General features: G+C 37.5%; 37 protein-coding genes, 2 long non-coding RNA genes, 2 other non-coding genes and 2 pseudogenes across 108 annotated transcripts; 17 read left to right on the forward strand and 26 right to left on the reverse strand.

The window, feature by feature from the left end:
- The first annotated feature begins 494 nt into the window (after positions 1–494).
- Positions 495–3,501, forward strand: LOC113735093 (blue-light photoreceptor PHR2-like). The gene is made up of 4 exons (XM_027262019.2): positions 495–1,797; positions 2,556–2,785; positions 2,881–2,982; positions 3,132–3,501. The coding sequence occupies exons 1-4, from the start codon at positions 814–816 to the stop codon at positions 3,208–3,210; spliced, it is 1,395 nt and encodes a 464-aa protein (XP_027117820.2). The 5' UTR covers positions 495–813; the 3' UTR covers positions 3,211–3,501.
- Positions 3,502–5,872: 2,371 nt separating this feature from the next.
- LOC113735084 (calreticulin-like) lies at positions 5,873–9,800 on the reverse strand (annotated as a pseudogene).
- Positions 9,801–9,901: 101 nt separating this feature from the next.
- LOC140004469 (uncharacterized) lies at positions 9,902–12,593 on the reverse strand. Of its 5 annotated transcripts, none has more exons than XR_011821834.1 (6): positions 12,154–12,592; positions 11,879–11,966; positions 11,756–11,781; positions 11,515–11,632; positions 10,273–10,341; positions 9,966–10,041 (listed from the first exon to the last, which is right to left on the reverse strand). XR_011821834.1 is itself a non-coding variant. In XM_072066994.1 (5 exons), the coding sequence occupies exons 1-5, from the start codon at positions 12,391–12,393 to the stop codon at positions 9,940–9,942; spliced, it is 627 nt and encodes a 208-aa protein (XP_071923095.1). In that variant the 5' UTR covers positions 12,394–12,593; the 3' UTR covers positions 9,902–9,939. The 5 variants fall into 5 exon arrangements, 2 of the variants coding, with proteins under 2 accessions (XP_071923095.1, XP_071923100.1); XR_011821833.1 differs by having other exon boundaries at positions 9,966–10,084; XM_072066994.1 differs by lacking the exons at positions 11,515–11,632; positions 11,756–11,781 and adding an exon at positions 11,020–11,063 and having other exon boundaries at positions 9,902–10,041; positions 10,189–10,341; positions 12,154–12,593.
- Positions 12,594–13,152: 559 nt separating this feature from the next.
- On the reverse strand, positions 13,153–17,596 carry LOC113735062 (magnesium/proton exchanger-like). 2 transcript variants are annotated; one of them, XM_027261989.2, is made up of 8 exons: positions 16,976–17,596; positions 16,510–16,685; positions 15,720–15,838; positions 15,427–15,584; positions 14,744–14,877; positions 14,014–14,230; positions 13,795–13,924; positions 13,153–13,680 (listed from the first exon to the last, which is right to left on the reverse strand). In XM_027261989.2, exons 1-8 carry the CDS (start codon positions 17,367–17,369, stop codon positions 13,383–13,385), a joined length of 1,626 nt encoding a protein of 541 aa, XP_027117790.2. In that variant the 5' UTR covers positions 17,370–17,596; the 3' UTR covers positions 13,153–13,382. The 2 variants fall into 2 exon arrangements, with proteins under 2 accessions (XP_027117790.2, XP_027117800.2); XM_027261999.2 differs by having other exon boundaries at positions 16,891–17,119.
- Positions 17,597–22,826: 5,230 nt separating this feature from the next.
- Positions 22,827–24,345, reverse strand: LOC113735043 (large ribosomal subunit protein eL22z). 3 transcript variants are annotated; one of them, XM_027261960.2, is made up of 3 exons: positions 24,188–24,345; positions 23,791–24,056; positions 22,827–23,216 (listed from the first exon to the last, which is right to left on the reverse strand). In XM_027261960.2, exons 2-3 carry the CDS (start codon positions 24,024–24,026, stop codon positions 23,072–23,074), a joined length of 381 nt encoding a protein of 126 aa, XP_027117761.1. In that variant the 5' UTR covers positions 24,027–24,056; positions 24,188–24,345; the 3' UTR covers positions 22,827–23,071. The 3 variants fall into 3 exon arrangements, with proteins under 3 accessions (XP_027117761.1, XP_027117769.1, XP_027117779.1); XM_027261968.2 differs by having other exon boundaries at positions 23,791–24,050; positions 24,188–24,341; XM_027261978.2 differs by having other exon boundaries at positions 23,791–24,050; positions 24,127–24,265.
- Positions 24,346–25,424: 1,079 nt separating this feature from the next.
- Positions 25,425–28,954, forward strand: LOC113734997 (outer envelope pore protein 16-4, chloroplastic). 8 transcript variants are annotated; one of them, XM_072067035.1, is made up of 6 exons: positions 25,425–25,598; positions 25,717–25,768; positions 25,865–25,893; positions 25,989–26,022; positions 26,830–26,882; positions 28,414–28,954. In XM_072067035.1, the coding sequence occupies exons 1-6, from the start codon at positions 25,527–25,529 to the stop codon at positions 28,540–28,542; spliced, it is 369 nt and encodes a 122-aa protein (XP_071923136.1). In that variant the 5' UTR covers positions 25,425–25,526; the 3' UTR covers positions 28,543–28,954. The 8 variants fall into 8 exon arrangements, with proteins under 8 accessions (XP_071923136.1, XP_071923134.1, XP_071923126.1 ...); XM_072067033.1 differs by having other exon boundaries at positions 25,430–25,598; positions 25,865–25,896; XM_072067025.1 differs by having other exon boundaries at positions 25,433–25,643.
- Positions 28,955–29,909: 955 nt separating this feature from the next.
- Positions 29,910–34,741, forward strand: LOC113743533 (caffeoylshikimate esterase-like). Of its 2 annotated transcripts, XM_072067012.1 has the most exons (9): positions 29,910–30,114; positions 30,262–30,352; positions 30,443–30,475; positions 31,973–32,205; positions 32,292–32,438; positions 32,690–32,820; positions 33,423–33,560; positions 33,841–33,939; positions 34,067–34,741. In XM_072067012.1, exons 4-9 carry the CDS (start codon positions 32,175–32,177, stop codon positions 34,508–34,510), a joined length of 990 nt encoding a protein of 329 aa, XP_071923113.1. In that variant the 5' UTR covers positions 29,910–30,114; positions 30,262–30,352; positions 30,443–30,475; positions 31,973–32,174; the 3' UTR covers positions 34,511–34,741. The 2 variants fall into 2 exon arrangements, with proteins under 2 accessions (XP_071923113.1, XP_027127386.2); XM_027271585.2 differs by lacking the exon at positions 31,973–32,205 and having other exon boundaries at positions 29,911–30,114.
- Positions 34,742–36,133: 1,392 nt separating this feature from the next.
- LOC140015152 (uncharacterized) lies at positions 36,134–39,748 on the forward strand. Of its 3 annotated transcripts, none has more exons than XM_072067053.1 (7): positions 36,134–36,251; positions 36,410–36,455; positions 36,839–36,863; positions 37,821–37,895; positions 38,134–38,238; positions 38,334–38,453; positions 39,410–39,748. In XM_072067053.1, the coding sequence occupies exons 2-6, from the start codon at positions 36,451–36,453 to the stop codon at positions 38,448–38,450; spliced, it is 327 nt and encodes a 108-aa protein (XP_071923154.1). In that variant the 5' UTR covers positions 36,134–36,251; positions 36,410–36,450; the 3' UTR covers positions 38,451–38,453; positions 39,410–39,748. The 3 variants fall into 3 exon arrangements, with proteins under 3 accessions (XP_071923154.1, XP_071923158.1, XP_071923160.1); XM_072067057.1 differs by lacking the exon at positions 36,134–36,251 and adding an exon at positions 37,472–37,653 and having other exon boundaries at positions 36,260–36,455; XM_072067059.1 differs by lacking the exon at positions 36,134–36,251 and adding an exon at positions 37,572–37,653 and having other exon boundaries at positions 36,260–36,455.
- A 90-nt stretch (positions 39,749–39,838) lies between these two features.
- On the reverse strand, positions 39,839–44,911 carry LOC113718072 (UDP-glucuronic acid decarboxylase 2). Its single transcript, XM_072067046.1, has 7 exons — positions 43,939–44,911; positions 43,609–43,755; positions 42,756–42,835; positions 42,309–42,392; positions 42,127–42,201; positions 41,054–41,146; positions 39,839–40,388 (listed from the first exon to the last, which is right to left on the reverse strand). Exons 1-7 carry the CDS (start codon positions 44,564–44,566, stop codon positions 40,173–40,175), a joined length of 1,323 nt encoding a protein of 440 aa, XP_071923147.1. The 5' UTR covers positions 44,567–44,911; the 3' UTR covers positions 39,839–40,172.
- An 11,242-nt stretch (positions 44,912–56,153) lies between these two features.
- On the reverse strand, positions 56,154–57,474 carry LOC113734983 (pectinesterase inhibitor 6-like). The gene has a single exon (XM_027261817.2). It carries the CDS (start codon positions 56,993–56,995, stop codon positions 56,360–56,362), a length of 636 nt encoding a protein of 211 aa, XP_027117618.1. The 5' UTR covers positions 56,996–57,474; the 3' UTR covers positions 56,154–56,359.
- Positions 57,475–58,943: 1,469 nt separating this feature from the next.
- On the reverse strand, positions 58,944–60,169 carry LOC113734981 (mitochondrial zinc maintenance protein 1, mitochondrial-like). Its single transcript, XM_027261802.2, has 2 exons — positions 59,829–60,169; positions 58,944–59,266 (listed from the first exon to the last, which is right to left on the reverse strand). The coding sequence occupies exons 1-2, from the start codon at positions 60,070–60,072 to the stop codon at positions 59,190–59,192; spliced, it is 321 nt and encodes a 106-aa protein (XP_027117603.1). The 5' UTR covers positions 60,073–60,169; the 3' UTR covers positions 58,944–59,189.
- Positions 60,170–60,644: 475 nt separating this feature from the next.
- On the reverse strand, positions 60,645–64,230 carry LOC113734972 (uncharacterized). Of its 3 annotated transcripts, none has more exons than XM_027261768.2 (2): positions 63,209–64,220; positions 60,645–61,081 (listed from the first exon to the last, which is right to left on the reverse strand). In XM_027261768.2, the coding sequence occupies exons 1-2, from the start codon at positions 63,924–63,926 to the stop codon at positions 60,975–60,977; spliced, it is 825 nt and encodes a 274-aa protein (XP_027117569.1). In that variant the 5' UTR covers positions 63,927–64,220; the 3' UTR covers positions 60,645–60,974. The 3 variants fall into 3 exon arrangements, with proteins under 3 accessions (XP_027117569.1, XP_027117589.1, XP_027117579.1); XM_027261788.2 differs by lacking the exon at positions 60,645–61,081 and adding an exon at positions 62,504–63,059 and having other exon boundaries at positions 63,209–64,230; XM_027261778.2 differs by lacking the exon at positions 60,645–61,081 and adding an exon at positions 62,504–63,100 and having other exon boundaries at positions 63,209–64,230.
- A 933-nt stretch (positions 64,231–65,163) lies between these two features.
- LOC140021677 (uncharacterized) lies at positions 65,164–66,804 on the reverse strand. The gene is made up of 3 exons (XR_011825576.1): positions 66,648–66,804; positions 66,185–66,254; positions 65,164–65,329 (listed from the first exon to the last, which is right to left on the reverse strand). It is a non-coding gene; the product is annotated as an uncharacterized lncRNA (long non-coding RNA).
- A 2,363-nt stretch (positions 66,805–69,167) lies between these two features.
- Positions 69,168–79,593, reverse strand: LOC113734962 (DExH-box ATP-dependent RNA helicase DExH8). The gene is made up of 14 exons (XM_027261755.2): positions 79,274–79,593; positions 77,883–78,060; positions 76,185–76,358; positions 75,857–76,004; positions 75,076–75,390; positions 74,681–74,827; positions 74,422–74,602; positions 73,473–73,753; positions 73,271–73,393; positions 72,994–73,138; positions 72,622–72,890; positions 72,352–72,546; positions 70,856–71,377; positions 69,168–69,565 (listed from the first exon to the last, which is right to left on the reverse strand). Exons 1-14 carry the CDS (start codon positions 79,443–79,445, stop codon positions 69,350–69,352), a joined length of 3,066 nt encoding a protein of 1,021 aa, XP_027117556.1. The 5' UTR covers positions 79,446–79,593; the 3' UTR covers positions 69,168–69,349.
- A 1,625-nt stretch (positions 79,594–81,218) lies between these two features.
- Positions 81,219–86,959, forward strand: LOC113734944 (serine/arginine-rich splicing factor SR30-like). 12 transcript variants are annotated; one of them, XR_011821842.1, is made up of 14 exons: positions 81,219–81,378; positions 82,078–82,166; positions 82,813–82,878; positions 82,955–83,029; positions 83,126–83,237; positions 83,324–83,370; positions 83,559–83,616; positions 83,840–83,889; positions 84,015–84,071; positions 84,155–84,258; positions 84,352–84,450; positions 84,708–85,773; positions 86,266–86,299; positions 86,456–86,546. XR_011821842.1 is itself a non-coding variant. In XM_027261736.2 (14 exons), the coding sequence occupies exons 2-14, from the start codon at positions 82,083–82,085 to the stop codon at positions 86,654–86,656; spliced, it is 891 nt and encodes a 296-aa protein (XP_027117537.1). In that variant the 5' UTR covers positions 81,219–81,378; position 82,082; the 3' UTR covers positions 86,657–86,959. The 12 variants fall into 12 exon arrangements, 4 of the variants coding, with proteins under 4 accessions (XP_027117537.1, XP_071923192.1, XP_027117530.1 ...); XR_011821838.1 differs by having other exon boundaries at positions 84,708–86,061; positions 86,197–86,299; positions 86,456–86,510; XR_011821839.1 differs by having other exon boundaries at positions 84,708–86,061; positions 86,456–86,510.
- Positions 86,960–88,070: 1,111 nt separating this feature from the next.
- LOC113734935 (phytochrome A-associated F-box protein-like) lies at positions 88,071–89,828 on the forward strand. Its single transcript, XM_027261718.2, has one exon. The coding sequence runs from the start codon at positions 88,622–88,624 to the stop codon at positions 89,597–89,599; it is 978 nt and encodes a 325-aa protein (XP_027117519.1). The 5' UTR covers positions 88,071–88,621; the 3' UTR covers positions 89,600–89,828.
- A 3,318-nt stretch (positions 89,829–93,146) lies between these two features.
- Positions 93,147–100,775, forward strand: LOC113734917 (beta-glucosidase 11-like). 3 transcript variants are annotated; one of them, XM_027261689.2, is made up of 13 exons: positions 93,147–94,702; positions 94,915–94,984; positions 95,325–95,380; positions 96,884–96,959; positions 97,039–97,110; positions 97,277–97,364; positions 97,490–97,745; positions 98,029–98,144; positions 98,265–98,485; positions 98,741–98,769; positions 98,845–98,932; positions 99,843–99,933; positions 100,163–100,775. In XM_027261689.2, the coding sequence occupies exons 1-13, from the start codon at positions 94,535–94,537 to the stop codon at positions 100,455–100,457; spliced, it is 1,626 nt and encodes a 541-aa protein (XP_027117490.1). In that variant the 5' UTR covers positions 93,147–94,534; the 3' UTR covers positions 100,458–100,775. The 3 variants fall into 3 exon arrangements, with proteins under 3 accessions (XP_027117490.1, XP_027117499.1, XP_027117507.1); XM_027261698.2 differs by having other exon boundaries at positions 93,150–94,702; positions 100,211–100,775; XM_027261706.2 differs by lacking the exon at positions 93,147–94,702 and having other exon boundaries at positions 94,909–94,984; positions 96,884–96,942.
- A 383-nt stretch (positions 100,776–101,158) lies between these two features.
- Positions 101,159–102,728, reverse strand: LOC113734910 (universal stress protein PHOS34-like). The gene is made up of 4 exons (XM_027261679.2): positions 102,378–102,728; positions 102,052–102,146; positions 101,553–101,674; positions 101,159–101,466 (listed from the first exon to the last, which is right to left on the reverse strand). The coding sequence occupies exons 1-4, from the start codon at positions 102,556–102,558 to the stop codon at positions 101,379–101,381; spliced, it is 486 nt and encodes a 161-aa protein (XP_027117480.1). The 5' UTR covers positions 102,559–102,728; the 3' UTR covers positions 101,159–101,378.
- Positions 102,729–108,187: 5,459 nt separating this feature from the next.
- Positions 108,188–112,066, forward strand: LOC113734893 (probable E3 ubiquitin-protein ligase BAH1-like 1). 2 transcript variants are annotated; one of them, XR_003459455.2, is made up of 7 exons: positions 108,188–108,866; positions 109,590–109,834; positions 109,921–110,175; positions 110,390–110,527; positions 110,653–110,849; positions 111,512–111,570; positions 111,664–111,839. XR_003459455.2 is itself a non-coding variant. In XM_027261656.2 (6 exons), the coding sequence occupies exons 1-6, from the start codon at positions 108,659–108,661 to the stop codon at positions 111,767–111,769; spliced, it is 1,011 nt and encodes a 336-aa protein (XP_027117457.1). In that variant the 5' UTR covers positions 108,201–108,658; the 3' UTR covers positions 111,770–112,066. The 2 variants fall into 2 exon arrangements, 1 of the variants encoding a protein (XP_027117457.1); XM_027261656.2 differs by lacking the exon at positions 110,653–110,849 and having other exon boundaries at positions 108,201–108,866; positions 111,664–112,066.
- Positions 112,067–112,384: 318 nt separating this feature from the next.
- Positions 112,385–114,642, reverse strand: LOC113734899 (uncharacterized). The gene is made up of 3 exons (XM_027261672.2): positions 114,176–114,642; positions 112,772–112,893; positions 112,385–112,692 (listed from the first exon to the last, which is right to left on the reverse strand). The coding sequence occupies exons 1-3, from the start codon at positions 114,498–114,500 to the stop codon at positions 112,579–112,581; spliced, it is 561 nt and encodes a 186-aa protein (XP_027117473.2). The 5' UTR covers positions 114,501–114,642; the 3' UTR covers positions 112,385–112,578.
- Positions 114,643–115,743: 1,101 nt separating this feature from the next.
- On the reverse strand, positions 115,744–125,145 carry LOC113734847 (ABC transporter C family member 4). 2 transcript variants are annotated; one of them, XM_027261597.2, is made up of 12 exons: positions 124,756–125,145; positions 121,748–123,933; positions 120,528–120,848; positions 119,956–120,042; positions 119,227–119,856; positions 118,865–119,029; positions 118,445–118,739; positions 117,752–117,966; positions 117,343–117,648; positions 117,025–117,088; positions 116,674–116,913; positions 115,744–116,351 (listed from the first exon to the last, which is right to left on the reverse strand). In XM_027261597.2, exons 2-12 carry the CDS (start codon positions 123,848–123,850, stop codon positions 116,251–116,253), a joined length of 4,527 nt encoding a protein of 1,508 aa, XP_027117398.2. In that variant the 5' UTR covers positions 123,851–123,933; positions 124,756–125,145; the 3' UTR covers positions 115,744–116,250. The 2 variants fall into 2 exon arrangements, 1 of the variants encoding a protein (XP_027117398.2); XR_011821845.1 differs by lacking the exon at positions 115,744–116,351 and having other exon boundaries at positions 116,772–116,913; positions 117,025–117,124; positions 124,756–124,895.
- An 8,703-nt stretch (positions 125,146–133,848) lies between these two features.
- Positions 133,849–134,721, forward strand: LOC113734885 (uncharacterized). The gene is made up of 3 exons (XR_011821847.1): positions 133,849–134,043; positions 134,261–134,398; positions 134,525–134,721. It is a non-coding gene; the product is annotated as an uncharacterized lncRNA (long non-coding RNA).
- Positions 134,722–135,002: 281 nt separating this feature from the next.
- Positions 135,003–144,256, reverse strand: LOC113734860 (ABC transporter C family member 4-like). 4 transcript variants are annotated; one of them, XM_027261622.2, is made up of 12 exons: positions 144,059–144,256; positions 140,705–142,890; positions 139,482–139,802; positions 138,909–138,995; positions 138,188–138,817; positions 137,825–137,989; positions 137,405–137,699; positions 136,698–136,912; positions 136,289–136,594; positions 135,971–136,034; positions 135,620–135,859; positions 135,003–135,282 (listed from the first exon to the last, which is right to left on the reverse strand). In XM_027261622.2, exons 2-12 carry the CDS (start codon positions 142,805–142,807, stop codon positions 135,182–135,184), a joined length of 4,527 nt encoding a protein of 1,508 aa, XP_027117423.1. In that variant the 5' UTR covers positions 142,808–142,890; positions 144,059–144,256; the 3' UTR covers positions 135,003–135,181. The 4 variants fall into 4 exon arrangements, 3 of the variants coding, with proteins under 3 accessions (XP_027117423.1, XP_027117413.1, XP_027117433.1); XM_027261612.2 differs by lacking the exon at positions 144,059–144,256 and adding an exon at positions 142,986–143,787; XM_027261632.2 differs by lacking the exon at positions 144,059–144,256 and adding an exon at positions 143,383–143,559.
- Positions 144,257–156,084: 11,828 nt separating this feature from the next.
- On the reverse strand, positions 156,085–157,332 carry LOC113743526 (polygalacturonase-like). The gene is made up of 3 exons (XM_027271572.1): positions 157,277–157,332; positions 156,250–156,631; positions 156,085–156,156 (listed from the first exon to the last, which is right to left on the reverse strand). Exons 1-3 carry the CDS (start codon positions 157,330–157,332, stop codon positions 156,085–156,087), a joined length of 510 nt encoding a protein of 169 aa, XP_027127373.1.
- A 1,591-nt stretch (positions 157,333–158,923) lies between these two features.
- On the forward strand, positions 158,924–162,699 carry LOC113734842 (uncharacterized protein OsI_027940-like). The gene is made up of 6 exons (XM_027261585.2): positions 158,924–159,121; positions 160,242–160,428; positions 160,762–160,915; positions 161,011–161,048; positions 161,139–161,274; positions 162,325–162,699. The coding sequence occupies exons 1-6, from the start codon at positions 159,117–159,119 to the stop codon at positions 162,417–162,419; spliced, it is 615 nt and encodes a 204-aa protein (XP_027117386.2). The 5' UTR covers positions 158,924–159,116; the 3' UTR covers positions 162,420–162,699.
- A 741-nt stretch (positions 162,700–163,440) lies between these two features.
- On the forward strand, positions 163,441–166,792 carry LOC113734827 (WD repeat-containing protein GTS1-like). 4 transcript variants are annotated; one of them, XM_072067167.1, is made up of 9 exons: positions 163,444–163,835; positions 164,001–164,208; positions 164,395–164,490; positions 164,825–164,899; positions 165,238–165,348; positions 165,669–165,760; positions 165,940–166,032; positions 166,137–166,227; positions 166,322–166,792. In XM_072067167.1, exons 1-9 carry the CDS (start codon positions 163,669–163,671, stop codon positions 166,697–166,699), a joined length of 1,311 nt encoding a protein of 436 aa, XP_071923268.1. In that variant the 5' UTR covers positions 163,444–163,668; the 3' UTR covers positions 166,700–166,792. The 4 variants fall into 4 exon arrangements, with proteins under 4 accessions (XP_071923270.1, XP_071923268.1, XP_027117369.1 ...); XM_072067176.1 differs by having other exon boundaries at positions 163,697–163,835; positions 163,946–164,208; XM_072067169.1 differs by lacking the exon at positions 164,395–164,490 and having other exon boundaries at positions 163,441–163,835.
- A 313-nt stretch (positions 166,793–167,105) lies between these two features.
- On the reverse strand, positions 167,106–173,634 carry LOC113734820 (DNA mismatch repair protein PMS1). Of its 4 annotated transcripts, XM_072067154.1 has the most exons (12): positions 172,863–173,628; positions 172,390–172,713; positions 170,665–171,876; positions 170,194–170,441; positions 169,985–170,111; positions 169,814–169,882; positions 169,617–169,690; positions 168,665–168,730; positions 168,050–168,153; positions 167,668–167,849; positions 167,381–167,531; positions 167,106–167,309 (listed from the first exon to the last, which is right to left on the reverse strand). In XM_072067154.1, exons 1-11 carry the CDS (start codon positions 173,112–173,114, stop codon positions 167,391–167,393), a joined length of 2,799 nt encoding a protein of 932 aa, XP_071923255.1. In that variant the 5' UTR covers positions 173,115–173,628; the 3' UTR covers positions 167,106–167,309; positions 167,381–167,390. The 4 variants fall into 4 exon arrangements, with proteins under 4 accessions (XP_071923255.1, XP_027117359.1, XP_071923258.1 ...); XM_027261558.2 differs by having other exon boundaries at positions 167,106–167,531; XM_072067157.1 differs by lacking the exons at positions 167,106–167,309; positions 167,381–167,531 and having other exon boundaries at positions 167,669–167,974; positions 172,863–173,631.
- On the forward strand, positions 173,385–173,458 carry TRNAV-AAC (transfer RNA valine (anticodon AAC)). The gene has a single exon. It is a non-coding gene; the product is annotated as a tRNA-Val (tRNA).
- Positions 173,635–174,278: 644 nt separating the features above from the next.
- Positions 174,279–175,090, reverse strand: LOC140021679 (thiamine pyrophosphokinase 2-like). Its single transcript, XM_072072971.1, has 2 exons — positions 174,818–175,090; positions 174,279–174,566 (listed from the first exon to the last, which is right to left on the reverse strand). Exons 1-2 carry the CDS (start codon positions 175,041–175,043, stop codon positions 174,448–174,450), a joined length of 345 nt encoding a protein of 114 aa, XP_071929072.1. The 5' UTR covers positions 175,044–175,090; the 3' UTR covers positions 174,279–174,447.
- Positions 175,091–176,154: 1,064 nt separating this feature from the next.
- On the reverse strand, positions 176,155–188,687 carry LOC113734804 (uncharacterized). Of its 6 annotated transcripts, none has more exons than XM_027261530.2 (27): positions 188,209–188,687; positions 187,849–188,059; positions 187,612–187,736; positions 185,237–185,359; positions 184,972–185,115; positions 183,822–184,498; positions 183,181–183,302; positions 182,999–183,090; positions 182,694–182,913; positions 182,484–182,547; positions 181,517–181,665; positions 181,329–181,396; positions 181,040–181,213; positions 180,890–180,961; positions 180,355–180,456; positions 180,178–180,267; positions 179,378–179,453; positions 179,187–179,283; positions 179,040–179,109; positions 178,771–178,950; positions 178,535–178,657; positions 178,367–178,450; positions 177,885–178,069; positions 177,661–177,799; positions 177,478–177,537; positions 177,086–177,190; positions 176,155–176,826 (listed from the first exon to the last, which is right to left on the reverse strand). In XM_027261530.2, the coding sequence occupies exons 1-27, from the start codon at positions 188,293–188,295 to the stop codon at positions 176,713–176,715; spliced, it is 3,753 nt and encodes a 1,250-aa protein (XP_027117331.1). In that variant the 5' UTR covers positions 188,296–188,687; the 3' UTR covers positions 176,155–176,712. The 6 variants fall into 6 exon arrangements, with proteins under 6 accessions (XP_027117331.1, XP_027117347.1, XP_027117321.1 ...); XM_027261546.2 differs by having other exon boundaries at positions 187,879–188,059; positions 188,209–188,517; XM_027261520.2 differs by having other exon boundaries at positions 176,448–176,826; positions 179,031–179,109.
- A 3,762-nt stretch (positions 188,688–192,449) lies between these two features.
- On the reverse strand, positions 192,450–193,476 carry LOC113730863 (stress-related protein-like; annotated as a pseudogene).
- A 1,928-nt stretch (positions 193,477–195,404) lies between these two features.
- On the forward strand, positions 195,405–197,592 carry LOC113734789 (uncharacterized protein P8A3.02c-like). 10 transcript variants are annotated; one of them, XM_072067233.1, is made up of 4 exons: positions 195,412–195,814; positions 196,104–196,135; positions 196,488–196,689; positions 197,167–197,318. In XM_072067233.1, exons 1-4 carry the CDS (start codon positions 195,589–195,591, stop codon positions 197,184–197,186), a joined length of 480 nt encoding a protein of 159 aa, XP_071923334.1. In that variant the 5' UTR covers positions 195,412–195,588; the 3' UTR covers positions 197,187–197,318. The 10 variants fall into 10 exon arrangements, 2 of the variants coding, with proteins under 2 accessions (XP_071923334.1, XP_027117274.2); XM_027261473.2 differs by having other exon boundaries at positions 195,413–195,814; positions 196,488–196,694; positions 197,167–197,592; XR_011821872.1 differs by having other exon boundaries at positions 195,672–195,916; positions 196,460–196,689.
- A 348-nt stretch (positions 197,593–197,940) lies between these two features.
- Positions 197,941–198,919, reverse strand: LOC113734801 (translocator protein homolog). Its single transcript, XM_027261507.2, has one exon. The coding sequence runs from the start codon at positions 198,761–198,763 to the stop codon at positions 198,176–198,178; it is 588 nt and encodes a 195-aa protein (XP_027117308.2). The 5' UTR covers positions 198,764–198,919; the 3' UTR covers positions 197,941–198,175.
- Positions 198,920–199,881: 962 nt separating this feature from the next.
- On the forward strand, positions 199,882–203,941 carry LOC113734771 (dol-P-Man:Man(5)GlcNAc(2)-PP-Dol alpha-1,3-mannosyltransferase). 9 transcript variants are annotated; one of them, XM_072067204.1, is made up of 13 exons: positions 199,882–200,168; positions 200,286–200,320; positions 200,448–200,585; positions 200,813–200,881; positions 201,206–201,363; positions 201,467–201,533; positions 201,632–201,685; positions 201,904–201,992; positions 202,315–202,431; positions 202,797–202,909; positions 203,044–203,122; positions 203,504–203,560; positions 203,660–203,941. In XM_072067204.1, exons 2-13 carry the CDS (start codon positions 200,312–200,314, stop codon positions 203,838–203,840), a joined length of 1,131 nt encoding a protein of 376 aa, XP_071923305.1. In that variant the 5' UTR covers positions 199,882–200,168; positions 200,286–200,311; the 3' UTR covers positions 203,841–203,941. The 9 variants fall into 9 exon arrangements, 6 of the variants coding, with proteins under 6 accessions (XP_071923305.1, XP_071923301.1, XP_027117244.2 ...); XM_027261443.2 differs by having other exon boundaries at positions 199,888–200,196; XR_011821848.1 differs by having other exon boundaries at positions 199,891–200,196; positions 203,446–203,560; positions 203,660–203,806.
- Positions 203,942–205,673: 1,732 nt separating this feature from the next.
- Positions 205,674–206,492, reverse strand: LOC113730787 (rapid alkalinization factor-like). Its single transcript, XM_027255744.2, has 2 exons — positions 206,447–206,492; positions 205,674–205,978 (listed from the first exon to the last, which is right to left on the reverse strand). The coding sequence occupies exons 1-2, from the start codon at positions 206,490–206,492 to the stop codon at positions 205,674–205,676; spliced, it is 351 nt and encodes a 116-aa protein (XP_027111545.2).
- A 1,920-nt stretch (positions 206,493–208,412) lies between these two features.
- LOC113734764 (protein LOW PSII ACCUMULATION 1, chloroplastic) lies at positions 208,413–212,941 on the reverse strand. Of its 2 annotated transcripts, XM_027261432.2 has the most exons (9): positions 212,417–212,941; positions 211,790–211,893; positions 211,284–211,419; positions 210,904–211,135; positions 210,631–210,788; positions 210,335–210,523; positions 209,793–209,893; positions 209,460–209,556; positions 208,413–208,788 (listed from the first exon to the last, which is right to left on the reverse strand). In XM_027261432.2, exons 1-9 carry the CDS (start codon positions 212,927–212,929, stop codon positions 208,714–208,716), a joined length of 1,605 nt encoding a protein of 534 aa, XP_027117233.2. In that variant the 5' UTR covers positions 212,930–212,941; the 3' UTR covers positions 208,413–208,713. The 2 variants fall into 2 exon arrangements, with proteins under 2 accessions (XP_027117233.2, XP_071923364.1); XM_072067263.1 differs by lacking the exon at positions 210,335–210,523.
- Positions 212,942–221,367: 8,426 nt separating this feature from the next.
- On the forward strand, positions 221,368–224,341 carry LOC113734715 (putative indole-3-acetic acid-amido synthetase GH3.9). Its single transcript, XM_027261373.2, has 4 exons — positions 221,368–221,807; positions 221,913–222,014; positions 222,401–223,242; positions 223,574–224,341. The coding sequence occupies exons 1-4, from the start codon at positions 221,503–221,505 to the stop codon at positions 224,146–224,148; spliced, it is 1,824 nt and encodes a 607-aa protein (XP_027117174.1). The 5' UTR covers positions 221,368–221,502; the 3' UTR covers positions 224,149–224,341.
- A 301-nt stretch (positions 224,342–224,642) lies between these two features.
- Positions 224,643–229,163, reverse strand: LOC113734738 (bifunctional protein FolD 2-like). The gene is made up of 6 exons (XM_027261397.2): positions 229,023–229,163; positions 226,780–228,010; positions 226,355–226,538; positions 225,921–226,078; positions 225,569–225,781; positions 224,643–225,099 (listed from the first exon to the last, which is right to left on the reverse strand). Exons 2-6 carry the CDS (start codon positions 226,891–226,893, stop codon positions 224,869–224,871), a joined length of 900 nt encoding a protein of 299 aa, XP_027117198.1. The 5' UTR covers positions 226,894–228,010; positions 229,023–229,163; the 3' UTR covers positions 224,643–224,868.
- LOC113734750 (dephospho-CoA kinase-like) lies at positions 228,720–231,004 on the reverse strand. The gene is made up of 3 exons (XM_027261407.2): positions 230,664–231,004; positions 230,188–230,333; positions 228,720–229,338 (listed from the first exon to the last, which is right to left on the reverse strand). The coding sequence occupies exons 1-3, from the start codon at positions 230,769–230,771 to the stop codon at positions 228,903–228,905; spliced, it is 690 nt and encodes a 229-aa protein (XP_027117208.2). The 5' UTR covers positions 230,772–231,004; the 3' UTR covers positions 228,720–228,902.
- A 57-nt stretch (positions 231,005–231,061) lies between these two features.
- On the forward strand, positions 231,062–231,132 carry TRNAG-CCC (transfer RNA glycine (anticodon CCC)). The gene has a single exon. It is a non-coding gene; the product is annotated as a tRNA-Gly (tRNA).
- LOC113734724 (pentatricopeptide repeat-containing protein At5g66520-like) lies at positions 231,103–234,590 on the forward strand. 2 transcript variants are annotated; one of them, XR_003459369.2, is made up of 2 exons: positions 231,103–233,040; positions 233,136–234,590. XR_003459369.2 is itself a non-coding variant. In XM_027261384.2 (2 exons), the coding sequence occupies exon 1, from the start codon at positions 231,298–231,300 to the stop codon at positions 232,711–232,713; it is 1,416 nt and encodes a 471-aa protein (XP_027117185.2). In that variant the 5' UTR covers positions 231,103–231,297; the 3' UTR covers positions 232,714–232,754; positions 232,894–234,590. The 2 variants fall into 2 exon arrangements, 1 of the variants encoding a protein (XP_027117185.2); XM_027261384.2 differs by having other exon boundaries at positions 231,103–232,754; positions 232,894–234,590.
- Positions 233,609–235,288, reverse strand: LOC113734759 (glutathione S-transferase). The gene is made up of 3 exons (XM_027261419.2): positions 234,859–235,288; positions 234,662–234,710; positions 233,609–234,524 (listed from the first exon to the last, which is right to left on the reverse strand). The coding sequence occupies exons 1-3, from the start codon at positions 235,003–235,005 to the stop codon at positions 234,064–234,066; spliced, it is 657 nt and encodes a 218-aa protein (XP_027117220.1). The 5' UTR covers positions 235,006–235,288; the 3' UTR covers positions 233,609–234,063.
- A 1,594-nt stretch (positions 235,289–236,882) lies between these two features.
- LOC113734707 (autophagy-related protein 18a) lies at positions 236,883–240,328 on the reverse strand. The gene is made up of 4 exons (XM_027261362.2): positions 239,305–240,328; positions 238,812–239,016; positions 237,450–237,576; positions 236,883–237,179 (listed from the first exon to the last, which is right to left on the reverse strand). Exons 1-4 carry the CDS (start codon positions 240,172–240,174, stop codon positions 237,098–237,100), a joined length of 1,284 nt encoding a protein of 427 aa, XP_027117163.2. The 5' UTR covers positions 240,175–240,328; the 3' UTR covers positions 236,883–237,097.
- Positions 240,329–240,643: the final 315 nt, after the last annotated feature.

A 240,643-nucleotide genomic window follows, 5' to 3' on the forward strand; every position in this document is an offset into this window, starting at 1 on the left:
AAATTTATTATGCTCAGCACGTCACGTATAAATTGACAAATATCCCATGTCAGATATATATTTGACGGATTGTTTGTTTTTTTTTTTTACATATAATCTAAAAAATTAGCCCAATAGTGGCGTGAATAGAATTCTTTAAACTTTTGGGGTGGCATCCCCTCCACCAATTAATGCAACCACCACCCCACATCTTTCGTGTGTTCCCCACTCCCCAGTAGGGTATTCTGGGAAAAAGACTGAATCGGCTGTGACTATTTGAGGTAGGTGGAGGAGTTTGGTGTGGAGGAGGTCGAAGCCTCGTGTCAATCAATATCAATTACTGTGGAGTATGGACTAATCTGTGAGAAATGCGGAGAATTAGTAGTGCAGCTGCTCCGACTTTGGACATTTTAACCAAAAGTTAGTATAGTGAGTAGTAAATAAATACTACAACGGTGCAACGGACAACAACTGGGGCTTGGATTTTAATTCACCGTCCCAAACCAAACCAAACCAGTTGCATCATCATCCATCCATTCCACACTCCACCAACCAACCTCCCTCCGTCGGCTGCAAAGACGTGGGAAATAGCTTATGCCAAACCCCCCTTCTCCCTGCCCCTAAATAAATAAATCCATTCTAGCTGCGAAATCCTTCTCCAGGGGACGGGAAGAAACCAGGAGGGTCTTGTCAGATTATCTTCCTCGTCTTCTGTCTTCACTCCACCTCCTTTAAGAGTTTATTAGACCTCAGACCCTCCTTTTTGTTTTTCCCCCCTTCCTGTGTTCTCACCCATAGATTATAGATTCTAGATAGAAGAAGAAATCCTAGAAAATGGATTACTCTAGCCAAAAGAACCAAATCCCAGAAAACCCCGGAGAAGACCAACCACACCTGGCCATTGCCCCGTCCTCAATCCCACCTCCTCATTTACCCATAGCCACCATCTCCCTCTCTCTCAACGCCGTCCTCCCCTCCCATTTCCTCAACCCACCTACCAAAATTTCTTCCCTTCTCACCCCTCATGCCGCCAAAGTTAAAATCCCCTCCCAAATCTCCTCACTCTCCCACCTCTCCCTCTCTTCCGCTCTCTCCCCTCCCACTAAAACCTTCCTCAAGTCCACTATCTCCGCCAACCCCCTCCAAAACCCACTCTCTCTCAACCCCCGCCGCCCTTCTGACCCCTCCGACGCCGCCGCCCTCCGCCGTGCTTCAATCGTTTGGTTCCGCAACGACCTTCGGGTACACGACAATGAGTGCCTCAACTCTGCCAACAACGAGTCCATGTCAGTCTTGCCCGTCTACTGTTTCGACCCGAGGGACTACGGGAAATCCTCTTCTGGGTTCGATAAGACTGGCCCGTTTAGGGCCACTTTCTTGCTTGAATCCGTCGCCGACTTGAGAAAAACTCTGCAGGCTAAGGGGTCTGATCTTGTGGTGAGAATTGGGAAGCCAGAGACTGTACTGGTGGAGCTGGCGCAGGCCGTTGGGGCGGAAGCTGTGTATGCCCACAGGGAGGTATCGCATGACGAGGTGAAGGCGGAGGATAATATCGAGGCGGTGTTGAAAGAGGAAGGAGTGGAGGTTAAGTACTTTTGGGGAAGCACATTGTATCATATTGACGATTTGCCCTTTAAATTGACGGAAATGCCGACTAACTACGGCGGGTTTAAGGAGAAAGTGCAGGGACTGGAGGTTAGGAAGACAATAGAGGCCCTGGATCAGGTGAAAGGATTGCCTGCTAAGGGAGACGTGGAGCCTGGGGAGATTCCGTCCTTGGTTGATTTGGGTCTCAACCCAAGTGCTACATTGGGCCAGGTAACGATTTTGTTAATGCTTGATTTCATATGGATGTAATTGTGCTATTAATGTTTGGGCAAAGTCTTGCAGTGGAAGTGTAACAAGTTTGTTATTATGCAATTGGTCCTAACAGTATCATGCGTTGGCTACTTTGTGTCTGTATGGCTAAGTTCTTAGTTAAGTACGTACCTATTTTCAACCTGATATCAAGAAGATCAAGAGTTTAGACAGTCTGTGCTTCTTTCTTATGGCTATTTGAATGGGGGGTTATTCTTGACTGTGCTTGGGTTTTGGGAATACAGTGGAGCTGCGGAGCAAACTTATTTACTTGGATTCGTGGTGTAAATTGAACCTTTGTGTCTACTAAGCGTCTGCAGAGCAAACTTATTTACGTTGGCTACCTTGTGTCTGTATGGCTTGGTTCTTAAGTAGTACCTACTTTCAACCTGATATAAGAAGATCAAGAGTTTAGACAGTCTATGCTTCTTTCTAATGGCTATTTGAACGGGGGCTTATTCTTGACTGTGCTTGGATTTTGGGAATAGAGGGGGGCTGCAGAGAAAATTTATTTACTTGGATCCATGGTGTAAATCAAACCTCAATAATGATGAACTCCGAACTTGTCTAAAACTGGCTATTGAGCATTTAGTAATACGGAACTGTTTCTGTATTAAAAAAAAAAAGAGAGAAAAATTTGTACGGGTTGGGGATACTGGGGGCAGATGGAGTGCATGTTGTTTTACTCATTTTTTTATTGCAAACTTACCTCCTGGCAGAATGGAAAGCCAGCAGCAAGTGCCTCTCTTGTCGGAGGGGAGACAGAAGCGTTGCAGAGGCTTGGAAGATTTGCAGCTGAATGCCAAGCGCAACCAAACAAGGGAAACAAGGATGGCACTAATGATAGCATATATGGTGCCAACTTTTCTTGTAAAATATCTCCTTGGCTTACCATGGGTTGCCTTTCTCCCCGTTCCATGTTTGATGAGCTGAAAAAATCTGTATCAAGGTGTGGGATTTATCCCTTCTTCATTTCCTGCTCGATTTAAAGCATTTTGATATTGTCTTAAAGTTTAACATTTTGAATGCAATTATTTTCTGCAGAACAATTTCTTCTGCATCTGCTCAGAAAAATGGTGGAAACAGCCCTTCTGACACTGGGATGAACTGGTTGATGTATGAGTTATTGTGGAGAGATTTCTTCAGGTAACTAAACCAATCTCCAAGCTTTGTATGCATTATTTGAAGTTCTCTGATGTGATATATTGGTAAACTTGTATGCTTGGTTGCTTCACTTTGATTGTGACTTCGATTGCGGATTTGTTGATTGTGCAATATTTATTGCCCTGCGCCAGATTTATCACCAAAAAATACAGTTCCGCAAGACAGCACAATGCTGCTCCAGTGACAGCTTGTACAGGTGCTGCTGTCTGAAGCTGAACCATATTGAAGATTCATTAGACATATACTACCATGGGAAGGTTATGTTTGTGGCTATATGATTTCTTCGGCTGATTCTATTTCTACAGAGCATTTGGCTTTGGTGCTGCACTTTGTCCTCCTGTTGTCATCTTCACAAAGTATAAAGGTTTTCATTTTGGAAATTCGTGAGTTCATTCTCCCGCTTGTGAAACAAGTACTTGCGGTCCAGTTCTTCCTGTGTAATCTTTTCATGTTTATTAGAAAATGGGGTGGACAGGAAATACACCTTTCATTTCTCCCTAACTACTTGCCTCACTTGGAGCTTTCTGGTTCTCAAGGCTTTCGTGCATACTAGGAGGCATGAACGCGCTTCGCGCGATAGAAATATAAAATGCCCTGCCCAGTTTTGAACTAATCAAAATAATAATTTATGTAGAAAAGTATATTTTTAAGTATAAGTATTCTACAAGTCCGAAGTTTTGTTGATATTTCTTGGATGTTTCTCACAAAGCCTTTGGTGAATGGCAATTGGCAATTTACATTTTTTAGAAAACCATTTCTGATGAAACAATGGAGCCAACGTAGTATATAATACAGAGTAAGGAAAGAAAGAGTACCGCACAAGTTCCTCTTGTTTATGATTATAATTAAGAGACCAACATTTAAATATTTGTAGTTTGTTTTCAAGGCATGACTCTTTAATAATTTTCCAAATTAAGAATTTTTATTTTTCTTTCAATTTTTTTTTCTACGTGTATTACATCTAAACTATTAATTTTGTTATCAATTATTCTTATTTAGTAGTGCGAGGTAAATAATAACTGACTTTAAAAAAATTATAAATTAATTTTAATATTGTCATTCCATCAAATATTTTCTTTTTTTATCATACATTTTTGGTAGCTTCCATTTTGATTTTGAGTGGCATGAATAGGTGGCATAGAATTGCAGTATTTCTTAAGTCCTAACATTTTTTTGTATTTTAGTTAGGCCTATTATTAAAAGTATTTGAATGTTTGTTATTGGCTTGTAAGTTTTAAGCTTAAATTTATATTTTTCAAATTATTGTATTTTTATGTATTTGATCATGACTGCGCCACTATCCTAGCGTACTCAATATCTTCTAATGTAACATAGTCACTGTATAAAAGGTTATGCCTGTGTTATTATGGTATCAATTTATGATACTTTTATTAATAAAAATATTTTGAGGACTAATATTAAGAAAAGAAATAATCAGAACGAGGGAAATAATTTATATTTTGTTCTTTTCGGAGAACTGAGGTATGATAAATGGAAGCTAAGGGAAATATTTTTGGTTCTTTTTCTTTTTTTGTTGTTTGAGGGAGGGGGGGTTCAGTTGGAGGCAAAAGCCTAGTTACATAGGAATATTACACCCATCAAAAAAGCCTGAAGAGCTAATTTTTCTGCTTTGATGGTTTATTGAAATGCTTAAGATTGTAACCATCACACTGGATAAAAAAAATGCAGCCACGTGTTTTTTTTGTAACGAAAGTTAGCATCAACTTTATTGCTAAACATCAAAGGCTAATAAGTACATTCCATTGAAACATCTACTATCAAAGCTTAACATCAAACTGAGGTCAATGTAATGAAAACATTATTACCAGACAAGAAACACAAAATTCCAATTCCATGTAAAAAAAAAACATTTTTTATTCTATACAAATAATAGGAAAAAAAATTGTAAATGACAAAGCTATTGTATTACAAACCAATTGTTTCTGTCTTAAGATTTACGAGCCTTTAATTCATAACTAAATGTTATAATTCAAATCCTTTACAAATGGTTGAAACAAAGGAACAATAACTATTTAATAGTTATAATCAGTAATATCTAAAACATATTAATATACAACAAAAAAAATATATACAATATTATAATTCATTAATACATACAAGATCAAATGTCATGCGGTATAAGTAAATACAATTACATACGATATAAATCTAAGTCTACCTAATCTAACCTTTTTTTTTTAAATTAAGAAACAAAATGTATCAATAAGAGACAAACAAATACAAAATATCATTTTTTTATTTTAATTAATATACGTAGACAGAGCAAAATTATAATGAAACAAACAAATTTATCTCTCATTTGTATATAATTATTTAGAACTTGGCATAAACAAGTGATTGCAACCCAATAATTTAGGAAAAAATAATTAATTTTGTTATCAAAGTGGATAGAGGGACCATTATTTTTTTTTTGAAAAAAGAAATTTGTTATATTAGAAATTCAGAACCAATGACTGTAAAAATGCCGTAGTACTTCATGGAATCTACAAAGACAGCATATGTCCTGGCGGCACTACTAAACAAGGCCAGAAGCGGCACTACTGAACAAAGGCAGAAGACAGATTCTAGGACCTCATGAATTGTCCTTTCTTCCTTGTAACGAAGTAATGGTAGTAAAAATAATCCTTTCATCATGGCTGTTGCTCTTATCTTCTCAGCGAATTTTCATCTTTGGAGGCCAGAGAAGCTTGAAATACACAAAGCGAAATTCATCAAGGCACTTCACACTAAAAATAACATTACTTGTTTTGTGTATAAAAATGACATTAATTGTTTTTGTATATAAGAAGGCCTTTTCTTTTAGACACGTTAACAATAAAAATATTTTGAGGACTAATGTTAAGAAAAGGGATAATCAGAACAAGGGAAATAATTTACACTTTCTCAAAGGGTCAAAGCTGCAACATAGCCAATGGTTGCCGAAGGGGTTTTAGTTTTACAGCTTAGTTAACAAATTTACGGAATGGGGCTCTAATTCCAAAACATGAAAGAGCATCCATGTCAGACTAATGCTGAAAGCTGCGAAATAAATCAATCTTAACACCGCTAATGTTCCAAGGCCAGACTGTTCATAAATCTAAAACTAAAACAGGCATGTTTCTCTTTTGGTTCTAATGGCAGCTCAATTGCCAACAAAGCTCTTCTTCGCAGCACCATGTTTGGCCAACCACAGCACTCACGTACTTTCCTACAGCTCGTCCTGCAAAAGGGTGGAAGTAAGAGAGTTAAAACAATTGGAATTTCTGACAACAAGTCATCATAGTTAACTCAACACTGAAAGATTAGACAAGCCCTTACTTTAAAATTTTCCTCAGCTGCGACAGTAACATCTTCCTTTGTTTCTAATTTGGTGTCTGCATCATCACTATCTGCTTCATCAGCAGCAGCATCATCATCGCCTTCATCAGCCTAATAAGAAAGTGCATGCAATAAAAACATATCACAAATAAAATCTGGAGCAAAAAGAGTCTCCTTTGAGAACAACATTTTAGTCAGGAACTTACATCAGAATCAACTGGGTCATCCTTTGCTTCCTGAAACAAAATCAGACAGGAGTTTGAGATATAAGTTGTCTCTTCATAATCAAATGATCACTATTCAAATAATGCAGTATAAAGGAAGTCCAAAGTCCAAACTATACAGAAATCGAATTCAAATGTACTCAAGACGTCATGCAACAGAGGAGAATTAATGAAAAGTACCTCCTTCCCTCTCTTCTTTTCTGCCTCATCAAAAGCAGCTTTTTCAGCCTACAACATGAACATTTCCATGTGTCAACAACAAGCAGATGACAATAATTTAAACCTTTTTATTTTTAATTTTTTTGTGCATAGCTTGGGAAAAAAAAATTCCACATACATCCTTATTCTTTCCACATGTCTCTTCGGCCAACTTCTTAGCATATTCAGGATCATCAAATACCAATACATTGTCAAATAGAGTTCCAGATTTCACTTGAAGGGGACATATATTTCCATCCATCAATCAGTTGAATCCAATGAGAAGAAACAATATCTCAAAACACTTGAGAAGTAATCTCACCTGCCACAGTTCAATGCCTACACACTTCAAGTTCAGGTAAACATATAGATCTGCATCATCCTTAAATTCTGCACGCATAAGCAACATTCAATCTGAGTCAACTTACACATCTATGGTTTAACAAAATACATGATCATTCCAAAAAGAGGGCAAACCTGGGTTATCAATCAAAGGTGCCTTCCATTTTCCCTTATAGTTAGGATTCTTGATTTTCTGATACAGAAACAATATACTGAGAAACACAGCTAGTCAATGAATAATTGCAATCAAACCCAAATTCAGATCCAACACACCTTGGCCTTCCACGGACCCTTGTATTCTGGATTGGGAATGGTTGGGGCCGTCCACTCACCGTCTTCTTCATCATCCCAGTTCTCAGGCTGCAATGTGTAAACCACGCATCAGCAACATCATCACTATTCCAAACAGAGTATAGGTGCATGTTGGCAATACAGGAAACAGGATTCTAATAAAAAATACCTTCTTGGCATCAGGATCGGGAATCTCCTTAGGGATGTCATCTTAACCCTGTATGAACAGAAAAAAGTGCTTCTTATCAACATTTTCTCGCTAGAATAACCCAAAAAAAATGGCAAACAGAAGAAAGAATTTGTTCACCTCTGGTTTCTTATCCTCAGGATCAGGAATGTATTCCTTGTCATCCCAATCTTCAGGCTGTCACAAAGGCCTAGTTAATACCATAACCACAGCAAAATATCAGTTGATGTTAATCAGAAAGGAAATGAAAATGCAATTACTTTCTTGGCCTCTGGATCCTTAATTTTCTTTGGTGGAAGAAGGTCCCAGTCAGAATACAAGCTACCAGTCTGCTTCTCAACATTGTCAATTAGGATGCTGTAAGTGGCATCTGGGTGTAGGATGAAGGAATAGACATGAGTAAGTTGGTCAGTTTCACATGGGACGTCCTTCTTGATTAAGTGGTTTGTTTCGTTGTAGTTGAGAATGGCATGAACTTTTTTGGTTGTGTAGCCACAGATATCTGGTCCAAACATGATACTGAAGACAAAAGTTCTATAGAATCAACCACTGTTGAAGGAATTAAAGAATATACAATGAAATAACAATGATTACTAAGGCATGACCTGTATGGGGTGTCACCACCAAATTTCTGTTAATCAACATCACCACTGAGTAGTTTCATGTAGCCACCACCACAGTCAAGCTTCTGTTCATGCTTCACGGAGAATTGGAACGCTAAGGTTTTATCCTTGTTGCTGAACTCAGGGAACTCAGCTGAAATGGCATAGAATCTGTAGTCTTCACTGGTCTGAATACCTGCATTGGGACATCAAAGCTAAGATCCAATGTACCCTTAACTTCCAAGTTCACATCCAATAGTGCACCAAGAATACAGGGCGAAAAAGGTTACCTTTATCATTGGCGTCTCCATGCCATTTACCAGCAGTATAATTCCACTCTCCAGCAGTATTATCTTCCTTTTTCCAGTCAGACTTTACCCACCGTTTCTCCCATCCATCTAAAAGTGTTTATCAGCACAAAGCATTTTAGTACGACAATCAAATAGAAATTGCTTTTACATTCATTTTAGTACAAAAATCAAACAGAAACTGCTTTTACATTTTAACAGACTTCCCTTTGGACAGAAAATGATATCTAAGAAAGCTATCTACCAACATTCCAACATTCCTCCCTTAGCCTAGCACAAGTGGGGTGTCCAAAACACAAAAACAAGCTGACATGATTGTACATTGTTCTACAGAAACATATTCGTTCAATTGAAACAATGTGCAGTTGATAACACTAACCATCAACAATACGAAAACATTGTTCAAAGCCACCTAGGAGGCTAGGACCGACACAATATTGTTAAACCGTTAACATATTCAATTCTTTCCAAACATCTCAACTGGAAAGCTAAATAAACAAATCATATAACATCACCATCATCCCCCTGGAATCGCACAAAATCACACCTCTAACTTATCTAGTAACCAAGCAACATCCGGGAAGCAAGTGTACTGCCCAGAAAACAGTCCTCACATACGAATAAAAAAAAGATCAATTACATCCGACAAACCATTACATCGAATCATCAAAAAGAAATCCAAGTCAGAGCGATTGCTGCGGTACCTACATGGAGACAGATAGAAGACAGTAATGATAAGCCAAGCCTGCCATGGGTAGGGAAAGAGGGAACAAATCTCCTTCAGAATTGCAGAAAGGAGGAGTGTACAACCATTGTTCAAGATGTGTGGCTTCGAGAACTCTCGGAGAAATCAAAACTACCGAAGTAGCCGTTGTACAGAGGGATAAATCTGAACGAGAAAAGAATGGAGCATATAATAAGAAGCAGGAAAAAAAAATGAACTGAGCAACTCCAGATGGCTATAAGGTATGGGACGAACAATCGCTGGTCTTAACCCTGACTCTAATAGCAATAATAACCGGTTTCGATTCAATGGAGGCAATCGCATCCGATATAGCATTTCCGATTTCAGACACAAGATCGCCAGTCAGCGTCAAAAGAATAGGCATATTTCTGGAGAAAACAAATAAAAAAAGCCAATCAATACAGAGAAAAAAGAAATGGTAAACAGGAAAAGTAGCAGCGAGAACAACCTCTGATCAACAACAACGTAGTCTCTCGTAACAACAGAGGGTAGATCAAAACGGGACTCCCTTACCGGCAAAGCATGCAAAACAACTCCCATCATGTCTGTTGGAAAGTAAGGCAATGACATCAAATGAGCAGAACTCAACAAGCAGAATGAAGTGAAGGGGGAGAGACGCGGCTGTCAGCCAAATGCTGGAACGAGGTGAAAGGCGTAAGATCAAAATAAGGCGGAAGGCTCGGTGTCCCTGTCTCAAAAATCTCCTTGATCAAAGTATCCCTGTTTATAATCCAAAAGAATCGATACAAATCTGGAGAAGCAGGTCTGGGAACTTCCTCAACAGAAGCGCCACCAATGTAGTACTTCTTGAAAGGAACAAGTAAACCTTCAATACGAGCAACATTATCATCAAAGGCAACAGCAGAAACCTTCACACCCTATCAGCAACAGTAGCAGAGAAACAATAAAAAATAACAGTAGAAAAATAAGAAACAAGCAGAAGAAGAATAGAAGGGAAAAAACAATGCGTTACGTGTGAATCAGAAAAGACGAAGCGGCGATAAATTTTTGATGCACGGCCTGAATGGGTAGTTTTAGTACGAGAAGCTTCTATGACCTGGATAACAGAGGTCCACTGGGACAGCGAACTATGAATCTCGGACACGCGCAGAGGCTCCATGGACAGCTTAAAAAAAAAAAAAGGAAGGCAGGTTAAGAACCTCGGCAAGAAGTTAATTCTACAAGCGTGTTTAAGAGCTCTAGTGGTCGAATACGCAAAACGACACAAGAAAAGGGAAATGCTTTCGAATGAGCAAAAGAGGAGCAACGAAAAAAAAAGGCATGCAAAACGTAATATCGAGAGTGAGGAAAAAAACAAATTAAATGCACGAGGCAAAATTCTCTAAAGAAGCACATCCCAAGGTGCAAGGATCGGAATTCACGGTATTTGAAGGGAAGAATAAACCTCAAAGGCAAGATACGGCAATCAATTTAAAGTGCGAAATACAGCTAATGAAACCAAATTCATATCAACATAGCCTAACGGAGAACAAAATAAATTAGCCTATTTACAACTCTAATCTGCCGTAAAACTCTAGCCAGGAAGCTGCACCCTTTTCCAAAAAAAATCACTATACATCCCTGTAAAAAAACCTAACCAGAAACAAAAGGAAACATGAAGAAATATTCAAATTAAAGGAAAAATTAAGAGAAGATTGTTCATGAATGGACACATTTATGCAGAAACATGTATAGAGTACACTTAAGAGCAATTTACAAGTTTTACAATCATCAATCTAACTAAAACGGAGCCGAACGAATTAAAAAGATAAGAATACATACATAAAAAGGGTAGCAAACTTACACAGTGAAGGAGAATGTAGCACAACAAAAGCACCAAAAAGTTCCCTAAAAAAAATATATACGCAAAAAAAAACAAGCAAATTCAACAATAAGCATAAAACCAATCTAAATGTTCCACCAGAAGAGAAAAAGCAAGCCATTCAAAAATTGCAAAAAATGCTCACTGTAAGGAATAACAACAATACGGAGAACAACATAGATAAAGGAGAAATACATGATTTTAGTTGTATCTGGTCTAATAAAAAAGAAAGGGAAAAGAAGCTGACAATAGACAAATATTAAAGGGCGGGAGACAAGAAGGGGGGAAAAAGCGCAACAGTCCAGAGACTAAAAAAACCACATCACAAAACACACAACTACACATGATCTACATAGCCTCGAATTTGCAAGGGAGAACCACAAAAAAGGGAAAAAAGGTACATGTATTTCGGCTAACAACAGACGGCAGCTTATCTGGAAGAAATAGGAAATGTACAATGTCGGAGGAGGAGCGTACCTCATCGGAAAGGAAGAGGCAGAAAAGGTACAATGGAGGAGAAGGAGGCGCCGTGAACAGACGGCAGCTTATGACTACTGCAACACAAAGAAAGCGAGAGACAGAGGATGCATGGCCGCTTCGCAGCTCGAAATGGGAATCAAAGAACAAAAAAAAAAAAATATCAGCCTTTTGGTGGGGGGGGGGGGGAACCGCGAAACTTGGACAAGGGGGAAAAAAACTAAGAAGGGCGAGATCGCACCTGACTCAAGAGAAAAAACAGAAGGCCTGCGTCCATAGTAGATGTAGAGGACATAAATGACCCAAAGGCTAACAAGAACCCAAAAAAAAAAAAAAACCTTAAAGGAAGAACAAGAAGACTTACAGCGGAGTAGGAGGAACGGACGGCAGCTGATCTGGACCAACGAAACCCAGAGAACGCGAGAGGCAGAGGCTCGATGGGGCTTGTGTGGCTGAAACGCAGAGAACGCGTGAGATAGAGGTTCGATGGGGCTTGTGCGGCTCGAGAAAGGAAAGAAACAAACAGCAAAGAGAAAGAAACAAACAGCAAAGAAAAAAACAGCAGTTTCAGGCTAAGGACCAAGCAGAAGGCTAATGAAAAAGTCTGGATCTCACCGGAAAGGAAAAAAAAAAACTCACACGGAGGAAGAGCGAACCCCAAAGCCACAGCTTAAGCTCAGTTAAGCTAACTAACGAGCGGCGACCATAACAGCGGTGGGTGCCGCACCTGGGAGGAGTGAAGACTAAACAACAACGAATGGAGAGAAGCCGATAGCGCAGCAGGCTGGTGAACCCGGGCTCAGAATAGGCGGATAAGAGCAAACAGAACAATATCGTCAAGAAGAAGGAGAGAGAGAATTTAGGCGAGAGCAGAGGCATTGGATTCTGCCAGATAGAGAAACAAGTCTATCAATGCAGCAGAAAACACAGCAGGAGACACATGGGTTACTGACAGAAAGAAAGAAGAGAAGAGGCCAACGGAGCTGAACCAGCCGCGCCATGCGCGAACAACACAATGCTGCTAACCCACATGCGCGGCACGTGAGAGGACGACGAAAAACCTCAAGGCCACCACAGCTCTTCGCACTTTATCTACTTATGTTGAAACAACACAATGCTGCTAACCCACATGCGCGACACGTGAGAGGACGACGAAAAACCTCCAGGTCACCACAGCTCTTCGCACTTTATCTACTTATGTTGAAAAGGTTTGGACTATTGCATTAGTCATTATAATCAAGTGACGTCTTATCCCTTTTATTTTTTTTGGGAATAAAATGTTATTCGGCTACTCTCCGAAGAGAACACAATTTCAAGAGCGGAGGTAAAGTTTCTCTCAAGGAGTCAAGATTACGACAAAAAGTTTATGATTAAATATAAGTTACATGTCTCTGTCGAAATTGCAGATTCAACTGGAATAGGCAGTTAACATGCAATTTTCGAGTCTCGTTTAGGTCAAAAGATCAATTACAGCATAAGAACGAAAGTCTTGGATTGAATGGCAAGTCCTGCATCTAAAATGGCACGGATGGTGCCTGGCGTTCTTATGCAAATCACAACAAATCCAAAAAAAAAAAAAGGTTAATGAAAGCTGCTATCATATAAAGCAACAGTTGCAGTAGCGAAACGATGCCCAGATTGAAAAGAAATGATTCTCTTGCATAAATAGCCAGCTGACAGCCTTTACACTTGTGGCGACGCACCACAAAAGATACGAGTTCGAGGAAATTAAGAATATGATAAGAACTCTCACTCGCTACCCTACATACCCTGTACTAGGAAATGGATATGGATAAACTACCTAGGGGAGACAAAAAAAAAAAAAAATAGAGTCGAGAGGAAAATGAAAAAGCGAACAAAAAGAAAACTTATATGATGCCAGAAACTCTGAGGGAGGATAAGACAACAAATATAAGCCATAGGAACATAAAATACACTGAAGTGATCCAGGCCCAAATTTTTGGTCCTCCAAGCTCGGCACCCAGTGTGCGACGCCTTAATACCAAAACTCCGATACAGCCTACGGAAGTGCAGAAGAACACAAGCAAAGAAAAGCTAAGTCCTTCGGCATTCTTTATGCGCAGCGGTTCATTGTATGCGATGAAGTTGTATATTGTATCAATGAGCCACGGAATACCAATTCCCACGTAGATGTTCACCGAATTGCTGCAAGAGCAACGAACATTGAGGATGCAAGTCTAAAACAAAATGGAAAAGGAGAGAAAAGGAATCTATCATCCAACAACTTGCTCAAAACAAAATGGAACAGGAGAGAGAGACCTGCAAGTAATGTTTGCAATAGCAGAATCAGCAGTAATCTGCCGCTCAGCTGCAATCTTGCTTGCGACTAAATCCGGCCATGAGGTCCCACCAGCCAATGCTGTGAAAGCTATGACATAAGCATTTATGCCTGCACCAGGCATACAGCACACAAGCATTATAGCTAAGAGGAAGAATCAATTAACACCAAGCACTAGATAGTCTTGTCAAGGTTATAACCTGTAACACAGCTTATTAAGTCCGTAAGTTGTGTCACAACATAAGCTATTCCACTTATGAAGGCTAAAGAACAAATGAAGGCAATCCACCCATGAGCAATTTGACACGGAGGCACAAAAGCAAACAGGAGCCTCCATGGAGCAAGAAGAAGCTGCCAGAAGATTCTAGCTAGCCGCAGGCACATATTGTTCAATTTTCTTGAGTCTCTTCTTTCCAACTGTTTAACAATAAAACCAACAAGAAGGATGGAGATGTGTGAAGATTTCTTCATATCTTAAGTATGTCAGGAATTTTTCATCAAGGTCAACAAAAGGAATTACGGATGAACATAAGAACCAGTGCATGACCAGCTAATGAATAGTATAAGCATCAAGGAAGATATAGAGAGCAAGAAGTTATAATAAGAAAGGATTATATCAGGTAATTGTGCGCGCATATTAATTTTTTAGTTCGAAAGTATCATCCCACAGCTTAGAAGTGCTCATTCAAATGCTGGTTGTCATGATTATTTAGAGACCAGAAATTATTGCAAGCTTTGAAATACGTCCGTGTTCTCATTTTTCCTGTTGGTTATTATATGGCGCTATAAAAAACTAAATCTATAACCTGTTTGACTCTAGTCATTGCTTGGAGAGAGAGAGAGTAGCTGCTTAATTCATACTAAGACACACACCCATGCCACAGAAAACAAAGAGACTTATATGAAATGGGAGAGGCATGAAAAGGCTACCATATATGCCTCCACAAACTGCAGCTTCCAAATTGCAAGCACAGAAGGTTCTTCAAGAATTATGCCACTTTTCAAATGGTGAGATGAGGATTCAGAAACACCACTAGCAGGCAAGTTATGATATATGAGAGGACCTGCAAGTTAAACTTTCACAAGAGATTAATCAGAATGTAAATTGACAAAACGAGGAGATTGGATAAGAAGATGTAAAATCCAGAGAACGAAAAACTTTAAAATTCCATTTAGCATTGATCTAAATTCATATTTCAAGATATATGCAGTAATAAGAAATCCCGCAATACTTCCTTGAAACTATCTCTTGAAATAATTCTCAAGTTATTATTATACCCAAACCATCACACAAGCACTTCTAGATAAAGTTAAATTCTCGAGATGTTCTGGGACTCCCATATTTGCAATTTTGTCCCTCTATTTGAGAATTCAGGACACTTCATTATCATGTGGAAAGGCACACTCTAGCTGCTTAATTTGACAGTCTGGGAAGCTGGATGTGTATTAAAATACAACTTTCCTAAGCAATCAGATTCAGTTACTTTTTGGTTTCAAAAGGTTTCATGATCTAAATTTCATGTGTGCTCAGAAAAAGCTTATGCAACTAATTGGCAGAAAAAGTCATCCAAATGAATGACGTAGTCTTATGGACAATTAAAGGTGAGAGTTACCTTCCATGCTCTCTGAATGCATTAAGATGTCAACAATCTGCTCGCTTCCCTCTTCTTCATCCTTAAGGACTTCAGAGTACTCTTGATGGAACTTGTTCACTCGTCTGTATGAAATATTCTCAGCAGGCACCCAGTCGACTGGCCTCTCACTTCTTTCCCTGATACACCAAAAAATTTGGAATTTTTTCTTTTTTATACCGTTGAACATCTTATATCTCTACAAGTATAGATATCATTCAATAGCATGAACAAAGTAAACTCAAAAGGCCAAAATGAGTATAATTGGAACATACAACGGAAGGGACAAATAGGGCCACTGCTTGTCTTGTGCATAGGCATGTGTAAGCAATAGCCCATATTGTAGCACTGTCAACAAAGACTCCCACAAAGTAACAACATTTGGAGTCCACACCTGCAAAGAACAACAAAGCTGAATCTTAGCACACAGGCAGTGTCTTTGGTGTACCGTCTTAAAATGAAATTGTGAAAGAAGACATCAAATGCAAGTGAAAACCACAATCGTTTTGAATATCAGTCACACGACATTCTTGCATAGAAAATAAAATATTCTCCTTCACAGAGATTCCTGTTAAAAAATTATATCTGTTTGCCCTGCTTCCAAATATGCCTGTGAAGTGCATAAGGTAAAATGATAAGCAAATGAACTTAAGAAAACTCAACTCACGCGCTAAATGCTCAACACGTGCATGAATTGAAGATAAACAGAAGGACCAGCACTGACACTAGCATTTCAACTTATTACAGAGAAAGAAATGGCACATACAAGGCTCATGCTTTGTTTAGAATGTCAAACTTTATTGGTAAAGTTAGCCTGTATAGTGACAGGAAAGGTGAAATCATTGATCTTCATCCCTATAACTGAAAACTATATTTAATACCTATCTTTCCATTCTCTAAAGAAGTAACTGGAATATGAATCTCTCAATTACAGCATCTTTCTTCTCTAGGTAAAATGGTGATTGCTGCATTAAACAGGTAACCTATTAAACAGTGTAGAAGGTCTGCTCTAAGATGTTCGCTTAAGCAAAATGATCAAAAGCTCAATACAGAAATGAAAATCACCTCCAGTATGATGTAGAGCCAGATGTAAGCCCAAAAGGACCAAAAGAGCTCTACCAGCCAGACACCAAGATCAGATATCTTTTTGAGTTCTCCAGCTTTAGGAACAACAACACAGACGGCATGTATTGGAAATAGATCAAAAGCAGCTGAACCAACAAGTGTCCCAGGACCCAAACCTGAAATTTAAGTACGTATCAAGACAGAACGTAACAACTTATCTAGACTTAAATACAGACGGATTCCAGAAAACCAAAAGAATGAAACAGAAAAAATGAACATAAAATTTTACCACGAAATTTATAAAGGATCAGCATGATAACCAAGAAAGCAATTTGCGGTAGAACAATAAAACTTTGAATCAGGTCACTCACGCCTTCTTACCTCTTAACACTTTCGAGTTGTAACTCCTAGTAAGAGAAGTAATCGTGACCAGAACGCATACGAATGGAAAAAAGGAAAGACCAACCTCCAGCATATAGGTTTCCAAGATTTCGGATAGCATCAATTGTGGCTAAAGAAATTTGAGGGAAGCTAGTCCCAAAGGCCAGCAAACTGATGTCGGCAATGGCATAATTCCACACCTTTTCATATTCAATGGTTTCAGCCCCTGTAAGGGGATCTACCTTGACCACCTGCCGACTATGCTTGACAACGTTTTCCATTGATCGGAAAAATCGAGCAGTAATAGCTGACAGGCCGATAAAACAGTAGGCGAGCAACGCAAAATACAAGAATGCTCTGGAGGTATTGCCCAGTACAGTTTCGTGATGGAAAAGCAGATAGGACTCGCATTTCTCATTCCCAGCAATCATACTGCCGCGAGAACCACTGTCGTGATAATAAACTGCTCCACCATGCATGCTACAGCTGTCACCCGTCTGATTTTGGGGAGCATCCAGCAATTTTAGGAATCCCTTGCGGCATTCACTGGATGGTATTTTGTAATTGGAGAGTTGAATTTAAATAGATTTGGCCTTTTAAAAGGTGAATCTTAAGGCCGCAATGGATGCTGGCCTGGCGTTGAATCGAAGGCAGAGAGGGAGAGAGAGTCTAACATACTGCCGCTGCTTCTACTCGTATTATTAGTAGTAATTTACTTCGGCAGTGGATTCAATTATTAGTGGCAATTTAATCAAAGGGAAAATGCACTCCCCATCTCTAATGTTTAAGGTGGTAACTAATTTATTCCTAAAATTTTATGCAAAACATATTTTATCCTTATAATTTTTAAATTTGACTAATTTCATACTTAAAAGTTTCACACAAACACATTTCATTCTCATAATTTCATAAATTTGACTAATTGAGGACAATTAATGGATTGCCAAGTAATTTACATGGAATATCGTCACCTTGACCACAATATACCCTTTAGTGAAAAAATATTAGATCAACAAAAAGTACAAAAATCTTTTCTTAAGTCACTTTTTCATTTTAGTACAAAAAAAAACATAAGAAATTTTTATTCACTATTACTCTCTTCTTAATCACAATTGAATAAGAAGATCCAAGGAAAATGAAGTAATGGAAAAGAAACAGTCCTACTATAGCCAATTGAAAAAAATATCAAATAACCCCACTATAATTAATTAGAGAAAAATATTAATGCGAAAGAATGAATGGTTTGGACTCTCATTTATTTCCAAAATTTTGTCTTGTTGCATCACATACATATGTTTCAATTATCTATTTATTTTTTAATTTATATATTTTATTTCAAATACATCATATCACAATTAAAAAAACAAAAGAAATAGTCTCGTATCAAAAAATACTTGTTATTATTTCTGTAATTTAATCAATAAGTGAATTAAGTATTAATGATACAATTACTGACAGGACATATGATGATATAATGTCTAAATTGATTAACAATCATTTAATTATCCTCAATTGGTAGAAATTATGAAACTATGATGATTAAATGTGTTCTACATAATCTTCAGAGACAAAATTGGTTAAAATTATAAAACTATGACATGAAATATGTTTTGTATAAAATTTTAGGGATGAAATTAATTAACATCTTAAAATATTGAGGATGAACATTTTTCCCTTTAATCAAACGAAAGTTGTTATCACCCACCACAACCACTTACTTTTTTTTTTAACAAAAAAAAAAAAAAAACATGATTGGTTGGTCGCTTACGTACAGCTGCGTATGCCTATATTGATTTGACGTTGCTGCAGCCTACATCTGAAAAACGCGAGGCACTTAATAAATTATGGGCGTTCGGTGATGGGGGACCATATTGGACTCAAGGAAGGGGCAGCGTGTAACTTGACCAGCCACAAAAGCCCGCATCAAATTTCACGACTTTAGAGATTGATGATGACGTCACTCGATCTTTATTCCTCTTCTTCTTCTTCTTTTTCGGTTATGCGGGGATTATCCTTCTCTTTTTTAGTAACCACATAAAAAAAAATCAACCAAAAGGAAAAATGTTGAGTGATTATTTTACTGGCTATTTATATTGCTATTTTCCTAAAATACTCTCACATTAAATAGAGTACAATTTTATGGAAACTTGAATTGATGGTAAAAGAATCAACTCTTATTAAATAGAATCGATTTATAATAACAATAACTTACATTAAATAAAATTATTTTAGAAAAATTAAAATACAGTTGCATTATTTCATTGAAAAAGTGTATTACAATTTGAAACAGACGAAAAAGGAAAATAGGACTATCAAAGTGGGACGGAGGAGTACATCATTCCAGACGATTATCAGTGACCCCACATACTTCCGATCCTTCCTTGGTCTTACTTGGTAGACGGATGTCAGCCATTGCATGTGTCACCTTCAAGAATTAATCTTAATAAATCTCACCTTGAAATGAAAGAGTTAATCACAAGACAACGAACATGTCACAATCGGATGCATAATAAATGTGTTAAGATTTAAATTTTAAATTCAAATTAGGAGTTGAAAATTTGTGCACCCGAGTGTTTTTAGAATCATTTGATCCAAGCAGTTTAATCGGCCGGCAAAAGCAAAGCACTCTCTTTCCGGCCTTCTACCGCGTTCTGTAACTCTCTCCAGTCGAGCGTATGAAGATTCAGTCCACTCTAAACCATGCATGAGATGTTTCGATCAAACTGGAAGACCAGAACAAAACCTACTTCCCAGCAACATTTAAGATGAAGCTGGGGGATTTTTTCTCAATATCTCGTATCAGATCTGGAAAACCTGATCCAAGCGGTTGCTCACCGTTGTTGGCCGGGGGGGGGGGGGGGTGTTAAGTTTAGTGTCCGACACAGAGATCATTCATGATGCTTGGAGAATCCGGAATGCTCCTCTCTTTTGGTCCAGTGCCCCTAGAGAGTGCAATCTCAAGGCATATCTATATCTATATGTATTTAGGAAGGGGTTTTTAGCAGAAACCTTCTCAATGGCTTCTAAACTTCTCATTCTTTTTTCTAGATTTTTGTATTTATTTTAATACATAAAATGTAGTGGATTATAACCCACCTTATCACCAATCAAATTTAAATTCAAAATATTCCCATTATCTCTTAACTCATCCTTCAACCACTCCTATATTTCCTCCCACGTTTCCCACTATCATCATACCACGTTTTAGTATATGTACATTTCTGCCATTAACTACCTAGGAGCAGCAATTGATGATCATGGGATTATATCGCTATCTCTAAGCAAGGTAATGATGTTATGCTAATCATTTCTTCCTTTATTTCGCATCTTATATACTCTCTCCTATTATTTTCCATCAATTGTGTGCATTTAGTATTACAAGGTAATCTACACCGATTAAAATATTATTACAAAATCCAGGCTACACCGATTAAAACGTCGTTCGCACCAAATTAAAAATTCTGGTACCATGTTTTCTTTAAATAGTGGCATTTCCATTATAATTTCAAATATTATTCCCAATACTGTAATATTTTTTTTTTATTTTTGATTATTTCCAATAATATAATGTCTATAATTTTTTCCCAACCCTTTTACTGATCGACTTAATTAACTTATTGAGTTAATTCCCTCATCCTCTCTCTCAATTTCTTATTTATTTTTTATTTTCTATTGATTTTGTTTCTTTTGAGAGCAGTAATGGAAGATATTATGGGCAGAGACTTCAGCAGAAATAAACCTTCTTGCGGAGAACTGGAAGTATATTCTTGCCGGCTTAATTTTTCAGGTCGGTCCCCTCTGCCTTTTAAGTATGTTTTGCTTTTGCTTTGCTTTTTGTCATGAATGATATTGTATTGATTTTCTGATCATCCATTATTTTTGAAAATTTTTTACAAAATTCTATGAACGGTTGTTTGCTTATTGTTACACCGTAAAGCAAAGATACTCAATAGTGGGATAAAGTATAAATACAAAATCACAAGCACATGCTCCAAAAGACCCATTAAAGGCATGATTTATGCATCGACCATGCTGTTGCTACTCAAACAGCAGCAATTCAGCGAAATGGAAAGTGGAAGCGATGTGTGTGAAGAACGAAATTGTAAAGTTTAGTTGTACTTATTGTTCATGATAAGACGCAAACTCGAACCATCAGAGTAAGGCCTGTTAAACCTCTAATAATTAACCAACGTGATCTTCTGGAATCTCATTTTAAGGCCTGCGATAGCCTCGCTCATTAAAGCTGCTTGGCAGTGTACTTGAAGGCCCTGTTTTTTCAATCATATTTAAACTTCACTTGGAAGTCAAATTACAACCTTCTTGATCTCATGTTTCTTTAACTCGAGACACAGCATCAGGAAACGTTGGAAATTCATCTTGCATAGCAATAACTCTTACGTGAAGAGGATCAAAAGAGACTAAAGAATTCAGATACCAGTGTAGCAGTTATTGCATTAAGATTGATACAAAATGAGTGATAACAATTATGAGCATACCTGATCTAGAAATGCACCCTTTTGGTTTGCTTGAATCCAGCTTGAAACTGTCGGCTGTTCTAATGCAGATGCTATTGACAAAATGACTAGCTATTTCTTCCAAGTTCTGAATTCTTCAATATCGGCAAGCATTAGAACAGTCTTAAAAGGCAGATGGTGTTTTTTTTTTTTTTTTGAAATGAAGTCCTCGATAGCACATAGATTTTGTTTCAAAGTAAAGTTGGACAAAAAAAAGTTAATCATTTAATTTAATTGAATAGACTTAATGTCCCATTAATTGCCATATATCCCATTAATTGTAATGTAATTAATGGGATAGACATTAATGGTATTTGACAATTAATGGGATAGACATTAAGCACATAGATTTGACTTCTTTAGTATATCAAGCAACATGCCAATTGTAACCTAATAATAAGAAAATAAAGAACAGATGCTGAAAATGAAGTTATGAAATTACTTTGGAATTTTCAGAACTTTTAACAAGGTCAAATATGTTAATTGTAACGTAATTAATGGGATAGACATTAATGGTATTTGACAATTAATGGGATAGACATTAAGCACATAGATTTGATTTCTTTAGTTTATCAGGCAGCATGCCAATTGTAACGTAATAATAAGAAAATAGTGAGCAGATGCTGAAACTGAAGTTATGAAATTACTTTGGAATTTTTCAGAACTTTTAACAAGGTCAAATATGTTAAAATTAAAACGCAAAGAGCGAAATGAGAATTAGTCCAAATCATATTACATTTAAATTTTGTTGGTTCAATTTTTTCACCTTTATTTATTCATCATTTTATTTTTTTCAATAATATCAGCACCGTGCGTAGCACGGATATTCACACTAGTATACTAGTAACGACAGAACTTTTGTATTATATCCATCACTTCAGCCATTGAAGCCTCAATTCTATCGCTTTCTAAACACAACCACCATAGGGAAACTTCATCATTGTTCAAGTGGACTTGAAACCAATCATGCCCTCACCCAACCGTATCCCTATTTTTCTTTTTTTCTTTTTTTTTTTTTTGGGTCTAACCACCCGGTATCCCTTTCGGACTAATCTGGATTCGGCCCGAAGAGCGCCCGCAGAGTTTGACTCTTACTCGAGGGTGAAGGCCTGGCCCTGAAGTTATCGCAGGAACGCAGCGAGGATCGAACCTTGGTCATCCTGCTCGCATTACCAGCCGCTTACCACTGGCCCCAACTCCTCGGGTTAACCGTATCCCCGTTTTTCTCTAACTCCGCATGTAGCTGTACTCAGATTGAGCCAGGACAGGTAAACATGTACATATTCAGCTAGACAACAGCATTCCGTATCACCCATAAAAAAATTCAACTGACAAATGTTAAATTCAGAGCTTATTCCAAGGAAAGTTGACAACAATCATCAATTACTACAAAATTGATTAACATGAGATGCAACCAACATATCCAAAATGCCAAGGATAAAGTGACAATAATACCATATAAAGACCCGAATAACCACAACTCTCAATTTTAATGCTTAGAGAAAAGCCAAGCCATAGATTACATGTCCCTTTTGCAAGTAAACAAAACTTTTAAGCTGACAATAACTCCAACAGGTAGCAAGGTTACAAGAGTAACTAAAAAGAGGGTTCCAAAATAGTTGAGCCAAAGGCCAGAAACAGACATGAAATCCCATCCAATTCTAACTTCAATCTTCTTCCTCGCCCTCACCCTCGGCAATGTTAAAGTATCGCAGCTCGTAAACATTTCGGTCTTTGTTAGAAGCAATCACCCGAAGCCAATCCCTCACATTGTGCTTCTTCAAGTATTTCTTCGTCAAGTACTTCAGATACCTGGAAAACAGAAGTAACAGAGCTAAAACTACAGCACAAGCGATTCGTTATCTATAACGTATATGCATAAGCGAACTCCATGCCGTCCTGTGCTAAAAAACTTCAACACCATGCAGAACAAGAGCCCACGAGAACCTTTATGTGTACAACGACATGTGGCTATTATCATAACCCTATGGTAAGCAAAACAAACAAATTACAGGAACATGAACCATAAAAATGACACAAAAAATCCTGAAATAAATCTCTCCAAAGAAACTTATTACTATAATACAACAGCGATCTGTTTCGCCATCATACTTATTCTATTTCCGACCATAAAGAGGCCTGGGTTCCGAGTATTCCAAAGACCCGCTAGTCACATATGCCAAGAACCAGAAATAAGGGGACATGTTGAATTTCAGCCAAGCAGTGTTAGTTAATAATAGCTTCCAAGGAAAAAAATTTCTAAAAACATATCTAAAATGGAATAAATTAGCGATGAAGCTTTTCGTTCCAAAGTATCAAAGAGCGGCGAAGGCAAAATTACCGTTTCAACAAGGGAAACGCTGTAGAAATGGGTAGTTAAGCATACCTCTTGGAGAAGGCGGAGTCAGAGGTGACGGTAATCTTGCTCTTGTCACGGCTGACGGTGACAGAGTCGCCAAGGGCTCCGGCTTTGCCGCCGACCTTAATTCTCTCCTGAAGGAATTTCTCCAGAGACGCAATTTCCATGATCTTGTCTTCGACTGGCTTTCCGCAATCGATAACGAAGGTGGCCCCCTTTTTCTTCCCGCCTTTGGCTCCAGCTGCTCCTGCAACTCTGCTCATTTTCACTTCTTCTCTTTCTCTTCTCTGCAACTTTTTTTTCCCAAATAAGTACTAATCAGTAACCATACATCGGATCTCAAAGACAACAAATCCTAATTACCTGATTTTTAAAAGCAATATTCGAAATAAGATGGAGAGATTGAGCGACGTCAGCAGCTTACCGAGCGTCAACTTGGGCGGACGACCGGCGGCGGTAGGCGCCTCTGTACGAGGAAAAGCGTGCTTCAAAGATTTCGGATGAAAATAACAAAACGGATAATAGGGTTTAGGGTTGTCAAATAGGAATGGTTCGGCCTAGACTTTGATACCTATTTTTGATACTGGGCCTAAGCCGTGGTTTTGTATAAGGTCAGTTGTCTGGGCCATTCATTTATGGATCGTGGACATCTGGGCTCCCCATCTACTTTTGTTACCAATTACTGGGAAAGACCAGGATGCCTAAATAAATGAAGAAAGCAAAGTCCAGTAATGGACCCAATTGCATTTCCTTTCAAGATGAGATAATTGTTAAATTTCAATAGCAGTTCAAACACGTGTGAGTGACAAGTAATGCTACTGGGAGATTTTACGGTCTTTTCTTGGATTTGTCCTTGACTCTGAAGCTGGAGACGCGTGCCTTTAACAAAGCAAAACTGGGACGTAGCTTTGCAGTTTGGGGCTGCCTCATCCACATGTTTGTTTCAATGGATGAGTATTCTGACCGAGTGATTATTTTTTTTTTCGGTCAATCCACACCATGTCTATATAATCATACTTTTGGTCAATCTACACTATAACTATATAATTCTACCCTATTCCAATACAATGGGAGGCCCAATTAAATTTGCATGGGATCGATGAAAACTGAATCATCATCGAATCAGACGAATGCACTACGTACTCGTTTGAATTTTTTAAAAAAATCATATATTGCGACAATTGATGGGAGATAAGGATTGACCTCTCTCTCCACCAAGACTTGAGGATTTGGTGGTGGCCACTAGCCTATAAGGCTGATGTTTATTCTGGCCGAGTGATGATTGAGGTGTAAATATTTGTGAAATAGTAATAGTGCTAACATGGTTGAAATGAGTACATTCTTTTGTAATACACTTTTCTTGCTGATCAATAAAGATTCAATGTTGCTCAAATAGGAAAAAAAAAATCCCAGCTGCAAAATCTTTATTCAAGCTCAACAGAAATAAAAATCCGTTCAAGTTCAACATGATATTGAATCTTACTTTTAATATTTTAGAGGGGGGAAGGAAAATATAACTGTAGTTTGGCGTTCTTAGGCTCCTTCGAAACTGTAAATCAGTTCTAACGTTTGCGTTTAAAAAAAAAAGAAAAGAAACTGTAAATCAGTTGTCACACTTGGGCCTTTCGAAAAAACAAAAAAGGTTTATGGTACTTGGGCCATTCGGTTGGGGCTGTTGATGTGGGGTCTCGTGGGATTAACGATACTGCTAAGTATTCTGCAAAATGCACCGCCAAAATTTGGAAGGCTGAGGTCGGAGTGAAATGGAGGGAGACATTGGCGGTGAGGTTCCCTGCTCTTCCTTCGCCGTCGACTCCGCCCTACGCGTAGGCACCGTAGGGAACATCCCTCTGCTTCTCCGTCCTCCTCTACTTGTGTGTGTATGTATATATATTCTTACTGCGATTATTTTTTTTTTTTATTGACAAAAGAGGTTAAATTGGGCTGGTGCAGGCTGGGTTAATCTGGGGTTCTTGTACAGGATCACTCGAAGCTACCAAATTAGGTGATTCTCAAATCCGTGCTGAATCTTCTTTACTTTACGGTTATGGAGTTCCAGTATTACTAGCTGAGCTTTTTTTTACATGTCTACTTGGTTTAGGTCTAACTGGCATTACTCGTGCATCTTTCGTGGTAATTCCAACCCACAACTGCTTTCTATCTTATGTTACAACCATAAAAGTTCTAATCTAACCAGTAATTCTTCTTGTGCAAAAATTGCGCAGGCTAAGTCAGCGGGTCGATATGGCATTCAATGGGGTAAATGTCTCTTTTTCTTTTATGTTTCACACAGTGAACTTTCTTCATTTTTTGTTTTTCACACCACGTAAATTTTTAATTTTGTGGAACTACAACTTCTACGAACCGCTCTATTAGTCGGATGGTAAACACCCTTTTTCTTCAACTAGAGAAACAGCTAAAAAATGGCACTTCTTCTTGGCCAATAACACATGGACTTGAACAGAACAAGTGTACATGTATTAAGAAGCTTGCAGCAGTAAACTGGGTAACCGAGGGACGGCTAGATGGAAATTGAAGCAAAAGTATAGGAAATAGACAAGGTTGGACAATCATGCTTTTCACCTTCTATGCGAACCATGAGCCGCACTGTAAACTTCTACCATCTTCTTCAAGGTAATATAGAGCTGCGATGGTGAAGAAGAATTACAGTTTCTTATGCTGTTTTAAATGAAGACAGGAATGCGTTATGTACCTACGCAAATTTTGCCATGACCTATGTACCCTGGACTGGTTTTGTTCGCGACAATATCTCAACTAAAATCGTCCATTTCCTCTCTAACCTTGGTGCTTTTGTAGACTACTTTTCCGTTGCATTCACTTCCATTAATTATCCCTGGTTGACATTGTTTTGTTGTCAATCTTGTTTACATTTACTTTCCCTGAATGCAGTCTCCTTCTGGATTATTGGCTTAGTCTTCTCGTCTTTCTTTTTACAACAAAATTTGTTATTCACCATGGTGGAATTTAGATATACAAAATGATACTCCTTAGACCTTGTTTGTGAACATGATTCACTGTTGTCTATTCTAGGACTCTTTGCTACAGTTTTATCATTTACTCGCTGTGGACTACAGAGATATCGCGGGCAACATGATTGGGTTAGTCTACTAGCTCAGTTCTTTATACTCTTTTACTTGTCTTCAAGTTAATGGATATTTTCCAGTTGATTAGTAGGTGTAGCTTCTCTGCTGTGATGCCTCATACCACATTTTGCAATTCTGTCCCACTCTAAAAGGAGCTTTTCATCTTGAAACATGAATCAGCTTTCCAGAGCTATTTGTGCAAGATTTGCGCAGTTGATCCTGAAAAGGTGGGAAAGCCTTTCTAGTGACTTAAGTTAGGTCCACAAGATATCCAACTTAAAGGGAAAAGTTTAGGAAACCTATCATTTCACTATCACTGTCTTTGGAACTTAAATTGTAGAAGATATTGGAATATTTAACCCACTAATGTTAGAGGGAAGCTTATTGTCAGTAGGATATCTGGTTCATGTCCTGTAATTTGTAAAAGGTGATGTCAGTAAAGAAAGTGTTATAGGCATGCATGAGACTTAAAAATAATAATAATGAGAATAATAATAATTTAGTTGTTTCCAAATCACTTCTACATGTTGGTTTATTCCAAAGCATATTGGGATCATGCTATAGGTAACTCCTTACTATCCATAATTACTAAGGTCATTTGTGTCCTGACACTACATTCAGGGCCATTACATGAACAAATTTTTTAATTGTTATCTACTAATTACCCATATAATGCAACCTGCTTACTGTAGAGCCAATAAAAGTCCACCTCTTAATGGGCTAGGATCCTGCTATTGTAGGTTTCAAAAACTTCTAGATTCAACTCTCTGATAATGAAACTGTGGGAGGATTATAAATTGCTAAATCTGGAAAGTTCATATACTTCCACAAAGCCAAATGTCTCTTAACAAAAATAGTAGAACATTGTTTCTTGTTAAGAATATATGCATGATTTTAGCACAGGATTAGCTATGTGCAGTGAAGGAAGTTAAAAAATATATATATATACAAACATACACGGGCACGTGTACATGCACAAAATAAGGGCCTACTAGTTATCTTTTTTTGGCGGGAGTCGAATTTATCATCACGAACTTATCTGTGCTACTGTTCACCCCTGCTAAGACTGCCATTGGAGGTATTGCAGCACAATCTTGTAACTCTTGTTCTCTTCTTCTCTTTTCACGAAGAGGAACAGAAAGATTTTGATTACTGTCCCAGATTCGAATTATGAGAAATGGAGTAACTTATAATGAGCTGGCTGGGGCTAACAAGAAACAGTTTTCTTTAAATATTTTCTGGCAATTGGTCACAGATTTTGAGGAGTAATGAAGTTTCCTTCTTTTAGTTACATCAAAAGATGTTTATCGGATTATTCTTATTCTTGTTTGCTATTTGTATGTCTGGAACAGATGACAAAAATCCTGGACGTAATTTATAATTATTCAACTTATGCTTGTAGGTGATACATTGAGATTGAAATTGGAATGTGATAGTCTAGATGGAGTGTATTTTGATCTTTGAGCATGTCCTCAAATGTGATATGATGCTATGGAACAGAAGAGTCTTGTAAGCATCTGAGATTTGTTACCTAATCTTTCTCTAGGTAAATCCTGTAGTTGCGGGTGCTGTAGCTGGGACAGTTATCGGTGCTAGTGCGCGTAATTGGAAGCAGGCTGCTGGAGTTTCTGGCCTTGTTTGTGCCTTGTATTACGCTGCTGAAGATGCCACATGATTTTAAGATGTCTGGTCTCAATAAAGCCCACAGTAACGAACAAGATGAGACCACATTGTTTGCAGAAAGATTGAGCGAGTGCATGATGTCATTAGATGAGCTTAGGCAAACTTAATTCTGTCAGGAGAACATTTCAAACCTGTGTTTGTTTGTTAGTATTTTCCAGGCTTCTTGAGGGAATTTGGGTGGAAGGGTGCTTCTTTATGTTATTTTGTTAGCATCTCTGGCCTTAGTTGATTCTGGTGAAACATGTATAGACAGACAATGAATTTGTTTCCAGTGTAGATTTGTTTTGATGGAAACCAGCCCCTGATTAGAAGGCTAGATTTTGAAAGACACGAGTTGTGTGGAGTAGTTTTGTAACCTGCTACTGAGTGATAAATCAAGGCGGATGCACTGTGGTTGGACTAAATTCATCCAATCCGTGTCACGGTTGGCGGTGACGACATGACATGGTTTTTACATTTGTGGATTTGTACTGGTGTGGAATTTGATTTGGGTCGGAATATAACATGGATTCATGGTGTCTGTATGAGGAGACAGTCTGAGGTTATGCAACAACAACCAGAAAATGCAGATGAATATGGAAAGCCTCCCTAGTCCCATCCCATATGGTGATGAATCATCGAACTATCCACGATGAGCGTCTTTCGACCCCTCCGGAATCCACAATCGGAAATGGGCTCCCATGGCCTGAAATGCTAACAGCGTCAACTCATGTGTTTGTTTGGGTAGCAGTTATCTAACTAAAAGTCATTTATTTGTTTCAGAAACATATTTTTCAATACATTTTATTTTGTTTAGTCATTTTTTTTTATCTCAAATATATCACGCTACAAAAAAAAAGTGATATAGTAATCATTTGAAATAATATTTCAAATAGTCTCCTGTCCAAAACATTTCTCTCCAAAATTTGCAAAACTGCAACCGCTTTGATTTTCAGTTATTTCGCATTTTAATTTGCTTAATTACGCAGCAATCATTCGTGTTCTTTCTTTTACTTGGTCCCATAAGTATCGTCACATGTGTAGTTGGCACAAAAATTTTTTTGTTCTTTCACCTGTCAAACTTGCCCTTAATATTAATATTAAGGAGGGTAAATTTTATATATACTGTCAGTGTATGCGTTATATGAATGATATGTGAGTAAATTTTACACGTGTATAATATATTTAATTGTGATAGTGTTTAGATTGAAAGTGTATTTTCACTGCCATTATTGCGCATCCATCTTCTTCTGTATCTAAAATGTTCTGGACATGGAATGGGCTTGTCTCAGCCCACAACGAGCACAGCAAAATTTGGAACCTTCCGAGTCTCTGACGGAAGCAACCAAGGCCATTAACTTAACCAGGCGCCTGTCACGTCTCCAAAGATCCTATACAAGTTAAAAGAAAGTCCCACGTCTCATCCAATCCTGGAGACCCGACCAATTTCCACCTTAAAATTCTGCCTAGACTTTCGACTCTCATAGATCTAGATCAAATGGTGGGCATATTGAGTTCCGTTTCTTAGTTTCGGCCTGCTTTGGTCCTTGCCATGTGTAACGAGATGGATTTTGAATATCATGAGGTGGGTCATTATTGTGTTTTAGTTTCTGTTAATTCCATGCACATCATTCTCTCTCTCTCTCTCTCTCTCTCTTTTTTTTAATGAATCATCTGCAAGCTATTATTGTTGTTTCCTCGGGTTTGAAGTAATTTTCTGGGATGACACTAGGAGCATACGAGGAACTCCAGAGGAGTGCAGCTCTTTACTTGCAGATGGCTGCCCTTTTCTTCTCCCAAGGCCCTTGTTTTCCTTTGCCATGGTCTCTCTCTCTCTCTCCAACCCCAACCCCAACCCCTTGGGATATAAATCTTAGTCCTCTTTTTTATTCGAGATCATTATTTGTTTGCAGGCTATGGCATGGAATGCAGCCAGTTCATGAAAGGTAAGAAATGTTGTTGTTCCAATGATCCGTTTCCCTTTTTTTCTTCTTCGGCCAGTATTGACTCCGCCAAGTCCTTTTTGATGTTCTTTAAATCCATGCGTGAAAATTGTGTTGCTTCTTTATTTTGGTCCTTTCCCTTTGCGCTTTCTGAAACACTACCTGGGACTCCCAACAAATTTGGCCATAGAGACTCCTTTAAGTTTAACCCCCACCCACCTCAACCAATAAATAAATATAAGAAGAAGAACAACAAATTTGGCCAAAGTGGTTTCCACTCTGCAGCAGTAAAGCATGTAATTAATAGTACTTGCCACAAATGGTTTAGAGCCAAGACCGGGAAACATATGAGCGATGAAGTAGTTGGCCAAGCAAAGATGTCAGTCAGTGGGTTCTTAACTTTGGGGAATTTATTATTGATTCTTGCTGAATTGCATTTTATTTTCCTTTCTTCTTCATGTTTCTTCTCGGTACATATTGCAGTCCGCGCAACAGTTCATGCTTAAAAAGGAACAAGGAAGTAGGACCAAAAGTAGTGTAGGAACAGAAGTAGCACAGCATGGATGCCCATCCCCCCCGGCGCTCCATTTATCCTCCTCTGCATGTGACATCACAGCCACATTACAACTCTCATTTTCTTTTGAGGTTTTTTTTTTTTGCATTTTCGCCATCACATATTACTGCTACATAGTTGGGGACGTGGCATGGGGTGTTGCTGCATCGTGTCATGTCATTGAGGGCTTTAACCTCTCTATTTCTTCTTCTTCTTTTTTTTGATAATTTTCTTGGGTGAATTGTTAAGATTTGTACTACTCCTAAGCTGGTAGTATATTATACTAAGGGAGGGTCAAATTAGACTAAAGTGAGTTAGAGGGAGGGAAGCTCTGAAGACTAAAGGGCTGCGCTACCACACACCTTTTGGATTTAATTTCAACAATTTGTCTGTTTCTCTCAACAAATAACGGAAAATAAAAAATAATTTAGATATGAATTGCTAGAAGCAGTCACATTGGCGGAGAAACATTTAGAAGAAATGAAAATTCACAAATTATGTGTACAGTGATTGAATAGCGCAGTTGGTTAAACAACTGAAGATCGGAAATGTTGAGAGTGCCTGCTGAAGAAATAGTTGACAACCATGGAACGTCATGACGTCGTATTCTACTGGGTCAATGGCATGCCTGAAGTAATAGATTGAACAGAAGATTTGAAGCTGAAAATGGCGCTGGTTAATTAGGTTAGCAAACACTAATGGGAAGCACATGCCTAACATAATATGGTATTCAGTCTTGACTTCACCCCCTGAGCCACATTGTCGTATTATTTACAATAACGATGACATTTCTATAATCTAATCTATCTTAATATAGAGAGCACGGGAGCCCCTATTCTAAAGGGGAGGGAAACTTAAAGAACCTATGTACAAGGAGATGATAAGTATCAGAAACTATTAAATCAAAGGGGTACTTTGGGATCTCTTTTGAATTTTTTTCATTGCAGGTAGGTTTCGAACGCCTAATCCACAGCCTAAAGAGTGATTTTAGTCCCTTTTTGGTGGCCACTGAGCGAAAACTCAGTGGGTACGAGGTTAAATTTGGCTAGAAGCGGAGAAAATAGGGGGAAAATCTTTTGTGGATGGAGAAATATGGCAACCTGAATCTTCAATTAATTATATCCAAGTTGGTAATTGAACCAGCCGTGGATGAGCCAGCAAAACTTGAGCAATCCCCATGGTTGTAATATATATTTTTTTTAATATATAGGGGCACTGATTTATGTGATCTTAATAATTTCATTGGTTGCTGATACATGTGGTTAGGTGTTGGGAGCAAGCTAGCAAGATACGGGTATGGCGTGTTTGGAATTGATTACGAAGGCCATGGAAAATCCGCGGGTGCCCGTTGTTACATTAAAAAGTTCGATGACATTGTCAACGACTGCTCTCATTTCTTCAAATCCGTTTGCTGTAAGTTACCTAATATTCCGACGGCCTGGAGAGCAAAATTTTTTAGGATACAATGCATTAAATTAATTGCACCCCACTTTCCCCTTCCGAGTTTTAGCATTGCGTCAGTTATCATACCTGACTGAATTTTTATGCAACCTTTTTCCGTGAAAACGGTGAGGAAAATGAATGCCCAGAAGAACAAAAGAGAAGAAAATGATAACCATGGCTTAAGTCCTTGATGGCTGCTGTTATTTATTTTGTGGGATCAGGTAGGGAAGAGTACTTGGGGAAGAAAAGGTTCTTGTACGGAGAGTCAATGGGAGGGGCGGTAGCTCTATTAGTGCACAAGAAGGACAGGGCTTTTTGGGACGGTGCTCTTCTGGTTGCGCCCATGTGCAAGGTAATAAGTAACGTTGCAGGAGGAATTTTTTCATGTTTCGCATGGTGAACTGTAGAAATTATGGGGTTTTAATAGTACTATCTCTTATTCATCCAGAGAGGTAATTTGATTCTGGGAAAAGATCTTCCAAGTTCAAAGGCTGAAATTAATTGTATAATGGACACTTGAACAGCTCAAACAGTCCAGAAAATTTGAGTACGTTGCAAGAATGGATGGTGGAAGTTTTCTTCTTTTTTTTTTTTTTTAAAAAAAAAACCCAAGAAAAGAGAATTGTGAAATGTGACTCGTTAAATCCAACTTCCTCTAGAGAAGTTAGTCACCACATGGAATTATAGGGTGGGAGGTCAAGAGTTATACGTGACTTCTTTTAAATCCATACAAGTGCGTGATGCACTCGTCTCATCTGACGGTGGTTCAGTTTCTGTCGATTTATGCATAAAAAAAAAAAAATTTTGAATCGTTAAGGGCATTAGGGACCTTATCAGAGATGAATCCAGATTAGCCCTGACTAACCTAATAAGTAGTTAGCGGTTAGTAGCTGATGCAGGCATTAATGCTTTTCTCATTAATATTATTATGTTATGCTTGGACGTTGTTGTTAGATTTCTGAGAAGGTAAAGCCACATCCGCTGGTCATAAGCGTGTTAACTAAAGTGGAAGACCTCATACCCAGGTGGAAGATAGTCCCCACCAAAGACGTCATTGATTCCGCTTTCAAGGACCCGCTTAAACGAGAACAGGTAAATGCAATCCTTACAACCAAACAGCAAACAGCTTGCTTGTTCTTTCATCAACCATCTGCACTGAATCAAATACCAGTAAAAGGAGGACATATATGGCTATTTCTTTCCAACATTGACGGAATGGGTGGGACAGATGATTGATACTGAAGGGAAAAATTAAAGAGAATGTCCATTCCACGCTAAGGCTACTAGTAATTACTACAACACATGATTTCTAGATAGAGTATCATGACAGATAGCAGGAGCAATGATGGTGTCTGCCTTTGATATCGTGCAGATTCGTGGCAACAGGCTGATATACCAAGAGAAGCCCAGGTTGAAAACAGCTCTGGAAATGCTCAGAACTAGCCTGGCCCTTGAGGGTACTTTGCATGAGGTGGTCAATTTCTTCGGCATTGTTTCTAGTACTAGCTAGTAATTTTTTGGCTTTGATTGCAGTAATTAAAATGTTGCTAATTATCGTGGGTGGATTTAATTCAGTGTGCGTGTGACATCATCAACAGGTGACTCTACCATTCTTTGTGTTGCATGGCGAAGCAGATACAGTGACGGACCCTGAAGTGAGCAAGGCATTATACGAGCAAGCCAGCAGCGAAGACAAGACCATAAAATTGTATCAAGGGATGTGGCATGGTTTGACATCGGGAGAGCCTGATTCTAATATTGAGATTGTGTTCTCGGACATCATAGCGTGGCTTGACAAGAGATCAGCAGCAGCAGCAGACAATTTTGATTCCAGCACGCAGAATATGACCTTCAAACCGGCGGCGCAGCAGCGGCAGCAGCATAGCCCAATCTTGGAGAAGTTGAACACAATCGCATTGCCAACCGTCGAAGTAGAAGAAAAGGTAGAGGTGCGAAGCCCAGACAGAGTAACAAGTACGCATGGGAAATACTTGTGTGGGTGGAAGGGACGTCGCATGCACCACCATCATTCGTCTATGTGATGTAGTTTGAGGGTGAACGTGTTCACTCTCTCTCCCTCTCTCGTCCCTAAAGATGATATGATGATACTTGAATTTCTCTGTATCAATTCTCAAACTTTATTTACAACATCTGAGCAGTAACTCTGTTCAAATTAGGTAAGGTCAGTGTTTCTGCAGTAAACTAAAATTGTATTCATGGGATTGGTCAGTTTTTATGGGCACTCGTATGAAAGGTACCAAGAATTGAAGAAATGGCTAGTGATATTTAGAGCTGGTAAGTCAATCGAGTAGTTCGAAAGTTCGTTAGAGCTCGGCTCGTTAATTTTGGTTAACGAGTCGAGTTCGAACTCGAAACATGCTCGTTTAGTAAACGAGCCGAGTTGATACTCGAGTAGCTCGTTAGACCTCGTTAATGAATGACATATTTGTCATTTTAGAAATCAAAATTATAAAAATTAAAAATTATAGGTTTTTATTAAGGTTAATTTGCACGAGCTCGACTCATTTGTGATAAACGAGTCGAGCTCGAGTCACATGTACATTTAACGAACCGAGTTCGAACATATTTTAAAGCTCGTTTTCCTAATGAGCTTGAGTCGAGCTCGGCTCGAATGAAACTCGAGTCGAGCTCGACAGCTAAATACTCGATTCGATTAACAGCTCTATAGTGATATTTGGATTTCAATAATAGTGTTTCTTGTACTCCATCCTAACATTTCATTGTAGTTTCGATCCCATGCTCATTTTATTCTTAAATATAATATATATATATATATAATTTCAAAAACCTTTCTTGAGGTTTCTAACACTTTTACTGATCTCATTTTGAGATTTTAAAAATTACTGTTAGCTCTATAGTTTTCAATCGGTAACTTGATAATCAATCCTTCAACCCACGATTAAAACTTACTCATTACTTTCATCAATAAAGATAATAAAAGACATTTAGAGGTTATGAGAAATATTTACTTATAACTTATCATACATTGTCCTAATAATGCATTATAGATGTAAATATTATTCGTTGTCCTAATAAAGTTGGAGAAAGAAATATCGGAAACTTAAAAATAATTAAAAAAAAAAAGAAAAAAGCAGGAAACTTACCATGCCATTAAATTAAACTCTTAAAAAACTAAATGCTAAATGATGTAATTAGAGAGTATTAGCACAGACATAAAATATGCCAGAATAAGGACCACCTTTGACATAAGGTAACTTTTGACAAACAAACAAACAAAAAAAAAAAAATCACATAAGGTGACCATTACATCCAATCATATTTGATTTTGCAAAGAGGTTATATAAGAAAGCATTTTTGTAGAGAATAATATTCTTATTAAAAATACTCTTTCCATCTCAATGAAATATTTTTTTATTGTATCTTTGTTGTGTTTTTTATTTTGAAATATTTGAACATGTGATAAATAATTTGGGACGAAAAAAGTAAGTGGAAGTGGGAGTGGCACTTTGAAGGTTTTAGTGTTGAAATTCAAATGTGTAAAAAGAATATTTAAACCCCAATGAGGATGTGTAAAAAAAATACCATTTTTTTTTTTTTGTGGAAATATTCCTACTTCGTGTTTATTTTTAATTATATATATATATATATACTTTTTTTAAAAAAAAAATTAACAAGGCGGCGGCATTAACCCTCCTAAAAAAATAATAATAAAAAGAGAGGGAAAGAAAGAAGGCAGTGGTATTAGTCGGTGGTGTTGGAGGCTGAGTTTCAATTTTATCCTTATACTTACTACTGCTACTGGTAAGCTCGCGAAGCCCTTAGAAAATCTTCTACGCCATTACCTCTCTGCTTCTATAACTCGCTCTTCGCCTAGGGAGCTTATCGATTTTTTTTTTTGAATTTTTGTTGCCGGTTAACCCTAGCTTTTTTTGCTAGTAATATAGTATTTGTTTTTGCAGAATTCCTATTAACCGAGTATCATCACTGCGATCTCAGAAAAATGAGGTTAGTCGAGACGCTCGTCAATTTACGCCTCTTGTTTTGTGGTTTTTTTTTTTTTTTTTTTTTTTTTTGTAGCTGTTGTATGTGTGTCTGCACAAGCTTTACTGTTGCTGGTATTAGTTATTAATCCACCAAGGGGATGGATGTAGTTGTGGAGGTTTTCTATGTATCTTTTGACAGGACAATTTGGCTCGAATACATTTATATTTTTTTTTGGTACTAAGGCATATGCGCGGTTTCATTCTGTGACAATGAACGATTATTTGAAATAATAGTAGTGTGGGTAGGTCTTTTATTTTCCGTTTATTCATTTTTGTATCACTTCTTTTCTGATGAGTTTACTGATAAATTTATTTATTTACTTACTTATATTTTAATTTTTGCAGTGGGCCAATGCAGGAGGACGTCCCTGTAAGTCTGCTTTACCTTTTTTTCTTATTGTCCTTGCATATTAGTCTTTCCATGTTTGCTGCAAGGTCATTATTAGTACTTTGATGGTCTGTTTGCTGTACGTTATAGCTTCTGCTTCTTTGTCTAGAATTACTGTTTGTTTGGTTCATCTAATACTGTCGTGGTCTAGAAGGATATGGTTTCAGTAGTTGCTTCTCTGGTTGCCGCCCTTTTGATAGTTTTGATGGCTGTGGTGTCTATGTTTTCATTTTTCATATTTCATATAGTGTGCTGCCTTCATAATTTAACAAACTGGAAAGCTGACGCCATTTAGAAGTTTTTCTTACATTCCCTTGTGGGCAATTGCCTTTGATGCTATTCAACTAGAAATATTGTTTGGATGACGATCTCAATTTGTCAGCTCCTTTGTGTTAAAGCCCCAATTAAAGGCGAGTAAGACCTTTAAGGTAATCAGAATTGAAGATTTTCTTTTTTGTTTCCTTGAGTATATGAGGCACGATTTGGTTCTTTCAATAATAGAATCTGAGTTAAATTGATAATAGTACCTTGGATTTCAACGCTTTAGTGTATTAAATTATCTTTTGAAAGCATGCTTTTGTTATGTTCAGGACAGTCCTGCCCCTTGTGCCTTGGGAGAAAAAGAAAATAAGCAAACTACAAGAAACAAATATGATAAAAGCCATTGTTCTGATTTTACTAATTCAACAGGCGACATTTGCCTGCATTAATGTCTTCCTCCATCCTGCCTCACTAAAGTACATCTTGGTTGCTGCAGATATTCTAGTCCATGGTATTAATAACTTAGAAATTTTGGCCTTTACATCTTGCACGTCTTTACATGATTTTTGCATCACACTCAAGTTTCCAGTGCTTTTTCTTCTAAAAATATTCTAGCTTATCTGATTGTTGCAAAATGCATGAAACGCTGTTAATGTTGCTGTCACATATGTATGACAGGGAAAGAATGAGGAAGAGGAGTTCAACACAGGACCTCTTTCTGTTTTAATGATGAGTGTCAAGAACAATACTCAGGTACATCGGGAGAAGTAGTGCAACCAATTGGAGTAACTGTTCTTACACTGATATAAGCATTTTGTTTAACTGTTTCTTAAAAGTAAAAGCACATTTTGTTTTATTATTCTTCATTTTTCATTTCAAAACCGTCATACCAAGAAACAGTTGATGAGCATTGAAGCTGATTTGAATCTTTGTACTTGTTTGCAATGTCTGGATTCCTCATGTTATGTTCTCAATTTTGTTTCATGACCAGGTACTTATCAACTGTAGGAACAATAGGAAACTCCTTGGGCGTGTGAGGGCTTTTGATCGTCACTGCAACATGGTCCTGGAAAATGTTAAGGAGATGTGGACTGAGGTCGGTTTGTTTCTCAAAGTACCACGCTATCTTGAACACTTGATTTCAATTTGGTTCATGCATTTATTCACTCCCATTACTATGTTTCTGCTCAGGTGCCCAAGACTGGGAAAGGAAAGAAAAAAGCTCTACCCGTCAACAAAGACAGGTTTATTAGCAAAATGTTCCTTCGCGGGGATTCTGTGATTATTGTTCTTAGGAACCCTAAGTGAGAGGTAATTCTTCTCTCTTGCATTTTATTGAGTGTTCTAATTTGGGTAGAATGTGCATCCTGACCATATGAAATAGATGTAAGTCTAGCTGATATATGTTAGATAAGTGCAGTTTTGCTGATAATGATGATTCATTGAGTGCGTTCATCTTTCATAGAGCGACTGCTCTTTGCTGTTCTTTTGTGGACCTGGTAACCAGAATTTGTCAGATTCTGATGTTATATGCTTGACATTATCAGTTAGATTCTGGAGTCTGTGCTGAGTAGGTTGCATGGGAGTGGAGTCAATGACCTGATATTGTTTTGATGCTAATTCTTTTTATCTCCATGTCATTTGATAGAAGTTAACGTATTATTTAATCTTCAGATACCTTTATAGCTTGTTGGCTCTTTTATGATGTTGTTTGATGATGTGTTTGCATCTAACTACATCTGCCTTTTCCGCTTCTTTCACTCTCTCCACTGCAATGTTATGAATATATTGGGTCACTACAGGGGAATTCATTCCCTAGTTAGAATTTGAGTGTTACCCAATCGCAAGAAAACTTGTCTCTTATGTGCACATAAATAATTGCAATGTGGAGTTGTTGAATTACCCAAACTCCTCTCTTTCCCTGCTGTCTGGGTAGTTCATATGGGTTGAATTGAACTATTTTTACGCACCTATGATAAGTCAACAGTGTGAATCAAGCTCTGGGGCTTTATTCATGAGATATGTTAGCTTTTACATCCGTATGCTAACTGTGGAAGTTTGGGGTATTGTTGTTAAGTTTAAAGTTTCGTGATGCAATGCTTCAACTCTATGCTGTGCTAAATTCAAATCTCAAGTATCAATATCCATATTGTGTTTTCACATTGCTGATTTATCATAAAAGAATCCTCTATTTGCTGTTTCCTAATCCTATTTTCTATTCTTTTTGCATTCTTGTCTTCACTTGGATCTTATAATTTGGCTTGCAGGGATGTAGTCAGGCTATATGGCATACAAGAAGGCTTTTGAGATGGGATCGAAACTCTCTGCATTTTGGATTGTAAAAAAAGGGGAACCCGCCGGAGTGTTTTTGATTAATTTAAGGTTAATGCAGCTAGATGTTTGAACGGACATCGTGTTTGGTACCATCTTCGACCTGAGTTGATTGTTAAACACCCGAGTCTTAATTGTCCCCTCTGTAGACACCCAGTTTTCGTTTTTGTATTTTTATGTCTTAAGATCTAGGTTGTTTTTTCTATATTTTAGAAATTACTTATAAAGTAACGCTTGCATTCTATCCACTAAAATACGAACAACTTGAAACAAAATGGCATGAGCTTGCAAATGGGAACGGCGGAAATTCAGGCATCAAGAAAATGCCAATCGCACCCACCGGAGGGATGCCAAAAGAAATAGTGTACAAGAAGCAAACTCGAATTTAGCTATTGCAATAGCATGAAAAAATAGGCTGCAATTGATGCAGATACTGTGCAGCGGTGGTCTACAAAAAGCATCAATAGTAGGGCACTTAAAATTACAAAAAATGCAGGAAAAGACATACATCACATCTAAGGTACCATACCGAAGCGACAAGAAGGGGATCGTACTTTTGCCACCATTACCCCGACTATAACTAGTTAGGCATGGATACACGAAGCAGCATACAGGCACTAAAATACAGAGTCTCGTCCAGCATATTTCCCTCTGTCAAGAGTCTCGTCCAGCACTAACACACAGGCGCTCTGCTGAAACTCACGACGTTGAGGTGCCATGTTCCTTGTGGTCACCAAAGATGCGTTGCCTAAAATCTGCAACCATCAAAGGAAGACCCTTCCTAAGCGGTATTTTGGGCTCCCAACCAAGAAACTCTTTCGCTTTTGAGATATCTGGTTTTCTTTTGTGCGGGTCATCCTCTGTGTTTGGCTTGAACTCAATCTTAGCATTTGGATCAATAGTTTCTTGTACCACCTGCACATGCCAGATTCACTCATGGAATTAACAGTGTAGACCAAGATGCACGTGTACTAACACCAACACTAGGTGCAAAGCATTACCATTTTAATGAAGATTTGACCTCCCAAAAAATGAATGAAAAAAAAAAAATTGGAAAGGTGAAGATATAAATTTCAAATCGTGTAAGAATCAGCTAAAACTGATCTCTAGTTGTCAAGAGATTCAACCAGCATATCCACAGGATAGTGCTCTCATGTCTAGAGGTAGAACTCAATGGGAGCATTCTTCATCTTCCTATAACATGCATATTTCTCCAAAGGTGCTTACACCTTACACTTCTACATATTTGTCAGTCAACTCATGCCAAAAGGTCCCACACAAACACAATCTCCTTAATACTCGAAACGTGGAAGCTTCTTGTAACAGAAAAGGCCTCTTTTGCCCTTTTAATCTCATCTATGTGAGACTTTGGACATTGTAAACACACTCTTGAAATTTGAGATCCAAGTTTCAACAATGTGTTCCCCTTGTACAATGAAAGGTCCTCCACCATGTGAATGTTCAAGAAGCCTAGAATTTTTCTGATAGCTATTAAAGGGTACTAAGAACATGTCAAAGAAGCGAGCTGATTAAGGTAGAGTTCAGTACTACAATCACCACATTTTGAGTAAGTAACATACCTGAGCGAGTTCGAGCATGGTGAATTCACCAGGGTTTCCAAGATTGAAAGGCCCTACATGTTCTCCTTCCATCAAGCGCATAAGACCCTCAACCTTTGAAATTCAAAGAAACAAAAGATTCACCAACAAATTTTTTCTAAATAATTTCAAGATGGTATTAGTGCAGAAAAAATTGGTAAAGTTAACATCATCAATCAAATGACAAGGTCATACCATAGAAGATAAGCCAAGAAATAATAAAGAAGGAAGCGAATTATCAACAGTATCACAATTAATTATCTGGGATCAGCCAGTAGTCCACATTCACACGTGACAATTAATTATCTGGGATCAGCCAGTAGTCCACATTCACACGTGACATCTACAATTTGGGGAAACCATCCACTTTACCAGATGTACATTGTCCAGAGTGCTTAGAAGAAAGATATTAAAGTTTACCCTGAATCAGTTACATAAATGCGTACATCTTATAAACCTGTTACCTGATTATCCTTGAAACATTGATATTTACACGCACGCGCGTCTGATTCACGTATGCTGATTATTAGTAAACACAATGTAGTTAAACTGCATTTCATCGAGGAGATTAAACACGATCTTTCATTCTGCATTTTGCAGACCCAGTGAAAACGTAAAAAGGCTAGAGCATTAAGGAAAATGAAGGCTTCTTAAGAGGAGTGATATGAGTGATGTTATGTTTGAGATGCAGAAGGCAACTGCAACAAAGACGCAATTTGTTGCACTCATAGATGGAGCTAGAGGGCAGGGAGGGGCCGCCGACCCCAAGTTTTAGAGAAACACATGTTCCTTCATTGTAGAAGTAAATATCTTAAACTTTCGCCATTTCAAAAACTTGAAAATACATATGTCATACACTTATGTTTAGAAAAGTTAAATTCACACCCCCTCAAGTTAAATTTTCTGGTTCCATCTTCGACTGGACATAAGGTCTAATGAATGAAAACAATAAGAAATTCTGAAACTAGTAAAAGAGGGAAACATTGCCATCCCACAAAAAGAAGAAGAAACAGACACAAATCCGCAAGTGTTAAAAACCTCATGAAACTCCTCACCAGATCTGAAACGTATTGGAAACTTCTGGTCTGTTTCCCATCACCATAAACTGTCAATGGTTCCTTCCTCAAGGCCTGCAACATGATCCGGATGATACCCAATGTATTACTTCATTTGAAAATAGAAGGCATTGAAAGAGCTAAAAACAATCATCTTTAAACAGAAGGAAAAAGAAAGGGACCTGAGCAACAAAATTGCTGACAACACGACCATCATCAAGAAACATTCTAGGTCCATAGGTATTAAAGATCCTAGCAATCCTCACCTGTCACATTTGCAATACATATATTCCAACATGTAAAATAGTACCAACTTAAATTAGTGAATTGCTACGGTACTAGTCCAAGTGCCATCCTAGTGTATTGCAAAATTAATAGTACCAAGCAAAGCATGGGAGCACAAGTCGAGGAGTACAACAAATAAATGGTACCAAAGTTGCGTAGCATACGAATACCATTTAATGCGAAATAAAATACTGTAGTTGGAGAAACCAAAAAAAAATTACTGTAGCTGGAGAAATTAAAAGGTTGGGAAAGTAAGAAACACATGGTGCCAGTGTCATGCTGTAGCATAGCAAGTAACTCAGACGGTAGTACTAGCAAGCAGTTGAATGGTAATGTGAACAAACCTCAACATCGGCACCCCTGTGGTAGTCCATTGTCAACGTTTCAGCAGTCCGCTTTCCCTCATCGTAACAACTTCGGACACCTGTGATCAGCTTAATAGTTCGTCAATGAACCTACCAAAAGCTCCAACTACATACAATTGAATTTTAGATGCATCTCTAGTCATGCGTTAGGTAGATCTCAGATTAGATCACCACAACCACCAACAATTTTTCGTATTTTAATTTGGTCCTTCATTTTTTTTCTTTTTTCGGTTTGGGTGTTGGGTTTGTGGTGGGGGGGGGGGGGGGCCGCAGCAGGGCGGCGTCGTAAGAAGGCTAGACGTCAGTTTCCGACTTGAGAGTTGTCATTTTGACATAAGGTGGGCCGGATTGTAAGAAAAGAAAGAAGACAGTAAGAAAAGAACAAAAGAAGTCGGATTGGTGGACCCGAAAATGACGAACGCTTAGCCACGCGACAAATCTTTTTCGACCACATCATCAAAGTATCAAACCGCCTAAACATCTCCTTCACAGCACCCGGCAAGACATTTCAAAAACTTCCAGCCCAAACGGAAGTAATAGGCTCACGTTAGTCATATCCCTACTAGCTAATGCTAACGTGAGCAGGAGCCGTCTGTTCTGCCCCGCCCCCTTCAGTACTCCCCAAAAGGGCAAAAAAAAAAGAGGGCTGGGGGTGGGTGGGGAATGACTAACAAAAAAATAAAAAATAAAAAAAGAGAGAGAAAAGAGACGAAGAAAAGTCATGCACATGCAAGGGAGGGGACCAAAAAAAACAAAATGAAAACAGCTAGTTGTAGAAGCTAAGTACAACCAACCAACCACATGCAAATGCAAAAGGGCGTCTTGTACATACCGATGGGGTTGACATTGCCCCAGTAGGTTTCGACTTGTGGATGTTGCAGAGGGTCGCCGTACACCTCGCTGGTGCTGGTTAGCAAAAACCGGGCTCCCACTCTCTTTGCCAGTCCCAGCATGTTCAGAGTCCCAACCACGTTCGTCTTGTGAAATCCCCCAACCAAAAAATTTAGATTAAGGAAAAAAAACGGAAGAACAAGTAACACCCATCAATCTAAGCGACCAATTCCAGAAAACGCATTATTCACGAGATATTTTGAATTGATAGAACAATTACTGTACTCTAGACGGAAATTTAAAAAAAAAAAAAAGTAGCAGAAGAAGGATATAATAGTCTTGACAGGATTGTGCTTGTAATGGACAGGAGAAGCAGGGCAAGCCAAGTGGTAGATCTGGTCCACCTCCAACAGAAGGGGCTCGACGACGTCGTGCCTGATGAGCTCGAATCTAGGGTTCCCCAAGTGATGCTGCACATTCTCCTTCCTTCCCGTGAAGAAATTATCTACCACGATCACGCTATCTCCCCTAGCCATCAGACGGTCCACCAGATGGCTCCCGACGAACCCGGCCCCACCCGTCACCACGATCCTCAGCCCCTTCCTCTTCAGCCCCAGAGGAATTTTCCCGCCCGAATTGAACCCTCCCAGCTGGTTCTGGTAGGCCATCCGATGGGGATTCCACGACCGGGATGTGATGGACTCCAGGCTGCTGCCACCGCCGTGATTGTAATTGTAACCGCCCCCGGTGTTGTAATAGGGGGAATTGGAGGAGGAAGGGAGGAGGGCGAAGACAAGAGTGGCTATGGCAATGCCGACGAATACGAAGATGAGTCGCTGCTCCCGGAGCATGTAACGAATCGGGCGGATCACGCTGAGCCAAGGCTTGGGGGGTTTGGGAAAGTACTCGTCGGTGGCCGGATGGGACTCGTGTCCCCTGTAGATCAACTCCGAACCCATGCTCTCACAAGTCTCCCTCTCTCTCACCTCTTCTCTTCTCTTCTCTCTCTGACAGGAACGATGAAAAAAAATTAAGAGGAGACAATGTTGGGGTGCGGACGATTTGGATGTATGTGGGAGAGCTGAGTATAAATATATTTCTGATGAACAGCTGAGAGAGAGATAGAGAGAGAGAGAAGGAGCGAGAGGAATTGTCGCCGGGAAAGGATGGAACTCCCACTTTCCGGCGCGTGACGTGGAGGGGCGTGGGTGGCTGATGGAACGTTGAGGACGACTTGAACTAGTAGTGCCTGCCAATTAACTACTGCTACTACTTGTAGAAGGTGGGGATTATATCGGTCAAAAATCCGATCGATTTAATAAAAGGTCGGTCACTTCGCCTTGGATGTTGTTATTACCAAATTAGCCTCGCTGCTTTCCTTTGAAATTTTCTTTTACTCTCCTCCGCTGTAGCGAGTCAGGCACGTGAGTCCTGGTTCTACAAGTAAAACTGGTTAAGTAAGTGCTTCAAAAGAGGGCAATTGGTGGGATGGCGGTAAATTGATCCTAATAATCTGCTTTTAAGGCCCATATTACTGTACTCGCTTCAAATTTAAATTTGACGGTTACATGTAAATTTTCATTTCCAATTTAACTGGTGGGTGTCCATCTATTCCCAAAAAAAAAACAAACAAACAAATGGCCGTCCAAGTAGTTGCTGTTTCTCCATAAACTTCTCATGTCTTAATTAGGAGTACATCAATTGAGTCAAACTTGAGTAGCATCATATTCGATCTTGAACTTAAACTCCATCAAGTGTATAATTTGAGCTCAAAACTCGACTTATTTAAGATCGAATGAATTGCAAGCCTTATTAAACTCGAGTTCGAGTTTTTCTTTTTTTTTGTTTTTTAATTTTTACATTTTAGATTTATCAGATTATCATTTTGCCATGAGCATTACTTAATGTAAATTTATTAAAATACGAACCCATAATAGTCATTTTATAATTAAAATATATAATATATAAATAATATAAATATTCGATTAAATTCGTCGAATACTCAAGTATTTACTTATGATGCTCAAACTCAGACTTGTTACACGTAACAAACAGCTCAAAGTCGAATTCGAACTCGATCAAAACTTTTAACCAAACTGCTCGCGGGCGGTTTGACTTGATAGCCCCCTAATCTTATTAATTCTGCCCTCATCCCCAAGTCAATAAAGGCAGATTAAAGGAATGTCTAGTAACGTGTATTTAATAGTGGATATTAATTCGTTTAGGATTTTTTCAATTCAATAAATTTGATAACAAAAATGGCTTAGCACTTAACATATCAAGCACTCCTTAATTGGTGTACAAAATTTTAAGTGAAATTTTTTATTGAATGTTCTAAATCAATCACATATACTACACTTGTCATATATATCACACACTTTCATACATATTGTGGCACAAAATATACATTTAGTCTCTTTCTGTTCTCGACACACGCACACATGTACACATACTCACACGCAAGTACACATACCTCTCAATTGTTTATTTTCTTTTTCACGCACCCATACACTTTTTCTTTCTGTCTAAATACGTAAACAAAGATAATTTTTTTAAGGACAAAAGTACAATATTTGTGTGAAATTTAAATTTGGTGTTAGTTGTCAAAGAGATATACCTTTATCAATTCAGTAATTTTTGAACTTGAAAATTCAAATTTTAGATTTCAATTTTATCAAACAAAACCTAAAATCCAATTTTAGTTGTTTAATCTTGGATATGAAATTGTTTTAGTCTATAAAGCAAGTAGTATGGCAATTTCAACTAGGTAAAATCTATATAGTATGATAAACTAAAACATTGGGTGTGTGTTTGAACAGGCATTTTCAGAAACCTCCCCTGAGGTTTCTGACAGTCTCGCTCACCTTCCTCGAATTTTGCAAAATATCATATACCTTCCCTGTCAGGTTATTGGGCCTTATTTGTGATTTCATTGATGATGAATTGACAGATGTACCCTCATAACTTATGATATATTTCGAAACTATTTTAACAGGATTAGTTAGATGAGTAATGCAAATGATTAACCAACTTAACTACAATTTGGATGCAAAACTAATAGATAATATCGGTTAGAGGACATGGCGCCAAAAAAGACGTTTTTTTTTGGTGATTGAAGTGATACCAGGAGGCACAATGACAAATTTTATTTGATGACAAATATAGCTTCTTCAGCCATATTGAGGAAAGCAGAGAATCTCTCACAATGTCTGCTGCAGCTTTAGTTTGAGGTTTTAAGTTGGTACAAATCTTTGTTATTTAAATGGTGCAAAAACAATTGTATCTGATTTTTTGGTATTTACTAACACCCTGAGTGGTGCCATTTGATTGAAAAGACACAAATTTGCTACCCACTCATATCTTTTGTATTGCTATAACTATAATTTTGACAAATGTTCTGGACAGCTTATAGGACGTATGTATCTGCTGATGCCTCGGGTATCGTTGTACTTTGGAAACCCAAAACTCTATATTTCTAGTATTACTTCTAAGTTGTGTTTTTGTGTAATCAATGCTTGTAGTATTCAATAACAACTGTGGTTGCTTATATGGACAACCTGGTTCTGCACGACTGTAAATTAGTTCTCATTGAACTTCTTTTACAATCAACATAAAAAGTTAAAAATACAAGGTTGATTATGAGCAACCATTTCATTATGGAATCTGACTAATCAACTCTGCCCATCCGCGCTAGTTCTTCTCTTTGCACGGTTGATTGTCTTTCTTCTCTTTGACTACTCACCTCACCCTCTTCAGGCCCTTCATACCACCGAAAGAATCTGCAATTTGAATAGCAGAAATAAAGCTTATTTGGATTCCTCGGACTCTCAGAAATTTTTATTATTACCTTTCGATGACAATGGCAACGTCTATAGTACTATAGTACGTTCAAGGCTTTCCCTTTTCTTATTCCCTCTCCATTTTGCACTCGCAAGTACTTGAATCAAATTACCAACCCATTTTGTCTTTTTTAGTTTGTTTTTTGCGCTGTAATGTTGATTTTACCTGAAATTAAATACTATGCACCTTTATCAACAAGAACAACATCACAAAACCCTCGTGCTCATCATACCACGCACGCAGAAAGGATAGCAAAATGAAACATAACAAAGCGGTTCTGTAAATGGCGCGTCATCATACATGATAGTAAACTATTTCTAGATTAGTGCGAATTTCTTTATTTCGTTTCCTACACTATCTATCTCAAATTATTATATAGTTTAGTGTGATTCTCTTTATTCCGTTTTTCTTTTTCTGCTCGTGCCTGGAAATGGGGTAACAGTTCATTTTAGCAACTTGAATTGGAAAGCAATATGCATTCCTCATGCACATTTTCCACACATATTATATTGTGCTAGAAAATTTAATGCTTTTGGTTTAAATTCCTTAGTGGTACGATCATAAAAGAAGACAATTAATACACACACTTTTATCATTCATTTTTGACACAAGTTCAAAATTGATGGGTCTTGTATTTGGTTAAATGGAATGATGGACACCCGTTAGAAAAGTTGTATTTGTAATTATGGTTACTAGAGCAGGCAGTTTAATTGACAAACTGATGATACCGTCCCAAGCATTAGCTGTGACAACCGACAACTGATTGCAGGTCCCGTCCAACTAAAATGGATTTAACTAAGCCATACTATACTCATGGCTTAAGTAAAGGCAATTGGGTGGCGGTGGAAGGAAGAGCTTTTTTGAGTGATCTGGAAGTTCCTTTGTCCTGAAAAAGTCAAAACAAGCTGGCAGTACTCTGTACCTAAAGACCACATCGTATTAATAAACTAAAGAAAACTCAACACTTAGTTGTAGTACATAATTAATTAGATAAACATTTGAAATCTGTAACCGCGTCTTTTCTTTTCTTTTTTTTTTTTTTCAAATTATTAATAACGTGACCACTTCTATTCTTTACATCCACGTCTGGTTAGGCATGAGCATCGAAATCCATGGCGAAATTTTTGGAGTTTGTCTAAAATTTTACTGTAACTTGATGTAGAGATTTTTTAAAAAATTTTTAAAATGTGTAGATTTTTAAATATTTTGAAGTGTATAGTTTAAAAATATTGAAAATTTTTTGAGATTACTGTAGATAAAATTTTTAAAAATCTTGTAGCAGACAAATTTAGCAAAAAATTTGGGTTCCAAACAAACAAACAAACGAGTGAGTTGAAGTAACCGTGAAGTAACAGCCATGAGGCCGAAGGAAATTAATTATGAGATGCTGTGGCCGGGGGCCTGGGCAATGAATGCATGCATCATTAGAGTTGCAAGTGAGCATGAGGAAATCCGATTTCTGCCTGAGCCGGTTCCATTAGCACTACATGATTTCCTGATTTGATTGATATAATACGAAAAGATTAACACATTACCACTTGAAAGTACCTGATCAGCATCGGCGGACATAAAGTCTGCTTTAATTAGGAAATACAAACGGACTACCAACGGTAGTGTTTTACCTAAATGCATACATTGACGTTTATTTTCTCATTATATTTATGCGTAATTTTATTTTAAAAAATTAAAAGTAATAGTTGATAGATCAGTGCGTCCATTCCACCCATTATCTAACTAATTGTTTGGATTACATTTTTTCTGAATTTTTTGTAGAGAAATTACTGTATCAATTTGATATGTGTGAAATAAAAATGATGGTTAAAAAACATGTTTAGGGTAAAAAAAATTACTGTCCAAACAAGGCCTAAAAAAACGAGTTAATACCGCAATGTTGTTGTCCACCTTGTGACAACCAAAAGAGACGCAGACAAAAAGGCGTGTGAATAATAAACTAGCTCTAGCATGCCATTTTATTTTCCACCCTTTTCAGTACGTCAAAGTCAAGCGTCCCAGGTACTGACTACCCTTTGGACACAAAGAAGATTTCGAAACGAAGCTTTTCTTCTTCTTTTTGGCTTTCAGTTCTTCATCATCTCCCCCCGGGGGAATAAATGGTGAGTTTGAAATAATGCCTGCGCTGTACATTCAACAAATTTCGCCATTGGACACGCATGATCGCTCAAAGTCGACGAGAGGGGCCCCACCCACCTCCGCCTCAGAGGAGAGAGCAGTGATAATTGATAACGGGGCGGAGTGCGAGTGGGGGAAAGTGAGATCTGTGGAGTGAAGGGCCCCACCCAACCTCAGAGGAGAGGGTACATACCTCGTCTTCAATACCAGTAGAAAGTAGTAGTATTATACTATTATATATACTAGTATGAATATCCGTACTACGCACGGTGCTTATATTATTAAAAAAAAATTACAATCTATGGAAGAATTTAAAAATAGTAAAATATTATTTTATTATAAAATAATATTATAAAATATTGTTTTTTAATTAATGAATGGTAATATGTGTATTTAATAGTGAGATTTGAGAAAATCTATCCTTAATTTGGTAATGTTTCTGATAGTAGTTGATAATATTTTATGTTTGAGACATTATTTAGTGGGTGAACTCGATGTGAAATGTGAAGCATGATTTCGACCATATGAGTTTTGAGTCACTATATTTTTTATGATATGTAATTAAACATTTAGAATAGTAAAATATATTTTTTATTATGTTAATTATTGCCTCAAACAAATTGTCAATTTTGGTAGTAAAAATGACAATATATTTATGTGAACCTTTGATATTAGATAAGATTGTAGTGATCCTATTCATTAGGATTGACCACTGCATATGCAATAATAGCTTTTAGTATTATTTGTTAACATGTAACATATTAACAAAGCCATTGGGGAGCTTTCGGTGGCATTTATTAAAGTGCTTATAAACAATTGGTACTATTTCCACATTCTTATAAACAATGAAAACAACAATAATATTATAATATTCGAAATGTTATTAATACTTAGAAGTACAATAATAATCCCAATAATATTCCCAAATTTTAAAGAATACATAAGACCTAAATTTCTAACTTGATTCTTATAAACAATGAAAACAACAATAATAATATAATATTGGGAATATTATTAATAATTGAAATAACAATGGAAACACCAATATTTAAAGAATAAGTACCGTAACTTCTAACTTGATTCTTATAAACAATGGAAACAGCAATAATATTATAATATTGGGAATATTATTAATAATTGCAATTATAATGAAAATGGCAATATATAAAGAATAGATAATACCGGCTTGATTCTTATAAACAATGAAAACAATAATAATATTATAATATTAGAAATATTATTAATAATTGTAAGTATAATGAAAATACCAATATTTAAAGAATAAATAGTGGCGAAACTTCTAACTTGATTCTTATAAACAATGGAAACCATCTAATTCTGGATTGTGCCCATGCATAGCACAATCAAGATGTGACATGAATTTTAATTTTTTTTAGAACCTCATTCCTAGGATCCATCGACTACAACACACACACAAGATGTTGAGACAATTTTGCGACTAAATATATAACTAATGTTCGAGTATGTTGGGGGATTCATTTTATTTGATGCTTAACAAATATAGGATTTTTTCCAGAGTTCGAAAATTTTTTTTTTAAAAATATATCTATATATATATATATGTAAGATTTTATCCGGAGAGAGTTTGGACACGGCATGAGTTGGTGCTTGCCACAGGCCACTTGACGAAAATGAAGGCAAGAAGACAGGAAATGGCATTAACCCAGCGTCGATCACAGCCACGGGCCAAATAGAGACATGCAATCATAATCATACGTAGCCCTGAACTGTACATTGTAGATTACTAATGAAACTTGGACATAGTTGCATGACTGTCAACCGAATTCCCAGCTTTTAAGTTTTCAAGTAATATTGACTCTTTATTACATGGTGAAGCGTCCTTTCTTGCTCCAGGCACAAACGGGGTACTGCCAATTGGTAGTTATCTTAATCTGCCAATTGGCTCAAGTATACTTTACTGGCTCAATCATACTCCAGTAATAATATTATAATATAGGAAATTTTATTAATAATCTAAATTGATTCTTATAAACAATGACAATAGTAAGAATATTATAATATGGGGAATATTGTTAGGAAATTTTATTAATAATTTTAATTAAAATGAAATTTCTAAATTGATTCTTATAAACAATGGAAACAGTAATAACATTATAATATGGGGAATATTGTTAATAATGGTAACTACAATGAAAATCATAAATGTTTAAAGAATAAATAGTACCAAAACTTATAAACAATGGGAACAACAATCATATTATAATATTGGAAATATTAGTAATAATTGAAATTATAATTGTATTAAAATACATATTAAATTAAGTTACAAATTTCTAGCTAATTATTCCTTCAGCCAATGTTGGTATATATTTCGAAGTTAACTATATAACCATATAACCCTGATAGGTAACAGAACAGAACATAACCAACAATTGATCATCCCTTCAGCCAAAGTTTATATATACGAAAAGAGTTTCCTGTCCACTGGACTCGCACAATCAGATCATCATTCACACCATAAGCTAAATAAGATAAACAAACTTTATATACACATCCATTGTGACCATATACTTCCAAATCAGCCATTGAACATTACCTCAAAAGCAAGGATCTTTAAAGTAATTTAAATTAAATTAACATCAGTAGTCAACACGATAATCGAATTATTTTAATTATTTAATTAAAATTATAATATTGGAATAATTGAAATCAGAAGCCAGAAATTGCATTCACAGACGATTATAATAGTGAATGAGCAAACCATACCACAAAAATTGATGTGATTCTGAGTTCATTTTTGGCACTAAAACAGAATCTTCGTGATTCCCACCACCTACTTTCTAGTCCCCTAAAAGTCTCACCCCCTGGTACACTGCACCAAGACGGAGGTCATCTATATTGCTAAAGCATCTATAGCCATCGATCTTAGGTGCCATTGTCCATAAGATTCTTAGGTGCCATTGTCCCATATGTTTTTGCAAGATTTATTTTTTGAATCTATTCCCCTTTTTTTTTTTTTTGCTATTTCTCTCAAGCGTCAACATTTTTGTCTTGCACGATTCCAACTTTTTCACCGCAAAATTACAGCATAATCCCGATTTGAACAGCCCAAGGACATGTAATGCAGTAAGACACAAAATCTGCCAAAAAAAAAAAACCCAAAACACAAAAAACAAACCTACCCGCTAGTAGTAATCTCTTAATGTCAACCTTCTGAACATCTTATTTCAAAGTAACAAAGAAACTCCACAGATCACAACTCATAATTAATAGTAGTATTATTTTTCGTGATCAAAATTGATGGTACTACAATATGTTACCATATTAAGAGTTTGGGGTAAAAACTACATAAGTCACATCATGAGCACAACTCATGATATGATTAGGTTTTCAATATTAAAAGAATATCAATATTAAAAGAATAAATAGTACCGAAACTTCTAATTTGATTGGCGCGGTGTTTGAGTCGATGTAGTCGAGATTTTATCCATCGTAGTTGATGTGAGATTTCTCTTTCATCGGCGCAAAGTTGTTAGAACTGTTCCAATTCTTGTGCGGGACCGTGGTGGCGTCCTTTTCGTTTCATTAGCAGATGTTTCCTCCATTGCAATCTTGGGAGTTTGAATTTCCTCATTAGCAGAGGTTCGAGAAGGAAGTTGATTGAAAGGGTTTTAATTGAAGTGGAAATGTGGGTGTGGAGTGAAATTGTAAGAGTAATTCCTAAAAGTAGTAATTCCCAAAAGTAGTACCAAGTATATTCCGTGGCAGTTGGGAAGAGATCAGGTGCAATCCTCAATTCCGTTGGATCAGGGGCCAAGTACCAACTATATTGTAAGTGGGAAGAGTTTTAATGTAAGTGGAAGTTATTTTTTTGTTTGAGGGAACGTGGGAGTGTTAGAGTTTTAATGTAAGTGGAAGTTACATTTTTGTTTGAGAGAATGTGAGAGTTTTAGTTGGAATTAACTTTTTATTTGAGGAAAACGTGGGGATGTAATGGACCCATGATATTTTTTACAAAATAAGATAAATGTAAAATGCTAAGAAAATAAAGTTGAGAGTGGGAAGGATTGTGGAGGCTTGTTCCTGAAAATCCCTTCTCAAATTTATATAGATATAGATATATATTTCTCGTCTCGCGTCCTCCTGTCCTGGGACCGAGAGTGAGAGAGTAGTCAGTGTAGTAGAATTAGCAGTATCTCCCTCTGCTGTCCGGCGTCCTGACCTGTATGTATATACATATAGAAGCGACCATATAATATATGTAGGTATGTATGTAGTGCTTGGGAAGTTGACATGACGCTGACAGGTCTTAGTTTGCGCGTCGCTATAGATTCAATTACAAGCAACGTTGGCGCCTCTGCCTTACACGTGGATGTTGACGAATTCCCACGTTTCTCCACTTTTCAGTTTTCCCAGCAGCCGGCCGTCCCGAGACCGGACCGGACCATTTCCCCTTGTACTGTTCCCGTGTTAACTTCTTCCACAATTACCAATTACTCGCTAATTTCACGCCGGCCGCCGGTATCTTGATCTCATTTATCATCATTACTGGCACAGTCACACGGACAGATGTAACGCAGAGAGTCGGCGAGAATTTCCAGTGCGTATGACCCACGACGACTCCGCTCTCCGGGGAAGGATTCCTTTTCCTTTCCATTTGACGTAGGAAAGGAAAATGACTGATCCTCCGATCGAGTTCCGTCTTTCAAAAATGGTTGCAGGACTACACGTTTTGTGGCTGCTTGGGTTTTCTTTCATCAGACTTTTGGGGCCAGTTGCACGTTTGGTCAACTTTTCACTCTCTTGAGTTTTCTAAACTTAATGAGTTTGTTTGGATAAGAATTTATTTGGATGATTTATTTGGTTTAGTTACTGTAGCACATTGTGTGATGTGATGTATGTGAGATAAAAAAGTGATTGGGAATTGTGTGTATGATGCAAGCAAAATAAAATCTGAAATTTTTACCTCAAATTCTTGTTGTCCAAATTCATTCTTCCATGATCCTACAGTTATGGTAAAGCATTCACCCTTCTAGATTTGTCTGAAAAAATTCTACTCTTTAATTAACAGACACAATAATATATTTTTGGTTTACTTATTTGTTTCAATTGGTCAGATTCATGTGTAGGTTTTTACTTTTTCAAGAATGATGCCAACCTAAAGGTTTGTGCGCATCAAGCATATTATTGTTAATGAGTACAACAACATTATTGAGGAGTTGGCAGGAGACGTACCTCCGAAGCGAGCCCAGAAAATCGCCTGTCATTATTGATATAGGCTATTCTTTTGTCTCAAAAGCTGAAAGAGTTTGGCGGAGAGGGAAAACGGGTGGGAACGGTTGCTGGCAGTTATATGTATTTTACACCTGTCATGATTTTATTTGTATATGATGTAATTTACTTTCAACAACATGTAATTTTGGAATAAAATTTTGTGAATTTCATATATATTATTAAAATCGAAATACAAGATAAAATTTGAACCGTATAATTTTTTTAGTCAAATTTTAGTCGTAAATTGTACAGAAACGGTCATTCTGATGATCGTCCCCGTCCTTTATCCGGCAGGGAGAGAGAGAGAGAGAGGTTGTCAAATCCCCACTTTGAGATGGCTATGGAGCTAATCCCGCCGTTCATTTGCCCCACGTTTCGACATAATTCCGCTACACCTCAGAGACCATAAACGACTCTGGAATTTGCGCAAAGCGACGTGATTCTCCATCAATCACTGGTATTGAGTAGTCAAATGCGTATGGACATGAATTGAAAAGCATCCATCACAATTGGCAAATTGAGTCCTAATCAAAGCATTTGAGTAGTTAAAAGTGACTGCTTGCTTTAATTCAGGGCCGCAAGTCCGTCTCAATTGCCCATTACAGAAAGGATTAGCGGTATCTGTTTTCAATTAAAAAATAAATAAAATTTTCAGATAAGTTCATGTACACATTCGTACGCTGTAAATTTGAAAACCAAGGCACATGCTACAAGGACCACTAGTTCTTGGCAACAACGTGCCGAGGCTTGTCATCCTTTGTTCACAATAAGTTCCAATCTTGCCGATTAAAATTTGTTTTTGCCCCACATTTTAATTTAATCGAACCATAAACGTGAAGGCCACCTTAAATGCTGTGTGATCTCTCTTATTTTGTGATAAGACAGCACTTTCAACCTTTTTTTCTTCTTCTTTTAGTATGAGTAAGAGATTTCAAACTCGAGTACCTTTCATTTACACACTCTCCTTCTCTACTGTTCAACCTATCTCTCCACCCAATCAGGCGCCTACATGTTATATTTGCTACTTGTACGAAATGTTTGAGACACAAATATAAACACAAATATATATATATATATATATATGTTGTGATTTTAAAAATTAGACACAACTGTCTCGGTGACTAATTTTATTTAAAATCTAGTCACTATCTCATGTCCTTAATTCTATATTTTAATATTTCCACGTATGATATTTAGACGCTTTCGTTAATCTTTAGAATTCCGAACTATGCAGAGTAACCTCTTGGAGAATGAATTCAACATGCAGCATACGCGACATATGTATGTGATATTACCATAACTGGAATCCATTCGAAAATATTACTACAACGATAAACATGTGATTTTTATAAAGAACCTCTGGTTTACAAATTTTTAGTTGGTCACCTTCGAGCCAAATAAGGTGAAGGCAAAAAGCGTTGTATGTATGAGTTGTATCAGAGTTTCCCCCGCACGGTTGCTTGTGGTTGTGACGTGCCGATCAATGCTTAAATGCTAGTAATCATGCTGAATGCTGGTCCTGTGTATTATGCTAATATTTCACCGGATCTTTCAGGGCCAGAAGTGGCGAGCCTGTTTACCAGAGCCAGTGCATTGCTGGTCATGTAAGTCGTGTTTAAGACTCTCTTTTGCAGTAATTGAATCTGTTTCATCTTGTCTTCACGATCCTGGCTGCTGAAGCCTTCCAAGCAAGTGTTTTGGTCCGTCAGAGCAGCACTCAGCCATGATATGGCATTCCTCATCTGCGAATCGAAGCCTTGGCCAGTAAAATTTCTGAGCGCACCAAGAGATCCATGAAGATTGTCGAGCGTGTCTTGAAATAACTCAATACAGTCGGAAAGAGCAGCACGGTCCCTTCCCCTCGTGGTGTTGCAGCTTTCCAGTCTGGCCAAGTACTGGGATGCACGCTCTGCTTCAGAAATCGTGACGGAGACCCCAGCTCGTGCCCATTTGCGGGGATCTCTCTTGGCGCTGCTTGAATAAGATGCCAGAGAGTGGATGCAGAGGTCGGGGTAGCGCGTCACGCTGCATGCATCTCCAACATAAGAGTCCATTTCTTCAGCCGAGGAGGAGGAAAAGGAGGAGATGGTGCTTAAAGACGTGAACCATGCTGCTGCTACGAGGATGCATGTGATGATGAGAATGTTGTCCGCAGATGTCATCTCAATTTCTTAATGTGTCGATACGAGGAAACTGACTCAAAAGAATCTAACGAGGCCGAGGCATTTCATCGAACCCTCTAAATCAAAAGTCGCATAAATTTGTAAACAGATAGAGAACTCACAAGGAAGGTATCTCATGGGTGTCCGAATAGCCTCCCCAGGGCCAGGGATGAGGCTGTGAGCTGTTCAGAGCTTCACAAAGAACCCGCTTCCTTTAAATAGAAGCCTGCATCTATTCAGGTTTTTTTGGGTGAGTTGCCTAGGTTCGAGTGCTTATTATTAGAGAAGTGCAGAGGCGGCAGTTGGATGAGAGCAAGAATACGGTGAGTGCAATAATAGTAAAGGGTGAGAGCCCATGATCATGATCCACTGTGACAGCAGTAACGCTAAGGTGATGTTTGGTTCTCATACCGTAAATCTCTTTTCAGTGTGGGTTTTTTTTTGTGATTTTCCCTTAGCAATTTGATTTTGAAGCTGGAATGAGTTTCATTCAACAAACGAGTTAATTAGTTGAAAACCCGCATCCTGAATGAGGAATAATAAAAATACTATATCTAACACTTGCATTCCTGTTAAATAATTCTGATAGCTGCGGTCTGTAAAATACCCATTTATACTAAACAATCCTCAAAGTCCCGGAGCATGCATCATAACACTTGGAAGAAAGGACAGACCGATATTATAAATGCTCCAAAGGCGTCATATGGTCTATTGTCATGGAAAAGTGCTTCCATATTTATGACTCCGCGAAATTTCAATTGCTTCACATGTTGCACTTCTCTTTTCTTGTGAAATCACGTTTACGCTTTTGGAAAAGGAAAACGGGACATATGCCGTCGTGTGCACTCTGTAACCATAATCCGTTGAACATTACATAAAAGCGTAATGGAGAAAAGGAACGGCAAATACACAGTTGGACCATACAAATTGCCATCAGCTGCCTTAACATTGGTTGTTTTGTAAGCGCCCTTTTACACCCTAAAAATTCTGATATTCTCAGCTCACTGTTGGTTGTGATTTCTGTTAAATTTATATTGGTATTCTTGGGGGGATGGAAGGCTGTAAATTAGACGAGAGCAGAGGGCTATTCTGGAAACTGTCTTTAGCTTCATGGGACTGGGGTTAGAATTAGATGCTATACTACCTTTTTGTCATTGTAGCTCAACTTTATATTATGAAACCTAAAATATCCGAAAGGCCGCTTTCTGTTTAAGTGAGTGCTAACTCGGATCATCTTTGTCTTCTTTAATAAGTTGATTAGGGTGGCTATGCATTGGAGCCTCTGATAACGATGCATCATGATTAGTTGGCATGATGGCATCACGTTTCCCTGAACTGTTTGATTTGCTGCTTGCCTGAGCTTTGCTGTTATCGGGCTAACTCTGTGTTCAACTAAAAGTTGAAGAGCATGCATTCATATATTAGTTTGCCTTTAGACTGAAAAGAGTTCGAAAATAGTACTAATAATCAAATAGGCTATCGCCAAACCACCGGCTAGCCTGTGCGTAAATGAATATACGCAAATTCTTCTTTTCCTCGTTACCTCCTCGTCGCTTGGCCACATTGAAAGTTCTACAAGCGGAATTTGTCGATTGCTGCATTCAGTTAAAAAGGGCTTTTGCTGTCTGCGGATTGTTGAGTTCAGAAGTCTTGCATCACACCGCAGATCAGTTTTTTCCTTGTATGGTCATCTTAATCATCTCATTTTGTGCTTTAAAGAATTGTGCAGTTGTGCAAAGGCACAAGTTTTGGTACTTATCTTCGCGGCATAATTCACTGTTATATTCAGGAAATAATGATGCAATGAAGGAGTATAATAAACAAGGAAAAGGAGGAGGAGATGATGCTGATGACGATTAAGGAGGAATGATAATATGATGATTAAGCCGCTGATGATAAAGAAGAAGAACAGGCGCTGGAAAATAAAGCAAATTAGTTGGAGATGGTCTTTAAATGGAAGGATGCAGCTGCAAACCCGAATTAATGTGTGATTCTCAGCTCTTTGGTGGGGCTTTGATATCCTCACGTTAGTACATCGATAACAACAGTTAGATGAAAATGAAACAGCACAGGCTTTCATAAAATGTGCGGCAAATGATGGGAGAGAACTCAAATAAATGTAGACCCTGATCCTCGAGTAATAGCGTGAAAAAAAATGCATCCATTCGGCAGACTACAATCTTCAGATTTAGGTTCAACGAGACTTCTTAAGAAGTTCTTCAGAAGGCAATTCAAGTGTTGCATCGGCATGCTGCTTATCCAGCTTCACTTCTGCAGCAAATTAGAAATGGCAATGCCAGGTGAGATTGGGCAGTGCTTTGCATCAAAAAGGCAAAATTCAGTTAAGCACATCATAATATGTATACAAAGACTAGGGAATTCAATCACACACAGTAAAAGGGGATGCAGTTCTGAGCAGTAGGTTATACAACTCATATGACGACCCAAGTCATAAGCAGTAGGTTATAAGTTCAGAGCAGTAAAAGGGGACCGCCCAACTCATATGACAAATGAACGTAGATATATCTTCGTATATATAGGATTCTCTGCTCTCACAACCAGACTCAACAAGCAAAGAGTAAGCTAATGGGATCCAGCTCCGACATGCTGAGCAAAGACCTAGCCATTTTCTACACAAGTTTGGCATAGATGATATCCTTCTTAAAATTCCTCATCGGAAATACAACAAACAGCTGGTCGGCAGACAGTGATTACATATGAACAACGCATCACGAGAAGGAATGTTAGTTCTGTAAGAATTTTGGAGGCTGCCAGCACTAGTCTAGCGTCTAGTGGACTGTACAGTAAAAGCACGAAAAGGGCAAAAACCAACCGTAACCGCCGCGTTCATTGAGCTTGGCCTGGACGATCATGGTGGAGATAAATTGTGAAGCCTCCCGCGCCTCCTCCAACAGCCTCTGGACCTCAGCCTCGGAGGTCACGTGACGGTTTTCCTCGAATTTCTTTCTTGCCTCCGCCGCCGATTCCCGCAGCATGAGAGTGTCCCCGGCGAATGATTTCCTAGTGGCCCTCAGAACCGATCTGTAAGCCCTCAGTGCTTCTGCTGCTCTCCCCATCCTCCCTCCCTCCCTATCTATCTTGAAACTGGAAAGGACTCCGTTAACATGCGCTTTTGCTACAAGCCTACAACTATATATTGCCCAGGCATTTGTCCTTATATGGCAAAATTTGTTCTCAACGCCGTCATTTGTTCTCGTATCGTGTTAGCAAAATTTGTATTTTAGTGTTCTAAATAGCTCTCTCTGTCATTTTTTTTTTTTGGGTTAAAAAAATTATGTTGGGAAACAGGTTTTTTTTTAACTGGGATTTTTTTGTACAAAAATTATTGTAACAATTTGCTATATGTAAAATAAAAAAAATTGACTGGAAAATGTATTTGAAAAACGTATATGCTTTCCAAACAAGAAAGGTTTCAGAAGAAGTTCGAAAAGTGACTTGTGCATGTCCCCCAGGCTCTGTTTATTGTAGGTATGAATATGCTCTATTTTTTTTTTCTCCTGTTAATAAGGAATTGATTTCGCGATTATTTGAGATAAAAAAAAAAAAGTTACTAACTTTTTATGCCTCGGTATGTGTTTCCATTCTTTCATGATTCTGGTTTCAATTGCAATTTTGAATCGCCGCGACGTAACAAGAAGAATACGCTACAATCTCTTATTCGTCCGATTCCAGATCCTTCCTAGCGATGACATAGCCATCATTGATTGATTGTAAAAGCACATCTTACACCAGGTTGATGCCGTACAGAAATCCAAATTTGGGTTATATATGAAAATGCCACTGCACCAATCAAATGGAGAAAACCGAATGCAAGCGTTGAGAGCTAAGCTCAGATATCACTTCGACATTAAACAAACCAGCCGCCCGACTGCAGGAAATTGCACACCAAAGCTCGTACTAGTATTCATCAACTGGCAAGCCACGTAAGACGTTGGAGATCATATCTTAAGAGCATCAGCTACCTTATAGCATCGATCATTCTAAAATCGTGTTTCTTGCGTCGGCATCTATGATGAGCTTTCTGCGGTGGATTCTCCCCAATTATTTCCAGGTTGGAAACGTTATCTGGTGCAAGCAAAACGAAAGAACATGTCAAAACAAAATAACCATCATATTCCTGGTCATAACTTGCGTAGACAACTCTGATCAAATTGAAACAAAAGTACCATAACTCGGTAACTGTTCATGATTTGCATAAACAACCCTGATCACAATATGAAAGTAAATTCAAGATGTCAAGATGATGAATCAGGCGCCACTATACTGCCTACAATAATCATCATGCAATAGCATTGAGCACCAGCAACACTGTTTTGCACAATTTACATCACAGCCAGATGCAAACTGATATAGTAAGCCACTAACGAGTTACAATGAAGTGCAACTATGAGAAGTGCACTGAGTAACTCTTCTTTACCATCACTTTCCAACGAGGGCATCCAGGTGTTATCGATGACAAGCAGTGGGTTGGGGGGAAAGAGAGCACCAAAACAGGGGTAAAAAAATTTTCTGTTTCTTTTATTTTTTTTCTTTGGGGGGAGGGGGAGGGGGGGAGGATTGTTTAAAGAACTCTGACATTAGTAAATTACAATGAATTTTAATATGTTCATACGCAATATTAGGGTGAGAATATTACTTCACGGAGGTAGGAAAATATCTTACAACTAATGATGATAGTTGAGCTTAGAATGCAGCTAATCCGTTGGCTCGGTTACTTGATTACCACCAGCATATGGAATTACACTGTTAGATACTATTGATATTGTAGGATAGATAGCCAGACTACTTTAACAAGTTATGTAGGACATTGGATTTGGCATGACACACTTGAACATAAACTCTGGAGATGGCTGTGCTAGGAATTACTAAGTGCAAAGATACTGTCTTCTCAATTGTCGAAGTAGACATATTGGCTACACGGATGGGCTAGGATAAAAACCAACCTCCTGTTGAAGACATGATCTTCAGACTGAAACCTGTAGGGAAATATGCTGTATATAGATGTTATATATCACATTAACAAGATGAAATACAAATTATTTGCAGACTCTGTATCTGTTTGAACAGGTCTGAAATTTGATCTTAGCTGATTTATAATGTCTATCCATTGTTGCATCATTGACAATTTGATTACTATCAAGTCACCAACAAACTCCCAACAATGATTCTGCCTCTTGCCCTCTTTACACCAGTGCTAAAACATTAACTAAATATGTCAATATGAGTTTCACAACCCTTTAATTTCCCAAATACATCTTCCAACTGCTTCAAAAAACAATTATGCATTCCATTAAAGCCTAAACAAAGACAGAGACACATTAGCATCCAATACAAAGTTTTCCGTGGTTGATGGTACCAGAAGCACAAATTTTTGCGTGTGAAATCTTAATTCACTGACACAGGCTAGGATTGGCTCTAAAAAAGTACAAGGACCTCAATCAAGCAGGTCAAACGAAGGCGATCAAAACAGGATAGGTCAGTCAACGATTCAGCACACAATCAAATTAACTTTGCTCTCATTCAGGAAGTGCAAATCATAGGTAATACATATTGGCAATCTGTATGAAGCCAGAATAGGAGTAAAAACAAACTATTACTTTCAGGTTAAGCTAGACAGATATAGGACTAAAAAAGATTGATGCGTTCATAAATTCAGATGCTTTGGAGGTGGCATGCTGCCTTATCTGGACACAGACATCAACATAATCCTCATCTTGACTATCCCAGCATCTTAGCTTCAAAGCCTCCCCGGGATTGTTTAATAGCTAACCAAGACTAAAGAACTGAAACCTTATGTCTAAGTATAATAATCCTTCCCAAAGGATAATATGGTAGTCAGTAATTAATACTGGCATAATAGCTAACAGTGACTCGAGCTTAAAATTTAATAGGTTCATCCGTATATAACAGGCCTGAACTGCTTTTCATAGGCAGCTTGCATATTTACGTGAAAACACCGAAATGCCAGTAAAAGAGAAACCAGATCAGATCATCTATGCCAAAATGCCACTGCCAAAATCTATCAATTCGCCAGCATAATGGGCTGCAGATAAGAATAATCATATGTAATCCAATCTATCAATCCTGAAACAAACAGTAAAATAGTAACTTAACAATCAATCCAGTGATTCAACCAGTATATCCATGTCCAGAAGAAACGACATTCTCACAAGCCAAAATTGTTCAAGGTACCTCCAAATTGCTGTCCCCAGAATGGGAGTCGGGGATCATCCTCTTCCTCATCAAACTCATCGCCGTACCCTATCTCCGCATCGCCACGGTAACCCGGTTCACTCCCATAGCCCGATTCGTTACCCTGGTTGTCAAAATTCCCGGCATGCCCAAACCCAGTAATCAAATGCTCTTTCTCACCATTCCCATTCTCCCTCTCCCTCCTCGTATTCCTCGCCGCCTCGCTCACATCCGACGACCAATTGGCATCCCCGTTCACAAACAGCTCCCCACTGGAATCAGTTCCTGCGGCCACCGGAAAATCGGAGCAAGTAGCGTAGGCGGCCGACGCCCCAACAGAGCAGCAACGGCGGCGATAAGTCCCGCTCCGACTTCGATCACTGCTTCTCCCGGACACGGACCTAGATCCACGGCGGCGGCGCTTCCGGGCGAACCACCTAACTCCGTCGCGCTTGTGGGCTGCGGACGATAAAGGGCGATCATCGTCGAACAAGCTTAGCCTGGATATGTCGAGGGCATCGATGGAGAAGGAGGTGCCTCTGTCGGCTCGGCAGGGGCGCTTGGTGTGGAGGACAGTGGTGGCGGGATAGGGTTTGGGAGAATCAGAGTCGAAGGTTTGATTAGGTATAATGGCCGAGAGTTGAAAGGGTCTCCAGCCGTGTAGCTGCAAAGTGCAGGATTCTATGGCGTGCCGGGAGTCTAGGGTTCTGTGGGACATTGCATTCTTCTTCTTCTTCTTCGTCTTCTAGTATCTTCTTCTTCTTTTAGTAGCAGTAGCAAAGAGTAGAATCTATCGTACGACTAGTGCAGCTGTGGTGGTATCTTTAACTCCTCCTCGCAGGAGGATTTCCAATTTTGCCAAAAAGTATGTGGAAATAGAATACAGTTCTAGGCTTCTAGTATTCACACACACACAAAGTCTACTACTGGGATAGTTAAAGTTCTCGTTCCACGTGGCCTTTACGGAACCAGAAACCCAAAAGCCAGACCGTAAAGCAGTAGATGCAAACCTACCTTGTCTTCAACTTCGAGAATTACTAAAAGGGCCGTCGAATCTCTGGAATGCTACCTCTGCTTGCAGCATTATTGTCTATGCGCGCGCATGGCTCTCTTTCTAGTTTTTTAACCTTTTAGGCCTACTTTTGTTTTGATTACATTATTATAATTAGATGTACTATACACGTGTAATATTTAGATTTAAATTTAAATTTAAATTATATATCATAATTTAATGATAAAAATATATACACTGTCAGTATAAAAAATATTAATCCTTTTATTTATGTATTTTATAGGGAAAGAGGTGGGAGCATAATAATGACAATACCAAAAAATCGACTTATGTAGAAGATTTAGTGGGTTCATTCATTCGTGGGTGGAAAATCAACTGATATATTAATCGCTTCTTCTAATTGCATCGTGTCATTTTGAAATTTCCTGCAGATCTACTAATATTCCTTACGTCAACAATATGAGTAAGTCTTATATACACTGATAGTGTATATACTATCATCATTGGATTCATGATATATGTCCAAAATTTAAATTTCAAATTCAAATTTTATATAATTGTCATTTATTCAATACTAACAATATATATACAATCAGTATATAAAAGATTAATCCTAACAATATACAAAAGAAATACTACTACTACTAGTGGGAATACCCGTGCTATGCACGGTGCTGACATTATTGAAAAAAATAAAATGATGAACAAATAAAAGTGAAAAATTTGAACCAACAAAATTTAAATATAATATCTGTTTAATAATAGTTTGAAATATAATAGAATGTATATATCATTCTAGAACTGTCCTTTTTCGGAAGATGGATCCTGAAAAAAAAATTAAAATTTATATTAAAAAAGGAAATGATATTTTTCTACAAATGAATGTAATTGAATGTTGTTAAAATGAAATACTTACAAATACTAAGCATTCGATTTGATAATCTTCCTTGAAGGTGCGAACATTCTTCACACCAATCCACTTTTAGCACGAAAGCCAAATTTGGTGATTTAATTAACTCTGTTGAATTTTGTGGAGTGCGTACTACAAATGAAAATGCACGATCTTTGTATGAATTAATTCGTTGGCCGAATAACCTATCATCATTTTCCTGATAATTAAGAACGTACGAAATTAGTGTATTTTTTTACATAATTTATAAATAGTACTATAAAAAGTAAACATATATTAAGAAATTCTACCTTCCTTTGTAATGTCCTGAGATAAGAAGCATCACAACCAAATACAAATCGTGCATGTCTGTCTTGTAGATTAAGATGCATATTACCAAAGTGGCAGTCAATGCAATCCACTTCGTAACCAACTCTATTTAATTTGAGAAGATTTTCATTTCTTTAACTCTAAGAAACACGGAGATGATACTATTATGATCATTTTGCCAAGTAGAACACGTATCCACCAGGAAAAAAAAATCCCATGAAATCTATTTAAAAAATGAACAATCTACAGTTGGAACACGGTTTGGTTTCCGATTGGCCCCCCACCATTTAGAGCCTAGGATAATATGCTTGGTTTTGATTTCTTTGGGGGGGGCACCGGTGCAAGATTTGTGATTATTATTCGGGTTTTTAGCCTCCACTTGACCGGAAAACAAAAATCTTGCTCAGTCAAGTTTTGAACTTTTTCCCTGCGTTTACAGAATTAACTAAATGCTGTTTCAATTTCATATTCCAGGATAAAAACTCCCCAAGGGATACACTATAGGTCACTCAAACACCAATGGTGAAGCAATTGGAGCTGAAGAAAAGATTAAAAGAAAAGAAAAGAAAATTACTATAAAGGCCAACAACAGTTATTCCTCAATTTTGAGAGATCCTCGGGCAACTTGAAAACAAAAAAAGTCATACTAAAACATTAAGCATCAGGCAACGCGCTTATACAGTTAATCTTAGTATTTTCCAATGGCTAAAAGATTGCAAAATTCTAACATACACCAGTATCTCACCTTTTGGTTCCCTTTCTTGCTTTGTCCCGTAAACTCATATAACATAGGAAAGCTGCCTAGAGGAAATAACCTGCGTTTTGGATAAGCAACTACCCAGGTAAGAGGAATCATCTTCGAAAATCTACGCACGGTGTAAAACAGAAACTTCTAATTACAATCGGCCCAAAAAAAGTCATACTAAAACATTAACAAATAAAACCCCCATTCGTATGCCGCTCATTTATTCTCACCGAATATTCGTCGATACATGTGCGACATGCAATTGCACTAAACCACTAAACCCCCTTCCAAGCACCCAAAGAAAGGGGAAAAAAATAAACTTTGATGTGGCAATGGTTTTGCATGAAGTGAAATCAACAGTACCAAACAATCGAAGAATATTAGAATAAAATTCAAGAACTCTCCAACCCAAAAATAAATAAATTAATAGACACAGAATTTATTGTTGAATATAGGCAGATACCTTTGGAGACGGCGCCAAGATAGACTCAAATATCCATGAAGAGGATGAAGCAGAGGACTCCTTGAACCCAAAAAGATCATAAGTGAATGAAGAAGAAGAACCAGATTGCTTTTATTTGTCAGAAGTGTATGATCACTCCTAGGTAGTTAATGGCCGAAATGTACATATACTAAAACGTGGTATGATGATAGTGGAAAACGTGGGAGGAAATATAGGAGTGGTTGTAGGGTGAGTTAAGAGATAGTGGCAATATTTTGAATTTAAATTTGTTTGGTGATAAGGTGGTTATTATCCACTACATTTTATGCATTAAAATAAATACAAAAATCTAGAAAAAAGAATGAGATATTTAGAAGACATTGAGAGAGTTTCTGCTAAAAATCCCTTCCTGAATACAAAAATACAAAAAATGAAGGTAATATTGTGATTCAAACTCTAAAAAGTATGATACCATCCTTCAAGAAGTTTCATGCCTTCTTTAACATCTCAAAAAGATGCAACACAGAACAGTTATTTGAATGCTAATAAACTCTCTTTCTACCAATTTTGAAAGCCCACCCATTAAAAGTGAAGTGAAAATTATTGCAGTCAATGCAGAGAGAAAATGATAAAAAAAAGAAAGGCTAGAATGCAATTTTGCCAAAAGGATTTCTGACAAGATTTTGTAAAAAATTTTCAGAAATAATGGATAATCAGAAAATCAATGCAATATCATTCATGACAAAAAGCAAAGCAAAAGCAAAACATACTTAAAAAGCAAAGGGGACCGACCTGAAAAATTAAGTTGGCAAGAATATACTTCCAATTATCCGCAAGAAGATTGAGTTTTGCTGAAGTTTCTGCACATAATATCTTCCACTACTGCTCATAAAAGAAACAAAATCAATACATTTACAAAATGAATAGAGAATAAAAAATAAATAAGAAACTGAGAGAGAATGGGAGTGAGATAGTGGGATAGTGGGAATAGAGAATTTGTAGGAGTGGTTGTAGGATGAGTTAAGATAGTGGGATAGTGGGGGTGAGATAGTGGGAATATTGATGGGTGATAAGGTGGGTTATAACCAACTACATTTTATGTATTAAAATAAATACAAAAATCTAGAAAAAAGAATGAGAAGTTTAGAAGTCATTGAGAGGGTTTCTGCTAAAAACCCCTTCCTGAATACATATAGATATAGATAGTTAGTTATATTACGTTAGAAATACTCTTTTTTTTTTTGTGTTATTTTCGAACTGCCACTTCCCATCCTTACTAGCAATAAACGTGCACTACAGGTTATGGCATAACCACTGATATTAAATAATAAAAAGAAAACAATTTGTTTCCTCCCTCGCATTTTGAGAAAAAAAACTCTTTTAGTCTCTCAGTTTTAAAATGAAACAAATTAGTTTTTCACATTTTAAAAATGAAGCAAGTTAGCACCACAATGAAAATCTGATATAGATTTTAGGGGCAATGGAACATCACTTTAGTTTCTTTCAAATTGAGCTACTACCGATATATACGCAGCATTGAATCAACATTAAAGGGTAAATTTAAAAAATTATAACATTTTTTTTATTTTATCTTTTTTATAGTGCAAGTGAAGGGTTTGAATCCCAAATTTCTCACTCACACTTATTCTCCCTAAACCATCTAACCTATCCATACCCTAAAATTTATAACATAAAAAAAAAAACCCTTCTCTCTAAAAAAATGAGTTTTAGTTAAAAAATTTTGTAATCTGGAGGTAAGATTGGAACATCACTTAATTCTTAATTTCTTATTTTGTAATTTAATTTTAACTTTTAAAACAATACCGATTTCTAATATAGTTTACTGATTCTTGTTCTTTCCTTCAACCCCAATCTTTCCCATTTTTTCTTCATCTTCACTCTTGAATTGAATTAATTCCCATCCTTTATCTTCGATTCTAAAACCCTTCTTTCTTTATGTGCCATTTACGTAATTTTTAATTCCTTATTTTGCAACTTAAATTTTTTAAATAGAAGAACTTGTTTCTAATGTTGTAACTTTTAAATTTTTTCCATTTTTTTTATCTTGTCTCAATGTCATGTGTACATCAAGTGTAGCTTATTTGGTAGAAACTAAAGTGATATTTTAGTGTTCTGGAATTAATTTGCTTTATTTTTAAAATGCGAGAGCTCAGTGCACTTCATTTTTCAAAGTGAGGGACAAGAAAAATAGTTTTTCAAAATGTAAAGGACAAAACAGGTCATTTTTCCAATAATAAATACCAAGGGCCTAAATGAAACCATTTGTCTTACATTTATTCGTAGAAATATTCCATGTTTGTCTAATAGTTTCGGACATATACAGGCTTTTTGCACCACGGAACACGTGGTGCCATCAAACTTAAACTAGCAGTCCAGTGGGTCCTCCGGGATTAGATCTTCTCTTAACCTCCAATTTTCAAAAAAGATTATTACTCTTCTTGTTCTTTTTTTTCGCTTCATGCATAGCACATACCACCGGCTGCACAACCATGCATTACATACAGGTAAGCCAAGGCTTGCTTTCCAGGAGAAAATTAACAGCCTCTATTGCTTCAACGACAACAATAAATACTTTTGCACAAAAAATATATACATACACATAAAGTCCTCCAGCTAACTAGAAATATAGCATTATGCATATCTATAATTGTATAGAACTTTCACTGCACATATTCCTCACTGAAGCTATACCTTAACCAGCCTTAATTGATGTCATTTAAACGTTGGTGAAGCACTTTTCGGTAATCACCAAATTGGATGTTCGCGGGCGGATGCACTCTGAAAACATATGAAATTGGCTTTGACACTGCCATCGCCTTCTTTGTAGATATTTCATCAAACAGTTCCCCAAAGCTTTGCTCATCATAAGGAAATGACTCCTCAAGAAAGAAGAAGGCATCCCTGGCCAACTTTTCAACCTGAAGTAAACATTCTTAAACAATCAACACTAGAACTCATACTTGGGATACAAACCAAACAGGAGAAACTGAAAATGAGCTGAATCATCAATTGAACAAAGAAGGCTGTGAAAATTCTCTACAGAACTAAAATCACAGCGACCATGGCAAAGGCTTCTTTACTATTTTTCTTCTTTCAAGTCCAAAGGAAAAAATGGGGAGAAACCAGGGAAAAGCCAGACTGATATGACATGAAACAAAAGTTTTGGTTCGCTCCATCTTGCCTGAATTTTACTGACATGTTTGTTTTTTGAAGGTAAGGACAAGAAATAGAGCAGTAAAGTGCGTGACTAAATTGATATGCCAACCTTTTTCACCTTTGTCTCCGGTCGTCGGCGAGAGCATGTGCAAAGTACTAGCATATTAGTGATTAAGCTTTCTTATTGAGACCCATCTATCTCCAGTAACAAATTTTCATTCTTCTCCATCCATTTCATAAGATCATCAATTCTTTCAACAGAACACTCTCGCATCTTAGTTTTGATAAGATAAATTATGCAGATGATAAATCTATTCATCAGCGTCTGAGCTTCTAAACATGTACACTGCAGCACTTGGCAAAGAGTTTCGTCCGATTTACTTTACTAGTATAGAGGAACAAACTTTAAAGATATAATGCTGTCCTCACAATATCATCACAAATGCAGCTGAACACCCCCCCCCCCAAAAAAAACCCTGCACCTTTTCCCTCCCAACCCTAAGCAATATAAAAGTAAATTTGCTTGTTTGAACTAGAACAATTGAACAAGAAAATAAAAGGAACATAATATAATATCCATCCCAGAATCAAGCATCATAGTCATACACCCCCATCACAGAACATTACCATTTCTTATCAACAAAATAAAATTATTTAGAATAAAAAGAAAATAAAATTTCATCCAATTTATATCATGGCATGAGAATCATTCGTAATTCAATCATGTACAATCAAATTCACTCCAACGTACTTCTAGGGGCATAACACCAAAACACCAAAACATAGTTTATGCTGATTGTCAGGATAGAAGAGATTCAGATTTCAAAGGGAGAGGCAACTAACATAACAAAGAGATCACTGACATTATCTAATTCACTAGTTGTCTTCTCAAGATTTTGACAATTAATGGAGTTCGAGGTTCGAGGTCATCCTAATCTATCCACTGAATAAAACAAGTCATGGTTTTGAAACACCATCATTCCCCGTGTCTCATTTCAAAGTAACTAAGCAGCAAGCTAAACAGATAAATCTGCAAATGCTTCTACCATTACCTGCAACTGAGAAAACCGAATGTTGTTCATTGTAATGATTACTCGCACTTCATATAGCGCATCTGCCAAGAACCGGATGGATAAATACTCAAAGAAAGTCTTTATTTGACCTTTCTGTACCTCCAAATATTCGCTATCAAACTGAGGAAACCACAGCATGCATTTAACTTTATTCCATGGGACCACATTCTCCCCTGCTTTGCAGATGATTGTCTCATAGGGGTGGGACAGACCCCACAGAATTTTGACACCCTTCAGCAATGGGTCAATTGTGGATTCATGCGGCGAAGGTGTTGTCAAAATTATAGAGGATGGGCAACAGTGATGCGCAAGATTAGAAGAAAAGCGAAAATCAGTATCATCCAACACCAGGACGCATTCTTGTGGAGATGCGGGCAATAATCGCAAAAGTGTACGTGCATCAGCATTTTCATCTTCTGGCAAGCAGGAGCTTACCCCATTGCCTGGTGATGAAGAAATTGAATCATGAGAAAAGAAGCAAAATTCTCCATTACGGCAACCCTGCATGTAGACAAAAGAACCACATTCATATTCCCAAGGAGCTAATAACTGATAGGATATCAACCATCTTTGCAGCTATAAAAATCTTCTTGGACATAAATTACACTTGATGAAAGTACAATGATACGGCAGGGATGAAAATACATTAGTCAGGAAAAAGAATTCTCCTATGACAGAGATGCTTACGAGCCAGCATATTTTAATGTACAATGGTAGAAGTACCAAAAAATTAAGATTTGAGAATATGACAATCCATATGTTGGGATTATCAGCATGTCAATACAAATTTTAGAAGACAATCTTAATGCTTCAAATTCATCTTACACTACTTGGACCAAAAAAAAAAAACCATTGCAATTGGTTTTAGATTGATAGTGCAGGTTTTTCTGAGACTAGGTAACCTAGTTTCAGCAAGTCATTTAACATTTTATTCAGCATGAGGGCTAGAAAATGGGCAGCAGTAAGTAAATGGCTTTCCTCCACAAATTTGCCAGCTTTGTTTCTAAATCACCATTTGGGTTTGCAGTTGCTGGTCAGTGAAATAATGATTAAATGCAAGGGAATTCAGAAACCAATTAACAACATAGATTTCCAAGAATCATGTACTATGCTATCCTTTTATGCCTGTAAATATGCACACTTGAGTGTAAAACTAACTAGTAACAGCAACTGATAAAATACTACAAACAGAAAACATCTCATGCTACCAGCATGAAAACCACCAATATAACCTTTCAGGGTGTGCCCATGGATTTTAGTGCTTCACACACAATAAAGAAGAGAATCATTCCACCCTCATCCACTAATTGCATGACACATAAGATCACTAATTTTGAGACCGGTACAATTACCCAAAGAGCATATTTTCACTTGGATAGAAATATGAAAAATACCAAGATATTCTGAACTACAGAAAAAGTATCAGCAAACACAAGTCCATGAACTGATGTTAAAGTTATTTCAACAGTGATTACCTGTAAAGAGAAGAAGAATTTACAAAGAGGTCTTTTTGCTTGCAGAGAATGAGAGTACAAACATTGACTGCCCTTGTTGCAGAGCCCATTAATGAAAAATTTACATACAGAAGCCTCCATAACGGTATGACAATCATGACTGTCAGCAGTTTCTTTATGATCACCAGATATATCCCCTCTGTGCTTAACTCTCATCTATTTCACATGGAAAGAAAAACAAAACATTTACTTGATGTTAAGTGATCCTTGAGATGACAAGCCAAAATTTACCTCTTTAACAACTGCTGCCAACTTTTCAGCAACTTCAGACATTCGAAAGTGACTGAATGAGACAAAGGGTACAGCAGCACATTTTTGGATTCCATTGTGAAGCTCCAACTCATCATCATCAACACCTAGTGCATCAGCACCCCTATTTTGCTCAGAGGGAAGATAACATGTGTGCCAATATTCGCGAGGTTCATAATATGATGGTACACCATTCGATGTTACCAAACATTTGGGTCGGAAGCGGTGCAACGAACTTATAATCTCATCATCTGCAAAAAGATTTCTCATTTTTCATTGGGTAAATAGTCTTCCATGAAGCACTGTCTTTTACATAACTGAAAGGAATTTTTTCTTGCAGAACAATGATCATACATGAGTCAGCAACTTGATTGATAGCTGATTGCACAAGATAGTGAGTTGAGCACCACTCTTCCTCAATCTTAGGCAACATGCCATGTTCATCTTCTGTTCCATCAAATTTAAGAAGCTGTTTCAACTTTTCAAGACGACAATTGTCCTGCACATGAAGACCACATGCAAAAGATGCAAAATTTATGAATCTTAAGTTATAAGGCCAGGCAGACAGCATTAAAAGTATTTAAAAAAAAAGAAGATAAAAATAGCACTTAGAATGAAAAGCAAACTATACCTTGAAAACAAGTTGCCAAAACTGAAATGCACCCAAATTTGCCATACAAAGGACCTCCTTTCTTCCAGTTAATCCAGTGCTCCTGCTGTCTTCTGAATAATAGTTACTAGAGTAATCCACATGCTGAGATATCATACATAATAGTCAGTGAAGTGATCTTACAGGAACAAGTAACCAAGAAGTTTCTGAACTCAAACAGTACCAAATTTTCTTGGCCAAAGGGTCGAAGAATAGGCAGAGGCTGCATATCCATCAGTATGCCTACCAGGATGCCTTCACGTAGCATACCTAGGTCTCCAAACTTAAGAATAAGGACAGAAGCATCAAATGACAGGTTGAAACTAGAGACCAGTCGTCCATAAAATGTAGGCTCAGGCCGGCCCCTAGACAGTGTTCTTCCTAATGCATGGATGCGTACAAGCAAATCCATAGCATCATCAACAACTTGAGGGTACGGAGGATCCAGAGCCTTTTGCAACAAGACTAAAATGAGAAAACACAGGATAAGTTCCTTCCCTTTGTACATCAAAGATATATGTCATGGCTTTCCTTGTAGTCAAAGAAAGTAGACTGGATACATACAGAAAGTTACCCTGTAACTTCAGCATGAATTAAGTTTGGGTTTTCATTCCAATTCAAACCATTTCTATATCCACAACCTTGAACTGACTCATTAGAGATAAAAGACTTCTGATGGATCATAAAATAGCAAAATAAGTTGTTGGCAGTAAGCAAGCTATAATACATTTTTTTTACAAGATAACAGGAGACACATTCTCAAAGGTAGACCCACCAACTGTCATAATACATACTCTCCTCAAAATTAAATAAGAGTGATCTAAGTCAGGCTCGGATGAGAAAAATTATCAGAGGTAGACTCGCAATCAACTCTAACATTATTTCAACACTGGTTCCTACGGCCATGCGAGGTCAGATATTTATTTAGTTAAGGCCAAGCTTGGCCATCAGTTACCCCATGAAGCTAAAGCTAATTTTTGCATTATATTGAGTCAGATGAATCACATTTTAACTTTTAAAGCGAAATTATTAGAGAATAATAATTGAATTTCCTTTTCAAGTTGAAGCATCTAAAATCCAGCCAGAATCACAGTTACCCAAATAAGAAATAAGAGTGAGAATTAGGAGACTACCTCTGGGATCATTTATAGCTTTAGATTCAGCACAGCAGAGTTGAAGTACTTGCTGCCTTAACGACAACCTCAGTATTGCTGGAGCCTCATATTCTTCCAGTTGATTGAAGAAGGATCCTGTAACTAAGCGATAGACATGTCCGTCACAAGTCCGACCTGTTCTTCCCTTGCGCTGGTTGGCCTGTGGAATAAGATTTTAGAAGCTATACAATGAAACCAAAAGATAATTAAAACAAAGTTGAAGCGGTCCACATAATACCTGAGACTGGGAAACCCACACAAGTTCTGCAGAATCTATTTTACGATTGTTGTCCCAGAAAACTTGTAAAGAACGGCATGAATCAATTACATAGCCCACATGGGGAATTGTGACTGATGATTCAGCAATATTCGTGGCCAATATTACCTGCAAAATATGTAATAAGGAGATTATCGAAAGCAAAATGTAGGCCATACATTGCCACAATCATTTATGGTTGCAGCTATCGAAGCTTCACCAGACTGTATTATGAAAGCAAAATTCCATAGATGGGAAAGAATTATGTCGGCAGTATTACCATCAGTTTTTCTCATGTATGGCGGTTAAAATGAACATTTCCAATCTAATAGTCCCTGTACGAGACAAGTTGCAAAACCAAGAATAAGATAAGTTACCTTCCTGTGGGACTTCCATATCTTCATGGCCTTCAGAGCTTGTTCAGTATCAACACTGCGATGCAGAATGTGAACCTTGAATGTTTTACTAAAAGGCTTCAGAAAAAACCATTGTTGCTCGAGTGAATAGTATGTAGGGAGGAAGATCAAAATGCTCTTTTCAATATCAGGTTCATTTTTATGAATGTGCAACACCAAATCATGTATAAGCTTGTGCACTTCAGCTTTAATACCAGCATCAGCCATCAATGGGCTTGGTCCAGAACAATATTTCAAAGGCAAGTTCTCTGATCTTATTCCAAGGAATTCAGTCACCTGTTGAGCTGGAAGTTAAGATGACAGCTATCGAATTTTCTAAATCAAGAAAGAACAATAACATCAAACTCAAGCAGAAAGCAAACATACACTAGATGAAAAACCTAAAGAAAGGTCCCACTTAATACTTTCCATGCAAGTTGACTGGAAACAATGAAAACTGAGTTCACAGTTGACAAGAAAAGGAAAAAAAGTTCTAAAGATTAGCGCCTGGTGTTTTCTGCTAGGATATTGAATTCGGAAAACTTTACAGGTGAATCTTTAAATCTATCATCAATGTTTATTTGCCATACAGGTCATGTCCATTAAAATCAACATATCTAGTGGTCAAGAATATTCAAATATTACTTGCTTTTGAAGCAATAAGAACACAAACAATAAGTGTTCCAAAACAACCAGACTGCATAGAAGTTTTAGCAGAACCCAAATCATGGCACATTAAAAAAGTCAAAACAATATATGGCACCTGTTCAAGATACAGAACTTTCCGCTGGAATATGGTGTCTTTGCTGGTAGTAGGAATTGCCAACACTTCTACCCTTTCACCCCTGCCAAGATCCCTGAAGTACTCCCGATATTTAGCAATATCAGCAGTCGCAGACATCAACACAAGCCTGCAAAAGCAAAGCATCAATTACACCATCAAGCATATCAGCACTAATATCAATCATACCAAGCTTGCAAAAACAAAGCATCAATTACACCATCAAGTAATGGCTCATCAACACGAGTTTTTCATGTATTCAACACATCTTTAACTCGATAGGTTTTCCAATTTTAACTCAGGTATCTACCTCAGGCCAGTATTTTTAAGCAAAAACTGCTTCACACAAACAAGAACAAGATCCGACTCGACTGATCTTTCATGCACTTCATCAAGAATTATAACTTTGTACTTCAATGCATGCGATCCCTTCTCTCGCATTTCATCCAACAAAACTCCAGCAGTTTTGAAGATAATTTTTGACCTGTGACAGAATTTAGACATGATAACTCAGCACTGAGCATTAAGAAATAATGCAGGTAATGAAGTATACCAAAAAAGGAAGAAAAACCAAGAAGTAACCGCAAATATAAGATGATCATAGTTTCTTTATATGGTGAACCATTCAAGGTCCATGTCCCCAGCTGAAATCAAGTCAAACTGAACAGGGACTGAAATTCGACTAACATCATTAATCACAACTTTTGCTGCCATACTTTCACTTATGGTCTGTTTGGCTAGATGTAAAATATTTTCTTTAGGATGGAGTGTTCTTCTGCCAACAAATGACAGGAGTTTCGACTTCGTCAATGGATGTGTTCTTTTTGAAAACAACTACAGTTCCTCATTTAAGGAAGTTTCCTACATTGAAATGGGGAAAATTATTTCTTGCATAAAATATTTTCACCAGTTCTAAGGCAACCAAACACCACAAATTGTGGAAAACATTTTCTGGAAAATTTTTCAGTCTAAACAAACGCACCCTAAATGTTATAACACCACAATTGGATTCCTGCAAAACATACTTAAGTTGAAAGAAAGTCCCACACGTTTAAACAGATAACTATTAACACCATATACTACTTGAAAGCCATAAACACTAGCTCGAAAGCATTTACAGAAGAATTAGATCTCTCTGGAAGAGCTAATTTTTTTGCTAGGCATATGGATTATAAACCTGTTTCGATCAAACTCAAGCAATTAAAACAGCCATTGACACAATCAAACTTATTTTTAAGTAGCTTATGTGATCTTGCTAGCAACCACCCAAGTTGTCCAACATACTATATAATGACTTCAGTTGACTTCCACTATCCTGCACGTAGGCTCTCTATTTCATCATGCCGCTACACTAACAGTACATGAAACAACTATGAAGGATCGAGGATTTTTTGCACTCAGGTGCATGAATGCTAAAACAAAGTTGTACCCCCATAACAGGAACAAATGGCAAGTTACTTTACCAACTCTTTTCTGTGTCATGCATGCATATTTGTTTCTGACTTTGCATCCTGAATAAAGCAAGGGCCTGATATCAATAATTTTCCACTGAAAAGAACATGCAGGCTCAGTAGTTGTTTTCATCGTACGCATGCCATGGCCATTTCTTCTACTCAATGTTATTAAGGAGGTTTTTTTCTTTTTCTTTTTTCTATAAAGTAACGCTTCATTGTGAGACTTTCCAGTAAAGTAGGATAGCAAAGCATTTGTTGTCTTATCATATAGTTTTTTTTTCCCACTTTAAGTTTGTTCTCTTTCTTCTAGAAATTCAGTTAAAAGGGATGTTAATTGGCTCGAAGGACTTCTAGCAGCGAACTTGTAAAGGAGAATCCTGTATAAAGCAGGAGGTACCAGCCAAGGGTAGGCTTAAGAAAAAGATTATCAGCAAAGGACAGGCAATATACAGCCTGAACAACAGCATATTAAGATCTACGGATATATTTACTACAAACTATTTAGAAGGCTTAAGCAACTACAAAAAAAAAACCGGTGAGGTTAAATGCCGTACCTTGCTGAGAAAACCTTTGAATGACCTATATGATATCCAATCTCTCCACCAACTTCGCATTTCCGAGCCTTTGCAACCATGCTGGCAACTGCAACAACGGCAAATCTTCTTGGTTGTGTACAGAGAATGGGCTCAATGTTTTCTTCCAGTAAGAACTGGGGAACTTGTGAACTCTTCCCTTTTTACCAAAAGCAATGTATAAAACAAATATCAGATACATTTATGAGAGGTGAAAAACCACATGCATTGACATAAACATCAGCATTATGCTCTTTGATTTTCCTACATTACTATTTGTAGGCTCAAAATATATCAAAGACAAAGCCAAAAAAAATGAAATAAATGTAGACAATTTTTTAATCCACGTAGGAGATGATCATAACAGTAATATGATGATGCATCAAAAAGCAACTTGCAGAACTTACGTAAAAAATGTCATGGGATCACTCGTGCGAAAACATAAGCAACATGTTTTCAGAACCTTTAAATGAACTATAGACCAACATCATAAAATAGGAGATAAATAAGATATTAATAATCGAGTGTACTTCTAAATAAGTGCCAGAATTATTCCATAAAAGCTGTTCTTCTGACCTATATTCACTTAAATCAGAACTTTGAAGCAAGATTTTCTTCTGATTTAATATATACCACAATTTGGTTACCAAAGCAAAATGAAGTATCTGAAGTAGATGTAAATCATGGTTTCTTAAACAATTTTCTTCATCCTGCATAAAATGCGAAGTCATAGAATTGGAAAACATTACAACCTGCATCTTTGAGATTGAGCACCAACATGGAAAAATATAGCTGCCTGCCACCAGAGGACTGTTGGAACAAGTCAACACTACCACGCATTGTATGTCTTTGAGGTAAATATATCATGTTACGTTGTGTTTTTCTACCACAGATTCCTTGATTTTTAATTTTTAATTTTTTTGCCACCGATGATCGTGCGCTCTTCTGTACCCATTCCACCTACTTAGGCTTATGTTGGAAAAAAGCTAACAACGCATTAACCTTCTTTAATGTTGACCGAATTCATGAATCCAGCAGAAACTCAGCACTGTGCTGCGACAGTAGAGGTATATTAAGTTTAAATTTCTTCTTTAATGCCAAGACTAACACGCGCAGGCCCGCATGCAAGCAGTTTGAAAAAAATAAAACATGAAGATTATGTACAAAATATGAATGTAACTCAATTGCTTCTTTAGTGTGCCTCCCGTTCAGTTTCCGGAAGCTTCAAATATATGAAATTTAACGACTCGAACATCCCGAAACGGTAAAGCCAGCCAACGGAAGAACGAGAACAAAAATAAAAACCGAACAAAGGAGAGGGAAGAATTAGAAAACAAAAGAGAGAGAGAGAGAGGCGTCGATAAAATCTCTACCGCAACCAGGTTCGCCGACGATCAGAGTGACGCGGTTTTCCTGAATTTTCTCGATAATTTTGTCCCTCATTGCCGATATCGGAAGAGAAGCAAAATTCGACGGAGATGACGACGACGATGCAAATGACGACGAGTATGAAGAGCAAGATGATGAAGTGGGGGAGGATGCCATGCCTTCGCACTCGCACGCAATGACCAAACCCTCCGTCGCGCTGGGCCTTTTCTTAGCTATGAAGTAGTATAGGACTACTTTCTACGACTGACAGCATACCAAGTGACCAGGCAGAGATCCCAGTCTTGAGAGAGAACACCGGCTGACGTGTAAAAGGCCGGCCCGCCCCCCCCCCCGGCATAGGGGCCCGCTCTACTGCACCAGTCCTCAAGACTCAAGAGTCAAAAAGAAAAAAGAAGGTGACTCGAAACTTCACGCGCTAAGGTCCATTGCCAGTTCGAAAACTCGCGTAGATAGCCCTCCGATTCGAGCGATTCGAGCGATTTGTACTTGACTATTTGCGACTTGCCTTATCCAACGGTGCTATATTATACACAGGGAACGCGCGGACTCTTGACACAGTTTCTTGGTTTGCAGTGATCCCCAGGAGGACGTGGGCCCGGTTATGTACTCCTCTCTTTTCTCTGCTTGTGTGGGCTACTGGGCTGTTGGGCTGCTGGAAGTGTGGGTAGCTTGCCACTAGATTTTTTTCCCATCAAGACCATTCTTACCGTATTACAGACCTGTAATCCAACTTAGCTCACAAGCCCAATGAGTTGAATACTTTTTTTTTTATATATATAACCTAATCTATTCTATTAGCATTTCTATAACCTAATTTATTCTAATTTACAAGGAGTCAAAAAAGGCTTGTGTATAAGAAACTAATATGTATAAGAATCTGAATAAATCAAAGAGGTGTTCTGGTATCTCTTTTAAATTTTTTTACTACGGGTGGGTTCAAACTCCCAACCTGATTTAATTCCCTTTTAATGGCCACTAAACCAAACCTCAGTAATTAAATAGAGTCAAATACTTGCTATTGAGCCTTTTTTGTATATTATACAAATAGTTTGAGTTCGATCTAGCATTAAAATGTAGCTGAAATTTGGTTTGTTAACTTGTATAGATATTTGAGTTCATACTTAATTTTGACTTGTTAAACTAAACAAGTAGAATTCAAACTTCAACTTGAACTTTTAATTTTAAAATAATCTAATTATATTTAAAAAAAACTTGGCTTGTAATAAAATTAATTATGCTATTTTATTTTAGAAAAATAAATAATACCAATTCTCTATAATTACATATGTGTTCACGAACCTTTTTGTGTTCATCAATATTCTTACAAACATATTAAAATTAGTTGTTAGAGATTTTTATGATATTAAAGTTCACTCTTTGGAGTATTTTGCTTATAGATTTTTTATAATTATTTGTTGTTGATCTTGTTTGATAATGGATTTATAATTGGAAACAACAATTTGGATCTTATGTTAGGTAAAATATATACAATGATATATTTTTTTTATGCTATATATGATTTAATCCCTAATAATAAATAGCGATTTTAGTGTTTTTCTTTAACATGTAGCTTGATATTAAATTAATTAAATAATGTAGTAGAAGAGGGATAATGATGGAATCATAATTATTTTTCTTTCCTAATATCACTTTTTAATTATTGATTGGATTTAAATATTACAAGATAATTAATTTTAAGAGAGATTAATGTAATTTTTAAAATTTGAAAGGAGGCTGGTGATATACTAGCCTGAAACCTTAGGGAGGTTTCTGAAATTATCTCATATATATTTATATTGGTGTAAGGTCAATGGGCTGGCTGCGTAGCATAATGAGTTTTTTAAATTTTTTTTTATAGATAAAATGCTTGTGCAAAATGGAGGTATAGATGAAGAACCTGTTTGCAGTATTTAAAATAAAATGTTTTTTTTTTTTGCCACGTGCAACGAAACTACACCGTACGTCTCCTTATTGTACCGGGCTTCCTTTTGACTATTGCCTCTCTCGCTGAACCCCCAAACCCTAATCCCTAGTTTTCTCATCAGTCGCGAATCTCGTTGTCCTCTGCGCCACCTTCCATCCTCTCCAAGTAATGTTGCTCTGATCTAAGAATTGGTGTTACGAGCTTTTTAGCTTCTTCAATAGTATTAGTTATTCCGGTTTATTGGGTTCTTATAACCAAAAGATCTTTTTCCCTTTTTTTTTTTTTGGCGCTATCGCACTTTCTTTTGTCTCTGGTTGTCCTGTTGTTTGTACCTGTGCCTTGCTATCTTGTACGAATACCTAGTATTGCTTTAACTTCCGTAATGCCTGAGATCACTTAATTCGCTTTGGTATGGTCAAACACCTCAGATATTTATAATTTCATTCATAAATTGACTAGAGAAATTTATAATTTTCTTTTTACGTTTTTAATTTGTTATATGCATGTGACCGAGGGCTTTAACTGATTGTTTGATCTGGTTAATTGCTGTAATTTGCCTCTGCGTTTTTTGGCCTTTTTTCTTTTGGACCACCAGTTAATTTCATTAATCACCATTGCCCGATAAAAAGCAAGACCTGCTTCAGGTTTACAAATGTTTTTTTTGCTTCTTAGCATTTGTTTGGTTCTCTATTGGGATTGAAATGAAATTCCATGCTGTTGACATTAAGTAGCATTTCTATGGCATATAATTTCATTTATAATTCAGTTTCAATGCTGATAGTCAACCAAACATATACTTGATGTAGTTGATTTCAAAGTTGGTTGCTTTTTTTTTTTTGAGTTTTTAAGTTTTGGATGTGTTAGGAAGAATGAGTCGCTCAAGTAGAACTCTTTACGTTGGTAACCTTCCTGGTGACATTCGCGAGCGTGAAGTGGAAGATTTGTTTTACAAGGTATTTTATTTGTTCTTGCGCTGCTTCTTAAAGTTCTTATACTCTCATTTATTAGAGTTAAAGCTGGTTGCCGTGTCTAAGGAGGTACTAGTGAAGAGAATGTTACTATGAGGTGAACTTCACCATTGCTTTATCATATATGCCTCATTGGGGGAAAAAAAACTGGGTGCAGGTGTCCAGCCTTCATTTGTAAGAGAGTAACATAAAGCCTTTTTTTTGTGGAAAGAAGTCACTTTTCCTTCGCTAGGCCAGTGTTGTTGAATTGTCTTATCCTGTTAAATGGAGCTTTTAAATGCGGTTGCAAGTGGACATTCATGAAACTTAAGGTTACAATGATGTTAAGCAAGATCATAATGGTTCGTGGCAAATCAATAAGAGTAGAAGTTGAGAACTAAAGAGATAAGAGGTGAACCTAGATTTCTAAGCATCAGAATCTGACTTGGAGAATTCTTATTAAGGAGCTGATTTATTATTATGGAAGCCAAAATGAGCATATATGTCTTAAAATACATGCCATATAGTTGAAGAGATTTTAGTCCCGTCCCATAGAGGAAAAGACCTCTTTTTGTTTTTTTTTTTTAATTTTAGTTAATCTTAATTGAGTTACCTGTCATGATTGGTCTCATTTGTTTGGTTTCAACTGCAGTATGGACGAATAGCGCATATTGATTTGAAAGTTCCGCCTAGGCCTCCAGGTTATGCTTTTGTGGAGGTGAGTTTATAGCTGCTTGGCATGCACTGTATTCAATACTCTGCAAGTTTTTGTTAATAATCATCTTTTACTACAGTTTGAGGAGGCCCGTGATGCAGAGGATGCTATCCGTGGTCGTGATGGTTATGATTTTGATGGACATCGTTTGCGGGTTTGTTTTGCATTGTGCATCTGCAATTTGTATTATGCAAAATATGTTCCTATACCAGATGTGATGCTTAAAATACACTTATTCTGATTAATACAGGTGGAACTGGCGCATGGGGGGCGTGGTCATTCATCATCAACTGATCGTTATAGTAACCACAGCAGTGGCCGAGGGCCCCGTGGTGGAGTTTCCAGGCGATCTGACTACAGAGGCATGTATTTGATGGATAATTCTCTATATAACATCTATATATTTTGGTGTTATTGCTAATTGCCTTACACTTCTTTTTCACATCAGTGCTAGTCACTGGATTGCCGCCTTCTGCTTCCTGGCAGGATCTTAAGGTGAGCAGTGGAATCCTTTAGTTTTATCCTTTTGGATACCTAGAATATTCATAGTATTGCAAACAAGTCTTTGTCCTAAGTCTCTTTGTAGACATTTAAGTTTCTTACAGACTAGAATCATCAAATGTAGTATTTAGAATCCACCATGTTTCTCATTTCGAAATTTTTGCTCATGCTTCTATTTCTAGGATCACATGCGTCGAGCTGGGGATGTCTGTTTCTCCCAAGTTTTCCGGGAAGGGAGTGGTAAGCATACAAGGGACTAATCCTCATAGTTTTCTTTTTCTGGTGATATGGGCATAAGTTTTCCACTTTTACCCAAGCTTTTGGGCTGTAACATCATTTCATGTTCATATAATTGAAGAGGCCCTCGAAAGGGTGTGAAGGGGATTATCTGGTTGAGTAGTTTTGGCAGTTATTATGGTGGATATATATGTGGTCTTTCGTTTTAACTGTATGAAACTTGCAGGCACTACAGGAATTGTGGATTATACAAATTATGATGATATGAAATATTCTGTGAGTTATTTTTACATAAAATGCTTAAAGCTGTAGATTGCCTTTGTTTGTTGCCTTCCATTCTATGTGAAGCTACTGGAGAATGCCTGATCTCTGTGTAATGCACACGTTTCTAATATATGCAGATCAGGAAGCTTGATGAGTCTGAATTCCGGAATTCCTTTTCTCGTGCAACAATACGTGTAGGATGCAAAGATTGTTTTAACCTTTCATACTATTGTCACGTAGCTGTATATACATCCTTGGCTATTTCATCCTCCTGCAGGTGAAGGAATATGATTCTAGCCGCTCTAGGAGCCGCAGCCGTTCTTACTCGAGAGGAAAGAGTGGTAGCCGCAGCCCGAGTAACAGTCGGAGTAGGAGCATGAGGTTGGATACTTGCTGTTTTTTGGTCAGCATGTAGTTTTTGTAGCATCATGTAGTTTCCTTATATGTGTGTGAACTTGTTCAATCCCCATGCAGCAAGTCTCCTAAAGCTAAATCTTCTGGCCGTTCAAGATCCCGCTCGAGGTCTGCATCTTCACGGTCTCCCTCTAAGTCTAGAGCAAAATCTCTTTCAAGGTAAGGATCATTTGGTGGTTTTTCATACTTTGAATGTATGCTCAAGGTTATAGTGTATTGTGAATAAGGACTACTTCTTTCATCTCATATTAACTGATATTAGTTTTCCTTGTGATTCAATATTATGATAAAATGCTAGCAAAGAAAGAACCAAAAGAGTGCTGTGGACATCATCTAGTTTTGGTGAATTTGTTGCATGAAAGATGAATTTTAATCAGCCTTTCAGAAATATATCTTCTGTTCTGCCTTTATAACAGGCTATATATTCATGCACATGCATGGTATTATCATGGAGAAATGTCTGGCTTGGACCGACTACAACCTTATTAAAAAAGCGTTGGTTCTGGTATTTGTGCAATTGACAATTTTTCTGACTTGCTGAATTATACTTCTGGTGTTCTTATTTTGTTGATGCTTGATACCTATTATCTTCTTGTTCTTTTTGGTTTCCATAATTTAATTGCTTGGGTGTTGCCTTGTTAATGGTTGGCATTCTTCAAGAGGCTCCCTTGAATATATGGGTTGGGTTCTCTCCTTTAGCATTCGTCTGTTTGTGATTTGACAGTTGTGCTGGATTTTGCCTTTATGCATTTCATTGGCATGATTTATCACAACAAATGATTCTTCAAGGCCGACATTCTTTTTCATTATGTAACCTGGTTCTGGACATCAAATGGTGAGCCACTTTGAGTTGGAGAATTAAAGTCTTCTACCGAGCTATTTATTCCTCATAAACAGTTGGGTATGTTATACTGGTATCTTACACTGGCATAATATACTCGTAGAAGGTGGTATAGTCGTTGGGGTGTTTTCTTTTACAGGCTGGTTTCTTTATTTTGTGGAATTTCTCAACTTAATTGCTATGGACATGACTCAGTAGTCCATTAATTTTAAATTGCCTAGTCAAGACTGATATATCTGTGTCAATCTGCAACTTCTGATTATTGATTTGAGGAATATCTTCTTTGCTACCCCGCCATTTTTTATGTAAGAGTTGAGGCACCCGCCCTTTGGGTTCTTTCATTCCGGCAAGCCTGCTTTTCCTTGGTGATCATTCAACAGTTTACTGCCATGATGCTCGTCCCTTTCTTCACCCTCTTTTTCTGTTTCTGTCACCTACACTTATGTTTTCATAGGAGTTTAGTCTTTTTTTTTTTTAAAGGACGCCTTGTAGGAGTGTCTTCAATTGTTTACTTTATTTTTCAGACATGGAATCACCTTCTCTGTTTTTCTAGATATGGATATATGCAGCGATCTGGGGATTGCATAATATGATCTTGATGGGATATGGTTCAGTTGCCTACAACTCTTTTGGTTGTGGAGGTATGATGTCTTTTAGATGGCAGCTTTGGAATCCTTCATGGTGACTGTTCTAATAAGCATCGTAAATGTCCATCGGTGCTAGATATGGGAACAAGAAGATCATGGATTTTGATGGTGAAGCGGGACTATGAACTAATTGGCATATGAATTTTGGGACCGCCATCTATGTGTGGTAGAAACGTTTTAACTGTCTCCAAAGCTTCCGTGCTAATTAAAGCATACTCTCTGACTTCCATAGTATGATTCTGGTTATTCGTGTTTTTAAGGAGCTTTGTTGGCTTTTTGAAGGTTCTTATCCTAACTTAATTGGGCCATTTATTTAGGCTGAATATGATGCTTTTCCCTTGTGTACTGCTAAATGTTTGTGAATATCCTCTTTTCTATTTTGATTGTGGTAAACTCTGACGTGGAATGGCATACAAGGCTCTTGGATCAGAGTTGTTAAGAGGAACATGTGGATATTAAATTGGGTTGTTTCTGGAACTTTTGCAGATCTCCATCAAGATCCAGATCCCCCTCACCATCTGTGAGTAGATCTTCTGTGCAAATAACTTTTGAAACTTGGATTCATGTTTTCGTTGTTGAGCTTTTTATTTACCTTTATGGTCCTGTAGAATGTGGATTTCCTTGTAATTTGAATATTTGTGTTGTGTTGCTGTTTCATTTTGTTGGATGACTTTAGCGCCAGAAACGTGCTAACAAAAGCCCAAAAAGGCGCAGCCCGAGTAAGAGTGAAAGCAGGAGTAGGAGCCGTACTCGTAGTAGGAGCAAAACTCCATCAAGGTAGTTCTTGTTTGGAACCACACTGTTTAAAGAATTGATAATCTGTGGCCTTTTTCTTTCTTCTTGATGTATCTGACTGTTTGAAGCGTTCAACAGGTGAGCTATGGTATTCGCTGGTTTTTGCTGCGCCCTAGATCTGCAGATAAGGTGCTCTCTGCTGGATTAGATGCGTATTAGGATCTGCAGTTGGTTGTCAGTCGTGGTTAACAGAGTTATTGATGTATGAGGAACCATTTTATTTTGTGTTTTCTTGTATGGGCATGTTGCGGGACATTTGATCGCGAGAATGGTGGAATGTTGAATTTGGCATTTTGTCCAGATGTAATCATGAATTAATATTTCGTGGAGGGCCTGCTGATGGCTTGGTCCTCGATTAACTATAACATTTCCTTGTGGCGCTACAGATCCTCCGAGTGGTTCCTTTAATTGCTGTCTATATTGGGCCAGATAAATCTGATTACACGAGATTATTATTCTTTAGCAGTAGCACCAACCTAGAATAACCAATCTTCTAGTTTGGTCAGTCAATTTGACTCCCTCCATAGCCTATGCACGCAGCCAGCACTGTTACTGGTACTCCTCGTACGTGCAGTTCATTTGTTGATTTGCAGCAAAGCAACGCGTCGTTCCTTTCAATATGCTGGATGTAGGATGTCGAGATATGTCAGTGCTGGTATAGTTTTTTTTTTTTTTTTTTTAAATTTATTTACTGGGTGCCTGCTGGGAAGTGTCCCAAGGTAATCAGTAGTCGCATTGATTTGCCTATAGGATGGGCAAATTTTGTTTGAACTTTTTATTTGATCTGCACAGTGAAAGGTCTTCTTGTCAACAGCGCAGAATGTGCATGTGCCACAGCGACAAGGAATGCCCAAAGCAACCTAGGAATTGGCGTCCTCAAAATGTGTGGCGTATGTTAGTTTGAGCATCGACAATTCCGTTCTTCAATGGAGAGGAAACGTCCTGCGTTAACGCAGATTGGGCCGCACCATCCAGATAAGGAAAGCCGGCCGCTTCAGGCAGGGTTGCCTTTCTGCAAGTTGCATGAAATGATTCGTTATCTTCTCGAGCTACCAGATGTGCAGTCTACACACTGTTTCATTAATTAATCAAAAGAAAAGGATGAGTTATAGAATTGTTATTTACTGCATTACCTTTTTTTATGTTGTAACATATGCAAAGGTAATTAAAGGACGTGTTCAGATATACTTTAATTATATTAGCAAGTTTTTCTGTTAGAGATACAGAGGAAGAATGTTGACGCATTCTCCAGGAGTTGAACTAACCAAATTTGTCGGCATTACCGGCTAGAACGGCCGTTATTTGGCAGTAAATATTTTTAAACGTGGTTATCATTCAAAGGAAAAAAAAAAAAAAAAGAAGCAATTTGGACAGCAACTGCTTCAATTTGCCACTTGCTAAAATAGTGTAGTTATAATAAAAAGCCCAGCCCATTGTTTATGGCCACTATGGCCATATACGTATGTATGTGTACGTATGTGGCGAAGGAAAGATACAGCAGAGTTCGCACTTGACAGTTGAGATCGCAATTAGAAGTATTTATTAGGATAGGATACGAGGTAATGTATGCTGGGGACTCAGCACAATTTGTGCACCGCCCGGCGCCTGCTTCCTTCTTGGCTTTATCCGCTGAAGTCAGTGAAGGGTCTTTGAATCCCGAGACTGCCTCCCGTCTCCTTTCACGTTTCAACCACTCAGTCATTAAATTCGCCCACCACCACCACCACCACCACCACCTCTCTTTCCCTCGGCTTCTGCCCATCTCTCTCCGCCACCCCCATCCGATATAAAGATAAAAGAGGGTAAAAAGACCAACAATCCGTCCTATCTCTCTCTCTCTTCTGGTGTCCCACACATGGGATACGTAATCTCGTCTGTTGGCTCAGCAGTCCATCGCATTGGAACCTCTTCATAAACACTAGAAGACACCCTCTCGCCTCTTCCCAATTCCATATCCAACTCCTGCCTGATTTTCTTTTCTCCCAGAATCGGAATCGGAGAACCCCGGCTGAGCTACTGTTATCCATTTGTTGGTGAACCGTACACCATGTCTGAAAGCGGCTTCTCGAGGCTCTCAGATGACGTTGTTCTCAACATATTCTTCAAACTTGAAGACGATCCTCGGAACTGGGCCCGCCTCGCCTGCGTCTCCACTAAATTCTCGTCTCTGATCCGAAACGTGTGCTGTAAATCTAAGTGCTCTCAGACCATCCCCTCCGTTGTCAACGATCTTCTGTCCACCTCTGCTTCCCCCTCCGCCGTCCCTCCTGGCGGCTGGGCCTCCCTTTACAAGCTAGCAGTCTGCTGCCCGGGTCTCCTCCAAGCTGGCGTCCTCTTGGAAAATTCTGATTTCGGGCTCGAACGTGAGCTCGGGCCAGACGAGAATTACCAGGTCTCTGCGATCTTCCGATCAGCTGCTCCCTGCTCGAGCAACAGGGATGTTAATTCCGATGTAACTGCTTCTGGGCCGGATTGTTCTTGGTCTTTGTTTGATGATCTTCTGTTTGATACTGTTTATGATGCTTCTGAATCCTCCGAAGAACGGCCCGAACTGCCTGTGGAGCCCGAGAGAGGGGTGGTGAAACCTTCGTGTAACTTTCGTGGTCGTAAGAGGAGGAAAATCTGTAGATCTCTTATGTCTCATTTGGCTCAGGGGGTCTGGAACTTGAGCCGCGAGCAGGGGAATAAATTGCTTGCAAGTAGATTCAAAGGGGATTGCTTGTATATTTGTGATTGGCCCGGTTGCGTCCACATCGAAGAGAAGCGTAACTATATGCTTTTTCGAGGGATTTTCAAGAACTTCAAGCAGTCGAGGGTTTGGAGGACGATAAATGATGGCCACAGGAGCAAGATTGAGCTGCATTGCGCTTTCTGCTCTTGTAAACAGACGTGGGATCTGCATTCTGCGTTTTGTTTGCGGAGGTATTTTGGCTATCACGACGACGGCGAGCCAGTTGTTCGAGCTTATGTGTGTGAGAATGGTCATGTTTCTGGGGCGTGGACTGATTGGCCACTTTATACTTGAAATTTAGTACCCCTTGATTGGTAATGGAATTATTCTCTTGGGAAGGCTTGAATTTATTGCTTTGATTACTTTTTTTTTTTTTACTCAAGTAGGGAAAGGATTAGATTCAAGAAGCTGTCAGGACCTCTAGTTTCTGAGTCTTCAGCCTTTGACACTAGAAGTTGCGTTCTAGTGTTTGTTGTATTATAAGAATAGTTTGATTCCAAAGCATGGTGTCATCTTGCTACTACATCTTCTATTTTCTATTTTGTTGTTGATGTTACTTTATATGATCTTTTATTTCCTTGTTGGCTGAAATCTGTCTAAACGATCTATAGATTTTCCTTCTACTCAAGCTTAAGAGGTGAGATGTTACTAGGAGAATTTTCTCTCTCCTTACCACGTTGTTGGTAACTCTTGAGCTGTGGTGATGTTAGGAAAAACGATTCATCACCTAGTTCCTTTGTTTCTCCTTTGATGTACAAATTTCTACTCCTTTCTTGACCTGATAGTCCCCTCGATAGTGCTGAGAGTATTGATTGGATTGCATATTGGAACCTTCATGTGGTCACTCCTGAGGGGTTAGCTATGCTTTTGAATATAAGAGGAGAATCACCTGGTAATACAGGTAAACTTGATGGTATTATGATAGGAGAAATCACATGGTAATGTAGGTGCAAATTTTGGTATTTGAGATTCTTTGCATGCTTCATTAGGAGCAACGGGTTCAGTTTCGTGTTTGCTTACCCTGCTGATTTTTGTTATTATTTTTTGGATGGAGTGAATTACATTTGCTTTTTTTTTTTTTTGTTGCAATAATAATATTTGTATAACCTATTTTAGCCTAATCTAAGATGAGGGGAAGCTGATGAGAAAATCTTGTGAGAGGAAGTCACAATTAAATGGCAAGGTGGGAAGCAAGGATTGAACCCTTGATCTTCCACCCTACCGGGATTTAAATTTCTTGGTGGTAGAGGCTGTTGCTTGGAGTGAATTACATTGTGCTCGACCTACTTTAGAATCAGCCACTTTGCAAATTACAAGTGAACCCCCTTGAAAATGTGTTTTGGTAAGAGATGTTTTAGGTGTTAATTTGCAGCAAAAGTGAAATTAATTTAAGAAAACGTCTAAATATAGGAGTGCATTAAACGTGAGTGTGCGCGCACTGATAAGGGTCATCCCATCCTTTGGGAAAAAAAAAAGGGCACATCATCAAGTTAGACAATCAAGCATACTTGCTTGTATGTGTCATTATTATTTCTTCTAAATTTATACGGCTGAGTAGTATACGTGGTTTCTTAGGCCTTGTTTGGATCGTGATTTTCCGTCGAAAATTTATATCATTTTTCGTGATCATATTTTCCTATTACTTTTTTTCTTTACATACATCAAATCGTTATATTTTTTCAGGAAAAATCATGAAAAATACAATCCAAACATAACCTTATAAATTCATATGGGTGCATAATGCACTCATCGATGTTAATTCAATTTTCATCGATTTTTTTAAGTTCCATTGAGCGCCTTGCAGTGTAGGCAAGAATAGGAATAGAGTAGATTAACTGTGGCTGTCTGATAAAAGAATAATAAAAAAAAAGTATACCTGCCCTGTCCATTCAAGGGGACTTTTCTATTTTAACTAATTTTATGTTAGACATGAGTCAAACAGTAGTAGTGATGGACAATTATTTTGGGATACGTGCGTTCGTTGAGTTAGTCCCGGTCCTGATTTGTAGAAGAAATCTATTTGATGTTTCTGCCTGTATTTATTTAGTATCCATAAAATCCCCAAATGCACGAACACCAGTTTTAGTTTCATTTTGTTGTTGCTGGATAGAATGGCGCAAATTCAACTATTCATCTCCCTCCAAAAAACCAATTCCATGTCAAGTGTGTTTGTTTTACCTAAGTGTTACTGGAGGCTATGAAGAGATGGACCTAAAAGTTTTTGTCCTTGTCGCCCCGAGTAACTGTTCTGGGCGCTTTGTGTTATGGCTGATAGGCCTAAGAATGATGAGAATTTTTTGTTCGTGTTCTTACTTTAGACAAGACGGCAAGAGAATATAGGAAGCCTCTCTTAGTGAACGGGCTTCATCAGCAATTTAGTCATCAAACTTTTTATTTGGAAAAAAAGTTTTGGCTGGGATAGTTTTTTCTTTTTAACAAAAAAAAATCTTTAGTTACATCATAAACATGCTTTTCATTAATTTTTTTTTTCAATTAAGTTTTTTATCTCACATGTGTCATATGACAAAATTTTTGGATCTAATTCTTATCTAAAAAATTATAAAATTAGTACTTCACATATTGGTTTTATACCTTTTACATCTATCACATATGAAAGGACGATTTTTCATCATCGCATAGTGGTTTTATATATTTTATTTATTATCTTTTACATGTGAAATGATGATTAATCGTTCCTCACACATTGATTTTATACATTTTATGTCTTTCACACTCGCATATTAATGTGATTTTTTGTTACTCGCAAATGAAAAACTCTTTAACATTTTGTATAACCGATGGTGTGGTTTTGGTGGTGGACAAAGAAGGGATTAAATCAATTTGTTTGGTGAATGTTATGTAATTATCCACACTATGATGTTCATATCCATTTTTGCTCTTTATTGATCGGTCAAATGTGAGGGACTAAATTATTGCAACGTAAAAATTTGAAACTTATAACGGCACAAAATAAACTTCTAAGAACCAAATCTGTCAAGGAAGAATTGGATTGAATGGTAAAGAAGAGGAATTGCAAGTAGAAGATTCGAATTGAATACCTATCACTTATAAATAAATAAATAGTAAGAACCAAAGTTGAGAACTCTTTTAGTCATTTGCCCTTGTCACCAATGATCACCATATTCAACTTGACCTTTTGACCGCGTTTGCTTGCTGCTAACAAAAAGTGTCGTTCAAAACATTTTACATCGTGCCAAATAGACCCTGAATACCCAACTTAATTTCCCACTGGCCCCATGGCTTAGTGGCCATCAAGGAAGGGCTTAAGTTCCTCCTTGGGCTGTACCTCACCAGCAGTGAAAAAAATTTAAGAGTTGTGTTATAACACTTTCTTTATTTAGTTGAGTCTGTATATCCACTAACCCCTATCACAGCCTCCATTGGCTCTCCTCCTCCTAGATTAGGATAGAGTAGACTATACAAATATATCGTTGCTGACCAAAAAAAAAAAAAATACCCAACTTAATTTGTGCTACATTCTTATCGTAAAATAAAGGGTTAATTACATTTACTTCCCTTGAGGTTTAGCCAAACTACCTAATAGTCCTTGTAGTTTGGATAAATAACATTTACCTCCCTTGGCAATAACTCTGTTAGCATCCTACTGTTAGCGATGGTCAAATGGCTAAATTATCCTCCATACAAATGTTTTAATAAAAAAATTTAAAAAAAGAAAAATGCAAAACAAAAAAACAAAACATAAATAAAATACAATCCTTGTGCAGCGGAGAAATTCAATAAAAATAAGAAATCAGAAAAATCATTAGATAAAGATAAATGAAGAAAGAAACAGTTGGACCTCATCCATAATCTCTATCCTCTCCGTTCTCAATTGCTATCTCTTTCTCTACTGCCGTTAATCTTCTTCCCCCCCCCCCCCAAAAAAACTACCATCTCCTTCCTTTCCTATCTCTTTCATGTACCACTGATTTGGATTTTTAAAACTTTCCTACTTCCACCTTCATCTGTATGCATCTTCTCCGTTTGAAAGCTCATTAGAAAAAATTATCTATTGGATTTGCGGCAAATTTGAGATCTGATGGCTAAAAAACTTATTCATGCTCATACTCCAGGTTGTATTGTCTATGATATTTGTGGTTGACTTCCTCTATTTATTTTAATAGTTGGGTAGATCTAAAATTGGAGTATGTTCTTGAGTGTATTTATCGGATTGATGACCTTTAGACGGAAAGTTCATAGGACTGTGGTAGCCTTTGTTTTACCATTCTTTAGTTTATCTTGTGGTTTGAAAAGCTTTCTTTTGTCTTAGAAAACAAAAGGATGAATAATATAGAAACAAATTAGAAAGAAAGAAAGGAAACCGAGTTACATGCTAGAAGACTAGTTCTTGGGTGTCATTTCATCGGTTTTGGTAGTGATTGGCGGTGTTTCCGATGGCGCCGTCCCATTGCCGCAGGTTATTTCTATGGCATTAAAGTTTTGGTTTTTTTTTTTTTTTTGACAAATAAAATGAAGATGAGGAAGACAAAATTAAAAAGAAAGACAAGAAAGAGGGATTTGTAACTTTAAAGGATGGGTAATTTGGGACATTCACTTAATATGTTTTGCTGGGATAATCTAAATAAGCAGTCAAACGTCTGTTAACTAACGGGAGGGGGGTGTTTGTTATAGAATTTTGAGTTTAAAGGCTCATTTTGTTATTTGTTCAAATCATGAGGAGTAATTTGTAGTTTGGCCAAACCTCAAGGGAGGTAGATGTAATTAACCCTAAATAAAATGACTAAAATTCAAATTAGGCACGACACACATTTACAACGAAAAAAAAGTCTACGGTATGTCTCTTTCGGTTTTGACTTTTGAGATCCTGTCAGTGTGATGTGTGATTGGTTCAACCATTTGTTCTGTCTATCGGCTATTTAATTGGAGTATCTGAAGTTAACTGGTACAGTGTGAATGATTAAAGGGGTGAAATAGTCCTCCTTCACGGTTCAACGTGCTGCTTGAGTCGACGATCCCTTTCCCATAAATAAGCAAGCATTCCTCTTACGTCCCTCCATCTGTCCGTTGGTGTGGGGGCCTCAAGTTGGAATCGATCAAATACGGTCAAAGTTTACGGTTTAAGCTGAGCAAAGAGGAGCACAAAGTAGTAGTGCTACACTGGTAGCGAGTGGCAGTATTAGATTGCAGCCGGCTGGGACAGGGAGGATCTGGTGCGTGAAAAAGTAGACTCTGCTAGACTAGTAGACGATGTCGAAACTGAGGAGTTTGAGCATGGCGATGTATGTGGATGTGGTGTTTTTGGCGCTAACGATGTCGCAAATTATGGCGAGAATGGTATTGGTGGGCGTGGAAAATTATACAAGAGCAGACTTCCCGGCCGACTTTGCTTTCGGCGCGGCCACTTCCGCATACCAAGTTAGTTCTGTTTCGATCTTTGCGTCTTCCTTGCTTCCTGAGCCTTTTTCGTTTCACTGACGACTGCTGCTTTCCTTTTTCTTTAAAGACGTCGGGTACTACTGTACTAGTACTACCTTGCCCAGACACACATACACATACATACAGACATACATACATATATATATATAAATCGCGAGGAAAATTTGATGAACATAATTATCAATTGATAGGTAGAAGGTGCCGCTTTCGAAGATGGGAAGATGCCCAGTATTTGGGATACCTTTGTTCGTGCCCATTCTGGTTCGTCTTTGTGTCTTAATTTCTTATTTTGTTCTATTATGGTCCGGTCCTGCTCTTGTATCACCATTGCTTCTCAATTGAGTCTTGGCATGCTGTATCACTTTCAAAGCCCTTACATCTACCACTCAAAATAGATTGCAGTAGACGACTCAAAATATGATCAAATTGACAGTGGAATAGTGTATTATTACTCAGCTTTTTTTGAATAGCTTTACTCCATTTTATGATTTTGACGGAAGGATTGTGGTTTTAGTCATTCGCTCTCGTTTTGTTTTCCTTTTCTTTTGCATTTATCTCTTAATCTACAAAGGATGTTCTCAAAATCTGCTCCCATTTTCAGATTTTTATGGTGGAGCTACTGGAGACATAGCATGTGATCAGTATCACAAGTACAAGGTAGACGTTTGCTTCCCGTCTCATCACTCATGTGACCACAAACACACCTCATGCTTCCTTCATTGTGTGATTTAGGAAAGGATTACGTATATTTAGACCTGTCAGTTAATTCTTTCCATCAATAAGTTGATAATTCTATGTAATTGATCTTTCTAGTAGTAAAAATAAAGGAAGCTTTGCATTGTAATTGATTCTTATTTTTTGTCTATTTTCACTATCTACACCTACTCCTAGTCGTACTCTAGCCTATAGGTCCTATCAAAACTTATGGGAACTGAACCACCATCGGACCATACGATAGCACTAAGCACCCATATAGATTTAAGAGAAACCACATTAAGTGCCAACTTTGATAAGAGACAAGGTTTAAACCCTTGACCTCTCACCCCACAAGACGTGGTGGCCAACTACTCTGGGGGTGGTTGGTTGCTCATCAGTCATAAGGTACTTTAACTTGTAATGTTGTCGTCCTGATGCAAGCAAGCTGAACTCAATTGTAATGTTGGTTGCTTGACCAACTGACTTGCAGTGAAGTTGCATAAATCAGACACCATCATTAGGAAAACATTAATTCAACTACACTTCATTGAAACTATAGTGACAAGCCCTTTGGCAGATGAATTTATCTTTGCCTCAAACTAGATAATACATAGCTGGTGGAAACTATGAGGGTCATCTATCAAGGGCTTCTAGATACACTAACTAAGCCTCTCCACTGAGTGATAAAAATAGAAAGAATATAGGACTCTATATATGTACTCACCTTTATGATATTGCTGGTGAGCTGAACTTGTATTCCATCTTCAATAGTATCTTAGGCAGATGAAAGAATGTTGTCTCAAATCCAAAGGTGTCAATCACAAGCAACCCGTTTGTATTGGCTCGCCCAAACCCACCGATTAATAAGTGGACTTGGGTATGCAATACACTTTGGACGGGCTTAAATGGATGACTCAATTGGACCCATTTAATTGGTCGGTAGTGAGTTGATTCAACTCACCAATTTATACCCATTTAAAAATAATTACACATTCAAATTATGAAGGGGATATATTTTAATTTCTTACTAATCTAATCACAATAAAATATCGTTATTTCTTGTCAAATAACATGGAAAAAAATAAAAAATAAATTTCAAGTGGTTATAAAGAGATAATTAGGTATACCCATATCCATTTATTAAACGGGACTAAAAGGGTTGACTTATTTTGACTCATTTATTAAATGGGTGTAAATGAATTGACCCAATTATAACTCGCTCAAACCCGCTTGAGTTACTCATTTTCATTCGCATACTCATATCCTCATCAATTGGAGATCTAAAACTGTATTCCCTCTTTGGGAGATAAAACATAGGTAGATAGTGATACCAGATTTTCTACAGCCTGCTATTTTATCTTTTTTCTAACTAGAATAAGATTTTTGGATAGCAACTAATAAATTCAAGCATTATCTTGTTAAGGTTAGGGACATTGTTTACTTTGGGAAATCTATCTGTTTCAGGAAGATGTCCAGTGCATGGTTGACACAAGTTTGGAGGCCTACAGATTCTCTATTTCGTGGTCGAGACTTATTCCTAGTGCGTTCACTTTCATTAGGCTACTAACACTCTTGCATTCTATTTCTTGCTTCTCATATTCAGTATTTGTCTCTTTTAGATGGAAGAGGCCCTGTTAACCCCAAGGGATTAGAATATTACAACAATCTCATAGATGAACTCATCATACATGGTAACGTATTCTTTTTTTAATTGATTACTTGATAGGCAATCTGCCTTTGTGGGAAATCTTGCATGAAGACATGATATTGAGGCAACTCATAATGTTATTGCAGTCTATCGTACTTTCATGTCATTGTAATGTGTTTATGTTAAATATCTCTGCTTCTAAAATGCAGGAATTCAGCCGCATGTCACTATGTACCACATGGATACTCCTCAAGCTCTTGAAGATGGATATGGGGGATGGCTTAGTCGGACTATGGTGTAAGCAAGTGATATTTGTTGTTGTTGTAAGCAAGTGATAGAGACTTTTTTATAGTGTTTGGATTGTTAATGATCTCAGATTTCAAGTGATTAAACCTAAGCAATTACTCGTTTTATGATTGCAGAAGAGACTTTACAGTGTATGCCGATGTGTGCTTCAAGGAATTTGGTGACAGGGTTCGGCATTGGACTACAGTAAATGAGGCCAATGCATTTGCAATTGGTGGTTATGATAACGCACTCATTCCCCCTGGGCGCTGCTCTCTGCCATTTGGATTGGCTTGTACCAAGGGTAACTCCTCAACTGAGCCGTACATTGCTGCTCATAACATGTTGCTGGCACATTCATCTGCTGTGAAACTGTACAACAGAAAATATAAGGTATCAGTATGATTACATATCTATAATTTTTTCACATGACTTGGTTTTCTCTGTGTTGATAGTTTTACTATAGTGATAGGAACTTAATTCTTATCATACTGGTTTTAGGAGAATTTACAGATGAATTATATTCCATCTCTACATATACAGCGGTGACACGCTGATTGATTTGTAGTCATTGATGGAAGAATGATTCTAAATTGGTGGTGTTAATTTCTCATACTCAACATGACAATGCCACGAGCATCGACTCAAATAACGAAAAAGATATGTCCTTGTGCAGGGGAGTCAACATGGCTTTGTAGGACTGAACATCTATGCTCCGTGGTTCTTTCCATATACTAAGGCTGCAGAAGATATCAAAGCAGCTCAAAGAGCCATTGATTTTTACATCGGTTGGTCAGTTATGATTGCTTGGCAGAGAGCCCTTATTACATATTTCTTCATCTCTAGGAAGTTCAAGGCTGTTTTTCGCTACTTTGCTGCTTAAAATGGTGGTCATTACAATTCCCTTTGCAGGTTTCTCCATCCATTGGTGTTTGGAGACTATCCTGACATAATGAAGAAGAATGCTGGAACAAGGATTCCAGCCCTCACTCGACATGATTTTGAGTTAGTTAAGGGCTCTTTTGATTTTATAGGGCTAAATCATTATGCAACATTCTACATCAAGGACGACCCTAGTAGCCATAAAATGGAGATCAGGGATGTCAACACTGATATTGCCGCAACCATCATGTGTACGCATCTTGCGTTTGCTGTGAGCTTGACTTTTGACTCATTGAATCTGACTTTGCCAAGTGGCTCAACTACTCCCATCCTTCCGCCACACCCTTGTTCTGTCCTCTGTTTATCTTATTCTATTCTTGGATGATTTAGTCTTAGTGTTCTCTTTTTAAAAATCTATGTCTTTGCTCTATTGACTTTTTATGATGCTACAGATATTTATGATTGAATACAACTAATTGCTATCATCTATTTTTTGGGTATTGTAGATGAGCGGGGTGATTCATCACTAGATCAGGTTGGGCTTAATAATTAGTTTCATATCTTTTTTTATTATTCCACTCTTGTTTGTTAACCATCTTTTTTGCCACAGGATAATGAGACATCATCTGGTCTTTATGAGGTTCTGGAATACCTCAAGAGAGTTTATGCAAACCCACCTACTTACGTCCATGAAAATGGTTCTCTCTCTCTCTCTCTCTCTCTCTCTCTGTACATGGATATAAAGACATCTGTTGCTCTGCAGCCCATTTGTCCTGTTAGTTTGCTGCGTGTATGATTAATCTCTACAAAGAGCTTGTTCTGATTCCTTCAAGTGCTTGCCTCAGATAAGAGTTATTTGGTGAATTGTTATTGGACCAAAGAACAAAAAAAAGGATGATTGCTTAACCAAGATATGTGCAAGCCTATTTATGCCTATTGCTTTAGAATTTCTTTTTACCCAGTGGATTTGTTCGACATATGGAAATATCCATGCAGCATGTTTACTCTGTAAATTTCAGTACCTAAAAGTATGTACACTCAAATGTTTTTTTGGTAGATGTTTACACCTACCTAGCTAATGTCTCTTTCTCTTTACTTCTTTGCTCTGATATTAGAAAATCAGATGTTGGAAAATCATGGAAGTAAACTAAACTATTCTATTTGTTTATTTCCTAATTAGTTTAGTTTCTTGTTTTGGTGTTCTGTTTGTTTAGTTTTCATATTAGTTTATGAAATCTCAAATCAGTTCCAAGTAAGTCTCTATTTGGAATTGTTTTTGTTTATTAAGTTATACAATCTATAGATACTATTAGTTTAGTACATTGTTACTTGAAAAGTTGAGTTGACTCAAGTCGTGAGATAGAGAGAAAGCTTCTAAGTTGAGAGTTGTGAGTTGTCATAAGCAAAAAAAAAGTATGATTTGATATTGTTATTGTTGAGTTTTGAATTAATAAATTTAGTAAATATTTAATGTGTTTTTATTTTCCTCCTCTTTCCACATATTTATCTGTGTTGAAATAGCTTCTGCTGTGCGGTGTATTTTTTATTTTATTTTTGGATGCCAACAGGAAAATTATGAGAATTTCTTTTCATGACTCCTTTTGCAAGGTCAACGGACGGTTCGCAATGGAACACTTAATGACACGGCAAGGGTGGAATACATGCACGCATATATCGGCACTTTGCTTCGTGCTTTAAGGTAAGCACTGCAATGTTAAGTTAAGGGGCAGTGCTACTTGATCTTGATCTGTTTAGTGTTATCCCTATGAATAAATCCTCCCACTCAATTTCGAAACTTTAATATCGTGCAAAATGCTTCCAAGCTATTGTCCAAAAGAAATTTTATCAAAGTTGTGCACATTCTGTTAAGGAGCTTAATTCAAGTCACTGCAAGTCTATCAAAGAATAACTTTTGGGCCTTTTTGAAGTTTCAATGATAGCCTTTTTCTGGTCTTTCATCTTCAAAATATTGGAAGGAATGGAGCAAACTCAAAAGGGTACTTCATGTGGTCCTTCTTAGACGGTTTTGAGGTGGTGGGTGGCTATCAGAAGGGTTTTGGAATGTACTTTGTGGATTTGAGTGACAAGCAATTGAAAAGATACCCAAAGCTCTCTGCGCACTGGTATTCCAATTTCCTCAGGGGAAGAAGCATCGGTCCCAATGAGGCAATCGAAGCTGAACATCAACATTTTGTTTCATCCACAGCCAAATCCTCTTGGTAGATAGTAGTATAATCTTCCTTCACTGACTCTCCTTGTTTAGTTATTCTTCTACAATGTAATTGCTCTGCACGGCTGTTCTAATGAACAGCATGTTCCTGTCCCGAGTTTATGCTCCTCTATTATTAATTTGAGCCCAAGACAAAGGCATGATTGTTCATAAGATGGCTCTGCGCAGCTGTCCTCCTAATCGCGACTTAATTGGTTTTGGAGCTATGCATTATGATGACGATATCAAGCGTACTAAGCATGCATGCTGGGAGTGTAGATTTTTTCTCCAGCTCAACTGATAAAGATTATACAATTGAGCATATTTATACTCGTTCTGCTGGGAATGGGATGCTACTAGGTTTTCCTGCTTCCTTTACCAATTTTTTTGGTCCGCTCCTCCGATCTCTATCCAGAAAAGGTTCAATTCAAACACGGTATTTCCCCTTTCTTGTAGTCCTTCCCGGCCAGAGGATTGTAAGTTGATTTAATGGCTGTTTGGGTCATAAGTTTTGACAAACGGAGCCCTTGGTTCTTCAAATGGTAACAGAAAATCCCTTTCATCTCCTTGTCTCAATTCTTCCGGCATGATTTCTGGCTCTGCAATCTGCGTAGTTGTCTCGAATCAATAACGTGTGTGTAGTAATTCGAAGCACCCGCGTAGGATCTAAGGGAAACAGTGCGTATGATGCCTTCTGTTAAGATTTAAACAAAACTGTAGCAAAGATGCACAAGCAAAATCATCGCATAACAAGGCACGTCTATGCGCGCAGATCATCTCAAACAAGAGTGCAGACCATTGAGAGTATAATTTGGAAACAATGATCAGGGAACGCAGAGGCTCCTGAAATTACAGTACAGTAGTGGTGTTTGGATTGCACATTATTCATATGGTAAGAACTAAGATGTACTACTCGGTATTTAGATGAAGCAGCCTTAGTGTTTGATTTTCGGCTTTTTCACAATCATCACGGTGCAGTGGGCGTGATGAACACAGTAATCACTCACGCTGCCCAAAACAGCCCTGCAGAAGATATAGCACGAAAATGTCATAACCGCATCTCTGCTGTAGCAGCAAGTTAAGAAAGAGTTATGGGGTGGAACCAATACCTCTTTATAGCTCCGTAACCATGACTGCCAAGGACCAAGATAGAGGCATGGTGTTTCTCCACAGCTTCACAAAGAACGTTCCTGGCATCACCTTCGACAGCTTCCACAGCTACATCATTCACCTGCAAATGTCAAATAGTACAAATTTTCATCTCTCTCTCTTATCTCTATTTTGTTTTTCAAAATTGGCTTTGTTTCGAGACGATTTTGAACAGGCTACGCTGGACGCATTACTCTGGGCTACGGGATTGCGGTGTACCTTTTACCAGTGAATGACAACATACTATACCTTCTACTAGTAGGCGTAGCTTTTTAAGTGGGAATCTTCTTATTGGAAGATTGTATGGTAAAGAGGCGAAGAAGATAAATTGGGTTAAGATATCTGTGCCGTGAATCAGAGGACAAAAACTGAGCTACGAGTCCTAATAACAGCAAAAACAAAAAAAAAAAAAGGCTATAAAAGAATGAATTAGAAACAGAAAAAGAAATTAACGAATACCGATTTAGCAGAACAAATCTCCTTGGCACTCTCCAGAACTCTGGCCGCTATCTTCTTTAAATCCACATCCACGTACGGCAACACATCAGCAGCACCTGATCATTTTACATAATGATACTAATAAGAATCACAAATTATATATATACATATATATATATATATATATATATATATATATATATATAAGAGGTCCCTCGAAAGAATCAAGTACGGCCAAGAGGCAGACAAACTCCAAGTCCCTATGTAATCTTCTGGATTGTTCTTGTGAAAAGAAACGCTAGAAGTAAAAATTAAAGGTGGGTAGGTAGAGGTAGAGGTAGAGGTACCAGGGCCGGCGAGGCCGACGGCTGAAGAAGGAGTAGGCTTGGCATGGACGATGACGAGCCTGAATGGAGAGACTGCCGGTGAAGGAGTAAAGAAGTGATCCAATGTCCACTGCAAAGCATAGAAGCTGTGCTCACTGTCGTCGATTCCGACCACCATCACCGACTTCTCCCCCGTCGCCATGATCTGTACGTAATTTTCTTTGTTTTCTTCGTCTTCGTCTGAGCACAACAGTCAACTCCCGGACAGACAGAGCAGAGGTTTGCTAGGACCGGGTTCGTTGAAGAGTATTGCACACTTGGACTGACATGGGCCTAGTTTTAAGAGGTTACGATTAATAATTTTACTTGGTGGAATTGGAATTGGAACCGGAATCGGAATAATGCATGCGCACGCCATTCCAGAATGTTTTGGCTGGAAAGGCCACGAAGGTTCTCAAGCCTTCATTTCAAAGCCTTTAAATCAGATAGATTCTTCATTGCTCAAAAGTCCATAGTTGGGATGCCGCCGCACCTAGTGTACTTTGTCAGATTTGTCTGCCAAAGCCTTTGCCATAATATGATGGTTTTGAGGTGTTGGGTATCAAGGTATTGTTCGAGTCCATTTAAAAACCCAAAAAAAAATCAGATTTGTGTAGATGACTTATTTACGTTAGGCCTATCCAGTTAAAATAGGCCTGCCAGTGAGCTGAGAAGGAAGGGTGCATTTCCATGACAAAGAGGTTCGAACAACACACCCTTGCTGATGCTAAAGAGATACCCACCGGACCATATACTGGCCCAGTTTGACTTGTTTTGTCTCCTTCTAAAAGGCCCACCAATCAATTTCAAGCGTATCAAAATCTATTACTACATGTATAGAATTTTGTCTTCGACCTCCAGATTCAATAATAGGAGGATCACTAGTCAAATAGTAATCTATGTCCAAGGTTCTCTCTCTCTCTCCTCTTTTTTTTTTTTGGCTTTACCTCCCCCACCGCCTGCTGCCGCCCCCTCCTGATCTCCAAAGTCCAAACCAGGCAGGAGAGGAGCTCAACGCCTTGGTCACTGGCTCTCCGTGATTAATTAGGTTAAAAGGGAAAAAAAAAACGTTGAAAGAAAAAGTGGCATTGATTAAAGGGTTTTGTGGTGGTGGATGAATTCCGTGACCATTCGTTCACCTTCCATGCATGAATGCCGAATGAATAAACAAAAAGAGCTAATAAGAAGAAGGAATGGCTAGGAATATTGGAGGACATTAATCCCCACTATGACTATGGTGGGTTGATCATTGATGTGCAAAAGTGTAAACCAATCCCTCTCTCTCAAGGTCTAGTGGAGCAGCGCTTTGGCGTATTTTCTTTTCTGTAGCCACGATGAAGAAGTCGAATTCGTTTTCTCTATGAACTTTGACAATTAATTAAGCCTTCAGAGCAGAATTCCACCACCACCACCAAGCCACATGATGATGATTATACCTAGCAATTGGGTGGATTGCATGGATTTTGGTGGGTTGATGTTGGATTTTTATTTAAATAAATGGGTTACACCCAACCCGTTCAACTTTAGAGTGGATTAAATTTGAATTGGGTCATCTCAAACCCATGACCGAAATATGACCCAATATATTAATTAATAAATTTTGATACATAAACTCCCTCAAATACATTTTCACATACCAAAAAAAAAAAGTTTGCACATACATAAACACATTTTCACATAGATACGCATAATTTTGCACACTAAAACACTCATAGACACAAACACACACTCACTTCTTAAACTCTTTTAAAATACATTACTTTTACGCATACAAACACATTACAATACACACTAATATACTTTCACAAATACACACACGTACTAACTATTTAAACTACTTTGATGAACTCACTATTTTTTATACAAGTAAGGATTTTCAAACTGGGTATAGCTTTGGTCCAAACTAAGAAACCGAATCAACAATTTTGGTTCAAGTTGGATATAGCATGAAAAATGGCATATACCAGTATACAATTTTCTAAGTCTTGTTACTTGATTTAGCATTACCTAGTCCGGACATATTTCTAGGAAATCTGCCAAATGAAGCCCAGCGACCATGTAATGAATTTGGACCGTAACAGCTTTTTGGAGTTCTGTGAGTGTCCCAAATAGCTAATTTGGTAGATTTTTGACAACTTGGCCAGCGGATGTTTTGCTGGATCCAACAACGCTGGTCTTTTTTTTTCTTGATTTTAATTTGTTAATTTGTTTTTTTTATTTAAGTTGGGTAATAGGTCCCCAACATAAATATCCAAATCGCCCAAAATATATATGAATTTTTATTATCCAACCCAAAATTTATCCAATACCCAACTTACCCAATCCAACCTCTCAAATTAGTGGGTGGATTGGATGGGTTGTTGAATTTTGGGTATAATTGCCAGCTCTAAATTGATGATGATGATCAGGGCAATAAATTGCGTGATTGACATTTAATGCATGACTACTACTACTACTACATGTTAGTTGGTTAACTAATGCTCCCGTCTTTGATAAAAATAGTACTCCCTCCGTCCCACTTTGTTAGTCTTGTTTTCCTTTTTCGTCCGTCCCAAATTGTAGTTCACTTTTCCATTAAGAAATGTAGTAATCTTTCAAATTATCTAAAATACCCTTATTAAATATCTTGTTATTAATTCATTGTTATTAAATACTAACCCACTACATTGAATACATTGAGCTTTTTGAATACATTGACTACATTAATTAGCATAAGGGTATTTTAGGAAATTATTAATCTAAATTTATATTTCCAACCAAATTAATTACACTTTCTTAATCTGTGTGAAAAAAAAACCAAAACTAACAAAACGGGACGGAGGAAGTACAATTTACTGGAACGAAGCCACGTTTTGCATTCTATTTAAATTGTATAAACAATTATTAATGGCATGATCATGATGACAAAGATAATTAATTAGCTTTATCATCTCCGCCAAAACGCATTGGTTAAGTAATGCTCCCGTCTTTGATAAAATAGTACAATTTACCGGAACGAAGTCGCCGTTTTGCATTCTATTTAAATTGTATAAACAATTATTAATGGCATGATCATGATGACACCGCTAATTAATTAGGGTTATCATATCTGCCAAAACGCATGCATCATCGTACAAATAATAAGAATTTAAATAAGCATATCTATTGGTGCGATCATAGTTATTAAATTTGATCCAATCCGACGGTCGAATCGATGAACCGGGCATTCGACCGAGCTGGATTTTAAATTAGATCTTTTAAACAATCAAACCGTTGACTAGTCAACGGATTAGCAATCGACCGGATGAAACCGAAAACCCGGCCGATTTTGTCTAAGAACCGGATTTCGTATAAAAATTTTATTCCTTTGCTGGAGCTCGGACCTCTGGTCCTTGCAGGAAGGCTGCATGCCACCAAGCTACTTCATCATTTGTTGATTGAGTAGCTTACTTATAATATATAAACGTTTTGTCAACTTTATTTTTTTTATTTTTTTGGAATCTTTTAATAAAAATTTATGACCCCAAACTTTATAAGTTATAAAATGGGTTTCAAAAATGACATATTACATAATTCATTTTTAAGACAAATATTATTTTTAATAACTTTTTGCACTTAAAATTCATAAATAAGTTAGATAATTTCACTAAATATAGATAAAATTTTATACTTGAAGTTTGGTATATTACTAAATAACTTAATATTTTATTGATTCTTAAATGAATTAATTATTTTATAGCAAATTAAATTATATGAGCATTTGTTATGACATTATTTATTATAATTTATATCATATATCTTATATCAAAAATTATGAAATATAATATTTAAATAGAAGTAGTGACCCACCGGTTCAACCACTCACCCACTGGTTGAACTAGTAACCCATTGACCCTCCTCGTTCGCCGGGTTCCCTCCCGGGTTGGGTTTAATAACTATGGGTGCGATATCCAGTGGCGGAGCCAGAAAAAAGTTTTAGTGAAAGTAAAAATAATATTAAAATTTTTTATCTACTCTTTTTCTAGTTTTTTAAGCAAAAAAAATAAATAAATTCACCAACACGTACAAATGATACGTATATTTCAGAAAAACATAAAAAGACAAACTTAAAATTATTAATATAATAATAATTTTATTTCAAAAATAAACTAAACTATTTACAATTGCTCACGATGAGTTTTTATATTTTAATAACGGTTTATAATTTTCTCATTTTGAACTTCACAAAGTATATTTTTCTCAATATAAATAATAAAACTAAATTTTGTGATCCATTCTTTCACATCTTTTCTAAAAAAACTCTGGAGGTACATTTAAAATTATATCAAAATTATATAAGTATTATAAAAATTTAAAAGACAATGTGCCCCCACCTTAAATCCGCCCCTGGCGATATCATCACACACACAAGTGCGCGCGCGGGGGTTATTATTATTATTATTATTATTATTTGTTTTCTCTTAAATGCCTTGACAGAGAGGGGGTTAAGAATGCTGTGTCTCTCCCAAATGAGAAATGTGGATTTGAGCCGTTTAAGTTGAAGCCGGCTGACTGAATGTTGTAGACTAGTAGTATCTCATACGCGCTAGACTCGGAAGAAGTAGAAAATAGAAGCCGAGTAGTTTTAGCCAATCACAGCAGGTTAAGCTTAGTGAATGGCATTAAATTTGTTCTGCTTTCTAGCTGGTAAAATGACGCATAAAATAAAACGAGTAGTTTGTGAACTTTCGTGGGCAAGAATCACATAGTGGATTGTGTGTGTACTTATCTTTAACTTTAACCCTTTTCGACTTTTATTTCCCCGTGAGATTAGATTGGGGGCCAAGTGCAAGGAATTTCTTTTGGGTGCGACCCAACTCGGGAAGGAATTTGATTTTAAATGAGCAAACCATGAAGCTTCTGGCCTATGGCCACTGGTCATTTGGTCCGGTGATCATCACCATCTTTGGTAATGCTGGAGGTCAGGGGTTCAATCCCTGTCTTCCACAAATTTGTCACTTTACGTGACTGGTCTTCTGCTCTCACGGGATAACTCGAGCGATCTGCTCCCCCTCCTTAGAGTATGGCGACCTTCCTGATTTATCCAGAATTCGAGTCCCGTTGTTAATGTGCTCGGTGTGGAGTGGGGCCTTCTCTCTCGGATCGTAGGGAATTAGTCGGGTCCCGTAAGGATGGACCCGGACACCCTGTGTTGACAAAAAAAAAAAAAAAAAATGAAGCTTCTGGCCTATCTATGGCTTAATAAATTCGACTCTATGGTCTAAATAAAAATCATGGAAGGAACCTTTTGTGATCTTTCTCATTTTCCGTGTCTGCGGCAGAAATCGCATGGTTGGTTGAGTTGGGCTACTTTGAATGGATATGTTATACATGTCTGCGTGGCTAGCGATGTGCAATTTTGAATTGGTAAAAAACATAATATTTATCTCTTCATTTATTTCAAAATTTGTTAAAATTAATATTTTTTTTTGAAACAAACACAAAAGTTGTTCTAAAAGCAAAATGTTGAGTTTTATGCCGAAAGTGCTTTAATGGCCAATAACTCGACCTCTAGATTCGAACAATGACATATTAAAAAAGTACTTTTATCCTGAAAAAAAAATTCCTTTTTTAGCAAAAGCACCGTAGTCTCAATTTTGGAAATCTTTTGGGAAATTATTTTCAGTAGTTTAGCTTAAAATCAAAGACAAGAAAAAATCATGAAATTTGTTTGTTCGGCCAATTCAGCACTTAAAGTTAATACTATATTTAAATCTTAAGATGTTCATCTTCTTAATCAGGTAGCACTCCAACGTAGTAATCCGCGAGACGTGTGAAAAGGTTAGCGGTAAATTGACTTTTTCTGTTTCTTTTTTTCCCCTTTCTTAATTGGCCACTTTTGTAGTAAAGCTTTCCCTTATTTTCTCGGACGGACCGGGTTACGCTGGGTTAATTTGGCTTGTTTGGGCTTCAGGTGTCATTGAAAACCGGTAGTTTCGGGAACATAGAGAGAGAGGGAGAGAACAGAGAGGGCCGTCCAGTGGAGAGAGGAGACTCCTGGATTGGATAGTTGCAGTAGCAGCAGCCTAGTGTTGTTTTCAGAACCTAAACTGCTCAGAATTAGTACTTATTAGAAAGGGATTGAGTAGCAAATTTCTAACCAAAAGGTTAAGGGTTTTTAAGTCATCTGAACAGGACAAAGAAAACCTCGGTCCTATAAGAATTTTGAAATTGTACGCCGCTTTTTATCACCGTATTATTAGTATTAGGAGTTGGAAAAGCAAGGAGGTGAGGCGAGGTTGAAGATGAAGTTCTGCAAGAAGTACGAGGAATACATGCAAGGACAATGCCAGAGGAAGAAATTGCCTGGGGTTGGTTTCAAGAATCTCAAGAAAATCTTGAAAAGGTGTCGACGACACCTTCAATCCCGTGATAACGCTGCCCTTGTTCCTGATCATTTCGGAGATTCTACCCTCTGCGGTAGATCCTCCTCTTGCCCGGACTCTTGCCCAGGTGCTTAGAGCTTCTATTCATATCTAGTACTAATAGCTTCTGATTATTGGATTTCACACATTCGGTCGGTTACAAATGATATCGTATTTATTACTCGACACCGAGATAAGGTGTGATTGGGTTGCAGATTCCAACGTCCTGCGTTGAATTGGGATGAATTTTTGGGTGGTTCTATTTCTGAATTGGCTTTTCAACGTTCGTTTTCTCTTTGTTTTTGTTATCATTGGTTACCTTTCATCACCTCCTTATTAGGGTGAGTACTTGTCCAATACAAGAACTCTGGTACTACCTTTTCGTTTGTCTTGGTATTAGGAAAGACTTTACATATTGGTAGAGATAGGAGAATGATGCATTTAAAAGATCTACGAGTTTTCTTGATGCTGAAGGATCTGGATAAGAATTTTGAATTTCTTATTCTGATCAATTTCTACGTCCCAACTACCTAAAAATCGACCTCGATTGAACGATAGTTAAGACATTGTAACTGAAGAGATAGGATATTTGAATTGAGGGGGGTTGGGGGGAATCATTAATATGTTTACCATGTAGCAGGAAAACCCCCAGAAAAAAAAAGCACCATACATCTTGTTGTGGCAGGAAATGATGCTTTTATTCCTGTTTTCACTTTTGCATAGACAAATCAGTATAAGCATTGAACCCTTCAAGTATAAATTCTTCTCTTGATTAGGATTCATCTAAATGAGGGTATTTTGTGCTCTGCAGTGTGTGATGGCACGTTTTTCCCTTCACTTCTGAAGGAGATGTCTGAAGTTGTTGGCTTCTTCAACGAGAATGCCCAGAGGTTGCTTGAGCTCCATTTGGCATCGGGTTTCCGTAAGTGCTTTATTTGGTTTAAAGACAAAATACAAGGCAACCATATCGCACTGATTGAAGAAGGCAAGGAGTTGGTCACTTACGCACTGATTAATGCCATTGCCTTGCGTAAGATACTGAAGAAATATGATAAGGTTTACTTTTAATAGAGCATGAGTATGATATTCTCAAGTTAATGCACAAGAATTTTGGATTTACCAGTTGTTGATTTTTTGTACAGATACACTACTCCAAGCAAGGCCAAGTATTTAAGTCTCAAGCGCACAGTAGGAACCTTGAGATTCTCCAATCACCATGGCTATGTGAGCTGATGGCCTTTCACATAAATTCGCAAGAGACAAAGGGCAATACAAGGAATGCTCCTGCTTTGTTCAACGGCTGTTCCCTCATATTTAAAGATGAAAAGCCTTCTCTTTCTTGTGAGCTCTTTGATTCAGTCAAGCTTGAACTGGACTTGACTTGTTCGATATGCTTGGTTAGTTTCTTTATTATCTCATATAAGTGTGCCAGCTATTTCATTAACATGAGTAACTATCGTTATGCTTTTTCTTATTGATATTTGATTCTTGCTGATAATTCTTATGAAGAAACTCAACCTTAAGTCTTATCAATATTGTAAAATTCATCATATCAGATTAGCTACTCTTTTCATAATGTTGAGCTTTTTATTAGCTGCTCTTCTCCAACAGGATACAGTTTTTGATCCAGTGTCTTTGACTTGCGGTCATATATTCTGCTACATGTGTGCTTGCAAGGCAGGATCAGTGACCATAGTGGATGGATTGAAGGCAGCTAGTCCCAAGGAAAAGTGCCCCCTTTGCAGAGAGGTAAATACTTAGAAGTCTTCACTTTTAAGTTCTTCCTACCAATCTGTCCTGCTTTTCGTCATGTAGTCAACAGGCTGGAATCTATTGAAAATGTTTCACTAAACACTTTTTCATCTGTTCCATAGATTTAACATCAAGTGAACGAATTTGTGTCCTGCTCAATGGATTATTCAAGTCTACCAGAATGTCTTATATTTGCATATCCTTGTCTGGCCATCAGACTGGTTTTGTACATTCCAACTGAATGTCAAGAACTATCACACTTCTCACAATTTTAGGTCAAACAAACTTGTCGATGTTTATCTCCACATGAACTCATCAGGTCTGTTTATTCTTTCCCTTGGCGAATAATTTTTTGTTTGAGCAATCCATCTAGGGTTGAAATTTTTCGGACACCATGCTCCATGGAGCTAAAGAAGGAATTTTACAACATTCAACAAAACCTCCAAATTTATTACTCTGGACGGTTATCAGATCAATTGGTTGACCATCCAAAATTAAAATGGTTGTACTTCACCTTGCAATGTTGTGGGCACACGGCTGTGTTTAAAGATTGTAATAGTTGGATGAAAATGAACTATCATATAGTTCAACAAAAATAAGTGGTTTAGAACTGTATTAGCTCACTTGCTGTAGCACCTGTGGTTATTATTGCATATTCTCATACGCATGCATCAGCCTTGTTGCTGATTTTCCTCAAACTCTTTTTGGTCATATAAATTAAGGAAAGGAATGACAGTTAATTTCCAGCTTCTTCTGACATTTCAACAAAATTTATGTGGTATACCCTGTGGTGGTATGTAGACTGTGGTGAAAAGCCTAGGCAACTGTTCTGTTGTATCATATGATTCATTGATTACAATTTCCTTCTTATCCTGAATTATTGAATTATAATCGTGAGTTAAAAGACCAATAATGTACCTTGAATTGAGATTCATATTGCATGTTGCCATCCATTCTATAACTGTCGAGTTGCAATTGCAGGCAGGAGTTTATGAAGGTGCTGTGCATTTGGAGGAGCTAAACATTCTATTAAGCCAAAGGTGTGATCTTAAACTTATGCATGACGAGTGTTGTGAGTTGGCATTTATTCATTACTTTAGTTCGTACTAAAAAAAAAAAGCATACTTGAACAGTTGTCCGGAGTACTGGGCGGCGCGACTACAGTCTGAACGAGCCGAAAGAATTAGACAAGCCAAGGAGCACTGGGAATCACAGTGTCGAGCATTCATGGGTATATAACAAGAATCGCAGCGTTAATTGTCTTTGATTTGCTATGCATGTATAAGGGAATCTATGGGTTTCTCTGGGATTGGAAGTGTTGTCTTCTCCGACATTTCTGAGCGAAACCAAAATAACCTGTACATAAATAAGTTGGCTTTTGAACAAGTCTAACCTGAGGTCCAAAATAACCGGTGGCCGCGTTATCAGGTTAATTTTGGAGGCCTATTACTCGTTCTGTATCGTCCTTTTGTAATGACATGCTTTTGGCAAAGAAAAAAAAATAAAAAAAGTTGTGCCCGCCTGCAATTAGGTTCATTGGTATCGTACAAATAAAAAACCCCTCTTCATCTGAATCTCTAAAGCGAAATTCTGTCATCAAAGTCTCACCCAAAAAATGCAAAAGGAAAAAAAAAATTATTTACTTAGTACATGTATCTACTTAAAGCTAAAAAATGATTTTGAAGGTGGACACCTTTTGAATTCCATACGAGATCTTTGGAGAAATACCATGCAACTTCGGTGACCATCAAAAACTAAATTTAAGCTATTTTTCATAATCCTAGACACATGGTCCACAAACACCCCAAAACATACCAAAAAGGAGAAGCAAATGGAAAAGCAGGAGAAGGGATATCAAGAAGGGAGAGAAATTTTTTAGTAGATCAGTTGTTAAAAAGATTCATCATCTACTCAGTGAGCTAATCATTTATGTATTGCAAACATCCAACAGTAGGGGTGCTGGCGTTTTCAGTCAACAACAAATCAATGTGTATCCCGTGGCAGCAAAAGCTACTGGTGTTCTGTAGCAAACTTCATTTGTTCCCTTCTTACTTCTTAATTAAAGGATTTTTCCCTTGACAGGTGTGATATCTTCTGCACAACTTCTTTAGCGTTGCTACTGAATGCTGCATCTTGTTTAGTTTTGTATCCTTGAACATGCTCTGTAAAGCAAGAAATCTAATTAGCACAAAGAAACAAATAACAAAATTGATAGGTATCTGTAACATTTGCAATTCTCACCTCATAGTCCTCCCCATATTCATCTATAAGTCGCCCAATGTGATAGCGCTGCATGGTAGTTAGAGGTTGCAATGGTGCACTTTTCCCATCACTGCGCTTCTTCCCAAGTGCTGTCTTTAAATCTAGGAATTTTCCAACCTATCATGTCAGCAATACTTACATAGAGGTGAGGGGTACATTCTCAAATAAAAACTGCATAATTCAAGGCTTTACACAGTTGATGTCACAAGAAAGGGGAAGAAAGTATACTCTCTGTTTGGATGAACTGTTTTTTAGGGTATTTTTGAAAAGTTTTACTGTAGCAGAGTTTGTAGAGTATATTTTGGAATTTTTTAGAAAATATTTTGAAATATTTAAAAGTAGTAGAGTTTTTAAGATATATTTTGAGATATTTTTTAAACATAAAAAAAATTTAAACCACTTTTTAGAGTACCTTTTAGAGCACTTTTTAAAAATTTTTATAGTATTTGAAAAACTTTGAAAAACTGAAGGATCCAAACAGATGTGTTTTTGCATTTTTTTTTTTAAAAAAAAACCTATGTTCATGGCAATGAGCAGCTTTTTATGTTGAAAAAAAAAAGAGGAAAAACTCAACTTTGTTTTGCTAGGATATGAAAGTAAGGACCTAAACCTGAAGTTTAATCAACCATGAAGATACAAAAGTAACTATCCGTAGCTGTAAGGTAATGTTGCCAAAAGTACATGCTCACACTGTAACAAACAAAAGGGATAATATCAAAGCTAACAATCTACAGAGATTTTGACCCCAAAAAAGAAAATCTACAGAGAAGATCAGCGAATCAAGAGAAAAAGTATTCCCACCAACCCCCCCACCCCCAACCAAACCCAAAAAAAAAAAAAAAAATCCCCTGCTGCCCCACCAAAAGTTTCCTTCGCCCTCCAACCTGAGCAGCAAACTTAAAATGTAACCAGTTAAACACAGGTACATTTAATTAACGAATTAAATCTCAAGCATCTGTTTTTTCGCCACAAGAAGAAAATGAAAGAATGAAACCTATTAAAATGATCTGCCTGCAAAGTTCAAGCTACGACCAAATTAACAAAATTCTTTTTTTTTTTTGGGGGGAGGGGGGGTGCGCGGGGGCATCTTCCCATTTGCTGGAGTTTTAAACAATTCTAGAAGAAACTAATTAAACAATTAACCTGGCATTGGTATTTCTTTACAGAAGTATATAAGATCCAAAATCCTTTTCGAAATGCACCTCAATGTTCACATCTCATTATTGCAATTTAAACATGAGCTAAACTGTATGTTTAAGCAAAGGAGAAACAGGCCCAAAATCTATTTTAAAATAATAATTAAAAAAATGAAACCACCTTGAAAATGAAGGCAAAAATGCATTCAGTATTCAATCCAAAAATAAAGATTAAAATAAAACTGACCATCCTCTTCGAGGTCGCTCCCGGAATCGAAGGCGTTGGAGTCGTCGGATGGAGGCGGCGGTGGGACCTGAAGAGAATCGGTTTCTATGATGTGGGAGGTGCGAGAGCGTACGCTGAGCAGGTTGGGGTTAGAAACGACGCCGAATGACTTGTAATTGTGGATGACGCTAGCTGTGTCGTCCCACTTAGAAGACTGGGGATCCAACAGAGTTCGGAGCTTCGGGGGAAGATTGAAGGCCGGCTTGAATACGTGAGGGTGTTTCTTTGGCAACCCGACCCGCACCTTCGGCCTTGACCTCCTGTACTTCCTTCGTGACCTCCCCATCGTCCTCTATTCTCTCTCTCTCTCGGGATGCTTCGAAAACGGATGTCGGGGGTTTTAGTAGGGTTTTAGGGGTAAGAGGAGGGGAGACGGTCTAATTTAACTCGTCGTTCTCTTTTTTTTTTTAAACAGTCACGACTCAAATTTTCTGTTTGTTTGTACTTCGTTGTTTCCACCTGATTGTAATGAAATTTAAAAAAAAAAAAAAAAAAGTTTTGATTAGTTGTTGAAGTTGAGCAAGCAGAATAATTCATGAAAAAAAAATTTTAATTAATAGTTATTTTAAAAATATGAGGTAATTTCAGAAATCTCCCCTGAGATTTCTAACAATTTCATTGAGCTCCCCTCAAATTTGAAGAATTATACCTACCTCCCTTGATTTGATAGTTTTTGGAATAAAACCTTAAAATAATATTGACTTGGTCAAATTTTTAAATGAATACCTAAAAATACCCTTGTGTAATGAGTTTTAATTTATTTTTTTATACAATTATAAGAGTGTCTAATATAATTATAAGGAAAGGTGCCAAAATTTTCATGTCCATACTTACTGTTTAATAAACAACTATAATAATAATTTTATCATTATAATAGGATACTTTTGATGGTATTTTATTATGAATTTAGATTTATAAGATATAAAAGAAAATGTTGAAATAATTCATTTAGAGTTTATAAATTTTTCGAGTAGTCGAATTATCATAATTTAGTAGTGATTTTGGACCATTTCTTTTTTATTTAATGTTAATTGTAATACCAAAAAATAGGAAATAAAGATAAGCAAAAACATTGAATTACATATAAGTTAACTCATATAAAAAATTACTAATTCGACATTTGATTACAATAAAAACTAGAGGTAATAGTAGTGATAGTTCTACAATTTTATTGGCAAAAAATAAAAATAAATAAAAGGAACAAGAAGGAAAATGAATAAAATATAATTTTAAAAGTCACTCTAAATATAAGCACACCAAACAAGGAAATTTTATTAAAATATTTAAGGATAGTATTATCATTTTAAATGATACGACGATATGTATAATTTTTAAAACGTTGAGAAAGCTAAATGAAATTGTTAAGAACCTCAAGGGAGGTTTCTGAAATTTTCCCTAAAAATAAATATATTTTTATTTTATTATGAATGAATATTCTGTTTCTAGCAACATTAATTATAATCGACTAAATAAAAAAACTCCATACAAATAAAAAAATAATTTATATTTATTAAAAAAGATAAAAGTGGTTAAGGATAATAATAATAATAATAATTTATATGATTTAAGAATAATCATATACAAAATATGGATAAAATTCAAGTATTTGAATGTACAGTAGGACTTTAGCTAGATTCTTAGATGGTCCTGATAATGACCAATCATAAGGACATTCAGAAATAAAATACAATAAAATAAGCTAGATGACGAGTGCTGAAAAGCTTCGAGTTCTTTATGATCAACTTCCCCGTAGGATGATCAACGAATGAATTCAGGATATTTGCTGCAAAGGAACTTGATTCATGGCAGCTTATACCGCGTCCATCAGCTTCACTTCAAGAATTGGTTTTGGTTTCTGGCTGCTCATCAATTGTGGTGTGGATAATGGTACTACCGTACCGTGTCCTCTATTGACAAATCTATAACGTTTGAATAGCCAGAGTATGCTTCCTAACATGCAAGACGAAGTTGTGGAAAATATAATTCAACCAACAAGAATCAATCTTCAGCCCATTCCAAGAATGCTAGGATCAGAGCTAGAGTTCAGAAGATCGGTTGGCATACTCCTCAACCAATGCTCCAAAGAGAGAAGGCTTCTCCAGCAAACTCGATGGCTTGTCAAATTCTTTTGCTTTACCTGTTCAATGCACAAAAAGAAAAACAATAATCATTTCACCCAGCTTTGGTGAAAGCAGGAAATCTCTATCAGGTGCAATCATGAAGAATAAACCCAGATCAGGCAAAGTCGGAGCGCAACAGAATCATAGGAAAAAAGGACATGATTAATTTAGGTAATCTGCTGCATGCAATCAGGAACAGATCAAAGGCAGGCCAAAATGGCGACATTTTGACAGTCTACTTGTTCCCAGAGGAATTATTTGCTCAAGAAAAAAGAAACAAAAAATAAATGAAAACAAAGATGAAGCATGGCTGAACTAAGGGGTGGGAGAGGCACAAACCTGAATCAATTACAAGAACTCTGTCACAGTCCATAACTGTTGGAATTCTATGGGCAATGCTTACAATTGTACGGGAAGAGAAGTCCTCCCTGATGATCTTCTGGATCACGCCATCTGTTTGTGAATCAACTGAGGCAGTCGCCTCATCCATAAATAAAAGCTTGCTGCGTTTTAGCATTACACGTCCCAAACAGAGAAGCTGTCTCTGCCCGACACTCCAATTTTCTCCATTATCAACAACTAAAAACATTAACCAGTGAAAATTCGTACTCTTTCAGCGGTAGCATTGATAACTAATAACAGCAACTGAGAACAAAATAGAAGCAACTGATCAGATTTATGCTACAGTACCTAAAGAGTCCAGCTTATCGGGCTTTGCAGCTACTACCTCCTTAAGCTGGCAGCGCTCAAGGCTCTGTGGTTCATAAGTTCACGGGTCCGTGAGTATTAACTATAGAAAAACAGAAGGACTAAGACGCTACAACCTATCTCGGCAAGCATGGTTTCAATGTATGGAACAGAATCACAAAATCACACATTAGAAAAGTGAAGTAACCACAGTCGACAGATGCTGCATACTAGAAAATGTTAAAACCATGGCACATGCTGGGGGAAATCTATTTAGCTTGAGGTCCAAACTCAACTACTAACAGTAATAGTTCTCTTTACCTTCCATATCTCTTCATCAGAATACTGTCCAATTGGATCAATGTTGCTTCTCACAGTTCCTTCAAAAAGAACAGGTTCTTGAGGGATGATTCCAAATCGAGACCTAAGATCATACAGCCCAAGAGTGCTAATGTCAATGCCATCAATAATGATTCTTCCTTCTGAAGGCTCCACCAACCTAAAGAAAACCTGGATCAAAGTTGATTTTCCACCCCCAGTTCGACCAACAACACCAATCTTCTCACCCCCTTTTATGCTGAGTGTTATTCCTTTGATAACCAGAGGGGTATTTGGACGATATCTTACCTGTTCAGAATACAAACAAATGAATCTCTGGAAACCTACAGAATACCATATTAATGAAGCAGCTATTCATCATACAAACTTGAAGAAATGCAGATTGAGCTACCTGTAAATCTATGAGCTCAACATTGCCCTTGCTTGGCCACTCTGGAGAAGGAAGGCAATCTTCTTTCTTCCATGCTGCTTCTGATGGTATATTTGTAAATTGCTTTATCCTCTCAACTGAAACCATTTTATTTTCCAAAGCACAACTGACATATATTGCCCAGAAAAGCACACTGTTGAGGGACAATCCATAAGAGAGAGATAACCCCACGTTCTCTGAGCAGTGAAGTGTAGATCAGTAACATCTCTATTGCAGTAGCAAGGACAGAGGAGAATGATGACTAGAAGGGACATTATATTTTCCAGTTGTATCATCCATTTATAAACTTTGTAGGCAGCAAATGATAACAGGAATCAACTGAGAATTATATGAAGAAATTAATTCTGTAACATGATCTTTGAAAATTCCTTTACTAATGAACTTGAGAAACCCCATTAAAATGACAGAAAAGAAAAAGAGGTTGATTATACTAGATATTATGATATTTCAAAGGTTTAATAATCCGATTGACCAGTTATAAGTCTATTTCGTCAAGAAAGATGAAAACTATGTCTTCAGTTTTAACCTATTAATAACCTTATTTTCCCAGGTAATAATACCACCAGCTGATAAATCGGGAGTCATGCCTTTAAATCAATATAACCAAAAAAACTAGTACTTTGTCATTAATAAGGATTTAAGTAGATTATACACCTGGCTTGATGATAGTGCTCGGCAACACGATCATAAACAATGCAGAAATGCAAAGGATGAAGATCCCCATGAGTTCCAAACGAAAACCCAACCATTCATTGCACCCATAGTTGTGGAAGTCCATACGCAGGTTCGAATTCACACGGTTAACGTTTTCCTGGCAAAACCTTTCCTGCTTCCTGAAACAACGGATTGTCGTAATTCCAGATATACTTTCCGAGAAGTGATGGATAACTGGTGCTTTTGTAATAGAGTCAAGCCGAGTCAATTCACGTGATGTTGCAAGATAGTACCCCTGCAACCCAAATGAGGAATAACTTAGTCTTAGCACTAATTATCTATCTCTCGCCAAAGAATGGTTTAAAGTCTTAGTTACACTGAAACAATTTAACCTTTAAGCTCCATAAATGATGCACATACCCGAAACCAGTAATTCAGCCAGCCAAGTGGAATCAATAGTAAGACGGTTGGCCAAGCATTTTGACATGTGATGATGATGATCCCAAATAGTGTGATGTACATGGAAATGAAGAAGTTGGTAAAAAGTGGGACAAATACATCAATATTAGTCTGATCATTTGACGCCTGCAAAATTTTATGAAACAACATATCAATGAATCCAGTAATTGAAACATGTTCAGTTACTTTGAACATTTCTTTCATATAATCTAGTTTTTTCCCCATGCAATCTAATGTAGCTAAATGTACATATGGACATGATTTTTTTTTTCCAGCTTGGCACCAAAATGAACAACCCAACCCGAAAGTGTAGAAAACGTTACCCGGCTTAAAATTCTTCCAGAAGGTGTAGTATCAAAAAATGACATTGGAGCGTGCAATATGCTGTGAAGAATTCCTTTGAAGAATATTTGGGATGTCTTAAGCCCCATGAATGTAAGTAAAAAAATTCTCATCAATATCAGCACAAAGGAACCAGCTGCTATAATAGCATATATCCAAATAAAAACAGAAGGATTGAATGACATAGCACGCTTTCCTGATGTTTCATAAGCCAACCAGTAGTCACCCGCCATTAATGACCCTTGCCACAACACAGAAATCAGCAACACCGCAATCACACCCCACCACCCTAAAGATTCAGTGCAGTATAGTTTATAAACATGTAAGCTGACTTTCCCGGTTTCTCTCTCCTCTTCCTTGATAAGTTTAGAAGTTCCCCGATCAGATTGGCTCTGTTCTTGAGATTTCATGTCATCGTTTTCTTGTCTAGGACTAAAACATGCTTGAGGAGATGTTGGTTGATCAACTGAAGTTTTCCTGCGCTTGGAGCTTTCTGCCTCAACAAGTTCCATAGATGACTCATGAGCAGCCACCAAAGATTTGAAATCCTTCCCAGATTCAAGTAGATCATTGTAATTTCCGGATTCAGCAATCATCCCATCTCGCATAACCTGGTTTCAATATTAAGAGGTCAAGTCTATGATGCCAGAATCCACATATACACATGGACAACCTAGGAAAGGAGGAGGATAAATGAGCATAGGACATACTAGGATCAGATCAACATTGTGTAAGAAGTCAACTTGGTGTGTAACAAGCAAAATGGTTTTCTCTCTAAGGGTTCCTCTAACACATTCCTGCAAGAGAGACTGGAAAGTGTTAAACAGCATTTAATAACTGACAAAATAACAACTAGGGCTACTGGAATATCACAACTTCAATTGAAACTAAAAAGACAATCACAATGTCAATGCAGAACAATATGTATCAACTAACAAGCATGTCACTCAAAGCTTAATAATCATGTTAATTGGAGCCTACAAGGAATGAAGCCAAGGGATCAACATAAAATGTCAACAAAAGCATCATACATCATTAACAAATGGGCATTCGCAAGTAGCAGGCTTGTGTTCTGGTTCTCATTTAACAGTAATAACAAGAAAATGGAGAAGAAGAGGACCAAACTGAGAAAATTATGTCAGTGACTGTAGCTACTACAAACATCAGGTCACATCTAATTTGGCAAATAATTGGAGAAATAGGACATCTTAAAACAGCATTAAATACTTTCAAGATATAGATATCACCACCATTTTGAAAATCATTTCAAAACTCTTATCACCTTGAATATTTCAGAACCAGTTTGAGCATCAACTGCACTAAACACATCATCAAGTAGATAGATATCACAATCTTGGTAAACAGCCCTGGCAAGTTGAATTCGCTGCTTTTGCCCACCACTTAGATTGATGCCACGCTCTCCAATTTCAGTCTGATCTCCAAACTCCATCATATCCAAGTCCTTCTCCAAACAACAAACCCTAAGAACTTCCTTATATCTCTCTTGGTTCATTGACAGACCAAAAAGGATATTTTCTTGAATTGTCCCATTCTGAATCCATGAGGTTTGTGCAACAAAAGCTGTGGTACCACAAACCCTGAGCTGCAGCAACAAATAGTTGGTAAGCTTGTAATGAAATGTGTTAGCATTATAAAATAAGGAGCATTCCTGCATGACACTCAGGAAGCTTTTCCTCACAACCAACTTGTGGCCAACAAAGAAGAATATAATGGGCTGCCCCTATTAAGAAGTAGTTGACCAATGATACTAAAAGGCGTTCCCAAGGATAAGAACTTTAGGGTTTGGAAAATGACAAATAGCCCATCATTCAATAATAAATCATAACCCCCAAAGACTCAAATAACGAGGACAAATACACACCCCAACCCAAAAAGTTTATGTGAAGATTTGGATGATGTTTCAGCAGTAATCTGGTTAGAGTTTGACGGTTGAATCATTTGGACCTACATCTTTGGAAGTTGAAATTGAACCAATTTTTCACAGACAAAAATTACAATATATGTGATTTCAAAAATAGACATAATGTTTCCAATTACTTGAGCCAACGACTGCGCAAACTTAGGTCTGTCGGCCACAAGTAGCAAAAGGCAAAATCTTCCAGTTACCAAGCTCTGATGCACAAGCAAGACATCCAGAGAAAACAAATCACTGTGCTCATGTATACCAAAAGATAAACTCTTTGTGCTCATGCTGTCTGCTGAATAACACAATACGACATTTAAATCGTATCAGCGAAATGAGAATCTGTGACGCGGAGAAGAAGAGGATGTGTGAAATCCCCGAATAGTCTATTACTTGGACAAATTACGTGTAAGGCAACAATCAGATTACGAACCATACAATGAACAGAAAGTTGCAATACTTCAATGACAAATAAATACACAAGGCACAATAAAGAAAAAAGAGTACTTTTCCAGTGACAAATGTGAAGTAATCAATTTGATATAGGGATAAGGCCCTGAAAAATATTTAATATGTACCTTTCCTGATATTTTATGCATCTCGCCAAGAATTGATGCCAGAAGTGAAGACTTCCCTGATCCTACAGTCCCAACAATCGCTGCAAGCTCGCCTTTGCTGATCATAAAATTCAAATCCTTTACTACTTCTTTCCTGCTTTCTTCATCCCAATTAAAAGTTCCATCTTCCACCTCCACAGCAATCTCACTTCCACAACCTTCTACCCTCTCCACTGAATCATCCATCAGTTCCTTACTCATCATGTACCTATCCAACCTATCCAGTGATATCATTGCCTGTGAGAGTGAAATCATAGACTGTGGGAAGGCCCTGATAGGTTCTTGCAACATTTTAAAGAGTGAGATAGCAGTGAAGACTGTTCCTGCATCAAGTGGAACCCCCAGCAGGATCGCACTTCCAAATGTCAATGTAGCTATAAATACTGGTGTGCTCCAGAGCACAATAATATTTGCACAAAACGAGTACAAGAATTTGGTTAGCCATGCAAACTCTGATTCACGGAAAGATTGAATTCTTTTGTTGAAATGTTCTTCCCAAGCCTGAAATTTGATTACCCTCATGTAGTTAAGCATCTCATTTGTTGCTTTCATTCTGGAGTCCCTATCTTTCATGATATTGAACTGGAACCGGTTATTCCTTCGAGTCCCAAACACCACAAACACCATAATGGATACAAGTCCAAGAAACGCTACAATGGTCGAAATGCCTAGGTAAGTATAGAGGATACTTAAGGCAACGGTAACTTGCAATGGCATCAACCATAAGGCATGCAGTTGTAGCATCATATCAGAAAGCTGTTGCGCATCCACGGCCATGTAGTTTACAATCTGTCCAACACCATGAGCTTGTCTTGCTGAGCATGAAAGTCTTAAACCCTTTTTGTACAATGAAGTAATAAGTGTGGAGCGTATCATCATCCCAAGTTTCTGGGAGTTAAAATTGAACTGGTGTGAGCTCAGAACTTCCACAAACTTGGCTATCAAGAGAACAACTACAAGGTAGTATCCTTCATAACTTGAGGTCCTCTTCCCAGATGTATAATCAACAAACCGATCGATCAGTGTAGGCCCCACATACATGACGCAAAGCCTCACAATGGCAAGGAAGGCAATGAAGGTAACTTCCTTCCAGAAGCAGCGAAACAATGTAGTTCTCACAGGGTGCTTTGATTTTTCTTCAGGTTTAGGCCACTTCCGTTGAAACAGCTCCGACATGCGCTCAGCTCTATGCTGTGGTGAGAGAATTGGGACATCATCAAGCTTTAGAGGGGATTTATAGCCTCTTACCAAAAGAGAATTAACCCAGAGCCAAAAAACTTTTGATACAATAGATGCTGTAGCAAACCCACTCACATTGGAGGATTTATCCTGAAGTGGTTCATATAATGTGGTCTCTCCATTTATTATTGATTCAGAACATCTAATTACTAGGATACCGGTAGACCCCTTGAGGGCAACAATCAGAAGAATAATCAACAAAGGAAATACAGTTATTGAAACAATGTCATCTAGTCTCAAGACTGAATCAGTTTCACGGGCAGATATTATGCGGATAAGCGCCGAAGTGACGAACAAAACTTGGATAATGAAGCTTGCAATCCAGTAAACCCGAAGAGATAATGGATGAGTAACAGCTTTGAACCTCTTCTCGTGGAGAATTAGTAGTGTAATCACTACATGGGTTAATGCCTGAAGCAACCAAAATAGTCCGTCGACAACCCTCCATGAGCCCTGGTTACCTCCATTGAATGCCAGAATGCACAACATTAAGGAAGATAAGGCTAAAACAACGGTCGCAATCAGAGTCAACTTATACCAAAGGTTAGCTCTAAGAGGTGGTGTGCTGCTCTCAATGAGAGGCTTGCTGAGGTTAGAACTCAATTCATGTTTGGTACTAAATCTAGACCATAGTTTTTGTATTGCAAAAACAAGGAAAGTTATCCACAGCAGAATGGCAATGGAAGATGACAGAGCTCTCTGAGGACAGGGAGACAGGAAAAGGAACCTTAGCCATTGAACAAAGGCTGAAACTGTGGAATCCTCTGAGGATTGTACCACAGAAGTGGAACAAGAAAGCGATGTCATCCAAATAGGTGAAGACATCTTTGCTACGACCTCTGCCTAACCAACATACAGCATAGCCATACAATGATTTTATCTCACAAAGAATTCATCCTTTCATTCTCCTGGAGAAGGAAACAAGATGAGCATGTTAAAACAATAATTGGAGAACTCAGCTAAAAGAATAAGAATCCAAAAGGTTATTATTATAAATTATTACAAAAGGCAGAAATGAAATCAGAATTGGCCGCCCTCCCCCCACCCCCCCCCCCCCCCCACCCCTTCCTCTTTTCAAAGTAAAGGAGGCTGCAGTTTCGGTACTACAATTACTAATTCCATTTTAGAATCTGGGATGATGCGCAGTACTTTGAAAGCATTTTGGGCAGACCCAGAAGAAAAGAAACGGAAAAAACTCCAAAAGAAGAAGTTAGAAAGGAATGATCCGGCTAAACATTTCTCAAACCAAAACATGATCAGAATTGAGATTTTAACAGCAGCCTTTAGACCTCAAAACATCTAACCTAAACAATATCATCATTATATGACTTTGTTAGTACCATCTTGAGTAGTGACTTCACAAAAACAAAATAAAAGACAAAAATTTTTAGCAGACGAGATGAGAAGGAACATCAAAGAGCGCAAGAATTAGTTTCCAGGTGCTCCAGACTTACACAGGAAACGTCGCCGGCTGAAAAATGAAATAGCAGGTAAAAAGCACTCCTACTCACTACTCAGTAGCAAAAATCAAATTTTAAAAAAATAAAAATAGAAGTAAAACTTTAGGATGTTTGAGGGTGGAACTCTGGAATAGGTGAAAGAGACCAACTTTGTCTTGTACCGCAGGCTCAAAGTGACCAAATTAACGTACGAACCAAGTTCAAGACCAAATCATCATGCAAGCACCTACAGCGAGGAGATGGTACGTGATAAGAATAAAATAAAGATACCTATATTGATCCTAGGATTCTGAAGAAGCCTCTCACTTAGTTTCCTCTCCTTCTCTCCCTCTGGTGTAAAAGTATCCGGGGATTTAGGCACCTTCAGGACAGAGCTCCGGACTCATTTTTGTTCCAGACAGCGATTTGAATGACACCGGTGGTTCCCGGGCTTCTGGAATCGCTGTCCAAGAGAGCGAAGAGGATGAACATTGCCCGGCTTAGGCTTTAAATACCAAAACAGCCGCCACGGACATGGAAAAGTCAGCTAGACGACCAAAAAAAAAAAAAAAAAAAAAAAAACCCAGTAGGTAAAAATTGGTGGCAAATTATTCTACTACGTTAATCGTGTCAATTACGGTTTTGTGGAATATGAATCAACGACAATACCATTATTGTCACCACCGCTACTACAAGTGCTACATGCTCTAGATATCAAAATGCTGTGGAAGCAGTGTGTCATCGTCATTTTGGTATTAGGCAAAGGTTTTTCTTAATTGGTTATTTAATAGAATCTCTTTTTTTTTTTATGTCAATAATGATATATTTGTATAACCTACTCATTTTATGGCAGGGATTAGTGGGTATACAGACTCAATTAGATCCAGGAAGTATTATAGCACAATTCTTAAATTTTTTTCGCTGCATGTGAGGTTTAAACCCTAGTCTAAAGAGGTGAGGTTATTTAATAGAAATTGTGATCAACCAATATTCCAAAATTTGACTTCTTCGTTATTTCCAATAATAGGCTTTTAATCATTTCGATGATCTTCTTGTAGCGCTTGCATTTATTAGCTACAACCATCTCGATCTCCATGGTTCTTGGTATCCCAAGTCCGAGAAACTTCGTAGGGACTATTTCTATTGCCAATCTCTAGATGTCCTTAAATAGGAAAGAACTCAAAGTTGACCAATCATTATTTCATATTTTGCTTGGATTGCATATTTCCAAAAAAAAAAAATTTTTTTGCTACGTTCTCCGTGAATCTATTTTTAATCATTTTTTGTCTCATATATATCAAATTATTACAATAATTTTTCTATAAGAAAAATCTAAAAACATGCAATCCAAACACACCCATAGATGCTAGCGGATCAATGGTTATCATTGATTTTAAGAGGGCATGCTCAATAGTTATTTTATTTTTCTCGAAAGTAAAAGAGAATATGCAAAATTAGATTACTCCATCACCCCCATTTTGATAATAATATTTTCTTTTTTTTATCCATGCTAAATTATAGGTTACTTTTCAATTAAAAAATATAGTTAATTTTAAACTTTTCTAAAATGTCTTTATTTAAGTAATTTATTATTAGTAAATATAATCTATCTTATTCAATAATTGATTTTGATTCACACCTTGAATGGTACAACTTTCCCTTAGTGCTATTGTTATAATTAATGTAAAGGCGTAATGATTAGTCAGATTATAAATTTTAATATTTGAAATAATTAATATTAATGTAAGGATATTTTAGAAAAATAATAAGCCAGATTTGCAATTTCAATAAAATCAACTAATTTTTGTTTAACTGTGTGAAAAAAAAATATCAACACCATCAAAGTGTGATGGATAGAGTAAGAAATTGTTATTGGCTATCCTCTTATATTTTACTTTAATTTATAAGTTGATAAAAGGAGAGTGACTACGAATGTAATGAAGAATAAAGGTACTTTTATCTAATTTACATCGTCAAAAAAGTCAAGAGCCTTTGTCGTTATATAACTTGTATAGAAGAATGATGACAACATTTCCCTCACAATAAACAAGGAGAAAAAATGTGTTATTAGTAGAGCCTTTATGTATGAACTAAACGAATACTGGGTGTAAACAAATATGTACAATTAGATGCTTATTTGGCCGCTTGAATTGTGTGATAAGTCCGTTAAGTGTATCATAACGAGCGTTGGAAAAATAGTTCATATTTTGTCAAGTGAATTTTTTTGTCATTTATTTTGAAAATATTAATGTTACGTCCCTTATAAATCTAAGTTTGCAGAATTTGGTCCTAACTTATATTTTCAATCACTTTTTAACCTAAAATCACCATATGACCTGCACATAATCACTTTTTATACACAAAAAGTTCAGCTTTCACTTTTTGAGTGACAAAAATTCATTTTCCACTAAAAAAGTGAAATCTGACCATTTTTGTACATAAAATATTATTACATATGGGTCATGTAGTGATTTTCAAATTAAGAAATGGGTTAAAATTTAGTTTGTGACAAAAAAACTGTTAACTTGAATTTATAAAGAATGTAAAGTTAATATTTTAAAAGTAAGGCCAAAAAAATTCATTTAGTGAAATATGTGAAAGGTTTTGAACAATTTTTTTAATATTAAAACTAGCCAAAAAAATGATAGGACACGTACTAAGAAAGAAAAGAAAAAAAAAAGAGCGAATTCTTAAAAAATAAAAACAAACATTAGAAATGGTAGCATGAATACCATCCAAAATGCTTGAACATCGCTGATGTTCAAATCGATGCCCAGTACAACCTTATCACTTCGATTATAGTCCTATGCAATCCAATAGCTTAGTTTAGAAAACCAAAAAGAAAAAAATTAATCCAGCTATTTAGCTAAATAATTTTTTTGTATGATTATTTTGTGAAAAATTACTATAGTACTTTCAATTGTGCAAGCAAGAATCATATTGTAAAAGACATGCATCAAAACTTAACATTAACAGTCGATTTTAAGCTGTTCAGAAAAACTCGGAAAATGCATATTACTAAAGTTCTAAATTTAAAATAGAGGAAAATTCTATAGTCCTTTTAGGAACTATTCCCATAATTTTTATTTATTAATAATAATAATGATTCGAATTTGAAATAATTAAAACTAACACAATTTAAGGGTTTAAAAAAACTCGTTCCACCGTCTAATTGTGAATTTAAGTTGAAGATGTGAAATCCCAAAAAAGTACAATAGAATCACTTGTAAATTTCCTTGCACGTGATGGAGCAAATTGCTTGGAAATATGAGTAGATATGATCCGTACTTGCCTATGTTTGAATAGGCAATTTAATTAAAAAAAACATTTTTGTTTGTTTGTATCGTAAATATATTTTTTTATTTCACACATGTCACGTTACAAAAAGTGTTATAGTAATTATTCCGATGATCAAATATCGCGCACAAATGAATGAGTGATTATTTGACCACTGGAATTGCCTGGTCATATCCGTGAGAAAAACGCAATTAACTTGGTGCCGAAGTTATAACAATTATAGGACAAATTTATTGCACCTATTGGTCAAAGTTTTTGTTGAATAAGTGGACATGAAAGATAGCAATCTGTAAATACTGGTAGTACTAGTCTTCTAGTACGTAACGAAGAAGTGGAATATTCTCCCTCTATTTCTTTTTTCCTTTCTTTTTTGGTAGGCAAAACAGCTTCCGGAAGAAGCGGAATGAAAGCCGTAATTTGCGTGCATGGTTTTCTAGTTTAATAAAAAAAAAAAAAAAAGTAGCGCTACTTACGAAGAACTTATTTCGGTAAATAGAGGGAAGATAAAATGGAAGATTAATTATAGTTTTCATTTTTCTTAAAGAAAACGAACATCTTCAGAAATGCCTCTTAGCACCCAGAACCTGTAGTTACATCCTTCAAACGAAAGAGGCAGAGAGAAAACAAAAAACGGGTGAAGCTATAAAATTCAGAGACCGCATTGTAAAGCTTTTGGCCGGGAGGACTAGATGGACATTTATCGAATGTTGGTGGGGCGGGGGGTAAAATAGCTTGCATTCATTAATGTACTTTGCCATCGGAAGTAGATGGCAAAACTTCAATTCCTGCAGACGTGAACGAAGTGGATTCCCTCCTCTTTGGGAGGACTCCAATAAATGCAAAAGCTTCCAAACCAGACGGAGAAGGAACCGTCGCATCGAGTTTTTGCTGAGCTCGTTAACAAATTTACTATCACAGAAGCAGAAAAGATCAAAAAGATTTGTGCAAAAAAAGGTTGGATGTTGTTTGTCAGCACTCAGACGAAGGTGGAATCATGTCCCGTCTGTCGTCTGGTAAGAGCGTGCGTGGCCGGGGCAGGGCGCCAGTACTGCTTATCCGCTCCGGATCTCTTCTGCTTCCGGAAAAGTAATAAAATAAAAAGTACAGAGACAGGAGGAGGAGGACAAAGACAAACTGCATCAAGCAATCAATTCCAATTTCCAATTTTCCATGCGACGTCGCCCGTTCCTCGTGTTGTGCTGAAAGTGTAGTCGTCATAGCTCACGTCATTTCTTAAGTGGATTGCAATCTTTGACCCGCAAAGCCATGCCCACAAGATGACCTTGGGTAGTTAGCCTTAGGCCGTGGCACCGAACACCACGCGTTTAATGCTAATATTACTTTTTTTTTTTTGAGATTTTATAGAAAATTTTACTATATTAACGATTTCATACATGTGAATTAAATAGATAATTAAAATTTATGCTCGTACAAAATATAAAAAAATTTTAATAAAAAATTGTAATCCAAACACCATTTAAAATAATAAAAATTACTGTGATGAATAAATAGCCGTGAATTCTCTCCAGATAAATTTGTCAAATTGGTCCCTAATATTTACATAAAATTTTTTTTAATCCCTAACATTTAAAATCAGCCAAAATAGTCCTTAACATATAAATTATGATCCATTTTTTTTATAATGCTCGTATTTGTTCATTTCTCCAACTAAAAATAGCACGTCTCTCTCACATGGACATATTTTCAAAGGTAAAACTGATAAATACAAGCTTTTCTCCTCTTTCCAAGGACAACATTTTCACATATTTTTCTTTCCCTGTTCTGAAATTAGGGCTTTTCTCCCCTTTTGCTTCTGGTCATGGACTTTTTGCTAGCGAGCTGCTCCTCTTCCGACGAAGAACGAGATCAAGAACAAGAAAATAAACCACAGCTCTCAAATCCCAGATCCGCTGGATTTCTTTTCTCACTGTCAACCCCAAAATCTTCATCATCTTCTTCTTCCTCATCCATCTCCGTTCCACTTCCCCCACCCCAATCCCATCCCCCAAGGCCTCTCGTCTTGTCGTCTTCCTCAACCCTGAATTCACATAAATCTAATGAACTTCAAGAAGAGAGTGATGGGCAACAATTGCTAAAAAATTTGGAAAGTTCAAGACTTTTGGCATCGCTTCCAAAACCATCGTCATCTTTGTTTGCTTCGCTTCCTCAACCCAAATCATTTTCCACGTCATCTCTTTTCTCTTCTTCTCTGCAGCCCACCAAAACCCACAATCTTGATGCCCGAGTTTCGCATCCTGCACAACCTACTAGACAGAGGGTGGTGGTGGTTCCTTGACGGTCGAATCACACAACTTTAACGGAAAAGTGATGAAATCAAGCTCATTGGGTTTAATGATGGTAGTTTCTTAGGGGATCAACAGCAGCAGCCACACCGCTAGGGTGATCAAGCCTCAAATTGACACGAGTGCTTTTCAATTTGAGAAAAATATGCTGAAGCAGCAACAACAGAAGCTTCAATTTCACATTTACACTGAAAACAATAATGTTTTTTAGTTTTGCCATTGAAAATATGCTCACGTGAGAGAGGCGTGTTATTTTTAGTCGGAAAAATGAGCAAATATGAGCATTAGGACCGAAATGGATAATAATTTATATGTTAAAAACTATTCTAACTGCTTTTAAATGTTAGGGACTAAAAAATTTTTGTGTAAATGTTAGGGACCCATTTGACAAATTTTTCTCTTTGCATCCCCTGCTATGCACATCCGAGAATGCATTACAAGTGTCCTCACCAAGTTGTAGGCTTTGCTTGGCTTGTATTTTTCTAAATTTTTTTTGTAGAAAAAATACTATAGCGATTTGATATAAGTGAGGTAAAAAGATGATTGAAAAATGTGTTCAGAAAAACGTAGCATTTGAAAAATTGCTATCTAAACAAGGCCTTATTTTCTATCACAACTATTCAATGAAAAGTCTACCACCATAAATTGTTTTAACAATTGTAACTTACCATTGCCGAGAGAAACTCTTCCCAAATACTACACAATTTGCCATTCGGAAACAATTTAAAAAGGACACTACAAAAAATAAAAATAAAAAAGAAGAACTCAAGAACATACAGGGTCGATAATACACTACTATTATGATGCGAATTTTCCATGTAAGAAAGACTCAACGGTATGTCTACTACTACTACTGTTATGATCTTGTGGAATTTGTGGTAGTATCGTACAGTAGATTGTTGGCTTGTTCATAACTCCTATGCGTGCAAAACGAGGACTCGGGGGGTCACCGAATGCTACTCCCCCGCCCATGCATGAAGGCTCCAAACAGCGCAGACGTTTGCTCCTTTTCGTTTAATGTCCGGCTTTTACTTTTCTACTTTCGTTTTCTCCTGTCCATTACTTTCCTTTCGTCAGTGTTACCGGCTGTAGTAGAATCCAGGAATCAATTGACTGCTTTTCTAACTTTTGTGGTCTTCTTCGCCAACTACGACTCTCCCATTGGCACCACCCCCTATATTACTGAAACTAAAAGCAAAGAAATTTTTATGATTATTATCACATCGTTGATTTTTAAACGCTTTCATGGATTTTTCAACATCCAACCATGGAGAGGGTTTTATAATACTTGCAGAGAGTACAGCGTGTGTTGGCAGGTACCACTTGGTCAGGGGTGTCAATGGGTCGGGTTTAGTTTCGGATTCAATCCGGACTCGATAATTTATTTCGGATTTATATTGAAAAATAATTTCGATACTTGAACCCGAACTCGTACCTGTTTACGTTAACAAAAAAACAGATCAAATACGGAATATAGGATTCTAACTCGAACTCGAACAATATATTAATAATTATAAAATATAAATATTTCTAAATACATTCTTTTACCAAATTAATAATTTAGTAATGATTCTGTAGATTGATTTGTGGTTAGTTTTAAATTGACTATTGAGAGTTATTTGTAATTTAATTTTGTAATTTGATTTATTTAAGTTGGGAGATTTGATTTGTGATTGGTTTTTGATTTATTTTGGATCTTTTTTTTTTTCGAGTAGACTCAAATCCAATTTGAGACTCGTCGGATCCGATTCTAAACCTCTAAAGTCAAGACCCGTCGAATATACGAATCGAATATAGGTCTACCACATAAAGATGGGATTGGATCCAAAAATTTCAATTCTCATCCGAATCCAACCCATTGACATTCCTGTACTTGGTGCTTCAAACATTGTCACATAGTTTTTTTTTTTTTTTTTTTTGTGTCAAAATGTAACATTGTCACATAGTAATTAGGGTAAACCTGAGATACCTTGTGCTGCGTATCAATTAATACTATAGTTGAGTATCGGTTTAACTTCAAATTAAAGTAATTATATACCAACTGTTGATTATCTCAAACGAGCGGTTTTACATAGGAGACAGTAGACACAGGTACACTAATTCAGCATCCATTTTCACTCTCCATTTTCACATCGGTTCTGGGAGGGGTTTGGGTTGGGTAGTTAAGCCCCTGGATTACCTTCAAGAGTTGCCGGTTTTTAGAGGTTAATTTGGGATTAGGGTTAATTATTTCAACAAAAGCCATTACTGGAGTTGAAAAAAGTAATTTTGTTGCTGTTAATGAGAAGATGTCCTGATGGTAACCCATCACCAAATGCATCTCTTGATCAATTTTCCAAAACCTGCTTTGTTTACTTTCTATAGATACGAATCTCGTGATTGATTTTCCAAGACGTACGTTGTTTACTTTTCAGTTTTCCGCGCATGAATCTTGTGTTGGATGAGACGCAAACTTGACCCAAATTTTGGGGTCATTTGGAAGGCGTATTTTTTAAAAAAATTTTGTGAAAAAACTTTTGTGTATTTGAGGATTTAGAAAAATTTTAAAAAGCTTTGTTTTTTTAAACTGTATGGATCAATTTGTACCTTAAAATTTGAGGATTAAGCGTCTTTGAATAGAAGATTATTTGAAAATTTTATTCAGCATCTTTGAACAGAAGATTATTTGAAAATTTTATCGAAAAAAATATTATATCAGTTTTTTGTAATATAATGTATGTGAAAGATGGTTGAAATATAAAAAGGTGATTAAAACAATATATCTATATTGCAAGAAAAATAATTTTTCACAAAATATTAGGTGTGCAAACAAACATAAATTCAAATGTTCAAGAAATTGTACGAGAAAAAATACGCATATCTTGCAATAGAATAGGAGAGAGTTGGAGATGGAGAAACTTCACTCCTACGTAATTAGTAATTCTGAATAAAACTAGTTTAACGTGATATAAAACCAACATTTAAGAGTAAACTACCTTAAAGCCCTATGCGTGTTAGCATTATTTCACTTCATAATCCCCTTGATGATTGTAAGTAATATCAAAGCGTCAATACAAGCTACGTGACAAAATATCAAAGGCGTCTATGAAATGATGATATTTTTGTTGAATTGCTCTTATTCGTGTTAATCTTTTGATCTTGAAAAATGTGCAACCATCCCATCCATCCTTGCTTATTTCAAGCGTCTATTATTAACTCTCTCATGTTGCCTCAAATTCTCGATTCCACTACCAAACGCTCTGTGATTGATCCTCAAAGTAAATATATTTAGCTCTTCAATTCTCGTAATCTCGGTAAAAAAAAGGGAAAAATAAAAATGCACCTCCAACCTCAATGCGAATTGGCCAGCTCGCAAAGCCCAGCTTGGATCAATCTACGTTTGAGAAGTGTCAAAATTTCAATCATCCTTTTTTATTTATTTATAACCCAACTTGGATCCAATCTGGATTCAATAATTTTTTTTCGAATTTGGATTAAAAAATAATTTCGATACTCGAATCAGGACTCGTGCCCGTTTACTTTAATAAAAAAAAAAAAAAAAAACAGATCGGATACGAAATATAGAACTCTGATTCGGGCTCGAATAGTATATTAATAATTATAAAATATAAATATTTCTAAATACATTATTTTATCAAATTAATAATTTAGTAATGATTTTTTAGATTGACTACTGCAAATTATTTGTAATTTAATTTTGTATTTTGATTTGTTTTTTGTAAATTATTGCCTTACAGGTTGTTGATTTTTTCTACAGATACACTGCTCCAAGCAAGGCCAAGCATTCAAGTCTCAAGCGCACCGTAGGAACGGAACCTGGAGATTCTCCAATCACCATGGGTATGTGAGCTCAAGGCCAATACAAGGAATGCTTCCTGCATTGTTCAACGGCTGTTCCCTCATATTCAAAGATGAAAAGCCTTCTCTTTCTTGTGATTCAGTCAAGCTTGAACTGGACTTGACTTGTTCGATGTGCTTGGTTAGTTTCTTTATTAGCTCATATAAGCGTGCCAGCTATTTCATTAACACGAGTAACTATCGTTATGCTTTTTCTTATTGACATTTGATTCTTGCTGATAATTCTTATGAAGAAACTCTACCTTAAGTCCTATCAATATTGTAAAATTCATCATATCAGATTAGCTGCTGCTCTTTTCATAATGTTGAGCTTTTTATTAGCTGCTCTCCTCCAACAGGATACAGTTTTTGATCCAGTGTCTTTGACTTGCGGTCATATATTCTGCTACATGCGTGCTTGCAAGGCAGGATCAGTGACCATAGTGGATGGATTGAAGGCAGCTAGTCCCAAGGAAAAGTGCCCCCTTTGCAGAGAGGTAAATACTTGGAAGTCTTCACTTTCAAGTCCTTCCTACCAATCTGTCCTGCTTTTGGTCATGTAGTCAACAGGCTGGAATCTATTGAAAATGCTTCACTAAAACACTTATTCATCTGTTCCATAGACTTAACATCAAGTGAACGAATATGCGTCCTGCTCAATGGATTCTACAAGTCTACCAGAAAGTCTACAAGTGAACGAATATGTAGTCAACATCGAGCGCCGCCAATCTGCGATTGTTTTCACATACTGATTTCTAGTGCTTGTGAATTGTGATTAATAATCTGCTTACATATAGGATTGCAATTGATTTGTCTGGTTTTCCTTCCCAAGGTTTGAACCATACGAATGCATAATTGTCGAAGTGAGGACCACAAACAAACAAGTTTATGTAGTCTTGTTCACAAGATTTTAGTATAGCGGCAAGCCAAAAGAGGGAGAAGAGGGGAAGAGGGAGAGGGAGAGGAGGGTAATGGAAAAAAATGCAAAAAAAAAAAAAGTTTTCTTTTGCTGCTTCAGCAATTTTGGGAAAGGGTACAGGGGAGGGGGAAATGGAAGGGAGGAAAGAAAAGAAAAAAAAAAGTAAAAAGAAAGAAAGAAAATGAAAAAAAAAAAAATTTCATCTTCCAAAAGTTTTTTTACAACTTTTACGGTGATCTACAGTAAAATTTTAGATAAATTTTCAAAAAACTCAGGTGTCAAACAAGCCGAAGTTGTGGAAAATATAATTCAACCAACAAGAATCAATCTTCAGCCCATTCCAAGAATGCTAGGATCAGAGCTAGAGTTCAGAAGATCGGTTGGCATACTCCTCAACCAATGCTCCAAAGAGAGAAGGCTTCTCCAGCAAACTCGATGGCTTGTCAAATTCTTTTGCTTTACCTGTTCAATGCCCAAAAAGAAAAACAATAAGAATCATTTCACCGAGCTTTGGTGAAAGCAGGAAATCCCCATTAGGTGCAATCATGAAGAATAAACCCAGATCAGGCAAAGTCGGAGCGCAACAGAATCATAGGAAAAAAGGACATGATTAATTTAGGTAATCTGCAGCATGCAATCGGGAACAGACCAAAGGCAGGCCAAAATGGCGACATTTTGACAGTCTACTTGTTCCCAGAGGAATTATTTGCTCAAGAAATAAGAAACGAAAAATAAATGAAAACAAAGATGAAGCATGTGATGAACCATGGCTGAACTAAGGGGTGGGAGAGGCACAAACCTGCATCAATTACAAGAACTCTGTCACAGTCCATAACTGTTGGAATTCTATGGGCAATGCTTACAATTGTACGGGAAGAGAAGTCCTCCCTGATGATCTTCTGGATCACGCCATCTGTTTGTGAATCAACTGAGGCAGTCGCCTCATCCATAAATAAAAGTTTGCTGCGTTTTAGCATTACACGTCCCAAACAGAGAAGCTGTCTCTGCCCGACACTCCAATTTTCTCCATTATCAACAACTAAAAACATTAACCAGTGAAAATTCGTACTCTTTCAGCTGTAGCATTGATAACTAATAACAGCAACTGAGAACAAAATAGAAGCAACTGATCAGATTTATGCTACAGTACCTAAAGAGTCCAGCTTATCGGGCTTTGCAGCTACTACCTCCTTAAGCTGGCAGCGCTCAAGGCTCTGTGGTTCATAAGTTCACGGATCCGTGAGTATTAACTATAGAAAAACAGAAGGACTAAGTCGCTACAACCTATCTCGGCAAGCATGGTTTCTATGTATGGAACAGAATCACAAATTCACACATTAGAAAAGTGAAGTAACCACAGTCGACAGATGCTGCATACTAGAAAATGTTAAAACCATGGCACATGCTGGGCGAAATCTATTTAGCTTGAGGTCCAAACTCAACTACTAACAGTAATAGTTCTTTTTACCTTCCATATCTCTTCATCAGAATACTGTCCAATTGGATCAATGTTGCTTCTCACAGTTCCTTCAAAAAGAACAGGTTCTTGAGGGATGATTCCAAATCGAGACCTAAGATCATGCAGCCCAAGAGTGCTAATGTCAATGCCATCAATAATGATTCTTCCTCCCGAAGGCTCCACCAACCTAAAGAAAACCTGGATCAAAGTTGATTTTCCACCCCCAGTTCGACCAACAACACCAATCTTCTCACCCCCTTTTATGCTGAGTGTTATTCCTTTGATAACCAGAGGGGTATTGGGACGATATCTTACCTGTTCAGAATACATACAAATGAATCTCTGGAAACTTACAGAATACCATATTAATGAAGCAGCTATTCATCATACAAACTTGAAGAAATGCAGATTGAGCTACCTGTAAGTCTATGAGCTCAACATTGCCCTTGTTTGGCCACTCGGGAGAAGGAAGGCAATCTTCTTTCTTCCAGTCTGCTTCTGATGGTATATTTGTAAATTGTTTTATCCTCTCAACTGAAACCATTTTATTTTCCAAAGAACAACTGACATATATTGCCCAGAAAAGCACACTGTTGAGGGACAATCCATAAGAGAGAGATAACCCCACGTTCTCTGAGCAGCGAAGTGTAGATCAGTAACATCTCTATTGCAAAAGCTAATTGCAGTAGCAAGGACAAAGGAGAATGATGACTGGAAGGGACATTATTTTTTCCAGTTGTATCATCCATTTATAAACTTTGTAGGCAGCAAATGATAACAGGAATCAACTGAGAATTATATGAAGTAATTAATTCTGTAACCTGATCTTTGAAAATTCCTTTACTAATAAACTTGAGAAACCCCATTAAAATGACAGAAAAGAAAAAGAGGTTGATTATACTAGATATTATGATATTTCAAAGGTTTAATAATCCGGTTGACCAGTTACGAGTCTATTTCGTCAAGAAAGATGAAAACTATGTCTTCAGTTTTAACCTATTAACAACCTTATTTTCCCAGGTAATAATACCACCAACTGATAAATCGGGAGTCATGCCTTTATATCAATATAACCAAAAAAAACTAGTACTTTGTCATTAATAAGGATTTAAGTAGATTATACACCTGGCTTGAGGATAGTGCTCGGCAACATGATCATAAACAATGCAGAAATGCAAAGGATGAAGCTCCCCATGAGTTCCAAACGAAAACCCAACCATTCATTGCACCCGTAGTTGTGGAAGTCCATACGCAGGTTCGAATTCACACGGTTAACGTTTTCCTGGCAAAACCTTTCCTGCTTCCTGAAACAACGGATTGTCGTAATTCCAGATATACTTTCCGAGAAGTGATGGATAACTGGTGCTTTTGTAATAGAGTCTAGCCGAGTCAATTCACGTGATGTTGCAAGATAGTACCCCTGCAACCCAAATGAGGAATAACTTAGTCTTAGCACTGATTATCTATCTCTTGCCAAAGAATGGTTAAAAGTCTTAGTTACACTGAAACAATTTAACCTTTAAGCTCCATAAATGATGCACATACCCGAAACCAGTAATTCAGCCAGCCAAGTGGAATCAATAGTAAGACGGTTGGCCAAGCATTTTGACATATGATGATGATGATCCCAAATAGTGTGATGTACATGGAAATGAAATAGTTTGTAAAAAGTGGGACAACTACATCAATATTAGTCTGATCATTTGACGCCTGCAAAATTTTATGAAACAACATATCAATGAATCCAGTAATTGAAACATGTTCAGTTACTTTGAACATTTCTTTTATGTAATCTAGTTTTTTCCCCATGTAATCTAATGTAGCTAAATGTACATATGGACATGATTTTATTTTTTCCAGCTTGGCACCAAAATGGACAACCCAACCCGAAAGTGTAGAAAACGTTACCCGGCTTAAAATTCTTCCAGAAGGTGTAGTATCAAAAAATGACATTGGAGCGTGCAATATGCTGTGAAGAATTCCTTTGAAGAATATTTGGGATGTCTTAAGCCCCATGAATGTAAGTAAAAAAATTCTTATCAATATCAGCACAAAGGAACCAGCTGCTATAATAGCATATATCCCAATAAAAACAGAAGGATTGAATGACATAGCACGCTTTCCTGATGTTTCATAAGCCAACCAGTAGTCACCCGCCATTAATGACCCTTGCCACAACACAGAAATCAGCAACACCACAATCACACCCCACCACCCTAAAGATTCAGTGCAGTATAGTTTATAAACATGTAAGCTGACTTTCCCAGTTTCTCTCTCCTCTTCCTTGATAAGTTTAGAATTTCCCCGATCAGATTGGGTCTGTTCTTGAGATTTCATGTCATCGTTTTCTTGTGTAGGACTAAAAGATGCTTGAGGAGATGTTGGTTGATCAACTGAAGTTTTCCTGCGCTTGGAGCTTTCTGCCTCAACAAGTTCCATAGATGACTCATGCGCAGCCACCAAAGATTTGAAATCCTTCCCAGATTCAAGTAGATCATTGTAATTTCCAGATTCAGCAATCATGCCATCTCGCATAACCTGGTTTCAATATTAAGAGGTCAAGTCTATGATGCCAGAGGAGGAGGATAAAACCTAGGAAAGGAGGAGGATAAATGAGCATAGGACATACTAGGATCAGATCAACATTGTGTAAGAAGTCAACTTGGTGTGTAACAAGCAAAATGGTCTTCTCTCTAAGGGTTCCTCTAACACATTCCTGCAAGAGAGACTGGAAAGTGTCAAACAGCATTTAATAACTGATAAACTAACAACTAGGGCTACTGGAATATCACAACTTCAATTGAAACTAAAAAGACGAATCACAATGTCAATGCAGAACAATATGTATCAACTAACAAGCATGTCACTCAAAGCTTAATAATCATGTTAATTGGAGCCTACAAGGAATGAAGCCAAGGGATCAACATAAAATGTCAACAAACGCATCATACATCATTAACAAATGGGCATTCGCAAGTAGCAGGCTTGTGTTCTGGTTCTCATTTAACAGTAATAACAAGAAAATGGAGAAGAAGAGGACCAAACTGAGAAAATTATGTCAGTGACTGTAGCTACTACAAACGTCAGGTCACATCTAATTTTGCAAATAATTGGAGAAATAGGACATCTTAAAACAGCATTAAATACTTTCAAGATATAGATATCACAACCATTTTGAAAATCATTTCAAAACTCTTATCACCTTGAATATTTCAGAACCAGTTTGAGCATCAACTGCACTAAACACATCATCAAGTAGATAGATATCACAATCTTGGTAAACAGCCCTGGCAAGTTGAATTCGCTGCTTTTGCCCACCACTTAGATTGATGCCACGCTCTCCAATTTCAGTCTGATCTCCAAACTCCATCATATCCAAGTCCTTCTCCAAACAACAAACCCTAAGAACTTCCTTATATCTCTCGTGGTTCATTGACAGACCAAAAAGGATATTTTCTTCAATTGTCCCATTCTGAATCCATGAGGTTTGTGCAACAAAAGCTGTGGTACCACAAACCCTGAGCTGCAGCAACAAATAGTTGGTAAGCTTGTAATGAAATGTGTTAGCATTATAAAATAAGAAGCTTTCCTGCATGACACTCAGGAAGCTTTTCCTCACAACCAACTTGTGGCCAACAAAGAAGAATATAATGGGCTGCCCCTATTAAGAAGTAGTTGACCAATGATACTAAAAGGTGTTCCCAAGGATAAGAACTTTAGGGTTTGGAAAATGACAAATAGCCCATCATTCAATATGTAAATCATAACCCCCAAAGAGTCGAATAACGAGGACAAATATGCACCCCAACCCAAGAAGTTTATGTGAAGATTTGGTCGATGTTTCAGAGGTAATCTGGTTAGAGTTTGATGGTTGAATCATTTGGACCCACATCTTTGGAAGTTGAAATTGAACCAATTTTTCAGAGAAAAATTACAATATATGTGGTTTTCAATAATAGACATAATGTGTCCAATTACTTGAGCCAACAACTGGGCAAACTTAGGTCTGTCGGCCACAAGTAGCAAAAGGCAAAATCTTCCAGTTACCAAGCTCTGATGCACAAGCAAGACATCCAGAGAAAACAAATCACTGTGCTCATGTATACCAAAAGATAAACACTTTGTGCTCATGCTGTCTGCTGAATAACACAATACGACATTTAAAACGTATCAGCAAAATGAGAATCTGTGACGCGGAGAAGAAGAGGATCTGTGAAATCCCCGAATAGTCTATTACTTGGACAAATTACGTGTAAGGCAACAATCAGATTACGAACCATACAATGAACAGAAAGTTGCAATACTTCAATGACAAATAAATACACAAGGCACAATAAAAAAAAAAAAAGAGTACTTTTCCAGTGACAAATGTGAAGTAATCAATTTGATAGAGGGATAAGGCCCTGAAAAATATTTAATATGTACCTTTCCTGATATTTTATCCATCTCGCCAAGAATTGATGCCAGAAGTGAAGACTTCCCTGATCCTACAGTCCCAACAATCGCTGCAAGCTCGCCTTTTCTGATCATAAAATTCAAATCGTTTACCACTTCTTCCCTGCTTTCTTCATCCCAATTAAAAGCCCCATCTTCCACCTCCACAGCAATCTCACTTCCACAACCTTCTACCCTCTCCACTGAATCATCCATCAGTTCCTTACTCATCATGTACCTATCCAACCTATCCAGTGATATCATTGCCTGTGAGAGTGAAATCATAGACTGTGGGAAGGTCCTAATAGGTTCTTGCAACATTTTAAAAAGTGAGATAGCAGTGAAGACTGTTCCTGCATCAAGCGGAACGCCCAGCAGGATCGCACTTCCAAATGTCAATGTAGCTATAAATACCGGTGTGCTCCAGAGCACAATAATATTTGCACAAAACGAGTACAAGAATTTGGTTAGCCATGCAAACTCTGATTCACGGAAAGATTGAATTCTTTTGTTGAAATGTTCTTCCCAAGCCTGAAATTTGATTACCCTCATGTAGTTAAGCATCTCATTTGTTGCTTTCATTCTGGAGTCCCTATCTTTCATGATATTGAACTGGAACCGGTTATTCCTTCGAGTCCCAAACGCCACAAACACCATAATGGATACAAGTCCAAGTAACGCTACAATGGTCGAAATGCCTAGGTAAGTATAGAGGATACTTAAGGCAACGGTAACTTGCAATGGCATCAACCATAAGGCATGCAGTTGTGGCATCATATCAGAAAGCTGTTGCGCATCCACGGCCATGTAGTTTACAATCTGTCCAACACCATGAGCTTGTCTTGCTGAGCATGAAAGTCTTAAACCCTTTTTGTACAATGAAGTAATCAGTGTGGAGCGTATCATCATCCCAAGTTTCTGGGAGTTAAAATTGAACTGATGTGAGCTCAGAACTTCCACAAACTTGGCTATCAAGAGAACAACTACAAGGTAGTATCCTTCATAACTTGAGGTCCTCTTCCCAGATGTATAATCAATAAACCGATCGATCAGTGTAGGCCCCACATACATGACGCAAAGCCTCACAATGGCAAGGAAGGCAATGAAGGTAACTTCCTTCCAGAAGCAGCGAAACAATGTAGTTCTCACAGGGTGCTTTGATTTTTCTTCAGTTTTAGGCCACTTCCGTTGAAACAGCTCTGACATGCGCTCAGCTCTATGCTGTGGTGAGAGAATTGGGACATCATCAAGCTTTAGAGGGGATTTATAGCCTCTTACCAAAAGAGAATTAACCCAGAGCCAAAAAGCTTTTGATACAATGGATGCTGTAGCAAACCCACTCACATTGGAGGATTTATCCTGAAGTGGTTCATATAATGTGGTCTCTCCATTTATTATTGATTCAGAACATCTAATTACTAGGATACCGGTAGACCCCTTAATGGCAACAATCAGAAGAATAATCAACAAAGGAAATACAGTTATTGAAACAATGTCATCTAGTCTCAAGACTGAATCAGTTTCACGGGCAGATATTATGCGGATAAGCGCCGAAGTGACGAACAAAACTTGGATAATGAAGCTTGCAATCCAGTAAACCCGAAGAGATAATGGATGAGTAACAGCTTTGAACCTCTTCTCATGGAGAATTAGCACTGTGATCACTACATGGGTTAATGCCTGAAGCAACCAAAATAGTCCATCGACAACCCTCAATGAGCCCTGGTTACCTCCATTGAATGCCAGAATGCACAAAATTAAGGAGGATAAGGCTAAAACAACGGTCGCAATCAGAGTCAACTTATACCAAAGGTTAGCTCTAACAGGTGGTGTGCTGCTCTCAATGAGAGGCTTGCTGAGGTTAGAACTCAATTCATGTTTGGTACTAAATCTAGACCATAGTTTTTGTATTGCAAAAACAAGGAAAGCTATCCACAGCAGAATGGCAATGGAAGATGACAGAGCTCTCTGAGGACAGGGAGACAGGAAAAGGAACCTTAGCCATTGAACAAAGGCTGAAACTGTGGAATCCTCTGAGGATTGTACCACAGAAGCGGAACAAGAAAGCGATGTGATCCAAATAGGTGAAGACATCTTTGCTACGACCTCTGCCTAACCGACATACAGCATAGCCATACAATGATTTTATCTCACAAAGAATTCATCCTTTCATTCTCCTGGAGAAGGAAACAAGATGAGCAAGTTAAAACAATAATTGGAGAACTCAGTTAAAAGAATAAGAATCCAAAAGGTTATTATTATAAATTATTACCAAAGGAAGAAATGAAAGCCCTCCACCCCCCCTCCTCCTCCTCCTCCTCCTCCTCTTTTCAAAGTAAAGGAGGCTGCAGTTTCGGTACTACAATTACTAATTCCATTTTAGAATCTGGGATGATGCGCAGTACTTTGAAAGCATTTTGGCCAGACCCAGAAGGAAAAGAAACGGAAAAAAACTCAAAAAGAAGAAGTTAGAAAGGAGAGATTTTAAACAGCAGCCTTCAGACCTCAAAGCATCTAACCTGAACAATATCAATCATTATACGACATTGTTAGTGCCATCTTGAATAATGACTTCATAAAAATGAAACAAAAGACCAAAATTTTTAGCAGACGAGATGAGAAGGAACAACAAAAAGCGCAAGGATTAGTTTCCAGGTGTCCAGACTTACACAGGAAACGTCGCCAGCTGAAACAAGAAATAGCAGGTAAAAAGCACTCCCACTCACTACTCAGTAGCAAAAATCAAATTTCAAAAAAATAAAACAAAAGTAAAACTTAAGGATGTTTGCGGGTGGAACTCTGGAATAGGTGTTGTATCCCAGGCTCAAAGAGACCAAATTAACGTGCGAAAAAGGCCTTGTTTCGCAGCAAGTTTTTTACCAAATTTATTTGTTACAAATTTTTCAATAACCTCAAAAAATTTCTCCAAATTTTTAAATTATACATTTTAAAATATTATTAAAAAAACCACTTTAAAATTTTTTTAAAAAATTTCTACAGATAAATTATAGTAAAATTTTAGACAAATACTTAAAAAACTCACTTATCAAACGGATGAATTCAAGACCAAATCATCATGCAAGCACCTACAGCGAGGAGACAGTACGTTATAAGAATAAAATAAAGGCTCTGTTTGGCATTTGAGTTTTTTGTCAAGTTTGTTTGCTATAAGTTTTTTAAAAACTTTAATTATAGTAATCTCAAAAAAATTTTTAAAATTTTTAAATTATAAATTTCAAAATATTCAAATATTTATACACTTTAAAAAAAATTTTAAAAAAAATCTACAATAAAATTTTATATAAATATCCAAAAAATTCACTTGTCAAACGAGGCTAAAGATACCTATATTGATCCTAGGATTCTGGAGAAGCCTCTCACTTAGTTTCCTCTCCTCCTCTCCCTCCGGTGTAAAAGTATCCGGGGATATAGGCCCCATCAGGACAGAGCTCCGGACTCATATTTGTTCCAGACAACGATTTGAATGACACCGGTGGCTCCCGGGCTTCTGGAATCGCTGTCCGAGAGAGCGAAGAGGATGAATATTGCCCGGCTTAAGCTTTAAATACCAAAACAGCCGCCACGGGCATGGAGAAGTCAGCTAGACGACCAAAAAAAAAAAAAAAAAAAAACCAGTAGTAAAAAATTGGAGGACAAATTATTCTACTACGTTAATCGCGTCAATTACGGTTTTGTGGAATATGAATCAACTACAATACCATTACTACTGTCACCACTGCTACCACAAGTGCTACATGCTCTAGATATCAAATGCTGTGGAAGCAATGGTCATCGTCGTCATTTTGGTATTAGGCAAAGGTTTTTCTTAATTGGTTATTTAATAGAAAGGAAAATCGTCCAAAACGTCCCTCATATTTTATAAAATGACTTTTTTCGTCCCTCACTTTTAAAAGTGTAATTTTATGTCCCTTACATATTCACATCGATCAAATTTAGTCCCTAACTAGGTTTCCAATCATTTTTTGGCCGGAATCCATCACGTGCAAGGCACATGATTATTTTTGAAGGGTGAATTTGTCAAATTATATTTTACATAATCTAATATATAGTCCCCACATTTTATAAAACAAATTTTTTCGTCCCTTACATTTTATAAAATAATTTTTTCATCCCTCACATTTCACAAAATGAATTTCTCCATCCCTCACATTTCAAAAAATGAATATTTCCATCCCTCACTAATTATGTGTGTAAGGGAAACCCTAAAAAAAAAAACATGTGTGTAAATACAATTTGTTTAAACACATGTATATGTCTATTTGATTTTATTTAATAATACGAATAGTATAAATATATGTATGTGTCTTTTTTATTTCACTTAACAATATAAATACCATATATTATATGTGATCATTTGATTTCATCTAGTATTAGCTAGTAAAAAATTTTGCATTCATTGTCAAGTTGCCCAATAAAGCTATTTTCGGTCAAAATACAATAATAATATGCAAATTAAGATTCTATTGGTAAATATTAGTCATAATCATACAAAAAGAGAAGATAACCCACAAGTTGGGTCCAATTACATGTGTTTATGCTATTATTATTAAACAAAATCAAATAGACATATACATATGTTTAAAAAAAATGTATTCACACACATAATCAGTAAGAAATGAAAAATTCATTTTTTGAAATGTGAGGGATGGAGAAATTCATTTTGTGAAATGTGAGGGATGAAAAAAATCATTTTATAAAATGTGAGGGACGAAAAAATTTATTTTATAAAATGTGGAGAACTATAGATCAGATTATGTAAAATAAAATTTGACAAATTTACCCTTCAAAAATGATCACGTGCCTTGCACATGATGGATTCCGGCAAAAAAATGATCGGAAACCTAGTTAGGGACTAAATTTGACCGATGTGAATATGTAAGGGATATAAAATTACACTTTTAAAAGTAAGGGACGAAAAAGTTATTTTACAAAATGTGAGGGACGTTTTGGACGATTTTCCCTTAATAGAAACTCTGATCAACCAATATTCTAAAATTTTACTTCTTCGTTATTTCCAACAGTAGGCTTTTAATCATTTCGATGATCTTCTTGTAGCGCTTGCATTTATTAGCTACAACCATCTCGATCTCCATGGTTCTTGGTATCCCAAGTCCGATAAACTTCGTTGGGACAATTTCTATTGCCAATCTGTAGATGTCTTTAAATAGGAAAGAACTCAAAGTTGACCAATCATTATTTTATATTTTGCTTGGATTGTAGATTTCCAAAAAAAAAGAAAAAATTATTATGTTTTTTGCAAACATATTTTTTAATCATCTTTTTTATTTCGCATTTATTAAATTGTTACAGTAATTTTTTAACAAAAAATTCAGAAAAATACAATCCAAACATATTCTTAGATGCTAAGGATCAATGGCTATCATTGATTTTAAGAGGGCATGCTCGGTAGTTATTTTATTTTATTTTTCTCAAAAGTAGAGGAGAAGATCCGAAATTAGATTACTCCATCATCCCAATTATAGGCTACTTTTTAATTGAAAAATATAGTTAACTTTTAACTTCTCTAAAATGTCTTTATTTAAGTAATTTATTATTAGTGAATATAATCTACCATATTCAATTATTGATTTGATTCACACCTTGAATGGTACAACTTTCCATCAGGGTTATTGTTATAATTAATAGAAAGGTGTAGTGATTAGTCATATTATAAATTTTAATATTTGAAATAATTAATGTTAATGTAAGGATATTTTAGAAAAATAATAAGCTAGATTTGTTCTTTCGAATAAAGTCAACTAATTTTTCTTTAACTGTGTGAAAAAAAAAAATCAACACTGTCAAAGTGTGATGGATAGAGAGTAAGAAATTGTTATTGGCTATCCTTTTGATTTGCCTGTCGATGCAAAATATCATATTTATTTTATATTTCACTTTAATTATAAGTGGATAAAACGAGAGTGAGTGCAATGTAATGTAATGAAGAATAAAGGTACTTTTATCTAATTTACATTGTCAAAAAAAAGTCAAGAGCCTTTTTGTTATTAGATAACTTGTGTAGAAGAACGATGACAACATTTCCCTCACAATAAACATCGAGAAAAAATGTTGTTATTAGTAGAGCCTTTATGTGTGAACTAAACGAATATTGGGTGTAAAAAAAAAAGTATGCACAATTAGATGCTTATTTGGCCGCTTGACTTGTGCGATGAGTCTGTTGAGTGTATCATGATAAAATGGCGGCGCCGAATGAAAGCCGTAATTTGCATGCATGGTTTTCTAGTTTAAAAAAGTGCTACTTACAAAGAGCCTATTTCGGTAAATAGAGAGAAGATAAAATGGAAGTTTACTTATAATTTTCATTTTTCTTAAAGAAAACGAGCATCTTCAGAAATGCTTCTTAATAACACCTAGAACTTGTAGTTACATCCTTCAAACGGAAAAAGACGAGAGAAAACAGGTGTACTTTGCCATCAGAAGTAGACCTGTCTAAACTTCGATTCCTGCAAAAGTCAGCACTAACGTGAACGAAGTGGAATCCTCTTTGGGAGGACTCCAATAAATAACTGTAGTAGTAAACGCTTCCAAACCAGGCAGAGAAGGAAGGAACCGTCGCATCGAGTTTTTGCTTTGGTCGCCATCATCTACTGTAGTCTGCTTGCTCGTTAATAAATTACGGAAATTGAGCAGGAACGGTTGTCCGACAATCGTTTCTGAAGGTTCGCGATCACGACGTGGCTTTAAAAATTTGTACAGTTTAAATTATAGCATGTAACTCGATTTTCACGTCATATGTGAAACTCACAAAAAAGTGTTATAAAATTATATCGTGTGTAAAATAAATTATATCACGTGCAATAAAAATTACGCACAGTAAAAAATAAATACACCCGATACAAACGGTTTGTCCATAAATTACTATCACAGAAGCAGAAAAGATCTCAAGATTTATGCAAAAAAGGTTATTTGTCAGCACTCAGACGAAGGTGGAATCATGTCCCGTCGGTTGTATCGTTTTTGTGGTCCTCTCTGAGGAGCGTGTATGGCCGCGGCCAGGCCCGCACTAGTACTGCCGCTGCGGAAAAGTAATAAGATAAAAAGTATGGAGAGAGAGACGGGAGAGGACAAAGACAAACTGCATCAGTCAACATCGCCCATTCCTCGTGTTGTGTGCCGAAGTGTAGTCGTCATAGCTCACGTGATTTCTTTAAGTGGATTCCAATCTTTGACCCGCAAAGCCAGGCCCACAACACGACATTATTCATTAGGTTGTTAGCGTTAGGCCGTGGCACCGAACACGACACATGTTCAATGCTGATATTACATTTTTTTTAGGCCATGCTATTTTTTTTTAGAGATTTTATAGAAAAATTTACTATAAAATCGATTTGATATATATGAATTAAATAGATAATTAAAATTTATGTTCACGAAAAATATAAAAAATTTTAATAAAAAATGTTAATCCAAACACCATTTAAAATAATAAAAATTATTATAATAACTAAATAGCCTTGAATTCTCTCCATCTCCTGCTATGCACATCAGAAAATGCATTGCATGGCTCCGTTTGAATTGTATTTTTCATGATTTTTCATGAAAAAATATTGTAGCGATTTGATGTACGTGAGAAAAAAATCATAGAAAAATATGATCACGGAAAACGATGCAATTTTCTGACAAAAAATGACAATCCAAACATGGCAACAGTACTGTTGATTATCTCAAACGAGCGGTTTTACATAGGAGACAGTAGACACAGGTACACTAATTCAGCATCCACTTTCACTCTCCAGTAATTTTGTTGCTATTAATGAGAAGTTATCCTGGTGTAACCGACCACCAATTGCATCTTTTGATCAATTTTCCAAAACCTGCCTTGTTTACTTTTTATAGATACGAATCTCGTGATTGATTTTCCAAGACGTACGTTGGTTACTTTCCAGTTTTCCGCACATGAATCTTGTGTTGGATGAGACGCAAACTTGACCCAAAATTTGGGGTAATTTGGAAGTTGTATTTTTTTTAAAAAAAATTATGAAAAAAACTTTTGTGTATTTGAGCATTTAGAAAAATTTTTAAAAGCTTTTTTTTTAACTTTATGGATCAATTTGTACACTAAATTTTGAGGATTAAGCGTCTTTGAATAGAAGATTATTTGAAATTTTTATCCAAAAAAAGTGGTTGGAAAAAGTGGATAGATAATTATTTGTTTGGATAGAAAATTATTCTAAATAATTACTGTAGCACTTTTTATGATGTGATGTATGTGAGATAAAAAAGTAGTTGAAAATATAAAAATATGGATTGAGAAATGTGTTTATGATGCAAGCAAAATTTTTTTAAAAAAAAATTTGCTATCCAAACATATGTATGTGAAAGATGGTTGAAATTTAAAAAAATAATTAAAAAATATATTTATATTACAAGAAAAATAATTTTTCACAAAAAAATTAAGTGTGCAAACAAACCTAGATTCAAATGTTCAAGAAAAAATACGGATACCTTGCAATAGAATATGAGAGAGTTGGAGATGGAGATACTTCACTCCTACTTAATTAGTAATTCTGAATAAAACTAGTTTGACGTGATATAAAACTAACATTTAGTATGGACGAATACAAGATTATAACTTTGCATGTTGGAAAATTAGAAATGAATAGATAATTTACATTTCTTTTATGGTTTTAAAAAGCATTGCAAATATATGATAAAATTAATAGAACAAGATATTGTAAGGAAATTATTATATATAAGAGCTAAATTTTCATTTTCTAATGTATTGCTACTTATCACGTGACTTCATCCTATAGTATCAGGTATAGTTGCAAAGAAAAGGACCCAGAATAATTGCAAAGAAATCAAATATTGTGCAAGAATTGCAAAAGTGTTAACAATATTTGGTAAGAATAATTACAAATTCATGGATTCAATTTGTAGTTGTGTGAAGTAGAAAGAAATAACTCTTTTCATGATTCATGAATCATGAAATATGACTCGTTTCATGATTCATGATCTAATTGCTTGAATATATAGTAAAAAAGGGCTAAGAATATTTGCAAAACCTTATTAATCTTGTTTTTAGATTTATGAATTATAAATCGTAAGAACTGTGAAATGATTAAGAATAATTGGTATTACAATGAGAAACAAATATTGTTTTTGGATTTGTATTGTAGTTGTGTGAAATAGAAAGAAAAAACTCATTTCATGATTCATGAATTATAAAGTACGATTTAATCATTTTTCATAAATGAAAATGAGATGTTGAAGCATGTATGTTGTATATGTTATAGAAGGAATAAGAAAATTGACCAAAGAAAACTAAAATATTTTCATGATGCATGAAGCATAAAATAAAGTATAATTCATTCGCAATTCAAAGTGGGAGTGTAATTAACCTTGGGTCTCTTATTACGGTGGAAGTGTAGGTCTTGTTTGAATTGCTGTTTTTCGTCGAAAAATTATGTCGTTTTCCGTAATCACATTTTCCTATTATTTTTTCCTTCACATACATCAAATCGCTACAGTAATTTTTTTATGAAATATCATGAAAAATGCAATCCAAATACAACCTAATTTCTCCAGAGATGGACTTGCTAGTTCTCCCCATTCAATTTTACTTTTCGTTTCATGAAAGGTAAATCAGGTTTAGTTTTCTTCCCATTCAATTTCGTCTCTAGAGATGGCAGCCCAACTTTACTTTCACGTGAGTAAATAAATTTGTCATTCAATTTCCTTTGTACCGTTTTATTACTACTTTATACTTATTTGTCCCCACAATTTCAGACTTGTCAGCCGCTATAATTGCTTTGACTTTCAGCTCATACTTGTGTCAGACTAGTCATTCTAATACCAATTGAGTGGTACAAACCGCTGTACCATTTTGAAGTAGCTTCGATCGTTTTTATGGTCCTCTCTGAGGAGCGTGTGTGGCTAGGCCTGTCAACGGGTCGGGTCTAGACCCGGATCCGGACCGGATCCGTGAAATTATTGCGGGTATGGGTAGGGATTTAATTTCGTTTTCCAGATCCGGATCCGGATCCGTTTTGTCAAACAAAAAAACGGGTCGGATACGGAATATAGTATTCCGACCCGTATTAGACCCGGATCCGGATATAAATGAATTAATAATTTTAAAAATATATATTTATCAATATAATTTGATTAGAGTGATGTATTTTAATAAAGTTAATTTGATTTCTTTTCTTATTTGGTTTTTTCTTTGTATTAGTTAAAAATTAGTTTACAAATATATTTTTTTTCATTTTTATTAGAAATTATAAATTTTGCTAAATTTGTTCAGGTAGACCCGGATCCGGATCCGGGACCCGCCGGATCCGGATCCGGGTCCGGGTCCGGAATAATGAATTCCGGCCCGGACCCGACCCGTTGACAGCCTTATGTGTGGCTGCGGGCAGGGGCCCTAGTACTGCCGCTGCGGAAAAATATAGGGTTTGTTTGGATTGTAAGTTATTTGGGATATTTTTACTGTAACACTTTTTGTGACGTGATATATGTGAGATAAAAAGATAATTGGAAAGATAAAAAGGTGCATTAGAAATTGTAATGATGATGTAAGCAAATAAAATTGGAGAAATAATGCTCAATCCAAACAAACCCATACTAAAACAAAAAGTATGTAGAGAGAGAGAGACGGGGGAGGACAATGACAAACTGCATCTATCAACATCGCCCCTTCCTCGTGTAGTCGTCATAGCTCACGTCATTTCTTAAGTGGATTCCAATCTTTGACCCGCAAAGCCAGGTCCACAACATGACAGTAGGTAGTTGGCTTTAGGCCGTGGCACAGAACACCGCACATGTTTAATGCTAGTATTATATTTTTGGGAAAATCATTCAAAACATCCCTCAAATTTTGTAAAATAACTTTTTTCGTCATTCACTTTTAAAAATGTATTTTTACGTCCCTTACAAATTTGTATGGGCAAAAAACCCCAGCGGCCATTAAACTATTGGCCGGATCATGTTTTGGCCATCGAACTATTTTTTGTCAATAATTGACCACTAAATAACTTAATCAGTCAACTTGTGACCATTTCATCGGTAATTGCTCTTAATTTCTGAAATTAGCATTACACGTGACAAAGCGTAAGGGCAATTTTGTCTAACAATTTACTGACCCTATAACTCAGTTTTCATTAAACCATCAAAGAGAAGGAAAGTGAAAATCTTTTGCAGTGTGTCTGTCTCTTAGTCTCGAAGCGGTGGCTCCGTCTACTCTGCTCCTCCACCGTCGCTCTCGCTCTCACCTTCATCGGTACTCCCCATGCCATTCCTTCTCTCTCCTCTTTCCTCTCCCACCATCCCTATCTCTCTTCTCTATCGCTCACCGACTCCTCTTCTTCCTCATCCTCCTCTTTCTCCCATCACCTCCTTCAGTCCCTCGCCTCTTCTTGCCCCAACCTCCGTCACCTCCGCTTCTTGGCTGAGCTCGTTTCTGGGTTCTCTCTGCTTTCCCTTTCCAATTCTTGCCCTCATCTCTCTTCGCTCACCATCACTCTCTCCAGACCTCTCTGTTTCCAGTGGATTGCATCTCTCCGCCCTCTTAAAGACCTCTCGGTCTTTATAACTGGAAGCGAAACCGAATTGTTCAGCTACAATGGCTTCGCTCCAGTTCTTGATGCTAAACTCAATTTACTCTCTTTCCCTGTGTGGAACTCAAGGGGTTGATTATGGCCTCAATTTTCTATGGAGGAATTGCAAGAAACTGGAGAAATTGAAGCTGAAAAACTGTGAGTTCGTGGGAGATAACGTGTCTTTTTCAGCATTTATCAAGGGATTAGAGACTCTCAAAGAAGTGGAAGAAGTGGAATTGAGGACTTCTAGGACTCTAGCGGATGGGGTTTTATTAAAATTAGCAGGGGGCTCTGTTTCTTTAAGTTCTTTGTTGGTCTACGATGGCAGTAGTAAAGAGGGCTTGCTTCAATTCATTAGTCATAGCAGGGCTGACGTGCAAAAACTTGATTTGAGGTTGCCTCTTGATCTTGACAACGATCATTTGATAGCAGTGGCTGAGAATTTTGAGAATGGAAGTTAGTTTAATTGGCTTGCACTTTTTTTTTCTTATCAGTTGATGGGTTTATGCAAGTAAACGGTCGAAAAATTGTTGGACAAAATTGACCCTGCACTTTGCCACATGTAATGCTAATTTCAGAAATTAAGAGCAATTACCGACGAAATGGTTGCGAGTTTACTGATTAAGTTGTTTGGTGGTCAATTATTGACAAAAAATAGTTCGATGGTCAAAACATGATCCGGCCAACAGTTTAATGGCCGCTGGAGTTTTTTGCCCAATTTGTATTGGTCAAATTTGGTCCCTACATAGGTTTTCGACTAGTTTTTGGTCGGAATTCACCATGTGCCTTGCAGGTGATCATATTTTAAGGGTAAATTTGTCAAATCAAATTTCATACAATTCGATTCATAATCCCTCACATTTTATAACATAAATTTTTTCCTCCTTCACATTTCACAAAATGAATTTTTTTATCCTTTACGTTTTTCAAAATAAAATTTTTCATCTTTTATTGATCATATGTGTGAATAATTTTTTTTAAATCCATATATATATTTATTTCATTTCACCTGAATAGTACGAATAGCATGTGAAATCAAATAGAGATATATTACACACTATTCGTATTGCTTAAGTGAAATCAAATAGAGACATATATGGATTTAAAAAAATTGTTAGTTTTTCACTTATATTCATTTTCTTTTATTCGAAATTTGAAAATAAAAAAGGCATTTAATCCTAAATATTATCAAGTGTTTATATCGAATTAAGTTTGGATATAAAAAGTAAACAAAAGAAAAGTATGACAAAAAGGAATAAGTGATTGGCACTTTCAAATTTTAACAAAATCACAAGGTAAATAATTCAACTGTTGGTCTTAAAAGTGCTGAATAAAAACTTCAGATTTAAACTGAAATTTGTTAGCACAATTATAGAATTCGAGTTAGGACCCATTAATTAAATGACCTTATTATATAACTCAATAAATAAATTATTATCAAAAGAGAAATGTCACAAATATTAAATAGGTTCAAATGGTGAAATCATATAAATATAAATGGGTTTCAAACAAAATTATTAGTTTTAAACCCCTATATATATCTATTGAATAGCATGTATATAACTATGATTAGCATGTTTAGATGAAATCCAATAGAGATAAATTACATGTTATTCATACTGTTCAGGTAAAATCAAATAGACATATACGTGGGTTTGTAGAAAAAAAAACTATTCGTACACATAATTAATGAGGGACGAAAAATTTTATTTTGAAAAATATGAAGGATGGAAAAATTCATGTTTTCAAATGTGAGGAAAGAAACAACTCATTTTGTAAAATGTTAGTGATGAAAAAATTTATTTTGTGAAATGTGAGGGATTATGAATCAGATTATGTAAAAATTTGACCTGACAATTTTGCCCTTAAAAAATGATCACATGTAAGTCACGTGTGGATTCCGGGCAAAAACTAATTGAAAACCTAGGTAGGGACCAAATTTGGTCAATGTGAATTTGTAAGGGACGTAAAATTACACTTTTAAAATTGAAGGACGAAAAAAGTCATCTTGTAAAATGTGAGGGACATTTTGAACGATTTTCCCTATATTTTTTCCAGGCCGGGCTAATTTTTTTTTTTGAGATTTTATAAAAAAATTTACTATAAAATCAATTTGATATTTGTAAATTAAATAAATAATTAAAATTTATGTTCACAAAAAATATAAAAAATTTTAATAAAAAATGTTAATCCAAACACCATTTAAGATAATAAAAATTACTATAATGAATAAGTAGCCTTGAATTCTCTCCATCTCTTGTTATGCACGTCGAAAAATGCATTGCACGCCCCGTTTGAATTGCATTTTTCATGATTTTTCATGAAAAAAATACTGTAGCGATTTGATGTATATGAGAAAAAAAAGTAACAGAAAAATGTGATCACGAAAAACGATGTAATTTTCCGACAGAAAATGACAATCCAAACATGGCAACAGTACTGTTGATTATCTCTAACGAGCGATTTTGCATAGGAGACAGTAGACACAGGTACACTAATTCAGCATCCACTTTCACTCTCGGGTAATTTTGTTGCTATTAATGAGAAGTTGTCCTGGTGTAATCCACCACCAAATGCATCTTTTGATCAATTTTCCAAAACCTGCCTTGTTTACTTTTTATATTACAAGAAAATAATTTTTCACAAAAAAAATTAAGTGTGCAAACAAACCAAAATTCAAATGTTCAAGAAATTGTACGAGAAAAAATACGCATACCTTGCAATAGAATATGAGGGAGTTGGAGATGGAGATACTTCACTCCTACCTAATTACTAATTCTGAATAAAACTAGTTTAACGTGATATAAAACCAAAATTTAAGGGTAAAATACCTTAAAACCCTTTGCGTGTTAGCATTTCACTTCATAATCCCCTTGATGATTGTAATAAGTAATATCAAAGCGTCAATACTAGCTACATGACAAAATATCAAAGGCGTCTATAAAATGATATGATGTTTTTGTTGAATTGCTCCTAATCCCGTTCATCTTTTGGTCTTGAAAATTGTGCAACGATCCCATCCATCCTTTCTTATTTCAAGCGTCTATTGTTAACTCTCTCATGTTGTCTCAAATTCTCGATTCCACTACCAAACGCTTTGTGATTGATCCTCAAAGTGAATATATTTATTTAGCTCTTCAATTCTCATAAGCTCGTAAAAAAAAAAAGGGGGAAAAATAAAAATGCACTTCCAACCTCGATGCGAATTGGCCAGGTCGCAAAGCCCAACTTGGGTCAATCTACATTTGAGAAGCCTATTTTAGCACTATCAAGATTTCGATAATCCTTATTTATTTATAACATAAAGCATAAGGGGGTGAAGTGGCTATTTGAAAATAGCACAGGGAGCATGAGGCAAAAACGTTAAATCAGACGGGGCCAAATGTACTTTAACTAAAATTCAATGGTCGTGCAGCAGTCGGTAGTGGTAACCTTTTATCATTTTCTCCCTGAGGAAAAAATCTGAGGAACCCTTAAACTATTGTCGTTGTCATCTTTTGGCCCCCCATCTAAAATTTGTTTCCGATTGATCCTTAAACAATTAAAAATGCATACTTTGAGGACTTCTGATGACGTTAACCACAAATCTGACCGGAAGTAAAGGGCATTTTTGTCCGTTCATGTTTGCATCCTCGGGACCAGCAACTAAGTAGCGTAAAAAGAGATTGAAAGATGCAACTCTTCAATTCTTAAGCAAGGCAAAATCGAAGCAACGGAAATCCTTTCTAAAAATCGAGTTTTGCCCATTTGTTGAAATTTCATCTTCTTCTTCTGCAAAAGAAAGAAAAATTAGGGTTTTCTTGCACGTATAACATTGGAAACGACGAGGGGGAAGATGCCAAGATCAAATTCCATCATCGACTGCATTCAATTTCACCATAAAGAATTGACTCAATTAATTTCCACAGCCCAAATGTGTCAAATCAAAAACAATTCTTTGATCAGGAGACTTACCCTTGCTCCAGCCGGGCAATTGTTGCCATTCTTCCTACAAGACCAAAATTCATTTCCCCGGGTATCAATGGTTCCACCACTGATGGTCAGCCTACTGACCTTATAAAACAAAATCCAGAATCCAGAGTTGCCAATGACATAATAATTATCAGGAGCAACAAGAGTTCCATCTATTTGGAACTGGATTCTACTCCTACAAGGCCCTGAGAAAGATGCCGCTCTAATCAAGAAGTTTCCTCGGGACACGTAAACTGTTGCCGGGCTAGCTGAGCTGCAAGCTGACATCCAGGCCCAGAGAAATGCTGCTGTGGAATCTGTTCTCCCATCTCCCCTGGCACCAAAATTTACTACGTTGTAAGCTGCAATGAGGGGTGAATAAAGGCTGAAAATGGAGAGAAAAAGTATCCCTGAAATGCAAAACTCGATTTTTGGAAAGGATTTCCGTTGCTTTGATTTTGCCTTGCTTAAGAATTGAAGAGTTGCATCTTTCAATCTCTTTTTACGCTACTTAGTTGCTGGTCCCGAGGGTGCAAACATGAACGGACAAAAATGCCCTTTACTTCCGGTCAGATTTGTGGCTAAAGTCATCAGAAGTCCTCAAAGTATGCATTTTTAATTGTTTAAGGATCAATCGGAAACAAATTTTAGATGGAGAGCCAAAAGATGACAACGATAATAGTTTAAGGACTCCTCAGGTTTTTTCCTCTTTTCTCCATCAAGATTCAAGAACTGGCGTCCAAGCTCCAAGTATCCAGGACCCTCCCTAACTTTTTAAATTGATTGACAAAGGGGCACTTTTGGCCAGCACAGAGAGAGTAGTCAAATGGTGACAGCGCCAACGATCCGGAACCACCAGCAAATGATTACTGCCCAACCGGGTCGGACGAGGACTCTTTTGTCATGTAATTCTTGGTACAACGTATTACGTCACATATTCAATAACCAGTGTCGTTTTCATTTCTATCAAATGCGTTTCGTAACCAGTAAGTTCTGCTGGTCAGTTTGCCAGCTGGCACAGTGCGGACACCTTGGCCTGCCTGGATCCTCCGTTAGCTCATTCACTTCCCCGTCGACAATAGACATCTCGTCTCAGATATCCTTATTATACGAGGAGGTGATCAATGAGATTACACTCAAAGACACTTTGATTATTTGCATAACTCGTAACTGATGGAGTGATTTGACCGTACTGATGCCGTCGTCCTAAGTTGCTTTCTGATGTCATGTAGAGGATAGACCTCGTTGTTATATTTCCAAGTACAAGTGCTATAAATATTCTCTAGTACTTCCAAAGGATCTAACTTGCATATTCAGCTCCTTAATCATGGAATAATTAATTTAAGCATCCAATTGAGATGGATTGGGGAACAAGATCCCGATCTTTGACAGGTGAGCTGGGCCGTTCTCGACTTGACTCGTTTGACTAGATTTCACCTCGTCACAGGGGATGATTGGATCTAGCGTCAATTGTGCTTAATTTATTGCAAACGATGATGGCGAGGAAAAGGTGATAATGGAGAATGCTAAAGGTTAAATAAAGAAACCTGTGCTCAAACGCAACGGAGATTCCGGGTGGGCGCATGCAAATTGTGTGATGGAATCCACCGCCGGTTTGGCACAAGAGTTGTTTTTGGGTATTTTGCTCGACAGCCCCACCAGCTCATATCCAATGTCCAGTGTACTATTGCGGTAAAGTGTAACAGAAGTTCATATAAACAAACCAAGAAGGTACTATTAAGTAGTGGTTAACGAGTGTTTTTTTTTTCTTTTCTTTTTTAACAATTACTATTAACGATTACGACCACTCTCCCTCCTTGATGCTATTGTTATTTAATTCTCAACATGAGAAACCTCTCTTTCATTTGTCATTCCGTCTTTTTTTTCGTGTTCTTTATTAGTCAGGTAATCGCGATACTTATTAGTTTGATTTTCAAAATTTTTCCTTTCGTTTATCCCATTTAAGGTTTGTGTTCTCTATCTAAATATTATTAAAAAAAAAGAAACCACAAAAAATCTTGTCGCAATGGTTGGGGTTAATCCCTAAGACAAGAGTTTTAGTTGATTTCTATGTTTATGATCAACAAGAATATTTTTTGTTAAAAAGAAAATAAAAAAAGTTTTTGAGTTATCTGTTTTAATTGATTTTGAGTAAACTTGCAAATCGATTATTATTGATATATTTGAGTTTGGGTTAACAAAAGACTAGAGGCACGTTGCAGCTATACAAATAAGGGACAGAGACTACTTTGGGGACAAAGAGACTACTTTGGAGACAAAGGATTCGAAGCCGATAGACAGTGCTTTCGGTTTTTCTTTCTCTCTCTACATAATTTTACAGTTTGATTCGACATAATATCTGACAAAGGTCTTTTTTGGTGTCGATTATTTGTTGGCAAGTCGAAACTTCCATTGGATTAGCGGGCACGGAACTTCCATATCAAAAGGAGATTGATGAGCTTATGGGAAATGACAAATAGTAGATTGCAGATGAAGGTATAGACGGCCGACGAGACGGTTCCATCTCTTCGCAAACATTGGGCCTATCATTAGGCCCAAATAGAGAAACAGACTGACCTGTTCATTGGACTCTGGATATGACACAGGCAAATCTCAAGCGTGCACATTGTAACAGCGGCCCATTTGGCGCAGAAACACACGGAGGAGTACCGTGTTTCGAGTGGGAGCGTATACGCACAAAAACAGCCCTAGAGGTTTAAGAGAAGCCTCCTCTAGCAGTTTTGGAGAGAGCGACGCTTACTCTTAAAAAAGCACTACTTCGTAGCCCTGCCGTGGCCTTCTCTTTCTTTCATCTTCTAGGGTTTTCCTTTCTCTCCCTCTCCTCCTTCCTCCAGAAACAAAACATAAATATGAGGTATCTTCTTTACACGATTTTCCTCCTTTTTTTATTCTGCTTTGCCGAATTTCAAATTCATTATTATTTTATCTCTGCCATGATTTTGGACGGTTTGATTTTTGTTACTTTGCTTCATTTGTTGATAGTCCTCTTAAATACATCCTTTGTTGTATCCTGTTTATGTTTTCTAATTTATCGGATGATTTTTTTGGGGGGTTGGAGAAGTATTCATGTTCCGGGTTTATAGAAAAATATGCTGGAAACTTTTGATGGCTCCATATCCCATAGTTTAGGAAGAAATTTAATGTCTGGAATTTTTAAAAAATTTTTTCCCTTGCAGCATGATTGCTGAATGTTGAGCTATGTCATTGCTAAAGTATAATACTAATACATAATTTTAAATGTATTACGAGTATACTATCCTAGATTATTAATTTTAATTTAATAATCCAATATTCAGTTCCAGGCTGTAATATCAAAGAGAGTGAACATTTGCAAGACGTTAGTACTTTTTTTTTTTTTAGCCGTAACAATAACAGTTGTACAACCTACTCTAGCTGAAGGGAGGGGGGAGTCTAACCGACAGAACTCCATCGGAGAAAGTCACTTGAAAGTGGCAGCCACAATTAAGTGGCAAGTATATGGTGGGAGGCAAGAACCTTGAACCCTTGACCTCCCACCCCCCACCAATACTTTAGAAGTCTTGGTGCTACCAACAGTCCAATAGGCTGTTGGTACAAGACGTTAGTACTTGCTGATTTGAAATTCCTGCTTGGCCTCTAGCTCTGACAACCAAGAACCTTTCATTTTTTGTGAATGTAAATGGTTATGTCGCTACTTCTTTTGCAACATGTTGAAAATGGTTGTTCCATGATTTTAGCCATTGAAAGGATTCAACTATGCCTGATAATGTATGTCTTTGCGTTAAATGATGTTCCAGAACTATGCAGTCTCAACTCTTGCATTGTTCCAAAATCTCATTAGTTTGTACAAACACCAGTGTGGATGTAGATATATGAGTTCTGTATTCTAACGGAAGTACTTCCTTGGGATGCATGATGTGTTTCGTCTTTATGACTCGTCTTTCTGTTATGTGATTATTCTAGAAGTCACTACTGAAGCGATCTCTCTTTTGTAGCCGACATCCTGAGGTAAAATGGGCCCAACGGTTGGACAAGGTATATCTTACAGTGCTACTCCCAGATGCTAAGAATGCAAAGGTTAACCTTGATCCAGATGGGGTTTTTACATTCTCTGGAACAGCTGGGGCAGAAAACCATCTCTATGAGCTGAAACTTGAACTTCATGACAAAGTTAATGTCGAGGTAAGTGTTTTCTGCTTATGCAAAATCTGTCGGAGATTGACTGTTTAGGATCCAGCTATCATGGGATTAGAATATTGGTAGTTGGTTCTGATCTAGGATCTTGCTTCTCATTGCTGCATTCGGAAATAAACTTTACCTGGATAAGATATGCTTGAGGATCTTTTCTAGTGTCTGTGAAACTATATATTCCATCGTATGAGTATTTGATAGCGGTCTGGTTCTTGGGTATTAAGGCAATGTGATACTTGCATACTTAAATTTGGTTACAAAATTGTACTGTACAACTTTGTCGCATGTTTTGCCCAATGTAAATTACCTATTTTGCTTTTATAGGAGAGCAAAATAAATATTGGGGTGAGAAATATCTTCTGTGTTTTGGAGAAAGCAGAGAAGAATTGGTGGAAGAAGCTATTGCGTGGAGATGGAAAGGCACCTCACTATATTAAAGTAGATTGGGATAAATGGGCTGATGAAGATGATGACACAGGTATTGCCTATTTTTTATGATATCTGAGTTTGTTTATGCAAGTTTAGATGATATGAACTTCTTGAAGACATAATTGCTCTTCATGGTTTGATTAGGTCCTGGAGACTTGGATTTGGGCGGAATGGATTTCTCGGTAAGGATATATCTTTTGTGTAGGATTGTCATTTCAAAGATTTTTGCCATAGGTCCTTATGACGTTTTTGGTGATTGACATCTATTTCAGAAATTTGGTGACATGGGTGACATGGGTGACTTTGGTGGCATGGGCGGCATGGGCGGCATGGGTGGCATGGGGGGCTTGGGGGGCATGGGCGGCATGAATTTTGATGGTATGGGTGATGACGATAGCGATGACGAAGGTAATGAACACAATCTTATATATTGTTCGTGTTTAGAACAGAGTGCTAGTAACTAAGTGATTGTTTTGTTAATCAGTTCTGCCACGGTTATCGGTTCCATTTGTTAGTCTAAAAATTAATGCTCCCTCTGCTAGTCATCCTCTCTCTGTTGGTTGCTCCTTAAATGTATTTTGTAAATCAGGATGCTAATTTAATTATATTAATCAAAATACCGGTGCAAGTGAAAAGAATAAAGTATTATTTGACTAGAGGTTGCATGCTGTCCTTCATTGACCATCTACATGAGCTGATGCTTGTTCCCCCCCTCCCCCCTCTCTTCTTCCACCATCGGCCACCCATCTGGTTTCTACAAGCATAAGAAATATACACAATAAGCTGTGGAAAATTGCATGTACAATTTGCTTAATGCTTGTGTAGACAGTAAATGATAGGTGTTGAGGGAAGATCAAGCAATATTCCAGCCTGGCAATGTTCAATAAGCAAATTTATGTCATCTTAAAAGACGTATATAAATTATCAGTGTTCCTGCAAAGAAACTTTTCTGCCCTGGTTTTTTTTTTTTTGGGGTGGGGTGAGGGAATGGAGTGAAGATTAGGAATCCTGTCATGAGCTCCGTGTAGTAAAATCCATGAAGATTAGGAATCCTGTCATGAGCTGTGTAGTAAAATCTATGTGAAGCTTAGGTATGACTATAGGCATTTTGCACAGAACTATTAGATTTTCCTTAAGCCCTTCGTTTTAGATTGTTCCTGAATTTTCTTTTGACTATTTGCTACTCCATGAACAGTGTGCATTCTTTCCTTCACGTTTATATGGTTGGATGTAATAACTACACACGAATTTTCATGCATTTTCTCACCTTTACGTTTATTTAGCTGCATTGAATCATTTTTGTTTATCCATTATGATGCTTTTGAATTTTGATGAATGTGTTAATTGTAAATATTCTCTCCATTAACTTGTGCATTTTATGATGGGAGTCCTGCAATATAGTTCGATGCATCTGGCTCAATTGTTTCTTTTATGACTTGGTTTTTTCTTTTACCGCAGGGCATGAGGTCTCAAAACCCGCAGAGAAAGCTGATGACAAGACTGATGAAGCGGTGAAGTCATCAGAAGAGAAGGCTCCTGGACCAAGCTCCTGAAGGCTTTGGCAGATTTGCATGCCGCTGCAACTTTGAGTTTTGGCGAATTATATAGTTCTTGGCTACGTTGGTATTCAAAAGAAGCATGCTGTTTTAGCGGGAGTGAAGGTCCCCTTGATCTAGATTTAGTGTTGAAAACATTATTGTTTAGGCCTCTCATTTGGGAGGAGCTGTGATCGTACTTTCTAAAGATTCCGAGTGTTGTATTTCTAGCAAATTTCAATGATAACTAAAAATGCATGTAATTTTGGTTGGGATTATACAATCACTTCAATGCGAATGTCAAACTTGTGGGGGCCTGTGGCAACATTTAAGGTGTGACGGGGTCAAAAGGTTTCGTATGATTACTGACGAGTTACCAGGGAGGGACTCCTCTCCTTGGACTGTTGGTGATGGTGAAGGTTCAAACCTTACCAGCAGCAAGGAAAAAAATCTAAGGGTTGTGCTATAGTATTCCTTTAGTTTAGTTGGATCTGTATACGTACTAACTTCTATCATAGCTTTTTTAGGCTCTCCTTCCTCCTAGATTAGAATAGAGTAGGTTATACAAATGTATCGTTGCTGATAAAAAAAGATTATTGACGAGTTGGGATAAAACTTTTTTTGCAAATAATTATTTGGTCACGCCGTAAAAATGCTTTTCAATCAATCTTCTTCTTATTTTTTCAATCATCTATCTATATATTATTTGGCATGCATTACATCATAAATAGTGGTCGTATAACAATTATTTCAACTAATTCTCTAAAATAATTTTCTATCCAAACGCATCCTCTAGAATTTAGTAAGACTTTTCATCACAATAATAATTTTATTATTGTTTGGGTTGCAAAATTTTCGTGGCAATGAAATTTTGAAGGATACTCAAAATTGTTGCCAGTCTCAGGAGCTAATTAATTTGCAGCAATATAGCTGCCCTTCTCATCCATTACAGATTAAGAGAACTGTTGCTTTCTTTCGATTGATGATTTGAGGCCATGGGAGGTACCCCAGATTTGCCGTAATGACTCACAGACGAAAAGGATTGTTGGTTATTATTATTATTATTTTTTTAAAACCTAAAATCCCATTTGAGGGAAAATAAATGGAGGGCGGTTTCTACTTTCTAATTACTGTGAATTACTAGTACTACTAGGAGCAGGAGCAATGCAATTGGGGACCATACGACATCGTAGCAGGATCTCGGTCCTAAAACCCTTGCTGAACCTAATTTAGCGGCTGCCAAAATACGTTAAACAGACAAAAAACAATGGAAGGGGAAGGCAGTCACGAAGACGTGGAGATGGAGGTCGAACAGGAAAGAGAGCCATCATCATCATCATTATCATCATCGTCAGCGGCAATGAAGCGCTTCGGCCTCAAAAACTCTATTCAGACTAACTTCGGAGACGACTACGTCTTTCAAATCGTTGCCCGGTATGTCCAATTCCATCTTTTCATTTTTTTTTAAATTTTTTTGTCTAAATGTAAGAAATTTTATTGGACTCGGTTGGTTTTTGTAACCTCTGATTTTTTATTTTCCTTAGAAAAGATAATAAATGTAGCTGTCAGAAATAATTGAACCGATGAATTTTGGTGTAGAGAGGATTGGACGTCAATGGCGGTGTCGCTTTCGTCAAACGCTGTAAAATTGTACTCGCCGTTGACCGGGCAGTACCTTGGGGAATGCAGAGGCCACTCCGCAACTGTAAATCACATTTCCTTCAATGTTCCGTCGTCTCCGCATATATTGTGCTCTTCCTCCTCTGACGCCACTATCAGATTTTGGGACACTAGGACTTTTCATCAGGCCAGTCTCTCTCTCTGCGCTCTATCATATATGTTTTTCGTCCTTGTGTCTGTGCTCTGGTATTTAGATGTTTTTCTGCATTTGTCGTTTATGTTCTTCACTTCTAGTATATATTTTTAGAGATGATAAAATATGTAGTCCTAATAGTGGTCATTATATTTCTTCAATAATACATGCGGAATGCAGGTATCTTTTATAAATGCGGGCCCGTCAGAAGAAGTTTTCAGTTTCTCTTTTGGTGGACCTGCTGACAATCTTCTTGCTGCTGGTTGCAAGTCTCAGGTAGAGTATCACCTCTGCATCGCCAGAATATTTTCTTACCTGCATCAATTTCTTTTTTCTTTTTTCTTTTTTTCAGTTTGGAAGTTGATATTTCTATTACTAGTGACTTTGATGCGAACATCTTACACATTGGAATTTTACCCAGAGAGATATCTAAATATTTGATTTCTCCGAAATTCTTTAAGAATCTTGTTTTGATGTTAATTTTAGCATCACGTGCCTGTGAAAATTAATCAGATGTTACTATCAACACAGTCTTCTCTCTGCTAAACTCCCATCCATATATGGTTTGTATGCTTGCTTTTTTCATGATCAGTTGATTGTCTTACTACAGGTTGTGTTCTGGGATTGGAGGACCATGAAAAAGGCTGCATGCTTGGAGGAATCCCATATGGAGGATGTCACTCAGGTACCTTCTGATACGTGACATGAATGCATTCCAATAGTCTGTCAGCTGCAAAATCATGTTGAGTCGTACATCCTACATGCACATATCTTATCCAGCCCCGATGAAAAATACACAGAAATATGAATAGGTTCTAGTTTTTGACCAGCTATGTAGACCACTTTTTTTCTCATTATACTTGCAAATTGTATTCTTTTTTCAAGATGCATTTTGTACGTGGTCGGTTCCACCTTCACTTCTAGCTGATTTTTTTTTATCCACAAATGAATATGCACCTTTATAAAATTTTTTAATAGATGAGATGACTTTTCTAAAGGTACCTAACTTGTGATTGTTATCAGGTGCACTTTGTTCCTGGTCACCAGAACAAGCTTCTTTCTGCTTCGGTTGATGGACTAATGTGTCTGTTTGACACCAGCGGAGATATCAACGAAGATGACCATTTGGAGTCAGTAAGTAGGATATATCCTATACTATCTTCCTTTCCAACATTCTGTTCCTTTGCCTGCTAATGTGCATTGGAAATGGAATAGCAGCCACTTTAATATGTGGACTGCTGGTAATATACTTGTATGCACTATTGATTGTTATTCTAAAGTTTAAGATGGCAACCTGTTCTCTTTCTTTCTCTTTCAACTCTATTCTTCTTTATTTTAGTTTATTATGTCATTTTTTTATAAAAAAAAAATTCGGAATTTTCCTCCTCACTAAGATTTTGAGATTTCTTATCTTCCATTGATCTTGAACATAATGCAATGGCTCTTACGAGTAGGTACTTAATGTGGGAACCTCGATTGGAAAGGTTGGGTTTTGTGGAGATTCTAACCAGAAAATTTGGTGTTTGACGCACATTGAAACTTTGAGGTATGCACTCATTAGACTTTAGGCACAAACTACTGTATGGCCATTGGAAGTCTCTTCAAAATCCCTTTTTTGGAGTGCAATTTAGCACTCATTTGTTGGTATGCACATGTGTGTTCCTTATACTTACTGGTAATTCATGTAATGTCTATGCTTGTTCTCTAACTTTGTTTCCTCTGTAGCGTTTGGGACTGGAAGGAATCAATCATGGAAGTCAATTTTGAGGATGCTCGTTCTTTGACTTCTGACAGATGGACACTTGGTCATGTATGTATGTGAGTTATATGTTACTAAGTTTTAATTGTCGAAGAATGATTGCTTTCCTGTCATCCGTTCATTATTGTAATGAAGAAAGATTGTTATTTATTTCAAAACAAAGAGGTCTCCGATGTACTAGTTTATGCAAATACGGTCAACCTACATGGATTTTGGCATGGGGACGTATCACATACTTACTAGTTGAGATGACTGTGAGTTTTCAAAGTGTTGCACTTGCTTCCTCCTGCCGATTTGCCCTCTCTCAAAGTAAAACTGCTCTTAGGGTTACCATTTTGTTAATGGCAGGTTGATTACTTTGTTGATTGCTACTACTCAATGGATGAGAATCGTCTCTGGGTGATTGGTGGTACAAATTCTGGCACGTTAGGCTATTTCCCATTGTATTGCAAAAGCAGTCAAGGAGGGGCGTCCACAATTGGGTCAGCGGAAGCTGTTCTTCTTGGAGGCCATGCAGGTACTGTTAGGAGCATATTGCCTATGTCCCGCTTGTCAGGAAGAATCACCCAAAGCCAAGGCATCTTTGGATGGACAGGTGGTGAGGATGGCCGTTTGTGTTGTTGGTTGTCTGACGAAGCATTTGATAGCAATCGCTCATTTATATCCAGTGCGCTGGTTGCCAAGGTACAAAAGAATAGCAGGAAAAGCCGGCACAGTCCATATTAGGATTTTGTTACCTCAAATGTCGTGTTGTATTTTACGCTTTCCCTTTTGTAAGTGTTTTTTTTGTGTTTGGTCTTTTTCTTTTTGTAGTTCTAATTGTTCCTTTTGCGTAGTGTTACCATTGGAGGAGCTGGTTGGTTGGGTATATTAAATATTCATTTAATAATTTGAACACAGAAAAAAACTTTAATAATCGTGTCTAATGCGATAGGGCTGGCAAATGATAAAAATAGGGCCTCACTTGCACACAGTGGTATCAATTCATATATAAGCTATATTTTACACATAGTGATGTACATATATTTTAAAAGCAAGAATGGTCATAATCCTAACAGAAGAGTATAGAGAAAGGTGGGAAGGGTAAAAGAAAAAAAAAAGTTGAGTAGTTATGAAATATGTGGGCCCATGGTAAACAAAATAAAAAGCTGGTCTGGATTCCACTTGAATTATTATCCAAACATGATGTAAAACTTGGGCTGGCCCGTGGCCCATAAAATAAATGGGCTGAGGACGAACTCAATACTTGGAACAAAATATAAAATCCAGCAACCGCCACGATCTTTTTTATCAATATTCTCCTGGCAGCTCTCTTTACATGCGTAATTTTTCTGCTCTGTGAACCAGAGTTACAGCTTACAAGCACATCTCATAAATAACAATTAATGCATGCGAACAAAATCTTACATGAATCAAATCAGAACGCGACCTCTACATAGCTTCTTCCTCCACATTTATTCTTTCCACGGACGGTTGTTAAATCAACCAAGTGACGCATTGTAGGTCGGCCATGAGGGCAATTCCAAGGAGACTTCAAGCCCGCCAAATGTTCAAGTATCTGAAGCAAATTGGTCGAATACCACAGAGACGTAAATTGTACAAAAGTAACAAGGTCATCTCTTACTACCTGAATTTTCATGGTGACAAATGTAATTTTCATCTCAGGAAATGAAAACACAGACTGCCCTACATACCTTCTGCATTTCATTTCTCCCAAGGGGATCTCCAACCATAACAGATGACCTACAAGCACGTGATGCAAGCATCGCACGAACTCTAGGAGGGCAAACTGAATCAGCAGTATCTGATCTATAACTGCCAATGATAGAGCATTCCCCCTGGCTATCAGCAAGAATTGACAGCAGATCCTTGACATCTACAAAAGGGGAAAAATGGTGTAGAAAAGCAAAATCAGAACTTGGAACTTTATATGCCTCCCACAAGGTTCGTAGCATCTGTCACTGAGTTGAATCGGTTGCCTCATTCCCTACCACATCATGCCTGCTAGGAATCTTTGTCAAAAGTGTTTTGCAAAAAATTAGTTGAAAAGGCATGCAAAAATATAAAATTAAGTACCTGCAACGCCAAAAATAATGTTTTTACTGAATGGAACTGCTTTGATTTTAAAGCGCTGTCCAGGAGGAGCATGCACATCCTCTTCCAATGAGAAACCATTTCTCCTGTACGTAAAATATACCAGAATGCTAAGAAAAGTTGGACAAAACAAATTCACTGAAAATTATTAACAAAATCAAGCAGGGACGAGAGAAACAACACAAAATGATGATTATCAAGACGAGACTGTGATAATTAACTAAGCATAACATTACAAAAAAGACAACAGAAGATTCTTTCCCACCTTTTGCAATTGTTGATTGCTGTCCCTTGTTTTTTTTTTTGGGGAGGGGGGGTGTGGGGAGAGAGAGTCAAAACATACAGATAAAAAAAAATAACATAATGCAGAAAAATACATAGAAAAGCACGAACAGAGAATTACTTTAAATGTTGGCAAAATACAATTTTGGCACAGATTTGTGCTTGTTGAATTATTTCTTTTTCAAAAAAACTGTAAAACATGCTTAAGTTATAGAAAAAATCCTGCTGCAGACTGCAGATTGTTCCCATATATAGCCAGTGAACTAGCCAGTGAACAATTAAAAAGAAAAATACATTCAGAAAAGGAAAAGGTACCTGATTATATCCATATGCATTGAAGTGACTATTTCTTCTTCAGGGGATAACTCCAATCTCAATGGCCTATACAAAGACCAAACTTAAATCAGGAAGAGACACGTCCTGTATACACACTGGTGGAACTAGAGGTTAAGGTTTGAAGGGGGGCAAGAATAGTAAAGATGTGCATTTAAGAAGGTACCCTTGGCAAAATCTAATTTCTACTAGGATATAAGTGAAATCTTTTATGAAATTAGGAGGGGGGCGTGCACCCCATTAGATCTGATGGTGTTTATACAGCTAGACCAAGGCCAAATTGCTATATCAGCCAACTAAAAGCAAGTTGCAACGGATATTTCAGGCATTATCTTAAGATACAAAGGCTACATATTTCACAAAAATTAACATGGGAGTAACTTTATTTTGCATTTTTCCCCTCATAATAATTACAAGTTCCAACTTCAAAACCAACTGAAACTGTTACACTGCATATATTCACAAATGACTAACTCCAATTAATTGAGGTTGTTATATAAGCTGAAAGCTTGAAAATGGCAATTTTCATGGTTATCTTTTAACTCTTACTCCTTACTAGGCCTTTCAAGACTTGTTCAATTTCCGAACTATTCAAGCAAAGAGGAGCCATCCAACAATGATGAAAAGAAATGCTCAACTTTGCTCTGCATGATTGCTTGTTTACCCAAATGTACATTGAAAAGAAGCATTGTGTTTCGGTGCAATTTCACATCTACTTCTGTCTACTTGCTCTAAAGGAAAGTCATCATGGTAGAAACTCCAAAAATGGTCTTAGAAGGAGAATATATTAGTTTTCCCATAGTAAGGTAGTTCGAGACATGCTGATTGTGATGTTCTATGCGATCACAAATTCCAGACATGTACAGTAGTGATGATATCCAATGCCAGTCATTCTCTATCCCAATTAACAAAAGAATAATAGCAGACTCATTACTGGAGTAAAGGTTGCTGGTTTAGGACTGTTGACTGTGACAGCCGCTCATAATTGTATTTCTCATCTGCAGCATGCTGAGAAAGATGACAATGAACTTTTAGTGATACAAGTAACTGCAAGCTTAGAAGTATGGAGGAAGGTTTTATTCACAGGAAGCATTTATATACAATTATATTTCATGGAGAGGCAGAACCTACCTGATCCACTATGAAAAGATCATGATCTAACTTTGCAATGATAAATCCAAGATTAAATTGCCCAATAACCTGTGTGAAAGAAAAGAGATAAGCTAAGTAAATTAAAATTTGACTGGAGAATGTAAACATGATACATGAATTTACAGGTATCCATGAGCGAGAGGCAATAACCTTCATCCGTTCAAAGTCTTCCTTCTTGAATAGCCTTTCCAACTCACTTGTAGCAGCAGCTAAGGCTCTTGATTTACCTTCATCATTTGTCATCTGGGAGAGCTCTAAAGTTGCTGCAGTGTAGGACCTGTAAGCTACCAACAAAGACTAAATGAGTTACAAGAAGGAATATTTTTAAACCACAAAGGAAAATTAGACGACTTGGATACCCTTTAATCTTCATCTTTCGAGAGGTATGATTCAGGATATGCAATCTTGCAAGCCTCTGCTGCCTCCTCGTTGTCAGTTCTTTAAAACTAAATTGCAATGTAGATCCAACATTCAGACTAGAAATTGGAGAATCTGAAGATGGATCAGAAGACTCCAATCTTATGGTCTCATCCAGTAGGTCCTCAGACATATTTTCTAAATTGTTGCTTGTAGGAATAGGCAACACTGTCTCTTCCAATTTAAGTTGCTGAAACCCAAACAGTTTCACATTCAAAGATATTCTCAAAAATTGACCAAAATACTTTTGACAATGCTTCTTAAACAATGGCTGCAGTGATTAAAGAGGATTAGACATAAAATATCTAGAAAATCAAATCTTACATGCAGAAAAATGTTTACATTTTTAAACATGTTTCAAAGTTGAAAATGGAAAACCCAAATTCTTTGCAGGAATCATTACTGAAAATTACCTGTGTTGATTCTCGATTTTCCATATCTTTATCATCAGGAAATGCTGTGCCTCTCTCATGGCAAACTTGGTTAACTCTTACACATTCAGATGGTTCAGGCCCATTATTACTAAATTCATCTGAATCATCAATTATCATGCTGTTCACCGGCAAATTAGGGTGTGTATTGTGCTTACCAAATCTGAGTTCCTTTGATTGACAGGAAGTTAGGCTGCTTCTAAGGAGAGGGACTTCTGAGAGTGCATTGCTGATACTCTCATGCTTTCTTTTAGTTATATTTACAAACTTCTTCAGCGATGACTGAAAAATAGTTGAACGGCACTGCAAACGTGAATTATCATCACATGATTCCTCTGGTGGGATTGAACTAAGAGGCAAAGGTTTCTTTTCTGTACTACTACTAGGATCCTTACATTTGTTGTAGGAACATCTAGACAAGGTATCTTCCTTCTTAGTGCTATGGACTCTCAGAAGAAAGTCTCGTCCTGCTGAATGGTTGAGATTGCCATCCTTCACCTCCACAATAGAAATATCATTCAAGTCCTTTTTATCTGCTATACATAGAGTATCACCATCCAGAAGTTGCTTTTTGTCACATGCTTCAGCTTTATCACAGTCATCATGAGATGATTGCCTTCTCTGCAGCTGTGAGTTCTCTTGTTTAAAATGAAACTTGGAAGTAGATTTCTTCTTGCTCTGCTCATCAAGTTCATGCACTAAATAACTTGCAGAATCTGGTGAGTAAATCTTTTCCAGTGCTTCTCTTAAGGTGCGCAAAATGGATACTTCATCAGAAAAAAATATTTTTCTTTTGTCAGGAGTAACATTTACATCATACGATCTAGCGGGAACTGTGAAATTCATTATTGCAATTGGAAACTGTCGGGAGTTTGCACCTCTATACAATTCATTCACAAGTTTACTTACTTTCGGCATATCAACAGGTCGGCCATTTACAAAGAAGAACTGTCGATCTCCTAAATTGCGTCCGCTTCCATATCCAGGCTTTGAAAGAAAACCATCAACTGTGCAACCATCTGATATACTCACTTCAACAGGCTCCAAGCAGGTAAAGGTGTTCATACCAAGTACTGTTATGATGTTATCTCTAAGGGATCCACTTCCTTGTGTTCTAAGTACCACAGACTTTGCATTTTTTCCAGCTGTATTTGTGCATACTAGTCTAACTCCCTTAGCAATAAGAGCATAGGCCTGCAAACCATAACAGCAACGCTATGAAGGCCAAGTAACACAAATGCTACGCAAATACAGTTGATATAAGATGTAATCACCTAGACTACTTTTTCAGCAATTTTGCAATCAATTTTCCAGAATCAAAACAACTCACAACTCAAGTAATGGAAGTTGTTGTAACACCAGTATACATCAGCAAGAAACCAAAAGTGATGCTTAAACTAATCTTATCGAGTCTCAACTGAACTCTACAGTCCAGTATTGAGATCAAGATAAAACGAGCAAAATGATAATGATGCAAGAAAACTCATCTATATTCTTATACGAATTTCACCCTCATACTTTAAGGGGAACAACGCAAGCAATCTTGTCACTCTAATAAAAAAAATGACAAATGAGAGGAAATTTGAACAGAATGGACCCTGGGCATCTCAGTATAATCATTGGAAATAAGTTAACTCTTCAACAACGAAACGCAAAGCAATAATGAATTCTCCAGTAGTATTAACACATAAACAGGGTAGGGCTCACATTCAACAAAGTGATAAGCTTCCCATATTCCTTGCGTATATTGCGGTGAAACTCTTTGCTCCTCACTGGCAAACTAGAAAACAACTTCTTCACGGTGACAGTGGTGCCAATCTGTCGTGCTGTTTTCCTTTCAGTGACAAGAAGCCCGGAGTGGTTGAAAGTCAAGTGTGTCGCAACTGCTTCGTTCTGGGTCCTTGTCTCAACAGTTAACTCCCCCAGAGCACACAGGGAGCTCAACGCCTCGCCTCTGAATCCAAATGTTGCCAATGACTGAAGATCCGGAAAATCTGATATCTTTGACGTATGATGCTTCAGTGCAAGAACCTGCACCAGCAGCAGAGAAGAATGCGAATTTGCTACTGACAGTGGGTAATTCAAAAGTTGTACTTATCGGAAAAACCACAACAAATATTTTTTAGAGGGGGAAAAAAAACCAACAACAAAGCGAGAGGGGATGATGGAGGACGAAGGACCTTAAAGTTGTGAGGAGAAATGCCGCAACCGTTGTCGATAACCTGGAAGGATTCTTCTCCGTAATCTTTAAGAGCGATCTCGATGCTGGTGGCGCCGGCATCCAAGCTGTTTTCAACGAGCTCCTTGACGGCGGAGGAAAGGTCTAAAATCACTTGTCCAGAGCAGATTCGGTGAACAACGCCCTTATTTATAGGGCGGATGGTAGCAGAATCCTTGTCCAACATCATCGAAGGCCCACCTTTTGTTGCCATTGAATTTAATCCTCCGGTTCCATGGGATACTCGCAATAAAAGCTTAATCTAGAAAGTGGAAAGCAGAGACCCACTGATGATGATAAACAAGAAGAAGATTACGGTGAAAATCCCGAAACGTGATTGAAAGAATTATAAACCCTAAGTCCCAAGCCCCACCCACACCCAAGTAGCCACGGATAGCATATTAAAGCCTTTGCCGCCAAAACTCTGTTTAACCGAGAGTTGCGCCAAATCAACAAACAATGGTCGCGCGAGCGAGGGATCGCAGGTGTCGTGGTGTAGTTGGTTATCACGTCAGTCTAACACACTGAAGGTCTCCGGTTCGAGTCCGGGCGACGCCATGCCTTGATTCTTTTTTTGTGGTCCTCTCCCTCCCTATTTAACGCCTTTATGCTCCTCCGCACCTCGCACAAGCCTCAGTAACATAGTAGGAGTACGAGTAACAGGACGACGCCTTAAAAAGCAGCTCGGCTTTCATCCGCCTTTTCTGATTTTCACTAATGACGGCATGTCATTGGCCGATAATGCAACAAAATTTACTAAGAAGGAGTGAGATACCTAATGCAAGATGTGTTACAAATTAATCTTGCATTATAGGAACCCAATTACTTGAAAACACGGAGTGCTTTGTACAAAAATTTTGAACCATGTGAGGTTCTTCAAATTCTGATCCTTTTTGCCGAAGCAATTTCCTAGGATTTCAACTTCTTGTGATTTTTTTCAACTTAAAAAATCCAAAGAAAAAAATTTTTTTTTTTTTTTTTTTTTGACTCTTTTAAGGTCTCGAGCATAGGAGGAATAGCCTTGTCAAATGGTGCTCGCGTCTGCTCCAGTATCCAAATTTCAGGAGGTGATGATGACACCGGTCCTCAGCAATCCATGATCGCTTCTCCTTCTTGCCTATACACTCTTACCATGTTTCGTTTAGCGTGGATGGATGACGGTAGAAATATGTTATGAATTACATATTTCCAGCTGGTAAATCCAGCGTGAATGGATGGATGACAGCAGAAATTAGTAGTATAAATAAACTCAAGCCTCGGTAACCATAGCTAACCATTGTATCAAGTTAGAAAAAGAGAGTAATGTCTTGTATTTCACAATCCATCATCTGCTTCTTCAATATTGGGTGCTTCAAGGAAAATCAGAAGGAACTTGCACATCAACCAAGAAACTCATATTATCCAACTGTTTAAAGAAGAATAGAAGAAAGTAAAAAAGTGAAGAATAACATCTGCCGAAAGTTTCCGGCCTTCACAAAACCTTCTATCTAACTAAAGCAGCAGCCCAGAAACACAGAGCTCAGACCTCATCTCACGAGTGATAGCCATTATGTCTTTCTGATGGATATTGTCCAAATGAGATCGGTATCAGAATGCACAGTCACAATCTGTCCTTTTCCAATATTTGATGTACTGATCAAGCCACCAAACTCCATCTCCGTATTGTCTAAACAAGAAAAGTTCCTCGAACGTCATTCAGGCTTGAAAGTCATTTATGGAACGTTAGTACAATCAGTGGTGAACGAGCATGAACCAGCAATTCCGTAAGCCACAAATAGATAAGTACATCCAATGAATCAAAAGGAATAACACAATCTTGCCTCTTTAGAGTTTCATAAAGCATCATATATAGGCCCAACATATGCACTTGTGCACAACGAAATAACGTAGGTGTGCACATGATACCATAAAACCTACTTAGATCCCACTGAAGGCCTGTTGTTGTTGTGTTTGTTGATGGCATACCCATAGGCACTAGTCCACAATGTGGGCCCAGAATAGAGGGCTTGATGTGGATCTCGTGATGATGACTTCTGGGAAGAAGTTGGATAAGGCAGTCATCATTCAAAAGAATTATTCGTTTGGTTGAGAAGGAAAACTTTATGATAGGAAGCCTTTGACCCTTCCGTAGGCAGTTTCTCATAGCATGACACGTGTATTTGTAAAATGAGGAGCTCACAGATCGTAAGGATGAAAAAATTCATTTTGTGAAATGTAAGGAATGAAAAAATCATTTTATAAAATTTGAGAGAAGAAAAAATTTATTTTATAAAAATATGGAGGACTATAGATTAGATTATGTAAAATATAATTTAACAAATTTACCCTTAAAAAATGATCATGCGTCTTGCACGTGATGGATTCCGGCCAAAAAATGATCGAAAACCTAGTTAGGGACTAAATTTGATCAATGTGAATATGTAAGGGATATAAAATTACACTTTTAAAAGTGAGGAACAAAAAAAATCATTTTACAAAATATGAGGGACGTTTTGGACAATTTTTCCTTTCCAATTTTGTGTAAATGATGCTATAGCATATAGTAGATGGTGAAAGATCCCACTATTCACAAAGGAGCTGGTATAAAAGTCAAAAGGAATAGTGGCCAAATTTATAAACCGATTATTATCGATTTATTTGAGTTTGGGTTAATGAAAAATTAGAGACACGTGACAGCTGTATAAATAAAAAACAGAAGGAACAGAGACTACTTTAAGAACAGAGAATTTGTTAGCGCAACAACAGCTTCTGCCGTGTCCTTTTTACGTAAGAGAAGGCTGAAACATTAATTATTATTGATAATCAGACTAAGAGGTTTCAAAGATAACGAAATATTGAGACGCCACGAAGAATGCATACATTCATACGATGAACCATGCGTATAATTTAAAGAAAATACTCCTACCCACATCATTTTAGGCTTTAAAACTAATCCTTTTCAACCGACCTATTTTGATGATTCATTGCAACATATCAGCTTTGGACAATCAGTTAAAGACCCGTGCTATAAACATCCGTTTGAATAATGCTTTATTTAATACAGTATTCATTTAAGATTTAGTGGATCCAATGTTTAAGAATGGGACGGGACTATGGAGGCTATTATAACATAGCAAAACCAAAAGGACATGCATGTACTTGGGGGAAAAAAAAAAAGAAGAATTAACTCTGCTGCTTGATGGATCCCCCGTAACATTCTAAGCGCATCAAAGAATTTACAAACACTACAGGCAACTTTTTACTACAACATGCTGTTCAGTGCAAAAATTAAGATCTTCATTTGCTTCAAAGCCAGCGACCCCTTATACAATTGAATGTCAGAAAGTAACTCAAATGCCGCTCTACAAACTTTTGAGTTAAACACAATTTAACCCCATCCTTCCGCTTAGCCAGCACCACAAAATCTACCTTCTATGAATCCTACTAAAAAGCAAAAATTCTATCTTATCCTTCAGTTTCTGCTGTCTCTGAAAACAGGACCGAGGTTCTACAAATCTTCAAACAATCCCAAGAAAGGTATGAAGTCAAACAAAAGAAAAAGGGGAAATTAAAAAAAGAGTGTGCTTATTCAAATGAAAAGGCATATTTACAGACATCACGAGACCCGAGGGCAAAACTTCAGCTAGACAAGTTTGAGAGAAAATTTAGGACTATTAACCACTAGGCCCATATTTCCATTAACTTAAAATATGATACAGGAGTAGAAGGGGAGCCTGAAATGGAATCTCCCAGATTTTCAGGTCCCAAAGCCATCTCGAGTTTATGGTGAGAAAGGATACAGAGATGAAGGGATGATATACAATGCTGACACTCTACATGAAGTAGCTAAGTGATTTCTTCTTCCTTGAACCACCTTCTCCATACAATTCATTCCATTGGAGAAGCTCGTTCATATTTGCAGACTCTGACGACACACTGGCACAAACCTACAATTTAAAAGATGAAATATCACAAGTCTGTCTCCCAACTGCAACACGAAAATGCTTATGAGCATCACAAAATCTCCGGAAACAAAACCGCAAGGTAGTGATCTTACATATGGTCATTGTCATTGCTTTGACGAGAACAGCAGTAAGTTAAATCACACAATAATCCAAACTACTTGTACAACCAATGAGCTACAAAAATCCACATGCATTAAGAGATGAGAAAAAGGCAATGTCTCCACACTGCAAATGAGCCTACCTGTTCATGAGCATACTTGAAATCCTCCATGCTCACAGGACGAACATCTGAGCTGGTATGCAATGCTGGTAAAGGTCTATTTTCTCTCAAAGCCAAGGCTTTCTCCTACACAAGCAAGCAAACCACATTTTAACTCCACCTTGGAAGTTAGTAATATGAACAACAGATTGCACCAAACAGGATGTAACTATGCATCATTATCACCAAAGAAAAACAAATTCATAACCATCTGGCAATTACTAGTCGATAACCAAAAAGGTAAATGAAGATAAAACTAATATCTGGATCAGAAAAAGAAACCAATATCGCTACATTACAGTTAATAGTAGCATTGACAGCAGCACCACAAAAGAAAGGATATGCAACTAGAGGAGCCAACCAATTTAACTCACCTTCTTTTCTTTTTCCAGAATTTCTCTTATAGGACAATGAGCAGCTGTTACACACAGATTCTGGAGACAAGAGATGATAATTAACAAAGAGTGGGACAGTCCTCAAGCAGCGGAAAGAGGGGCAAAAACCTGAAGTTAATAGCAGGCAAAAATACAAACGCCAAAGGAAACTGGCTGACTAACCTTTAAATCACTTCCTGAGTACCCCTCAGTCATATTAGCAATCGATTCCAGATCAACATTAGGAGCCACTTCTTCTTTACTCAATATAACTTTCAAAATTTTCTCCCTATTTGGTGCATCTGGTAAGTTTACCATCAACCTGAACCAAAACAGACAGATGAAGCAACAGCTGTATATCATAATCATGTAAAAAGAAAGGGGGGAGGACCTGAAAAGAGTTATACCTTCGAGGAAGCCTCCTAATAACAGCCTCATCAAGGTCAAAAGGCCTATTTGTTGCAGCAAGTACCAATACCCGCTCCTTGTCTTTCGTCCGCAGACCATCCCAATTCACCATAAACTCATTCTTCATTTTCCGCATTGCTTCATGTTCACCAGGGTTTTCCCGCCGTCCTAACATGCTGTCAACCTACAACCAAGGTATACATGTTTCTTTCTATTGATAACAGAAGGCTAAGGAAAGAAATCAGACGAAAAGAAAAGCTGAAAAATAATCAACAATAATACAAGAGAGTCCTTGTTCCCTCTTTCTTTCAAAAGGTAATTTACCAGGACTGTTCTATGATGTCAGTGAAAAAATTCACAAGACATTGATAACAGTAATCAAAAATCAAAGGCAGACGTAATCATTAAAGAATGGAAAGAAACTAGCGAAAGAACCCAAAAGAAAGCTATTAATATATTGGTGAGACAGATAAGATCTCACCTCGTCAACAAAAACAACACTAGGAGCAATTTTACTAGCCAGTGTAAAAACTGCTTTCACATACTTCTCTCCTTCACCAAACCACTGCAAGCAACAAAAATACATTAAATCAATGAAAACAGCATTATACAAGAACAACCGTCAAGCAAAAAGAGACTACAGCAGCACCTTGGAAGTGATGCTTGACATTGATATGTTAATAAAGTTAGCCCCAGCTTCAGTGGCAACAGCTTTCGCAAGCATTGTTTTACCTGTGCCAGGAGGTCCAAAGAGCAATATTCCTTTGCAAGGCTGCCAAAGAACAACTCATTTAGCAAAAGAAACCAGCTCTGAAACATGACAAGTGTGTACACACATAAACAAGTTTGTTGAACATGGGCATTCTAAATTAAGTCCAAATATACCTTTGTGAGCTGTCCTTTACAAAATAACTCAGGCCTTTGTAAAGGAAGCATAACCAATTCTTTCAGAGTATCCTTCACATTTTCCAATGCTCCAATGTCATCAAAAGTAACTCCAATGTCAGTGGGTGGAATAACATCAGCAAGAAGTCTCTTCTCAAATTCATTCTCGGTAACCACATCCTGTGCAATATCTCTTATTAGAACATAAGAGGGAATATTTACTAAAACCAACTTATAAGAAACTTGAAATTAAGACAAACCGCTTTTACTTTGAGAGATTTCTTTGAACATTTGGTTTCATTTTGAATGCCCTGCAGGATATTGAGCCCGTAGCTAATACTGAAATTCCATTGAGGAACAATGTTAAAATATTTTGTACTAACAGGGAAAAGTAAAAAGAAATGTACTTAAGCTACCTTTCGTTGGCTATAGAGAGTCTGCTGTCTTTCACGGAAGCTTCAGAGAAATGCATAAAGTGATGACTTAAAGCCCACCCAATTATTTTTTCCACATCTATCACATTTGGAAAAGCAACTTATAAGCATCTCCATCAAGTTGAATTATCTCCAATGTCAGAAACCTAAATTTTAAACAAAAACCCACTTACTTTCACTTGTCAGTGCTTGATCTTTAATGCATAGGCTATCAAGGTCAGGGCAATCTATCCCAACTCGATTTAGCACCTGGTATAGTGAAAACAGTTCAGACAACAAGCAGCAGAAAATAAATACAACTCATTGGCTTCTAACACTTTCTGGTTTGATCAGAAAATGTGATTGATAATTACTTTTCAAGCCATTTTGTGTTTGGTTAGTAACTGGACCATATTAACTATACTATAAAATTGATGTTTGTAGCAACAAAACAAGAAATATAATATTATAACTAAAATAGTGGTTGATCAGCGAGCTACTTCCAAAAAAGTGCCTTAAAACTGGTAATTAGCAGCCAAGTGAAAAAAAGACCACAGCAGCATAGGATTTTTTCTACACTACATGTCCAAGAGTAAATACTTTTCGTGTAGCTGAAAACTGACATTGTTAGCATAAGACTAGCAAACCAGTTTCTGCAAATAGATAGAAGTCCTAAATTATTTCTTCATAGTCAATCAAATTAGAACTTAGAAAGAGCAAAAAAAGGAAGCAAATAAGGCCTGAACAAAACACGAGGCCAGCCTAAGATCTAAGTTTTGCAAGCTACAACCTCTCAAGGTTCCAACCACATGGAAGAGCAAAATCCAAACACCACAAGATGCAGATAATACCCAAATAAAAACCAGGCAGAGATGTTTGAAAGATGAACAAAAGAACAAGAAAGAAGAGATGTTTGAAAGATGGACAAAAGAACAAGAAAGAAGCAGCAAATTCCATGAAACATAACAGGAGAGTGAGGTCAAAGACAACTTACTGTTCGAATGCTAACAATATTTGACTGTGACTTCAAAGTTTCAATATCACGGTCCAGCTGTTGTTTCCAATCAGATAGCATAGATTCGTCCTGCCATAATACAACATAAATGACTCTCTGAATAGCAGCAAGCATGGGTAACAGTGTAGCACATAGTCAAATACTATTTACAATCACCTGAGGGATCTGTATCGTGACTTTGTTTGGGAAAAGACGGGAAAGCTGCTTCATTGTCTTGGGGGTTTCTTTGCCTCTGTCATGCAATCTACCAAAGTTATCCTGTAAAAGCAAACAAGTAATGAGGCATTCCAGGTTCAGGAAAATGACACTTTCAAATGCTAAAAGCTAAAGGAATTCAACAACAACATCAATAACAATAATAAAAGAAGAGAGAGGAGTAGCCTTTTTATTTAAGAGAATAGTTGATGTACAATGAGGTTTCAAGTCTTAAACATTAGAAAGGCAAAAAATTGCAGATCCTGTACAAGGTGAAAAAAAATCTACACAAGCCAGCAGGCTTGGCTCAAAAAAGACCAACCAACTTTGACACCATGCATGGAAGCCGAAGAGACATGCCAACTAACGTACACAAGAAGATTCCCTGCCCCCATTTCTCCACTTCCATGATAAAAAGCAATAATTAAACAAGAACTAGAAATAGGATAGAAACTAAGAACAATCCAATGTGGCAGATAATTAGAAAACAACGTACTGGAAAGGCTAGGTCAAGCAATGCTGTTTGATTGCTTCCAAACTTCGTAAACAGAAGTCCACCAGGATGGGACTGGAAAAGAATATTAGCATCAAATGCTATTTAACAGAAACGAATCTGAATGTAAAGAAGATCACCACCAATACTTACTTTCTCCTTTCTATTGTCCGTCTGGGTATGGGAAGCTATAACAACAACATTCTTTGGTAATTTCTCAAGCTTAACTTTAAAGCTTGCATATGCTTCAGGATTCCCCATCATGGATTTCTCTGTTTCTTTCACAAAGAGAATTAATGGGCTGTTTTTACTTTCTTTTGAAGCAACCTACAAAGGTAATATGCCAAATTAGGCATTACAACAGGACAGCAGTACGGTGATACACTATAATTGTATAACATTCCACAACAGAAAGGACAGCAACACTAACAAAGTATGATACCTCAAAAAGTTCATGAATAGCAAGCCTGTCAAAATCATCAGTTGAGGTATCAAGACGAAGCAGGTCAGCTGCAAATCAACAAGCGCATGTCAACAAGAACGGATTCAGTACATGAAGTTCAAGGAATCATGGGTGCAAGGAAAGTTGAATGAAAGAAAGATACATCATAGATAAAATGGTAGAATTACCAGCACAGAAGAAACCATGATCATCTTCACAGAGGCCCCCAAGATCATTGCCTTCGGGAATTGATCTATCAAATCTCACCCCAATTTTAGAGGCACCATTTTCCTCAAAAGCAAGAACTACTTTGCCTCGGTATCCATATGATGGTCCCCTACAAAAGGAGTAATGTATTATAACCTCAAAAGTCGACCAAAAGGCTAAATAGTTTATCCAACCCAACAAAACCAATATAATGCATTGTGAACATGCCAGCTAAAAGTAAGAATTGGCTACCAAGATCATTGTACCCATTGTCAGTATGCACACAATATTATCACACTGAAGAACCATCAAACTTAAATTCCAGCTACCTGATGAACAAGGCAGAATTGCTCTTAGATAGAAGCTTCATGCAGGGTTATACAAGAAACAATTTGAATTCCAGTCCACAATCAAAGAAAAGTTACAGATCAAGATTTCAGCAATCATGAAGTATCAAACATAATTCAGCATAAGCCACTCCATATAAATTAATGAATACAGTGGTAAAAAAATCATCTAATCTCAACACTATCCAAAGGTAGCCAAGAACAACACCTACCCTAAAACTACAAAAAATTTACTCCATCATTTAACATTCAAGGCATAAGATGTTGGCAAATTCAGAAAAAGCACCCATAAATTCGGCCTCTACCCTAAAACTGTGCTATCGTTCAGAAGGGGATAATCGGTTAGAAAGTCCCTGGTTTGGACAAGAATATTAACTAACAATATTGCAAATTATCATATGACATTCTTTACTGCTGACTATCTGCCCTGGTGATCAATATCCTTTAAAATCCAATTAACACACCTGACATTAAATAGGCTGTCCAACACCTCATACAGATGCAGAGGGAAAAGGGAAAACAAGAGAAAAAAATAGCAAGATTGGGGCTGAGGACAGGATAATTTGGGCTAGAAGTTCAATCAAACTGATGGAACATTCACCTTGACGGAGTTTGCATAGGAGAAAAGCCAGATGACAAAGGACCCATATACTTTACTCTATCACCTGCAAAATAGCATCCTCGGCATGTTTAATAAGAAGTCATCCTACAAATATCCAAGTACACGAAACACCTTCTGATCTGATTTTTTGCAACCACAGTCATCCCACAAGAGACAATGTAAAGCAATAGTCCTAAAATCATTAGCTACCTTTCTTAAAGGTATAGGTTTTTGATGATGCAGTAGATGACTCCTGCTTAGGCTGAGCCTGAGAGCTTAATGTAGAGCCCCCCGTTATTTCAGCCTCAACACTTGAAGCAGGTTTCTTAAGATGTAAAGCAGCCGTATGAGCAGCCCTTTTAGCAAAAACACTTGCTCTTTCAGGCCTGGAACCTTCTTTTACAGAATCCACTTCCTTCACTGTTGATCCCTGGAAAGATTTCAAATCAAACTATAAGTTAACAAAACACAAACCAACGTGACCCAAAAGAATTGTGACTGTAGAAGTATCTTACACCAGGCAACAGAAGGGAATCGACAATGAGCAATTTGGCATTAAAATGTTTCGCTAGTGCCTTTGTTAACATCTCCTGGTATATGTCCGACCCTACAAGAGATTTTCAACAACTAAAAAAGTCAAGAGGGAATAAAGAAGATCAAACGAGAAACAAATTTACTGAGAAAGAGGATGCTCTACCTGCTGGACCTGACAATAAAATTCTGGGGCACACGGTTGGGAGATCGGAGGTGAATTTTGCAAATTTGTTGCACTTCAAGGGTATGTAAGTAGAAGCAATGAGAACATTCTTTGTGGTCTCACTGTCAACAAGCAGGATACAACAATTACATAACAAGTTGTAGATAGCATAGTGGATAGGAAACAGCAAATAATAATCTCCAGCTTAGAACATGACTAACTAAAAGATAATTCCAAGTAATAATCAATCCCCAGCATGATAATAACATGAAAGTCATAGAAATTCAGAAACCCCTTCAAGTAAAAACTCCAAAACTAAAACAAAGACCCAGCCTACATGAGAAAGACCAATAACATAACACTAAGCACTATAACCAAATTCATAGAAATCTAACATGTTTGTGCAGTCTTGATCTGCTCAATAAGATAAAAACCGTTGTGATTAAGCCAGACTAGCTCAAGTAGTAATCACAATAATCTACTAGAGAAGAAGATAAACACAGGCACAACAGCCATGGGTCCGACATCAGCCTTATAGCCTGGCCACGTAATTGCTCCAAGATAAACTACAAGAAGAATTTAATAGCAAAGATACTACATACGTCAACATATTTTCCCAATATTCAGATCGAAGTTATCACCTCAAGTAATATGGAAAATTTTCAAATGAGACTTCAATACAGTTTGGATCAATTACTCCTTGCTGTAATACATCTTTAAATGCTTCCCGCCTGGTTGATGTCAGAATTGGAGGATCTAAATCCTTAAGTAGTTCTCCAATTTCCCTTTGTTCATCAAGAATTTTAGAAATACTCCCACTTAAGTCAAACTCAGCAGCACCTGATCTGGGAAACATTCTCAGGAACCTTATATCATGTGACGCAGCAGCTTCCTTCCCAATTTCTGGATCAACAGGATCAATTTCGACGCTGTCAAGATTCATGTTTTCATTCGCAGCACGAGACAATGGTACATTTGCCTTCTCACCCAGAACTGGGCTATCATTATGATCAGTAGTGTCCTTCATTTCAGCATCCACAATAGGATTATCCGACACTTCACATGTAGAAGGAAGTGTAGGCATTTCCGAACCTTCTTGTACATCCTCATCTTTCCTAGATGATGGAGGGAGTAAAGATAGCTCTTTCCGAAGATTAGATAAAGATGCTAAAGTCGATGCAACCGCAACAGCAGATGAATCTCCTGACCTGGCCTCAAAATGCAACCCTTTGATTGGTCCATTATGGGATTCTAATATGTTAACAGAAGGTGGAAGCGCCGTACCAGACACATTATCAGGGGTGAGTTGTTGGAAAATCTAATGATATGTTAAGGGAACAACTGTGCCTTAGTAGAATTAACAATTCTCGGAAAATAAAATAGACGTTAAAAAAAAATTTGCTGAGGACGAAAGAACTCTGTACAAGAAAAGAAAGGAACATAAAAAATTCACCTCCATTCACATGACCAATTTCTCAAGTATATAATTCAGAATGAAGAAAATAAATAGAGAAAAAAATTGTGGTAATAACACTAATTTCAACTTAAGTTATGAAGTGACCATTAAAATCTTCTTCTTCGGAATTACCATTCCTAATCTGAATTTCACTTAATATCTATGCAGAACATGAGATTTAGCAATAGAAGCTTAATTCATTTGGCACACTGATATATGAAAATGACCTAGCCTCAGCATCCTCCATGCTTAATCAAGAAAACAACATGTAAAATTTTCAATTGTCTTTGTTCTCCCCAAATACACATAAATGAGGAATGCTAGTGTAAGGATACGTATGCATGTTTACCAGATGAGCTAAACACAACCTCATCACCTCCACTTAGAGGCACAGTAGAATTCTTCGGGTATATCTTGCCATTAACCTGGACAGAACCTTTTTTCCCAGTAATCTCAAGTAAAGTGACCGGACATCCTCTCTAAAAAATAAAAAGGGAATAAACAAAATATGTAAGCATGCAAGACATCTGAAAATGTCACACTAATGCAAATTTATGCCATTAAAGATATCTGTTGTTAACATAAGAATTCACTTCATACCTCCGTCGATATGTGCCTCAAGCGACATAGAGATTTACTAACAGATGGATCTCCAACCCACAAGTCAGATTGGCGATCTTGCCCAACAGTGAAAGTAGAATTACTGATAACAACATGACGATTCTGATGGAACAAGAACCATAGAAAATAAAAGTAAATAACAAACTCCCCAGCAAAAACAAAAGTATAGGCTTCAGATTTTTCGAGACAAAGAAAAGAACAAAATCATGAATGGAACATGCACCATGATTTACCATGTTAGGAACTTGATAGTTGATACTGAATTTTATATTCCACGATACTTTGACTCATCAAACTAAAGTACTTAATTCAGACATTTCCAATTTCAAAAAATGGCCCTACATTAACATGTTTCAAAGATACATAGGAAATAATCGACTACAAATCCAATGAAACCTCAATAACCAAGTACAAATTCTTCATGCAAAACTGCAAAGCTGCATGATGAGATATGGGATAACAATGGGTTTGATTGGACACAAGTTACTTGGAAAAAATTATGTGGAGACTTCTTAAACACATTTCCTACCAGATTTTTATTTTCCAAGCCAACTTTTTTGTGTCACATGAATCGCATCACATCACATCACCAAAAAGTGCTACAGTAAATTAAAAAATTTCCAAAATAATCTCCACTCTAAACACACGATTTAAAATTAACTAAGGTTACATGACAAAATAGCATGCACACAACGAAATGCAGACCCACCAGAAATAATATGTGATTAAAGAATGAGAAACAAAGTATGTCAAAATACTATTCTTGGAGCAACAGGGTGATTTAAACAAATAGGTTCACTCGTCACCAGGATTCAGTGCTTTAAATAATGCACCTATAACTACTACAAAGCAGCAACTGCATAATTCCTCAACAGGATCTCTGTCGCAAATCCATTTATTCCCCAACCACATAAATAAGTACGTCACTAAAGAAGTATTCCGAAAAGATACCATTCTAGCTTAATTGTAAAACCGAGATATATGCAGATCATTATAATGACAAAAACCCTTTAATTGAATACCAAAGAAGCACTTGAAGTCCTTAAACCTGCCATATGATTCATATACCAAACAAGATGGTGCAATCTTTCTTTACGGCCATTAGAGGAACAACAATCCCAACAGGCATATTAATTATAATGCATGAAAAAGAGAGTTCAAGCAGGTTACGAGTATAGAATGGAAAGATCTTGCTCGCACATTACATAGCATCAGGCGGAAGAAAGAGGAGTATTGAGGTTCCAAGATTCAAAGCATCATACAACCTAATGGCTAAAACTTGTTCCAGAAATTTATAATTCATTAGAAAGAGTGTCGAAATTCATATTGATGAGAAAGCAAGCAAATAGTTTAAGGAGGCAACCTCAAATTAAAGGAATTTTAAACACCACATTTTTCATAATTACGAGCCTGAAAGTTTCACCAGTTGGATGATCCAAAATAGCCGGAATATAATCATAAATGACCCATGAAACGAACTTTATTTCCTGCCATGTACCAGATCATTGTAATTGTGAACAAGCCCATTTACTGTCTACCACGAAATATTTTATGTCACTACCAACTGCCTAGTAAAGGCACAAGCTAATAACCATGGCAAGCTCAATATTGTTGTGCTAACCAGATGACTCTAAAAGCCAACCACACACTATATATAATGTAGTTTTCTCAATGTCTTACCTAATTACATAATTTAATGTCTACTTATCTAGACTAGGATTAGACAACAGCAAATCATGGTACACAAATTCGCTCAAAATGGTCTTATTTGCTTGAGCCTTATTTGTGTCTATTCGTCAAACATCTTAAATAATATTTGAATACCAAAATAAGTAATTTCAAGACTTAAGCAAAAAATACAGAAGAAAGCGTGGGTCACTGGCAGGTCTTATACAAGTGATAAAACCTCGTGAAGTCGTTGATAACAGAGGTTCAAACCACAAAACCCAGAGACTACAGAACCCCAAAGATACATCCAATCAACTGGCAAACTTCACCCTGACAAGATGAAAGGGCAGGGTGAATTTCCAGCAACCTGGCTGTGATGATTCAGAAATGCTAAGTCCCAAAAGTAGAAATTCAAAACAACACAGATCTCAAGTCTTTTAAGAACTGAACCAGCCAAGACATACAAAGTCGTTAAGGTGACAATGCCAACAATTAATCTCAAAAAATGTAGCAATCTTCCACCTTGCACCAAGATGTTGATTCCATACATCGGATGAAAAGAACCAAAAATTACTCAGTGGACAAACAACAAAAGATCCCAAAATTCCATCTTGCTAAATCTTTGGTATCATCCATAAGCATAAAACACCCTGGAAAGAATGAGGGCAACAAGGGTGACAGCGTACCTGAGAGAATTGGGAGAGAAGCTTTCCCCAGGCAGCCGCCGCCTTAGATTTCATTTGCCGCTTCTTGCCCCGATTTAGCACCTTGCCAATAGATTTCGTTTTCTCCAAATCAATCACTGAATCACCTAAAAACCAATGAAACAGATAATAAAGGAAGCCCTGAATTCTTTAAAAAGAAGTAACAAGAATCACGGCTGAACACACAACCAAGAGAACATGCAAGAACAAAGATCGGACCTAAAGTCATCGGCGACACTAAAGGCTCACTTTCAAGTTGGCCCTCGGGCAATTTTTCAGGCACCTCCCCGTCCGACAGCTTCAAATTGTCAGCATCCGTCAGATCAGCTGACCGAACCTCCTGCTCTCGTGATTCCCTTCCGCTTTCCTTTGCGGCGTCTATTCCCACCTCCCCGGAAGAATCGTTAGTCGACGAGGATGCCTCCCCGGCCTATACCCATATAAAATCCCATTAACTCCTACTAATTTGGAAAAAAATCACTTGAAAAAAAAAATTGAATTTCTAGATTCAAGAATCATATGAAATTCCGTTGCGTGTAAAAGACACCCCAAATCAAAGCAGCAAACCCTAACCCTAACCTTGGATCTTTTGCCTTTAGGGAGAGGAGAGGAAGGGGAAGGAAGAGGGCGTTTGGAAGTAGAAGAGCTTCTCCTGGTTTCAACCATATTCTTGCCGTTCGCCTCGATTCCGAGAATTGATCGATCTTAATTATATCCCAATTTCAATAATAACTATAATCAGAGGGAGAGTATTTCCCGGAGAGAGGAATGAAAAGGAATAAATCAGAGAGAAGCAGTGGGGGGTGAGAAAAAATGGTGGCTGATTGCGGAAGATCAGTTATCAGCTCGGGCTTCGGCTTCTTCTGTTGTTTACTTAAATATTTATGTACAGTTACTACTTACTACTGTTCTTAAAAAAGGGAAAGGAAAGGAAAAAATCTACAGCGATTTTGATTTTGGGGTTTGGTTTGAATGGCGGTTTAATATAGGGTCAAAGTAGGGGATCTTACGGTATGTTCATTTTTTCTAATCGCCACGCATATATTATCTTTCCTAACCCCCAAAAAAAAAAAAAAAAAGTTGCCGTTTTTATCATTTAGGGAAGACTTCTTGTTCAAGTCGTTGCCATGACTCTCCCCATTATGAGATTTTATAGTTATTGTGAAGGGGGTGGCAGCAATCGGTTCAAGATCGAAGGGTTTAACACGAATCAAGATGTAAGATTGGATCTACTCTCGTATGATGCAATTTCCACAGGAACCTACCTCTATAGTAATCAATCTGATTTTAACCAGGTACCATTCGCAACAATAATGACGATATGGGTTGGTTCAACAAAAAACAGGTCATGGTTGGTTGGAGATTTCCTCTCATAATATAAAATAGGGATAATTTCGGAAACTCCCTCTGAGGTTTCTAACAATTTCACTGAGCTTTCCTAAATTTTAAAAAATTACATTTACCTCCCTTGATTTGATAGTTTTAATAACAAAACGTTAAAATAATTTTGACTTGATCAATTTTTTAAATAAATACCCAAAATGCCATTGTATAATGAGTTTTAATTTTTTTTATACAATTATAAGATTCTTTAGTATAATTGTAAGGCAAATGTGTCAAATTTTTCATGTCCATATCTACTAAATTGATAAACAACTATAATAATAATTTTATTACTATAATATAATACTTTTGATAGTATTTTATTATAAATTTAGATTTATAAGATATGAAAGAAACTGGTGAAATAATTCATTTAGAGTTTATGAAATTTTCGAATAGTGAAATTATCATCATTTAATAGTGGTTTTGGATAATTTCTTATTTATTTATTGTTAATTTTAATACCAAAAAATAGAAAACAAGAATCAGCAAAAACATTGGATTGCATATAAAATTAATTTGTCAAAAAAATCACTAGTTCAATATTTGATTATAATAAAAAATAGAGGTAATAGTGGCAGTTTTATAGTTTTATTGGCGAAAATTTTTTTAAAAAAAAAATAAGAAGGGAAAAATGATTTTAAAATTCATTCTAAGTATAAACATGCCAAATAAGGGAATTTCGTTAAAATATTTAAGAGTAAAATTGTCATTTTAAATGACAATGGAGGTGTGTATAATTTTTTAAATCTCAAAAGAGCTCAATGAAATTGTCAGAACTTTATGGGAGATTTATGAAATTATCCCTATAAAATAATAATTCATAGTTTTTATACCATAGTGCATGGTAGGTACTAGGCGCTGGGTAGACTATGGCTATGTTTGAATATCAAAACTTTTCAAATAATGTTTTATATAATAAACACGTTTTTCAACCCATTTTTTTATATTTTCAATCTTATTTTTATCTCGTAAAAGCTATTGCAACAGTTACAATTAAATAAAAAAGAACTCGCACTCAAATGCAACATGAGCACGATTCATCATAATCAAGAAGCTTATACCAACCTACCTAAGAGAAAAAAGTACGTCAAGAGTAAGGTTAAGCATGTCATATGCACGTTATCTTAGATTCATTGTTTTGCTCTACTCATTGTGTTGGAATACCTTGCTGAAGTAGGATTTTGACATTGGAGGGTGATCATTATTTATCCCTATCTTTGAATTTTATGTACACTTAGACGTATTAACTTTAACTAGCAAATTTACCCGTGCAATACATAGGTTTCTATTTTCAATCAAATTTATTTTAGAAAAAAGAAAATTCTAAAAAGTTCAAAATATGAAAAAAAATATTTACATCAACTGCTAGGCATTATGTATTGCATAGATATTATTATGTTGGACACACAAATCGAATATTTTAATATTCCAAAAGGTATTGTTATGAGAGCGTTATATGATTATAACAATGTATGGAAGAAAATTGAAGGGGGAAAAAAAGAAACATGCCAAAGAGATTTACTCTAGGATAAATGGAAGACTAACTAGAGTTGTGTTCGATGACAAATGAATTATAAGTAAATGTCATCATATTTACTTTTTTAACTACTTATATGATACATGAAATATTTGTTCAGGCACCAAATATGAATATTGAATCTATTTTTAAACTGAATTAAAAAGTCAAAATAATTATTTGTATATTCCAAAATGACGCTAGTATAAAGTAAACAAAATATTATTAATCTTTCTTACACCATCAGTTTTGGGTGGATAACAATTATATAAAATTTAAATTTGAAATCTAACTTTTGCACATGCATTATGAACCCAACGGGCGATAATGTATACATTGTCAATATATATAAGATTTATTCGAAAAAAATAAAAAAAAAACCTATTGAAGGCTCACTAAACACCAATAAAAATGTATAAAACAAACTTCGTTCATCTTATAACAATATCACTAACTCCATCGTTGCCCATTAAAATGCATTTAAGAAATTTTAAATTTTGATATTTAAAATGAACATGAAAGTCATCAGAAATTTTTTTTTTTTTTGTGAGAAACAAATTTCCTTTCAATGACCTTGATACATCAAAATGGGAAAAATATTTTTCATATTAGGATTAATTTGTCCTTACACTATTAATGTATACACTGACGGGTTTGAATAAATATTATATAATCTGAATTTGAATTAAAACATCAGTTTTGATGTATGTGGCATGCGATTACACCCGCTACTGTATAAACTGCCGATGTATAAAATATTTACCCTTCAGATTATACATATATGTATCCATGCATGCATATATGCATCAGTTGACGGTGGATTTTGCTTTTATTCCTTATATGTCGAAGCTATTGGATGTTATTAGTGAACCAAATTATTATTATATTATTATTTGATCAAAATAATTATTATTATTTTTAAGACGATGTTATTTACACTCTAATTATGTTATTTACGTTCTCATTGTCTCATTTTCATCTGACTACTAAAGCTAGCCCATAGGCAAGGAAACGAAATTAAGATAGGAGCAATACGGTTTCATTAAAATGAAAATGGCATAGCGGGAGTGTAAATAATATATTTTAAAATATATATTAGCCTGTGTTCAAAATTATAGCTAATTGATCATATTATTCAAAATTGCAAACTTAAAGCTACTGGTACTTGCTTCTTTCTTTGTTTGCTGGGAAGTGATAAACAAACTAAAGAAATAGTGTAGAAGGTTACAATTTAATAGTACGCGAAGTCGACGAGAACCCAAGGCAACTACTACAACCTCTTGATATTCTAACGAGGCAAACATTTTGACAGTAATAGGACACTCTAATATCTTTCCAGAGCATAAGAAAACAGGAACACTATTTTTTTTTTTCCAAACGATAAAAGAAGGAACACTAATTACCGGTACATGATAAGATGAATATTTTGGCTTGTACCAGTTAGGGCTGCAAACGAGTCGAGTTGAGTCGAGTTTTGAGCTAATCGAGCCGAGTTTCGATTAAATTTTACCAAATTCGAACTCGACGAGCCAACAATTTTCGAGCTCGAGCTTGAAAAAAAATAAAAAATAAAAAATTTATTTTTTAAAAAATAAATAAAATAATATTTTTTTTCTGAATAAATAATAAAATATTAAGGATATATACGTAATTTTACTATAAAAATAAAAAATAAAAAATAAATATATAATATACGTAATTTTGTTATTAAATAAAAAATATATATATATATATATATTCAAACTCGCGAGCTAACGAGCTTAATATTCTTAATCCGAGTTTGACTCGAACCGGCTCGAGCTCGATTAATATCGAATTCGATTCGAGCCGCTCGCGAGCGGTTCGATTCGTTTGCAGCTCTAGTACCAGCACTAGCAGGCACAAGATTATGCAATCGGAAATAATACATTAACGGATACTCCCATTACGAGTTATAGCAGTGAATAAATGAGCAGGTAATCGTTAACCACCAACAACAAATCGATTTAGGTTGATGTTGACACCGTAAGAGTTTCGGCATCACTTGAAACAGTGGGACCGCACTGAAACACTTTGCCAATTCTCTCAATCGGCACCACAGGCAGGCACTGCAACACCGTGTAACCCCTCTGCGCCGTGTATGCCACGGCTTCATTGTATTTCTCGCACCAATAAGCAGCCGTGGGGATAATCATTTGAACCACTTGAGGGAATAGAGGGTGCTGGTTCAGCGAGCGCCAAGCCGACACCGGATACCGCTCAGCTAGCGGCTCACACTTGAAATAGAATTCCTTGGTTGTCGGTTCGTACGCATTATTAAGCGTCTAGGCAATGCTTTTAGCACCGTCCACCAAGCCGACCAGCTGCAACTCGGAGGCGACATCTCTAGCCACCTCAGGGGCCCTCTGAGCTGCCAAGAACAGTTGATGTGAGAATTGCTTCAGGACCGGGATCGGGTGTACATGACGGTCTAACTCGTTAATCGATTCGTCGACCTACAAATCACGTGAGTCAACGGTGAGATGAGTTGCACGTGCTGATGGCTGTGGGGGAATGAAGAAATCAGGAAAAGGAAAGCCATCACGTTTCATGTGACTACTGACTTTTGAGGAAGAAGATAACGAAAAAAAGAAGAAGATGAAGAAGAAAAACCTTGCAATCTACAAGCTTGAGAAGCTCAAGGGGACGTTGCGAAACTTGCGGTAGATAGGTCCAATGATGGTTCTGACAGTTGCTTCCACAGTTTTAACGTCCGATTTCAAAGGACCGGAGCTTTCTTTCGCGTAGTCGTAGAGTGATGAGAAACAAATGATCATGTAGATTGCTCCGACTCGGACGAAATCAAGATACTTGAGCTTTTTCTTCTCGCATCCTCCCTCAACGGTAGGGTTCATTTGGGAGTTGAGGATTTGGACAGGAAAAAAAAAAAGGAAAGAAAAGAAAGTTTAATTTTTGTTTTGTTTGTGAGTTTTTAGTAAGGGAGAAAAACAAGAAAATGGGAGGATAAATAGTAGGCAAAATTTTTCTTCCCAAATTGGAGAGGAAGTTGAAGGAAACTTATGAAAATTTTTAATATATTTGTTTTATCCTTAAAAATAACTTAAATAAATATTTAATGACTTTCATATCGAAAATCATTTTATGAATTCTCAGAACTCCTTTTCATGAATTCTCAGAACTCCCAGACAACGTAATAATCCATTCTCTTTTCTTATTTTCTGTCATAATTTAAATTTTCTCTTCTTCTCTTTCTATCCTAAACTCCCAAACTAAGCCTTAATGAATTCGATTCACAGAATTAGCATGTCAAGGGCTTGCATATGATTTGCGGGGTATAAAAGTTTAAAATAAATAAATAAATAAAAGGACGTCAATAAGGTCAAACGCTTTAGTGGCAACCGACAAGACATCTAAACTCCATAAAAAATGGTCAATTAAGACCGTCACATGTTGTAACAAGTTTTTAGTGAAAGGTAAGGATTGAATCCTTAAAAGTTTGGTGATGACCAAAAAATAAATATTCATAGTAAAAAGTTTTTCATATAAACTATTAAAGTAAAATATTTCAAAAACACTTTATAAAATATCTAATTCAAACACAATCTTGATCTTTTTCAACTATAGTTATAAGAACTTGTTAAAAATAAAAATTGTTAAAACACCTTGAGGATTAGTGATATTTTCACAAACAAAATTTTTAAATATAATGTTACAATAACATACTCTTAGAACACTCCAAAAATCACAGTATCAATATAAATATCAAATACAACTAACAAATAAATAATTAAAAAATCCCACCACCTTTATCTTTTCCGGTCATCACACATTACCACCACAAACCATTATTATCTCTCATCTCATTCACCAATAACACTGTATCTTCTCTGTCCCTTCTTCTTTCCTCCCTTCTCTTTCTCCTTCTCTGTCTCTTTTGGTCACGGCTAGAGGCTCTGACCGGAGAGGAGAAAGTAGGCAGGAAAAGGGAAAAGAATGGAGGGGATGAAAGAGGATGAGGAAGAGGGAAGTGGAGACATAGGACGGGGAAAAAACACAAAGTAAAAGTACATAAAACGGCGATATGGGGACAGGGGAACATAAGTGGAATACCTATGGTTGGTGTCAATTTACGTTTTTGACCAAGCGAACCACAAGTGTGAGGGCATAAGTGGATATATGAAAACGACGTGGGAGTCATGTGAATTACATGAGGCGTAAGTTTTTTTTTCCTTAAACAAATTTCCTTTTTTATTTTTCTTTCTCTCCCCATGCCCTTCTATCTTAACCATCAATTTCAAAATTGGAATCATGAATTTGATAATAGAAAGAAACTGTAAGAGTACTCCCCTAGTGGCTAAATGGGTGTAAGTTGAATTTGGCAAAATAAATAAATAATATTAATGGCGTCTAAAAATTCATACAAGGAAAACACAAATACATCTAGAAAGTAAATTATTTCGGATAAATTTTTGAAAAAATATTATAATATTTTTTTATATGACGTATGTAAGATAAATGACTTGTTTGAGATTGCAATAACTCGTTAAAAAAAAAATACTCTACTTAACAGAGTTTTTAATAAAAGCATTTATTAAATGTTTAAACGCCTTTAAATATATTGTTTAAATACATTGTTCAATAAGTACTTATTGAATTGGATAATATATAATTTAAAATTTTAAAAATATATTTATCTTTTTATTTAATTCATGATATAATGATTAAATTTAATATTTTACTTTTTTAAACATAAAAACTATTGCCAAAGTTTTGAATTTGAGTTTTTATTAAAAGTTTTTTTAACACAAAAAGTAATTTATGGATTAATATTTACCAAATGGCTAAAAAGTGGTTTTAGCGCTAAAAAAAGCATTTTTATCAAAAGACCTCAAATAGGATCAAAATCATCATTGGAAAAATATATTCACGATACAAATAAATAAATTATTTGTGTCAATAACCCTATTCCAATCAAACTCCGGGTTTTTTTAACAGCGTTATCAAGTCGTTAGGGTGCCTGAGGCGGAGGAGCAAGTGCAGGGGATCCATCGGTGGGAGACCCTTAGAACCTAGCTAAGATGGAAGAGGAGGTGAGGATGCTTCTCCAGGACGCTTTTGGCGAATCATCGGATGGCGAAGGCGGCGATGAAGCACAAGAAAGGAAGTCCCAAGATTTGAACAAGCTCTCGATTTTTGGTGAAATCCAAAACTGGGAAAGAATTGACCAAATTAAGGGCTTATGGTTATGCAGGGACTTCCTATCTCCCGATCAACAATCTTCGCTGCTCTCCGCAATCCAAAAAGGCACTTCTATCAATTTGTAAAAACCTTTCTAACTTAACTGCTTTTATTTGGTTGTTGCGTACTAAGATGATTGTTAGCCGCTCGAAAAACTGGTGATGGCATGTGAGCTTTCGTATATTTTTTTTTCCTTGAGTCCTAATACAATTTTTATGTTTCTTTAGAGTCGAATCAAATTAAATTTGTTTGAGTTTGATTAAATGCTTATTAAATATTTCTCAAAGGATGATTGATAAAATCACAAAATAATAATTGAAGAGGGCTCTCATGCAAGTGTTATTTGTGGCTGCAGAAGGATGGTTGAGTGAATTCTCTGGAAATCAGGTATTAACACTTACTGCCCCTTAGTTCTTGGAAATGTTGAGTTGAATGTTCTGTAATCGTCGCTGCCCGTTGACGGCTCTTGGATTCTCACTTCCACTGGTTATTGCGAATTTGTAGAAATCTGGTGCTAAATGGAAGACCACACCTGTTTATTTTCTTGTTTTATTTATTTGGATGAATTTTAGAAGAATTGAAATCGATCATACCCGTCATGCCTTAAAACACTTCAGAATTTGATCTTTTGTCAACCGACTGCACATTGTTATTTGTAAGCTAATCCGTTTCACATTACTCTCCTTCACAATCGCTCTATTAATGTTTCAGCATATATGCATTTTCTTTGTCGTTGAAGGCCATGAGATTTGGAAATCTTCCCCAATGGGCCATTGAACTTTCCAACTCCATTAAGGAGGCTGTTTTCGTCAGTCATTATCTCTCTGAATCCAGGAACTTACCAACTCGTGACAAAGGTAAAGAGGCCTACCCCCTTCCACCAGAATTGTTATGGAGGGAACCACTATTTGATCAACTTATTGCGAACACATACCAACCAGGTGAGGTGCGACATACTCTTAACTCAATTCCTTTATTCGCTCAGGAAATTGGTATGAATATAAACTTGACGCACACACACACACACGCATATGTATGTATATGTGTGTGTATAAACTCTCTGCATAACTCCTTTCCATGCTTGGCAAGTTCATGTCTCTGGTTTGGCTCCATGATGATTGTAGTAATACAACCAAAAGCACCTTGGATTACTGCTGAGTTGCCTTTCTTGATAAAATTCTTTCCATTCTCTGGTCCCTTGGAGTTTTGCTCCTTGGGCTATTATAAGTGAACTTGCTGGCAGTTCCTCATTTTTCCTTTTTTTTTTTTTTTTGCCTTTAATCGTTTCAATTGTTAATTGGTCAAGAAAAATCAGTTACCATGCACTAGGTGATTTTCTTGCTATTAATATTTATTTCCCTGTGTCCGTCTTCTTAAGACCATTGGAAACAGACCACTTTGATCCTACTGGCATGCAGGGAATTTGTGCGCATGTTGATCTGATGCGCTTTGATGATGGAATTGCCATTCTTTCTTTGGAATCATCCTGTGTCATGCACTTTAGTCTAGTTGAGGATGAGTTATCTGATTATAGAGAGGAGAAGGCGGGCAAAAATAGTTCTTCTGCAAAGATCCCTGTGCTTTTAACCGAAGGATCGTTGGTCCTAATGTGGGGAGAAGCACGCTACTTTTGGAAGCATGAGATTAATAGGAAGCCTGGTTTTCAGAAGTGGATGGGGCAAGAAATTGATCAAAGAAAGCGAACCTCTATTACATTGAGGAAGCTTTGCTAAACTACACCATATTCCGTGGTACAATATTATTGTTACAACATAATCTACTCTTTTCTATCTCGACTGCAGATAACTCTTTTCAGTACAATATTATTGTTACAATTAATAATCCTCTACTGAAAAAAAAAAAAAGGGAATAGAGATGGGGGAAAGGCGGATGGGGGTGTGTGCTTTTCTATCTTTTTTTTTTTTTTTTTTTCAAGTACAATATTGTTACAATTAATTCTATACTGAGAAAAAGGAACTTAGTCCTTCCTCAACTGACCAACCGAGGATCAAGTTATCAGTTTGATGTCGAAGCGTTACTCATAACAGCCATTGTAATTAACGTGAAAATGGGGAAGCGCATATGCCTATACAAAAGAACCATATAAAATTCCTAATTTGAGTCTCCGGGATAAAAACCTGGAACAGGAATTTCTTTCCACCCCACTCTGGCCAAACAAGTAGCAAAAGGAATAAAAGCACGCAACAAAATTTGAAGTCCGTGCAAAACATATTACTAATCAGTGCTGGCATGAGATCGTGCAGTCCACAAACTTCTCGCAGCAACCAGAGGGCAAAAGTGAGAGATACAAGGGGAGGAAAAAGAAGTCTGTCTCAATCTGAGAAAGTTATGTTACATCTGTATGCACCCGAAAAGGAAATTAAGAAGGGAGGCCAGAAAAGAAAAGAAAAGAAAAGATGTTGTCTATCACACGAGGGGTAATACAAGCACAATATTTGCCAGTGACAAAATCAAAGCCCATAACAGGCAAGGCTTCACTAGATCGGCAGCGAGGGGATTCATGGTTCGAAAGATCCTGGCGCACCCAACCAAAGCCCCAAACAAAGCGACGCAAAGCACCAAGCCCATCCTACTGGCTCCGGCCTGAAAAACGATCGGATCCCAAGCAAGGCTCAAGGAGAGCTGGCCCAAGTACAGCAGCAGCGCCGTTGGGTTCCTGTGAAACCCGCCTTCGGCCCAAACAAGCCATGCCGACAGGCCCATAAGGAAAGCAGAGGCCAGGCATGCCGAGTGCAAGGCCCACAGAGGAGGAGACCAGAAGGGCTTTTTCATGGTGGCATACTGAAGACTAGAGCCGAAAAGAGAAATGTCCAACAGGGTTAAAGAAAGTGGGAGAGCAAGTGCAAGGCCCAGTGAGCGAAGGCCGCGCTTGGCCATGGCTGTTCTCTTCTTCTGGTGTCTTCTTGTCGCGGTGGTGCCGGTATCCTTTGGGGGCTGTATCTCCTCTTCTGCTTCTTCATCTCTGGTTCTGTGTTTCAGTTCCTGGGAAGCCATGACGACTACCGGCGTTGTGTTTGTTTGATTTAGACGAGAGAGAGAGAGAGACTGAATTTTTGGGAAAAAAAAAAAAAAGAAGAGTGGGTGCAGAGCTTTTTCAGGTGAAGAATTTATGGAGCAAAGCGAGTTTTTCTGTGGTTTGTTGTGGGGAGAAGGAGGACAGATGGCGGAAACGGATGATGAATTTAATTGAGCAGCGTACACGTGGGCCAAAATTTATCGCCAGCGCTGCATGAGGTATTAGTGATCTCCTTTGCTATCTTGGCACCTCTCTGCTGACAAACATTACATCATCATTCCGAGTCAACAATTACCACCACCATGGCTCTGCTTGCCTCTATTACCATTCTCTCCGTCTCCTCTCATGAAATTTGTTACTTTTTCTTGTTTTAAAATTAATTATCCGAATCCACCCTTTCTTTTTAATCAATCAAATCTTATCTCTGTTCGTTACGTCAGTCACTCGTCATTTATCTATCATAATTATCAATACATCAATAAATAAAGAATGATCCGTCAGTAAAGATATAAAAAATAAATAAATAAAAATTCTCTTTTCTCTTAATATTAAAATTATACACTTTTTTTTTAAATGACAAATATTTTGTGGGATGAAGAAAATATTACGTTTTGATTTGATGGGCTAACTCAAGAATGATTTGAAATTGAAGGAATAATTGTATTGTTCGAATGTGACTAGCATAAAAATGATCGAAGTTCATTTTGGGAATTGAGGTTAGATGAAATCGAACGCCTATTTCTTTCTTTCTTTTTTTTTTTTTAAAGAAAAAAAAAGAGAACAAAAACACATGTAAGCATTAGGAAAGGTGAAGAAGATTCACTGTTTATTATTACCTTGACCTGATGAAAAATTAGATTTAGCTGGGAAAAAAAGAGCAAAATGGTCATTTGGAAATATGATGATCATTGACCAACAGTAACTTTTTCTTTCACACAAAAAACTGAAAAAGAAGGGGGGAAAAAAAAGGAAGAGGTGGGGTGGGGTGGAGGGAGGGCGGGAGAGATTTGACACACTCATCTACAAAACGACGACGCAGGCAAACAGGCGTTTTCCACGCAGAAGACGCAACTCAAAATACGCCTTTAGTCCAAACTTAACGAAAGCGTGCCACAGAGGCAGAGACCCAGACAGGTGACTACTGATAGGGCTGCCAGGACGCCGTCGAACCGTTTGAGCTTTAAAAAAAAACCTACCCAATTTAGCAGGCGAAGAAATTTAAAAAAAAAAAAAAAAAGGCTCGCTGACAGAGGCCAACCCAATGGCGCTCCGATCGCCCCCTAAATCCAAGGCCATACAAAAACCGGTTCGACGTTCCAGAAACTCCTCAAAACCCCGCAAGTACCTTTTGCGTTGGCTTTGCTCTTCGCCGATGCCATCCTGGTCGGACTCATTATCGCCTACGTTCCCTGTAAATACCAAATTATCTCTGCTATCTTTACTTTTATTTTGAGCAGTAGATTTAGTAATGGAGGGGGTTTTCTTTTTGCAAATTTCCAGATACGAAGATTGATTGGGACGCCTACATGTCACAGGTGGGTGGACCTGTGACTTCTATGGATTCCATTCTTACTCAGAATGATGTGATCATTTTACTTCCTGACCTTCAATTCATGTTTATTTTCGTTAAATACGCATGTGCACATTTTTCATGGGGAGCAGGTCTCTGGGTTTCTTGAAGGAGAGAGAGATTATGGAAACTTGAAAGGGGACACTGGCCCTCTGGTTTATCCTGCGGGCTTTCTTTACATATATTCTGCCCTCCAACATGTTACCCGCGGTCAGGTTTATCCTGCTCAGGTATCACTTCTACCTTATTCTTAGCTGTCTTGATACTGAAACTTGTTAGTTTTAGCTGCTTTTCGGTATGATTGCCGTGAAGTCAGTGAATTTGCTGTTACTAATTTCTAGTACAAGTAAGCTCCGGAACCGGAAGAACTATCACATCCAATTATCTCATGTCTTTTATGTGTTGATTGTCTTCTACTTCAAAGTCTTACCGATTTTGCTCTTCCATGTCAGTGCAGATTCTCTTTGGTCTTCTCTACATTGTGAATCTTGCAATCGTGTTGTCCATCTACGTGAAGACCAGCGTGGTATGATAACAAAATCCTTTCGATTGCTGAAATTTATGGATAGTGTGCCCACAATTTCAAAAAAAATGAACACTCTCCTAATGCACGTGCCTGATGGAAATTTTAAGATTTGCATCATAAAATGGCTTAGGAATCCAACGGAACCAATATATTCTGTAAGGGACTGTGATATCTGTAAACAGACATCTAGAATGTAAAGATTGATGCTTATCAGCTGAACTTTACTAATGTTGCAGTTCATGGCTTTCTTTTCATTTCTTTTGCCTGATTTTCAAATTCGTGGTCAACGTTCTCATTATTTATTCAAATGCAATGCTGCTGCAGGTCCCTTGGTGGGCACTTTCCCTACTCGCTTTGTCTAAGAGGGTTCATTCTATCTTTGTACTTCGCTTATTCAATGACTGTTTTGCCACGACTTTCCTTCATGCTGCTTTGTTTTTCCTACTCAAACAAAAGTGGCATCTAGGTCTGATTATTTTCAGGTAGAGTTCACAGGCTTCTTTCTTGGTGGTTTCTGCAAGTGTTTCCTTATACATTAAGTACTTCTTCGTTAAGATGGGCACGATTCTGTTCTTGTTAGTACAGCGCAGCTGTTTCTGTAAAGATGAATGTGCTTCTTTATGCTCCTGCTTTGTTAATCCTCATGTTGCAGGTATACTAGCTTTGGCCATGTTTATTGAAAGTTTGGATCTGGTGAAAGCATTTGTAGAGCACATTTTTATTGCTGCTTTTGTTAAACTTAAAATGCAGGCTATGGATGTTTTTGGAGTAATATCTGCTTTAGCAGGTGCAGCATTAGTACAGGTGCTTATTGTTAAACTATGTTTACCTGGATATACAAGATGTAGTCGAATGTTCTTTAAATTTATATGGCTAGAAAAGATTATTTAGATATTTATTCATCTGTTAATCGTTTTCCATGTTAGGTGAGTTGGATTTTGACTTCAGTCAATTAAACATGGAGGTCTCTCCAGCTGAAATCTGCATATGCTTCTGTTTTTCACTGAGAGATGGTTCTGCAGATACTCTTGGGGCTCCCATTTTTATTAACGCATCCAGTTGCATATCTTTCAAAAGCTTTTAACCTGGGACGTGTCTTCATCCACTTCTGGTAATTCTTTCAAATTCATGAAATTCATCAAAAAGGAGGGAAGTAGCATGCCCTTATTCCTAATGTTTGCTGAGATTAATCTTATTTTCTATGTGTTATATTTAGCTTGGCCTTTCACACAATTAAGAAAGCATTTGTTTTTTGTGATGGCCATGTATCTAGGTTCTAAATAATTGTTTATTTCATGGGTTTGTGTTTGTGAAGTTTTATTTTGTTATTTTCTCTCATCTTGCTGGCATTCATAGAATGCTGAATACAAGTTCTCTTTGACTTGGTCTACTAATAGAATGTTGATTGGAAACTAACTATGTCTTTGTCACAGGTCTGTTAATTTCAAATTCGTTCCTGAACCAACATTTATATCAAGAGAATTTGCTGTTGCTCTGCTGGTTGCTCATCTTGGTTTGCTTACTGTTTTTGCCCATTATAGATGGTGCAGGTGAGTACGGTTCTTGTAAAATTGCCTTTACTGTTAATGGATCCGTAGGCACGCATTGAAGGATATCTTTGGCCAGTACTTTTGAATTCTCTTGTCCAGTATAATGAAAACCAAATAAGCTTGCCTGTGCTTTATGAAGAGAGAGTGGGGAAAAGGCATTGAGCTTATTGTTTTCTTATCATTTACCTTTTAGAAAGTAACATAGTGAGGGAAGGGTTGGGATGACCCTCTTTTGACTCTTGGGGAAGTCAGCATAGCTTGTGAAAGGAGTGCTTCCACTGTTCAGATAGAAGTCTTTTTTGTGGAATAGATGTTTGCAGGCTTTTAACTTGAAGATGTGGCCTCATTTATTTTTGTTTCTTCAGGCATGAAGGAGGATTGCCTTCTCTCTTGCGGCTAAAAATTGCTGAGCTAAGTTCTTTTTCAATGACAAGGTTTTACTGTACTAGTTCAACAACGAAACTTCTCCGAACAGAGTGTAAGTGAAGCTCCATGTATTTGTCCTCCTTTTTTCTCTTTTAACTTTTGTCTCCTCTAGGACGCTCGTCCCTGTTCTCCTTTTAGACTTTCAAGTTCTACAATGCTTGTATAACTTTTTGTATTCCCGTTCAGATATTGCGACTACTATGTTTGTTGGGAACTTCATTGGCATTGTATGTGCACGTTCGTTGCATTATCAATTCTATTCCTGGTGAGTTCTACATGGTTTTTTGTATCTTCTCTTCTGCATTTTGTGAAGGGAGGAGTCAATAAACAGTAGGTTGTAGACTGCTAGTTGCCATGCCCTGCAGCACTGAAGATGGAGTGCTGGGTTGACCAACCCCTTCCAGTTAACCTCTAGTTTGCCAGTTTTAGGTTGTATTTATCCTCTACATGAGTTTTGGTTACCTCCCCTGATAGGTTGCCTTAGCTATGAACTTAATGGATTACTGCATCTTTTAATGCACTTGGGTGTTCATTAGCGCTTCAAAATATATTAATCATGTGGTGCTATTTTGGAAATGATTTGTTCAGCTTCAGTTGCGCAGGTATGTAAGTAATGTTTAACAGCGAGAGGTGCTTTCTGGCGCAGGTACTTTTATAGCTTGCCTTATCTGTTGTGGAAAACCCCGTTTCCCACATTGCTGCGGTATGGTTCATCTTGGGTGGCGAAAAATCTTTTGTTTTTTTTCCCGCGTTATGTGGTTACCTATCATGGATTTGATGACAAAAATCTTTTCTTCTGCAGTTTAACTTTGTTTGTGGTGGTAGAGTTGTGCTGGAACGTGTATCCTTCCAATGTTTATTCATCTCTGTTGCTTTTGGTAGTCCACTTAGTTGTGTTAGGGGGGCTCTGGACTGCTTCACCTGGAAATCCATATGCTGATGATCCAAATAGTAGATTGACAACCAAAAAGAAACAACCATGAGGCTCGGGGGGCTTTTTCTGCTTGTTCGGAATTTTGTAATCTTGGATGATACTCCTCCATAGAACAACAAATGGAAGAGAAGTCTTCGTTTTTTGGGACTCCATGAACGAGTTGATTTGCGTTAATGGTAATAGCTTTTTTTTTTTGGGGTAAAAAACAAAAAATCCCCTTGTAATAAAACCTAGGGCCGGTTTGGCACCCTAGTTTTTTACCAAATTTTTTAGCTACTAGTTTTTTAACAACTTTTGCTACAGGAACTCCAAAAAATTTCCCAAAATTTTTTATTTACACATTTCGAAAATCTATACACAAAAAATTTCCCAAAAACTTTTCTTCCTCCCTCACCCAACCCACCACACCAGCCACCATCTCTCTCAGCGCCAGTTACCTATTCCGGTGCCGGTAACCTCAAAAAAAATTTTTGAGTCCCTCACCCTCACCCCCTCTCCTCCCCTCGCCTTTTCCCCTCTCCCTCCCCCTCTTGCTAGGTGCGATATGGTCGCGTGATCTGCAAAGGGGGAGGGGGAGGGGGCTGCGATCTGGTCGTGGTTTGGTCCCAAATCGCAGAGCTGAGAGGGGGAGGGTGGTAGAGGAGGGAGAGGGGAAGGGGGGGAGAGAGGGAGAGAAAAAGCAAAAAAAAAAAAAAATGCACAGCTGCTGGCCTTCCTCGGGCGTCGGAGTGTGAGAGAGAAGGGAGAAGAGAGGGAGAGGGAAGAGGGGAAGAAAGGGAGAGAGGGGGTGGTGGGGGAGGGAGAGAGAGGGGTGGCGGGCAGAGGGGAGAGGAAAGGAATGGTGGAAATGTTTGGGGGTGGCGGGGGAGAGGGGAGGAAAGGGGGGGGGAGGGGGGAGAGGAGAAAAGCCAAAAAAAAAGAAAAAAAAGAAGAACAGAGGTGGTACTGGCAGAGGTGGGAGGCAGAGGAGAGGTAACGGAGAAGGGGGAGGGGGAAGGAAGAAGAAGAAGAAGAGGAGAGGAAAGAAAAGAAAAAGGAAAGAAAGAAAAAGAAAAAGAAAGAGAAAGAAAAAAAGAAAAAAAAAATTTTCACCTTACAAAAATTTTTATAAAATTTTTCACATTCCAAAAACTTCTACAAACAAAAAATTCTACAAAATTTTTTCAAAAACTTCTACAGTGCATTATAGTAAAACTTTGGACAAACTCTAAAAAAACTCAGATTTCAAATAGGCCCCTAATGTACAGAAAAGTCTCTCATAATGACATCTCACGCTTTAAATTAAATTGTAAAGGAAACGGAATCAGTTAACATTAACAGAAATGATTTATTGAAATATAATAAATATTTTTTTACTCGACCTGTGCTTGGGAAACAAAGAAATTAGTAATGGCGTAAATTTCGGGCCAATGCACTGCCGTATTTAAGTGTTAACAAGGGAAAACTCATGTGCCCAGGAACTCTCAAAAAGAGGAGCTACTATGAGAAGAAAAGCCAGATGGTGCCGGCAAATATAATAGCTATCAACTGGTGAGCTCTTTCGGTTTGCTTTTCTGGCAAATCAGCAATTGGCGTAGTCGCATTTTTATTAAAAAAAATTTTTTCTGAAAGAAAGAGAAGAATCTTATGGAGAAACATAATTGAAACAAAGACCCTACCTTGCGCTTGCAGGAATATTGAAGGAGGACCGATTGTTAATCACTAGTACTATATCATACATACTCTAGCAAACATTAAACAACACAGTGAGTAAGAGCATTCAATATTTCATTCACACACACGTAAAAAAAGCAGCGGTAACTACTACAACGAGCAATGGTGCTGCTCCGCACTTAAAATACGGAAGAGAGATAGAGAAGCGAAGAAAAAAAGAAGAGGCTTTTTAACTCCGGCAACGAGTAATGGCGCTGCAACCGCGGGTGTAGGGGTTTGCTTCACCACCAGGCTGGCAGTTGTAGTAGGAAGAACCCCGGCGAGAGCATGGAACGGTGTTCCTCTGCAGAGCACCGTAGCTTATGTAATTGCGGGTCGCTAATATGCGCCGGTTGATCTCCGAATCCATGCTGAGTTCGCCGCTGCCCAAGCACTCTGCTATTGAACCGCGGCAGCTGGCTGCTGCTTTCATCGGCATCCAAGTATTCAACTCTTGGTGGTCCAAGCTGGCGGCATGCGCTGAGATCGGCCGACCTGAAACGATGATACATACTATGCAACTGTACAAGAGCAGGTGATCGGACGGAGAGTTTTTCGCCATCAAACTGCTAAACAGGTAAAAGTTGGCAGGGTTACTTCTTCTTCTTCCGACGGGCCCTCCTTTTTTTTGAACTCCGAAGCGAAAGAATGCCAAGGCAGCGCTATTTATAATAATTATATATATGCCTTTCGAATTTGAGTAGTGAGACAGCGAGAGCTGCAGTTGTTTCCAAATAATTAAAATAAAATAATTAAAAAATTAATTAGAACCAATTAAGGCATACATACACACACTTTGGCTTCAAGGCCTTTCAATATTGGAGAATAAGAAAATATATGAAACCAGTAAACGTTTCATGTTTAAGAAGTTTGTACCCTTTAATTCTCAACGTCCAATTGTCAAATAATAATAATGCTTATGCTATCGGAGAGTTTCTTTCGTTTAAATCACAAATTAATTACCAAGCAAGTGACCCATCCAGGCATACACAACAGACAAAATCTTCATTTTAGCTCAATGCCCTTCATATAACAATATGTTTGCCCCTCACCATCTACTAGTGTAGTGTAGTAGTAGTAGTATTCTTGTTTCCATGCAACTGACTTGACAGTTGACGAGAATCAAATAAATTCTTCCTTTTTTTTTTTTTTTTCTTGATGCAGGGGTGTCCCGGCCGAATTCTTACGGCCCGAGAAAAAAGACCCAATCCCTTCTAACACAATAGTCGCAAGACTCAAACTGTGATCGCCATATTTAAAGAGGGGGCAACGAAACCACTCGAGCTAGCCTGAGTGGGCAATTCTCCCTTTCTCTCATTTGTTGTCCTTTTGCCTGAAGCTGGAAAATGGGCTGCTAGCACCTTTCCTTTTTTTTTTTTTTTCTTTCTTTCTTTGAAACAACCAGAATAGATACAACATATGATGGAAGGCGCTTTCATTGTAGGAAAATGGATTGGAGGAAAAGAAAAACAGAAATTAAGGCCAAAATTAAACATGCACCCATTCATTTTCCTAAACATTAATTAGAGAGAGAGTGGTCTTTGATTTTTTTTTTTTTTTTTTAAAGATTTTCATAAGATGTTGAATTACGGGTACATTGGTAAGATATCACAACGCAAAAGGCAAGACTGGGTTTGCACAACAACCTTCACCTGTTTAGTTGTCCTAATCTAACACCCAAATTATTCAAAATTATTTTTACCAGACCTAACCCCCAAAAAACAAGAAAGTACGAGTATCCTTCAAGCGCGTCTTCATTGCTGTCGCGAACAATGAGCCTTGATCTTGTCAAGACCTACCATGGAAAATGATGTCTACTGCTAAAAAATTACCGCTTCTACTGCTGAACAGTCTCACTAATTAGCTAGGATTGCTTGATACAAACCGGACGGGACATCATCCCTTTGTGTTCGGAGTAATTAATTGGGAACGAAAACAAAAACAAAAAAAGAAGAAGAGAGACACCCTGGAAGAAAATTTCAACGTGATTTTTAGGTACTTATGCATTTGGTCAAATCCCGTGCGGATATTTAGCTAGAAAATTTGCAAGCACTATCAGGGTCACGTCCACTAGATGATCTATGCATTCCATCGGTCAAACAATAATTTTCACCTACTACTCGACTCGTACGTACCAACGAAGCTGCCACCACACCAGTCCTTTTTTTTTTTTTTTTTTGGAACGATAGGATTCCTGTGACCTAAACTAATCTATTCTAAAAGGGAAGAGGAGGGGACTCGATGTGAGTAGAAACTCCATCAAAAATTAATTATTAATGAAGACCGTCACATATTATGATAAATTTTTGATCTCCCGAATCATCAAGTTCCGCCTCATCAAGTCTAAAAAGGCTTGGAATGACCACACCAGTCCTTCTCCACTGTTTCGATTCTTGAAATTGAGTTTGACTTGGGTCAAACTTCTCTTTCAAGATGTAAAATCACATTAATTGAGAAAGCAAAATGAAAACCACAAGATTGTCCTTTGTTCGTTGGTTCTTCAGTCTCTCCATGGTCCTTTCCTACCTCGGCTGCAGTAACCTGTATATATATATGTGTGTGTGTGTGTGTGTTATTTTCTTGGTTCTTCCAATTCTCACAGGTTTTCTCGATGAAGGTTGGTGTTTGAGTTGGGCTGAACTTTTTTACACCAGAAATGACCAGTCTGAACAGGCATTATTGCCTCTCCATCCAGCTGCGCATGGTTCTGCCCCTCCCCGACCTTTCTCAACCACTCTGATTTGTTTTATGAAATCGCAATGCTACGGGCATTGTGATGGAGATTTCCTTCGATTCACTAAGGAATCTAAAATCCCAGTTTCCAGCAATACCTTTCGATATCTTCTACCAAAGCCAATTCAAATCCATTTATCTTTCTTCTTTTCCCAGATGATCGTGACTGAGCATCAAGATCCGAAAAGAAAATATATGCATTCACAAACACATGCCTCGCAGCTTTTAAGCAAATAATCAGAATGCCATCAATTTACAAAAAAAAATTACATCCACGAAAAGACAAATTACGACATTTGAACAAGAATAGAAGCATTTCATCTTAAGAGTAGAACCCTCAGAAACAAAGATTACATAAAATGCCACAAGGGGAAACTTTGCAAGACAACAACAGCAACAGCAATACCCTTCTATGTAAACAACTTGTAAATAAAAGAGCCAACTTCTATATCTTACAAGTGTCGTCCACTCTGCATCAACCGTCGAAGCAATTAATGTCATCTTTCTAGCTTGCTTAACAATGCATCCATTTCTGGCAACTCCTTCACAATTTGTTGCCAGTCAGGCATACCCTGAAAATGAAAGATCATTTCTAATACATTCACGTAAAACTAGGGGGGAGGGGTTTAGAAACTGGATTTTCCTCAATAATAGCCACCAGAGGATACACTTGGTTATCAGATCATCCAAAGGTGACATGCAAAAGATGACATAAAAAATACCAACCATCCATAGAATATTACAACTGCTATAATGGATTTTCATATTATGTAGCATTTCAATGTGACCAAGCAAGCCAAATGAGTGCACATAACTTTCAAATGGAACATTACCTAGAGCGTGCTTTCCACTACACACCTAGTATTGGCATTCAATGGGCAAGTAAACATTTAGGAGGAGAAAAAAAGTGTCTTCCTTCTTTCGGTTGCATGTGGGTGTTTTATTTTTGGTTGGGGGAGGGGGGGGGGGGGGGAAAGCATTACCACTGAACTGACCATCCATTCCATGTTAAATTGTGCGATTCCACACCCCCCCCCCCCCAACAACACCAACAAAAAAAAAAAAAACAAAACAAGAGTGGAAAAAGAACATTACCCAATCTAGTACTATTCCAATTAGAGGTTAAGGGAGAAAAGGGAACCTCATCTAATTAGTGATCCAGGGAGCAAAAAGAGAGAGAAAATTAAGAACTTAACAAGAAGAAAATGATGAGAAAAGTAATTTTCTGGCAATGAGTAATTACCCTTCCTGATCTGCGGACACGGCCATCTAGACGCAGTATAATGTAGACATCTTCACCAGGAGTAACACCTTCTGACTTCTGTTGATCCTTAATCCACCTGAACAAAAGGAAAACAAAAAGCAAACAGAAATGACTATTTGAAAGTAACAGTAACCTAAGAAACCTGCATACCTCTTTACAATATTATTTATCTATTAAAATGAAAGAAAAGGTGAGGTTCTTTATCCATGTAAAGATGGGCCATGGCCTTAGAGAGAGAGAGAAAAGATGAGCTATGTAAAAGACAGAGTTCTTCGAAGATGGAAGCTAAGCATGTTGGAAGAACAAAATGACCTTTCCCACTCCACGGGTGATAGTGGCTCTGCCTTGAATCTAATCTCTGCCTTCAATTTTGATTTGGTAACTACTGATTGAGCTCGCTTGTCAAAATCTTCCTGCATTGTTCCAAGAAGCATTATCAAGGAAAAAGAAAGCTAATAATACTGAAAACTTACTCATAATCAACTTGGTGATGTAAGTCTTCACTGAAACCAACTCCAACCAAGTGTTGATTTAAATATTTAGTACCCCAACTGGCTTATGCTACTCTACGAAGGGTAACATGAACTCCAAAGAGCCAAACATCATGAGATAAAGGTATATGCACAGTGGTAGAACAAGGATTTTAGACCTGGGGATGGTAAGCTGTAGAAGTTTAAAATATGTAGGGATAAAGCACTGGGAGGGCTGAGGGTGGAGAGGGGTAGTTGTTTGGTCCATCAGGCATGGATAGACAGGGAGGGGATGGGACACAAAGGTCGACAAAAAATACACAAAGTAGAACACTCTCAGTAGGGGAAAAAAGTGTCAATATCAACAAAAACATTTTTACGAACCCCTAATGATGGAAGAGAAGCGGCAGCTTTTGGAGAAAGACCGAAGCCTTTCTTTTCCGCTGGTTTGTCACTATTCTGACCCCAAATAACAGGAACCAGAAGAACACCTCTCCTAAGGAGCTCAGTCCGGCATCTTTCAGCTTTCTGGAGTGCTAAGGAGACTGTTTCCTTGTTCCCAGCCAAAATAACCTACAAGTGGACTATGCTTCCTATTAGGAACATTAGATGGGATACTGTGACCCTATCAAGAGCAATATTCGGGAGAATTTAGTTAGATTTTTATTTAACTGACTTACAGGCCTGACAGTGTCTCGTAACTGAACGAGTTCAACAACCCTGTTAGTTGAAAGGCGCAAAGGTAGCCTTGAGAGGGTTTCATCACGAGATATTTGTGCAAGCTGTTCCTCCTCTTTCTTATTGTCCCAGAGAAACAAAGCCACAAGAACAATGATACCTGTAAGTTGCTGATACAAAAGCTGAATCATTTATGAAGCACATTTTTATTCTCAAAAGATTAAATAATCACACCAAATGCACACATCACCAAGAAAACCAAGATTTTGGCTTACCGCCAATATTTATTGCAGCATTTCCTGCAGTCTCCCAAATATCAGGAGCTCCATCACCACCTTTAATTGATCGGTATAGTCTGGGTATTGTAAAAAACATTGATATTCCAGCAGCAGCAGTAAGCGCCACATAAAAGAATCTCCGAACACCACGGAAAGGTGCTTGGACCTCACTGATAAGTTTAAGGTCTCTCCGAAAACTGTACCCTATATCTTCCCCGCCTAGCCTAGCCTGCATAATTAAACCACAACATGCAACTTTGAATTACATCTCATAACTTGAAGAAACTTAATAAATGCTGATAACTAACATAGTACAAACTTTAAGATCCACATCAACACCCAGAATAGACAAATAACACTCAGGATGAGAAACAAACCTCTTCTTGCAACTCTTTAAATTCAGGCAATGCTCTGAAAGAGGCCAAGTCTGGGTCATTCAGAATTGTGCCAAACTTGAGGTCATATTCCTTCAAAGCGGTACGCAAGCAGTCAGCAGCTTTCTTTCCTTCCCCTCTTGCATAGAAAAGTAAACAGCATTATCAGATTCCTCAATCTAGATTCACAATGTTAAAAGCCACCACGAGGATGTATAGTCATTGTCTCAAAGGGAAATGCAAAATAAATAGCAAATACAACAAAAAAGGGTTGAACTAGGTAAACAAATTACAGCATGAGAACATCATGCAGTGGAACCCCCAAAGATCAAATATTTCAAGGACGATATGTTAGGTAGAATGCAAACTAAAAGACAAGCCATTATGTCGAAGTCCAAATTAGAAATAGGCTTGATGGCGTCCTAAGCTCTTTCTTTGTAAGACGTAAGCATCATCTAAAACTAAAGATGGGACATGAATAGAAAAGGAAAATTTCTGAAATTTCGTACCTGTAAGCATGACAGCAGGCTTTGTTATAAAACGCAGCTTGAGCCTCAATTGGATTAGGATCCAGAGTAAGGGCAGTTTCAAACTGCGACAGAGCATCTTTAACCTAATGATAAACGATTGCCAATCCAATAAGAATACAAACTTCACACAATGTTGACGCTATTATTGTTCCGGGTTTTACGAACTGGGATTTTAGTATCTTCAACTAGAATGTGGGGGAGATATGATCCCAGCAAGACATTTTTTTCCAGCTAATATGATGACCACATGAATGCAATTATCGCAATAACCAATCAAAATCTTGAGACACTGACTGTTGGTTCTCAGCGATTAGTGGATGCTGATTTCCCCCATAAACAAGGCAAGTGGGAGTGGGACGTGTTCTTCCTTCCATTGCATTTACATATATAGGGGTAGGGTAGCTCATAGTCTGAAGTCTGGACGCCAGTATTAAAAAATGTAAGAGAACTTATCAGCTAGTACAAGAAATTACCTTTAGTAGTACAACCAGAGAACAAAGGACATGCATAATTACTGCAAGATACAAGGGCGTACTACTGCTACTACCAGTGCTAAAATTAGCAATAATCCGAGAAAGAAAGACAGAAAAGAATACAGATAAATACCCGTCCTTTGGAGAAGAGGGAGAGTCCCAAGTTGATGCAAGACTCAGCAGTGGGTGGTGTAGTCACTTCCGGCGATGAAGAAGAAGAAGAAGACGACGACGGAGAAGAGAGGCATACGAGTGAAGAAGAAGAGTGAGCTGTGTCTGTAGACTCAGATAAAGTCCGAGTCCAAAAGGGCCTTCTTGCTGAGTTGGGGAGGGGAATCCATGTCCGTACCCTTGTTACTGACGAGGATGATGATGCAGGAGAAACGGGACAATGACGATGGAGGGCAAGACTTGCCACCACAGCCATAAAAGACGACCACTCCCAGCTCGAAGTTATGTGTTTATCCATACACCAGTTCGGTTTTTGTTGGAACTCCTCATCGCACGACGTCGTTTGGTTGCCTATCTTTGCACAACGATGTCGTAGTGGTTGTCTGTCAGTAAAACGTTTCGTTTCATTGTCCCCGCAGTGGTATTTTGCAAAATGCCCCTTGGCCTGACTGCCGGCCAAGCATTTCCTCAGCATAGGAAAAAAATAAAAAAGGGGGCCATTTTGTTCCTGAAATTTTTAACAGCCCAGTTTAATAGTGGCCTCTTTTTGTTCAAGAAATTTTTAACAGTAAAAACTATAGTTTATTTTAATAATTATTTTCATCAGCATTTTATAAATGGCCTTGAGTGTTTGGATAGCACAAATATCTCAAATAATATTTTGCTTGCATCATAAACACATTTTTCAAGTTACCTTTTTATATTCTCAATTACTTTTTTATCTCACATATATCATATCACAAAAAATACTACAGTAATTATTTCAAATAATACTCTATCCAAACCTCTCCTCTGGGTTAGTTATGGGTTATTATATAAGTGAATATGCAAGGAGAACGTTTGAGAGTAATACAACGGAAAGGATCATCTGCCTCATTTTTCATACCTTTTTCTATTTTACTTTTTATTATATTATCATATTTTTCTACATAAATATTTCATTTTATTTCCTTTTTGATTCCTTAAATTACAATAACTAACGACAAGCTAATAAACAAAGGAAAAATACCGGTTTTCGTCCCCAAACTTTGGACACAAGACACATTTCGTCCCTCATCTTTCGGGCATGACACATCTGGTGTCTGAATTAAGAATTTTAGACCAAATGTTATCCTCAAACGGCAATTTATCCACCATTTAACGAAACCGGTCACGTGAGATTCACGTACCGTTAAAGCTTCTGTCCGAAAGAACCCAGGTGGAAAAGGACGTTGTCTCCACTTTCCTTGTCCAAAACCGAATCTGAGCTCACTCTCTCTCTACAAGTTCACTTTCCCCTTTCCCTTGCCTTTCACTTTCCCTTTTCCTTTCACTTCAACGACTTTCTCTGCAAATTTCCAAGCCTAAGCTCAAGCTCCATCTGAAAATTCTGCCGAGAGCAAATCCCCTCTTCCAAATCAAATTCTGCCAAGAAATAAAGTAGAAACTTGCATAAAGCAACACCCAGCATTGTGGCTGTATTTCCCTAAAATGAGATCTAGAAATCTTGAGTCGTCATCGTCATCGTCATTAAACAGCATTGTTAAGGTTTTATAAATGACTGTTTTAGTTCTTGGATTACACCTTACCTCCAAAATTTGGGAATTTACCCAAATTTTCCATTTTCTAATATTCCTACAAATATGCAAAATTATGCATATTCCTCAAATCTACCCAATATTAATGTTTTGTTAAACTCTAAATAACAAAAATATGAAATATAATATTTAAATATATTTTAATACACACAAGTTGGACGGGTAACTAGTGTGTCAGAGAGTTGCCATAATCTCCTTAAACCCGCATGCGGGTTTAAAGAGTATTCGGATATTCTCATATGCACCTATGCAAATCGAACCAATCGGATATCTTATCCGTATCCCATTTTTTTAAATAAAAATCTTATAAATTTGAAAAATAAAATCAAATTTAGATGTATTAGGGTTTTAAAAATATTATATAAGTGATAAAAATTTTATAAATTGTAAAAATAAAATCAAATTTAAATAATTAAATGTTATATTTGCCTAAGAAATAATACAATAATCATAATAATGATAATACAATAATATTGGTGTAATAAAACTGCCATTAATTTAAATATTTACTTATAATGCCCAAAGAGCCTAATTACCAATTTTTTCTTCTCGCGCTCAAATATAACATTAACTCGCATGCGAGCTAACCTTGAAATAGAAAAAACACAGAATCTCCTTAAACCCGCATGCGGGTTTAAAGAGTATTCGGATATTCTCATATGCACCTATGCAAATCGAACCAACCGGATATCTTATCCGTATCCCATTTTTTTAAATAAAAATCTTATAAATTTGAAAAATAAAATCAAATTTAGATGTATTAGGGTTTTAAAAATATTATATAAGTGATAAAAATTTTATAAATTGTAAAAATAAAATCAAATTTAAATAATTAAATGTTATATTTGCCTAAGAAATAATACAATAATCATAATAATGATAATACAATAAATATTGGTGTAATATGTGAAGGACCACATCTACATGGCTTGCCATTAAAAGGTCAACATTTTCATTATTAATACTTTAATCAACAAATTATTAAACCCTGAACAACTTACCATAATTTGGTGGGGCACAATCGTTCAACTCCTTCTTTCGCACCGACATATTTTTTCGCTCTGCTACTTAGTGGATGCCAGCAGGTCAGCTTCTTCTTCTTCGATCTTCAATAATTTTTTGGAATGCGCTTTTGAAAGTGTAAAAATTGAAAGGCAAAGGAAAGGGGAAAAGGGTTTTTACACAAATATAAGCGAGCTTGTAGAGAGAGAGAGTTCAGATTTGGAAAGGACAAGGTAAAGTGGAGACAACGTCCTTTTCCACCTGGGTTCTTTCGGACAGGAGCTTTAACGGTACGTGAATCTCACGTGACCGGTTTCGTTAAATGGTGGATAAATTGCCGTTTGAGGATAACATTTGGTCTAAAATTCTTAATTCAGACACCAGATGTGTCATGCCCGAAAGATGAGGGACGAAATGTGTCTTGTGTCCAAAGTTTGGGGACGAAAACCGGTATTTTTCCAATAAACAAAATACGGGAGCCTACAAAAAAGAATACAAGCACATGGCCCATAATTCTGAATCTCAGGCCATAGTATGACGGGTCCTCTAGCTAAATGACTTTGGTCCATGTCACGGCCCAAACAACAAATGGAAAAAGGGCGCGTAATCTCACACCGTTGGTCTCAGAAAATAAACAAAAAAAAAAAAAAAAGGAAGCACGAATAAATAGACGGTATCAATCAATTGACGAGAAAAACAACAGTCCTTCTTGGTTCTTACTTCTTAGCTGCTCCAATTATAGGATTGTTTGGGGTTGGTCTGTGGACCCGTTCAATACTGCATCTCTGCAATGTTATAGTGTACTACTAACAGAAAACTGCAGCAACTTTTTTGCCTTGCGCACAAGACTAGGCCTGTCAACGGGTCGGGTCTAGACCCGGATCCGGACCGGATCCGTGAAATTATTGCGAGTATGGGTAGGGATTTAATTCCGTTTCCCGGATCCGGATCCGGATCCGGATCCGTTTTGTCAAACAAAAAAACGGGTCGGATACGGAATATAGTATTCCGGCCCGTATTAGACCCGGATCCGGATATAAATGAATTAATAATTTAAAAAATATATATTTATCAATATAATTTGATTAGGGTGATGTATTTTAATAAAGTTAATTTGATTTCTTTTCTTATTTGATTTTTTCTTTGCATTAGTTAGAAATTAGTTTACAAATATATTTTTTTCTCATTTTTATTAGAAATTATAAAATTTGGTAAATTTGTTCGGATAGACCCGGATCCGGATCCGGGACCGCCGGATCCGGATCCGGAACGTAGAATAAAAGACCCGTCGGGTAAACGGGTCGGGTCCGAATCCGGCATAGTAATTCGGGTCCGGGTCCAGAATAATGAATTCCGGCCCGTTGACAGCCCTACACAAGACACACTGGATTCATTTATCCAAAGGGTCTCATTTCATGGTCTTCGGGGCATTCCAATTTACAAAATTAGAGCTTTGCCAATGAACAATAGTAGCGATTCAGGGAAATTCTGATTATGTACTTTTATTTATTTATTTTTTCTTTTTAAGCAATATGCAATTTAAGAAGTAGGGAGTGCGAAAGAACGATTCAAATTTAGAACCTCTAACTTTTAAAAATTCAAATTTCACCCATAAGATTAATATCTCTTCAGCAAGATTATGCAATTGAAAACTCGACGAGAAAGAAAACCAAGGATATGATAGCTTCTTTTTTTTTGTCTTCCTTGCACCGAAATACTGATGGACTTAAAACTTCTTTTAAGATGCACCATGGCTTGATTAAGGAAAAGTTGCCCAAAGACCGACTCATGATCAACATATGTACTCTCCCGTCCCACGTCGAAAGATCGTGGGGCATTAGTCTCTAGGATTAAGATCTACAGGCGGTCGGTTCAGTTACTAATTGGCTGAATCCGGTTGCTTTGTGGGTCCTCCTTAGATTATCCGTTTGGACCGTTCTTTTATGTTTTTCTGAATGTTTAATCTATGTGTGCGTGAGTTATTGATCATTTGTGAGAAAAAAAAAAAGATCAACATAAGTGGAGCAGAAGATACATCACGCATGCATGCATGGTTAGTGTGTGGCCTCAGTTACTTCACACTTTGGAGAGATGGAAATTAATGGAATTAAGGAGCAATTAAGAAGAAAGGCGCTCGCTTCTCAAGTTTAAAACGGCTTGGCATAATTTTCCTGCGCCATTCCCAAATTTCTCGTCCTCGATACCATTCCCAAATGCCGCCTCTTTGATCATTTGGGGCAGATGCATGGGACGAAGAGATGCATGCATGGTCTCTGTTTTCTTTTGAAATCAAACTTTTTGAGCAATTATAGAGATGCATGGTCTCTGTTTGCGATCAAATAACATAAATTGTGCCAATAATATCAAGGTTTGATGTTCCATTCTGTGCTCTGGCTTTTGCCCTTCACTGTACGAAGAGAAGAACAGGAATATCTTGCAACCTTTACCCTGATGGAAAGTGCTTACATTAAAAATGGAGAAGTCGCACGCCCACAAAATTGCAGAAACAGGCGGACAGATTAGCTCTACGCTGAACGTATGTATTCAGTGAAACTGGGGATGGATCTCGCTTTCAAGTGTATGATGGATGCTTCATCATCACACATGAAACGTTGTACGGCGGGAATACGTCCAAGGAGGCAAACGGTAATGGCGGACAGCATCATTGGGGTGACGGCATGCGAGGTACTTGAGTACGGTCCAGTCAACATGAGCCAAGCGTCTCCAAAGTTGGCTTTCTTCAGCATTATATCCCAATCCTCCCATTTATCCATTTCCTCACCATCGCGACCTCCCTGGCCCAACCCTAGACACTCTATAAGGTCCTTTTTAGCCATTAATGGGAAAAAGTCTGGTGCCACTAATCTTGGATTGCCTCCCGCAGAGCATTGTCAGGTGATCCAGGATATTAATTGATGGGGAGGCATTGGCTAATGGCATTGGCAGCAACAACAACAACAACAACATATCTCCATCATTTGTTGCAAAAAGACAACAAAAAAATCACGGCAGACGCGGCAGCCACCAACCTCATCAATGATCGGGACTTCAGCAATGGATGAGCCCCTCACTTTTCATATGTTGGATAAGGCTGAACAGGGGTAGAGGGAGGGACAGGCACGTATGGTAATATTTATATCTGCAAGCGGTTGAAAGTGAGTTAAATAGACATGCCGTGGGTTTTAAACAAAAATAGGCTAAGTGATTTTTGTGACGACCGTTTGAACGCTAACAAATTGCATCAATCATCCATCATATATTACCGGTCTGAAATTTCAGCTCCTCAAAATTAAAACGAACAAATTGGAACCCTAACAAATAAAAAATGGTTGATTTTGGTCCCTAGCCCACTTTTCGGTGGAATTTTGGTCAGGATTTTTGGGTTCAAAGTTCTCATGGTTCTTGAAATTTAGAATCCTAGAAATCATGTCGATATAATCTGATTGCACCCTTGTTTGAGTCTTACGGAGAAAATAGATCGGTGAGAAATTTAGAGTTTTGGGTTTCTCGTTTGATCTTTTGATTTGTGTTTATGCGATGATTTTTATTTGATTTCAAATCTGGGACATGTTTGAAATGATTTGGGAACTTGATTGACACCAAAATCAAGTCTTAGAATTTGTTGAAACAACTTTCTGACAAGTTAGGTCGGAAAATTTGCAAAATCCAACGGGAAATATGATGGAATCTGACGGAATCCAGCCAAATTTAACCGGAAAATTGAACAGGGATTGAAAGCGATCGTTTTATATTTATTAAGGACCAAAATCATTCATTTTAATTTTGACGGACTAAAATTTCACATTTGTAACACGCGAGGAACTATTGATGTAATTAATTTTTCCCAAATGCACATGCTTTTGAAAGAGTAAAGTACTTGGGAGTAACTTCGGGATTTGGGGGACTTTTTGTTAGAGTTCACCCCAAAAAAAAAAGTAAGTTTGAACAGAGTCTAAAAGTGTTGTCTCGCAGATATTCCTCTCAATCATCTCGAATTTGCTGTGTGGACGAGCTTGTTTTGGTGGTACATCACTGCAAGCCGTGGATTGGTCAAAATCACATGCAAAGGCGGTAGGAAAAGGATACCGAGTACTTTAAGCCCTTGCTAAATCCCGTTTGATTTTGGTTCGGGAAAGGGTAGCGTTGATAGTGTGCCTTGTTACGAATAACTTTAGGTTAATGGGTTGCGGATTCTCTTGTCAACCCAAAAAAAAAAAAAAACCTTTAGGTTAATGGGACGGTAAATGACTCTTGAATGTCCGATCAGTACGTGCACCAAGTTTAATATGGATGGAAATGACCGTTTGATGCCAACATCCATCCTGATTCAGTTGTTTTATCAGACAACTTGACCTTGTTAGCCACAAGGGTCGCTATCATAAAAGGGGTCGCGGTCCTTTGGTCCTTTTTTAATGAGTTACACGTCAGTCGATCCCAAGGGAGGACAGAGATCTGATACCCTAAGCCAAAATTTTTGTAGGGGAAAACTATAATATACCTAATGAGCATGTGTGTGAAAATGATTGACATCTCTTTTATATGTATATATAGGGATAATTTCAAAACCTCCTATGAGATTTTTAGTAATTTCATTGAGCTTTCCTAAAGTTTGAAAAATTACACTTTCCTGTCTTGATTTGCCAAAACTTTAAAATAATATTAACTTGATCAAATTTTTAAATGAATACCCAAAAATACTCTTGTGTAATGAGTTTTAATTTATTTTTCTATATAATTATAAGATTATTTTGTATAATTATAAGGCAGATGTGACAAAATTTTTATGTCCATATCTACTATTTGATAAACAATTATAATAATAATTTTGTTACTATGATATGATATTTTTATGGTATTTTATTATGAATTTAGATTTATAAGATAAAAAAGAAAATGTTGAAATAATTCATTTAGAATTTATGAATTTTTTGAGTAGTGGAATTATCATAATTTTTTGACATTTGGTTATAATAAAAACTAGAGACAATAGTGGTAGTTCTATAATTTTATTATCAAAAAATTAAAAAAAGGAATAAGGAGGAAAAGAATGAAAAAATAATTTTAAAATTCATTCTAAGTATAAGCATGCCAAATAAGGGAATTTCATTAAAATATTTAAGGATAAAATTACCATTTTAAATAACAAGGGAGGTAAGTGTAATTTTTCAAATTTCAGGAGAGCTCAATGAAATTATCAGAAATCTCTTTTCTGAAATTATCCCTTTTTTCATATCCGTTTCTATTACAACTCAACTCTTTCGAGGCAGACATTTTTACTCAATTCTAAACAATCTATTGACAATTAGTAGCAATAATTCGAGGAACAATTTTTTCTATTCGGAGGTTTGATTACAAAGTAGAACTTGGTAAAATATACAGCATGTATATGTGTGTGTACGCGCATCCGGTCGCAAAAAAATGAGAGTGTTTGGATAGTGAAATTATCTCAAATAATATTTCATTTGTATCATAAACACATTTTTTAATCACCTTTTTATCTCATATACATCACATCACAAAAAGTGCTACAGTAATTATTTCAAATAAAACTCTATACAAGTAGCACGTAAAATCAATGCGTCTTCTCGGGAAAGATCAAGAAACTGGTGCTGCAAGAACGAATGCCTCTTTGACGAAGCACGAAAGTGGGCCTTGGAAATCCCACAGAATAATTCTATATATGGCAGATCAGTTTAATTAATTAACCATGCTCGTGTTTGTTTCTTGGTTGCAAATTTGCGGTGGAATATGATGGCATGTTTTGAGTGGCAACCTAAACGAATATGTGCTCTCTATCTTAGGAATTCTATTGATTTGGTGTGTGTGAGTTCCAAGTATAGACAACATCCTACTGAAGATCATTTAATTTCATCCGACGCACACACGGCAAATTAAGGATGATTTAGTTTTTTTTTTTTTTTTTTAAAAAAGCCTTAATTTGTAGTCCAGCAACGAAGTTTAAACGAGCATTGTAGTATTGTCAGATCTGTGAACAATATTAGAGTATTGTCAGATCTGAAATACTGCAGCAGAACACACATACACACAAGGCATCAATCAAATTGTTATCCGACAATAATACGCATTGTGACAAGATTTGAGAATAAGTTAATGCGTCTAGTATCTGCAGCGATGTGTGTTGAGCCCCCTATGTGGGAGCCACGGTTGTTTACATGGAACTTTGATTGCCGCACTGCCCTCTGACAAGGAATCGATCCACAAGCCATTAAGAGAAACCCAAGACGAGAAGAAGCAAGACAAAAAGATATTTTGGTTTTCTTATAAACGTTACTCGAAGGCCTTTATATAAGCTCGAAGGCCTTGGGAGCTCTTATAACACACATTCAACAGCAAAGTGTTGTTTTTCTCAGCATATAGAGAGAACAGTGCGTCCTTGCTGTTTGTTTCTAGCTCCAGCTAGCTATCTAACTGACGCCCCAAATTTGAATAGATAGGATATTTATCATTTATGGTGATGGACGGCAAGAAATTAGAGTACAAGGGCGAGAAGGCATTGAAGGAGCTGGAGAAGCTCACAGCAAATGCAGCTGAGGTTCAGGAGGAGGTCTTGAAGATGATCCTGACGCAGAATAAGGGGACTGAGTACCTGAACAAGTACATGGCGGGAGTGGAATCAAAATCACAGGTACCACATTTCAAGCGTTGCGTGCCGGTGACAACGTACAAGGATGTCCGTCCCTACATCCAGAGAATTGCCAATGGAGACAACTCCAATCTCATTACCTCTCAACCTGTAACCGAGATGCTATGCAGGTCTCTCTCTTCTCTATATCCACTCTCCATACGTACATGTGTGTAGTCGCTTTTCATGCATAATACGACTACACTTTCTTACACTTTAATCTAATTAATTTGCAGCTCAGGCACGTCCGCTGGAGAGCCAAAGTTGATGCCATCAATTGAAGAAGATCTTGACCGACGAACCTTTCTTTATAATCTCATCATGCCAATAATCAACCAGTTAGATACCATTCACATTATCACTGTGTCCTCCTTTCCTTCTTCATGTACTTGGATATATGATCTCTCCTAAGTGATGATAGTAAATATTTGCCGGTATCAAAGGAAAGGGCAAAAAGTCGACTCTTTATGAATTTTCAGATTCCACAGTATTTTCCACAAATTTTTTCCACGGAACTGTCCCGCGTAATATATTGGCTAATCTTTCCATCCAATGATTGTGCAGAAACCCACGACAATGACCACTCAAAATTTCTTCGAGACCATGACTTGTAGTATAGTACATTAAGTCAGCGTTTTCCTGAATTATTTATACCATGTAAATAATTTACAACGTTTATTGGAGCGTCCTTCATTGATGCATTAGATCTTTAATTGATGCCTAGGTACGTTGGTGGGCTTGATGAAGGTAAAGCCATGTTCCTGTATTTCGTCAAGGCAGAAATGTCTACTCCTTGTGGCTTACCAGCTCGCACGGTCCTGACCAGTTTTTACAAGAGCCAGCATTTCAAGAACCGTTCCCACGATCCCTACAACGATTTCACCAGCCCCGATCAAACCATCCTCTGCTACGACAGCAACCAAAGCATGTACTGCCAGTTACTGGCCGGCCTGGTCTTCCGCCACCAAGTCCTCCGCCTGGGCGCCGTATTTGCATCTGCGTTCCTACGTGCCATCTCCTTCCTCGAACGCAACTGGCGGAAATTGTGCCAAGATATCCGCACCGGAAAACTGGATCATGCCATGATCACCGACGCCCAGTGTCAATCCGCAATGTACTCTAGCGTTCTGTTACGGCCTCAGCCGCTGGTGGCTGATGAGATTGAGAGCATTTGCAGCAGTAAGTCGTGGAAGGGAATAGTGCGTCGCCTTTGGCCTAAGGCCAAGTACATTGAGGCTGTGATCACGGGGTCCATGTCGCAGTACATACCATCGCTGGAATACTATAGCGATGGCAAATTACCCCTGGTATGCACCATGTATGCTTCGTCGGAGTGCTACTTCGGAGTAAATTTGAAACCCTTTTGCAAGCCTGCTGATGTTTCCTTCACCCTGTTGCCTAACATGGGTCACTTTGAGTTCATTCCCTTGGGAGAGAGTGCAACATGGTCGATAGACCTGGATGAAGAAGAAGAAGAAGAAGAAGAAGTTCCCCCCAATAAGCTTGTTGACCTGGTGCACGTCAGAGTCGGTTGCTACTACGAATTGGTGGTCACCACATTCGCCGGTTAGCATTCCGTAATTCAATCTCAACTCTTACTTGTTGCATATACGACGCTCGTGCTCCAGGGGATTGATAAGAGAGATTTCAGATTTGAGATGATGATATGTTGCTTGAGTGAATCCGAAACCCACGCTGATTTTTGAATCATTAAAATCGAGTAGATTTTAAATCTAATTTCATCCCTGCGTTGCCCAAACAACCACTAACAGGATAAGGGGAATACGAGAAAATAGACTTGTGATTCTAATTTGAAGTAATCTACAGTTAATAGATAGATTAAGGGGAAGGAAAGAGTGGGGGGCTCATATGATTTTTGGTTGGTGAAATGAAACAGGATTATATCGGTATCGCATCGGTGACGTGCTCCAAGTGACCGGATTTCACAATCAAGCCCCACAATTCAGATTCATCTGTCGGAGAAACGTCGTCCTCAGCGTCGACAATGACAAAACCAACGAAGAGGACTTGCACAAGAGCATCACCGCCGCCAAAAAGCTTCTGGAGCCCTACAATGCTTTACTAGTGGAATACACCAGCTGTGCCGATGCTTCAACCGTACCAGGCCACTACGTCATTTACTGGGAGATCGCCTACAACAATGGATTGGTGGACGAAGCTTTTGCCATCGATCCAACCGTGCTTCAAGAATGTTGCGCCGCCGTGGAGGAACGGCTTGATTACACCTACAGGAGATGCCGCACCCTTGACAAGTCCGTCGGACCGCTGGAAATACGAATCGTCGAGGCCGGAACTTTTGAGTCGTTGATGGACTTTTTCATCAATCAAGGGGCGTCCATCAATCAGTATAAAACTCCGAGGTGTATCAAATCTAAAGCTGCCCTCAAACTCCTTAACTCCAATGTCAAGGCTTCCTCTTTTAGCTCCAGGGATCCTTGCTGGAACCCTTGACGGCTTCATCTAACATCCATCTTACTGCAGCCTGCGCCTCGCCAAATAACTCTTTCTTTTTGTTTTCCCTGGCGTTTTCCGTGATAGGATGACGACTTTGAGAGGTTTGCTGACTTGCCAGCTGAATTGTACAACGAGCCCCATTTTAACCCTTTCCACCCCTTAATTTTTATGAAAATAATGGAGAATTTCGGTTTCCCTAATAAATCCCCCGGAATATGACATTGCAAGTTATAGCAACCAATTCTTGCTGCTGAGCATGCTGGTGCGGTAGTCTGACCCAAGTTATCGATCCTAAAAAGCCAAATGCAGCAATCTTGGCGTGCACTGATGGATCTTTGCGTCTCCTCCTCAAGGCAACTATTCCTAATCCACAACCCCTATAAGCCGCCCCATTAACCCATTAACTCAAAACAGAGCCTAGGAAAAAACAAAAACTCTACTCAGTGATTTCCCTGATTATTATTACAAACAACTAAATTCAGTCAGCAGGATGAACCAAACCACAGTATGCGAACGTGGCAATATTTATGAGATTAATAAAGCTCAAGTAATGCGAAACAAGAGAACTGCTTCTACTTTTTCCTGAGATCGATTTTGAACAGTATAGATAGATTCTCGTGAAAACATAGGAAAACGTTAAAGTACACTTTTCTTCCTTGTATCAGTGACTCTGATTTGATTGGCATTTTATTAGGATGAGAAGTATTAAAGGAGGAATTATCGCTCAATCACCCGCTTAGCTCCATCCAAGGTATTTTTGAGTAACATTGCCACTGTCATTGGTCCAACACCTCCAGGAACAGGAGTTATCCATCCAGCCACTTTGCTTGCTTCCTTGAAATCAACATCTCCCACAAGCCTATAACCTGACTTCTTAGTTCGATCATCCACAGCATTTGTCCCCACATCGATAACAGCAGCACCGGATTTGATCCAGCTGCCTTGTATCTGAAAATCCAGATTATTAGGGACTTTAGTGAGCAAAATATCAGCATGTCCATCATCCTATGACAAGATGTAACTAAGCACGTGACATTCTATCAAGTAGAATTGACAATCCATTTACCCAAGAAATTTGAAGGAAGATACATAGCCACAAACTCTGCATTGATTAGGACCTAATCATCCCAGTATTTGAATGCTGGTTTTGTAATGTTCTATTTGTAGAAGAAACATATGGTGCAAATTCTCTACATTCAATTACCGGTCACCATCTCATACAGGGTTCTAAAGTCAAGACCATATATAAGGGGGTTCTTCTCAGATAAGATGTCAACCCCGAACATGCGTGTTCTTCACTATCAAATTGGACATAGGACAAAGGAAGTAGTGAAAAAGATGCTTCGTCACATATTACAACAATGATATTATATCACAGGGAAAAAAGGGAAAAAGTTGTACAAAAAATTCTTGATACCATGTTCGCTTGTCCTGCTGCAGCAATAACAATGTCTGCCTCACGAATAATTTTTTCTGGTTCCTTGGTACGTGAATGCACTATAGTGACAGTGGCGTCTTCTTTGAGTAGTAGTAGGGAAACAGGTAATCCAACAATATTGCTTCGTCCTACCACAACTGCCTTCTTGCCCTTTATGCTAATGCCACTACGTGACAGAAGCTCAAGACAGCCCTGCTCAAGAAATAGAGCCTCTCAAAAATGTCCAAATAACGATGCAGTTCACCCATATAAGTATGTTGCATATTATGAAACAAATTATGAAAACTTCTACATCAAACCGTTTAAGTGCTCAAGACCGAAGTATAATTGCCTTAGGGGTGCAAGGAAGGAATAGAGGCTCTCTGCCTTTCATCGCAAGCTTGCCTATATTTAAAGGGTGAAAGCCATCCACATCTTTTTCCAAGCTAATTTCACCCAAAACTTTCTCTTCATTTACATGCTTTGGAAGTGGAAGCTGCACCAGTATACCTGCAACAATAGTGACAATCACAATCTCCAACTTGTCTGTCTGTCTCTCTCTCTCTCTTTTATTATTATTACTTTTTAAAGTTTACTTCCTTAGCATAGATTTGTGGAAAGCAATAATACACTGACAAGAAATCGCAAATCAAAGCTACGACAAGACGAAACACAAGTATATTGGATCTCTTAGTAACAAAATATTTATGAGCTCAATTAGCTTGGTGATGAAACCGAAAGCTGTAAAGGTAACAAGAAGAATAATCTGGTATATAACTAACCAACCATGAACATCTGGATTTGCATTCAGCTCATGGACCTTGCTGATTAATTCGGCTTCGGACACTTGCTCTGGAAGGCCGATGTCAAAGGACTTGATCCCAACCTCAGCACATGCCTTCCTCTTCATACTCACGTAGCTTTGAGAGTCTTTCCTATGTCCCACTAGGACCACGGCCAATCCTGGGACCTGTTTATCACCAAAATTCCACACAAAATCAGGCCGATTTATGCCCTTTTTGTTAAGCTCACCTCTATCTACCTATCCATATAAGATAATCGAATGACCAGATATTAACTTTGGAGGAAAATGTTATCGTTTCAACTTTCAAGCAAGAAAATTTTGCTGAAATTCTTGCTGCCATTTTCTCAAACACTACACAGAAGAAAGAAAGAAAGAAAGAAAGAAAGAAAAAGCGGCAAGTTCGGACCTTGCCGTACTTCTGGGACAGTTGACGGACTTCATCGGCGATTTCGGACCGTATAGTATGAGCTACTGCTTTGCCGTCGATGACGGTTGCCTTGTGATCCGACGACGATGCCATGCTCCAAATCAAAATTTTCAGGCTAGTCTTCCTGCCCACACAAATTTCAGTACTCCAGCTTGGGTTTGACTGGAGATTCCGTTCGCTTTAGGATTTTCAGTCGATAAACGGGCTTGGTTTTTCCAAGGACTTCGCCGAATATTTGCAGACTCAGGCCCGATCGTACATCAAGGCCAGGCCCATTTGTAGAATGTCAAGAACCCAATTTCAGGGGTCCAGGTTACTCATCTATAAGCAATTCGTGCGTCACCTAGAGCTTTTTCCATCCTCTCCTTCAATTTTCTAATTTCAACGAGCAATCTCTCAATTAATCTTCACTTTCGTTTAGTAGCGTATATGTTAAATCACCCCAAAGAAAATTTGGTTATGATCCACGAAAACTGCAGCAGCATCTCCGGTAAAATGAAAGAGGGTCGATCATTTATGACCGTGACATGGAGAATTTCAAAGTAATACTGCTAAAAAGAAATCACACTCGGCTAGCAAACAAAACAGGTAGTATTATCATTATACCGATCCAAGTTCTTTCTTATTGTTGTTCCCAAAATCCTGTGAAGTTGAGAAAGTACATAATAGGTGCAGTTGCATAATAGGTAGTTTTTCGTCATTCACTTTGTGGAACAGCAGACATGGATCAGCCTCAAGTGTGGCTCCAGGAACCCAAGAACATGATGATCCTGATGGAGTCTTCAACACCAGATCGCTTGTTTCGTCTTTCAAGCTCCATGGAAATGTAATTCCAGCCACCCTTTCCCTTGAGAGTTTGATTTCCAGGCATGGCCACCCTAGCGTCCGCATAAACTCTCCTTAGGGTCACCCCCCTGCGGATCACCTTTTTTGCTTCGTCATAATCCATCAAATGCTCCTGATGGTGATGATCGCCAGAGAACTGTTGAAGTTTCATCCTCGATCGACTTCTCTGGTTGCTTGTGATTTGTAAGATATGGTGAAGGGGACTAAGAGAACGCAATCACAAATTTATAGACAGGACAAGAGCATGACCCTTTTTCAGCAAATTGGTGGCCCGTATGCATACTTGCACGTATCCATATTCCATGCACATATGTATAGATTCCTAATTATGTACTTGACAAGGACCAGTTTCGCCGTGAAAGAGCTACATGCACATGAAAATAATAGTCACGCCGATGCTTATACAAGAAAAGACATCTTCTTCTTCTTTTTTTCAGAGATAAAGAATCTGGTTCCTGCAAATGATCCAAAAGAAAAAAAGGAAAGGAATATAGGCACAAGAGCATCTTTCTTGGATCACATAAACTCAACAACCTTTTACAACTTAATTTCAATTTGACCCAAAAATTCAATTTTGTTAGAAACCCTCGGCGAAAGTCACATCCATTTTTTTTTAAATTTTAATAGACTTGAATACAGGAAAAAGAAAAGATAAGCATATAGTTCAAGAAGCACAGAAATCTACTCAATTAACTGTCTTAAAAAAAAAAAAAAAAGAAAAAAGTCATAGGAATCTACTCAATGGAAAGTCACATCCATTCTTTTTTCTTTTTTTTTTTTCCTCAAGTAAGAGGTTTTGAATCCAAGATATTCTACTTACAATCCCTTCCACCTTACCACTCAACACAGCCCTTCCCTCTCTCTGTCTCTTGTATCAAAGATACCTAGAATCCAATCCATGATTCCACCTAATGAGCTACAGCTGGGGAAAAAAATTAAATATACATGATCCTGTAAGCTACAGCAGCATACTGTAAGACGTCTTTGGAAGCCCTCTCACTTTTCTTTACCAATTCATATATCACCAGGGACACCATAAATCCAGGTAATATGGGGCTAAGAAAAGTATCAAATATCACTGAACTGAAACAGAAGCTCCATTAAACCATTCTGCATTATTTTAGGTGAGGAACAAGAAGATTATAGTTCCAATTATATAGTACATTAAGGATCATTAACGCCTTCCAAATTTCACAAGGTTGAGTTCAACAATAAGAAGTTTATGAAATTTATCTCAATAAATAAATGCAATATCATCACAAACATTTCCTGCATATGATGATGCCTAGAAAAATGGATATAGATGCAACAATAGCACCCTGTCTAGATAGAGCAAATTCTGTCCATGTCAAAGGCCTTGTGACCTGGACCAATACCTTCTGAAAATTTTCATTCAGATCTGCCAGTGATCCAGTGTTATCTATTAGAATATCTGCTTTGGTCCTTTTGAGATCAAGAGACATTTGAGAGTTAATCCTGCTCTTAGAATCTTCTTCTGTGGTTCCATCTCTTGCCATGAGCCGATGGAGCTGAGTCTCGGGATCAACCCAAACAACAACAATAGGATTTGTCCACCTGTCCATCTTGGTTTCGAACAACAAAGGGACATCGAGCACAATAATTTTGCACCCCTTCATCCATAGTTTCAACACTTCCAAGAGAATGCCTGATGAGATGTATGGTGCCAGAAATCTAAATGCATAAATTGCCAAAGTCAAGGTTCACGTAAAGTTCTTCCAAAAGAATCAGCTCATTCAATTCTAATAACTGATGCACAAGAATCAGAAAGAGGAAACAAATCTAACAAGTTCTTTAGACTGTCAAAAGCTAGAAAATCCAAACATAATTTATATATATATGTGTATGAAAACTTCTCAACTTCACAGCAGACCATTTACAGGAATAATAGGCAGCAACCGAACGAACTAGCAACAGATCATCCAAAATTCAGCCGCTGCAAAGCACATAAACTCTTGGTCCCTGCAAACCCTACCCATTATATCCGAAAATAGTTGGGCAGGGGGGAACTTTCCATGAGTTCAACTCAAAGTGATTCTGTTGTCGTATTTAGATAAGATACAGGCAAAGTCCAACCATACTCAAACAGTTTTAATTGAGCATCAAACTAACAATATTAAAAGCACCACCAAACTTGAAAAAGCTATTCGGTCATGGCTAATGACCAAACATCGGAGTTTTCACTCTACATCAATGTATCATGGCAATAATTACTTCACTAATATCTAAATGCAACTTTTTCCCTTATCTAAGCAAAGCACAAATGAAAAATCCAAAGATAGTTTTTGCATTGCCATCCAGGAAGCTGAAGCCTAATCAAAGCTTTAATGTAAAACTAAAGGGGGGGCAGCATTTATCCACAAGCTAACTAGTCGCATCCGGATGTTGGAAGCTTCCATATTCATCAATCAGATACCAGTGCATAAGCACCAAATACATAAATAGAGCATTAATGCATACCCAAGCTAACAGAAGTACTAAAAACAAAACCAAATTCTTTTCTAATGAATAAAGAGTATGTACCTATTAAGAATCTGGCGTTTTTGTGGATCAGAAAATACAATGCGACCTAACTTCGGGCGATCCACCTCTCCGTCAGGAAGCAGGATGTCCTCCCCAAAAGCCGCCACCACCTTTTTCCAGCCACCAGTACCTTTTTTCAAAACATCCTGCAAGTTAAAAAAGCGCTACTGAGAGTTGAAACCAAGTACTCAAGTTTAATTTCGGTATGCAGTAAAATTACATCATTAACACTGACTAATATATATATATATATATATATATATGAAAGAAATTAAAGAATAGCAGGGTTTTTTTTTTTTTGGTCAAATGTCAACTTGTATATATGAAAAGAATAGCAGTTGAGGTACTAGTAGTTGTAGTTTCTGGGCTGTTTCAATCGGGAAAGAACAAAGAAAAGAATTGACTAGTGATGGAAGAAACAGAGGGTAGGTTAACGAACGGGAACGATTAATAGGAATTGGAAAAGTGGGGCTTACACGAGCGACGACGTCGGCATCGACGACCGGAATACCATGGGCCTTGAAAAGATTGGAGACGGTACTCTTCCCTGATCCAATCCCTCCGGTCAGCCCCACTATCCTCATTCTCGGACCGATTGATTTCTTATTACTACGAGCAGAATCCCAGTACCAGCCTACTGATTCATTCAATAATAATCGGGTGACTATTCAATAATTACATTAGTCCTACATACTACTCCGTCATCTTCAACGATAACAACTCACAGCTTATGAATTATTTGTTTGGGGGGAACCATGACGTTGCTAAGCCCAGAGTAATCTGCCTCTGAGGTCCTGCTAGTAGTGGAAAGGGGGAGTGGGCAGCGTCGCTAGTCATCTAATAAGGGTAATGCAATTGGTCAAGCTAACAAACAGCGCATCTGGTGTAGTGGTATCATAGTACCCTCCCACGGTACTGACCGGGGTTCGATTCCCCGGATGCGCATTCTTTCTTTTTGCTACGTACTTTTTATCTTATGTGCGATCTTCGTGTTGTTCTTCTGTGAATTTCAGTCATATGCAGTAACGCCTCCTGTGTACAATCGTTCACCAGTCACGACGACCATGATCGAATGCGAACCAGAAATCAGCAAAACCAACAACAAGAAAGATGGTGGGAAAGTTTCGAAACTCCAACAGTATTTCGAGCAAGATAGTCCAGCTCCTAGGAACTAATTGCAACTCACCCGCCCATGTCTACCAGATTCAGGCTCAGCTTATCATCCAAAACCTCTATACAAACACCACTCTTGCTTCCCATTTCATCTCTGCCTGCCGATCATTAGGCCTTTCACAGGCAGCTTTCCTCCTCTATACTCTTAATCCCCAAAAGCCCCAAACTTTCATTTGCAACCAGCTTCTTAGAGCCTTTTCTCATTCTGATGCCCATCACTATTCTATTTCCTTATACTCCCACATGCATAAAAATCTCATCTTCCCTAATAACTATACCTTCCCTTTTATCCTCAAATCTCTGTCAGACCTCAGGAGCCTCAAACAAGGCAAATGCATACATGCCCAGATCGTTAAGTTGGGTCCCCTCAATGATATTTATGTTCAGAATTCGCTACTGAACTTGTACGCGTCCTGCGGGGACATGGTGTCATCTGGCTACGTGTTCGATGAAATGCCTCACAAAGACGTGGTTACTTGGACCGTAGTCATCACTGGGTATCGAGAATGTAGCATGTTTAAAGATGCACTAATTGCGTTTGAGCAAATGCAGAATGCAGGTGTGGAACCCAATCAGGTGACGATGGTGAACGCGCTGGCTGCCTGTGCGAGTTTTGGGGCTCTTGACATGGGGGTGTGGATACACGAGTTTATAAAGAGGAAAGGGTGGACACTGGATGTCATTCTGGGTACTGCTTTGATTAATATGTACGGAAAGTGTGGTAGAATTGAAGAAGGTCTAAAGGTTTTCAAAAGCATGGAAGAGAAGAATGTTTTCACGTGGAATGCCCTGATTAAAGGGTTCGCTTTAGCTGAAAATGGTCAGGAGGCAGTTATGTGGTTCTCTGAGATGGAGCGAGAAGGAGCTAATAAGCCTAATGAGGTGACCTTGATTGCAGTGCTTTGTGCCTGTGTTCATTCTGGATTGGTAAAATGGGGGGAAGAAATTTTTTCCTCTTTACTGCATCAGAAATATGGATTTTCACCTGGTGTCAAACACTATGCCTGTATGATTGATCTATTAGCACGTGATGGACGTTTAGAGGATGCTCTAAGGATCATTGACAAACTGCCTTTTCAGTCTACCAAGACTATTTGGGGAGCCTTCTTTTCTGGATGTAGAGTACATGGGAACTTAGAATTAAGTGAAGTTGCAGCTAGGAAATTAGTGGACCTGGAGCCAGAAATTTGTGCTTACTATGTAGTCCTGTCTAATCTTTATGCAGAAATGGGAAGATGGGATGATGTGGAAGAAATTCGAAGATTGATGAAAAACAAGGAATTTAGGAAGGATTCTGGCTATAGTTCTATTGAACTTGAATATCTGGAAGATGTCTCCAAATGGTTAGATTAGAAAAAACAATTGTCTCCATTTTCACACCAAGTAAGCCAAAGGTAGAGCAGTGTCCAAGAATATCTTGAATTGCTTTGAGCATAGCCACCAAAACGCAATTGCTCTTCGCCTATTTATCCAGAGATGAACTTTTGGCATAAGTTTCCAGTCGAAATTAATCATAAATTATTGTTCTGGCAGGCTTCTGCTCAAGCTAAAGATGTAACTAAAGGCTGATGCAAATCAATCAGGTTTGATGTGTGAAGGATCGTTCTTTGGTCATGAACTATGTGGGCTATCTTTGCAGCTGGGAACATGATATTATGCTTGTCGCAGTGGTGGATACAGGTATTTTTCGTTCCCTGAATTATTTGTTTTTATCTATGGTACTTCAGGAACTGAAGTCTCTCTGCCTTGCAATTTTTGTATTGCTGGCAAAACAGCATTCGCAATTTCAGTCGACCTTCTGGAGCCTAATTGATGTAGTGGATTCTGCCATCAATTAGAGGAGGAGGTTGGTGAAGAACAATTAGTTGGGAAGGTATCTTCTGCTTTTGTTTACTTCAGGAAGTCATGTCAAACTTGCTTACGTTGAGGCAAAGGAAAGTTTCTTGCTACCGTATGAACGTGAAGAAACTGGAGCAAAAGTTGTCTGGCTCTCACTCTCAGTGAAGGGGCAGAGAAAACATTTCTTGATTGCCGCCATGATCACAGAAAATGCAGATTGATCAATTCTCTTGTTCCTTTGGAAGGTAGGTGCTATGGGAAGAGATGATCACTTCGACATGTCAATTTTCTTTTTTCACCTCTTCCTAGGACAAGGAAAAAATCGTCCCGCATGTCAGTTTCGCTTAATCAATCTTTCTTTCTTTCCACACGAGGACGAGGATGGATTTTGGACAGAAGCGAGTAAAAATGCCCCAAAAAGAAATGCTAGGTACTACAATTAACGCAGTCTACAATAGTCATCATCAATCCGTGGTCGAGAAAAGACACTACTAAGAGTGTGTTCTTAGACCACCTCAAGCAATCAACTACCTTGAGACTTCTAGAACTGCACTGCGCTCCCTCCAGAACCGAAGTTATTGACAAAGGGATTCTCATTTTTATGGACAATAGAGAGGCGTCCAATTAAGCAAGTCAGTTTTTGATTGGCGTGGATCCTATATACTACTAGAGATTTTTTTTATTTCTGCGTCCGATGAAGTGGGTCAACGGACGCTATTGACCCTCCTCTCACACTCCAAAAGTTTCCACACACATCCGGAACACCGGTACAAACACAAAACACAGAAAGACAGACACCCGGGAAGACAGAGCCGGCCGGCCCGACAGATGATCTGAATCAAAAAACAAAACAAAAGGATTAAATTAAGTGGGATGCTGCTTTTGCAGGGCCAGGACCTTGGCCCAAGCCGGCCTGGCCAAGATATCAGCGCACCAGGCACTCACGTGGGGCCGTGCATCGAACACTTTCCTGGCGGTCGTACCCATCAAGTAGTTGATAGCAGGGAGATGGTTGAGATCCGCCAGGGTAAAGCAGTCTCCGGCCAAGTACTTCGACTGCCCCAACCGAGCCTCGTACACATCAAGAACCTCACCCAGCTTCCCCTCGTGCTCTGCCACCGCCGCATCGTCGGTGTTCATGCCCAGGAGGGGCTTTATGGCCAGCTCGAACACCAGCTTTGAAGATGGAGGGTCAAATTTCTGAGCCTCCACTTCCATCCACACGTACACCGGCCCCATCCTCTTTGCATCTTGTACGAACGTCAGTTGTTGGTTCCCTTTGGCCGCGTAAGCCTGAGCGATGTATTGGTTTATAGCCCTTGACTCTGCATTTCAATTTTTTCTTTCTTTTTTTAAAAAAAGGAATCTATACTGCATACACGGTCACGAAATTCTTTTTCTTTTTTCTTTTTTTTTGGAAGAAAAATCGAAAGGAAAACATATATACTCCACTAGTACTTACCGAAGAGCTTCAAGTCCCCATCTTCAAATCCAGGTACTTGACCAAATGGCTGTTTATCGGGGACAGAGGGGAGAAAAAAACATATTAGAGGGGCCACAATCAACCAAAAAAAGGAAAAGCATATACATATAAATTAGTATCCGAGGCTAATAGATATTACTGCTAGAAACATATCTATAGTAAGCTGACGTTCTTACATTGAGGGCGAGGAAGGATTCCTTTTTGTGCTCTCCTGCTCGCATGTTAATTTCTACATATTCAGATTCCAAGTCTTTCTCGTTAAGACATGCAAATACACGCAATACTGCTGGGGAGAAAACACTACCGTGGACCTTGATTGCCATGGATGGATGGATATAATCAAATAGTTTGGCTTCGCAATTCCTAGTTTTCTTCAGGGATCTCTGGTTGAGCAAACAGGTAGGATGATGGCCCTTTTATAGTAGTTCTAGCAGTGGTTGGTCAGAGGAGGGTTGGTTCGTGGGAATGCCCATTTTTTTCTGGAATGATCTATTTTTGACGGTGATATTTTGTACAATAAATTGGATTGAAGGGATAATTCCAAAGCCTACCTCGAGGTTTCCAGCAATTGCAAAGAGCTCCCCTCAAGTCAAGTTTTAAAAATTATATCTACCTCTCTTACTTTTAAGATTTGTGTAACAATATAGGCTCCAACAGCCATGCTTTTTTATAAACATTCTAAAACACCCTTCTTCTGAAAAACAAAAATAAAGTTTTTTAATCTTTAACTTCTTGTGCGTGGCAAATCCAACTAAGCAAACAAATACCAACAACTCCAATTTATCTCAAAGTTCACTACTTGCTAATTCTCATCTAGTGCAACTTGTTATCACAATCAATACCAACACCACGAAAACTCTCCTATATCCACAAGAATGTAATATATCGTTATTCCAACATTCTTAGAAATAAAGACAAAATTCTATCTTTATAATAAACCGCACTCAATGGGTGGAAATAAAATAGAGAAACAAATTGAGTTTTTTATATCTTGAACTTTTTGTCTTGCAAACATGACGATCATTTCTTCATCTTTTCAACTATCATTTTCTTTTTTTTTTCCTCGTGTCAATGCCACCTTTTTCATCTTCCTCTAGTTTGACAGTAAAATACACTATTTGCACCTAGTTAATTTGACAACTTCATTTGGCTAACATTTATAAAGAGTAAAAATATTGAAAAAAAAATGGGAGACAGGGTCTAAACTTTTTATAGTAAAATAGGAAAACAATAAATGCGTATAAAACTTTGAAAATGATAGAAAATTGATAGATGTATGGTTGATAATAATAGAATGCGATATTTGATGTAAAAAAAAACGATGATAGGAGGAAAGAGGAGGGGAGATAGGGAGAGATGAAAATTGTAAAAAAAAAGTGATTTTTATTTTTTGAGATTAGGAGATGGCAAGTAGGATAATAAAAAGTATTTCTTCTACAGTTTTGAATGTCTCCTTATAAATTAACTATTAAGTAGAGGACATTTTAGTCATTTGATAGGACTAAGAGAGGTCAATATGTAATTTTCGAAACCTGAGGGCAATTGAATGTAATTGTTAAAAATTTTAAGGAGGTATCTGGAAACATCCCTAAATTAAAAGGTCGGGCGCGACACATGGTCATCGATCGATGAAAATTCACGCGGAGACCTCTGAAAAAAATGTTGCCTACGCTGCAGACTATCACGTGGTGGATCCACTGATACTTGGCTCACCATCCATTTCTTTTAGATGATGATAATGGTGCACTCTCACATCCACAACCTACTCATACCTACGGCACATGCTAAAATTTTCTATTTCTGGGCCCATATGGCCATATTCAGTCTTCGGCTTCAGCAGTTGCTTTCTGTACTAATTTAATCTACAAAATGCGCGCGCACCCATCTCGGAGTCTCATTCAACAAACAATCTAATGTAAATTATCAGATCGTGAAAATGAATCAATCTGATACGTGTAATTGACCAACTCGGCCAGCAACCAACCAACTATTCTCGTCCATACCAAACCAAATTTACTTAGTACCTCCTTTTTTTTTTGGGTTGGGTGTTTTTTGATGGGGTAGGAATACTGTACTATGGTACTACGTTCTGAGAACGCCCGAGGGCGCCTTATTATTTGCGTGGATTATGAAATACAACTCCCTCCCCCCCCCCCCGGGCAACTTCTGCATCTCTAACGTTGAGTGAACAAAATGTAAATATGTAATGCACTATTTTTAATGCATCAATTTTTTTTAGATGTGATGATGTTTAGCAACTACGTTGACTATAATTCACAGGATATACACTTGGATATTTACAACACCTCCCCCAAGTATTAGTCAAAAGAACAGAATACTGCCCCGGAAAAAAAGAGATAATTATGGATATATTGCCATGAAAGTTGCATATTCCCAGAACATCCATTAGAAAGATTATCCAGGCTTGAGAAAATTGTGATATTCCAACTGAGTCATTTCTCCGCCAGTTACCGGGTCAAACTTGCATCTATAAAAGCTGCATACAATGTAAAGACAACATCGTTAACTCCAAACAAATTGCAAGGACCCAAAATGCAAAGGCAAATCCGTGCATGTGAGCTTGACCATGTCAACACTACTACGTAGCAAAAATATAATCTGTTTTGCGATTTGTAATGTGCAGCTTATTATATCAAAGATCAAGTGCAAATTTTGGAAGCAGACACAGGCAAACAAATCTCTTCTAGTGTTGTTCGTGCCTATAGTCCAGATGCTTTTATAGTTAAAGGTATCAGCTTTGACTTACCTTCCATCCAATCCAAGTATTACCACTGTATTTTTTTGATGACCAAAGGCAACAACATATTGAGATGGTTCAAGCAAACGAAATTGGGCCACAGACCATTCTGAGCTGAAATACTTGGGTAAAACACCTGCACAGACACACACATTATATATCTCTCACTCAATGAACCAAATTAGGACCCAAGTGCAAGAAATTAGCTTGGGAATTATTCTCATTCTCTGGCCCATCCAAAAACAGTAAACGCCTAACCAAGCCATTTACTTATTAAGAGAAGGGAAATTATTTAGGGATGCTGTCCTAAACAGGTCTGATATCAAACAAATCTAATAAGAACAATTTCAAACTTCCCAAAACATTTTCAACACCACATGCAGCAAGAGAATTGTAAGTAACCTGAGTGGAAGAGTGACGAGAAGGCACAAGGTAGGAGGACATGAGAAAAGTATATCACCAGAATAATCCATACAAGCACATTGATGAGTTAAACCAACCTAAGTTCAATTTTGATTTTTTTTTTCATTTTTTTCCTTTGCTCAGAGTTAATGTAAATGGTTGCCCAATTGAGAATCTTGTTCCAGAAACAGGTCCACCGGCCAATTGAGTATCTTGTTCCAGAAACTCATAGATTCTATTCACGTCTGCCCCCTGTAACAAATGCCACGAGATTGGTCCACTGGCAAACATTCTCAAGCTTTTCCTTAAAACTCTTTAGATTAACCACGTTTACTACTCACTGACCGCAGGGTCAATAGAATAAAGCCTAAGATAACGGTGAAGGGCAAAATTGATCAGTGACAGGATGAGATTCTGATTATTAACACCAAGAACAGCAGCTGCAGCACAGTCTAGGCAGAAATCAGTTGCGCAAAACTAGGTGCCTCCAGTATTTGGCAGGCAAAGTTTCATTAATCCATTGCATAACTTGTAGTTCCTTCCCACATATTCCTCTCATTCACACCAAGTGCAGATCGATAATTAATAAGCAATACATGTCAGACATGCAATCTTTTCCTTACCACGCGAGTAAACACAAAAATTCCACGAAGCAATGCAACAAGATAGAAATCCTGACTTATGGCACTATTTGCAAGTAGGTTTCCATTGTGTTCAAAACCACCCCTTATTTCACCGGTTCATCCAATGGAGTCCCAGATGCATCAGAAGCAAAATTTAGTAATCTCCTATAATTAGCTGACATAGTCATATAACTATAGGGAAAATTTTTTTTTTTGGGTAGTTTTTGTGTGTGTGTGTGGGGGGGGGGGGGGGGGGGGGGAATTTCTATGCATCAGACTTTAAATTTACCTAAACACAGTAAAAGAAAAAACAAGCAAATAAATCACCGAAAAAAAAGCACCGCACCTTTCATGAAGGACAGCGATGAGCCTGATGTCGTTCTAGCAAGATCAGATTCTGGTGGGCTTGAATTTTCGCTTCTCAAGTTCCCCAATGTGCTCTTAAGGCTAAAGACATGAACAGTGCCCTTGTCACTTGAAACTGCGAGCCATTGAGCAGAGGAAGAAAAAGAAAGGCAATAAATTTCTGCTCTATCTGCACCTCTCCTTACCTGCAGCAGCACGTCCTAAGAGTCATTACTAGATAAACAGCGCTTAACAGATCTCAGCACAAATGCATTTGAAGTGACGTATTCTGCCTCTGACTGAATGCACCATTGACACTATAAGTTTGAAGCATATAAATGTTTCCTCGACAAAATAAAAGTCAAACAAATGTTGCTAAAGCTATTACGAAACCAATCTCACAAGAATCAACCTAAGAAACAGAATGGCACAAAAATTGAAACATGCAGAAATAAATACATAAGGGAGGAACGACTGTTGGAAAAGCATTGTACCTCCTGCAACAGAGTACCATCATGCGTATTAAATATACGAACCAAAGTCCCTTTAGTGCTAGCAGTAGCCAGCAACTGCCCATCCTGGGAAAGCGTAAAGCACGCAATCCTCGAATCATGAGCCAGAATAAACTTGCTAGTCCTCTCGGACGCGTAATGCTCAACCCTAAGCTGACCCTTCTGGAGGCCCGGACAAACAAGTACAAAGGATCCGGAGGCCTGCGACACCGCACACAGTCCCTTAGGGTTCGCAATGGTCTCAATTTGATGCAACAGTTTCAAATCGGCAAAATTGTAGACAAAAATCTTGTGCTCCAGCACCACCACAATACGGTCCCTTCGGAGCCTCACCCCTCGGACCTCCGATCTAAAAGAGAGCTCGCCGATGCACCTGCTCTGGTGATCATCCCAGATCATGACCTTATTCAGAGGATACTGCGGGTTATCCTTGCCGCCCACTAACGCGAGTATGTTGCAGCGGAATAGCATCTCCACCGAACCAATTCCTCCAGCGTTGTCGAAGTCCCGTCGAAATATCTCGCGGAAGGGGTCGCAGTTGTAGATTCGGAAGCCGCGGCTTGTGCCGGTGGCGAAACAGCCGTAATCTTGATTAAACGAGACGTGGAGCAGCGCGGCAGGTGATCGATCCATGGAGCTATTATAGTTAGGATTGCCGCCGGTGCTAGGGCTCATATTTGGCATGATCGGCTTGTTAGAATGCGGGGAACGGTCGTCCTCTTCATCGGTTTCAGGGGGGTCGATCTGCTGCTGCTGCTGCTCCAAATAAGGTTGAAGCATTGGGGACAGGAATTTGGAATTAGGGTTAGAGTTTGTAAAAGCAGTAGAAGAAAGGCTTGAGAGAGTAGCCATGGATAAAAGACATAAAATAACTTCGGAAATTCTTCGGGGACGGCGGTGTGGATAAGAAGGCTTGCTTGATTTGATTGGAATGTGCTGTGATACTTTTTGCCAAATTACCAAATCAGTCTCATGTGCCAGACTCGAATCTTCTATTCTTTTAGATTTCTTGAGGCTGCAGCCGTAATTTGGTGACAAGTAGTAGTGTGTTGTTGTGCTTTGTGGTTTTGTCTGAGTTAGGGTGTAAAAAACACATTAAAATTTCCTTAATTGTAGCGTATCAATTTCTAGGTGTTTATTCGTTAATTACAGGACACGTTAACACGTGTCTAAGACGTTCTTGCTTTTCGGAGAGGACTACGTGTGAGCTATGACATCTGCCTTGACTTTACCCGTGCAACAAAGTAACCTTTTGAATTGGTTCTCGCGAAGCCTATTCTAAGAGGGAGGGCACGATTGGGCTTATTGGGGAACCGAAAAC

The sequence above is a fragment of the Coffea arabica genome, chromosome 1e (assembly GCF_036785885.1).
Source record: "Coffea arabica cultivar ET-39 chromosome 1e, Coffea Arabica ET-39 HiFi, whole genome shotgun sequence".
NCBI classification, from domain to species: domain Eukaryota; kingdom Viridiplantae; phylum Streptophyta; class Magnoliopsida; order Gentianales; family Rubiaceae; genus Coffea; species Coffea arabica.

Bases quoted from the DNA above. Each gene is read 5' to 3' on its own strand.
- LOC113735093 (XM_027262019.2), top strand. From the start codon at position 814: ATGGATTACTCTAGCCAAAAGAACCAAATCCCAGAAAACCCCGGAGAA. The intron at 1,798-2,555 runs GTAACGATTTTG...ACCTCCTGGCAG, and splicing joins CAAGTGCTACATTGGGCCAG to AATGGAAAGCCAGCAGCAAG. The intron at 2,983-3,131 runs GTAACTAAACCA...GCCCTGCGCCAG, and splicing joins TTGTGGAGAGATTTCTTCAG to ATTTATCACCAAAAAATACA.
- LOC140004469 (XM_072066994.1), bottom strand. From the start codon at position 12,393: ATGCCTCTGCTCTCGCCTAAATTCTCTCTCTCCTTCTTCTTGACGATA. The intron at 10,342-11,019 runs GTAAGTTTGCTA...TTTTTTTTTAAG, and splicing joins GCTACATTCTCCTTCACTGT to CTGTCCATGGAGCCTCTGCG. The intron at 10,042-10,188 runs GTAACGCATTGT...CTCGTATTGAAG, and splicing joins TCGTCTTTTCTGATTCACAC to GTTTACTTGTTCCTTTCAAG.
- LOC113735062 (XM_027261989.2), bottom strand. From the start codon at position 17,369: ATGCATGGTGGAGCAGTTTATTATCACGACAGTGGTTCTCGCGGCAGT. The intron at 15,839-16,509 runs GTGATTTTCATT...TGTTCTTTGCAG, and splicing joins GGCTCTACATCATACTGGAG to GTGTGGACTCCAAATGTTGT. The intron at 13,681-13,794 runs GTCTCTCTCTCC...TTGCTCTTGCAG, and splicing joins ATTGCAAACATTACTTGCAG to CAATTCGGTGAACATCTACG.
- LOC113735043 (XM_027261960.2), bottom strand. From the start codon at position 24,026: ATGAGCAGAGTTGCAGGAGCAGCTGGAGCCAAAGGCGGGAAGAAAAAG. The intron at 23,217-23,790 runs GTATGCTTAACT...TCTGTTTTCCAG, and splicing joins GACTCCGCCTTCTCCAAGAG to GTATCTGAAGTACTTGACGA.
- LOC113734997 (XM_027261892.2), top strand. From the start codon at position 25,527: ATGGAGGGAGACATTGGCGGTGAGGTTCCCTGCTCTTCCTTCGCCGTC. The intron at 25,644-25,716 runs GTATGTATATAT...GGGCTGGTGCAG, and splicing joins GTCCTCCTCTACTTGTGTGT to GCTGGGTTAATCTGGGGTTC. The intron at 26,023-26,814 runs GTAAATGTCTCT...TGTCTATTCTAG, and splicing joins TCGATATGGCATTCAATGGG to GACTCTTTGCTACAGTTTTA.
- LOC113743533 (XM_027271585.2), top strand. From the start codon at position 30,082: ATGTGTAACGAGATGGATTTTGAATATCATGAG. The intron at 30,476-32,291 runs GTAAGAAATGTT...ACATGTGGTTAG, and splicing joins ATGCAGCCAGTTCATGAAAG to GTGTTGGGAGCAAGCTAGCA. The intron at 32,439-32,689 runs GTAAGTTACCTA...TTGTGGGATCAG, and splicing joins TTTCTTCAAATCCGTTTGCT to GTAGGGAAGAGTACTTGGGG.
- LOC140015152 (XM_072067053.1), top strand. The intron at 36,864-37,820 runs GTAAGTCTGCTT...TATGTATGACAG, and splicing joins CAATGCAGGAGGACGTCCCT to GGAAAGAATGAGGAAGAGGA. The intron at 38,239-38,333 runs GTCGGTTTGTTT...GTTTCTGCTCAG, and splicing joins TTAAGGAGATGTGGACTGAG to GTGCCCAAGACTGGGAAAGG.
- LOC113718072 (XM_072067046.1), bottom strand. From the start codon at position 44,566: ATGGGTTCGGAGTTGATCTACAGGGGACACGAGTCCCATCCGGCCACC. The intron at 42,836-43,608 runs GTATGTACAAGA...AGCTGATCACAG, and splicing joins GGGCAATGTCAACCCCATCG to GTGTCCGAAGTTGTTACGAT. The intron at 41,147-42,126 runs GTGAGGAGTTTC...TGAATTTCAAAG, and splicing joins TCCAATACGTTTCAGATCTG to GTTGAGGGTCTTATGCGCTT.
- LOC113734983 (XM_027261817.2), bottom strand. From the start codon at position 56,995: ATGACATCTGCGGACAACATTCTCATCATCACATGCATCCTCGTAGCA.
- LOC113734981 (XM_027261802.2), bottom strand. From the start codon at position 60,072: ATGGGGAGAGCAGCAGAAGCACTGAGGGCTTACAGATCGGTTCTGAGG. The intron at 59,267-59,828 runs GTTGGTTTTTGC...AATTTGCTGCAG, and splicing joins CAATGAACGCGGCGGTTACG to AAGTGAAGCTGGATAAGCAG.
- LOC113734972 (XM_027261768.2), bottom strand. From the start codon at position 63,926: ATGTCCCACAGAACCCTAGACTCCCGGCACGCCATAGAATCCTGCACT. The intron at 61,082-63,208 runs GTACCTTGAACA...TGCTTGCACCAG, and splicing joins CTGGGGACAGCAATTTGGAG to ATAACGTTTCCAACCTGGAA.
- LOC113734962 (XM_027261755.2), bottom strand. From the start codon at position 79,445: ATGGCATCCTCCCCCACTTCATCATCTTGCTCTTCATACTCGTCGTCA. The intron at 73,394-73,472 runs GTACTGTTTGAG...ATGATATCTCAG, and splicing joins CCTTTGGCCAAGAAAATTTG to CATGTGGATTACTCTAGTAA. The intron at 72,891-72,993 runs GTATGATCATTG...ATCTTTTTGCAG, and splicing joins CAATCAAGTTGCTGACTCAT to ATGATGAGATTATAAGTTCG.
- LOC113734944 (XM_027261736.2), top strand. From the start codon at position 82,083: ATGAGTCGCTCAAGTAGAACTCTTTACGTTGGTAACCTTCCTGGTGAC. The intron at 84,072-84,154 runs GTAGGATGCAAA...ATCCTCCTGCAG, and splicing joins TTTCTCGTGCAACAATACGT to GTGAAGGAATATGATTCTAG. The intron at 84,259-84,351 runs GTTGGATACTTG...ATCCCCATGCAG, and splicing joins AGTCGGAGTAGGAGCATGAG to CAAGTCTCCTAAAGCTAAAT.
- LOC113734935 (XM_027261718.2), top strand. From the start codon at position 88,622: ATGTCTGAAAGCGGCTTCTCGAGGCTCTCAGATGACGTTGTTCTCAAC.
- LOC113734917 (XM_027261689.2), top strand. From the start codon at position 94,535: ATGTCGAAACTGAGGAGTTTGAGCATGGCGATGTATGTGGATGTGGTG. The intron at 94,985-95,324 runs GTTCGTCTTTGT...TCCCATTTTCAG, and splicing joins CTTTGTTCGTGCCCATTCTG to ATTTTTATGGTGGAGCTACT. The intron at 97,365-97,489 runs GTAAGCAAGTGA...TTATGATTGCAG, and splicing joins TGGCTTAGTCGGACTATGGT to AAGAGACTTTACAGTGTATG.
- LOC113734910 (XM_027261679.2), bottom strand. From the start codon at position 102,558: ATGGCGACGGGGGAGAAGTCGGTGATGGTGGTCGGAATCGACGACAGT. The intron at 101,675-102,051 runs GTATTCGTTAAT...TGACATTTGCAG, and splicing joins AGATTTGTTCTGCTAAATCG to GTGAATGATGTAGCTGTGGA. The intron at 101,467-101,552 runs GTATTGGTTCCA...TATCTTCTGCAG, and splicing joins GGTTACGGAGCTATAAAGAG to GGCTGTTTTGGGCAGCGTGA.
- LOC113734893 (XM_027261656.2), top strand. From the start codon at position 108,659: ATGAAGTTCTGCAAGAAGTACGAGGAATACATGCAAGGACAATGCCAG. The intron at 108,867-109,589 runs GTGCTTAGAGCT...TGTGCTCTGCAG, and splicing joins TTGCCCGGACTCTTGCCCAG to TGTGTGATGGCACGTTTTTC. The intron at 110,176-110,389 runs GTTAGTTTCTTT...CTTCTCCAACAG, and splicing joins TGACTTGTTCGATATGCTTG to GATACAGTTTTTGATCCAGT.
- LOC113734899 (XM_027261672.2), bottom strand. From the start codon at position 114,500: ATGGGGAGGTCACGAAGGAAGTACAGGAGGTCAAGGCCGAAGGTGCGG. The intron at 112,894-114,175 runs GTCAGTTTTATT...GAAAATTCCTAG, and splicing joins GAGCGACCTCGAAGAGGATG to ATTTAAAGACAGCACTTGGG. The intron at 112,693-112,771 runs GTGAGAATTGCA...CTTGCTTTACAG, and splicing joins AATATGGGGAGGACTATGAG to AGCATGTTCAAGGATACAAA.
- LOC113734847 (XM_027261597.2), bottom strand. From the start codon at position 123,850: ATGTCTTCACCTATTTGGATGACATCGCTTTCTTGTTCCACTTCTGTG. The intron at 119,030-119,226 runs GTAACGTTTTCT...AAAATTTTGCAG, and splicing joins CTGGAAGAATTTTAAGCCGG to GCGTCAAATGATCAGACTAA. The intron at 116,914-117,024 runs GTACTGTAGCAT...TAATGTTTTTAG, and splicing joins CGATAAGCTGGACTCTTTAG to TTGTTGATAATGGAGAAAAT.
- LOC113734860 (XM_027261622.2), bottom strand. From the start codon at position 142,807: ATGTCTTCACCTATTTGGATCACATCGCTTTCTTGTTCCGCTTCTGTG. The intron at 137,990-138,187 runs GTAACGTTTTCT...AAAATTTTGCAG, and splicing joins CTGGAAGAATTTTAAGCCGG to GCGTCAAATGATCAGACTAA. The intron at 136,035-136,288 runs GTAAAAAGAACT...TATGAACCACAG, and splicing joins CTGATGAAGAGATATGGAAG to AGCCTTGAGCGCTGCCAGCT.
- LOC113743526 (XM_027271572.1), bottom strand. From the start codon at position 157,332: ATGTCTATTGTCGACGGGGAAGTGAATGAGCTAACGGAGGATCCAGGC. The intron at 156,632-157,276 runs GTGTCCGCACTG...CTCCATTTTCAG, and splicing joins GAGGATCCAGGCAGGCCAAG to CCTTTATTCACCCCTCATTG. The intron at 156,157-156,249 runs GTAAGTCTCCTG...AATTGAATGCAG, and splicing joins ATTGCCCGGCTGGAGCAAGG to TCGATGATGGAATTTGATCT.
- LOC113734842 (XM_027261585.2), top strand. The intron at 160,429-160,761 runs GTAAGTGTTTTC...TTGCTTTTATAG, and splicing joins ATGACAAAGTTAATGTCGAG to GAGAGCAAAATAAATATTGG. The intron at 161,275-162,324 runs GTAATGAACACA...CTTTTACCGCAG, and splicing joins TGACGATAGCGATGACGAAG to GGCATGAGGTCTCAAAACCC.
- LOC113734827 (XM_072067167.1), top strand. From the start codon at position 163,669: ATGGAAGGGGAAGGCAGTCACGAAGACGTGGAGATGGAGGTCGAACAG. The intron at 165,349-165,668 runs GTAAGTAGGATA...TCTTACGAGTAG, and splicing joins AAGATGACCATTTGGAGTCA to GTACTTAATGTGGGAACCTC. The intron at 166,228-166,321 runs GTGAGTTTTCAA...TGTTAATGGCAG, and splicing joins ACTTACTAGTTGAGATGACT to GTTGATTACTTTGTTGATTG.
- LOC113734820 (XM_072067154.1), bottom strand. From the start codon at position 173,114: ATGGCAACAAAAGGTGGGCCTTCGATGATGTTGGACAAGGATTCTGCT. The intron at 168,154-168,664 runs GTACCTTTTCCT...TTTTACGTACAG, and splicing joins ATGCATATGGATATAATCAG to GAGAAATGGTTTCTCATTGG. The intron at 167,532-167,667 runs GTATGTAGGGCA...AATTTGCTTCAG, and splicing joins GGAGAAATGAAATGCAGAAG to ATACTTGAACATTTGGCGGG.
- LOC140021679 (XM_072072971.1), bottom strand. From the start codon at position 175,043: ATGAGAAACTGCCTACGGAAGGGTCAAAGGCTTCCTATCATAAAGTTT. The intron at 174,567-174,817 runs GTAGGTTTTATG...TTTCTTGTTTAG, and splicing joins AGGCCTTCAGTGGGATCTAA to ACAATACGGAGATGGAGTTT.
- LOC113734804 (XM_027261520.2), bottom strand. From the start codon at position 188,295: ATGGTTGAAACCAGGAGAAGCTCTTCTACTTCCAAACGCCCTCTTCCT. The intron at 181,397-181,516 runs GTAATTCTACCA...GTTGATTTGCAG, and splicing joins TCATGGTTTCTTCTGTGCTG to CTGACCTGCTTCGTCTTGAT. The intron at 180,268-180,354 runs GTGATTGTAAAT...GTATTATGGCAG, and splicing joins TCACGATACAGATCCCTCAG to GACGAATCTATGCTATCTGA.
- LOC113734789 (XM_027261473.2), top strand. From the start codon at position 195,589: ATGGAAGAGGAGGTGAGGATGCTTCTCCAGGACGCTTTTGGCGAATCA. The intron at 195,815-196,103 runs GCACTTCTATCA...TTGTGGCTGCAG, and splicing joins GCTCTCCGCAATCCAAAAAG to AAGGATGGTTGAGTGAATTC. The intron at 196,695-197,166 runs GTGCGACATACT...ACTGGCATGCAG, and splicing joins ACACATACCAACCAGGTGAG to GGAATTTGTGCGCATGTTGA.
- LOC113734801 (XM_027261507.2), bottom strand. From the start codon at position 198,763: ATGGCTTCCCAGGAACTGAAACACAGAACCAGAGATGAAGAAGCAGAA.
- LOC113734771 (XM_072067204.1), top strand. The intron at 201,534-201,631 runs GTATACTAGCTT...CTTAAAATGCAG, and splicing joins TGTTAATCCTCATGTTGCAG to GCTATGGATGTTTTTGGAGT. The intron at 203,561-203,659 runs GTATGGTTCATC...TTTCTTCTGCAG, and splicing joins CCGTTTCCCACATTGCTGCG to TTTAACTTTGTTTGTGGTGG.
- LOC113730787 (XM_027255744.2), bottom strand. From the start codon at position 206,492: ATGAAGATTTTGTCTGTTGTGTATGCCTGGATGGGTCACTTGCTTG. The intron at 205,979-206,446 runs GTAATTAATTTG...TCATCGTTTCAG, and splicing joins CTGGATGGGTCACTTGCTTG to GTCGGCCGATCTCAGCGCAT.
- LOC113734764 (XM_027261432.2), bottom strand. From the start codon at position 212,929: ATGCTGAGGAAATGCTTGGCCGGCAGTCAGGCCAAGGGGCATTTTGCA. The intron at 211,894-212,416 runs GTATTTATCTGT...GTTTATCATTAG, and splicing joins CCCTCTTCTCCAAAGGACGG to GTTAAAGATGCTCTGTCGCA. The intron at 208,789-209,459 runs GTAATTACTCAT...TTTCATTTTCAG, and splicing joins GTGTCCGCAGATCAGGAAGG to GGTATGCCTGACTGGCAACA.
- LOC113734715 (XM_027261373.2), top strand. From the start codon at position 221,503: ATGGTGATGGACGGCAAGAAATTAGAGTACAAGGGCGAGAAGGCATTG. The intron at 222,015-222,400 runs GTTAGATACCAT...ATTGATGCCTAG, and splicing joins ATCATGCCAATAATCAACCA to GTACGTTGGTGGGCTTGATG. The intron at 223,243-223,573 runs GTTAGCATTCCG...GAAATGAAACAG, and splicing joins GGTGGTCACCACATTCGCCG to GATTATATCGGTATCGCATC.
- LOC113734738 (XM_027261397.2), bottom strand. From the start codon at position 226,893: ATGGCATCGTCGTCGGATCACAAGGCAACCGTCATCGACGGCAAAGCA. The intron at 225,782-225,920 runs GCAATTATACTT...TTTCTTGAGCAG, and splicing joins TCCTTCCTTGCACCCCTAAG to GGCTGTCTTGAGCTTCTGTC. The intron at 225,100-225,568 runs GTATCAAGAATT...CTGGATTTTCAG, and splicing joins CAGCAGGACAAGCGAACATG to ATACAAGGCAGCTGGATCAA.
- LOC113734750 (XM_027261407.2), bottom strand. From the start codon at position 230,771: ATGAGGATAGTGGGGCTGACCGGAGGGATTGGATCAGGGAAGAGTACC. The intron at 230,334-230,663 runs GTAAGCCCCACT...TTTAACTTGCAG, and splicing joins ATGCCGACGTCGTCGCTCGT to GATGTTTTGAAAAAAGGTAC. The intron at 229,339-230,187 runs GTACATACTCTT...TTATGCATTTAG, and splicing joins AAACGCCAGATTCTTAATAG to ATTTCTGGCACCATACATCT.
- LOC113734724 (XM_027261384.2), top strand. From the start codon at position 231,298: ATGGTGGGAAAGTTTCGAAACTCCAACAGTATTTCGAGCAAGATAGTC.
- LOC113734759 (XM_027261419.2), bottom strand. From the start codon at position 235,005: ATGGCAATCAAGGTCCACGGTAGTGTTTTCTCCCCAGCAGTATTGCGT. The intron at 234,711-234,858 runs GTAAGAACGTCA...CCCGATAAACAG, and splicing joins AATCCTTCCTCGCCCTCAAT to CCATTTGGTCAAGTACCTGG. The intron at 234,525-234,661 runs GTAAGTACTAGT...ATTGAAATGCAG, and splicing joins TGGGGACTTGAAGCTCTTCG to AGTCAAGGGCTATAAACCAA.
- LOC113734707 (XM_027261362.2), bottom strand. From the start codon at position 240,174: ATGGCTACTCTCTCAAGCCTTTCTTCTACTGCTTTTACAAACTCTAAC. The intron at 239,017-239,304 runs GTACAATGCTTT...GTGCTGCTGCAG, and splicing joins ATGGTACTCTGTTGCAGGAG to GTAAGGAGAGGTGCAGATAG. The intron at 237,577-238,811 runs GTGCGGTGCTTT...GTGTCTGTGCAG, and splicing joins ATCGCTGTCCTTCATGAAAG to GTGTTTTACCCAAGTATTTC.